At 40.4% G+C, this 288358-nt stretch overlaps 2 protein-coding genes across 4 annotated transcripts; both read right to left on the minus strand.

Moving 5' to 3' along the window:
• Window positions 1-1449: 1449 nt before the first annotated feature.
• Window positions 1450-163859, minus strand: FLT4 (fms related receptor tyrosine kinase 4). 2 transcript variants are annotated; one of them, XM_075210034.1, is made up of 30 exons: window positions 163172-163859; window positions 73981-74077; window positions 58859-59127; window positions 56589-56698; window positions 55383-55545; window positions 55143-55282; window positions 53685-53856; window positions 51964-52081; window positions 50597-50769; window positions 46227-46389; window positions 45874-46015; window positions 41472-41580; window positions 38738-39097; window positions 37393-37539; window positions 36278-36409; window positions 35573-35679; window positions 34556-34691; window positions 34233-34337; window positions 32870-32983; window positions 23761-23849; window positions 22332-22473; window positions 21407-21501; window positions 17092-17214; window positions 13712-13823; window positions 11833-11932; window positions 9757-9862; window positions 8515-8654; window positions 7618-7738; window positions 6134-6219; window positions 1450-4672 (listed from the first exon to the last, which is right to left on the minus strand). In XM_075210034.1, the coding sequence occupies exons 1-30, from the start codon at window positions 163227-163229 to the stop codon at window positions 4456-4458; spliced, it is 4146 nt and encodes a 1381-aa protein (XP_075066135.1). In that variant the 5' UTR covers window positions 163230-163859; the 3' UTR covers window positions 1450-4455. The 2 variants fall into 2 exon arrangements, with proteins under 2 accessions (XP_075066135.1, XP_075066134.1); XM_075210033.1 differs by having other exon boundaries at window positions 1450-4675; window positions 163172-163858.
• Window positions 163860-262161: 98302 nt separating this feature from the next.
• LOC142150176 (E3 ubiquitin-protein ligase TRIM17-like) lies at window positions 262162-271329 on the minus strand. 2 transcript variants are annotated; one of them, XM_075205382.1, is made up of 6 exons: window positions 271262-271329; window positions 268746-269017; window positions 267947-268042; window positions 266639-266872; window positions 266536-266555; window positions 262162-263010 (listed from the first exon to the last, which is right to left on the minus strand). In XM_075205382.1, the coding sequence occupies exons 2-6, from the start codon at window positions 269013-269015 to the stop codon at window positions 262989-262991; spliced, it is 642 nt and encodes a 213-aa protein (XP_075061483.1). In that variant the 5' UTR covers window positions 269016-269017; window positions 271262-271329; the 3' UTR covers window positions 262162-262988. The 2 variants fall into 2 exon arrangements, with proteins under 2 accessions (XP_075061483.1, XP_075061484.1); XM_075205383.1 differs by lacking the exon at window positions 271262-271329 and adding an exon at window positions 270865-270986.
• Window positions 271330-288358: the final 17029 nt, after the last annotated feature.

Here is a 288358-nt window from a genome sequence, read left to right on the forward strand (position 1 = left end):
GCAGAAACAGTGAACGTAGTAATATAGATTGCAGTTCCTATTTTTTGGACTGCAGAAACAGTGAACGTAGAAATATAGATTGCAGTTCCTATTTTTTGGACTGCTGAAAGAGTAAACATAGTAATATAGATTGCAGTTCCTATTTTTTGGGACTGCAGGAATATATTGCTCTAGAATATTTTTTATACTTAATTATATTTTTTTTAAATTATTTTTTTAATATTTTTTTTTTATTTTTTTTACATTTTTAGAAGATTTTATTATAATTATAAAATTTACTATGGACTTAGCCCAAAAAAACTCAGGAGAAAAGCACCACTGGACTCAGCAGGACAGACACTGGCCAAAGCACCACTGGAATCAGCAGGACAGAGCACTGGACAAAGCACCACTGGAATCAGCAGGACAGAGCACTGGACAAAGCACCACTAGAATCAGCAGGACAGAGCACTGGAAAAAGTACTACTGGACTCAGCAGGACAGAGCACTGGACAAAGGACCACTTGACTATAGTAAATTAGTATAATAACAGAGCACAGGATATCAACCTCCCTCGACAGTGATCGCAGGGAGAATGAAGATGGCGGCCGCGAGTGGGGCATTTATGACATCCGAGTCTCACGAGATCCGACGCGAGACTTGGATGTCATAGCCTCGTTTTGGATTCGTTTGGCGGCCGGAAGTACCCGAACAGTGCTCGGATCCCGTCGCATCCGCACTGTTCGGATGGGCTCGGATTTCGGTAATCCGAGCCCGCTCATCCTTAAAGTAAACACTCAAAAGTGACACATAATAAAACAGAAATGAAGGGACACCTGCAGGATTTTTAGAGAGGGGTTTCCAAATGCTCTATCAACTTTTTTTTCCTTTTTGAAACGTCCCTTATTGGTCGAATAATCATGAAAGACCGGAATATATTTATTTTGATGCCAGAATCAATAAGAAGAGGCCCAAAGTTAGATGTTACTTCTGGTCAAAAGTTCCACATATGACATCCAGGCCTCCAATGTCCAACACTTCACCAGTGCCACCAATATAGATCTTTCACACCTGTCTCTTTTATAAGCTTTTTGGACCCTCACATTGGTTATTACTACATTAGTTGGTTGATCAGCCTGATGGTTGTTTGACTGGATCCGCCCTATTTGGTTATCTATATGGGCACCCAAATTGGACGAAGCTCTGGGGCTAGATTTACTAAACGGTGGGTTTGAAAATGTGGAGATGCTGCCTATGGCAACCAATCAGATTCTAACTGTCATTTTGTAGAATGCACTAAATAAATGACAGCTAGAATCTGATTGGTTGCCATAGGCAGCATCTCCACTTTTTCAAACCCGCAGTTTAGTAAATATACACCCTGGTCTTTAGACCTGAATATGGGGTTTTCATCCTTAGCTTTCACTCTTGTATTTTGATAAATCAGAAAGAAAATAAATACAGTTAGAGATCAACAGAAAAATATGTTTGTATACTAATATATATTCATATATAAAAGGTATATATTATATCAAAACATAGCAGGTATCAGTATTCCCTTTACATAGTACATAGAAAATAAGTCTTTGGTAAGGGCTCGGATGTTGCACATGGCTACATGCAGCTAGATGGTAGAGGATGCTGGAATTTGTAGTTCAACAGCTGGTGAGCTTCAGAGATAGATGATACAGACATGGTTAAGCACAGAAGTTAACCTTCTTCAGACCGAGAGGATCCAACTCCACCGTCCGAAGTATCCTTAGGATATATTCCAGCATGAGCTCTAGTGGTCAGAATAATTGGGGCAATATTTGAGCCGCCTATGCCAGCTTTTGATTAGGTCTTTTTTAATGCTGCTGTGTCCATGATTTGCTTGTCTTCGTCTTGTACATGGTAACATATCCAGTTCCAGCAGGAAAAACTTCTTCATACATATACTGTACAATGGATTCGTTTTGGAGATTAAGCACCAGCGTACCCAGTGGAAGCAGCCATTTTGTGACTTCAACCAATATTCCTGAGAATGCCGCCTATAAATTCATTAGGAACCATGGACATCACTGAGACACAAGTAAATTGATTGCAATCTCAGTACTGGTTCACTCACAAAATGGCTGCCTCCGCATTATGTGGTCGACAGCTACACTTTAAAAAAACACACAGGCTGGAGCCTTAAAAGCCATTAATGACTTGTTTAATAATTTGTTCCCCAGGGCCCTTCTATTAATCACTTTTTACTAAACTTACATTGCCTTCTTACTTTTTAGGTCACCTCAATTTTAAAAAGTACCTCTGTTATGAATAGCATTGCATTATTATAAATGATCTGTTCTCTGTGCATGGGCTTTGTATATCACTTATTTTTTTAATTAATATCTTAGACCTGACACTGAAAGTCATGTTGTTAATTTACCGCTAATAAAGTCATGTAAATGTGTGATTTGATGTGTTCTGGGAACTTTAACTTTACAAATAATAGATATTCTTTTTAAGGACCACTAAATTCCCAAATTTATGAGCCGCGAAGGAAAAATACATTCCTCCTTGTTAACGTGACATTCCATTGCACCTCTGCTTAAAAGTATGGACTCCTCAGTCCATTACAGAAAATGGAAGCCCCTCCCACATCTTTATGATTGTCCTAATGGGATTTGATACATGTAAAAAAATAAACTAGACCTTGCTCTTTGAATTAATCCACCAATCCACATTGTGCGTTAGTACAGGGCAAGACTGTAAGAGTGTCAGTCAGTCAATGCATCTTTATTTAGGGAAGCACCTCCCCATCTAAAATGGCAACCTGCTACAGAGAAAGAAAAGCCCAATGGACATATACTTAGTTAAGTTTAAACACTCCAGTTATTAAATGTATATTATTTCAGCATTTGAAATGTATTAATGTCAAACACTGGCTTTACTTAATTTTTAAATTTCCAATTACATTTTTAAAATAAATAAAATGTAGTTTTACAGCATTCAGTACTCTAGCTGCTAATGTAGAGGTACCATCTTAATTAAAAAAGGAAACTTCGTCCATGTTAAAGCCTAACTACGCTCAAAACTGATGTTGCCCTAGTAAAATTATTATGTTGGGTCCTACATGTTACACGAATAACTCCTAATACTTTAAATATGAACTTCTGCCTGCAATAGCCAGTGAAAACTCAGCAACACACTGTTGCTGTAATCTGACAGATAGCTTGTGAATAACTGACCTTCCTTAGCAAAACCTGTATCCATGGAAACAATAAGTGCAGTTCACAGTTTGTGTCTGGTTACAGGTATTGCAAAGGAAGGTCGGTTATTCTCATCCTATCTATCATATGGATTTAAATAACCAACATTATTTTCATGTGGAGTTATCCTTTAAAGGATAGAAACAAGCTTGATATTTTTAAGATATCTGTTATTCTTTCTGATCCCTGAAGAAATTATTAGAAGTCTCTATTAGACAAAGTCTGACAGTCTACTGTGAGCCCAATCCACCAGGTACTATGATTAACTAGGTTGTTTAGAGAAATGATGGCAGTTGTCTTCAATGTGTGCGCTTCATTAGTTCACAAGATCAGTAAAAAGTTGTAACTGAGAATGAAATGCATTCCCTCATTGCAGTTTAGACATTCTTCTTGTGAGAAACTATTTAGCTAGGGAAATACATATAACGAAGGCAATATAAATTAGTTGTTTTTGCAGTAAAGATCTTTGATCAACCATTCTCGGTTCAAGGATTTTGGAAACAGCAAAGACAGGGGCTATGATGGTTTGCCTATTCCTCACTATATTTATTCTAAGACATGTTGAGGACATTTGTAAAAACTGCTAAATGCGCAAAAAGAATTGCCATAACCCGTAGCAACCAATCAGATGGTAACGCGTTTCTCCAACACAGTTTGGAACACACCTGATTCCGTTTCTACAGGTTGCAGCATGTTTTTTGCAGTGAAGCTCTTTACATATATGTCCCCCAATACAACCAACACAACAAGGTTCAGTTTACAGCATCATAATACAGCTTTATAGGAAGATATACAACATGGTTCTATTATTATTTTTTCACACTGGGAAACAAAAGAGATCGCCAATGTTTCAGTTTGCAGATAGGATACTTAAATACTGAATATAAACATTAGTGAATGCACTTTCCTCATAGAATTCCACTCATTATTTTAAAACCATGTCCATGTTTGAATTCTCAGCATTGTGGAAACAAGATCTTTTCTGCATTACTGTCTCTTATTATTGGAATAAACCACAAATTCTATCATGGTCCTTATTTTTATTTCACTGTATTTCACTCTCCAGATTATATTCTTTTGCTGCAGAATCAGAGTAGTCCAGAGTATCTCCGGCTCAGCCTTTGCGGGGCAGACAGAAGCCCTTTCCCTTCCCCTCGGTGTAGTCGGCTGAGTTTTTCATGTATGAATATTAAGAGAAAATGTGTAGGCTCCTAAGGGCCATTTTCCAGTTGCAGAGTCCTCAGTTTTCATCAGAGAAGAAGGAGGCATGGATAAGCCCGGGGCTGCCAGAGCCGCCAGGGGGAGTAAAGCTGTCCCCCTCTGAGTGTTCCGACAGCTCTCCATATTCACTGTTGTAAAATGTCTGCCCTCCGCTATAAGATGGGTATGACGGGTGACTCCTGTTCTGAAAGGATGAACAGCCAGACGCCATTTCCTTGTTTCTACGGGAACTTTTACTGCTGTGGTGAAAATAGTTAGATAAACCGCTGTTATAAAAACATATCCGAGGACATAATACATAGTTACATAACAAACCCACAGATATATAGAAATATGGGCGCTAAAAATAAATATATGAAGATATATGCCTGGATATGGCTGCAGCTGGAAAATGGGGAAGCGACGACCCACAATATAGGCCAACAAAAATCACAAAAATTACCAGCGCACAAACACTACCAGGAAACAATATATATAAATATACAAAGATGGGAGAGACCATTCAGTGCATAACATCACATCATTTATATTGGTTGTTTGGTACCAATGACAATGCACCACAAGGCATATGATAAAAAGATGTATTTATTATATGCCTTGTGGGGCATTCTCATTGGTACCAAACAACCAATATAAATGATGTGATGTTATGCACTGAATGGTCTCTCCCATCTTTGTATATTTTTATACATATGTTCTCCTCACAGAGGAGAGGGTCATAAATTAGGCAAGTGTGTTAAAAAATAATGTCACAAAGATGGGGATATTACAGGCTGTAGATGACACCTCATGTAAAGTTAACTACGCTGTTGATTTTTGTCCATCTCACACTTGTGCCTCTATTTATGACAGGGCAGCTGAATAAAGCTCAGTAATTAATTAGAATTACAGTTATCTCCATGATAATTACTATTTTCATGAAGAGACTCTTGGTCACACATAATGTTTAGTCATAGAAATGTAAATGAACAATATCTGATGTTAAGAATAACAGAAAGGAGATTTGAGAGACAATCAATTGCCATACAAATGAGAAAAACATAAGTGGTACTGTGAGAAATGGGCTTAAATAAAATTCACTAAGATTTAAGTAAAATGGAAAAGGAAAAATAGGGAAAATAAAAGAACAGGGTAAATGGTCTATGTCAAAAATGTATTAATGTCATACTTGCCAACTCTCCCGGAATGTCCGGGAGACTCCCGCATTTTGTGAGAGTCTCCCGGACTCCCGGGCGAGTGTGGCAATCTCCCGAATTCTGCCCACTTCACTAGGAAGTGCCCCACTTCCTAGTGAAGTGGGCAGAATTAGATCCCAAACGCCGCGATTCCCGGTGAATCGCGGCGTTTGGCCCCGCCCCCGCTGTCAAATGACGCAATTTGCGTCATGACGTCACAGGGGGCGGGGCCGAAATGACGCGATTTCGGCCACCCCGCCCCTTCACGCCCCCCTCCACTGGCTGGCTCCCGGAAGGGAGCTGAAGAAAGTAGGTAAGTATGATTAATGTGCAACCATATACACAGTGCAGGCAGCCATTTTGTGTCAGAATCAGTACTCATGTTTCCTAGTGAATTTATAGGCTGCATTCACAAAATGGCTTCCACTACAGGCAAAAGCTGACCTTTAAGTAACTGCATACAAAAATCCTGAAGATGCAAATGTAAAGTCATCTGTAAACACAAGCGTGTGCATCAATTACCTGAAACCTCCATCTGTCCTGTGTCTGTTCTCTATCCTCTCCAGCTCCTCTGAGGCCAGTACCATCCCACTGTCCGTCTGATTGTCCTGTTTCCCGGAACAGAAAGAAAAGAACACGATTAGGGACACCTAGCACACACCCGAGTTTTCATTGCTTCACAGCGATCCTACTGACCATGTGAATAAAAAAATAAATGTATTGTACCGCTAATATAAATGATTCATTTTTATGTTGTCAGGTATACATAATGAACAAAAACAGTCTGTCACCTCTGCAAATCTGCCACCCTATGCCTGGGGCCTATGACTTTCCACAAATCTGAGCCTGACAATAGCCAAAACCATGATACCATCTGCCAGCATTCCTGACCAGTAAAACAGGAAAAGTTATGGTACACCCTGATCCATGTACACCCTGATCCATGTACACCCTGTCCTGATCCTCACATGATGCCACACCCATTTCAACTAGGTCATGTTACTCTTACCAGTATGAAATTGGGACTGTCCCCCCAGAGGTAAGAACTCTTAGACGAAAGAAACACCGGAGAGCAAAATTAGACAGCATTATTGCAATTAAAATGTGTTCTAATCCAGAGAACCCTAAACTCTGATGGAGAAAGGTCTATACGGAGCAACATACAAGACTAGTCTGTAGGGTCTTTTATCCACCATAAAAGCGGATGCTATTTTAGATTTTGTTTACCAAATACAAGGATAACTTTCCCCACAAGTCTAATTTTGTGTGTCATGCTTACAAATAAGCGGCACTAGTGCAGAAAGATTCCCAAATATTCACCTAATTTATTAACCAATTAAAATATAACCATATCAATGATGAATAAAACTTAGATCATAAAATAGAGTCCAACCTGAAAATTTTAATGGAAATTACTGGCCCCTGTGGCTCTGGATTGGAGCCCGGTGTCATCTTTTGTCCTCCCTAAGAAGGACAGTGTAGAGAGTACAGGACTACACAACATGAATATGTAAAGGGAAAACTGCACATTGTGCGGCATCTTTTTACCCCCAAACAATCCAGAGTTTCTTAAGACAGTTCTGGTTTTGTAGGACCCAAGAGATTCGGGGTTTAGCAATTTGGGGGCAGAAAAATGCTAGAAACCAGGTCGCTATTGGCTACAGCACCTTCATCTCGTGCACCAGGTTTCATAAATGCCGGCCATAGTCTGACCACAGCAGAGAAGATAATAGCTTACATATGTGCAAAGCTGACATTTGCAACATTTGAATGATACCTAAAACAAGGAGGATATTTATGAAAACTGGTGCAACACACAAAAGCTGCTGTAACCCAGAGCAACCAATCAGATTGTAATGACCACGTTTCTAGCAGAGTTTAGAAAATAAAAACAAATGTTTGGCTTCTATGAAATACAAAATCATAAAAGCAAATCTTCCAATAAAAATACTTTTACTTTGCTCTGTTCTGTTTCTTGAACCTTTGTGAAACTAGACTGAACTTACCGGGTGACCTTTATGCGGCACATTTGTCATCGGAAATTCTTCAAACGTTTTCACCCTTGATGAGCAGTGGATTTGGTTGCCCCCAGTGAAGCAGCCAGGAAATGAAACACAGTTGTAGTATCTGTGCAGGCAAAATAAATGTGTACAAATAAGCTATCAAGTATTTGTGTGCTACATGAAAAAACAGTCAGTATTTAACTTATGTGCAAAACAAAATACTAATTTGCACCCCTTCCATTGTAACATGGTTTTGTCCAGGAGACTTAAATAAGAAGTTTCTTAAGTTAAGATTCTTAATGAATCAGGCCCTAGGAGTCTATCCTGAAAGTGTTAAAGAAATGGAGAATACAAAGACAGATCTAGATAAAAGATCTGGAAAACTTAGGGAACAACCTATGATAACCGTTTTGAAAACCAATAGTGAGTTATTTGGCCGCATTCATGAATATTGGACCAGCTCTGGTGTGTATAGGCAGGAGGTGCCCTTAATGAAATCATGAGTTCTTGAGCTGTAAAAGTTACTAATGTTATTAATGGTGTTACTGCTCTTTGTCAGTCAAGGTTCTTACTAAACTTTTTTTTACATTGTAGGTGATCCTAAAAGTAATGCCTCTTGCCTCTGTTCTCCAGCCCATATAGTCTTTGCAGTTCATGGTTATTATTCTAGAATTGGCTGTGCCATCCTTACCTATCTACCCTACACAGTGCTGCCTGCGATGTGAAATAGCAGCAGAGAGCGCCAGAGTTCTCTCTCTTCTCCAGGAGCTGTTCCGCTGCCCTTGCCTCCACATTATGTGGTGTATGTGATAGCATTAATTATCCAATAATAACAAACTGCAAAGAATAGGGGTGAGGGTGTAAAGGAGTTAGTAATCATTCAGTTACACACGGTCTCACCTTACAGCCAGGTTATGGCAGTGCAGTCTCATGTCACACTCCTCCTCGTCAGAGTTATGTTGCGGGCAGATCGGAGACTGGGATAGGTCCATCTCTTCTGAGCTCTGGGAATCATTCAGAGGGATATAGTCCTTCCCTTCCTGCGGGTAAAGGGAGCTTGAAATTATAAGGTCGCATAGGGTACAATATCTATGGTTTAATGCTATTTGTGATTTCATTTATATACCAATGTAATTCTTTTTGAGCACTGCATGTAAAAGTGTTGAGAGCTGGGACTGTCTTTTCTTCTAGTGGATATTGAGTTATCCTCTGTTACCAGATAATTATTGGCTGGTAATGGGAGATCATTTTTTTAGGATGAGTGCTCACATCTTCTAGAAGATGAGAGAGGAGAACAGTCCAAGGGCTAGATTTACTAAGCTGTGGGTTTTAAAATGTGGGAATGTTGCCTATAGCAACCAATCAGATTTCTACAAAATGACAGCTAGAATCTGATTGGTTGCTATAGGCAACATCCCCACTTTTTCAAACCCGCAGCTTAGTAAATCTAGCCCCAAGAATCTTTGGGGATTGGTTGTTCGAACATAGAAATAAGAATGGATTACACTTTGTCCCAAGTGGGGGCAAGTCCACTATACATGCAAAAGTGTGTGTGTGAATGTATTTTTAAAGCATCAGGGACACCATCATCTAGTTATAATATAGCTGCAGGCCTCTTCATAGGCATATTTAGACAGCACTGCTATAATTACTTAAAGCAGAGCTGCCCAAGTACTCACACGAAGACGGTCGGATAAACAGTACAATTATGGGACCATAGTTTATGCAGTTGTTGGACATAGGGACAAAATAAGCACTATGTGCCTGATTCATTAAGGATCTTAACCTGAGAAACCTCTTATTTCAGTTTCCTGGACAAAACCATGTTACAATGCAAGGGGTGCAAATTAGTATTCTGTTTTGCACATAAGTTAGTGTGCTACATGAAAAAACAGTCAGTATTTAACTTATGTGCAAAACAGAATACTAATTTGCACCCCTTGCATTGTACCATGGTTTTGTCCAGGAGACTGAAATAAGACGTTTCTCAAGTTAAGATCCTTAATGAATCAGGCCCTAGGTGATGGCATGTAGCCCAAGAGCCTACGATTAGACAGCTCCAACTTAAAGGACTGATGGTTACATTTACAATTTATATATTACTGCCATTGTAATCTAAATAAACAGAGCCATTTATCATACCTGTTGTACATTCTCTTGTAGCAGGTCACCCAGGATCTCCACCAGATCAGTGAACGTTGGCCGCTCCTTGGGATCTCCATGCCAGCAGCTCAACATGATGCGATAACTGCAAGACAATCTCTGTCAGTTCACAAATACCTCACTTTATTCAGGGCTGAATTCATCATCATTCACTCCAGGCTCACACTTTATAATACGTCAAGCTGCATTACACAGAATTACACCGATACTGGGAAATAATATCTTATTATTCTAGCAAATGAAATGAATATATTTATTATTTATACATTTAAATGGGAACGCTACATTAAGAATATTATGTTGTCCAGGCAGCTGTGTTTATTTCCATTGCTATTATATGTGACAAGAGGTCTCCTGTGTAGGTACAGACCTGAGCTTTTCAGGGTAATGAAAATAAACAAATCCTACACATGAATTGGCTAAACATGGGTTTCCTTTTGCCACTTATGCTAAAGATGTAGTTAGTTGGCGTTCCTTGGAATCATTTTGTGAAGGAGAACATCTTGGTGGCTGAACAGAGCAGGAGAACTGGTCCAAGGTGGGTTCTCCTTAAACCTTTTGCTTTGGGAACAACATTTTCTAACTAATCTTGTGTTCTTTACTATAATGGACTGTATGAAATTAAGCATCTTAAATGATGTGTTGATCTGTAATATTTCCTAGTTTTAACAGTGGATATCTAGAAATTGGGATGCATATTCTCTTACAATTTGGACTCATGACTGATTTGCATTAAGGATAAACGGCATTTTTCTGCTTCAATGGATTTTCTTTTTTAAAAAATGCTCATAAAAGCCTATGAAGCATAATTTCACATAAGTATCTCATGTTTAAATTCGTGAGAGTTCCAGTCATATGTTATGTAATTATTTGCAAGTCATTTATGACAGCTACCAAAAGTAGCTGCACCTGCGTGCTGGTAGAGTTGTTGTGTTTGGTTGGACACCCATCGTGGCATCTGTTCACACAAAGATGGTGTGTTTGCAGATGGGCAAATAATGCAACGGGAGGACCAGGGCATTCCATGGGCATAGACGTCTGTAGAATCAGCGCTTTGTGGGTCACGTGTTGCCCTCTCATTCTTAATTTGTGGTGTTCAGCAAATTCTATGAATGTTAACAAACTGTGCCCCCATTGTTTTGAACCGTTCCCTCTGTTTCCGCAGTGCTGATATTGTTTTCTATTAAATTGTATTATGTCTTGTTTTATTTAAATCATGGTTGAAATATACAAAGTTGGATTAATCCAAATGCTGTCACATTATATACGCACACACACGCACACACACACACGCACAAACACACACGTATTAACCCCCTTTAATAACATAACATTTATTCCGAGAGATGACTGTGGCTCCCATAAGAGCTAATGTGACCCTCACTCCAATGGGTCCTCACTGCTATTTTTGAGTTTGATGTGCTAGATCGAAGCTCATGCCCACAAAATTATTGATCTTCTCCTCTAAAGAGTAATATGATATTGTTATTGAGCGCTTAATAGTGTAATGCATCTCAAGGTCAATTTGTTTAGAAAATACCCAGCTAAGCTGCTCAGCCTGATACTGAATTTCATTAGGGAAAAAAAACTGACAATATTTTCTTGTTCCTCTTATCACAAAGCTCCGTCAGTTTTTCCCAGGAAATGAGAGCTGGCTAGCAGTATGAACAGTGTCCGTCTGGGATGAATATCGGAAAGCGTCTTATGTGATAAGAAGTCTCCCGGACTCAGGTATTGCAGAGTTGGCATGACAACAACTTGTAATAACCCAGTTCCTGAACACACAGGGGGTTCCCTGACTGCCTGCCAGGAACACTACAAACACTTCCGTGGAATGTTATGTAGTTTTCAGTTGTCTCAAAAGTTGGCAACTAAAAACTAAATTTTAAGCTACGATAAGGAAAATATTTGTAACCTGGGGCATCGGGCTGAAATCAGAATCTAAAAGAGCTGTGAAAATTATCCTCCGATTGTTTTTGTTTTAAAGAGAACTGGAAGATCTTTCTGTATTGTATTCTGTGACCCAGTCATTACAAAGAGAGTAATTGGACTTACACGTCTGTTGTAGCATATTCCGGTGCTCGCATACGCGTTCCATCCTTCAGCCGCTGACAAAACTCCTCGTTAATTTGAACTCCGGGATAAGGAGAAGCACCTGTAAGGACAATGTAGTATCATTACGCGCACTGTTTAATACAGGCCATATGATATTGCGGTCTCTGGCCCGAAAACAACTATAACGCCAAATAATAATCAAATTAAATCAATCACATCACTATCGGCATGACAGCGGCTATTTAGTATGTGTGAAAGGAGCCCCACACACAGGCTGATGGCGGTTATCTGCGGTTATCTCCCAACCACCATAACGGGCCTCGGTCACGCTTTACGTGATCCAGTCATTGGCCCAGGGGCAAAATGACAGTTCTTGTCCAATTGCGCCACCTATATGTGTGGCCAAATTGGACACTGGATTGACCAAAGTATAAACAGCTTAACTACTTAGACTCTTCAAATGATATATTATTACAATTATTTTAACTTTTTCTTTAAGCTAATCAATCACATTGTAATTGAAAACCTGAAATCTTTTTAATCAGTTTGTCCAATATTTTCCTGCTGTTATATCCTGAGTGTTGGACACTCCTGGATATCAGTGCTGGTGACTGTGGAGTCTGTGGTGGTGCCTGCCGCCTAATGGAGGTTACAGGGATTCCAGTCCTGTGGGTTATGATTTGATCAAGGGTTCCGTGGCGCATTGTCAAAGGAGGTGTTGTTGTTGTGTTCTCTCTCCGGACATAGACTCACATCCAACAACCAACACATGCCACAGAGCAACCCAAGAAAAACAACCACCACCAGTCCCCACCTAAAAGAACCTCTCAGGAACAACGCACCGCAAAGTCAAGCTGGCGCATACCCAGGTAAGCGTACACCAACACAACCATTTCCACACAATGAAAGAGACACAACACTGACACCTCCTTCTACGCTGCACCCCAGAAACCTCCATGAAATCATAACCCACAGGACTGGAACCACTGTAACCTCCGTTGGGCAGCAACCACCACTACAGACTCCACATTCACAAGCGCAGATGTCCAGGAGTGCCCAACACTCCTACAACCTCTGTAACTTTCCAAAGGTCCAACCGGACAGTCAGCTGATCCTCAACACCAACATGGGGAACATCAGAACACAAAGAAAGGACAAACTTGACAACATCTTCTGCTTAGACCCCACAGAAATGCCAACCTAAAATCCAACAGAGGATAATTTCTGTACTAACTTCCTAAAACTGGAAAAATTGTTCTTCACAGCAATTTAACAATGGTGGGACCATTCAACATTAAGCGACTACATAGAACACAGATGAGAGGCTCAGGAATCCACAGAAGACCCACGTCTATACCGCGTAACTAAGATTTCGAGAAAGAATGGAACAACGTCATTGGAACTTTCTCCTACCAATGGATGGAACTGATCACCATAAACTGAAAGGTCTCACTTGAAAAATTAGACATCCAAATCACCAAACTACAGAACTCACTAAAACCTCTAGAAAATGTAGAACTATATAGACTATCCCAAAATAAACTCGACAAAATTGTAGATAATAACATAGCTACCAACCAAAGGAAATTCTACAGAGATAATATCATTCAGTTTCTCCGGTGATATTTTCATGATAAATTGCGGTGATAGGAGATTTTCTATCACTGCCATGAACATTTTCTTTCACCGCACGTTGATAAATAGAGGCTTAAACACTGTTAATACAGTCCAGGTGATTGTGGTTGGAAAATTTGTGGGGGAAGAAAAAAACAGACTTTTAGCGCACTGTGAAAGGAGTCAGGATGACAGGTATGCACAAGTGTCATTAGGGATTACCATTCAGCAGTTGAAATGAAGCAGTCCCCATTGTTTCACTTACCAAGTGAGAAAATCTCCCACAGGAGAACCCCAAACGACCAGACGTCACTCTGAGTGGTGTAAACTTTATCAAAAATGCTCTCTGGTGCCATCCACTTCAGAGGCAGGCGTGCCTGGAAGGAATTGCAAGAAATTAGCATGTAAACAAACTCAGCTTGATGGAGTATCCAATTATAATTCAACAGTGAAGGTTTAACAGAAAGATTTGTGTTACAATGGATCTGTCGTCCTCACTCAAACTCACAATATTGTCTTTAAACGATTAAATAATTCTGTTTCTAGAAGAGTATATGTTAAAGATTAATTAAAACTGAAAATTAAATTGTGGATGGAATATTTTAAGTTAGATCAGATTGGTGTTCATACGATACAGCTTAGCTATGTGCCCAACACTGCTCTACACGCTGGCACCGGCCGTATGTTGTCGGTGGTAAACACGCCGAGAAAAGAAGGAGCCAGAAGAAGGGTGAAGTGACCACGGATGTCTCCCGCACTCTCCTTGTTCCCTGACCGCTGGGAGTGAGGATGAACAGAGCAAAGCAGGTATACACTCAGTATTCAATAAACACCGAAACACAGTAAGTAAGTAATCTTCTGGGACTAAGTTTCACTTAGGAAATTGAGTTTTGGATGAAGTTATCCTTTAATAGCACAAACCTCTCTCGCTCATTCCCCTTCCTCTCTGTAAGGTATCAGCTGCAGGGGATAATTCACTTTTTTCACTGGTAGAATGATGGTTGAATGTATTTCTTACCGCTTATTTGTATTCAAGGAAATGTAAACTAGCAAAGGACAGGGCGGAGGCAAATAAGATGGATAGGTAGCTAAATACAGTCAGTGGCGGAACTACTGGTGATTTCAGGGGGGGGGGGGAGGGTGCCTGCAGGTGAGGGGGCCTGGTAATGTGGTGTTAGAAGTTCATCTTTTGTAATAGTCCCTCTTTGACTGTGTGACCCTGAACCCCTAGATATGATGACTTCTCTCTGGGTCTCTACCTAATAACCTGGTATCATCACAACCTTTTTTCTACACCTGGTTGGACAGAATGGAGGTGAACTTGGTTCCACCAAGACTGCAAATATTACGTTATCGTCCATCAATTGTTACATTATCTCCCGTCACCAACAAGTCCAGGTCAACGTCAATGGAGTTGAATAGCTTTGAAGAATGATGTGTACTGACCTCTAATTTTAATTTTGATGCAATGCCAATTGGATTAAACAGCACAGGAATTCATTTTTAAATTTTGATTAATGACCGTCATAGTTTTTCTTTTTCTCTCTGAATAGTGTTTTGTTTGTAATCCAAATCACATATACATCTGTAACATATTCCTTCTCTATCCTGAAAACTTGCATGAGTGTATGTCTGGGAAGCCTGAGATTGGACAGCTGTAAGCTGACTACGAAGTACAACTATGATCTATTTCCACAATCAAGTAATTAAAGGTAATCATAGACCCGATTGCTTTAATCTTGGCAGAGACATATTACTCCAACTCTCACCCGCTTCTAAAGACTCAACTAAAACTGTTTTAAGCACTGAATCACTTGGTGATGTGCAGAATGATGGATGTAGTCATAATTACTCTTGACTTCGAGTATATATCTTATTTGAACATGTTGGAATTAAAATGGGTAAATAGAATTAGCATCAGTATCTGATTTTGGCCAAAACATATATGTTGGGAGCTCAACATACAATCCTCACTTCTAGCGAGAAGAGTTTTTCGCAGACAAAAAAGTTAATTGACTAATATGAAAACACACAGAATAATCAAAATTTTGTAATCTTTATAATGGTGGTAATTGTATTAACGGTGATGTAAACACCAACAGTGTTCACACCTACATAATTAACACGATAGTGAAGAAAGCGACATGTAAAAAATAACTACTTTCTGTAAACAGACACACTGGAAATCCGATGTAAGGAGAGGGGGCAACTCTTCCAAATTACGTCACTTGCAAGCGCGACTTGGACATTTCGGATTTTAAAGCGGCAACGCACCGACCCATGTAAGTATTACCTTTACGTTAGGGGTTAGGGTTAGGGGTTAAGGGTTAGGGGTTAGGGTTAGGGGTTAGGGTTAGGGGTTAGGGTTAGGGGTTAAGGGTTAAGAATACAAATATTACCATAATTAATTGTGTTCATGCGTTGACACTTAAAAAATAAATAAATGCAAGTCGCGCTCAAAAGTTACGTCCTCTCCTCACATCGGATTTCCAGTGTGTCTGTTTACAGGTAAGTAGTTTTTTTTTACATGTCGCTGTCTTCACTATGGTAATAATTATGTAGGTGTAGACACTGTCGGTGTTTACATTATCGGTAACTCGTACTACACCCCTTCATATAGTGAGCAGATGCAGTTAAATTGCTTAATTCTGATTGTTCATTCTCAACACACAGACGACTTTGCACGCAGGGAAAAAAAATACTGGCTGCTTTCGCATGTAGCGCACAATTACTGGTCAGCTCTATTTTAACACTTTTATTTAACGTTAAGTTGGGATGTTCTTCTGTCCCCAACTCAAAATCTTCCTGCCATATTTAAATTTGACCCCCTGAAGTACAACATGGTTTTGCTAATGTATAAAATGGCATTGAATTTTTAAGCTGGGATTGGTCCTAACTCTAAATGACGCAGTGTATGTATATACTTCTACACCATACTTGACTACTTTTTGGACCCCCCCCTTCAGGAGATCCCGGAGGGGAGATCGAGAGGGCAAAAATTGTGGGGGCTAATGCTGGCCAGAAATAGGCTGATCCTGCTGACAGGTCAATTCTTTTAAATTTAGTTAGGTATAATTTAATAAACTCTTTATACATTTTTAATGGCACCGGTTCTCTTGTTGTATTTGACCATTACCAGGTATTATATTTGTATTTATATATGATTATATTATAATATTTACATACTTTATTCTGCGATGTTCATTTTCTTTTGTGATCTCGCTGACAGATCATTGTGTGACTATACCAAGCCCGTAAGTGGACATATTGAACAAGATCTGGGAATTTGGGGTGCCCGGACCTGTTATTGCACACACATTATAAATGGTTATTTGTGACACCGTCTGACTACATTTATCAACATGCTTGATAATGATCCCATCAATTCCAATCAGATTAATATCATGTATCAAAATAAAGGATATTATTAGTAACAAAATTATATGTATCACTTTTTTCACTCACATCTTAGCATGTAAGTGAAAAAACATATTTTTTTTTCCATAAACTTAATTTATTGTGTTGTGCTTCGATCCAACTCACAAAAATACTTATTATATTTCCTGGTATGACTGTGATTATTGTCTATAAGGTGTTTTTTCTCTTAAATATTTCTGAAGTGCTCATTGTACTTGTAAGACTTACACTTCCTTTCCTGACGTAATCAGGATCTTTGTAAATATCTCTTGCCAGACCAAAGTCACAGATTTTTACAACATTGTTCTCAGACAAAAGGATGTTCCTGGCAGCCAAGTCTCTGTGAATGCACTGTAAGAAAAACGTTTATTTTAGTACAGAAATTATGATTAACATATTTCTGCAGGACACAGTCTTGGTAATTATTGCCATTATCTTTCTGTTGCCTTATGTATGAAATACAGCACTTATGAATGTTGTTTTTTTTAACTTGTTTTTTTATTTATTGTATTTATAAAATAAAATAAAACATACAAAACAATGTAGACAAGATACAGACATTAATATCAAAAAGTTATATAAATCCACATTGATGATATATAAAGAAATAAAAAGATGAATGTTGTTTTTAACCCTTGTATTTGGCTGAATCAGGACTTGACTGACCCTTATATAAAGTCATTTAACTAATCAGAACTGTAGTACTCACAAGTTACCATTCCTCAATTACTTAACTTAAAGTACTCATTTATTACAGCAAACTGTGACAAGCAGCAAGCCCTCGTCACTTGCAAAGTTTAAATACCGTATTTCAAAAACAAGGAAAACATAAACATTAACAGCAAAGATTTGCAAATCATATTATTATCAATTGCATTAAAAACATGAATAAAACTTGGGCAGAAACTGTTAAAGTGAGAGTTACAATTAGAACCATATTTTTTAAGAGCATGTAATAAGTGCCCAGGTGAAATGCTTTCTCTGTGCTGTCCTAAGTAAAACATTCTCTTTTGGCTCCAAAATAGCAATACACTATCATCATCACCTATTTATATAGCGCTACTAATTCCGCAGCGCTGTACAGAGAACTCATTCACATCAGTCCCTGCCCTATTGGAGCTTACACTCTAAATTCCCTAACACATACACACACACACACAGACAGACACTAGGGTCAATTTGATAGCAGCCAATTAACCTACAAGTATGTTTTTGGAATGTGGGAGGAAACCGGAGCACCTGGGGAAAACCCACGCAAACACGGGGAGAACAAACAAACTCCTCACAGATAAGGCCACGGTTGGGAATCGAACTCATGACCCCAGCGCTGTGAGGCAGAAGTGCTAACCACTGAGCCACCGTGCTGCCCATTATTAGCAGTAGCAATTACTCTGGGGACTGGCCTCGCTTTATCCAACATTACTTCTTATATTATAACCCAATATATGCTCCACGTAATAGAAATGAACATATGTTCCACTTGATAATAACAAAAAGAACAGTTTATTTTAAATATGATCTACTGAAATGGCTATGGTAGTCCGCCGTGTTTATGAATTACACAGAATGACTGCCCTTATTGTAAAGTACTTTCTCCATTGTTAAAACATATAGGAGCCTATTTACGAAAGGAAGAAAAGCCCTTTCTCGGTAAAAAAGAGAGTGTTTACCCGATTTAGGACATCCCCTATTTACTAAAGCCCCGGTTGGTGAAACCTATTGCCAGCATTTGCAAATGATAGCCTGGTGAAAAGCCGTACCGCTGCGGGCCAGCATTGCCGAGGAGCTGAGTATAACACAGCTGCCCCGTCAAAAATAAGCAGCAATGCAAAATATTTTGTATCACCAGCTCTGATAAATAGAACGAAGGTTCCCTCATAGTATAAGAGGACAATGATTGGTAACTGCTTATTAAACTGTTTCAGAAATTAATCCATGAGCATTGGTGTCGCTACATTGAGGTAAACTGAGCAAGTTTTCCTTTCATAGGAGTTTGTTTTGTGTGTGTGTGTGTGTGTGTGATGGAGCTGGAAAAACATAATAAAATTATTGGGAACTAAAAATCAGCAAAAACAAATATCAGTTTAACATAGGGCATGAGCGCACAAAGGGCCTAAGTCACTAAGAGGGGCAAAGCAAAAAAAAAAAGGAGTAAGTTTGTTTCAGGACAAACCATGTTACAATGCAAGGGGTGTAAATTAGTTTATTATTTTGCACATAAGGAAAATATTGTCTGCTTTTTTCATGTAGCACACAAACACTTGATAGCTTTATTTTTGCACTCAAATTTAAAGTTGCGATAGGATTTGCCCTATCCCAACTATAAATCTGTCCCCACATTTTAAGTTTACCTCCCCTTTCAATGCAACATGGTTTTGCCCAGGTGCACAGTTACTCCTTTTTATGCTATGCTCTCCTTAATGACTCAGCCCAAAAATGTGTATTTTAATTTGGCCACAAGATGTCCCTGTTGCTTTCTGGATGGACACAATATGAAACAACTTATTTTAAGGAGTACTAGACTTTCGGATAATATGATCTTTTGCTTCTATTATGTAACTCAAGAAAGAGATTTCCACAGATATCATCACTAAAATAAATGCACCATGCTAGTCAAATGTTTCCCCAGATCCCCTGCTGTAAAATGAATACAGAGTTCATCTAAGGACTTGGAAAGCCAAAGCACTATAGGCCCAGACATACTGAATACGTATATTAGTTTGATAAACTGTATGGACTTCCCTTTCAACTGGCTAACAATAAAATTATCTCAAAACAACCTGTAGAGGTTATCTTGGGTGAATGACTTTGCCGAACATGCAGTGGTGATAGTGAAATCTCATGAAAGTGGACACGTTATTTTATTTATTTTTTCTTAATGTAGGAAATTGCACTAAGTCTGTGAAAACAATAGATATTCAACTCCACCAAAAAACTGACTAATGCTAATATGTCATAATGTTGAATGCATTTAAAGTGCACAGACAAGTAGGACTTTGAATCTCACTGATGTCCCTGTGTCCTAGGGGTAGATAAGCAAACCTTCTAAAAAGGAAAAGTGAAGTTGTTGCCCGTGGCAACCAATTAGATTCTAGCTGTCAATTCCCAGAATCTATTAGATAAATCACAGCTAGGGTCTGATCGGTTGCTATGGGCAACACCTCTACCTTTCCCTTTTAGAAGCTGCATTGTCATGAATACTGGTTCAGACCAATATAAAGATTTAGATTCCAATATCCCAAGAATATATAAATCCAAACCTATATATATATATATATATATATATATATATATATATATATATATTTACTGCCCCTGCCTAACCTGAATGATGAATGGGACACGATCGCTGGCATTGAGTAAAAATCTTTGTTAAGGTCCCTGGCTGCCCAAGGCCCCTGGGCTATAGCCAGAAAGACCGATATGTTATTCCGGCTTTGATGCTGGCACATGACACAACCACAGTGCCCGGTTTCCAGGATAACTACCACTTGTGAGATATTCGCCTATGATTGATCTACCAGTGGGGGCAGAAGAAGTTACAAATCCATGTGCTCCTACCCCGTACTGCTTTCCTGTGATAGTGCACCTGAATTTCAAGCTTGTCCAGGTCAGTCACTGGGGGCTATCTAATGGCAGAGGTTATGGACACACTATTCCTGTTATTAAGCTAGTTGTGGGGAAGGAGAGTTACATTACAATGTGTATTTGCAGTAGAGCTCTTTCATTGTTATACTCTACTAGAACACACATTGTTTACCCAGCAACTCATTTCAACCTGTTGTGCGCTAGGGAAAGAAAAAGTATTACATGTGGCTAATATGCCTTTGTGAAGACCATCCTGCTGGCGGCTTTATTACGTGTCATGGATACCTGTTCCAGGGCTGGGATGGATAGACTGGAGAAGCAGCTGCACTGAGCATATAATCATTGGCATATATAACTTGTCCATATTGATCTCTGATGTATGTGTACATGTAGAATGTAAGCTCTCACGGGTAGGGTCCTCTCTACCTATTGTCCCACGTCTGTCCGCTGTCCGACTCCCTCGTTCATACTGTCACGTCTTTTGCTGCACTCTGTGTGAGTCCCTATAACATAGCTCACACTCATCTGTGCTGCTGACATGTATAACCTCATCTATCTGTTACTTGCTTCAGTATCCGGCGCTACGGAATCTGTGGCGCCTTATAAATAAATAAATAATGATAATTTAAAATGTTGCTTGTCCCACTTCTGGGACCTCTACCTTACACATGATGCAGGCACCTGAGCTTTGAATACTTTAGGCACCCTTAACCAGAGAACTCACAAGTAGGCTGATAGCGGCACCCAACTGGATAGGTAAACAGCTGTGACATCACCTATCACAAAGGGTGTTACCAACCAAATAAAAGCTGACTATTGAGCTTGACAACACCTGCTATCATATTCTTTTCCAGGTGTTTTACATATGTGTATACATTGCATTCTGGGAGAAAGAAGTAGACAATGGTAAAACGATGGCAAACCATTCACAAGACACTATATTGGTAAATTTTACCTTTCTAGATGACAGGAACTCCATTCCGCGAGCCACCTGGAAACTGTAGCAAATCAGATCTTCCATGGTAAGAGGACTCTGCCACAAGTCTTTCACTGCATGGAGGACAAATTGTACAGGAAATTGAAAATGATTAAGACAACAGTTTCTGATGTGACATTCATCACCATCATCATCATCATCACCATTTATTTATATAGCGCCACCAATTCCGCAGCGCTGTACAGAGAACTCACTCACATCAGTCCCCGCCCAATTGGGGCTTACAGTCTAAATTCCCTAACACACACACAGACAGACACAGACTAGGGTCAATTTGTTAGCAGCCAATTAACCTACCAGTATGTTTTTGGAGTGTGGGAGGAAACCGGAGCACCCGGAGGAAACCCAGGCAAACACGGGGAGAACATATAAACTCCGCACAGATAAGCCCATGTTCAGGAATTGAACTCATAACCCCAGTGCTGTAAGGCAGAAGTGCTAACCACTACACTTCTACACTACACTTCTACACTACACTTCTACACTACATCACTATCAATCACTAACCCCAGCAGACACGGCATGACACTACTGTAGTACAGAACCAATGTACCACATAGCTGAATATTTAAAATGCTTGCTAACCTTGATTGGTGAATATGGTTTTAGCGATAGAGAGAGGGATGTGGCTTATACTATCAGGGGATCTTCAATAATATGCTTTCTAGGTCAGCCATTTTCATTGACATCCCTACCTTATCTAACTCATAGGGCTTTCGCAGTTATAAAATATATTTCAGTTTATAATTCAGGCCTGGCATGAGGGACACCTATTCTCACACCCTTATCTCAATTGCCAAGAATTTTCTTCTTTGTACTGTACAGAATTTGCGACATAGAATTAATTACTCTGACTTTACAAGTAATTAGTGTCAATCCTTACACTCTGTGGCTTTGTGGCTCTTATTGGTCATCAAAATCCTGCCGAAGACCACTCCTTCGTTAACTTCTTCTCTGCTCATCCTGTCCGCTATCACCACCTCCACCATTGAACGCACCTGGCTGCGAGATCGTGGAGATCTCTCCTGTAAGCATCATACACTAGTTATTAATACAGCTGTGACAGAGTTCATAGAAGAAAAGGTTTATCAGTACAGGGGCAAAGGCAGGATTTGTAGAGGGGGGTTTCCACACCACGCCACCAGTGGGCGTGACCAGCATGCATGGGGGCGTGGCTATAATATTAGACAGTGCTTGGCTGCTCTCCAACTCTTCCTATCCCCATAATATACATGGGCAATGCTGTGTGCACTACTGTTAGGTGCACGCAGCTCTCCCTTTCAAGCAGAGCCGTGTGAAGCGGAGGCAGGGTCCAGCCACCTCAATTATACAGTGCCCCAGGCTTGGAGGGGGGTTTCCAGGCACTTGGAACCCCCCCTCCCCCCCTTGGTTTGCCTATGCAGTAGACAGCAACAGTATACTGACCACACTGCTACACTTACATATTATCAATTCATTTCAAGCCATACCTTACATTATTTGTAATTTTGAGCCAATCTTTTTAATGTCTCTCAAATTTTTTTCATATGTAAGAATAAATTATTTTGGAAAGCGCAAGATAGTAACAGTAATTCTGCATCTAATAATCCTCACTTCTTTTACTACCAGCATCAATACATTATATAACGTCACTGTTAATTATGACTGAGGGTCTGATTCATTAAGGAAAGTTAAGTAAAAAAAATTGAGTAAGTAGTCTCCTGGACAAAACCATGTTACAATGTAAGGGGTGCAAATTAGTTTTCTATGTTGCACATAAGTTAAATACTGTCTGTTTTTTCATGTAGCACACAAATATCAACCTGTGCTACATGAAAAAACAGTCAGTATTTAATTTATGTGCAAAACAGAAAACTAACTTGCACCCCTTGCATTGTAACATGGTTTTGTCCAGGAGACTTAAATAAGAAACTTCTTAATTTAAGATCCTTAATGAATGAGGCCCCAGATTTATATATCTCGTCATGTTATATTTATTGCTACTGGTAAATAATGTATCTGATGGTGCCGCTCTATAGCGAGTCTACAGGTCATGCATCACCTCGCTGTTACCTGTGACAAATTACAGAGCTGTAGAACTGATGTGTGGCACCATTATACAGTCTACATAATTGGGGAAGTGGAAGCAATCATCCTAAGTCTTTAATTACACTTCCCATGCCAGCTAGTAGCTTATTTCCCATTTCCTTAACGAAAGGCAGATGTTAGAGTTTGTTCAGGAGCAAAGTCTAGAGCGGGCAGATGAATGAGAATAGACACTGAACAAGTATGATGGATGACAAGAGTGACAGGAGACAAGGAGGACTCTGTACCCGGTAAGGAATGAATCCATCTCGCTTGGTCCTCAGATAATTAGAGAGATTGCCGTATTTGCAGAATTCCACAATAACCATCAGGGGTCCTAAAATAACAATCAAGTGAGTTATCGTTAAAACATTGAGTAAAATAAATGTAGAACTCAGCAAACCGTAATTATCAGTGATTTAAAAGCCTGAAATGATAGCATTCATGTTGTTCTCACAGTGACCTTTATCAGAGGTGAATAGGGAGAGATTTCCGGTTATTCAGAAACTTTTCCAGGTCATCAGTGAAATATGTAAGAGAAAGAGGACAGAAGAGGACTCAAAGCCCACTGATTGGCTCCTCTAAGGACTCTGTGCTTTGTTGGCTAGAGATGTATCACCATGTTTATGTTCTTTACCCATTCTACCCATATTAGTAGTTAAAATTTCCCAGACATCACTTTACCCAGGCACACAAGTAAATTGCATACCCCTATATATATATTTACAAAAAGAACATGCTCTTAACGGAACAGTATAACCAATGGTGACATTACTCACACTTCATATCCTATCTCACCTGTAGAATTCAAAGGTCCAACCCAAGATCTCAACTGGACGTAACTTTTACTATACTGGTGAAGTTAAAATGAGTCAGTGATTTCCTCTGAGTGCTTTATTAAAATTGGGATGATACTTAACCAGACTTGGGGCTAGATTAACTAAAGTGCAGGTTTGAAAAAGTGGAGATGTTGCCTATAGCAACCAATCAGCTAAAATCTGATTGGTTGCCATAGGCAACATCTCTACTTTGTCAAACCCGCACTTTAGTAAGTATACCCCTTGATGACTTTGATTTGAATGATTGAGCCCCGAGTGGTCCAGGATAGGGGGTGTGGTGAAAGGGTGAAAGGGGTCGGGGCACTGCCAAACGCGTGAATTTGGCCTCGTCTCCGCGCCAAAATCAATATTTTATTGGGGCCAAAATGACGCAATTCACCGCAACTCTCGTCATTAAGGTTCCCATCCTCCCATCCTGCCCAGTTCACAGGGAAGTGGGCAGGATTCAGGTGAATTGCCTGGTCTCCCGGGCGACCTACCCAGATTTCGGGAATCTCCTGGACATTCCGTGAGAGTTGTCTAGTATATGTAACTTAACAATACTGCATATGATGTGTGAATGGGTGCGTGTGTGCTATGTAATATTATTAGAGACCACAAGCACTCAGGGATCTCATTTATAAGTGGAGCTTACCACCCTGTTTTGTATACAACTTGAAGAATACAAAAATATGTTGTACACTACAGTAGTCTTGGTTCCCGTGTACCTATGTATGTGCATATACATGTATAGAGATTGCAATGCAGAAATATTTACAAGTTTCAATAAAGATGAGGTCCATTTATTGCATTTATCTTTTTGTGCCACAAATAATTTTAAACTTCATATCATGCCGACTGCCTGTAGTCATAACTCAATCAGTTCCACAACATAATATCATAGACAAAAACTAAGACACATTCCCTGAGGAACAGTTATATTTTTCATGATACACTGAGAACAATGATTGAGTTATAGGTGAGTTATCAAACGCAGCTGCCTCTCTTTATCTGCTGATTCTTTCAGCTTAAATGCTTCATCTCAATAGTCAGTGATGACTAACATGCCAAGTATGTACCAAATATAATACTCATCCCATCAGCAATGCAAGAGGTTTGCTCCAAAGTATTTAAAAAAATGGAATGGTCTTTTTCTGTCTCGCAATACCTTTATGGTGACTCAAAACTTACACCATATATCTGGTTCTAAAGCATTTTAATATAACATAAAATGTTATTTAGCTATATGCAACTAGTGAGCTAAAATTATATTTGTATTAAATAAACAAAATAAATAAACAAATAAATAACCATACACATGAATTTATACACTGGGGTTATTTGGATTTTTAAATAATTTCTATAAACTTATACTAACTTATATTTCCCAGAGTGGAAGGGGCCACGTGCCCACAGACACTGCTGAACAGGGGAACGGGAGTGGGAGAGCTTGTGTGTGGAAGCCAAGCTGGGGCGGTTATTTCAAATGTGCCCATCCTGGAGGCGTGTCATGAAGGCAACACCTGATTAGAGAGAGCTTCAGCCAATCAAATTAGATGCTGCTTTCACTGAACACCTGGAGCCCACAAGGTACTTATTCTGAACACAACCTACGCTTAGCATTATATGCACATAATAAGGCTTTGCATACTCATCAGGGCATGTATCTCAAAATACTTGTGCCTTTGAAATCGGGGGCAGGTCTGCTGAGCAAGAATCTGATTGGTTGCTATAGGCAACATCTCCGCTTTTTCAAGCCGGCAGTTTAGTAAATATACCCCTTATTTTCATTTTGATTTCATTTATTTATTATAATGGAAACACAGTATTTTCTGCCCTCTTTTGTAAATTAGGGCATTTTTTTTAAGTTTTGCACCAGATCAGTACCAAGTATATTTTACAAATAAAAGTTGCTATGTACTAGAGATGCTCACTGACGCCCGTAAACTGGTTTTGGTTTTGGGTTTGGATCTGGATTAACTTTGTGTTTTGGTTTTTGTTTTGGCAAAACCACCCTTGCATGTTTTGGTTTTGGTTCCCAATTGTTTTCTAAAATTCCTATTTTTTTGCTAAAATCACATATTTTTGCTCTAATTTCAAGTCATTTGCAATCAAATTTGACCACCTCACAGGTCACAATATTATTTTCATACACTTTCAAACAAATACTGCAGCGACCTGGCTGGATGCCAAGCGACAGAGCAATGACACAAACACACGGCAGTTCATAGCACATCTAGGAAACATTGGCACACAGCAGTGACAGAAAAGAAAAGTGGTGCAAGATGGAATTGTCCTTGGATCATGAAATCAGTTATGGTTCACTTGATCGCTCCACCCGTTCCTTGGATAACTGTGGTAATTCTATAGCTAATACATGGCGATGAGCGCTGACCCCCCCCCCCCCCCCCCGGATGGGTGCTTTTATCAGACCCAGACCAATCCAGGGTGCCTTACAATGCACTAAAAAGAGCCATTGTAATTCACAACAAAAAGCAAGTTCATCACTGAGCTTCGAATCAGCCCCAATTCACAAAAAATTGTAATATAGTTAGGTACCTTTGACATAAAGTGTAGATTACAAATAGTTTGTGCAATACTGATGAAACAGCAGCAAAGTGGAAGGTAATACATATAGATGTCTATTTAGACATCCATGCTTACATTACATCTGCAAGAAATGTTGTTCTTTGCTAATAAAAGTGTTGTCTTTATATCGTTCAAAAAAATTAAAATAATCCTCCACCATTCTTTGGATGTTGATAGTTGATAGTAGGATCAGGTGGAGTTAAAGCTGAGGTGCCATTTATTCTGGTTAATTCTATTACAGTAGACAAGACCAGATGTCAAAATGTTGTGCTGATCCATCTGCATCATCAATGGGTGTCTAAGATTTTTGTAAAGCACACAACAGTCTATAGCACATGTAGGTAGGTAACATTGGCACACAGCGGTAGCTGAAAGGAAAGGTGGTGCAAGATGGAATTGTCCTTGGGCCCTCCCACCCACCCTTATTTTGGATTTTAAAAAGGACATGCACATTTTAACAAACCAATTACTTCAGCGACAAGGAGTGCCACTTTTGAGGCTGATGTGCTTGGTTTGTTTGGGCCCCCACAAAACAAGCTAACAATGGGCTTAAGGCACCTAAGTTAACAGTGCTGTTAATGAACATCATCTTTTCCACATTTTGAGGAAGTAGTCTCCTACGCCGATCGTTGACAAGGATCCTGGCTGTGCTGAAAACTTTTTCCAAGTACACACTGGAGGGTGGGCAGCTTAGACAGTGCCAAGTGACTTGGTACATGGGTCTCCAAATTTCCTTATTTTCCTCCCAGTATGTGAAGGGACTGTCTGATGTGTTTATTTCTATGCTGTTGTGAAAATAATCCTCCACCATCCTTTGGATGTTGATAGTAGGATCAGGTGGAGTTACGGCAGAGGTTTCACATTTTTTGGTCAATTCTTTTAGACCAGACCAGGGGGTAAATGTATCAAGCTGAGAGTTTTCCGGCGGGTTTGAAAAGTGGAGATGTTGCCTATAGCAACCAATCAGATTCTAGCTATCATTTTGTAGAATGCACTAAATAAATGATAGCTAGAATCTGATTGGCTTTTCAAACCCGCCGGAAAACTCTCAGCTTGATACATTTACCCCCAGATGTCAAAATGTTGTGCTGAGTCATCTGCATCATCCCTGGGTATCTTTGGAAAGCTAAGTTTTTGCTAGCAGCAGTTGAGTGAGAAACTGGAGGAGGAGACGCCGTCCTGCCACGTAACACTTGAGCTGTCATCTTGCTCAACAGGAGCTCCTTGCATCTCTTCAGATCTGGGTCAGTTGGAAGCAAAGAGAAGACATAGCTCTTAAACCGAGGATCAAGCGCAGTTGCCAAAATGTAGTGATCCGATTTCAAGATTTTGATAACTCTTGGATCCTGGCGAACCAAATAAAGTACTTGATCTACAAGTCCGACATACTTAGCGTAATTGCTTTGTTTAATCTCCTCCTTCAGTTTCTCAAGCTGCTTTTCCAAAAGTCTAATTAAGAGAATCACTTGACTCAAGCTAGCAGTGTCTGAACTCACTTCACACGTCACAACTTCAAATGGTTTCAGCACCTTGCACAACACGGAAAGTATTCTCCACTGCGCTTGAGTAAAATACACCCCCCCCCCTTTCCCAATGTCATGGCTTGTGGAGCAAGCATGGGTGGCTTTTCGCAATTCCTCCATACGCAGAAGCATATACAGGGTGGTATTCCACCTTGTCACCATCTCTTGCTTCAGTTGGTGACAGGGCAAATTAAATTGCTCTTGTAGCTGTTGCAATCTCCTACACGCTGTTGACGAATGCCGGAAATGTCCAGATATTTTATGGGCCACAGACAGCATCTCCTGCACGTCCTTGTCATTTTTTAAAAAGCTCTGCACCACCAAGTTTATTGTGTGAGCAATTGTAGATTTCACCCAGCCGTAATGCTCTCACAATATTGGTGGCGTTATCAGAAATTACATATTCTGAGGAGAGTCCAAGCGGGATAAGCCATGTTGCAATGACAACCCTGGTGTTGTGATGGAATTTGGTAACAGGGACACAAGACCTCAAGTAATTGACTAAAACCAGCTGCATTATTAGTGGATATTGGATGCAGATCTAATACTAGCATAGTCGCCATGGCGTCTGTGATCTGCTTTGCGAATGGGTGACAGCTTTCATACTTGCTTCCTCTTGCAAAGGATTGTTTAACAGTCAATTGTTGTAAACTACTAGTAGTCTTCTTCTTGGTCTGCTTCTGGGATCAAGATTCACCCCCAGCAGCAGCAGCAGCATCAGCAGCAGTAGTGGGACTAACGTTCTAGAATTCTTCTGAGGAATCCAGGATAGTGGAGGAGTCATCTAGCCTTAGCAACTTGGATGCAGGACTAACTCCGATCTCTACTGAGAATATTGATGAGGACAGTGTTGTGGGTGTAGATTGCAGCAGTCGGGATGTAGGTGAGAGAAGGGACCTAGCTGATGATGGATTGCTTGTTGTGTGTGCAGGAGTTACACAAACAACATCATCCTCATCAACATCCTCATTAGCGCCCTTGTCAGCTACACAAATATCCCACTCATCCTGTTGCAATTCCAAAGTGGCATCCTCAATTTGTGTATCACCGGCTACACTTGGGCTGTTCATGCACACATCTGCAGAAATGGGCCTTCTCTATCGGTAAACTATTATACAGGTCAGGCTTACACATAGCACTCGTGGATAGACTCTCCTCAGGGATTTGTGTGATTTCTGAATCAGAACATACATTTTCCTCTAATGGCTTACTGTTTTCTTCCAGCTCGGCTTTTACACGTAAAAGTATTTGGACACCACTTTGGATTCCGAATTACATGGTCTTGCTTGGTCATGACTGACCTTACAGGAAGATGCCTCAGTGACAGTTGCAGAGCAAGCACTCATAGAGAAAGGGGAAGGCCTCATTCTTTCCTTGCCACTGCGTGTGTAGAATGGCATGTTGGCAATTATATTTTTTTCTGCAGATAACTTTGCCTGGATTACAAGACTTTTTTCCTTGACCAAGGTAAAAGGTGTTTTTTTACATTTTCGTTTCCCTGACTTAAAAAGTCTATGCACTTTTCCATAGGCTTTACCAGATGACGTAGAGGGATTACTATTATCATGACTGGTGCCAGCAACTGCTTGGTGCTCCTGGTCTTCTGTGTACTGCTGTGAATCCATTTGAAAACACAGTACAATGTGATTGCAGATTTAGAAGACCAAGCCTGCCAGACCTATTATTTCTATTTCAGCAATGACAATTAGCAGTGGAGCAATGGAGCTCTCCTCTTTGTGTTTTACCTATATAACACAGTACAATGTGACTGCAGATTTAGAAGACCAAGCCTGCCAGACCTATTATTTGTATCTCAGCAATGACAATTAGCAATGGAGCAATGGGGCTCTCCTGAATGTCACTGGAGACATTGAAGAACACTGCTACCCCTCCTCTTTCTTTTCTACCTTTGACACTGCCCAACTGCACTAGAGACTGCCAAAAACTGTGCTACCACTTCTGTGTCCCTCTGTGAAATTGCGCTGGATCGCCGTGCAGGGCGGTACTTATAGAATCCAAAGCTTGCAAGATCCGAGATCCGACGACGCAACGATGACGTTTTGCTTCGCTTTCAATTCCGAGGGCGACTGAAAGTACCAAACCGGCTCGGTACTCGGATCTGCAAAGTTTGGGTGTGTTCGGTTCTCGGGGGAACCGAGCCTGAGCATCTCTACTATGTAGCAACAGATTGGCAGCCATTTGCATTTTTTTGTTGTGTAAAAATTTGTTTTAGGCACCAATTCACTAATTATTAATATTCAATTATGCACTATTTTCATTAAACTATATAACATCTGTGTAACTGAACAAAACTTATATTGTAAAAACATTGATAGCCCAGTAGTAAAACAAGTTATAATTCAATTCATAGCCTCACAAATCAAACACACTGATATGTGTCTGATAATGCTCAATGCTGTATTTCATCTGCGTTATCTGAGGAATTCCCAGAATGCAGCTTTTGTGAACACATTATAAATCTGACAGCAAATTGGATTTGGCACAAAGACAACAAGGCCGTCCGTCATTCTGAGGCAATGGGTGCTACGCTCTCTGCTAAGGTCATGCTCTAATTTTAAGGCATACTATGCAAGAAGGAAAAGTGCAGACGCACTGTACAGTATATGGAGGTGTATCAGATAACAGACACATCATTCTCTAACCAATCTAGATATATTATTACCTCCATACTTGCCTACTTTTTGGCCCTCCCCTCTGGAAGATCTTAGAGGGGAGATACAAAGGGCAAGTGCGGGGGGAGGGGAGCATGGAGATTTGCATCAAATGCCGTCATTAAGGCCCGTCCACTTCAGAAGAAAGTGAAGTGGGATCTGGGAGGGTAGCCTACTCTGCAGCCAGTTTGGGAGGACTCCATGAAATTAGCAACTCTCCCAGACATTCCGGGAGTGTAAGCAAGTATAATTATTATATTTAAACACTTAAGATGTATTAACAGTAAAAATCTGAATACACTGCAGTTATATTGCACTAGGTAGGAGGTTAGTGAATGTGTGTCTGTTGCCTGCAAACAATGAAGGCAAACGTTTTGGGTTGAACCAATATTTAGTAGAGATGCTCAGGCTTGGTTCCTCGAGAACCGAACACACCCGAACTTAGGGGATCCGAGTACCTAGCAGAGCCGGCTCGGGACTGTTGTGCACCCTCGGAATGGAAAACGAGGCAAAACGTCATTGTGACTTCGTCGGATCTCGGATCTCACAAGTTTTGAATTCCTTTTAAAGATCCAACATCACAGAGGGTGGGAGGGAGGGCGGAACCCCTTTATCTTTTCTGCCACTGCTGTGTGCCAATGTGTCCTAGAAGTGCTATGAGCTGCCGTGTGTTTGTGTCATTGCTCTGTCGCTTAGCATCCAGCCAGGTCGCTGCAGTATTTGCTTGAAAGTGTATGAAAATAATATTGTGACCTGTGAGGTGGTCTAAATTGCCTGCAAATGACTTGAAATTAGTGTTATTGAGGTTAATAATAATAATGTAGATACAAAAAAAAGAACAAAATTATGTGATTTCAGCATATTTTAGGATTTTTTTTTCCTTTAAAAAAAATACAAAACCAAAACACATGTGAGCATCCCTAATATTTAGCCTACTACTCTTAGTGATGTCTCTTGGAGCTAGGGAATTCATAAGATGTTTTCATGTAGACATTGGCTCATCCAACAAAATGTCTGCCTACACTGTGTGTAGATGACAGATACGCTGTAAGTATTGCAACTGGGTTGCTAAAATAATGTACAAAAGTTAGACACAAAACAGTCTTAATCAAACCTTCTAAAAAGAAAGCACTGAGGTGTTGCCCATAGCAACCAATCAGACTCTAGCTATCATTTATCTAGTACATTCTGGAAAGTAATAGAATCTGATTGGTTGTTATGGGCCACACCTCCATTTTACCTTTTTAGATTTGATTATTCTACCCATTGAGGTGTTTAAAACATATTTAAAGTGTCAAAAATAATGATTTAAGGTAACATGCTATTTCTTGGAGAAGGATATGTAGGTGTGCCTCTGATAGGACGGCATTACTGTTAGGCATAGAAGCCCTGTGCCTATTGGTGGCACAGGCTGAGAAGCAGATATTTATTTGTATTAGAAAACACAAGCAAGAGTGACATTCTTTAATAAAAGTGTGAAGCACGAGAATGTTAGCTCACAGGGCTAGATGTTACAACACAACAAGGGGAGATCTTGCAAGTGGTATTGGGTTTGTTATGAAATAGCTTCTTATAGATAATGATTTTATTTATTTTATTGATCCCTACATATAATTTACAGACATATTTACAGCTGCGTTAGTATATAAAAATAAAATGTGGTATTAGGATGCACACTAATATTAGAAGTAAATGTTTCTATCACCTATGCTGCCCGCCAATCACACAGTCACATGGCTATGTAAAAACACTCACCATTGGGTTTTGTACAAGCCCCCAGTAAGTTGACTACGTTGAGATGGTTTCCAATGTGGATGAGAATCTTCAACTCCGACATCAAAGCTTTGTGCTCACTTGCGGTGGCACCCTCTGAAATAGGCACAAAATCCAGTGATGAAGTGTCCACATAATAATACATAGCAATACTGTACATAGTCTACCTATTGTAACACCAACTGTGCCCCAAGAGTGGTCATTCATGAACCAGCAACATAGAAGCACAGAGCATAGTCTATGTGCATATGCTCATAGCTGATCTCTACTACATCTGAAGAGTAGGTGTAAAAATCAAATTGTTCTACAGGGCTAAATAGGCTGTGTGGTCACCTAATAAACAAGGAAAGCTCCCGTTTACTGCACAGTCTCCACCCCATGTATTTAATTGTAAAATCTAATTTTTGCCTTTGTGCGTAGTATCAAGGGCATTCCTGTACCGAGCCCACAAGCACAGAACACCTGTGTCCTCTTGTCAGCCTTTAACAGAGCTGTGTCTTGTTAGCTTGTTCTGTGAGAGTTCAATGCACGGGGTAAGGGCTGGGGTGCAGTCAGGTATAGAGGTTGTGCAGTGAGTTTTGTGATCAGTGTGATGTCTGACTGATCAATTTCATGGAAGAAGAAAAGAGTGAAGCAGAGAAGCTGTAAGTATTGTATGTGAACAAAGGTAAAGTAAATGAGCTTTGTCACTCTCTGGCATGGGTGAGGTAAAATAGTTACTGCAATGAGAATATAGTGTTATACTTTATGACTACTGATGACAGAAAGTGTGAAAGATAAGGATATCTATCACCACTGTTTATACATCATCATCAACTATTTATATAGCGCCACTAATTCCGCAGTACTGTACAGATAACTTACTCAGATCAGTCCCTGCCCCATAGGAGCTTACAGTCTAAATTCCCCAACATACACACACACACACACACACACACACACACACCAGGGTTTATTTGATAGCAGCCAACTAACCTACTAGTATGTTTTTGGAGTGTGGGAGGAAACCGGAGCACCCGGAGAAAACCCACGCAAACACGGGGAGAACATACAAGCTCCACACAGATAAGGCCATGGTCGGGAATTGAACTCATAACTCCATTGCTGGGAGAGAGAAGTGCTAACCACTAAGCCACCGCGCTGCCCCAGACATGTATTTAATTATAAAGCCTCTATTCTCTTTCAGGCAAGGACTTTTTGACACTTGCTATGTATGTTTTGGTATGCATATGTTTATGTCCATATTACATGTATGTGATGAAGTATGCAATGTAGCATTATATGTTTGTGGATTAGTATCTTTGATGACTAACGGTAACAGTAGAACATTTCAGAAGACTCATACCTTTTAACATCTTCACTGCCACTGTCTCACAACTACTGCTCTTGCTGATCCCAAACGCTGATGCCTCGACCACTTTACCGAAGGCTCCATGACCCAGGACTTTACCTATTACATGAGACATAATTATCATTTGACATGGAGTATAGGAAAATCGGAGACATGTAGTACACAGGTGCATGTCAGTTTACTTGTATGACAACACAGAAAAGTATCATTCTGAACAGCTGAAGGCCTGTAGTACAGCTCATGCTCATATATTGAAGAACTTTACAACACTATTCCATTTACTACATCACGGATGACGGTGGGTGATGTTGTCTCACCAAGTCTCAGTCTGTCTCGTGGAAACTCCCACTTGCTGGAATCATAAGGCAAATATTCACACTGCTCCTCCAGAGGCACCTCTCCAGGATCCATGATAATGGATAGGTAACCAGTCTTTATGTCGCCATGGTTGGGCTACAGATAGAAGAATAACATGTTTGATACATGAACTTAGTTTTATAAATATATGTTGTTGCTGATACTATTGCAGTACATTCTGTTCACTGTTTTGTTGTGAATGTTCCAATGCTCTGATTTGCTATAGGCTGCACCCTGTGAATACTCCAATGCTCTGAATGACTCCAGAGTACACTGCACTCCTTCTCCTCCTTTTGCCTCTTGTGTGTGCCAACAAGGAATCCCTGCAGAGGAAGGAGAGAGCACATTGCACTCCTCATCCTCCTTGTGCCTCTTGTGTGTGCCAACAAGGAATCCCTGCAGAGGAAGGAGAGAGCACATTGCACTCCTCATCCTCCTTGTGCCTCTTGTGTGTGCCAACAAGGAATCCCTGCAGAGGAAGGAGAAAGCACACTGCACTCCTCATCCTCCTTGTGCCTCTTGTGTGTGCCAACAAGGAATCCCTGCAGAGGAAGGAGAGAGCACACTGCACTCCTCATCCTCCTTGTGCATCTTGTGTGTGCCAACAAGGAATCCCTGCAGAGGAAGGAGAGAGCACACTGCACTCCCTCCTCCTCCCTGTGCCTCTTATGTGTGCCGACAAGGGATACCAGGAGAGGAAGGATGGAGAGCACACTGCATTCCCTCCTCCTCCCTGTGCCCCTTGTGTGTGCTGACAAGGGATTGCTGAAGAGGAAGGATGGAGAGCACACTGCATTCCCTCCACCTCCCTGTGCCTCTTATGTGTGCCGACAAGGGATACCGGGACAGAAAGGATGGAGAGCACACTGCATTCTCTCCTCCTCCTTGTGCCTCTTGTGTGTGCTGACAAGACATAAATGAGATACAGTATCGGTGATTGCTACAAAGTGTTATCATTTTAACAACTTGCCACATACCCTTTTGATATTGCAGAAGATAAGGATAAGGAGGATCCAGAAGAAGACAGCAATAACTCCAGTGCCAATGAGAATCACAATCTCAACATTGGTCTTATCGTCTGATCCTGGAACAAGAGAATAAACCGGGAATGATGATCTACCCATCAAAGCATTGTCCAACTGGCTAATGCAGGGGAACCAGGAATCCAATTGTAAATGTCCAGTTTAGAGTTTAAATGGAAACAAGTGCCTTACTGTATATGAAGTAGATATATACAATGCCTTAATAAAGAATAAAAGTCATAACAATATATATGTTATGCACACATATTTCTCAGAAACTACTAATAGTAATTTTCTATTTTATTTATATACATGAGAAAAAAAGGAATGGACTACAGTGATATTTATTTTGCAGGATATAACACAAAATTCTTAAGCTTAGGCAGTAATTGGGACAACTCCAGTGTCTCACAGATTTATCTTCCTCTTGTAATAGACTTTCTACCACACGCCATAGAGAGCTAATGAAGCCTATTGCTCCAAAAGATTCAAAAGTGACAAGAGTGTGGACAGAGGTGACGCTATAGTGCACAGTGCCAGAGAATGATCAGAAATAGAATGTGTCCCTTTTCAACTGAACGTATTCCTTATACACAGATAGAAAACTGTGCAAAGCAGCATTCAATAAAAAAATATAAGTTACTAGTCTTTTAATAACACCTTCAACAGACACGATAGCCGAGGAGTTCACACATCCCTTCCCGTTACAGGCTGTGCAGAGGTACAGTCCAGCATCCTCCTCTCTGACTCGTTGTATACTTAATGTCTGGTTCTGTTCTCCCAAGACTATACCTGTGTAAGAGAAAAGGTTCAGCAAATATTAGAGCAAAGTCTTACGACCACATTAAAAAGACCCTTGCATTAGTTTTGGACGCTTTCATCAACATTTCATCATCAACATTTATTTATTTAGCGCCAGCAAATTCCACAGCGCTTTACAATTGGCTTATGGGCAGCACAGTGGCTCAGTGGTTAGCACTTCTGCCTCACAGCGCTGGGGTCATGAGTTCAATTCCCGACCATGGTCTTATCTGTGTGGAGTTTGTATGTTCTCCCTGTGTTTGCGTGGGTTTCCTCCGGGTGCTCCGGTTTCCTCCCACACTCCAAAAACATACTAGTAGGTTAATTGGCTGATATCACAGTTGACCTTGTGTGTGTGTGTTAGGGAATTTAGACTGTAAGCTCCAATGGAGCAGGGAGTGATGTGAATGAGTTCTCTGTACAGCGCTGCAGAATCAGTGGCGCTATATAAATAAATGGTGATGATGATGATGGGTTAAAAACAGTAATAAAACAATACTGGGTAATACAGACAGAGAGGTAAGAAGGCCCTGATCGCACGTTTACAATCTATGGAAAGCTTTGCACTACTTTTCACATTACCATTTAACTGCAGACAGCTACAATAATTAAAAAAAAATAATCTTTACACTTTAGTGTTTGCTCTGTAGTAAACTAGCTGATTCAGTAACAAAAAATTGTATATTATCCCACATCATGTGACAATCAGTGTACTTTTAACAAGGCACAGCCCACATCACATCTCTTTTGATCCCTACTCTCTTTAGATTGTTAGTTGTCACAAGCTGGGTCCTCTATATCTTTTGTTTCATTTCATGTCATGTCTGTGCATGTGTTAGTAAATGTATAGCCCTGAATATTGGATAATAATACAAGTAATAATATTTTATCAATCCCCAGTTGTGAGATTTATACCTGCTGAACTGCAGAGCACCGTGGGAACACAATAAACAGAATTTGTTATGATGCCATACCTGAGACCTCCTCAACTAGCTTGTTGTCTTTGTACCATAGGATGCCAGGGTTCGGGGTTCCATCGGCCTCACAGTGCATAACCATGGAGTCGCTGACGTTCACCATCTTGTCTGTTAAGTCATACCGCAAGTGTGGGGCTTCCTGTGCTGCAGAGGAGATGTAGTAATTTATTTACAGGTGCTCCTTATATTTACATTGGATGTGTCGTACATTCTACCGAAGGATGATCCTGCCACTTGACCAAGGGCCTGATTCATTAGTAAACTTATCTTGTGCAAAAGTTAAGATGCTTATGTTAAGAAGAAACAGGGAGATAAGAGTGAAGTTAAGATGGATTTTCATCTTAACTTAAGAAATTATTCACTTAAGCAGTGGATCTTGCTTCTTATCTCCCTTTTCTGGGCATGCACAGAGTGGATTTGCTTAAGATAAGCAAAAAAACGGCAGGTAAGAACACTAATGAATCAGGCCCCAAGTGTCTAGCGATAGTCATCGCTCAAACTGACCACACTGACGGGTTGCCATGGGATACATAAAGCCATTCAGTTTTTGCTTTCAGCCTCGGGAATTCTTTTGGCTGCGATGTGTCCTATGGGACCTAGTCAGTTAGGCAGCCTTGCAGCTATGCTACTGCATGATGTTGTAGGTAATGATCTTCAACCCCTATGAATGAGGTTGGAAGATGATCGCACAAATAGGCAGCATGTGTGGCCAGCTTTAGGAAAACATGCAATCCAAGGCTGTGGTTTGTTTATTAAGAACATACGGAGAGACAGGCTGATCAGACGAGCACCATAGGCATTATTTTCTTTGACATAATATACTTCGAATGAGACACACGGCTGATTATCTTGGTATGAGGTCAATAAGAAAATGCAAGTTAATACAAAATGAGTAGCCATTTTCTTCTTAGAAAGAAATAGCAACTTAAAATTGAGAATAAATAACATTAAATAGTTTCATACATGCTGACAGAGCTTCCGGTACAGAAACTGCATGTGTTCTTTGCAAAGAAAGTACGTCTGTCTTTATACACTGTGGAGGCAGCCATTTCGTGGACTAAACCAATATTCTTGAGAATACATCCTATCCTATTAAACATCCTATTTACCAGGATATCGACTCGGCTCACAAAATGGCTGCCTCTAGTTTGTGTAGACGACAGGAGGACTTTAACTGAATTCAGCAGAATTGTTTGAGCAGAGGCATAACATATACAGTGAAGGGTAATTTGACCCTAGCAGACCACATTTGATCTAATAATGAAATTGGAGGCTAAGATGGCTGAAAAACCTACCAGCCTTATAGACAGCTATAGGCACATAACTAGTATGTCCAACTCACCAAGTACAGATATATATTTCTTTTGACAGTGCTTCTCCCGTGTCTTGCGGTTTTGAACCTCACAGACATAGTCCCCTTCATCCTCCAGTGATATGTTGGGGATATTGAGCACCAGCGCTGCAGTATTTGATCCTGCCTGGTGCCTCAGTTCTCCCCTCATACGGGCGGCGTACTGGTGCACATTCTTACACTCCAACACAAGCGGGTTTCCCTCAGCATCGTGTAAGGTGAACAGGTTCAGCCGGTACCACTGCAGGTTGTCATACGTGTAATTATCTGCATGGCAGCTCAGACTGAGGTTCTGACCTTCTATCGGTTCCTCTGAAGGCTGCGGATCAATGCGGAAGCCGTCTGGAATTGCTATGAAAAAACCACATTAGTCATTATAAAGGGCAAAGAAATAGGTAAATGTAGCAGATGATCCAACCTGGTGCCTCAGTTTGGCGCCAAATGTAGTGTATACATAAAAGAAAGTTAATAATTGACTGGAAGTTGCATTAACAGCATCAGTCACATGTTAAAGACACCACCATAGGGCATATAATTTGCAATACTGGCAGATGCATATTACCTTGCAAAACATTTACTGTATTTATTGCCAGTTTCTATCATAGGCTTTGTTTTATAATGCAAGTTAAGCAGCACGGTGGCTCAGTGGTTAGCACTTCTGCCTCACAGCGCTGGGGTCATGAGTTCAATTCCTGACCATGGTCTTATTTGTGTGGAGTTTGTATGTTCTCCCTGTGTTTGCGTGGGTTTCCTCTGGGTGCTCTGGTTTCCTCCCACACTCCAAAAACATACTGGTAGGTTAATTGGCTGCTATCAAAATTGACCCCCCTCTCTCTGTCTGTCTGTGTGTGTGGGACTGATGTGAGTGAGTTCTCTGTATAGCGCTGCGGAATTAGTGGCGCTATATAAAAATATGGTGATGATGATGATGATGCAAATGGATGTGAAAATAGAAATATTTTTTATATGTTTGCAGTGGGCTTTTTTACACCCATTTTTTTTATTGCTTCTTGGTCTATTCCTATGCTTCTGCTTTGGGCCTGAGTCATTAAGGAATGAAAAGCATAAAAAAGGAGTACTTTGCACCTGGGCAAAACCATGTTGCATTGGAGGAGGAGGTAAATTTAAAATGTGGGGACAGATTTATAGTTGGGATAGGGCATGTCCTAGATCCACTTTCAATTTCAGTGTAAAAATAAAACTATCAAGTATTTGTGTGCTACATGAAAAAACAGCCAGTATTTAACTTATGTGCAAAATAATAAACTAATTTGCAACCCTTGCATTGTACCATGGTTTGTCCAGGAAAAAACCTACTCCTTTTTTTTGCTTTGCTCTCCTTAATGGCTCAGGTCCTGTAAGCGCAATGAGATGTAGTGATGGGTGATGAAGCGTTTAAATATGTGATTGGCTTTAACAAAATAGGGACTTTCTGTTTTTCCTACAGATGCATGTTTATAAAACTCTGATTGAACGTAATTGTGAACGCATATAAAAATGCACATGATAAAACATACATAGACGCAGTGTGGTTTATATACAGTTGTACTTGAGTTTTAACATGCTTTAAGAAAAACGCACTGCAAACGCTGGTGTGTACGTAGACAGTACTAAGTGTTTGGATCATGTGGCCCAGAGGTTATAACTTGTATGTCAGGACATAAAAGTGGATCCCTATGACATTTAGCTGGGTCTCTACAATTCTCCGTTTACAAAACTACTATTGAAAAAGTCATTATTAATCATAATGAAAACAATTTTATTGCACAAAAGCCAACAGTTCATTCTTAATACATATACTTGTAGCCAAAGTAGTTTATAGAACGTAATGGAAATTGTAATTTCAAAATGTAACTACATGTCTAGGGGCCTGATTCATTAAGGATCTTAACTTAAGAAACTTCTTATTTCAGTCTCCTGGACAAAACCATGTTACAATGCAAGGGGTGCAAATTAGTATTCTGTTTTGCACATAAGCACACAAATATCAACTTTAAATTTCAGTGTACAAATAAGCTCTCAAGTATTTGTGTGCTACATGAAAAAACAGTCAGTATATAACTTATGTGCAAAACAGAATACTAATTTGCACCCCTTGCATTGTAACATGGTTTTGTCCAGGAGACTGAAATAAGAAGTTCCTTTGTTAAGATCCTTAATGAATCAGGCCCCTGATGTCTGACTATCTATCTAACTAACTAACTAGCTAACTACCTAACTACCCTAATGCAGACTTATTGTATACTCCGCAAACACTCCCCCTTTTTATAGAACAGTCCTGATTTCTCTGGAAAAAGGGGGTACTGTATACCAATTTGAGGATATGGCTTCATACTGTAGTTTTGGACCATATTCTGGATGGATCAGGAGTATGATAAAATGTTCAGGTTTATTAATTTGGATTGTTAGGTGGTTCATACTTGCCAACTCTCCCGGAATGTCCGGGAGACTCCCGAAATTCGGGTCGATCTCACGGACTCCCGGGAGAGCAGGCAAGTCTCCCGCATCCCTCAACTGCCTAGCCTAAATGACGCGATTCGCGGTGAAAACGGCATGTAGTCACTGGGGTGGGGCCAAAATAACGTGTTTGGCCACGCCCCGCCACCTCCTGCCCTCTAGTCACACCACTCTCCCGGACTACACTTGCCGAAAGTAGGCAAGTATGTGGTATGTTACGAATGACAAGGTAATTCCCTCTGCATGTTACAATTCTGCTGTCACTTACTTGTCACATAGAAGTAGACAAGCCTCTCATCTCTCCCAGCTTTGTTGGAAGCGGAGCATTTATACATGATAGACACCTTTGCATTCTGTATCACCAACTTGCTCACAGTCTGCAAAAAATAGGTAGAATGGAGCAGATAAGAGAGATGTAAACCACATTTTAGCCTATTTCCCAAAATAAGTCAAGCAGTGTAAAGAATAAGCGCATGCTTTAAAAAGCTAAATAAGCATCAATGGAACTGCATTTACTTAGAAACATGTATGAACACTGTACACAAGCAGCTATGCAAAAATGTACTGTAACCAATCAGATAACTGCTCTCAATTTCTAAACCGTATTACAAAAATTAAAATCTGGTTGTTTGCCATTGGTTTGTGTCACCTTTCTCCAATGTACCAATTTTCATTAATGTTCTCAATTTGAATCAAGCGCGGTTGGGAAACACGAACCCCTTCAGCACTTTATAAAGCAGCTAAATATTATACATATACACACTGGATTGTCTGGGGTAGTTGTTATTAAGTGTTTTCATGTTGTGACACAAATGTCCTGCAGTAAGTTTTTTCATGGAATGTTTGCATTTAAAAACTGCGGTAAATAAAAATGGAATCATGAAAACATTTTAAGAAACCGCGGCAAATGTTAGCAATTTGTCTTTCATCTGCCTTTTAAATGGTAACGTACATGTCATAATATTAGCATAACGTATCTTTATATTCTAAATTCCTGTGACACATCCAGCCTGGCACCGTGGCTCACATATGTGTCATGACGCACTGATTGGGAATAATGCTACTTGGGGTGGATGCACATAACATTTTAACGCACTCCTTTCAACAACCTGTTTCTCCCTGAAGGGAACAGATGTGTGTCTGAAAACAGGAAAACAATGACCTGCAGGAGTGGTCTCAAGACAGGAAGTGAGTGAAGGAAATAGGAAGCTGGTTAGGTCTGCTAAATATTAGTGTTTTCTGTCTAATTGTATGCCCTCAAAGCAGGTAGCTAGTCACAGGGAATCTATTCAACACCAGGGCACACCAGGGAGCAAATATAGGTCAGCAGAATTGCCATATGTTATTATAGGTCACTGGCTAGAGATCACGACAAGAAGACAGTGTATCCTGGCAGGAAGCTCGCTTGCTAACATGCTGTGGAACTTTCCTTGCAAAAAGCAAAACTGTTTATTAAAACAACAGAAGGATCTAATTATAGAGGCACTCACTAATAGAGGTTGAAAAACATGATTACAGCTTTGAGAAAGTGACCGTTCAACTTGCACATTTTTATTGCTATTAAGTGCATCTACCTAAGTTGTGCTAATTGCGTTGGTTCTCAGGCTGACCTGTTACATGTGTATTTTACAGGTCAGCTGCGAGCTGCTCAGCCCAGCGGTCAATGTCTACATAATGCTCCCTGTGGTGCAGCAAAATGGGGTTGAAGAGGCTGCATGTCCAGCAGGACCAGTAAACACAAAGAATTAGGCCACAACCCCAACATTCACCAACTCGCATTGGGACCTCAGCCAGCTGTTTCCTAAATTTAGTCAGTGTTGCTTGTTAGTTGTTAATCAGGATTGAAAGTCTTTCATATTATGTCACCGCAGAGTACTCCTGTGAAGACTGACATCTGGAAGGCTTCTGTGCCGGCTCCAAAGGCTGGTACTGAAAGGAGCCCATGTAAAGAGAAGGCTACCTACATGAGCCAACCAAATAGGTTTGCTTCTGTTCCGTCTTTTTGCTTGTAATGCGATCAATCTAACCACTCCCACTTTCATGGGGTGCTCTTTTTGTGATGACTGGGGAATAAATACCATGGAATATTACTTGCCATGTGGGCACCGGTGGTAACAATCCTAAGGTGGCTTCACTACCGGGCCTGCAATTCTATGTACACCTGACATGCTGCAAAGTGGGAGATTTATTATTTTATTTTGAGACCATTCTTTTGGGACAGAATTCCACGGAGGACCATTTATATCCCAGCTCTCCACTGATGGCAACCAGAAGTGGAAGTAGAGAGGCAAAAGGCTATGTAGGGAACTGACAAGAGACATCGAGGCAAAGTGACAAGTGGGCAAAATAAATTTATGACACACAACGGGGGCTGACGTTAGAGCTCACAGGGGCAGGCAAAGGAAGTGCAGAAGGGCAAACAACATAGAAGAGAGAGTCACAACCAGAGGACTGCTGCCAAATTTTAGCCTGGGGGGCAAGACTTGACTCAACAGCCTATTAGGGACATTTTAAAGGAGAAAAAATTCTGGTGGCCCAGGGACCCAGTCTGCCCCTAGCCACAACCATGCTGGGAAAATCATGTAGCACTGGAGAAACATCTAAGACCACAGAAGGTTATAAAGTACGTTATCTGGTGGGCTTTATTAAGGGTATGGCCCTCGCTTTGCCGCTGAGTGTTTCTCACATAATGTGGTGGTCTGTAATAGTATCTGATCCAGAATGTTTTGACATGTTAAGATCAGGTATCTGGGGCTCATATTAAGTTAAACGCAAATTGCATTGTTGGCGTATAATACATCTGAGCAAGGACACAACGCAGTAGTTTTGAAACTAGTGGTTTGTGCGCATGCTCAGATGTAGAAAAGCATATTGTACGCCAACAATGCAATGTGCGTTCAACTAAATGTGTGTCCCCTCCGCGTACGAATGAAATATCGGGATACTGATTAAAATACAAACCTGGTCATTTTTACATAATCTCTGATGTTTAGTGTAAACCTTGAATTACAAATGTCAACTAATAATACTTTGATCTTTTGCTCTCTTTTAAAAATAACATACTTTTTATTGCATTAACATATAAGATGTTACTTTTAACGCAAAAAGTACAATGGCTTTATTTCAAGTGATATTTAGATTTTTTTTTTAATGCTATTGGTTTACTTTTGTGTATTAATTTGCTTCCTCAAATAAAGGCATCTAAATGGATAGAAAAATATTCCATTGAAAGTAGTGTTGAAGTATCACCACCAGGGGCGAACGCAGGGTTTAGAAGGGGGGGTTTCCGCCCCCCCGGGGAAAAAAAAATAGAGCGAGAGAGAGCTGCTGCGCATGCGCAGCAGCTCCATTTCAGCGAGGCTGAATTCTACAGCAGCCACGGCGCTGTCAAGAAGCATCCGCGGCAGTGCAGTATTATACTACAATACAGCACTGCCGCGGGCGCTTCTTTGACAGCAGCCGCGGCTGCTGTACAGTATCGTTGGTTCCCGGAGGGGAGGGGTTTCTGGAGAACCAGAAACCCCCCTGCGTGCGCCACTGACCACCTCTGGTGGAATAGGAGACAAGTTTGGACAACCAATCAAATCTGGTTCCTATGACCGGTAAACACTGATAGTAAAGAGAATCCGTGCACTCGGGCACAACTTCAAATATGCCCCCTCTCTATACCTAGTAACTCATTATAATATCTTATCCCACAAATCAAAATGTTATTTTGCATTCTAAATAGAATGCCCCAATGCATACATGACTCGCTAGGATCACCATTATAGCCAGAGATTGTTTCACCCACAATTTTATCACTTTAATCCATTTCCATATCTGCAAAAAGAAAGTCGACATAGCACACATACAGGACACAGTGCAGGAAATAACAGTCCTTATACCCCGCACTCAGTTTTTTGCACAGTATTTGAAATACACTATTCTAAGTAAAGTTCACATGCCCGTATCCAGTACATAGGGAAATGCCTGTTTCTTAATAAATAAACATGACTAAGAAAGAGTGGGGCATATTGAATTAAGTGCAAAGTGCCTCCAGAACAGACCCGTGGGCCCTTGGCGTTACTGCAACATCACAGATTTCCTTTCACCCCCATAGGGTTGCGAAGGGAAATCCACGTTGTTGCAGTACCGTATTACCTGATGCAATGAGCAGCCGCGCATAGCCGCGGCTAGTTGAATATATACCCCATATTCTCTATTGTTTTATAACGATATATATATTTTCTAGGACTAAAATTTATTTTTATATCTTAAAAATTATATAATTTTACATTTATTATTTTAATTTTATTTCTGGCCTATTTGTGTTGCTTTGTTAAATTTGATTCATCTAATATTAAAATACTCATGGATATACCTTCATGTACAGGTCATTATTTTTCTGGTTGACTGGCAATTAGATATTGTGAGCGATAAAAGCTGATAGTTTAAATATAAGTGCACTTTAAACCCAGGAAAATGATACTGGTGTAATTTCTCCTTTCTATGTTTTTTTTTGGGGGGGGGGATTTCCTTGATTGAAAAATAGATTGAGTGCAGACGCTGGCTTATGTTGTTGTATTGTGGATAATTGACTTCCCCAATAATTCATGATTGTTCCTGCCAGGATGACTTTAGGAAGTGCATTGCAATCAGGGAATATCACCCAGAGACTGTATGGATACCTTATTCCGCCCCTCCACAAACTCGCTCCAAGTCTCTATGCTTTCAATGTTGTTCAGATCACCTTCCAGGGTCACGTCCTTCCAATCCTTGCACTCAGGCATTCTGTCCCGTTGATGTCTACGGGATGACCTCTGACGGGCTCTGTATAGTGGGAATACCCAAAACAACAGTGCATTAAATAACAGGGTGTTATAATATGCTATTAACTTTTACCATCTAAACGTGGCTACAAAATTACCTCAATTCATATACTGCTGCCAAGTTGCATAAACTAATTCAGACATTGCTACATAATGCTACATTATGAGTGAGGCGTCAATAGGACAAACAAGACATTATTATGGGAACATACACACTGCGGCGTGTATACATCTTGCATGGCGTCCACGGTCGCCACTGCCACTGGATGGATGTTGGAGCGGGAACCCCAAACACAGTGCAGGTCAGCACGTGGCGGCTACCTTGGGCATAAATATTTGGAGATGAAGTCTCCTTCTCGTGGATCTGTGGGGGAACTAGAAAACACCAAGTGGAACAATGAAGTTGTGAAATCATCAGTAGAACAATCGCATAAAATATACATCACTAAGTATATATTTTTAAAATAGTGTATAAACATCACTGCTCACATTGTATTGTACGGGTGATCAGTGATGATACGGGGAGCCGTTAAAATAATACTTGTTTGTTATATTTTATTATACTTTAATTAAGATTGTTATTAAGTGCTGGTTTCTGTGTTTAACATCATATTGTTAAATATGAATGCTGTTTCCTACACTCAGTATTCACCTGTGTCCAAAACTCCTGTATCTTGTGTAGGCTTTTCCTGCTTTTAAAGCCATTGTAATGTGATATACAGTATTCTTCCAACAGTAGCAAATATTATTAACTGAGAGACTGCTTTAAGTGTACCTTAGACACAGTGAGCCTGACTCATTAAGGAGCAACCTTGCACCTGGGCAAAACCATGTTGCATTGGAGGGGGAGGTAAATTTAAAATGTGGAGACAAATTTATAGCTGTGGTAGGGCATGTCCTAGAGCAACTGTACATTTTCTTGTAAACATAAAGCTATTTGTGTGCTAGATGAAAAAAACAGCCAGTATTTAACTTATGTGCAAAATAATAAACTAATTTGCACCCCTTGCATTGTAACATGGTTTGTCCAGGAGCAAACTTACTCCTTTTTTTTGCTTAATGACTACAGCCCAGTAAATTCAGACATTTTGTAGGCTGAAGCTATGTATATATGTACATAAATGCAGTCAGTCAGTTTACTAGGAACCAGTGACAACCCTGTGGAATGTGACCCTACAGAAATGATAGGCTGCAGAATATTGATTGAACCCCTAATATGGTTGCCCCCACTGTGGGTAAGGGATGAATAGCATTTAGTATACATTAAGTATACATTACCTGTATCCAAATAGGATTTAGTTTCATCCAACTGATATTCCCTAAACATGTTTTATAAGCTTACAAAACTATGTACAGTATATAGACTAATAGCTCATGTTATTACAACCAGTCCCTGTAGCATTAGGGGCCCAGGTCCTGGAGAAAATAACATGTGCCTCTACGGACTTCCTCAGTCTTAGGGGCGACCTATTAAAGGTGGAAAACCCTATTACTGGACCAATCTGTTCTTCGGTGATATTGGTTTTCTCACTTTGACTTATACAACAAAGGTGGTATGATTGGATAGCTTTCTCCAGAAAGAGCCTCCCCATATTTTAACGTGGGTAAGACTACTTAACAAGTATCATGGCAGTACTTGATAAATAGGCCCCTTAGTCTAGTCTGTTAATGGTTTATTCAGGCAGTAAATAACTATGACAAATACAGAGTATAGAAGGAAGATGTGATTAGTACATTGCAGTGTTTGGTACTGTCAAAACCCTACTGGGTGAGCGCGCCTTTAGTGAGCTAATGGAGCAGCGGTGAGGCTTGACAAGTGGATGTCCCTTAAAAAGGTTTCTATTGAGTCTAGTGTCTTCTCCTTATGACCCAGTAAACATAGCTTGTAGTAAATTAAACAATTAAAGAGCTTGGAGTCAATAAAAAAGTTTCATCACATTTTAATGAGCTACAACACATAAAGATATATTCTGTTGTATTCACATAATTAATTGAAGTATTTTTATTGAACGATTGCAGGGTTACAATACATCTGCAGCCATATTATCATTATCAAGGTTGACCATCAACAAGGATGAGCAGTGTGGTATGATATGTTGTCAGGTTATCACAAACGTTACAATGTACAACATCAGAAGTCCCTAAGTACACACGAATCATAAACACATGTATGACCAAGCATGACAGAGGCATGAGGTGATAAAAAACACATGTTTAACACAAAATCCTTGAGGCATTGTTAGAGCAGTCATGTCCTTACTCATAAAGGGTGTTTACATTTACATAACTATATCTAGCATGATCATTATCATGTACATAGATGTGCTTTTATCTCTATTCTGTATAAATTATTCACACTAGGTGCAGTTCATTTCATATAGATGCACGTTACACATGTGCTTCAAAATTCATACATCAAGTGCAGACCTGTCAACTGGATAGATTTTTTTTTACAATGAGATTGTACAGAATAAAAGAGAATAAGTGGTATTTTCCTTTTGCGCTGCACGCTGTGAAAGTATTGTATTTACCCTAACATGCTGTTAGGGCAGTTTTGGCTAACCTGTGACACTCCAGGTGTTGTGAAACTACAAGTCCCAGCATGCTTTGCCAGTATATAGCAGCTTATTGCTGGAAGGGTATGCTGGGACTTGTAGTTTCACAACACCTGGAGTGTCACAGGTTAGCCAACACTGTGTTAGGGTAAAATGATATGTGTTGCCAGTAGGCCAGAAACAAAACTGCAGATCTAAAAATCAATTAATTTGACACCTAGGGGTAGATTTACTAAAGCTTCTAATTAAGAAAAGTGGAGGCGTTGCCAATAGCAGCCAGATTCTAGTTATCATTTATCCAGCACATTCTGGAAATGATAGAATGATAGAATCTGATTGGCTGCTATGGGCAACACCTCCACTTTTCCTGTTTAAAAGCTAACCGACCCCCTAGTGTAATACACCTACAAATTTAATTTTAGATCTGCAGATTTTCTTCTTGTTGAGAAAAAGAAGTGTACTTCAGTGTCTAAGACCTGCTCAAGATTATACACTTTCCATCTTTCCACTTTTTCGATAAAAAGAGATTGGTGGAGTATTTTGTATCATCCATTACCTACTTGATGTTTACCCAAACACTCAAACATACGAAGCTTTAGAGATATATTGTATATCTTCTTAAACATGTCAACTCTCATCAAAGAGAAGGGACCCATAAGGGTTTAACCCCTCTTGAACTGATTCTGTTACACATATCACTGTGGTTAACTTGGAATCGAGTGATATAATACTGTAACTAGGCATAAGCGTTTATACATGCAGAATAAAACACACCTAACTCATTACTTTCTGGAAATGTGTATGTTATAGTGTTCTTCCTGCAGGATAAACATGTAAAAAAAAAGCTTATTTTTTATAGGTAGATTCTCTTAAGTTAACACCTCATAAAACATGTTGGAAAAAAGGAACTGATATTTAATGCTTTTGAATAGATAATTCATAGTTCATATTAGTACTTCTGTACTTGTTTTTTCTTTTTTTATTGCAGCAATAATATTTTATTTTGAGAGCTATATTGAGAATTAGGAATCCATATCCGCCCATCCATGGTGTCTATGAGATCTTTGTATGACCTTGTGAGTTTGGTCATGCACTCAGGGACCATAAGCCTGCAGAAAACACTCAAAAACTCAGGGTCAAATCTTGAGATTAACCAGCTATGGGCAATGGATTTAACATCTGCTCATAATCAAATACTAGATTTATCTAATGAATGGTGTGTAGCTCAGACCTTGAGGAATGATGGTAATTTTGGAACATTACCAATTAAAAGTTAACTCGTCAATTAGCTTTATAACAAATGCTCTTTCTCTGCGGACGTTACATGTAAATCTGATCGGTTAGATAATATACTTAGCTGTGTTCTTTTGACTTCATCGGTAAACACAGGTTGCCATGGAAACATAACTTCTGTCATTGTGTTTGTAAACTTCTAAATTAAGTGACGTGTTAATGGAGACAATAATAATACGTATGGTAGCAGAATCAAATTAAGATCAATGGTAATTGTGATAAAATGGAATATATGTTAATGTTGGTCTATTAATATCAAGCCTATTTAATACATCAATCATATTTCACTTATAATCAGCATTAATTATCAGTAAAGGAAAACTGTACTTAATAGAAGAACACAAGCAAATGAGTTTTCAGGTCCTTTACTCTTAAGGAAAAGTATCTGTGTGTGGAGTTTGTATGTTCTCCCCGTGTTTGTGTGGGTTTCCCAGACCAGAGTGAGAATGGATTAGAATGTTCTGTAGCTTAGTAAGGTAACCCGCGTATTCTTTTTTTTTATCAATTATTCTCCTTTCTACAAGCCCAGTATTGCTAATGCTTTTTATTGAGAGCTTTCAGGTCTTTGGCTAAAAGGAAATATTTTTCCCAGCTCTGCGTCTCCAGCTAAGACATGGATATAAATACAAATATACAGTAATCCCCTGAAGTTTGTGGGGGTTTTTTCTGACCACTCAAGAGACCATGTATTTGGTTATAGTTTGCCTCTGGTCACTGCCCCGTATCCTGCTTACCATTCACCACCAGTCGTATATTGAGCTGCTCCAGCAGCCCAGCCTGCTCATTCCTCAGCAGCAACGTGTATCTCCCAGCGTCTTGTTCCACCACATCCCTGATCTGCAGGGAGTGGAGTGACTGCCGGTGCTTTCCATAAGTGCTCACCATGATCAGCTTTCCGTCTTTAAACCTGAAAATAGGAAAGCCATAGACGCAAATTCTTATTCGGCTCTTTGCAAATTGGTTACAAACTTGTTTTTCATTTACTTTCCTTCTGATCCCTGACTGACTGCTGCTCATATGTCCATATCATGTTTAGTTCCTGCACTCCCATATCAAGCATCTAACAGCTGCTCCATCCAGGTGGTCACTTCAAGATCACACAAACACGTAGGTAAAGTGGGGTAACACTGCCCTTTCTATCCAAATCCTAGATTTGGTGTGTTATGGCACAGCACCAGGACTGGACCTTTTTTAGCCAAACATTTATATACTTTATTCATCTCTTTACACTTTAATGTTCTACTAATAAGCAGCAAGGATCCAGAGATTAAAGATTATTGATAAAGTAAAATAAGTTAGGAACTTGGGGCCTTTTTATTAATTAACAGGGCTTTGTCCCATTAATTAGCTTATGTCATATGATAGATGTTTTTTAGAGTTAATTTATTACAAAATCATCCCGGGACATCACATCCAATAGGAGGCTGCGTACTATCGCAAAGTGGTCATGGAAGTTACCGGAGGGGAGATCAGGTAAGCTGCGGTGAGGGATCCAAAGATCCCTCTCCTGTGATGCTCTCCCCATAGGATTCAATGCCCAACGCCATCTTCAGATGGTGTTAGCCATTGGGGACAAGTTTACCGAAAAGCTAAGCTGTTCAGAACTTGATAAAATTGCCCAGACCACAGCCTCCAATGCCTATTGTCTAATACAGGAGATATCTCCGACCTCTCCTGTGTTAGGCTTTTAGTAAGTGAACATTTTACTTTAAGATGCCTAAACCAGGCGGAAAAAGCAGTCTCCGTTTGGTTTAGGGCTCCTTCAGTATTCCATAGGAATGTGTCTAAAGAGTCTATTGGGAAATCAGTCCTAATGCTGATAATGAAGATAATCGTCACATTCTTAATTTTAGGATACCTCTATGTTTGTCCATGGTAGGACATTTTTAATCTTTTGGAAACAGTCTGTAGGCAGAACAGTAAGAAGGATTATGTGCCATTAAGGGTTCATATTGTGTGTCTCTTGTGGTTGCTACCCCTATTCTCCAGACTGGCATATAATCACCAGTATAACCGGTGACTTATCTGTAGAACGCACCGGATGACATATATTTATGGATTGGATCTTGCCATGCAGCAAATAAAACACTTGTTTTTATACCATTGAAAAGTAGGCGTTGGGTAAGCCGAAACTTTAACCGGCAGTTTTATCATCTTGTCTCCAGCTGTGGCTTCAATAACCGAATCTTCCTGTGTCTCCACCGTGATGAAAGGATTCTCTATGGGCAAAATAAAGTGAAAAGCGAGTGAGACATTATAGGACAGGATTCTCTCATTCATAAATCCACTTCCTTGCAAATTGTGAACAAAGAATTTGATGTCACTGAAGGTTTGTTTTGTACTTAATATGATTTGAGGCACTTGAGCAGACTAGTGTCAGGTCACATACAGTAAACAGATAAACCTCCAGTACATAGAAGTCTACATGTATGTACAGTAAAGTGTGTCCCTCTGGCCATGTTAAGGAGCGATGGGAATATGCAAGTGTGTCTGATTATCATACTAATATTACACATGTGCTAATCAGATAGTAAATGAAGACATAACCACAGTGTGTTATGCAATCAAACAGGAAGTGCCAATTTAATACAATACGACTTCCTCTGGACGCAAGCTGTCAATGGCGATAGTGCTATTATCTAAGGAATGTTGAGACCATGTCTGTGCAGGATTTCGGTGGTCTGCTCACCCTTTATGGGAGCTCTGCATAGACTGTTACATCAGAAAGTGTCTTCAGTAGAACAGTGATAGGAAAGTTAAGGCTATTTTTCTAACACAATATGCAGGGCTAAATTCTGACATTGCCTATAGCCATATTGAGAATGAGAACCTTCACTAGCAGAAAAACTGGATTAGGAATATTAATGGGGAGATCTATGAGATTACAATCATGTTCACTAGTATCTGGTCTTGGTCCATAAGTGAACCTTTTCTGGACTACTCTGCACTAGTAATATGAGTCACATTTTTCCACTTTCCACTTATACATCCTTTTAATAAAGAAAGTTCCAATCAATGTTCTACACAGCTCAAGTGACTCTTTCCACAGAGAAAATATTATAGTAGTAATTTGCATAAATGTCACAGACTCTGGGAAAGGGTTAATTGCAAGGGAAGCACAGTGGCTCAGTGGTTAGCACTTTTGCCTCACAGCGCTGGGGTCATGAGTTAAATTCCCGACCATGGCCTTATCTGTGTGGAGTTTGTATGTTCCCCCCGTGTTTGCGTGGGTTTCCTCCGGGTGCTCTGGTTTCCTCTCATACTCCAAAAACATACTGGTAGGTTAATTCACTGCTATCAAAAATTGACCCTAGTCTCTCTTTTTCTCTCTCTGTATATGTTAGGGAATTTAGACTAAGCACCAATGGGGCAGGGACTGATGTGAGTGAGTTCTCTGTACAGCGCTACGGAATCAGTGACGCTATATAAATAAATGGTGATGATGATGATGAAATGTAGGAGAAAGATGAAAGGACACAAACAAATAGGATAAATGATGGTATTGTAAAGGCATAAGCTTTACACCACCGTGATTGAGCAATGTTTGCTCCTAACACCCAATAAGATTAGAATAAAAAAAAACAAAAAAAACAATCTAGTCTAAAGAAAATCACTCCGTAAGTAGCATGAAACCCCTCTCACAGCTCTGCAGTGACACTTCAAGTTGAATATAGCATGAAGCTTGTCTGCTGCAGGAAATTAATTAGTCTATCATGTGTACCCCAGATTCCCTCTACTCCTTTGGCTCCTGCTGGATCAGCCATAGATCAGCCATAATATCACCACATTGTAACCCAGCACCATTTCCCATTCATTCTGTACCGTGCACAATGACCTCGTTGCTCTTCTGGTACTGCCATTTCTCGCTTTTGGCATGGCACACATACTTTCCAAGGTCCGATTCTTTGACACTGAGCAGAGTAAGGGTACTGTACATCTCTGTGTGGTCTTGTTGGGGTCGACGATCAGAGTACTCTATCACAGGGCGGTTGTTCTGCAAACAGATCAAAAATGAATAGATGAATAATTTTATCAGGTCATTGTTTAGATATCTCAGTTTTGGACTTAGTCTTTGATCCCAGTTGTTCAGGTGGCACTGTGGCAAGTCTCTGCTAGTTGATGGTTTTTTTAACTCTTTGTGGAGATACTGCAACAGATTCAGACTTAATATTGCATGAGTGATTACACTGGAGAGACTGCAGGTGGAGCTGTTCTGAAATGTGTTATTGTGTTGTCACTCTGTATTATAGTAATGTATTGTACATCTTGTACATGCAAGATGTGTTCTGTCTGCATGCTAATATAACTGCACAGTTCAATATAAAGAACTTCCCAGTCTTGACTTAAAAAAAGAACTCTACCCAGGGTTAAGTTGGTATGGGGACCACTGCAGATCTGCTAATTGGTGGGGGTGGGGGTCTCTTGTAGTTACATAACTGTACCATACACTTGAATGAAAAAACAAATGTATTCACAAAATGGTAATATGTAGTAGCCTCCAGTATCTCCTTATTGTTTGATGGTTGTGATTCAAAACAAGCTTTGTGCTTTAGTCTACGTCAGCATTGCAGTCATGATACTTGGTGTCAAGTGAGACCATTTTAATAAAAGTGGGAAAAAAGCAATTTGTTCCACCCCCAGAAGAATAGGGGGAAGTGGAGTATTTGATCTGTACTACCTGAAAATACTGAATTCTCTTTAGTTTGTAACAGAATTATAAACCACAGTCTTATTACCCTATGTCAATACCATTACCCTCTTGAAAGAGTAATAAACTAAAAAAAAAATAAGCCTAAGTTATTAAAAGGATGTGTTTGACATAAGTTAAATACTGACTGTTTTTTCATGTAGCACACAAATACTTGATAGCTTATTTGCACACTGACATTTAAAGTTGATATTTGTGTGCTACATGAAAAAACAGTCAGTATTTAACTTATGTGCAAAACAGAAAACTAGTTTGCACCCCTTGCATTGTAACATGGTTTTGTCCAGGAGACTGAAATAAGAAGTTTCTCAAGTTAAGATCCTTAATGAATCAGGCCCCTAGTTATCATTTATTTACTACATTCTACACAATGACAGCTAGAATTTGATTGGTTGCTATAGGCAACATCTCCACTTTTTCAAACCTGCAGTTTAGTAAATATAACCCTAGAAGCTTACATACTGTCTCAATCACTTTATCAATGTATTTATGCACTAACCTTAAAAGACAAACCCAATCTGCATTTCAACAATAGCCTGAAGATAGAAGAAAGAAAGATAAGGGCTGATAACCTTTTTGCCAGGGTACTCCCAGCTAAAGTCGACCGGGGTATTAAACTCAGCAGTCACAGTGCAGTTCAGTATTAGCGGGTCCCCTATGAGCAGCTCCACTGTATCCTTGGGAGAAATGTACATGTCATAGAAGTGATAACCTGGAGTGGAGGGAAAACATATGGTGATATAGGTACAGCCAAAATAATCAATAAGGAATACCGTATGTTAATCATGTACGTCCAATGATTTAATTCCTACCTGTAAAGTGGACAAGGAAATAATTAGACAGAAACTCCTTCCCGTCTATGATGGTCATACACTGAACTAAAATCGTATCCCTTATCCAGTCAGTAGGGACCAACATCCCTTCCTTATCGTCCCATAAGACACTGTTCCCATCCGGAGTGATGACTGAGCTTTGCTAGGGGAACAACACAAATGACACCAAATTTAAAGCGGAACCAAACCTTGAACTCTAAATCAAACTCATCAGCAAATATTTGGTGTTATTAATATAAATATAAATAAATATTAAACGTAATCAGAGTAATTAATATCTGTTAATTTAAATACTTTGTAGGAATAGTTAGCAGACATAGCTTAAAATGTCACTGTATTTTGGGGATCTTGACCTGAAAACCTGATACCCCCCAAATCTCTACTTTTTTACGGACTGTTGTAATATTGAAAAGAAGATTATGGGCCTGATTCATTAAGGATCTTAACTTAAGAAACTTCTTATTTAAGTCTCCTGGACAAAACCATGTTACAATGCAAGGGGTGCAAATTAGTATTCTGTTTTGCACATAAGTTAAATACTGACTGTTTTTTCATGTAGCACACAAATATCAACTTTAAATTTAAGTGTACAAATAAGCTATCAAGTATTTGTGTGCTACATGGAAAAACAGTCAGTATTTAACTTATGTGCAAAACAGAATACTAATTTGCACCCCTTGCATTGTAACATGGTTTTGTTCAGGAGACTTAAATAAGAAGTTTCTTAAGTTAAGAGCCTTAATAAATCAGGCCCTATGTCAATAACTATTGCAAGTGTACCATAGCATTCCTGATCAAAATATAGGATCTTTGCATATATATGGAATTTAGTTTGTCCTGTGTATTACTATGTCAATTTTGAGTAACAGCAGAGCTTATGGACACTGTGTGCTTCTGTATTCTAGTGACAGCCAGACAATATAAGTAGTAGAGCTTAAAACAAGAAAGAACATTTAAATGGCCACGTTATGGTCATCTGTGACTGTCACTCTACGGCAACAGGAAGCTCTACTAGCTCTGAATACAATAGACCTTGGTAGGCGGTCAGCAACCTCTACATTGTTAAAGCAGTTGATATTGTTTAGAAAATTATTTGCATGTTATAGGTTTAATATATATGGACTCATTTATTTCTGCACTTGTATATCTATGTTAATCTCACACAGTGAATTTATTGGTTTATACCGTTTTTAGAGTAACATTAAGGTCTGGGATGGATACTTGGCACGGAACTCTGGTAGTTTCTTTATTTATCACTAATGTCCCAATAGGGTTGATGAATGGTTGCTCCCAGTCTGAGGACAAAAAGAGAGAGAATTAGTTACAAAATGCTATATATAGATTTGGTATAATTAGGAACGAGACATCACTCACTTTCACAATAGGCTCTTAAGTCATACAGGTTACAGACTCTTTGAAGGATATTTATAAAGCTGGAAAACTGAGGCTCAGCAAGGCTAATTCCATTTTGTGATGTGCCCATTTGAATTGGTTTGCACTTGGCATTACATGTGTCTGCATCCCCAAATTTACGTGGGGCAAGTTGGAGATGTAGAGTTACGCTTTCTCAGCTCGGGGGAGCTGGGCAGATTGGAGCATTCGCTGCTGAATGTGGGCTAGGCGCAGAAACAAACCTCTGCACCCACATGCAAACATGAGGGGCAAGGTATTTACATGAGCGCCAGAGGTTGGCCATTGTGCCTAGGAAGGCGTTTCTACTTTTGTAGGTGGCCACTGAACTTTCTTTATCCCCCATATATAAAAGACTTTTAAGCATCCTCTGCCATACACATAGACATGATCAGTAAACATTTCCTCCTAGAGGCACTACGAGGAGCACTGCTAAGCCATTAATAAAAGGAATGCTAGGGACAGTGTGGGGAAAGACTGGGGTCATTTTTACATTTAGTACATCTTATTTATAAATATTTATTTATATAGCACAAGCATATTATGTAGAGTTTTATAGAGCTAAGAAAACAAGACTGGGTATGAAGAGGCAGACAAAGAGGTAAGAAGGCCCTGTTCACAGGCTTACAATCTATAGGACAGTAAGGGGTATATTTACTAAACTGCGGGTTTGAAAAGGTGGAAATGTTGCCCATAGCAACCAATCAGATTCTAGTTATCATTTTGTAGAATGTACTAAACAAATGATAACTAGGGGCCTGATTCATTAAGGATCTCAAATGAAGAGGATACTCATTTCAGTCTCCTGGACAAAACCATGTTACAATGGAAGGGGTGCAAATAAGTGTTCTGTTTTGCACATAAGTTAAATACTGCCTGTTTTTTCATGTAACACACAAATATCAACTTTAAATTTCAGTGCACAAATAAGCTATCAAGTATTTGTGTGTTACATGAAAAAACAGGCAGTATTTAACTTATGTGCAAAACAGAACACTTATTTGCACCCCTTCCATTGTAACATGGTTTTGTCCAGGAGACTGAAATGAGTATCCTCTTCATTTGAGATCCTTAATGAATCAGGCCCTAGAATCTGATTGGTTGCTATAGGGAACCTCTCCATCTATTCAAACCCACAGTATAGTAAATATACCCCTAAGAGTTTGATACATGAAGTGTCTCATATGGCATATTGGTCCAGCCTGATTGCAAGGGTAGAAAGTGCTTAGTAGGTTATATGATCCAGTCACACAGCAATCTAGGTCAGGGGACAGAGGGTTTTTTGGGCAAAGAAAGAGAACACATGTCAGCTTTGTGGGAGCTGTGTAGAGGGGTGGTTCTTGGGTACAAAAGAATAGATGGGTGTTAGTCAGGTAGAATAGCCTAGAGAATTAAAGTGGGTGCTTCAGGCATTTAATAAGCTTGCCCGTTTTCAGGGAACGCTTGAAGGTTTGGACATTAGAGGAAAGACTTGTACTAGGGAGGGAATTCCACAGAGGTGCAGGCCGAAAAGAATTCTGTAATCAGGAATGGGAGCAGGCAATGAGTGTGTAGATTTTGTACTAAGTGGGGGGGTCGAGCTGGGAGATATTGTGAGGCAAGTATATTGGTGCAGTTTTCTTGATGGCCTCGTATGTTAGTAGAAGTATCTTATGAAAGCTCCACAAAACCCTTATGCCACATAGCATTCCGCATAATCGATTACCTACTTGTAATTGAGTGGTGTTGGGGGAGGGGGGGGGTAGAAAAAGTGATATTAGAAGACTAGAGTGACCTGATTCTATTGTGTAATGTTGCTTTTACCTCTTTGCCTGCAATCCTGAAAATGTTTACTCCAAGCTTTGGGTCAGGAGCACTTATCAAAAAGATAAATAGATGTGCTCCTTGCTTGGATAATGATATATAGCCATTTTTGGGGAAAAAAAAAATCTGGATTCATGTCTTCATCACATTGAATTCTTGCTCAAAACTTGTATGAAAATTCTCAAAATCTGCTGTGACAGAAGTATGACAAGATACCCACCCCCCGCACTGTATGCTCTCACCTCTCACAAAGACGTGGACACTGACAGCTGTGGTGCCCTTGACCTTGGCGTTGATATATTTGTAGTGGCAGCAGTAAGAACCAGAATCATTAGAACGGGAACCTGTTATCCTGAACACCTTGCAGTATGGTTTGCTAGAAGTACCGTCACAATCCTCCACTATAACACTGCGAGTGCTGTTGCTGCTCACAGACAAGTCTGAGTCCTTCTCATTGATGTCAGATTCAAGGGCACTTCCTGGCCACAACCACTGCAGGGGCCTCTGTCCCCTAAGAGAAAGCAAACATTATTGTAGTCCTACTATAGGTATTCTTTTCAATTGTGTAATTGGATAAATAGCAACATGCTACATGCCTCTAAGATGTTACAATAATGTAAACGTTTTACAATTAGCAAGGAACGATTTTTTTTGACACATGTTGCCATTAAAAAAGTACCATTTTATTGAATGCAGCTTCAACAGATCAAGTAATCAAGATGAAGAATGAGGAGACAGACAAAATATTGATATTCTGTGTACTGTATATGTAGCAATTGTATGGGATGTAGTTGCAATGTCGACAGTCAAAATGTCAACAGTGAAAAGGTCAACACCAAAAGGTCTACAGTCATAAGGTCGACAAAGTTAAAAGGTTGACATGTAAAATGTCTACAGGGTTGTAAAGTCGACAGTCAAAAATGTCGACACAGCAATACATGTTAAACAAAAGCAAATAAACCACGGAACTATGACTGTTGATCTTTTAACTGTATCGACCTTATGACTGTAGACATTTTGGTGTAGACCTTTTCACTGTCGACATTTTGACTGTCAACTTTTCATACTTAACCAACGTATACACCTTGCTCTGGAAGTACCTATGAATCACAGTGCCCTGCACAAAGTAGTCAATGCAAGTACTTGTGCTCTGCTAGAAACAACTAGTGCAGTAGTTTTCTTACTATTGTAATCACTAAGGCTGGTTTTGATGGAGAATCTTTTAATCTTCGCACTTGTTTATGTAATAAACACACGGATATGAACTATCAGATGGTCAAACACAGAATTATCAATGGTGGGGTTGTTCTAGCTAGGCTACAATAGATGAAGTCCAGGAAGTATATTAAAAAATACAGAGTCACCATAATGTCAGGAAAAATTTTGGAGGGATTGTTGTGAAAACTTCACTCAGTTTGGTGAGGGCAAGGTCCCATTTTCAGGGCCTCTTCTTTTTGCTGCACATGGTTAATGACAAGATAGAATTCCCTTAAAATTGTGATCCAAGGACCACTGGGAACAGGGCCATCTTAACAACATTATGGGCCCCCGGGCAAAGCAGTGCACCGGGGCCCCTACATATATAGATATATATACATATGTATAGAGATACAAATATAGATATAGATATATAGAGATAGAGATAGATAGATGTACTTGTTCAGTGACCCTTGAAGGTTTTTTTTTCAGGTTTTTTCTTTTGCAGGATTATTTATTCTAATTAAGAGCCCTGCCTATGGGGCCCCCTTGCCCGTGGGGCCCCTAGGCACCTGCCCATCGTGCCCAATGGAAAAGATGGCCCTGACTGGTAACTCCAGCAGGGTAAAAGAATTCCCAGGTCATGCAGCATTGTATAGATCTTTGTAATGGAATGTTTATAAATCTGGGTAATAACCCCTTTGTAGTAGGTCATGTGTTCACATTTGGAGGGGATGATTTGGCTCCTGAGTTAACATATTGGAGATCTCACTCCAATTGTGATCAGAAAGTGATCAGTTTTGGAAGGCAAATGGAGATTGGAAGCATCTCCTCACATGGCAGTTCCTAGTTACCCTAAACTAAATTTGTTATGTATTTAACTCCCTTTCTTGACCAAATTGTATGCTAAAAATATCCTTGCCAAAAGATATTGCATTATTTTGCTGTCACCCTGTCCCAAAGCTGCAGCATTTTTTGGACCATTAGAGACCCATTCTGTACTTTGGATCAACACAATATGGCCATCCACATAAGGGCCAAAGAGTTAAATGGTGCACATAACTCATTCTCCCCTCTGAGGGGAACTAAGTTATATCTTTTGAACTCCATCATCTTAATCAGACAAGATGTATTAAAGTAACTTATCACATGTTGGACTCTGAAAACACGTTGATTCTGGGATTGGTACATTACAGACTGTTGTATTGTAGGCTGTTTCCCTCTCCAAATATAATGGGCCATTGACATTTCCATACTGGGTAAGTGGGACTGGTTATTGACATTAGAAGGATGTAAAAGAAGAGAAATAAAGTAACTTTGATTATCAAAGCATTTTAAATACAACAATACTGCCCAGGAAGGATGCTCTCCTTAATGCCAATGACTAAGGTGGTATTTCAATCATAAACCTTGGGATAGTTAACCTCACGTAGGTGTTCTACAACTCTGGTAACATTAATTCCCAGGTACGTAATGAAGTGATCTTGCTGTTGAAAGTTTGTGCATTATTTTGCACAATATCAAGGGTATGATGAACTACTAGGTCTGAAAAAGCAGAAAACTGGTATATCTTCAGCAAGTTGGGGATGCGAATCAACAGTTGGTACACACACATACAGAACTCATTTGCCTTCTCTAGTCATTATTTGTAGGTCTTGAATAGAGAAGAACATCAGACCAAATGAGCTAACACTTTTATAGCCAAGCAGAAGACAATTGGTGACAGAGGACAGCCCTGACAAACTCATTGATCACTATAGAATGGCTGAGATAACATCCCCCCATGTTTTTGCATGACCTAAAATCTTGGTAAATATTACCGACAAATTTACTAAATGGAACCTTCAAACCAAATGTATGCAGGACTGTGAATAGAAAGGACCAGTAAGTTGCCTCAAAGACTTGGTGGGTATTTAGCGGTAGGAGCATGAAGAGAATGTGTTGCTGATGAGCTACTGTACGTGTCCACCTTGCAAACATTTGACCTCAGTGGTGGAACTACCATTGGTCAGACAGGTGCCATGCTCCGGGGCCCGTGAATACAATGGGATCTGCTGATTGGCAGATGCAGAGGGCCAGGACCTCTGGTTTCCTCCTCTCCGCCTCCTTGGGCCCCAAGATCGCTAGTTCCACCTCTGTTTGACCTCCATGCAGATCTTTGATAAAGTCTAGAGAAGGTACAGTAACTTGAGGCTGAACCAGTGACATAAACTCTTGACAATAGTCTTGCATCAACAGTCAAAATGTTAACAGTTTAATTAAGTAGTAAGTACTCAGTTTCAATCATTTATGGTGCATGATAGATTGATACTAATATATGGGGCTATTCAATTAGGATTCGCAGCTGTGATCACGCACGGCTGCACATGTAAAGTGCCATTACGCGACCCAATGCAGCCGCACATAATCGCGCTTGCGAATGCTAATTGAATATGCCCCTATAAATCATAAAACCAGTCCATACCTGGTATAAGATCTTGCCCTGGAACACTAAAAGGCATAGATAAAGAACAGAATTGGAGCTTTGCAAGTCAGCTATAACGAATGATTTATAAAGCTATAAATATATGATTAGGGAAAGAATTAGCATGTTGTGAAAATATTTACAGAAAAAGTAGCTGCACTAGCTTTGTCCTCAGTCTCCAAAAATCATTCCTCGCCAGTGATGAAAATGGTTAGGCTAATGTTCTTGGAACTGAAGCTGAGCTCACGCAGAGGGTTGTGCTGATTCAGTACTTTGTGCTTCCAGATTCATGAATCAATCACATCTTACAGATCTTTCCTAACATTGAAACATCCCTGCATGCACAGGTTGAAATACCACTTCCTCCTCTTCATGGACAATGGTTATCTCTACAAGGCACCTGCACCACACTGATTTCATGGTAAAGGGGGTTAACGTAATGCAATCTTTTCAGGGTGGTCCTCAGTTATGGTATTGTGTGGTACAGCTGGGCTTAATTATGGACGCAGGAGACAGCATGAAAAGCATCACATTTGAATAAGGGGACGAATAAGGGCTTGGAGGGGAGAGATGAGAAGCTTGGCTTACTTCCACTTAAGTTCCTTAGTGGGGTGAAAGTCAGTATCACTAGCCCCGCTTTGTTACAAGTGAGTATAATATGGTCCCCAGAGTCCAGCTAAGGGCTCACCCCTCCAATAACAAACAATGTGTTGGAACAGGTTATGTGTAGATCTTAGAACTTGTGTGAATAGCACATTTAGTGACTGACAGACTTTGAGGAATGAAAGGTGAAGCTATTTGAACTTAGGTTTCTACTGTAAATTTGCCAGTTTTTTAAAAGTTCACTTCAGAGCTCTCCCACCCCTGTAATGCAAAAAGAGCATTATTAGGGAAGGAAAAGTTAACAGCAGTGTGGACTGGTAGATGGAATTGTATAACACTCCACTCTACTAGTGTAAGTAGACAAGGACTGGGTATACATGGAGCTCTCATCACATATTTTTCTTATAAATAAGTCAACATTTAAACAAGTGGATAAAATGTATTATACAATAGTATTGACATATCAGTCATTTACAACTGAGTGGCATAAAATAACACTGGTGTAAAAGTCAGGGCAAAGTGCTGCCTAATTTTCCATTTGGACTTCAACCTTCATTAAATTGAACTGTTTACATAAACTGCTAATATGACCTTTTTAAAGGGTAATGCCACCTAAGTCATAATTATTATTCACCAATAGCCACTTCCTCCACCAGTAGCGGAACTGTAGTGGATGCTGTATAAAAATTACAGTTTAATGGAGTTACCCTTTAACTCTGCAATCTGGCTGGACCAATATTCAATATGTAGCATTTAACCTCATGTATCTGCCTCTTATTGTCCTATAGATTATAAGCTTGCGAGCAGGGCCCTCTTACCTCTCTGTATTACCCAGTATTGATTTATTACTATGTTTGTTCCCAATTGTAAAGCGCTATGGAATTTGCTGACACTATATAAATAAATGTTTGTTTTTTACATTTCAAATACTATTTGGTTGCTCTGAAATTTACCCCTGGTTTATCTTGTGCATCCAGCACACACAAATGGCACCAATCAGGACTTCTATCAGAAATTGTAGGGCCTGGGACAAATTAGACAGGCAGACAGGTCCCCAGACCCAGTGGATGCAGAGGTGTACCCTGGAGCAACCAAATGGCCCCCAGACCTCCCTACATGCCCTAGACCTCCCCACATGCCATCGGAACTCCCCACATGCCACCAGACCTCCCCACATGCCCTAGACCTCCCCACATGCCACCAGACCTCCCCACATGCCCTAGACCTTCCCACATGCCATCAGACCTCCCCACATGTCACCAGACCTCCCCACATGCCCTAGACCTCCCCACATGCCATCAGACCTCCCACATGCCCTAGACCTCCCCACATACCCAGACCTCCCCACACGCCATCAGACCTCCCCACACGCCATCAGACCTCCGCACATGCCATTAGACCTCTCTCATGCCCCAGACCTCCCTACATGCCCTAGAACTCCCCACATGCCATCATCAGACCTCACACATGCCATTAGACCTTGCACATGCCTCTGACCTCCCCATATGCCATCAGAGCTCCCTACATACCCCAGACCTCCCCACATGCCCTAGACCTCCCTACATGCCATCAGACCTCCGCACATGTCATCAGACCTCCCTACATGCCCTAGACCTGCCCACATGACATCAGATCTCCTGACACGCCATCAGACCTCCCCACATGCCATCAGACCTCACCACATGCCATCAGACCTCCTACTCCTACCAATGATACCAGATTGTGAATCAGAAACAGTTTGTGGCTAGGATCTTCAGCGCCGATGGGCCACCTAATGGGTCCAGGACCCCCCTGTACCCCCCTGATGGCATCCATGGCACCAATTAAATGTAATGATCACTGCCATCTCTGAGCTTACATTAAAATCAAAGCATTCTACATGGTGGCGAGACCAAGTAATGCAATGAAAAATTGGGAGCACCTTCAAGTTACCTTCTCTTCACTGTCCACTTATGTATAGTACATTGGAATATCTTGCATTCTTAAGCAGAACCTAATTTCTGCATTTTTATTGTGCATGAAGCATAAACATGTGACTAGCTCACTATGCATCTTAAAAGCATGAAGCATCCAGATCCAGCCATCATCAAAACCAATAATTTGTTCTTCACTAAAAGCACCATTTGGATGTTTAAAGATCAATGCGATGTCACAAATCCTGACACACAATGTATGATGTCAGAGTGCTGCATTTGTTCTGTGTCTTTGGCTTATACAGTAAATAGCCCCAAACATATCTTCTTACTACAGCACAAGTTGTGGTTTTGGCATTACGGCTGCCAGTCCTTAATGACTATTCAAACTGAAAACAAAAAAATACACTTAAACCCCCCGCTCTGTGACATCATTATACTTTCCATTATACTTATAATGTGGGATTACACTGCAGTATCATGGAACTATTATAATGGATGGCTCCATGATAGTGAGATGGAATACAGCTACATCAAATGAACCACAATGTAAATGTTCTGGAATTCTGAAGTTTAACTTTTACTTTGGACATTTAAAGACGTTACCGTATGCCTGAACAACAGCCCGTGGCTCTCCAGGTGTTATGAAACTATAAATCCCAGCATACCCTGCCAGCTATCGGCTGTCTATCAGCTGACAAAGCATGTCAATGGTCTTTCTCCCTGTGTTTGCGTGGGTTTCCTCCGGGTGCTCCGGTTTCCTCCAACACTCCAAAAACATACTAGTAGGTTAATTGGCTGCTATCAAATTGACCCTATTCTCTCTCTGTCCGTGTCTGTGTTTATGTTAGGGAATTTAGACTGTAAGCTCCAATGGGGCAAGGACTGATGTGAGTGAGTTCTCTGTACAGCGCTGCGGAATTAGTGGCGCTATATAAATAGCTGATGATGATGAGCCACAGGTTGTCCAGGCCTGCAATAAAGGAAGCTAAAACCAAAGGAAAATAATGTGTTCATATTTTTACTGTACATACTGTGCAGATTATACAAATAAAGTACTATAGTGTTAGATCTTTACTCATAGTTGCCAGAATTTCTGGGAGTCTTCCCGGATTCCCGGGAGAGCAGGGCAACCTCCCGGATCCCGGCCAATTAAATGGAGGGGGTGGGGCTTAGTGACACGATTCACACATCATCGTGACCCTGCCCCCTGCTGGTATAGGGCAAAATGGTGATGATTGCTTAGGGGGCGGGGCTTACTTACGTGATTCTCTGAGGCCAGCCCCCGTGGCCCCACCTGTTCCCAGACCTCCCGGAACCTGAATTTACAAAGTAGGCACGTATGTCTTTACTTGCAATTTTATTACTTAAAAATGGCATCAGGGTGCAATCATTATATTTAGAATGTGATAGTAACATGAAATTATTATAATATAACAACCATATTTTTGTAAAGCGAAAACATATTTAATGCAGGAGATTTAAATCAACCATAACCATAACTCAATGATATATGTGTAGTTTATAGCTAATACAATAAAACAAAGCACCCACTAGATGCTATTGTATATGTATGATTTTTAAGATGGACAGTTTAAAAGGCGACATTTGATTTATTTACATTTTAAAAAATGACTTCCAGCTCTCTATAACAAAGCCACTCGCTTTCATATTGTATATACATTAAATAATTAATTTTCTTAATATGTCACTTAAGAAGATTTCTCGATTTCTTGCCTATAGGACTACAGTATATTTATAACTGTATAAACTGTAGCTTTCAATAGTTTTGCTGTCCTTTGGCAATGGAGTAGTTAAAGGGAATAAAGTTTTAAAAGGTAGATGGAGAGTTCAGTCTTAATTCTCCAACTTGACGAGTTCAGAAAATTCAACTTTTCAATACTTAGTGTATCCAGAGTTATATTTCCAAAGAAAACTGGGAACGATTTCAAATTCAATTCATTACAGAGCTGGAAAAACAGTGCCCCCCACCTTGGATCTTGGACAGGCATAAGTGATTAGTGAAGTATTTTTTTTTCCTCTGGAATATTAAGTCCTGGGGCGAGGATCAACATGGTAGTGAGTAAGGCAAGGGTCTATTGAAGAAGAATCGGGGTACCTGAAGTTCATGTTTAGTAAGAGGGCTATAGTTTTACATTAACTTACTTTATTTCTAATTAACTTCTGTTGTTTTTTTTTTGTTTTGTTGGGTGACCCAGATTGACCATACTCTATACACTAAGTGGAAAAATAGATATTTTATTTTTTTATAACCAGTAAATTTTTAGATGATTTTCTTGCTTGTTTTGCATTATTTTATATGAACAAATTGAGTTTTGGTAGTAGGAACACTTGTCCAGATCTGTAATAACCTGTTGTGTTCTCCGACAAGACATAAGTGCTCTATACCCTGAAGTTTCCGCATTGTGTTTTCTATTAGTATAGGAACTGAGAGAAGGGTTTGAATGATCATAAAATGAGATCTGATACTATCTGCTGTAAGCCAGAAATATTAAAATATCAAGCTGAAGTCATCATTAATTACATAAAAAGATAGTAATTATTATAATTATTGCTTAGCAGTAATTGCATTTGTTGTAGAGGTGATTCAATTTAAAATGATACACATCTCTTCAACATTTTGGCAATAGATTCACTTTCATACAACAATCTGTAAAATAAAAATAAACCTTAGTCAATATAATTCACCTTTTCTATTACTTAATTTAATACATGTATTCAGGGGAGGACACAGCCCAAGGTAGCCCCTGGGGGGGGGGGGGGGGGATGCCTCCCTGCCCCCCAGTCCAGGCTGACCCTGCATGTATTTATATATTCCATGGTAATCTAGCTTTCGATATTAAGACCCACAGAAGCAGCGCTCTTCAACCTATTACACACAGACACAAATTACGCACCAATAAGGCACCCGCGCTACATCGCTCTGTGGTTTCAACATGATTTACTAGACCCTAATTTTCTGAATGGTCCCAGCTTATTGAAAGTCCCATCGGTGTGACGCAACACCGACACCTTATTGACACCCATGTGCTTGAGGGTTATTCAGAAGGTACTATAGAACCATTACCTGAATGTGTTACAGGGAATTATTAAATCCCAGTGGATATTACAGCATTCCGGTACTGTATTATTACTGGGGTGTGTTATTCTTCAACTTGGTGCTGGAGTCGGGCTGTACAAACTCCAAAAATCACAGCCCTTTTTAGCCTCTGCTGTGTTCCCTCATTGACCTGTTTTTATATAGATGGTTTATGGTATTATTTAGAAATATATAACAAGAGTTAATATGAGAAAGCATATGATGTGCTGGATATTGATGTATGTAGAATTTGGCCTCAGTTTGAATCAGTTTATATTATTTTGATTGAAAAAGTGTATTGGTTGCCAGGAAGAAGATTGTAAGAATGATCAAACAAAGATGTTATATATGACACACCCTTAATTGTACTAAACAGGCAATAAGTAATAAGTGCAAAGATGGGTGAAAGATCGACTTATAGGATAATAACTCAAATTCTATGTATGTCATGTCCTCTAGTGTATACATGTTAATACTTATACTATTATTATCCTCCTCATCATCATCCAGCAAATACATATTCTGCAGCACTGTACAAACAAATAAAAGGCAACAAACATACATTGAGACAAGAAGTACAGAGGTCTCTGACTATATGAGGTTATAATCTAAAGGAGTATGGGAAATAATTGAGACACAAGGCAGCTCAACTCTTCACAATCAAACCTGATGATCAAACATGCTGTTTAAATCTGTTTATATGGTACATGCGTACTACAGTATACAACTGCAATATAACAGACGTCTTTTCAGGCTTCTGCAACGGGCGCCACTTAAAAAAGACTTGATTTCACTGTAGTGTAATTTTTTTATACTCCCAAATACTAAATCTATTGAGCTGAAACAATTGTAGCATTTAAAAAAAGTAAAATAAAATAATTAGAAAGACACACAAACACGTCCAGGGGGTAAATGTATCAAGCTGAGAGTTTTCCGGCGGGTTTGAAAAACCAATCATATTCTACCTATCATTTATTTAGTACATTCTACAAAATGACAGCTGGAATCTGATTGGTTGCCATAGGCAACATCTCCACTTTTCAAACCCGCGCAGAAAGCTCTCAGCTTGATACATTTACCCCCCAGATATTTTCCAGATGTGGAAAACTGATTCTAATGGTAATGATTACATCAATGTCGACCTTTAGTTTTAACATTAGTCCTCGCAATTTGGAAAATTGGTTATTTGATTTGTTTTTCATTCAGGCAAAGTAAGATTAATAAGAAATACACATTTTTTTATAAATATATATAAGAGCTAGGCATGTGCATAAAAATATGTAGGGTAGAATCAATCCTCAGTTTTATCACACATACCTTATGTGCTTATTTTCTCACTTATCCAACCTATTTTTTCACTGGACCTGTCCCACTATTTTAGAATGTCTACCTCAGTGTTTAAGTGTACTAACTGTATAATAATGATGCACTACAAATGTTTTTTGTGGTTTCCATATTATCACCATCATCATTTATTTATATAGCGCTTTATAATTAGAAACAAACACAGTAATAAAACAATAATGGATAATATAAGCAGAGAGGTAAGAAGGCCCCGCACGCAAGCTTACGATCTACGTGGCATCTTGTGGTGCTGTACGGTGAGCACAATACGAGAAGAACGTAGAAATAACTGATCTCTATGGGAACCGTTCTGCCAGTACACACTGAAATTTTTTCATGCGCTGGCCACATCTCAATGCAGCTTTCAGCATTTGGCTCCTGGCCACTGGTGTCAAAAATCACATTTTTGTTATTTTTTTTTTTAAACGGGAGATACTAGATGACACAATCACCCCGCCCACCTATTGATATGGATGACATCAAGCTCCACCCAACCCTTCTATTCCTTCCACGTCTCCACATCTCTTGGAAGCAAAGTAGGAAAAGTAGACAAGTGCTGTATGAGCACAAACACCACAAAGATTATAACTGTCAGTCATATGCAACATGCATATAAGTATGCTGAATTTAGGAGCTTACAAGAGATACAAGAGAAAGGGTGCGTAAAGATGTATAAAATGGACCAAAACACAGGCAATATGTAGAGCAGAATGGGGAACCATTAAAAAAGGATACTAGCAACCAAGTAACTCCTATCTTATAGAACAATTTGGGGCTCATCTAGAGGGGTTGTATATGCACTCAGCATGTACGCGTGTAAAAAAAAATGCATATTTACGTGCATTTATTAAGGCACAATATCAGTGTATAGTGACACCTAACATTAGGGCAGACATGTGGCTTGGCAGTGTTAGTAGTATATGCCAGCACTATATTGTATGCTAGTATACACATTACCCCACTTGTAGACAAAACAATGCTGAACTGTTCTATATACAAGAGGGAATAGTGTCTTGTCAGTGTTACTAATAAATGTGAAAATAAAATCTAATTAAAGACAACACAAATATAATATGCAAATATAGATAATGCAAATACATAGCCGCTATTTCATATAATATAACTAACGAGTAGCAGCAGGAGGGATCAATACACAATCAGCCAATCAGAAGCTGATAGATAGGGCTGGTGATCATCATTATTATTATTATTGTTTATTTATGAGGTGCCCCAAAGGGTCCGCAGTGCCGTACATAGAGCATAGGGTAACAGTACATGATAGCTGGACACCGCATACAGGCAATACAAAAATAAAGTGCAATTAGTACAAAAAGTACAAATAAGTAGCAATAAGTACAAAAATGTATAAACTCAGCAGAGAGCAGCTGCACAGATAAAGAGGTAAAAATGACTACCAGTGTTCAGATAGAATGAGAAAAAAAAGGAGGCTAAGCTTGTGCCCAATAGTGTGGGCGCCACTAACAGGATTGGGCAAAGATGGAGATGCAAAAGCAAAGAAGAAGAGGAGAGACAGCGGCAGGAGTCAGGTGACGAAGAGGAGAAAAGGGGGTGGGGGAGCCAGGGGCAAAGTAAACAGGAGGAAGAGGACATGAGGATAGAGGGCCTTGCTCAAGGGAGCTTACATTCTAAAGGTGAGGGGGAGACTGACAGGAGACACAGAGAGGCAAGATAGGGTGAGGGGATGAGAACTCATAGAGTAGAGATGAATGAGAGTAAGTAGAAGCGGAGGAAGAATGAGGGCGAGGTAAAGTATGGTTAGTGTAGAAGGATAGTGAAGAGGGTGGGAGGAACGCAGTTTTAAATGGAAGGTGGTCTAACCTGAACAGGTGGGTTTTGAGGGAGCGTTAGAAGTGAGGCAGGTTGGGGGAAAGTCTGATAGAATGGGGTAAATCATTCCAGAGAAGGGAGGCAGCACAGGAGAAATCTTGAAGGCAGGAGTGAGAGGTGGTGACCAGATGAGAGGTGAAGCGGCGGTTGTTAGAAGACCATAGAGGGTGAGAAGGAGTATGAGTGGGGATGAGGTTGGAGAGATATGGAGCAGTGAAGTTAGAGGGTTTTCTAGGTGAGGGTGAGGAGTATTAAGAGGATTCTGAAACGGAGGGGGAGCCAGTGTAGAGCTTGACAGAGAGGGGAGGCAGATGAGGGCCGGCGGGAGAGGAAGGTAAGTTAGGCTGCAGCGTTTATTATGGACTGAATAGGAGCAACACGGGTGAGGGGAAGGCCAGTGAGGAGGAGGTTGCTGTAATCCAGGTGGGAGATAATCAGGGAGTGGAAGAGATTTATGTTGGCGTCAGTGAAGAGGAAGGGTCTGATCCAGGCTATATTGCGGAGATGATCATATCTGTCATGATCATATAATATTATATCATCTCATATCAAATCATCACAACTTTGCATGAGCCCCCCAGCACCCCCCAGCACCCCTCCAAACTACACCTCCAAAGGCTTATCTGTGGATGCGTCCATGTCAAATTATTTCATTGCAAAAAAACAGACATATATCCAAATTTAAATGAGCCCCTTTATATATAACAATCTACTTCAACATGTTTATTCATAATGGTGATAGAAACTCCTGGCCGAACCACAACATTGATCTCTATTGTTAATGGGGCGAGGTGAGGGGTGTACATAGCCGAAGATGGCATCTCATGATTGGATATGAGCCGATCATGTGATGTTGACATCAAACATGGGTCTTTCTTATTGGCCAGGTACTTGCCGCTGCTGTTTCCTGAGCCACCGAGCCAATCTCAATAAATATCGAGATTCAGCTGATGTTATCCATCACCTCCATAAAACCTTTTTATACTAAATATGGGCTGAAGTGAACAAAAACACACATAAAAATAAATGGCAAAATAGTCTATAGAGTGTACGTAATTGTAAAGCTATTTCACACAGCCTCTACTATCAGATGTTGAACCACTTGTTTAGAGAGTTATTTAGTTTTGTTTGGAATGATTAGCCTGCCATGGATTCACTTTAGGGGATTTTAGAAAGGTTTGCCAGGTGCTAAGTTGAAGTGAAAATTTATCAAAAATATCCATTAGGCTAAAACTGTTTGCTTCTCTTTCAGATTTGGAATATGTTTAGGGTCGGGTCAACTTTCAAGGTATTTGCTTTATAAAGTAGAACAGCAACAAACTCATTTTCAAAGAAGTTATTCATATAAGTACACAATATTATCACAATGATATCAGTTGGCTGATTAAAAGGAGAAATGGAACAAAAGAGACATAAAAGTATGAGTTGTGTGAAGGACAGAGTGGTTCAAGCTACACTGGGGACATAGAGGACGGGAAACTAAAATATGTCTTTTGAACCACTAGCTCAATGTTGGAAACTTGGAAGAGAATGTGATGGTGCCAGATATACAGTTTCATAAGATAGGCATCTTTAGGATGAAGTCCTATAGATACCACACCCTGAATGACAATATTGTTTAGTGAGAATACTTAGAGATTAGTGACCTGATTCATTAAGGATCTTAAATGAAGAGGATTCTTATTTCAGTCTCCTGGACAAAACCATGTTACATTGCTAGGGGTGCAAATTAGTATTCTGTTTTGCACATAAGTTAAATACTGACTGCTTTTTCATGTAGCACACAAATGCTTGATAGCTTATTTGTACACTGAAATTTAAAGTTGATATTTGTGTGCTACATGAAAAAACAGTCAGTATTTAACTTATGTGCAAAACAGAATACTAATTTGCACCCCTTGCATTGTAACATGGTTTTGTCCAGGAGACTGAAATAAGAATCCTCTTCATTTAAGATCCTTAATGAATCAGGCCCTAGGTTATATGTGTAGGGATGGATCAAATTGTGATCATGAATAACTTTGTAGGTAAAATATACAAAGCAATGGCTAGGATGGTGAGGCGCTAGAAGGACCTATACAATGTAAAATGTAGTAAAAATTGTCATTATAGACTATTTTGACATGCAACCAGCTGTAACACATAGCGATGCTTTAACCATCCCTCCCCAAAAAAAGTTTTAATTGGAGGAAGAGACATGTAAATTAACCCTGAAGTGTCCCTTTTGGCTATATATGCATTAGTGACCATTGTTTCAATATTTAATATAATAGACATAGCCAAATATGTAGAACCATAAATCCAACTCTCATACAGCTGCTCAGATCTTATTAGATCTCATCAGTGCAATATCTGAAACAATAAATTCTACAGACCCATAGAGAGCACGTATGGTGGGATGGGCTAATAGGAGGCAGAATATAGTCTAAGGTGGAAAATCAATGGTCATTTTATAGTTGCCCTGAATGATGGAAGATGCAAATACTGGCAGAGTAGGCAGCAGACAAAATGCATTTGCTGAGGTTAATAAGCCTGTACTGTGATAGGCAACTTTTGGATCTCTAGCTGTAAGTCCAAGTATTATATCCTAGTCACTGGTTGGCAGGGCAAATTATTTATTCTTTTTGCATGCTGGGACAATACTAGCAGCTTTTGTCTGTACCACGACTTGAGCTAGTACACGCTGCCCTTCCAACTCTAAATCTGTCGGCACATTTTAAAATCACTTTCCTTGCAATGCAACCTGGCTTTACCAAGGTAAGAGGTGGGGAGGCGAAAGCAGATCTAAGACTGTCCGAGGCAGAGTTTTTTTTCGAGTATTTCATAATCATGACAGCTTTGAGGTATAACCCAGAGATAAACAACATTTATTCATTTTGACTAATAGACCTTTACCTGCAGGTGATAGTTAGTGTGTCATTCGCGGTGGTCACAAGTTCATCAGCTGTGATGTCGAGAACAGGCGGGGTCATAGAATATCCACGCACCAGGTCTGAACAGTCAAAAGAATAAGAGAAATAACAGTCAAATAAACATATCTTTCAAAACAGGGTTCTTGTTTCACATTTCAAATTAGCTCTGCTAATTAAACATGAAGTCTCTACCATTTAGTCAGAGTAACGAGCCCCCAACTCCCATCTGTGTCAACATATTTAAGAAAGTTAAACAAAGTCCTGTTCATATTTAGGCAGAAATCCTGGGGAATGTTTAATGTCAAAAACCCGCTGTGGCATAGGCCCTAGACGGTATAATTAATGTAGATCCTAAAGCTAATGACTCTTGTTGGAAAAGTTAGTACATGTCCTGTGTTCAATAGACTGGGTGTGGGGGGGCGGCGGGGGGGAATGTGTATTATTCAATTCACCACATCTGATTGCAGTACTTAGTGCAAGAGTAATGTACTAGTCTTCTAATTAAAAGATCCCAGGCATTGTTTTTATTTCTTTCCCAAGTTTTCTTTGAATATGTGTCGTCTCGTGTGATTTTGGCTCACTGAACCAAAGAAAAACTTTCAACACTAGCGCCAGTTGTTTCTCTTGACGAAAAGCAGAAGCACAAGCAAAATTTATGATGCAGTTCCAGTTAGACGTAAAAGGCCAAATGCATTGAAGTATAATGTTCGTCTACACACAACGGAGGCAGCCATATTGAGGGCTGAATATTCAGCCTATCAAATCACTAGCAACTGTATGACCATAGCTCTAGAAGGCAGCAGGGTGGAGAAAACTGCTTCAGTGATCAGTCAATGGGCCTCAGCTAAAAGAAAGAAGGAATCATTAACAGGATGTGCTCCTTTAATGACCCGTTCTGATAAAAGTCAGAACTCATTTTTCTTTCAATCTGCCCCTGTTCAAAATGTGCAAATCTGCATTAAAACCATAGCAGCCAATCACCAACCAGCATTTATCTGGCAAGTGCAAGCAAATGTTTGATTGTATGTGATTAACCCTTCAAAACAGCATACAAAATGCTCAACATTTGTAGTATTGAATATATTTTAGTTTTATTTAACATTTTTAAAAATAAATTCATTCATTCAAACCGATTGCTCCTTCATTTCATTCGTCACTGCTAATTGCTATACAACATATGCAGTGTCTCAACATCTGTTTAATGACTGGTGAATTTATGGACAAGGTTGTAAAGCCTTCACCTAAACTTAGATCACACTTGACTTCTCTTTGGACATCCCCTCATGGTGATCCAGCAGGGGAGCTCCAAGGGACAAGTCCGGTGTGGAATACCAACATACGCCGACAGGAATACACCGAAGGTGTATTCCCCGGCACACTGGTAATACTGACAGCAAACATAATGTGCGGATTGAAAGTGACGTCATCCTTACCTGCCGGCTTCTTCATTCGTTGCCATGGTTTCCGGTCACTGTCTAAAGCTGTCAGTATTACCAGTGTGCCGGGTAAAACACCTTCAGTGTATTGCTGTTGCCGTATCTGGTATCGGCGACATGGGCATCGTAAAAAGGTACCCCACCCAGTTCAACAGAAGCTGGCCCACTTGACAGTAAAGTGGGGTCTGGAAACCTGGCCTATTCTGCCTGGTTGTCGGGAGGAGTTCCTGAGTTTCGGGAGTTTCTGGATATTCGATGAGAGTGGGCAACTATGATTTGGAGAGATTGTGAGTTTACCTGTGAAATGGGTAAAATAAACATTGTTTGGGCACGATCTGCTAAAGAATAGTAGCAAAGGTGTTCTGCAGTTTTATTTACGTATTGGATAGTGTGCCAGATTACAAATTCATTCCACACATTATAAGTAGATTTATGAACTAAGGTATGGGAATGTTGCGGTTTGGCAGATTTCTTTTAATGAAAAGCCTGTATTAAGTATCTCTGCCACACATTGTTTCAGAAATTTGCTATTTGGGATATATATTCAAGCCAGCTGCTTTCTACGCTGTATTTTGCAGTTCTAGATCCACATAATGTAATTCCTGTTCTGCCATCAACTAAAAGTGTACGTAACCAACACATCATTTTTGTTACCAAAAATCTGACACACGTGAAATTAAAGAACTTGCCACTGACTGGTTAATGGTGGCACAGGAGACTAGTGCCAAAAAATGTGACATCATTTTATGGCTTTGTATAAAAATCTCCTAATTAATGACTCAGATTACATGCAAATTGCTTGGCAATGACAATTGTGAAGTTAATGAAGATTAATGAGGTTTTAAATATCGGTCCATTCACCTCCTGTTGTTTATGTTCCATGATCTGTAGCAATGTGAAATAGATATCTTACAAATGAAAAAGTACAGTGAGAAATAACAGGGCCCCATGCTGTGCCGACTACATATATATATATATATATATATTTTTCACCATCAAGATAATTTCTGAGTTGCCAGCCCTATGGAATGGCGTTACGTTAGGACTAAGGATGTGCAAAACTGCTCAGCAGAATATTCGCCTCATTCTGCAAAAAGGTGCTACATTTGCATGTTTCCCCAGGTGAAATGTGGTTCAAAAGGTGTTTGTTCTGCATGTCCCTTATTATGTACTAACGACATTACAGACTTCAATGGATTGATACAGTCATTGTCCTAGCTCTATTTTATAGACTGAAATGTCAGCAAAAGACAGAAATTACAAATATGGTGTAAAATGGGCAATCCACGGAATGGCAACATAAAAGTGGGCCCCAAAAAAGTAGCGCCAGAGCTGCACACATCCAGTTCCTTCACGGAATTCGATTTGTCTGAAATTCTACCGCAACTTCACTCGAATATAGTTAGGACAGGACCAGGACTAATAACAAGTAAACAGCCAATGACTGTTGAAGCTTATCAATACACCTACGAATCAGTCAACCATTTCAAATGCCCAAGCTAACACAGGTGGTCCTGTTTATACAGAATAGGCCACTAAGTCAATTGTCTTTGTGGCCATTGTCCCAGTCATTCCTACAAATTGCTGTCACTGCCTTGAAGCATTTTTGGGGGCACTATCACATATTCAATGCTGGACCTACACAGTCCAGCTCTGTTGGACCTACACAGCCCAGCTCTGTTGGACCTACACAGCCCAGCTCTGTTGGACCTACACAGCCCAGCTCTGTTGGACCTACACAGCCGGGCTCTGTTGGACCTACACAGCCGAGCTCTATTGGACATACACAGCCCAGCTCTGTTGGACCTACGCAGCCCAGCTCTGTTGGACCTACACAGCCCAGCTTTGATGGACCTACACAGCCAGCTTTGATGGACCTACACAGCTGAGCTCTGTTGGACCTACACAGCTCAGCTCTGTTGGACCTACCCAGCCGAGCTCTGTTGGACCTACACAGTCGAGTTCTGTTGGACCTACACAGCCGAGCTCTATTGGACCTACACAGCCGAGCTTTGATGGACCTACACAGCCGAGCTTTGACGGACCTACACAGCCCAGCTCCGATGGACCTACACAGCCCAGCTCTGATGGACAGATACAGCCCAGCTGTGTTGGACATACACAGCCCAGCTCCATTGGACCATACACAGCTCAGCTCTGATGGACCTACACAGTCCAGCCCTGGTGGAAATACACAGCCCAGCTCCGTTGGAGCATACACAGCTCAGCTCCAATGGACCTACACAGTCCAGCCCTGTGGAACTACACAGCCCAGCTCTGTTGGACCTACACAGCCCAGCTCTGTTGGACATACACAGCCTAGCTCTGTTGGACATATACAGCCCAGCTCTGTTGCACCTACAAAGCCCAGCTCTGTTGGACTAACACAGTCCAGCTCTATTGGACTTACACAGCCCAGCTCTGTTGGACCTACACAGCCTAGCTCTGTTGGACATATACAGTCCAGCTCTGTTGTACTTACACAGCCCAGCTCTGTTGGACCTACACAGTCCAGCTCTGTTGTACTTACACAGCCCAGCTCTGTTGGAACTACACAGCCCAGCTCTGTTGGACATATATAGCCCAGCTGTGTTGGACATATACAGCCCAGCTCTGTTGGACCTACACAGTCCAGCTCTGTTGGACCTACACAGTCCAGCCCTTTTGGACATATACAGCCCAGCTCTGTTGGACCGATGGACCTACACAGCCCAGCTCCGATGGACCTACACAGTCTAGCTCTGTTGGACCCACACAGCCCAGCTCTGTTGCGCCTTATCCACACAACTCAATGTTGGAGGAGAGTGTCCTGACAAACCTATACTAAAGAATGCCTTTCAGATTTAAACAATCACCTGGTACACACAAGTATAAATATACCATTTAAGTCATGTTGATAGGCTCATTTTAAAATGCAAGTTAATCCCTAAAATAATTGGTGAAAATCCTCTGAAATGATCACATACAGTTAGAAAAAGTACTAGAACTGAATCTGATCCAGAGAGTCCCTCAAAAACTACAGGCCCTGGGCAAATTGCATCTCTGCATTGTCCTAATACTAGTTCTACTCCTTGCTATCCAGAACCCTACAGAATATGTAGCACTTTAATTATAATTCTCGCTGAGATGAAAAGCTTATTAGGGAGTGAGCATGAAAACATTTAAACATATAAAAACTCATTTGAAAAGACGTCCTTAATAGACATATATTTCTCTGAAATATATCTGTTAGTTTTACTGATTGTAGTCACAGTATAGCTTTAGTAAAGCTTCATACTATAACCTTTTATAACTTTACACTGTCAAAAAGACAACGGTGAGATGTTATCGGTTGCTGCAGCGCTGAGATCAAACTACAGCTTGAAGTTTGTAAATGTGACACATTAAAAGGATTTAATAGTAAACGTGAGCAATTGAAGTATAAATATAAACACTTAGTTTTAATTGCTTTCGTTCTTGTTCACTAATAACCGTTTAGTATTCCTCACTACTGTAAATGTTTGATACACCTAACGCCATTATTAGGGGTTACATTTGCACACTGAATTGGGAATTAATACAATTCTCCTAATCGTATACCACAGAAATGTTCACTGTCATCATGAAAATATTTCACATTCTTCGGGAAACCACTTGCAATACAAACCATACATTGTTACTTTTGAAGGGAATGCCTGTGGCCACCTAGTTAGATTAAATTTCCCCATCTTAATAGTTAGATATCTAAATCACCTTTTTTAAAGAAAGTGCAGAAAAAAATGGACTTCCTTTTTAATTAGTTTCTCCCACCCTAACCACCATCATAAATGATGTACTCCTACCTTCCTTGTTGTGAGGGGCTTTAACGAGAGTCTCTTCTGTGGAAACACTGTTACCCTTTAGTAAGAAGGGGCCTGATTCATTAAGGATCTTAACTTAAGAAACTTCTTATTTCAGTCTTCTGGACAAAACCATGTTACAATGCAAGGGGTGCAAATTAGTATTCTGTTTTGCACACAAGTTAAATACTGCCTGTTTTTTCATGTAGCACACAAATATCAACTTTAAATTTCAGTGTACAAATAAGCTATCAAGTATTTGTGTGCTACATGAAAAAACAGTCAGTATTTAACTTATGTGCAAAACAGAATACTAAGTTGCACCCCTTGCATTGTAACATGGTTTTGTCCAGAAGACTTAAATAAGAAGTTTCTTAAGTTAAGATCCCTAATGAATCAGGCCCAAGGAGCCAATCTTGTACTAGTCAGCTAACCATGTAAGTGCATGCTCCACTGACCAGCTGGGAAATGTCGTTATTCACAAAGGGTTGGCAGGGGCCAATCACTAAGCTACAGAATTTCTCTTTGTAGTGTGTGACCATCATGTTAACACTCTCATCAAAGCTCCCCTCTTTCCCTTTCTGTATAAAAACTAGACGAGGGGTAGGCTTTTCAACCGGTGGACAGCTGAACATATACTTGAACGATAGCACACCTTGCTGCACTCATTCTATTATGGAATCAGAAGGGTTTGTGGCATTTCAACCTGATCAGCCAATAAGGCACTTGGTCGCTGACTAAAAAGGTGAAGCTCCCTCTTACTATGGGGTACAGAATTTCATTAAGAGAGCTTGAACGATTAGAATAATAAATAATGGTTTTGAGCATACTGCATGTAGGGAATTCATGCTAACTTTTGACAGATCTAGGTGATAACTTGATAGTTATACTATAATTGCGAATGAACATTCTTTGCTATGTTGCCATTCACCACAATAAACTCTGCTCCATCTATAGATCGGGGAACCTAAGGAGTTACAGGAAACATCTACAATGCTGAAAAACACACTACAACACAGCAACCAACCAAGAATTAGCTTCTAACTAGAAATTAATGAAATTGTTGCAAAATTTTGAGCAAAGTGAGTTTCACAGTGGAACAGGCTGTTTCGCAGAGGTGTGACATTCCAGTGATACAAACTTCCAGTTCTGACTTTGCTTCAGTCTTCCCGGGAAAGCAATGTTTGTCTAATTTATAGCCTATAACTAGAGCTGGGAGTGGCGTTCAATTCATTCCAATGTGTAGGGTGATTGGGGTAGTACTGTGAACGCTTAAGGCTAAATTACACTGGTAAAATGTGTGAAATTTCACTGCCAATGCAAAATGAGGCGCATATTTTGGAAACCTGTTTTTAAAATCATTCATCTCCACTTGTTTAAATGAAGCCCTAAGCTGAGGGCAATTAAAATTTCGTGTTATACTTCATCAGGACTGACATTAGGGGTTAAACAATTTGTGGCAGCCAGCCTATCACTCCTGGGGGAGTGGTTTTCCAAGAGGGCATAAATTAGCTTGGAGCTGTGGGCTGGCTCTCTCTTAGTCCTGGATGTCAGATACCTCCCTCCCGCCCGGCATAAGCTGGTTATACTAAAGTGTAAGTCCTTGTCTTATGGCAAGGCGCAGTGGGTAGGAGAGCAACGCAGTCAGCGACTAATCGAAGGTACTACCGTTTAATTGGCCGCACGTCACTGCCCCTTTTGCAGTAACCTGACTCTTGGCCTCTGGGGCGGAGGATATCCTGTCGTATGCGACAATGTGAGTCCAGAAGAGGGCAGTCACGATGACGCCAAGTTTAGTACCGACCAATCGTAAAGACTTGGGATCCGTAAAGTCTTGGGACAGCGGTATTGAGTTTCACCTTACGCTGTATTGGTTTAAAGTTTAGTTGTTAGCTGACTGCTTCGCTCTCGTCACCATTCAGAGTTTTAAAATAAAATTCTTCCACTAAATAAATACGCCCTTTTTTGCCAAACTTATATCTGGTGTCCGTGTCGTTATTTTAGATAAGAAGGTATTAAGTGTTCAATCATTAAGGTACAAGTGCAGTGATAAAAGGTATTAACACTGAGCATTTTATAACCTGTCTAGGCCGTGTTAAATGTCTAATAATCAACTATGGTTTAATTGAATTTTGCACATTTATTCAATGTTAGTTAGTAGCCGCCGGTGTCAGCTTGATTTCCTTCTGAACCAGTATGACAAGTGCATTGAGGTGTAAACAAGCAGAGGTTTTCTTTCATTTTCCGCATTAACCTTTGGTTGTCTCTTGATTAACAATGACTGACATGTGGCCTGTGAATAGTTAGTGTGTTCTTTTTACATCTGGCCTTTACAGTAGACGTGTTGAAAACAATCCCAATTCCATTATACCCAAATAAACTATAATTTTCTTTCTAACACCAGGAGGGAGGGGGTGCATTGCAATTAAAATCCCTTTCCAAGACCACGTTAAGCCACTTTAATTTTTTCGTCTACATGCGTGAACTTTAAGGTGAAATATAAAATGCTTTTCCTTGGTCAGTTCTGTCTTTTTATTGTACCCTCCCTGTTGCCCAGTATACCTTATTTTGTTTTATTTTTAAAACGGATAAAACTATCGATAACTGTTCTATGTTTGGAAATCTGCATAGTATCACTTCTCTTGTCCTATACCATGCATACAATTCTTAGTATTTGTTTTTTGCTACATGCTGCACAAGTCAAAGAAGAATTCCAGCCCCAAGTAACAATAAATTAAGTTTCAATCAATCACAATTATAAAACAAATAAATCTCTCACAGTTCAGTTTGCCAAATAACTCAATTCTCCTGGCAAAAGGTTTGTACGTTGGCAAATTGTTTCACTGATGCCTTTATAAAGCTGTGATTTGTGCAAAAAGTATCCTGAATTATAATCTCAATTCAATACCCTGGTGGTTAATCTTAAAACACTGATTGTGCAGTAATTCACATTGCTGGAGGCTCGAGCCATACAGCTCTATGGAAGAGAACTAGGGGCCTGATTCATTAAGGATCTTAACTTCAGAAACTTCTTATTTCAGTCTCCTGGACAAAACCATGTTACAATGCAAGGGGTGCAAATTAGTATTCTGTTTTGCACATAAGTTAAATACTGACTATTTTTTCATGTAGCACACAAATACTTGATAGCTGATTTGTACACTTAAATTTAAAGTTGATATTTGTGTGCTACATGAAAAAACAGTCAGTATTTAACTTATGTGCAAAACAGAATACTAATTTGCACCCCTTGCATTGTTACATGGTTTTGTCCAGGAGACTGAAATAAGAAGTTTCTGATGTCAAGGTCCTTAATGAATCAGGCCCTAGATGAATAGTAATACTGAGCCGACCTTAGCAGGGCGTCTGGGTGGAATGCTATTTGTTAGATGGCATTCAGGTTATATGTAGAAGACAGTCCCTTAATTGAGATATCTATACAAAACATTGATGAGCTATTAAAAGCAAAGAAATTATTTCTGCACATTTATTATTTATTGATCCCATAATAAATGCTGTATCTTTAGAAAAAGACACATTTTAACATTTTTGCCATAATCAGATTAAATGAGAATACCTTTTTTTTTTTAAGTTTTAGAATATCAGAGTGAATTTTTTATTGTTTGTTTTGTGATAGTTATGGCTTCCTTTTGCTGGTATTTTTAAATAAATAATTGTCTGCTTTTTAGGATTATATAGATTAAATTAAACAAATATAGTACACTAAAATTATCTACTTTTCCATAATTCTGCACATAATAATTTTAAGGAATTAGTGCATTCACACATCATCATCAACATTTATTTATATAGCGCCGGCAAACTCCGTAGCGCTTTACAATTAGGACAAACACAGTAATAAAACAATACTGGGTAATACAGACAGACAGATAGGTAAGAGGGCTCTGCTCACAAGCTTACAATCTATAGGGCAACGGGCACATCATGGTGGCTTAGTGGTTAGCACTTCTACCTCACAGCACAGTGGGGTCATGAGTTCGATTCCCACCTATGGACTTATATATGTGGAGTTTTTGTGTTCTCCCCGTGTTTGCGTTGGTTTCCTCCAGGTGCTCCGGTTTCCTCCCACACTCCAAAAACATACTGGTAGGTTAATTGGCTGCTATTAAATTGCCCTTTGTATCTCTCGGTCTGTGTGTGTGTTAGGGGATTAAGATTTTAAGCTCCAATGGGGCAGGGACTGATGAGTTTTCTGTACAGAGCTGCAGAATTAGTGGCGCTATATAAATAAATAGATGAAGACACATGAGGTCAGGTTCCACACATTGCATTTTGGTCCAGCCAAAATGCAGAGTTAAAGAGCGCCCAGCCAGCCATATGATCCACATATATTCTAAAATGTTACCTTTTTTAAAAAAAATTGTTTTGTTTCTGCAAATAGGCCACAATAGACCATTCGAAACACAGTAAATATATTTTGCAGTTATATCACAGTTATATCACCTGTTTGTTTGCTGTAAAGGGATCTAACATATCTGCTTAGAGTTAAAACAACCTCTTTTTTCACTGCTGAGAGCTTGTTTGAGTCTTCTTAGACCCAATAACTCAATACCAGAGAACCTGGGGCCTGATTCATTAAGGATCTCAAATGAAGAGGATACTCATTTCAGTCTCCTGGACAAAACCATGTTACAATGGAAGGGGTGCAAATAAGTGTTCTGTTTTACACATAAGTTAAATACTGCCTGTTTTTTCATGTAACACACAAATACTTGATAGCTTATTTGTACACTGAAATTTAAAGTTGATATTTGTGTGTTACATGAAAAAACAGTCAGTAGTTAACTTATGTGTAAAACAGAACACTTATTTGCACCCCTTCCATTGTAACATGGTTTTGTCCAGGAGACTGAAATGAGAATCCTCTTCATTTAAGAACCTTAATGAATCAGGCCCCTGGTGATCATGTTTACCAGGAGTCCTCAGAGGCAGGATGTGAAAGTATCACACTCTGCATGTAGTTCACAAAGTAGTGCGGCACTGAACATGATGTGCAGGAACCATTGCCATGGGGGCTAGGAATAGAGCACAGAACCAGCTATAGCAATAACACTGCTTGCAATCCACAAGGGCTTCATTTCATTATGAGCTGTCATGCTGTTTACAGGTGCTAACGTTTAATATTATCCATACAGAGTTAAATACCGTCAAAAGTGGCTAAGAAATCAAATACCAAATATTATATCTGTTTTTACTGTGGTGGCAGCCATTCAATGAGCTGAAAATATATTTATTTTTTGCCTTTGGTGTTTTGGTGAAATTGGGGATTTTTGGTGAAGGGTTAGCTTAGGTAGATAGATATTAAAATTATAAGGAATAGTTGGAACATAGCAATGTATTCTAGAATTTAGTAAGCTTAGAATCTTCATGTTTTTAGTACAAAGACATACAGTATTGGTAAAGCTCTGGAAAGAGCCATCGCTGGGCCCCAGACCAAATTTTTTTAGGGCCCTCCCGAGGCCCCTGCACAGCTCTTCTGAGCATCTGCAGTGCACTAAGTATTTTCTGAAGAGCAGAGTGGGGTCTCAGAGTTGTCGGGCCGTGTTTCTCTAGTATGCGATCATGTCATTGGTTATGTACATTCCCTGTAATAGAGAGGGAATACAGACTGTAAGCTCCCATGGGGCAGGGACTGATGTGAGCGAGTTCTCTGTACAGCGCTGCGGAATTAGTGGTGCTATATAAATAGCTGATGATGATGATGGTGATAGAGAGAACAATCAATTTGCACTGCTGCACAGAATTACTTTCTCCACTGACATAGAGAGCTAACATGCATTAATAAGTCCACCAAGCACAACCCAGGGATGAGCAGATAATTAATATTGAAATAATAAGTCAAAAATAAATATGAAAAATAAGTCAAAGGATCTAAGGATCAAGCTTGAGAGAGACAAATAAGAAGAGGCTGCATTCTTGTGCATGTTCCATAAGCATTAAGTATCCAAGATCCTTATTATCCCATTCCCAACTCAAGCAATGCTAACGACTATTTGCAAAAGGTGACCTTGGAGGACAAGGAGAAATATGTGCCCTGTGGATACAAAGCGAAATGAAAGCATTTTTAGTGAAATCCCTCTCCAATGTAATAACATTTATTAAAGCAAAATATTTGCAGATCGTCGGGTGCAAGTTGGTTAGAAGACAAATATTCAGCATACCCCCCCTCACTGTCTATGAGGGATGCTGCATACAACTAAGGGTTATCCAAAGGTAACCCAACATGTGACAGAATGGTGACCTATCTGAAGAAGTAGTTCATGTTTTGCCACTGCAACGCAGTAAGAAATGTACATTGTATACACTGCAGTATTAAAGGGCATTTCTACAGCTGCAAAATAATCAGGGTGGAATCTGAATTTGCCTTGGTGAAATAGCATACTTACCTTTGAACTCTATTTAAAAAATGGAAACGCTTTTAGTGAAAGTGAAGATCTTTTGGCAGTGGTCCCCAGACTTCATTTCTTAACTTACATAGCAAAAGGTAATAATAATAATAGTCATCAGCTATTTATATAGCACCACTAATTCTGCAGCGCTGTACAGAGCACTCACCCACATCAGTCCCTGCCCCATTGCAGCTTACAGTCTAAATACCCGAACATATACACACAGACAGACTAGGGTCAATTTGATAGCAGCCAATTAACTTACCAGTATGTTTTTGGAGTGTGGGAGGAAACCCGGAGGAAGAAGAACATACAAACTCCACACAGTTAAAGCCATGGTCAGGAATTGAACTCATGACTCTAACACTGTGAGGCAGAATTGCTAACCACTAAGCCACCATGCTATAATGCAGTCACTATAACAACAGTTTACTGAATTTCTTAATGTTTCTTAAACTCATACCTTAACAACAGTGTCTAGCCTTGTAACTGAAAGTCATTTACATCACCTATGTTTACCTGTGCCTCCGTTTTGCAATAGGGGCATAAACATCTGCCATCTCTTTGACATAGGTATACGCTCGCAGGTAAAAAATAGTTGGTTTTTTTTATACTTCTTTTATCCTAAAAAATGAAGGAACCAGTCAATATGAAAATAACGGCACGTCAGTCGTAGCCCTGTGTAAACAGTTGAGTGTGACATAATACAGCACATTCCAAACCGCAGTTCTCTGGATATATAAAGAATGTTTTCTTTATTAAGCTCTACGGAGAAAAATGTTGAAACTTTAGAGTGGCTTATGCAGATACCAGAGGATGTGTGATAAAATCTGCAACCTGCTACGTCTGAAGCTTGGACCCCGGGAACGTCAAAATGTCTAATAAGCCATTTTAACCCTTCTGCTCTGCACTTTGTAGATGATGAAAGCGGCAGATACTGGATGCTTGCCCGACAGCAAAACCCTTAGGGGCTATTAAGTCATTCTAGATGAAAAATCATTAGCAGAATCAGAAGATTATATAGACATAAAGAACAATAAATGCTTTATCCAGTTGATTGTGACTCGTGCTGAAATTTTGATCCATTCATTCCCAGAGCGCAAAGAAAATTTCATGCGTGTGCAAAACACCTCTCTCTTTCTTTAGAAATGTACATTATATACTGACGGAGACAGACTTGTTGAGTTGCATGTCGGCCTTCTCTGGAGTGTGAGGTAATGAGGAACTGACTGCTAGGCGTGTTACCAGACACGTATATATAATTCATGCCGGATTAAATGGAGCAGTTTAGTTTCAAACCAGGTACAATTTCAACTATGAGCAATTTTCGGAAAGTAGCTAAACTCTAAATTGCTAAGCTAAAATAAAACCGTTCAGTAGTTGGGTGCTACATGCAAAAGTCAGCCAGTATTTCCATGAAAGAAAAGCATTTGCAACCCTTCTAAAGCAACATGGTTTGCCCAGGTGCAACTTTGCATCCTTTACTTGGATTTCATCATCATCATCATCATCATCATCATTTATTTATATAGCGCCACTAATTCCCCAGCGCTGTACAGAGAACTCACTCACATCATTCCCTGGGGCTTACAGTCTAAATTCCCTAACACATACACACATACACACACACAGACAGGGTCAATTAGTGAGCAGCCAATTTAATTACCAGTATGTTTTTGGAGTGTGGGAGGAAACCGGAGCACCCGGAAGAAACCCACGCTAACACGGGGAGAACATACAAACTCCTCACAGATAAGGCCATGGTCAGGAATTGAACTCATGAACCCACTGCTGTAAGGCAGAAGTGCTAACCACTGACCCACAGTGCTGCCAGATAGATTTGCTGCTAGCTCTTAATGCCCTTAATGCGTTTGTCTCTCCTGCATTCAGATCTGGCAAGTTACACGGTTCTATCTTGCTGCACACAGGAACTGTGTCACACGGTTAGCCAGCGAGCCAGGGTCACGACATGGCTAGCTCTACAAACCGGGAAAAAGTATTGGGCTAACTAGGAAGTAATCTTAGCTCTACGACAATTGCCCTACTGTACCCCGGCCCTCCCTTGTTTTGCAATCATGTAGTTTAATTACAATAAAGCGTTTTTTTGCCATCAGTAGGACCAGTTGGCGATGAGTGAATTTACGATGTTACAGGAACTGAAAGGGAGAGGATAACAGGTCAACAGTGTTAAAGTTGGTTCCGCCGGAAAGATTCCTGCAGGTGTGTCCTGTTCCCGCTCACAGGGTTAACAGGACAGGAAAAAGCAACTAAATATTTCGGTAACGGTCAGTCACGGCAAACTAAAGCCAACTGACTGGGGGAAAAGGTGCTGTTATTGCATCATAGGAGATAAAATAGGAATAGCCCAGCCATGCTCACTACTAACCCGTTTTATGTTATCACCTACTCCAATGGAATTCATAAAATACAATATAAATATATTAATGTAAGTTATTTGAATACAGTAGCAAAGAATAAACAAAAAAATCAATCAACAAAAGTCTACAACAATACACAAAAACCATTTAAATACAAACATAAACACAGATCACTTAAAAGAAATACAATAACAACAACATCAAAAATGTATTCCTCATGTACTTCACTGCTAAAACAACATGTTTGTTTGGAAACTATCACAAGTAAAGGCATGTGACTCTTGCCAGTAATTACGGTCACCCACTCTTTGCTCACCAGCAAGTATTATAAACAACAATAGGAAATGCTGTATGTGGGGGAGGTTTTCCTGTTCGTTATTGTTGTCAATACTTCTGGCAGGTAAAGGAAAATGAAAGTCAACAGACATGTTAACTGTTCCCAGACAGATTTAACCTCACGTCAGCCAAAATTCATGAGAATTTTGTTTAATTACATTGGTAAATTACTTTCTTACATTTGGGATTGTCCATTCAAACTTTTTTGAGTTGTTTATTTAATAGCTGCTGTAATTCAAAATGTTCCTAGAATACTGTAGACCTTGAGCATAAATATAGAGCTGTATATTGACTGTGTAACACAATATCATCATCATCATAATTTATTTATATAGCGCCAGTAATTCTGCAGCGCTGTACAGAGAACTCACTCACATCAGTCCCTGTCCCATTGGGGCTTACAGTATAAATTTCTTAACACTCATATATGCTAGGGTCAATTTGATAGCAGCCAATTAACCTACCAGTATGTTTTTGGAGTGTGGGAGGAAACCGGAGCACCCAGGGGGAACCCACACAAACACGGGGAGAACAAACAAACTCCTCACAGATAAGGCCATGGTCGGGAATTGAACTCATGACCCCAGTGCTGTAAGACAGAAGTGCTAACCACTAAGCCACCATGCTGCCCATATCTGGAAAATGATGAGCAGAAACCCCATTTTATGGCAGACTTTTTTCCAGGCAACACCTACTGTAATCTAGCACTGTGTCAGGTCCTAAGCTTTAAACACAACATTGTTTTTTTAAATCAGTCTATAAACATTTATGAATGCATTACACAAAACCACACCCACTGATATGATGTCATAAATGGCGCAAGATTTGGGTCTTGGGTAGGAACAGAAGTAACGAGTGACAGTTCTTTGAATGTGATATCAAATGTATGTGGTTGTCCTATAAATTACAAAATAAAATAATGGAAAAATGTTTATGGGGTTTACTTGTAACATGGTCTTGGTGTTGGTTTACGATATAAATGGGATATCACACCCTGTACTCTAAATGATATCATATTGATACTCACAAGGCATTTCTTGACCAAATTATGGTGGGAAGTCATAGCCTATTATATAGGTCATGAATCTCTGAGATGTCTTCTAATATCTGCACTAATATACAGTAGGGTGTGCGTTATTTCTTAACCAACACTGTGATGACACCAGAACTCACCATTTGTATAGATATTATTTATTTTATATATATATTTTCCTTAGTGTGCTTTATAGAAAATATGTTAATACGACTGTCGATAAGAAAATTTTAACAGACATCCAAAACCAACAAGAGGGGAGTTATTTTTTTGCACAAATATTAAATTTTTCATCGATGTAAAGATGACCACACTCTTGGAGATTTAGGTGGCCAATTTGAAAGTTTTTGACCAAGTTTGTCAGACATTGTATGATGTGTGGTCCTCATGACATTCATTTAGAATAATTAACATCTGACTGGATTGATTGACAAATAACGTTGCCTGATCACCCCTAAATTGGTAGATATCATCATCATCATCTATTTATATAGCACCACTAAAGCCGCAGCGCTGTACAGAGAACTCACCTATGTCAGTCCCTGCCCCAATGGAGCTTACAGTCTAAATTCACATACACAAACAGAGACTGAGAGAGACTAAGATCAATTTAATAGCAACCAATTAGCCTACCAGTATGTTTTTGGAGTGTGGGAGGACACCGCAGCACCCGGAGAAAACCCACGCAAAAACGGGGAGAACATACGAACTCCAGACAAATATGGATAGATGTACATGCTCAGCAACACATTGTCCAAGTTTTCATGTATATAGTTAGGGATTTAAAAGAGAATTTGGTAAATAGCAAGAAATTAGCATAGACCAGTGTTGGCTAACCTGTGACATTCCAGGTGTTGTGAAACTACAGGTCCCAGCATGCTTTGCCATTATATAACAGCTTATTGCTGGAAGGGTATGCTGGGACTTGTAGTTTCACAACACCTGGAGTGTCATAGGTTAGCCAACACTGGCATTGACTAATAATTAATAGGAGCTGATGGCACAAACCTAAGATTGATTTAAACCTCCAGGGTGAATTGTACCTTTAAGAAACCTTTATTCGTATGTGTACAGTAGTGGAACAGTTTTTAGCATTACTGCCATAACAACTATTTTGCCTGGCACATGTTCTGGTCACCCAATTTATCAAGAGCTGAGTGGTCTACGAATCTAAACTTTGTCTTATCACTGGTCGCGATGGATTTGTTTCAATAGATTGAATTGACGTTATTCCTTATATATGTCACTTTAATAGCGCAAGAAAGATGAAATAGGGACATTAGGATCTGCTAGTCTCCTCTCCCACTCATATCCTCCATTTAGCTATTTACTCCATGATCCCATTAACCCACCACTCGACTAGAGACCTGATCAGATCAATCTAGTTTGAAGCAAAAGTCGCCGTCTTTACGGGCTCGTGTGTATGTCTTTTGCTGAAAGTCAGATAAAAGTATTATAAATATAGCAATTAATTGCATTTCTTGGCTGTGCTCCCGTAGAGTGAAGTCAAAGCTGGATAGATGACAGGTCGAATATAAGGATGTGTGGTTAGATAGATACAAAGATTTGTGCTCATTTTAGCAGAAAAGGACACAGGCATAATGGAGGAAACCCACACAAACACGGAGAGAACATACAAACTCCTCACAGATAAGGCCATGGTCGGGAATTGAACTCATGAACCCAGTGCTGTAAGGCAGAAGTGCTAACCACTTAGCCACCGTGCTGCCCGTGCTCACACCAACATTGCCCATAGATTATTTTGATACTCAAACACTGGTGATTCAGATATAGTCAAATTCTCCAACGTCAGATGTTAGATTCTGAATCTCAGTGCCCACGACATTGCTTGTATCGAGGGCACTGATTTCATGGTCACGATAACATTACATTCAATGTTATTCCTGTGACCGAAGAAGTTAAATGACAAAATAGCCACATTTTGTGTGTTTGAGCACGAAAAGAATGATGGGATTGCCGGGCACCATAGTTGAGGTGGTGTGACATATTTTATGTGTAGATGTAGCGCTTCTTTAATTCCTAATTTTTCAATTAATTTCATTAAGATATCGGCACATCTGCCATATTGCTTGTGTGAGTTTTGCACAGAATAGAGAGGAGAACAAGCTGTAAAGCCACCAAGCGTGGACATCAACCTAAAAAAAGCCTATCTATCTCTTTGTGTGGCCACAGAGGGGGGCAAGACTGTAGGCATTCCTTAATTGCCCTTCATAACCGAATACATTTGCTTTAAACCTTGGTGAGTATTGCCACTGTAACATACAGTATATTAACCCTTTATGTACTATTTGTAATAACTGCCATGTCAGCTAAAGATCAGGGTTTTCAGTACGGTTTTTCTTTGTGCTATAACAATCATGTTCTCTAACCACTACAGTATACGCTGGCATATAAAAAAGAGGTACTGTACATTCACAGATAAGTGGGGAAAAGTGTTCATACATTGAAAGAACTTGAAAAGTTTTATTGTATTTAAATTTACTGTGCGACTACAAACAAGTTTTTGCTCTCTAATGTTTCGGACACAAAGATGCTAGTGGCACAAGGGGTGATTTCAGCTCCCATGAATTATTGCATCCTGCAGCACAGTGGAGTATGCTGGTGATATAGAACTAGATGTTGCTAATATTATTTGACTGCAATTTTTTTTAGGTTAAGTTGACTTTTCATTTTATTTGCATTTTTACAGCTTATGAAAATGTTTTCTTCTTTTTTACCTAATATATGTTGTTTGCAAACAACATGTAATAAATTGATGGTAATGTAAGTGGACAGAGCGGTTTCAGTAGGTACGCGCGCGTGTGTGTGTGTGAGCTGCAGAATGTGCTACACAAGAGCTGGCTATGTGTGTGATATACATTTCAGACTTAATGCTCAACAGGAGAAAAATGATAAAGGCTTTTTTGGCTAGAACGAGACAAAAGTGAGAAAATACCAGTGCAGAGAAGTATGAGGGGAAACAGCTGTGGGTGTGGTGGTGATATATAGTAGACTCAGACATTTAATATTATGTTCTTTGTTCACATTTTATTAACCTGTACTTACCAAAAAACATCCAATGTGAACATGAAACATGTATGTCTTTGTCCTGTTTTTATGTGTGATTTGTGTTTTGTATGATTTGTCATTCTGACTGTCCAGTGCTGCAGAGTTTTGTGGCGCCTTACAACTAATACATATTGGTCTGTATTTAATATAAAAATGGAAAAAAATAAATAAATCTGCCATTAGGTTGCAAGCTTAGCAAACACAGATTATCTGGATTTAGAATTCTAACAAGGCAGCTGCTGGTGTCAGATTTTCTCCCACTGTGTAATGCGTCAGTTATAAAATCTGACACCAGCAGCTGCTTCATCAGAATTCTAATGACATATACACTCTGAGTGTTGAGCCTACAAGTTTGTGACAAAGTCTGATTTATATTTTTGTTTACAATTATGTTATACAATTTTAAGGAAATTAAAAACTTATTATTTTGCTGTCATAAATGTATCACCCTTTTAGTTTCTTGATAGTTCCCCTTTAAATCTTACATTAAATAAATTATTTTGTAGTGAATGGTGAACTGTATTAGATGCTCAGTGCAGGCTGCCATATTTAGGTAAAAGTGTATCTCATAACACTAATCACTAATTTTAATTAATAAATATACATCTATAAGAGGTAGCAAAGATCTCAGCTAACAGACAGGTGTGTTATGACACCATGTAGCTGAATGGGAGGGCTTGATTTTTGCTCAAATAGAATCAAGCAAAATAGTTCCCTCAGAGAACTGATTGATATTTGCACAGTTTGTTAGGCTGGTGAGGCACCGGCATTTTGGAAGCAGGGTTTCATGTCAGTGAAATACATACTTGTCTACTTTCTGAAGCTTCCGTCAAGGAGATCCCAGATGGGAGGTCCAAAGGGCAAGAGCGAGGGGCGTGATGATGGGAATTTTTCTCATCAAGGCTCCCATCATCATGCAGAGTGGGTGGAGTCATTATGAAGTGATTTGTATCATATGGCCCCAAATTTCACAAGAAAGAGAAGAGGGACCTGGGAGGGGGTCTATTATGTGATATACACTCACTAGCTTTGCAATACTTGTGTGTTATCTACTCTGCCAGGAGCAGGGCCGGATTTACCGCTAGGCAACCTAGGCACCTGCCTAGGGCCTAGCGGCTCTGGGGGGGCACAGCTGGGGGGACAGGAGTAATTTTAAAAAAAATGAAAAAAAAAAAATTCGGCCCCTCCCCCGACTCGCGGGACCCCCCCCCCCCGCGACTCGTGCGGGGGGGGGGGGGGGTGCCGCGAATCAGAGGAGGGGGGTCGGGTGCCGCGAATCGGGTCCCGGCAGCCTCTTCTCCTCTCAGTGATAGAGAGAGGAGGAGAGGCTGCCGGGACCCGACGAGCGATCACGTGACTCTTTTTTTTTTTTTCTTTTTTTCATCTGGACTGACGGAGGAGGAGCAGCGCGCAATAGAAAGGTAAGTAAAACAAGGGACAGAAGTGGTGATGGTGAAGGGGCACAGAAGTGGTGATGGTGAAGGGGCACAGAAGTGGTGATGGTGATGGGCACAGAGGTGGTGAAGGGGCACAGAAGTGGTGATGGTGAAGGGGCACAGAAGTGGTGATGGTGATGGGCACAGAGGTGGTGAATGGGCACAGAAGTGGTGATGGTGAAGGGGCACAGAAGTGGTGATGGTGAAGGGGCACAGAAGTGGTGATGGTGAAGGGCACAGAGATGGTGATTGGCACAGAAGTGGTGATGGTGATTGGCACAGAAGTGGTGATGGTGAAGGGCACAGAGGTGGTGATGGTGAAGGGCACAGAGATGGTGATTGGCACAGAAGTGGTGATGGTGATTGGCACAGAAGTGGTGATGGGCACAGAGGTGGTGATGGTGAAGGGCACAGAGGTGGTGATGGTGAAGGGGCACAGAATTGGTGATGGTGATTGGCACAGAGGTGGTGATGGTGAAGGGCACAGAGGTGGTGATGGTGAAGAGGCACAGAGGTGGTGATGGTGATTGGCACAGAAGTGGTGATGGTGAAGGGCACAGAGGTGGTAATGGGCACAGAGGTGGTGATGGTGATTGGCACAGAGGTGGTGATGGTGATGGGCACAGAGGTGATGGTGAAAGGGCACATGTGATATTGTGAAGGGGCAAAAGTGACAATGAAGGGGCACAGTGTGATGATAGAGGGACAAAAGTGACAAGAGCACATACTTGGATTTATGCGTATTATTTTTGCAAACAACTTAAGTAAGTATTTCTGCCCTGACTTCAATATTTATTATGTTGTTTTGACCCAACTACTTAAAAAAACGGGACTGCTTGGTAATTATTTAGGGGTGCCTTTTTCTGCAGCAGGGTGGCCTTGCTCTTTTCACATGTTAGGTACGCCCCCAAAGATGCAAGCCACGCCCTCACCTCCTTTGGCGGCGTGCCGCCGCTGCGCGGCGGCACATGCTTTCATACTTTCATATCTACTTAACTATAGGGGTATATGGTAGGCATGCGGCGGCACATGCTTTCACTTCTACGTAACTATAGGGGTATATGGTAGGCTGCAAAAATATAGTGCTATGGATTGTTGCAGGGAGGGGCCCCAAAAACAGTATCCTGCCTAGGGCCCTATGAGGTCTAAATCCGGCTCTGGCCAGGAGTCCAGGAGGATGCTCTGAAACTTGTGATTCTCCTGGATGTTCCGGTAGAATAGGCAGGTATGGTAAAAAGCAACAGATATCTAGAGATGTTCACTGACCCCCGTGTTCTGGTTTTGGTTTTGGATCTGGATTAACTTTGTGTTTTGGTTTTGGCAAAACCGTCCTTGCGTGTTTTGGTTTTGGATCCCGATTTTTGTTTTCTAAAATCCCTATTTATTTATTTTTTGCTAAAATCACTTCTTTTTGCTTTTTTTTTCACCCCTACATTATTATTAACCCCAATAACACTAATTTCAAGTCATTTGCAGTCAATTTTGACCACCACACAGGTCACAATATAATTTTCAGACTCTTTCTAACAAAGACTGCAGCGATCAGGCTGGATGGTAAGCGACAGAGCAATGACTCAAACACACGGCAGTTCCTAGCACATCTAGGACACATTGCCACACAGCAGTGTCAGTAAACAAAAGTGGTGCAATTAGCAATGGAGCTCTCCTCTTTGTGTTTTACCTATATAACGTACAATGTGACTGCAGATTTCAAAGACCAAGCCTGCCAGCCCTATTATTACTATTTCAGCAATGACAATAAGCAATGCAGCAATGGAGCTCTCCTGAATGTCACTGGAGACTTTGAAGAACACTGCTACCCCTCCTCTTTCTTTTCTACCTATGACGCTGCCCAACTGCACTAGAGACTGCCAAGAACTGTGCTGCCTCTTCTGTGTCCCTCTGTGAAATGGCGCTGGAATCCAAAACTTGCGAGATCCGACGACGTAATGATGACATTTTGCCTCGTTTTCCATTCCGAGGGCGCGCAAAAGTACCGAGCCGACTCGGATCTGCTAAGTTTGGGTGTGTTCGGTTCTCGGGGAAACCGAGCCTGAGCATCTCTACAGATAACTGCTAATAGTTTGCATCACTAAAGTCAATGTAATTTGCTCTTTGCTGGCTCACTGACCGTTTCCAAAGCATCACATGCTCGTGAACGCTGAATGCAGTGTTTATATCTAGCACAGGCCTGCAAAGTATGCTGGGGCTTGTAGTTCTACAACACCTCGAGAGCCACAGGTTGTCCCGGCTCCATCTAGCGGATAGAAAGCAAGTTGAAATGAACGTTAGCGAAAAGCTGAAAAAAGCAAATGTAGAGCAAACGTAGCGCTTACCCATGAGAAAAAAACACTCAGAAATAGTCATGCACACAGCCCTAAAATTTACAAAAATGTCTGTCTCCTCTATGTGTAGGTGACGAGAACTCTATAATGGTTTGTGTACATGTGTGTTGTGCCTGTCATGCACCTATAGACAGCTGTACTAATTATATTTACTGCTAGACCGCCTCCGCTTTTCACTTTCTCTGTACAGGAACTGACAGATATTGTCAGTGTCCTTCGCTCGTGTATTTCCTGTGTTTTATTTTGTTTTGTAGGATGCTGCTTTTCTTACCCTCCCTGCACGCTGTACTTCTCTTTCTACAAGTTCTCCCGCCTTTACTACAGCTGCCAGACGGACATTTTGTGTTTAGCTTTCCTTGTCCTTCCTTCCTTCCCATAACTCTACATAAGTTCCCCTCCCCTCTGAACCTCTCCAATTGCATCCTCACCACATGAAGAAGTCAGGCATCGCATGCCAGAGGTAGACACAGTTTCTCACATGTACAAGGCACATTGAAGAGGTCACCGGGGCCGGTGTGCAGACCTCCTCTTAGAACCCCGCTGTCAGCACCATCTGCCAGCTCCCCTGGATGGAGTTATTAGCACTAGCAAAGGATACTCCCCTCTGTCCACTTCCCAGAGGCCTCTTCACTTCCCTTCCATAGAGGTGAGCCAAACCTCTCCCTCAGCACCGCCAATGCTAATGTGTTTACAGTGATGGATTTCAAAAATTGTACTTAGAGATTTAAATCACCATTTCAGACAGTGACAAATATTTAAACTTCTTCTGTCTCTGGAGTCTACGCACTCATGAAACATATTAGTTGAAATAAATTTACATTAAGACATAATTTTCCAATAACCTTGCAGGAGGTAGAACTTTCCAATTCATATTATAGTGATTTAGATGTACTCGAGTAGAAAGGAGTGCAGTATTGAACTGTTACAAACTTTAAACTGTGCACAACAATTAAAGGAAAAGTAGCATTTTTTTACATTATGCCCCTTTGCAGAACAGATGCTATCTCAAGAAGTAACACCATTAATGCCACATTTCAGTATTTTTGTAAGCAACAATATAAAACAACAAAGCACGCTTCTAGAATGTTTGAGACAAACATGGACTTATACTAGAGATGTTCACTGTGTTTTGGTTTTGGATCTGGATTAACTTTGTATTTTGATTTTGACAAAACCGCCCTCGTTTGCTTTGGATTTGGTTTTGGTTTGGAATCTTGATTTTTGAATTCCCTATTTTTTTTTTGCTAAAATCACATAATGTGTTTTTTTTTATTCCTACATTATTATTAACCTCAATAACATTCATTTCCAATAATTTCCAGTCAATTTTTGTCAAGTGACAACAAGAACACTGCTACTCCTCCTGTTTATGTATGAGCAATGGCACTGAGCAATGTCACTGTAGACTGGAGAGTGATAAGAACACAGCTACCCCTGTTTCTGTGTGAGAAATGGCGCTTGATCTCCTGGGGAGGGAGGTACTTATGAAATCCAAAACCCGCGAGATCCGACAACGCAACAATGACATTTTGCCTTGATTCAGATCCGATGACGCGCAAGAGTAACGAGCTGGTTCGCGAGCCTACTCGGATCCCCTAAGTTCGGGTGGGTTCGGTTTTCATACACATGCAGAAATGCATTGTGCGCTAATATGCTGTAACCCATACTTGCCAACTTACCCGGAATGTCCGGGAGACTCCCGCATTTTGCGAGAGTCTCCCAGTCTCCCGGGTGAGTGTGGCAATCTCGCGAATTCTGCCCACTTTACTAGGAAGTGCCCAACTTCCTAGTGAAGTGGGCAGAATTAGATCCCAAACGCCGCGATTTCCGGTGAATCGCAGTGTTTGGCCCCGCCCCACCCCCAAATGACGCAATTTGCGGCATGACGTCACAGAGGGCGGCTCCAAAATGACACTATTTTGGCCGCCCCGCCCCCTCATGCCCACCTCCACTGGCTGGCTCCCGGAAGAGAGCTGAAGAAAGTAGGTAAGTATGCTGTAACCCACAGATTCATTTTTTTCTAGTGCAGTTTAGAAAATGAAAGTGAATTCGACAGAGGGTTAAAATGTTTACAGAGCTCTAGAATGTTTACGTAAACCTGTAACCAATCACAGCATTAGAATGTTGACAGGGCTAGGCCCACCTTTAGCCAATCAGAGCATCATAACAGTCACAATACATTTCTAATAAGACAGATACCTATAAAAGCTACATTTTTGGGAACTTTTGTAAACTGGTTCTGATTTTTCAACCCTGCAAGAAGATCCCCTGGAAATCATTGCTATTTGTTATACAAAGTTAGCAACACACTATATGCATAGAATATTATTATTATTATTATTATTATTATTATTATTATTATTATTTTTATTACTATTATTATTCTGTGTTTATGTGACCTGAAATATGTTGCAGTGCTATACACTCTGACAGACAGATTATAAACACAATGAAACAGGGCTAGAGCAGGCCAGGAACGTGGCAGAATGCTATTCTGCTTCTTAGACCTACAGCCCGTCACTTTCCTGCTCTCCTCTGCTGTCAGTCACCACTATGAGAGTGGCTAGTAGCCTTTTACATTAAGAGCCTTATGAAGTCACCATGAATCACCAGGTCTTGTGACTACTCCAGTCCCCTGGTACAGAGATCGTGCGGGCTGCAAGTGCCACAGAAGACCACAGGCAAGTAAGGGGTCCAATGAGAATGGGAGACGTGGGCTACAGTGTGGTGAGAAAGAAGGCATGTGGAATAAAAACTGGTGTGGAGGGTGGGCATGTGGGACACAGACTGGCTAGGAGGGGCTATGTGGGACACAAGCCATCAAGGTGGGCATGGTGGACACAGACTGGCTAGGAAGGGGGCATGTGGGACACAAGCTATCAAGGTGGGCATGTGGGACACAGACTAGCTAGGAGGGGGGTATGTGGGACACAGACTAGCTAGGAGGGGGGTATGTGGGACACAGACTAGCTAGGAGGGGGGTATGTGGGACACAGACTAGCTAGGAGGGAGGCATGTGGGACACAGACTAGCTAGGAGGGGGGTATGTGGGACACAGACTAGCTAGGAGGGAGGCATGTGGGACACAGACTAGCTAGGAGGGAGGCATGTGGGACACAGACTAGCTAGGAGGGGGGTATGTGGGACACAGACTAGCTAGTAGGGAGGCATGTGGGACACAGACTAGCTAGGAGGGGGGTATGTGGGACACAGACTAGTTAGGAGGGGGTATGTGGGACACAATCCATCAAGGTGGGCATGTGGGACACAGACTGGCTAGGAGGGGGCATGTGGGAAACAAGCCATCAAGGTGGGCAAGGTGGACACAGACTGGTGAGGTGGGGGTCATGTGGGGTACAGGCAGATGAGAGTAGGTGTGGGGTACAGGCTATTGAGATTGGGGACATATTGGTATAGGAAGAGATGTGGCATGTGGGAGAGAAGCTGATGAGGTGGGGCATATAGGGCTATGGTGGGCAATATACAGGATACAGTAATACTGTGGAAATAGAAAGTAATGGTAACACTGTGTATCATTATTATCACACCAGTATTGGTGTATTGTTTTTTTTATTTATTATGGTAACTTATTTGTATTATTAAGCAGATATGTTTTTGAACATGCATTTAGTGTATTCTTTTTGATACTGCAATTCAGTTGGGGTGAATTTGGGGGACTCATGCCACATCACAGCCTTGTCTGAAAAAAAAGTCTGAACTTTTGTAGAAAGCTGCTTGTTTCACATTTCAGGTGTGTGCTACCAGGAACTGACTTGTGTAACTTTGGTAACAGCAGCCATTTAAATTAATAGTCACCACATAACCTGATTGGCTAATTGGCTTCCTTACACTTTGCTATCATATAAACATGACAGTGGTTGTCATTTGATTTCTCCAGAGAATATTAAGGTGTTTGAGAAACTTCAGTGAAAGACCACAGGTAGTAAGAAGACAGACAGACATCAGTAATGAGTTAGTCAGCGGGAGGTTTTACTATCCTGAACAAACGGTTACATATTTGGTTAATGAATTCACATAGTTTTAATTAATGGTTCAATTGAAGAAGTCATCTTAATGAAATGTTAAGGATATATAAGTATGTGGTTATTTCTGCCCTACGTTTTCCATTTGCTGTTCAAAAACAACATTTTAAAATACAATTTTGTTCCAGAACAAACATTTTGTTCACGTTCTGTAAAACTGTTCAGAGAGTTTGTGTAACATTGTAGCAGGGTTGAAGCATAGAAGGGGTCAGAATCAGGGTGCTAAAATGACCCCCGTTAATGTACTAGTCCGATGTGCTAGAGATATTTGGCGCTATTTATACCAAAAGTGGCTATAAGGATGGTTTTACCGCTGGCGTTACCCTTTGATAGACAGAGAGAAGCCTTATCTACCGAGGAATAGGACTTCTCTCTGTGTAAGGCTAGGTACAAACTGGATAATTTTCTGACCAATCTGTTCTCTACAACGATTGAACCTACGACTGAAGATCCGACTAGTTGGGCGATTCATGTGTACACACTATTTACCGTCAGATCTGTGCTCTTCATCTGGTCCTATAGTCATTTAGAGAATATCATCATCATCATCATTTATTTATATAGCGCCACTAATTCCGCAGCGCTGTACAGAGAACTCATTGACATCAGTCCCTGCCCCATTGGAGCTTACAGTCTAAATTTCCTACTATAGACACACATTCACAGACAGACAGAGAGGGAGAGACTAGGGTCAATTTTGATTGCAGCCAATTAACCTACCAGTATGTTTTTTTTGGAGTGTTGGAGGAAACCGGAGCACCCGGAGGAAACCCACGCAAACACAGGGAGAACATACAAACTCCACACAGCTAAGGCTATGGTTGGGAATCGAGCTCATGACCCCAGTGCTGTGAGGCAGAAGTGCTAACCACCAGGCCACTGTGCTGCCCAATAGCAACCAATCAGTTTCTAGCTGTCATTTTGTAGAATGCACTAAATAAATGCTAACTAGAATCTGATTGGTTGCTATAGGCAACATCTCCACAAACCCGCAGTTTAGTAAATATACCCCCATGACTCTGTAAACTCTAATTAGATCGTGATCGTGAGTGCATACACACTGACGAGCTGTCGTTTATCGGGTGAATAGCCCGATAATCAGTTGAAAAACCTCCAGTGTGTATCTAGCCTAATAGATAGAGCCCCTAGTAATATATTACCAGAGCACAGATGACTGTTAGAATAAGGGGCTTCATTTTACAAATAAAAAGGTGGGAGTAAAGGTAATATAAAAAAAGGACTTTTTATACAGTTAGGGTGATAAGTTTATCTTTACATGATCAAGTTAACTTTTCTACTTCATTTAAAAGCCATGATTTTGACATACCTGCGATTCTGGTAGCATAAACCTGATGGTTTTAAGGTTTCAATTTAAACACTACAGAAGCACAAGTTATGTGTTTCAAATTAAGTTGTAAATTGAACCTTGTCATAAACTGTGACTGAATGAAACATTTATGCGCAGCTGTCTCAGCGGCTTCATTCAGTGACAGATCCCGCCGTATTCCGAGCCAATAAAATCTATTTTGGGAATAAAAGCTCGGCCTGCAGGCACCTGATGTGACAAAACCAAAGATTACAATCAGGGTTTCATCAGACCTTTATTTTACTTTAACTTTGTCTGATTGTTAAGATTATTTCTGTTAGCCTTGGCAGTATTTACTTTGATTCAGACACACAAATGTTAAGTTAATGCTGAGTGCATCCGGTGACTCTCGGCAGAGGTGGGGGAGCAGTCTAGGGGCTGAGAGGCGAGTTGAGAAAACGATCCCCAAGGATTATGGCGTCAGAGATACGACCTTGTCCATGGGAGGACCAGCCCTGTTGCTATTCTGCATGTCTCCCTCTCTCCCTAACTCTCACTTCATTCTACATATTTTTATTGCATAGATGATGCGGAAACAAGAGAAAAGCAAGATGGATGTATGAGCTGCTTTAATGCTTTAGTCTCCATCCCCCAGTTTGAGAGGGGCCTCTCATCACTGATCTGTGCTATTGGCGGTCCCTGTTCCTTCCACTATCTAACCCTGTAGTTTCCTAGATGTCTACATCCCACTCTTCACATTGTGGCATTGCCATTGTCACATGCAGCATTAAGCTGAATACACACTTATGTAATTATCATGCAGATCACACAATAAACGACCGCTTGGTCAGTAATTACATTAGCGTATATGCTCCCGAGGTCTTTTTTTATCGTACCAAAGTACATCGTAGTGTTTGATTTGATTTTATTTGACTAAAAATAACTATCAACGATGGAACAATGTCGGGCAAATTTTAAAGTGTGTACGAACTCACGACCAGCAGTGTAGGCAGATATCTGTATAGTGAGTCACGATCTTTTCAGCAGATGGTTCTGAGAGATGAAGATCACAGATCTGAAGGTAAATTGTGTAGGTGTGTACACATGAATGGACATGCTCATCGGGACTTTCAAACGTTGGTGAAATTGTTAAAGACATTGCATCTGAAGTATTGCATAGGTGTGTACTCCTCTCTTACACAATCACATCAGTGGACAGGTCACTTCCTCCCGCAGGATCATCACACTCATATTCTACAATACTCTTAGCATTACACTCATCTGATTGGTGACAGGCTCTTCTATCCCCACCCACATTGATGGCTCTATTGATCACCATAAATGTTATTGCAAGGAAAAGTGTAAAGTTTTATCTCATCAATTTACCATTATTTTATCACTTCTATCACTCAGCTGCCATGGTACGAGTTATTTATCACTGTGAATGCCCTCATTCAACTCTAGTCATCATGCTTAGAGTTCCAGTTTCACTGTTTAAAATTAAACTAAACTAAAATTTAAAACCAAAACAAAAAAACCTCAAATCATTTATAATATAAAAAGGCAGATATAATATGAAAGTTATATTACATCTACCTTTTTTGCCTACAATAAGTTTTTTTTTTTCAGCCTGAAAGTTTTACAATAAATGGAGATCTCATCCAGCCCACAGACTATAAATAAACTTGTCTGAGGCCAGGCCAATATCCCATTTCACTTTAATGATTTCAGGCTGAAAAAAAATAATTTAAAAATTAATACGTAAACAAAATTAACATATAGCTGTTTTTATACTGCCCGCTGTACATTTGCTGCCCTTGGCAAGGGCTTTCCTAACTTAGTATAGTAGATATAAAGTAAAGTAATCCAAAACCCGTGAGATTCGACGACGCAACAATGACGTTTTGCCTCGATTCAGATCAGAGGAAGCGGGAAAGTACAGAGTCGGCTCGGCTCGGTTCTCGGATCTGCCATGTTTGGGTGGGCTCAGTTTTCAGAAAACTGAGCCCAAGCATCTCTACTTAAAACTGCATTACCACCTAGCCGAACATTTAGGTTTGCTACTTTAAAATGTTCGCAGAGGGGAGGGTGAGCAAGAGGACCAATCAGAAGCCGCAATGCCCGTGATTGAGAATTCTGGTTGGTCAATCCTACCACTCCTACCCTCATTCATTAGCATCACATAGCCTTGGGTTTTGGCTGTGAGATCAGATACCGATCCCCAGAAACATAAATGGCTGAAGCAGAACAGGCGATGCCTGGCGATAATTATCACTGTCCGAGAGACTTTGATGTACAGGGAGAAGCCAGAGGTAGGGCTTTTCTCCCAGTAATAAATAGACTCCATGGTGGTAACTCACAGACTGCAAAAAACATTTCTGTTAAGTTTCATGTGCAGAACAGCACATCAAGAGGGTTCTACTTCATCTTTATAATAGTTTCCCTTTAAACAATGAGTTTTAAACGAGCATGTAATATATCACGCTGACTCATATCACCCTGACTACACAAGAATGCCCGACATGTCTATACATTCTTACTGTAAAAGCACCAAGACAACCTTGGTGGGCTTTGCAAAGGAAAAGAAAATGCAGACACAGTTTCCCTCATTCCTCTCCGTGCGTGTCCCCTGCAGAGGGCTTTCGGCCCACCAGTTCTAGAGCGGAAGCAATCCTCAGCTTGTTAGGTTTTTTGAGGAAACAGACAGTACAGATGGCTGAGGCATCCTCTAGCTCAAGTACAGGAAGTAGAAAACCTCAGTCAGTCAGCAGTGCTGAATGTGCCAGGGATGTGGGAGGAGGAGGCCGCAGGATCCTGTAATTGGGACACAGGGCCTGAAAAATGCCATTATTGAGGATTGTGCAGCTGCAGGCTATGACAAGCAACAAACATTAGATTTCTACTTTAGAAATTTGGATGAGCCAGTATAGGAAGTCAACATTTTCAGCCAATTAGTGGTGCAAAACACATTTATTCAATGCAAGTACACCATACTTGCCCACTTTCTTCAGCTCCCTTCCGGGAGCCAGCCAGTGGAGGGGGGCGTGAGGAGGGCGGGACGGCCAAAATGAGGTCATGTGACGGCATGACGCAAACGCTTCATTTGACAGCGGGGGGCGGGGCCAAACGCCGCATTTCACCGGGAATCGCGGCGTTTGGGATCTAATTCTGCCCACTTCACTAGGAAGTGGGGCACTTCCTAGTGAAGTGGACAGAATTCGGGAGATTGCCACACTCGACCGGGAGTCCGGGAGACTCTCGCAAAATGCGGGAGTCTCCCGGACATTCCGGGAGAGTTGGCAAGTATGAAGTACACTGTGCTGGATCTTACCTGAGCTGCCTTTTATTAGTAGGCTGGTTTTTGCTGTGTTACTTCCGCTGTGCTGCCATTTAACGCTAAGTCCGTATGCCCAGGCCTGGTTCTGCATTTCAGCTTTACCGACAATTATATAAAAAAGTACTGACTAATAACACTGACAGTGACTAACAGCATCATCTTTTGACGTCATTTTAATTTGCAACCTCTATATCAGTCTTTTTAAAGCGTTTATGCCGATTCTCATACCACCTTACTCTTACACTTAGGCTTAGCGTTAGGGCTAGGGTTAGGGTTGGGGTTAGGAATAAGGTTAGGTTTAGGGGTCCCCGCATTGCCGCTTTAAAAATACTGATACAGAGGTCGCAATTTAAATTGACGTCAAAACAGGCTGCCGTTCTTACTGCTGGTTGGGATTTGTTATCACACTGTCGGGGACTTGTCGTGTCATTGTTTTGATTCCTCCAAATGCTTCAGAAGGACTGACCTTCTTTTTTTACTGGTAGATGAAAATGCCGCTTTTGGTAAGCGGTAGTAATTACTGATGATTGCTGATCTTGCTGCATCTAAATCTGAGTTGGTGATTCTGAGGGGTAAATATATAAAACCTCTTAAGAAAGGAAGAGTGGAGATGTTGCCCATTCCAACCAATCACATTGTACCTATCATTTTCTACTTCCTTTTAGAAGGTTTTATACATTTGCCCCAGAGTCTTGATTTCCAAGGTAAACTGAACATATCCAAGAAAATAGAGACAATGGGCCTGATTAATTAAGGAGAGTAAAGCAAAAAAAAAAAAAAAAGAGTACTTTTGCACCTTGGCAACAAAACCATGTTGCATTGGAGGGGGAGGCAAATTTAAAATCTGATGGTAAATTTATAGTTGGGGTAGATCAACTTTGAATTACAGTGTACAAATAAGCTATCAAGTATGTGTGTGCTAAATGAAAAAGCAGCCAATATTTATTTGTGCGCAAAATAATAAACTCATTTACACCCCTTGCATTGTAGCATGGTTTTGTCCAGGAGAAAACCTACTCCTTTTTTGCCTTACTTTCCTTAATGAATCAGGCCCAATAAGCATTATTTATAAAGAGCCAAAAATGCAGCCCCTGCATGCCTACATTGCTTTGTGACGTGCATCCGTTTCGTGCAAGTTAGCCCATCTATAAAGGGAAGTGAATGAATCAGGGCATCAAGCTGGTGCTGTCTGCAGGAAGAGCTGGACAAATTGTAGCATTCCTAACTAGATGCAAGCTGGCATAAAAAATTGCTTCAAATCGCACCCACGTGCAACAATGAGATTTCACTTTCTGGCATGAGGTGTTTAAATGAGATCCAAGGACCCACTGGGGTACCCACCAGTAAATTCAATGCATACTTGCCAACTCTCCCGGAATGTCCGGGAGACTCCCGCATTTTGCGAGAGTCTCATGGATTCCCGGGAGAGTGTGGCAATCTCCCGGATCTGCCCACTTCACTAGGAAGTGCACACTTCCTAGTGAAGTGGGCAGAATTAGGTCCCAAACGCTGCGATTCCCGGTGAATCGCGACATTTGGCCCCGCCCCCCGCTGTCAAATGACGCGTTTGCGTCATTACGTAACGGGGGCGGGGTCCAAAAGGATGCGCATTTTGGAGCCCCCCCCCCCCCCATCACGCCCACCTCCCCTGGCAGGCTCCCGGAAACCAACTTTCTAAAGTTGGGAAGTATGATTTAATGCCATTGTCAATATGAACCTGGTAAATTGTTCATACATTGTTATGCTAAAACAAAAAAAAATGTTCCTGTGCTGTTTGTACACACATTCCCATGTTACATATATTACAATTCTCACTGTCTCAGTACATATAAATGTCCAGAATGCAGTTAGAGGTCGATTGATGACATCATACAAAACGCAGCGCAATGGAATCTGCATGATGTTTCTTAAGGTTACTAGGAACGATTGAACTATTAACTTTCTTCGCATGTTCCGCCTCTCACTTCCCATCATTCTCCTGTCTGCCTGCAATCCATCCATCTAACCTTCCCTCTAACAGGGAACCGAAAATAATTTATAATAAATTTTCTTCCTTGGGTACAGGTCAAAGCTCCCTCACCTCCTTTCTCTCAAGGGTTATGGATGGATTCCTTGATATGTGTGTGTATTTATTTGTTTATTTCCCCTGGAATTGTATGTTGAACCATTATGTAAGAAGTTCAGGAAGAGGTCAGCGTTTAAGGAGATCTTCGGGCCTGAAGTCATCCACTGTGTGTCCGGCCTTGACGTCTGTCTCCGTATGCACTCCTTACCTAACAGACTAGTAGGGCAAGTAGTCTGCACAGCTTCCCGAACCAAACATGACGATGTTATTCAGACATATTGCTATATAACATTTTTAATAGCAAAAACAATATTTTTCATTGAAGTTTTCCTTTAACCTTTTCACTGCCAGGGGTCTCCATTTGCATCACAGGAGACTATAATATTTTTTTTTAGTGCCAGTCAATGGCTGCCTAGTAAATGCAATGTGCAAAATTGTCAGTGGAGGGGATACTAACGTATGGAGGAGACCTAAAGTGACCGATTGTAGAGACCTGTTGAAAACCAAATAGTAAAAGCAGGAAGCTGAGAGAGCGTTAATATATTCATGCGTTAACTATTTGTTACCTTAAAGGGGAAAGGGTCTGTGTCCCCAGTAAAGTTTACAAGAAGCACAATGCCCATGATTTTAAGCTTAGAAAAAAATAAATAAAACCAATTACTTGTATGAGGAGGTACCAATATCTAGACGTGTTTGTCTATATATTCCACTAAAGTTTTAACTATGGTGTCCAGTTTAGGACATACCTCAACCATGCCAGGTACCAGCAAAGATAGTATATTTAATAAAGAAAACGTACTTCATTTTGTGTTTAACACTGTTTCTTTCATTTCTTTCTCCATCAAATTTACCTCAGCTAGACATTACTGCTCCCAATATACCCAGAAACACCCCTGTGTCTAGCCCAAGCCCAGATCCACCTCAATGCAGCTTTTCGTAACATGTCACATAATCTTAAAGACACAGCTATGTAACACACTGACAGCGTTCCTGTCAGTGTGGCCTATTTATCAAGCAGTGTAACGTCCCCAAAGGACCCTTACCATGATTCAGCCGCAATTTGAAGGATCCTTCAAATTTATGATTGTTGCATTGTTTCATTGCTTTGCATTCTATTTTATTTTCTGAGCAGTACCCATAAAATTGTATGGGGACTGCTTCCTAACGCAATCTAACAAGTTCCAAAAATGAGTAATTTTTGGAAACTTGTTATGAAACGTGGCTGGCGTACACCTTCAATTGAAGTCTTCTCATGACTTTTAATTACTGTCAGCTCAATTCCAAAGAGCAGAGCTGGACAGCGCATGTGTGGAGGGATCATGTGATCCCTCTCTGTCACATGACAACTGTTCGTTCTTCACACTGCGCAATAGGGTTCTCTGTGCGCATGCCCAATTTTTTGATTGACTGGGATTTGGAAGTGAAGAGCCAGTGTAAAGGTAAGTGTTACACTTCACAGGAACAAGTGTTTTTCGGAATGGCTGTTCCTGTGAAGATTTTTTTAATAAATATAAGAAATAGTTCAATCCTTATCAATGCCATAAGGATTGAAAACTACTTTTAAATTTTTGAGGTGCTTGTTAAATATGCCCCAGTGAAAGAAATAATAAAAAAAATGAAAAAAAAACCTTATCCATTTTTATGATCAAAAAATTCCTATGTGACTTGTAATGTATCTGTCCTTATGTTTCCCAGTAGCAGGGTGTATTATACCAGGTATAGATCACTATCAAAAAGAGTGATGGAACTCAATTAAGCCTTATGGGCCTGATTCATTAAGGAAAGTTAAGCAAAAGTAAATAAGTAAGGCAAAACCATGTTGCATTAGAGGGGGAGTTAAATTTAAAATGTGATGGCAGATTTATACTTGGGGTAGGACATGTTCTAGATCAGCTTTACATTTCAGTATACAAATAAGCTATCAAGTATTTGTGTGCTACATGAAAAAACAGACAGTATTTTCTTTATCCGCAAAATAATAAACTAATTTGCACCCCTTGCATTGTAACATGGTTTGTCCCGGAGAACATGTACTCTTTTGCCTTACTTTCCTTAATTAAACTGGAACAATATTTATAATTGGTTTATTGGTACGAGGGAAAAGCACTGTGCGTCCTATACCAGAGCCAAGGTAATGTCCTCTCTTCTCTGTCCTAAAGCTATCCCTTTCTTTAGAAAAAAAACACTAATAAAAAAAACATATTTCTGTACCAGTCATTCTACTATGGAACCACTGACCAAATAAAGCATCTTTACAACATAAAGCCTTCCCTGGCAACCTTTATGCAATTAATTTATAATTCATATAGATGTCACACCAGTGAGAAAAATACATCAATCACATAGGCAAAAGCTCTCAAATGTTCTACCGCAATTTGCATGGTCTGGTCCTAAGAGGGATCTTACACTCAAGTGAGATATGCTACGAGTCACGTTACCGTTATAACATACTGTATATATATATGACCATGTCACCAAATCTTCCAAAAGCGCAATGCGTGTCTTTCACGGTTCAAGCCAATATGAGTTTATTTTTCCGTTGCAACATCAGCACAAATGTCTCAATAGACCTCCAGCTTTTTACAACTCGGTGCTTAGGGAAAAGTTCAACTTCAAGCTGACATAAAGCAATGTTATTCTACTAAATCCATAAGGAGTGAAGTCATTGTAAATGGCACTTTTAATTACAATATTGTAAGAGGAATGTTTCACACTGGAGAAGGAAGACTTAATCCTAGAAGATTGCTTTATTTAAATTAATAAAAGTTGTATCCTAGAAGATTTGCCGATTTCCTCTCCAGGGTTTCTGTGTTTTTGGTGTTTTATGTTTTGTCTGTATTAGCCAAGGCTCAGACATGGAGAAGCGGATAAGGGATCCTCAATGGGTGCAGCAAGACTTAGCGGCCTCAAATCTAGCACTGAGCGCAATTCTTGTTTTCTGCTTCCAAGTATCACCAGGAACAACCCATGTCTTTCCATGGATTGTTATATTAATTTAAGGCCATCAGGATACACAAAAAGATAACATTAAACACTCACAGCATTTCCATGCATTGACCATAACATTGCATCATGTGTATGTGTAGAGGCCTAGAACGATGGCCAAAGTTCAGTGTCTTTGCTTTGGGTACCTATCGACTGCCTGCTCACTGGTGCTAGCAATCCCGTAAAATACTGAACCATGCTATTTCATTATTTAACTCTGCAGCTGTTCATACAGAAGGTACCACTAGCCGTCTTCGGGCAAGTTGGTTTATTTCATAGTCAAGATGATCCCCATGTGGGAATTGAGTGGGCAATTTGGGTTGTGAGTATATGCTTCAATGGAAGGTGCAAATATAAATAAGTACAACTGGCTGGCGTCTTGTGAACTGTGTGACCTCCATGCAGGCGATAATTAGCAATCGTTTCCCAACACAGGCCTTTTACAGGGATGCAGCACAGAGAGTTGAGTGGTCAATTTGCCATGTTTTGTTTCTTTTCATTTTAATTTGAACCATTGAAGCAGTGAGGATTTAGCCTTTCAATGTTAATTTTCAAAATATCTACAAGAGTAACCAGAAGTGCTGACTGCACATTCCCCCCTCCCATGTTTAACAAGCAAAGAGCTGCAGGAAAAGTAATGATCACGGTTACTAACTCATCCAAAATGTTTTACCAGTGGTCGCTATGGACAAGCGTCCAATCCATGGATTAATTCAAGATTCCAACCAAAATGTCTGATGATTGACACATTATGGATTCATTGAGCTGATTTCTGACAACTAACAAATGACAATTATCCAATAATACACTATGATAAATAGAAATGTTTCTGAACTAAAAGTTGTGCAGAAATTTGAGCAAATTGAGTTTTTTGCGGACTATTTCATAGGTCATTAAGTTCCAGCGGCACAAGGTTCATATTTTGTTTGTGCTTCTAGCATCACCCTGCCTGGGTTCAACGGTGAAAGCGATCAGTCAGAAGACTCAGCAGCAGTGGGGAGCACCTTGCACAAGCGTCCAGCACCTAAGTGGGTGGAAGTGTCACATTATCAGCTCACCCTCTCTCATCGGATGCCCTCTCGGGCAAGTATGCCCCGCTCCTGGCAAGTCTCTTGGCCAAGTGCATTGAAAAATGATGATTTAAAAAAAAACACAACACAAACAAACCTTGGGCCTGATTCATTAAGGGTCTTAACTGAAGAAACTTCTTATTTCAGTCTCCTGGACAAAACCATGTTACTGTTTTTTCAAGTAGCACACAAATATTTGATAGCTTATTTGTACACTGAAATTTAAAGTTGATATTTATGTGCTACATGAAAAAACAGTCAGTATTTAACTTATGTGCAAAACAGAATACTAATTTGCACCCCTTGCATTGTAACATGGTTTTGTCCAGGAGACTGAAATAAGAAGTTTCTTCAGTTAAGATCCTTAATGAATCAGGCCCCTATCTTTAAATAGACAGGTATGCTATCACTGGATAATAGGTGTTTTCATGGCTATCGGGTTTCTTCCAATAAATCAGGTATTGTACCATCGGCAACGGCACTACTATAGCTGGCAGTGGTGCCCACCGGCGATGAGATTCACTGTGTTTTGACGCTGAAAACTTTCTCATGCCTAATTAATAAGGATGACGGCGTTAAAAGTATCACCAAACCTTTGTTCTATTATCACCACCTCAGGATGGCGATAATGGAAGAAAAACAAAGAACAATGCTGCCCCCCTCCACTGGAACAAGCTCCCTCCCTCCATCAGAACTTCCCCTAATCTGTCCAGTTTCAAACGGGCTTTAAAAACCCACCTTTTTCTTAAAGTCTTCCAGTCTCCCACTTAACTTCCTACCTGTATGGCGCTACGGAAACCTAGTGGCGCCCTATAAATAAAAATTAATAATAATAAAAATAATAATAATAATGCTGTATTCTTTGATTATGGTTCATATATATATATATATATATATATATATATATATATAGTAATCTTTATTTTTAATTTGCACAAATCCTGTGAAACCACAGTGCTTTCAACTCTGATGAGAACAGCCAGTGCTAAAAGCTCTTTGCCTGCTCAAAATATGGATGACTAGATAACAATAATGTAGCATATTGCATAGTATATCAACATGAAAGCCTTTTGGGGCTCCATATACCATAAATAACCTGATATGTGGTCAGACCACAGACTTTTCATACAAATATCTGTCCTGTGCAGACCAGAAAATGGGAGAAATTCCTGTGCATGTTATTTTGAAGGTCAATTGACACATAAATAATAGAGAGGACGTGAACTGGTCTCTATATAAGTGTAGCAAATTTTAGTTAAATTCCTGCCCCTATCTATCAAAAGAAGATGAAATCAATTGTACTGTCTAGATTCACAGCTGGAAGATTATAATAAATACATCCATATGTCCCATTTAAAATCTATACATATATCCAAGTATCCACGCCCTCATGTGTTCATGTGTATTATTGGTTCTCCAGTGCCGCATTAGCCGGCGTGCTGTCACAATGAACTGTCATTCAGTCTGTAAATGTGGTAAAGCAGATGGAGCCCCCTGGCCAGACAGTTTGAGTAACGAAAAGAAAAAATGTACTGAGGGAGCAATTTCTGAAAATGTAGGAAACCTGAGAGGTTCTGCATTATGTCAGCGGTTTCTTGATTTTTCCTAAGGAGATCATAGGTATACATTTACCTGAAATAACCATTACAAGAACGCGGAGGGAGTGATTCACTAAGTGGTGGTGAGTTGGGGAATGTATGTTAGGTGTAATCGTATGGAGCGCAACAAAGAGAGTTGTTTATACTATGAGGCGTATTTACTAAGACAGTATAATGTGCATAAAGATGCTGTAATCCATAGCACACAACACCTTGCTATTAATTAGGCTCAATTCTGTTGCTACAGCCTCAGAGGTTCCCTGCACAAAGGGGGAGATTCAATTCAACGCGATGTGTCTCTAGAACGTCCATGTCAGGCGCCGTCCTGCATCTGCCTCCAGACAAGCGCCTGCCTCCCTGCGATGTTCGTTATAGCGATGCATATTCCATTCCATTCGTACGCATACACTGAGCTAGGCGTTGTTGCCTAGCAACCGTCTCTTTCTGTTGCCATCCGTACGCATGCACAAAGCGCGACGGTCATCGCACTGCGACTTGTTAGCGATTGATTGCGGTTTTCCCGCCGATATTGGCGCACCTATCAGGGAACTCTCTTGTCTATTTAAAGAGCACTCGGACACCATTTGCTTGCCAGAGTATTAGGTCTTCTGCCTTGCTCCAGCGTTTATTTCCTGTGATATTGCTTATTGGATTCTGACCCCGGCTTGTTCCTGACTTCTCCTTTGGTTCCTGATTTTGGCTTAGAGTGATTATTGGTACTGACCCGGCTTCCTGACCATTCTCCTGCTTCTGATTTGGCTATATCCGTATCTCTGGTTCTGATCTGGCTTGCTGACTATTCTTCCATCCTGCATCCTGGTGGGCCATCACTGCTGTCTCCATTGTTACCTTGCCGACCTGCACGTCCCTTGCAGCGAAGTATATACCTTCTTGCGGGGGTCCCTGGTGAAAAACAGGGGCGTGTTAGACTCCGCGCCTCAGTACTCAGTAGCGCCAACTGCTGGCAGGTATCACCAACTCCACCTAGTGATCCACAGAGACACATTACAATGATGTTATGGTAGGAATATCCGCGCATTTTTTTGCGCAGCTCTATGGGCTGCGGGGAAAACGAGCGAAGATCCCCACTGTATTGGCTGACATTGCAGTGATGTCCAGGCTGCACCTCTCCAGCAATTGAATCTCCCCCTTATGGCATCTATTTATTAAAAAGTGCAGATAGGGCTGGTTTTATACTGCGGCTTATCGCAGCAATAGATAATCTCCTATCACCATGATTTACTAAGAAGATATCACTTTGACAGTTGGGTATTACTCAGCTGCCAGGCAATACTGGCTAGTAGCGGGTAAGAGCTGACTTACCACTTTGACGGGCCTGTCTTGGCGGATCTGCTCACACATGCACAACTGGAAGCCATGAATTAGGCTTCAGTTCCACTTGTAAAAAAAAATAATACAAATAAATAAAAAGCTAAAAAATAAAATGTTAAGAAATCTATAAGAAATATTTCTTTTAAAAAATTATTTTGCAGGTATTCCGATTTGAAACAAATGCTTTATTTAAATAAATACATAAATAAAGCATTTTTCATTGAATAAATCTTGTTATCTCCATCCTGAGAGGACAATAGTAGTAGCATTTGTACCGCCACGATCCTTGATGAATAGGCTTCTCATGCTCTCTATGGGGAAGCTTTCGCCAGAGAAATCCGGAAAGTCTCTTCATTAGCGTGGTCTACCACGGGCAATAGTGTGGCCGTAGCCTTTGACAGATAGGGAGAAGCCCTATATTCTGGCTCCCCATCTCTGGCGCCCTATCTCACCCTTTTTTGCCATAGATAGGACTTTTCTCTGCCTAATAAAGCCCTTAGGGGGGAATTCAATTACCCCCAGAATACCGCAGCAGAAAACCTTTTACCATTAATATAGTAATTTTAACCCAGCTTTCTGCTCACGACTCATGGAGCCGTGTGCAAAAGCCGACTGTGGGACAACAAGCTCCTTTATCTTTGTACATAATAAACCAAGCACAATTGATTAATGTCCAATTGAAACAGACGTAAAAAGACTAATAAATAGGTCATATTTCCCTTTAAATCCTCCAATCCAGTATATTCAGTACAATCTTGCCTACAATGTTCTGGTTAACTGCTACATTATATGAGATACAGTTTTACTTCTTAGGAGACTTTCATAATTCTAATATTTCTGTTGAAAAGAGATTACCATCAGGGCCGGATCTACCATAGGGCTAATTGGGCTACAGCCCAGGGGCCTATGGCATCCAGGGGGTCCTTGAAAGTGCTCAGCAGCAGTATTGATCGGTCGGGGACGGGGGTGCACTTTCACTGCAGTCCTTCTCCGGCGAGCTGTAGTCTCCTTACTGAGGAGATCTCGTGAGTCTCACTCTCACGAGATCTTCTCAGTAAAGAGAGTACAGCGCGCCGGGAAAGGAGGTAAGTGCCGGGGGGGAGGGGGCACGGGCAGCTCTGATCACGGGGGGAGGGGGGGGGGCCCTCACGGTGGAATGGAGGCCCCCTTAGCCCAGGGGCCTCCATTCCCTTAATCCGGCCCTGATTACCATACATTTTTTTTAATCCATTTTCCAAAACAGATTTAATTTACAAATAATTGTTGCGATTTTCCTGCTGCCTTAAGGTTGAAATACAGCACTTACGTACATTATTAAATATATGTTTATAGCATTGAAGAGGTTGTATAAACCAGCAAGTTTACTGGCTGATCATTGTATCTGACCCCAATCGTCTAGGAAAATGGGCATTTCTCGGTCAGAGAGGGAAGCAAGTGATTGGACGTAACCTGGATATTTTTGCAAGTCATTGGTTAGCTTTCCTCACATCCATTTACTTTCTGCAATCTCTCATCTTAATTGCCCACTTTAATTGCCCAATTTAAAATGTTTCTTGGGTCAATCCATATTAGTACTTGACTAATACCACTGGACCTGATTCATTAAGGAAAGTAAGGTGAAAAATGATTACGTTTTCTCCTGGACAAAACCATGTTACAATGCAAAGGGTGCAAATTAGTTTATCATGTAAGGAAAATACTGGCTGTCTTCTCATGTAGGATGCAAATACTTGATAGCTTTAAGTTTACGCTGACATTAAAAGTTGATCTAGAACATGCTCTACCCCAACTATAGATCTGTCCTCACATTTTAAATTTAGCTCCCCCTCCAATGCTACATGGTTTTGCTAAGGTTCAATGTTACGCCATTCTTTTTGCTTTACTTTCCTTAATGAATCAGGCCCACTGTGCTTAAGTTGAGTGAGAGGCCAATGAATCACCCCAAGTCACTTGGCAAAACTAGGTTAGGGCTGTGCGTAAAGCATTCAGAAATCTTATATGTTAACTATATATTAGCATTAAAAAATCAATCACTTTAGGGTCACTTGATGTATATATATATATAATCGTGTAATGCCTCTTTAATCCTAAAGCTTACATATATAGGTCATGGACTTATTCTTTGACCATTCTTCTGTATATGAAACATACTTGCTCTTCTGAACTTTAATGACTTTTTTCCAGACTCACATTATGCTTCTATTTGCTGTAAATGTGATGGGTTTTCAACCAGTTACTTACACGTTTGGAATATCCAAGTGGTTTGTCAGAATGTAGCAGGAATAACTGTAACTAATTATGTAATCTGTATTGTATCTTAATGTTTTCCGTTTACAAGAGGCATTAATCCCAGCTGTGTCCAGCTGTATCATAAAATAAGAAGCATATTGAGACAATACATAAACTGCAATTAAGTAAAAAGTGACTTCTCTTCTATTGTCCTTGATTATTAGCATATACTGAATATGTATTATATAAGAAAAAGGCTTGACTTCATCTGATATTATTGAACACCAGTACTCCGCTTGCTTTCCCTATCAGCAATAAAAAAAAAGGGATTTTTATTTCTACAATTTAGAAAAAAGCAAGTAATAGCACTGACACATTCCTAAATAAGTGTTCCCTTACAATGCACAACACACTCTATCTACTACATAAAACAGATATGGAACTCGGATGAGACGTACATTACCGCAACATGTTTTCAGTAAAGTATAGCAAGGCATTCAGTATATCATTTTATATGAACAAAGAAAACTAATACATTTACAGAATGAAAGAAAAATTTCATAGTCATCATAATGATATACTCAAATAACTCTGTGCTTCAAATATTTTTCCTGGTTTTATTGTAATGTTTAACTACAGCATTAATATAATTACAAAACGGGAAGGTACCATGGCTAAAAAACAGTGAGGAAGCAGAGAAGGTTTGGAAAGAAGGACAAATCAGCCCCCCCCCACCTCCAAAATCAAAATGTGTTTTTGCTATGCAAGTCAGAATGTTGCTGTGTTTATTCTGAAATTGTATTAAATAAAACTGCTAGTAGCGCTCATGTTTCTTGCCTTAAGATAACTTAATAGCATAGTGTTTACACCTCTTTATTAAGACCACATTTTCTATGTAATCATTGTGAGATTTTAAGGCTCATTGACAAAAGTGCAAAGCCTCTTTTGTGGTATCAAATGCCCTAGAGTTAATGGGTTAGCGTATGTATTTACGGCACCGTCTAATGGGCGCAATGGAGGTATTCCTTGTAAGGGGAGATTTATTAATCTGGCTGATTTTTTTCACCTCTTATTGCAGCGATAGAAAATCAATAATCATCATGATTTATTAATAAAATATCACTCAGCTGCCTGGAAATACTGACCAGGAATCGTAAGGCTTACCTTGCTGCTTTGCCGGGCCGGTCTAAAGGGACATAAGTATATGTGACTCAGTACTGTTATCGCCGGCGGCGACCCGTTGATAAATTGGGAGATGCCCTATCTCTGATGCAAACACCCATTTTCGATGAAGATAGGACTTTCCGCTGTTAAATAAATAAGCCCCTTTAAGTATGGATAAGGTGCACAAGTTTATTGACTAGGATTCATTAAAAGAGCAGGCAGGGGTGGATAAGTAGCATATAGGGAGGTGCTCCCCATTCTACAGCCTTTTCATCACCACAAATAGGCTTTGAATTAACAGGCTGATCAGCGGTGATAGGAAGTCAACATTGTCCCTGTCATTTTTAATGGGTTCTTGTGGGAAAGCACATCTTAAGTGCACTTCAAGCGATGTAATATGAACAATCATACATAAGTGACACTTGTAATAAAGACAACATCAATGTCCCTGAGATAACCACCAAATCACAGCACCCACATGTAGCCATATAAGCACGAAGGAAAAGTACAAAGCCAGGCCACGTAGCCAAATCAGGGAAGGGGATTGGCAATGCTGTTCTTGTCTCATGGGCTGTTCTCTCTACTCCCAGTCTGCATGTTATCAGAAGAGGCTTCCTCTCTGCTCATGTGAGAGTAGAACCTGTGGGGGTCTCGGAAGTCGTGGTGACCTGTCATTGCCAGCCTCACCTCCAGGCCCTGTAGTCACTGCTCCCCCTTAACCCACTATAGTTCTGCCCCTACATGTAAGGTTATTTTCTGCTCTGGGCCCAATAGTGTAGGTACTATACAAGAAAGGAAGTGTCCCTATGTTTTCCATCATTTAAGCTACATACGTTGATCTATTTAGGTTACACTGCGATTCAGTAACAACAGCAAATATTTTTTTAAATTGCTAAATATATAATTAGTACTTCACAGTGCTGTTGATTATTTTGCCTGTAATCCCCATGACAATGCATAATGGCTAAAAATGCGAAGTAAAAAGTATATAATTAAAAATAAAAACATTACAGTACCATGTATGTCCCTGAAGTGACACTGCATAGCCCGTCAACTTCAAACAGTTTTATTTATTACATAATATAGTTTATAGATTATTCTAGAGTATGAAATATATTTTGTTTTTAGATCATATAAGTACTATGTGTTTACATGCAGGGGCGCATGCAGGATTTTTAATGGGGGTTACCCCCCCACCCAAAAAAACCCCAAAAAAACCCAGAGAGAGCTGATGCGCATGCGCAGGAGCTCCGTTTCGGCAGCACTGTACTATACAGCAGCCGTATTCTTTTGACAGCGCGGCGGCTGCTATATAGTACAGTGCCGCTATGTAGGGGCACTTCTTTAGCGGAGGGGAGGGGTTTCTGGAGACCCTGACATGGTGATATTTAACAAACAGTAAGGGTGTCATAGCACCTGTGAAAATCATGTGTTAATTGTCACTGTGAACCTTCTTATTCTATATCTTTTACGAGTGGAACCCTTGCCACTGTGGAGCGTATGTTCAATGGAAGTCATTTCTACTTACTCCTGCAGCTAACCAGCTGCTCTTACCCACCCATACATTCCTCATCCTGTTATTGCAGGGTGTCACAACTTAATTTCACATTATTAGAGTTATGGTTATAAGTAAGTAGACCTATTCTGCAATATACAACAGCTTACAGTTGCTTTACCATAAAACCTTATACTATCAAATATAAATATATTACAGAGCACTCATTTGTCATAAACACTCTTATCATGGACAGCTGAGGTTTGGCTTCCATACTTTATTGCTCTTGTTTGAAAAGTTGGCTGTCAGTTGCTTTAAAAATGTAGGTTTTATTTTCAACAACGGATTTGAGTCTGAGTAAAGAGCAGAGGGAGGGCGTAAACCTTCCATGCAGCTCGTCCGTGTTGGCCGGCTATAAAGGAATGAATAGAAAAAGAGAAATATTCAAACATGTGAAAAATATGTGAGAAATTTGTGAAATCAAAGGCAGATGATTGGCCATTGGGGAGACAGTTAGGACACTGAAGTTTCTTTTTACGAATTGGAAAAGTAATTCATCCACCATTCTTGGCACATCAGCGGCAATATATTTTATGAAACCTGGGCTAATCCTGTCCATTCAATTTTTTGGGTTCAGGTTTGTATAATCCAGCTATCCACTGGGCTAAATATCAGTAGGCTGAGCTCAGCATGGGGTAAATGATAGCTGATGGGACCAGACTGAGATGCAGGCAGTCTGGGGAAGCCTCAGGCTTGGTGAACTGCCAAGACAAATGGTAATACAAATCAACAAGACTGAAGATCTGTCCTGCAAGTGTTATCCTGCTTTTGTCTAAACAGTTGGAGGGCAGTAAATATTGTGAAATGCCTTTGTCTGGTTTGGCTTGTTGCTCCGACATTGAACCTAGGATCAATCTGCAGTCTCTCCATCTCTGTATGAACTTTGATATGAAATATTTCACATTTGCAAGAAAAAAAATAGCAATTCCTGAGTAGCGATCACATAAATACTGTCCTAGAATTGACAACATGGTTACAAATCTGGGAAACACCTGATTAAATAGCCTTATGTGTGTATATTTTGACATTATATATTTATTATTTCTTCGTTACTTGCGAGTATTTATTTAATCAACTGGCACAAGAATCTAAAAATTGCTGGCCTTGAAAGCAATGGTAGTGCTGACTTATTAAAACATGGAACACAGGAAAATTTAATTCTAAGCGATCATAGAATATGGGCATTGAAAAGCAGCTTTAGTTAAAAGGGAGACAAAATCTTGAACTTGGTCTTCGCTTTAACTGAATGCTGGCTAACCCGTCGCTAAACTTCAGCACAACTGAGTGTACTGTGGGCCTAACGAGTGTTCACTTAGATCTCCATTTCACACTACTGAGCCTTAGCGCTTCTGAACGCTGTTGACAACATTGACGCAAAACTAAGCAAACGCCAATCAGAAAACTTGTCCCTTTGTTTACAGTATTTTTTGCTTTATAAGTGTGTTTAAATGGCTTTAAGAATGTGCTTTAACAATTTTCACCAGTGTGTACTAGGTTTAGAATTGAAAAAGCCCATCTCCTTGCTTGGCAAAAAGTTGCTAACCCCAAAACTTGGACTAGTTAAAAGCTCAGCGCATTAGCCAGAGCTTAGAATAGGTTATGTTCAACAATAACCACGACTAAGGCTGGGTACACATGGAAGAAGTTTCCGACCCACGTGAACGTCAAACGATTGAACCTATGACTGACGATTCATGCGCACACACTGACACGATTTACTTTCAGATCTGTGCTCTTCATCTGGTCTTTGATCTATCTCTCTAGTCTTCAGAGAATGACAGCCCAATATTCATTCATTCATTCATTATTGTCACATTGTAACATTGATTAAAACCGACATGTTATAGCTATCCATATGTCCTAACGAATTTCGTTAGCTTCTGTGACACTGAAACATTCTGTCTCAGAATGAACAAATGAATTATTCCTTCTACAGCACTCTCTACATTCATTCACCGGGACATTCATCGCTAGTATCAGCTGAAAAGAGCCCAACTCTGTAAACTCTATGGAGATTGTGAGCATGAGTGCATACACACTACATGATCGGTCGGTGATTGGTCGGAAAATATTAAACAGTACGGCCAACCAAATGAAATGATGATCGGCACTTTGGGATGACTTTGGATCATCGTGTCACTATACACACTCACACGATATCTTACCAAATGGTCGGATGTTGGCTGATTGGAGGTTTTTCGTGTAATCATCTGGCCAGTGTGTATCTAGCCTAACAATTAACACTCTGGCTTTAGACACTGATCCCATATAATTCCATAATGTTAGATAAATATTCTTTAAAATCAAGATGCTACAGTCAATCCCACGAAGTCACTCTAAATAAATGCTATACTTGCAGGATTAATTTTGTATCGAACAGAGCAGTAGCCTCTTGTGTTCTTTAAATTATCCACAGAAAAACAAATTGTTTGTAAGTGAACCTCATATCTTTCTGTTTTGCCTTTGATGAAAATAAAATAAGTGATGTTGTAGAAGTGGGTGGAGCCTATTTCTTGATTATCAATGAATGACAGACAGGTCGATCAAGTGCTATAAATGGTTGTTGCCTCTGGAAAAACAAACCTACTAAATCATATCATTGTGGCTACACACACACATATCTAAAACATTCTGTATGTAAGGAAGTCTGATCTGTGCATAAAGAGCTGTTGGACGGCTCATTCTTCAGTGGGTCTCTCCTGACCACATGTTTTCCTGTCTCCAATATACATTATGTATAGTTTTCTGGCATAGTCATAACTTTTGCCCTGATCATAAACACTACTTTGCAGGAATGGCACATTTGGCATGTGGTGTGGTTTACCAGCATCAGACAATCCAAAATGTCTGGAAGGTTTGTTTATGATCTCTGCATAAGGGCCAAAAACATAAATATTACATCTGAATAGCCATATAGATCCAGACAAGTGTAATTCCTTGCACTAGGCTTACCCTTCCAGCATCTCTAATGGTTTTAACGTGTTGGCAACTATGCATGTATATGTGCAATAAATGTTATTAAACTACAGCATAGTAAAACTTACCATGAGCAACACGTTAAAAACCCCCAAAAAATACAACATTTTGATTTAGATCAATAATTAATAATTTAAAAGGAGTTTTGCACATTCAGGCAGCTGTCATTTATTCAACTGCACATGCTTTGTACATAGGATAAAGGTGTATACATGGAGCAGTTTTTATTATATCCAAGCACAGAAAACATTTCCTAATTTCCTAAGGCTTTGATGAAAAACACAAAAGAAAAAGAGATAAGCAATGTATTTAGTTCAGTTACTGATAGGCATGTACAAATTAATTAAATTTGTCTTAAAGTGGTTGTGATCAGACAGCTAATGGGGTACGGCCCATTTTCTCCAATACCTCCTGAGCTCCTAACAAGTTTATACAATGGAACGCCTGAGTTTTCTGTCTACTTTTCAGTGGTAAACTTTGTGAAGACTTACTGACAGTTTTATCCTTAAGACAGTGCCTCCGAAAAGTACAAAATATCTACTGTACACTCCCATTCAGTTTCCTATGCAAAATGGTGGAAATTCACGCTCTGATAACTTGTATTGCATTAGGATCAATCCCATTTGTTCACCAAGCAGAAATTTAAAAATCACCTGGTCAGCTGAGTCAGGAGAAAATAGTATATACACTCTCTTTGAAGACCTATGCATCGCTCCTTAAACCCTATGCACAGACAGGCAGACACATGGGGGAGGGGGTGGGGGGTTTCCAGTTGCCTGTACACCCACTACCTTCTGCCAGGAACAAATATCCCCTCAGCCTACTCACTGGCCACTGATAGTATTTCACAAATTGATCAGATTATGCTCAAGTCCACATATACTTTGTTATGTTTGGGGCAGCACGGTGGCCAAGTGGTTAGCACTTCTGCCACACAGCACTGGGGTCATGAGTTCAATTCCGGACCATGGCCTTATCTGTGTGGAGTTTGTATGTTCTCCCCATGTTTGCGTGGGTTTCCTCCGGGTGCTCCGGTTTCCTCTCACACTCCAAAAACATACTGGTAAGTTCATTGGCTGCTATCAAAATTGACCCTAGTCTCTCTCTCTCTGTCTCTGTGTGTATGTTAGGGAATTTAGACTGTAAGCCCCAATGGGGCAGGGACTGATGTGAATGAGTTCTCTGCACAGCGCTGCGGAATCAGTGGCGCTATATAAATAAATGGTGATGATGATGATGATGATGATACTTCATTGCCTAAATATTCCCAATCTTGGCAAAGGGATTTAAACATCTCTCATGGCAGATCACACTGCTTAAAGATCTTTAAAATGATTAGCATTTCTTCCTCTAGCCACGCCAACATCTGAAACACAGATTACAATCCTGACCTGATGGTACAGATGCCCTAGTCTTCCAAATAAGATTTCCCCAAACATATCCCCCACCTGTTGCTGATGTAAGACTATACAAAGATTACCTACTTTTAGTGGAAGGTCTTCCAGATTTCTATACTGACAAGTGGATCTGGAGCTGTTGCTCTAGAAGACCTGGGCTTCTGGTTTCCATTACATAGTGAAATTCCAATCTCTGTTTACAAAAGGTCACATTTGATGCATTTGAGTAGTGCAACAAAAGCCATGATACCTGCTCAGTGGAAGTCAGATAAACCCCCTACTATTACAGGATTGATTTCTACATGAATATGGAGGACCTTATCATCTCCTCCCAAGATAAGTGTGCTGAGTTCATCTCCAACTGGTTCAACTAGCTAACAAAAAAGATTCAGATGAATATCAACTCCAGATTGAGGTCCTTCCCCTTCAGATCACAATGGGTAATACAAGTTATTTAGACCTGACATACGCTTACCGGTTTAAGACAGATATCAGCTACACTAGGCCATAATACTTTGACTCGTGGGATGGGCAACAGACCTTTACGCCAAAAACCCTATTTGTCAGCTCTTAGACTAAATTACTCTTTCAATCATGATGCTGTGTTCAGCACCACAAAATGCAACCTGTCCCTCTGCATCTCAGGGTCTTCAAAGTTTAGTAATGGTGGGATTCCCTTTACACGTTATGATGCCGGTATACTACAGGGACATGTCAGTATATACTTCTTTTATGAACGCACCAGGACTTCCTCTGTTAGATTCTCTACACCAGCTGACACAATAGAACTAACCACTTGTTAGATTCCCTGCCCACCTCCAGGGGCCTGATTCATTAAGGATCTTAAATGAAGAGGATCCTTATTTCAGTCTCTTGGACAAAATCATGTTACAATGGAAGGGGTGCAAATGAGTGTTCTGTTTTACACTTAAGTTAAATACTGCCTGTTTTTTCATGTAGCACACAAATATCAACTTTAAATTTCAGTGTACAAATAAGCTATAAAGTATTTGTGTGTTACATGAAAAAACAGTCAGTATTTAACTTATGTTCAAAACAGAACACTCATTTGCACCCCTTCCATTGTAACATGGCTTTGTCCAGGAGACTGAAATAAGGATCCTCTTCATTTAAGAACCTTAATGAATCAGGCCCCAGATCTTTAAGTGATATAGATTTAGTTATAAGCTTGTGGCAATTGACATTAAAGTCCATCATATTATACACATCAAGATCTTCACTAGTTAAAATTCCATTTTTAAAATGCAGACAAAAACTTCGCTTCAGACTATCATTCGAAATATTTTTATTTGCCTCATGGGCTACTTATTACAATGCATTTGGACTTATTGGTATCTAGCTTTTACTGTATTCCATGGATCCACAGTATACATTCTATTACCATTCTTATGAAGTCTACATACTGACTTCAATGCAATAGAACTACCTGAACTATCCTCAGCAGAAATACATCCAATCACACGGTCTGATCACTGAATCGTTGAAACTTCATTAGTGGCTCAATTCTACTCTATTCCAACATCCTATTATGTTTAAAAAAAACTTGAAGACTTTCTCCAAGACTACTTTGATCTGAATTCCACTTCTGATGTTTCCATCCCCTTTGTATGGGCTGCTCACAAACCAGTGATCAGAGGTATACTAATCAAGGAAGAAGTTCATCTGTAACGCCAGAGGCTGAGAGAGATACAGGAATTTACAGACAAAATATTGATAGCTGAAATCCACCAGAATGCTCCAGAGCGCTTGCTTATACTAACTTCTCTGAGAGGCTTTGTCTGCTTTTGATGAAAAAGGCTGACAAGGCCATATGGTATTGTGGCTTCAGGTTCTATGACATGAAAAATAAAACAGATACAATGCTAGCCCGAAAATTAAATACCAAAGAAACGGCCATCCAGATGCACGAAACAAAAGTTATCACAACTATCTTAGCGCTTTGCAATGGCCCTACAGCTTGGGTCCCCTGGAAAATGGATCCATTGAACCTTTCGCTTAAATCCAGACATTAAAGGAATCTCTGTTGACCTTCATCATTAAAAATATTCTTGTTTGCTGATGACACATTTTTTTTCCTGACACAAACCTATGTTCCCTTATCTCTACTCTATGATATCTGATTCAGCTCTCTCTGCATTAAGCTCCATGCAATAAAAGTTCCTTCTCATTTAGGGCCTGATTCATTAGTAATCTTATCTTGTGCAAAAGTTAAGATGCTTATTTTTAAGAAGAAACGGGGAGATAAGAGTGAAGTTAAGATGGATTTTCATCTTAACTTAAGAAATTTTTCACTAACAGTGGATTTTGCTTCTTATCTCCCTTTTCTGAGCATGCACAGAGGGGATTTGCTTAAGATAAGCAAAAAATGGCAGATAAGATCAGAAAACTGACTACATGAATAATCTATATGCTAGTTTGTCTGTATAAGTATGGTCAACATGTACATTCTCATTGGAAGTTTGCATGTATTCTGCCCCTTACTGATTCCAATCCCACATTCAAACATCAAATATTTACAAAAGACAATGGGACACTTTATTTGGGCTGGTGTATCTCACCACATTGGCATTAAAACCTTTATGAGACCAAGAGATGATGGAGGATTGGCTGGTTTTTGGCTTTAGAATATACTAGGATTGGTTGCTCAAACAGTAAAATGGCATCAAAGACCTGCTACCTGTAAATGGGTTGAAATTAAATCTACCTTAGTGTCTACTTGACCTTTGGCTGATCTCTTGTGACTACCTTGTATGCATAGGCCAAATAACTTTAACAACATTTAAGTTAACCACCATTACCTGCAAAAACAAAAAAAAAAAAACATACAAAAATATATCTGGATTATCCCACTTTTCGTAACCCAGAATTTTCCTACTATAAAGCATACTATTTTTTCCATTGGTGGATCTCTAATGGTCAAATGCAGACAAAACACCTCTATAACGTAAACAAGATGTTGACCTTCGATGACCTAAACACTCAATACCAATCTCTGACAATAACATTTTTATAGCTATGCCTAATTGATACATGACAATACCAAATCCGTTCTTTATTGGAGAGACTATGCCACCACCCCACCTCTAGGGGTAATTCCTCAATAATTTACAGATGTTGCAGGACTGGTTTTGACTTATGGATGAGATAGTAAAATCGTCTATTTGTGTTACAGATAATGAGAATAGCTATAAGTTGCTACTTGACTATTATCTCGCTCCTAGAAAAGCTCATTGTATATATAAACCCTCCATTATGCTAAGAGGTTGTGGTAACAAAGCATCATCACGTCCCTTTGAATAGTTGTCTTACATCTTATTTCCTGATTTCTGGCTATTTATGTGGTTCCTGATCCTTGGCTAGCTTTGTTACACCAAAAAAATCCCTACAGGGCTTTCAAAACTGATGGTAGTCAAAATTACGATGCTGAGAATTGCGACAATTCACAGCATCACAATTTCGCACCCCACCCTTCAAAACAAGGATTCAGACTAGCCTATCACATATGCCTTGCAGACCGATTTTGTGTAGAGAAAAATTGAGAAAGAAGCACCTTCCATTATACAGGTTAAGAACAAGATACAGTGGATAGAACATCAATAACTCCTTTAAGTTCCAATATGATTTATAAAGTGAGGGCTTGACCCTGGACTCCATGCGGGATCTCCATGCTGAGATACACCTATACAAACTACAAACTGAGCACTCAAAAGCTCTTCCTGGCTACAACAGTTCACCATGTCTATGCTTGCATCTGCCTCTTGATTACGATGGGTATATAACCTATGTTGTAACCTAAAAATAATGACATACTATCACTTATAGGTATGTTTTTTTTTTTTATTATGTATGGTCTCTCAACAAATGTCAAAAATAAAAATAGTTGTCTGAAGATGTAAATTCTCTTTTAAGTCCTCACATTCTGACCAGGAAACAGACATTGTGACAACTTATATTATTATTACTATTTTTATTATTTTTATTATTATTATTATTATCTTTATTATTATTATCTTTTTTTATTATTATTATTATTATTATTATTATTATCTTTATTATTATTATTGTTATTATCTTCTTTATTATTATTATTATTGTTATTATCTTCTTTATTATTATTATCTTTATTATTATTATTATTATTATTATTATTATCTTTTTCTTGTTATTATTATTATTAATAATAATAATAATAATAATAATAATAATAATAATAATAATAATAATAATAATAATAATAAGCCTTTTAAACTAAAAGATAATAAATAACACTGTTCAACTTGAAACAACTATGTCATATGCATTTAAGCACAATTAGAATACAGAATGTTATTAGAGGACATTCTTGAGTGATGGTAGCCAGTCTCCTGCAGGGTCCAGAGAAGAATGTATTTATGTGTGATCTGAATGTCAGAGGCATGGAGTGCTGTGCTGGGAAGCCCCAGATGCTGTTCTTGTTTTGCAGAAAGAGGAAAGTGATGAGGAAACAGTAATCACTAACAATATGCACCGCTGTGTATCAAACGTGTCCTCCAGCATAGTCCCACACAAACGCTATGTGTAAGGATGAGCCTAGCATGAGGTAGTGGCCTAACACAGCTGCATGCAGTGGGCAGCAAGTTGCTCATGGAGCTATTTATACTTAATGCTTATTTGTCTGGTCTTTTTTGTGTGCAGATATTTTTTTCAGATTATTATTATTAGAGCAGTAATATAAAAATGGCTGGTTCGACAAGAATACGCAGAGCCAATGCACAATAAGAAAAATAAAACACTCTAACCACTCGGAGTTGTCCCGTGACTTTCACTTACTTTACTGGCAGCATTTTGTGGGTTGAACCCATTATTCAGGTGCAACTTATAAATCCTTTATGAACCAATGAAATCATTGAGGTAAACTGAGAAAATAGTATAAAACATGCAATAAAAATAAATGTACATGGACAATAACTGGTATTTAATTGCATAACGTGTCCAGAAAAAACTTAAAAGTTATTTTTTGTATTTAAAAGCCAAATATCTGGTGATTGAAGCAGAGATAATGCACCAGGCTTCATGTTGCAGAGAATTTTATGGCTATATCATACTTGCCAACATTGGCAAATGTTCTCCCGGGAGATCTGGGGGGCAAGTGGGTGTGTGGGGGCGGGGCTCGAAGAATTGTGTCATTAGCCCTGCCCCCAAAAGGAGCATCACTATTTTGGGCCAATAAAATCAGGGGGTGGGGCCACAATGGGACGGGCACAATGTAACTAAGCCCCGCCCCCTCAGTTTAATTGACAGCCCTGCCCAGGATTCGGGAGAATTGCCTGCTCTCCCTGGAATCCGGGAGGACTCCCAGAAATTTGGGAGTCTCCCGGACATTTTGGGAGAGTAGGCAACTATGGGCTATATACAACCTTCCCTTGAACCAATATTAAACTTTACTGAGACCAGTGTAAGCACCTACTTGAATACCCATCTCTGAGTTTGCATATAGCAGAGTGTCTGCCTGCAACAAGCATAAGTGCACTGCGTATAAGACCAAGGGGTATATTTACTAAACTGCGGGTTTAAAAAAGTGGAGTTGTTGCCTATAGCAACCAATCATATTCACGTTATCACTTATTTAATACATTCTAAAAAATGACAGCTAGAATCTGATTGGTTGCTATAGGCAACATCTCTACTTTTTCAAACCCGCAGTTTAGTAAATATACCCCCAAGACTATAGCACTTGTCTCTGTCACAGCTCAATTGCTACTGAGCAAAAACATGGTTAGTATTGCTGCCATACAGATAAAGCTATTGTTTGAGGCAGAGTCATTTTGCACCTATTGTCAAGCACCCAGATCCAGGTTGGTATAGACATGCCACATGTCCACAGAGGATTTTGTGACTGGTTTGGGCTAATGACTTTTGCTCTGGTACATTATCATTTTGGCAAGCACTGGATTGAATAGCTATGTTACATCTGTAAGTCCTAAATAACAGCTTATTTCCAACTGAAGGGTGGGTTTATCAAACCTTCCTAAAAGGAAAAGTAGAGGTGTTGCCCATAGCAACCAATCAGATTCTAGCTATCATTTATCTAGTACATTCTAGAAAATAAAACCAAGAATCTGATTGCTTTCTATGGGCAATGCCTCCACTATTCCTGTTTAGAAGGTCCCTGAGCTTTAAAGTATAACATTTGGTGAATTAACAAAATAAAGTTAGTTACTCTTTGTTCAACGGTTAGATAAATATGTGTTGTGTTTTTCTGAATATGCTTTATGTCTTTATGAACTGAGCAAGATTCACATTGTTACTTTTATTTATTTATTTATATATTTTGTGACAATTAGGGCTTATTTTACAAAGTGAACCGGAAGAAATATATTCATTTGAATTATATAAGGAAAAATATAAATATCAGAAATAGGAAATAATGTGTTTAACAAGATATTCCCATTGTTATTTTCATACATTTAGTGCAACCTAAAAACTATAACTCTGCATTTATTTGGCGACTACTAGGGGGAGATTCAATTCCCCACGTTGTAATTTTAACACGGATTTCTGTTCGCACAAATCAGCATTGAAATTACCGTAGTACAGGCTATTAATGTGCATCAATTGCCATAGTAACGGTAATGATGCGCATTGAATCTCCCCCCTCTATATGGATAACAGGTACGTGTACTTTATTAATATAGGGTTTATTTACTTTTGAGCCCATAAACAAAGTGTGCAGATTTTAGCTTTTATTATAAGACATTGTTTCTATTCATATGCCTGAAGTTGATGACAATCCATTCCTTGGATTCAGAATTGTGGTTCTAGCTGCACTATTACATTATTCCTTATAGCCTGCAGATCTTATTGACGGCCCAATCCAGTGAATATGGTGTAGCGTAAGCTGAAAACGAACATGTGCACTTACATTTCATGCATACCCCTATGCCATATAGGAACAGGCCAGAGACTCGAGAACACAATGAGACCTCTTACCATAGCAATTTATCTGTGTACTGCTGCAGCTGAAACCTTCTTCAGCACAAACGTTGTCAACTTAACTGCGAATACATGTTAAACAAAAATACTTTACACATAACGCCAACATTGTCACCCAAAAAGGTGCCTTCAACGTTCTTGGCTCTTCTGAAGTGCTAGGCCACCCACACCCTCTTCATACCTTAAAAAAGACCCTAAAATTGAGCAGACGTGACCAGCAGTCGGGATATCAGGACAGTCCCCACAAAATAAATCAGTTCTCTTCCGTCTAAATCGGGACAGTTTTGAGGTACCCTGTACAGATAATCTTGGCATACATGGTGGATCGTCAGGGGCTGGCTGGGCTGGTCCCATAGTAGGCTACCTTGGACTGTGTCACTGGGCTACCTTCATTTTTTTCCCTTTAAACTATTCCTAATAGCCTGTGTAGCTGCATCTAGCCCCCTGGGCTAAAAGTTATCAGCTAGCCGGTGAGGATCATCTAACTACTATAGAAGTCAATCAGTCATCATTAGGCTCCTGAAAATGTTCAGCAAATGTTAAAGCAACGGTCTGATAAAAGTTTTGTTGAATTAATTAATTGTTAATGACTTTGTCTCAACCTTGTAGCACCCAGAGGGGCAGATTCAATGCTAAAGAACAACACAGGCCTTACATTATTACCGCTATTATGGTAATTTCAACATTGAGCCGCAACAAGCAAAAATCAGCTTTGAAATTAAAAAAAGTAACGCTGATAGTGGGCAGCGTTGTTCTAAAGAACAATGCGGGTAAATGAATAGGCCCCAGAGTCATCTACTTTAACTATGAGATGAAGTAATTACAATGTATCAAAATAATTCCAAGAGCATCATCATTTTTGACTTGGGAATATAATGCAAAGTACTTGTATCCAGACGCCACAACATCCTTCATCATCATCATCATCATCATCATCATCACCAGCCATTTATATAGCACCACTAATTCCGCAGCGCTGTGCAAAGAATTCACTCACATCAGTCCTTGCCTCATTGGAACTTACAGTCTAAATTCCCTAACATACACACACAGACAGACTAGGGTCAATTTGATAGCAGCCAATTAACCAACTAGTGTGGTTTTGGAGTGTGGGAGGAAACCGGAGCACCCGGAGGAAACCCACGCAAACACGAGGAGAACATACAAACTCCACACAGCTAAGGCCATGGTCGGGACTAAAATATTCACGATGTACTTTCGTAGTATCCGTGCGCTGTTGTTACAGAATAAATCCTGTGTTTTTAACTCACATTTTGAAGAGTAGCAGCACAATTCAGTACTTGCCTGCACATTTTTGAGAAATTACCTCACTATTTGGACAAAAGAGGGAAACATAAATATAAAAAATGCTTACAGTGGAGAATTCATTATTAACTTGAAATTTTATACAGATCTTTCTTACAGATATGTTACAGATTTGTCAACACTTGAAAAGATTTTTTTTAACGACAATGTTCTAAAAAAAATTACAGACGGACAAATTAATTATGCAAAGGAAGGTTCAGTGACATTAAACATCCAGTAACATTAAAACGAACCCAAAACCTTACTTAGACCCAAAATTGTTGATGAATATGTTGCGGAATTTTGCTCAGTCAGTTTTTTCTTATTAAGCTGAATTTGTTTTCTTGACAGGCAATCATGGGACTCATTTTTCATTGTCAGTAAATTTACTGATAGTCAGACACTACAATTGGTATATCCTTCCACACAGATAAATATATATCTCCATGCAGTGAAGTCAGGGTTGTGGAGGATGAGTAAAAGGAAGAGAATTTAGGCCTCATCTCAAAAAACACTTATATCTCCTTGAAGCCTTTGATTTTTATCTTCCACTTGTTACTGCACCAAATTAGAACCTCTAATGAGGAACTTCCCCCTCACTTTCAGAGCTAATTTTTGTAAACAATCCCCACAATGTAATTGGCTCACCTATGTATAGTCAATCATGCACAAAGCTAACATTTGGCTGTTTTGATTTTTCTGACAATGGGAGACGTATGTTGTAAGCAAACTGTTTCCTTTACTGTTAGCACTCTCTGTCACATCTAACAAAGAGGACAAAGGAAATTAAACCCCTCTCTGATGTTTTATTTCATGTTATTCATAAACATGTTTAAAAATAAATCAAGAAGCCAGAGATATAATCATTGAAAAATGTCACTGATGTCCATTATGAACATGTTGTCTGGATCTTGGTTTGGTCATACCTTCAACACATAAGATTAGAGACCCACCAATCTGAGCTGGAAGAAGATATATATTATTATTATTATTATTATTATTATTATTATTATTATTATCATTTATTTATATAGCGCCACTAATTCCGCAGCGCTGTACAGAGAACTCACTCACATCAGTCCCTGCCCCATTGGGGCTTACAGTCTAAATTCCCTAACATACACACAGAGACAGACAGACACACTCACACACACACACACACACACACAGAAAAACAGACAGACACACAGACTAAGGTCAATTTGTTAGCAGCCAATTAACCTACCAGCATCCAGGGGCGGGCTGGCCCGGGGGGCAGGGGGTAGTCTTTAAGCCAGGCCGCTCAGTTTATCCATTGTTAGGGCCGGCCGCCCAGCTCTCCCTCCCCCCCCTCCCGGCTGCACTATAACCTATTTATTACCGGCATGTCATGTGATGCGGCCGCCTCAGCGCACACGTCACATGACACGCGATGCGACCGTGTCATTTATGATACGGCCGCATCACGTGTCATGTGATGCGGCAGCCTGTGCGCCCCCCGGGCTGCATCTTGCCAGCCCGCGCCTGCCAGCATCAACAGGGGTTATTCCTTTAACTAGAAAAAAAATATATTTCAACGTACAGCTTTAAAGTGCTGCTTCATTTCAAATATATCTCTTATACATTCCACAAAAGTCTCTTAAAGTATACAGTATTTATAAGAATGAACATTTACAAGTTTTGTTTTATAAGTGATATCTTTTCCATCAACATGAAAGCACCATTAACAAGCGCTTTAAAGGGTTCATGGATAGTTTCTTTTAGTAGAAAAATTTATAAAATATATCTTCAAGAGAATTTCTAAGAAACTATGTCACAAAATGTCATAAATTAGTCTACCGCACACACTGTGTGACTTTCATTGCGCATTAGAAGACTGTTTTTTAGTACATTACAAAATAATTTCCTGTGTCTGTTCTAACAAAGCCTTTGCAATACTTGTCACCTTAATATAAACGTATATTGTTAAGGCCATTTAAGGCAAGTATATAGAGCAAGGTAAGATGAGCCCATTCAGGTTTAAAAAACGTTTTTCATCAAAAAAGATATTTTGTGACATGTTCATATCTAGAATTTAAAACTGCCAGGCCTGTTTAACAAAACTCTTTCCACCGTGATGACTAGTATAACTATTTATGGCAGCTTAAAGTGAAAATAGAAAATAGTCTTTCATCCTAATTTATCAACAAGAGCTCAACAAGACATCTCAGGAGATAAGTGGCTGTCTGAGTGGGTTTGTTCCTCCTTTGAGCTAACTTTCACCCGGCTTTAAAACCGCAGCAATTATCCATGTGGTAATTGTTTTCACCATGTTGTCAATTTATTAATGCGTTTGCACTGTGAAAAGGCCTCACAAACTCAGTATTTTCTTTTAAACATGTACATACACAGGGGCATATTTATTAAAGACAGCATTTTTAAATTGATCCATTTCAATCGTTATCGCAAAGATAAGGATTGAAAGTTTGTGTGTATTTATTAAAAATCTTCAACAGGAACAGCGGTCCCGATAAACTGCTGTTCCTGCGAAGACCCCTCTCCTATCTTTACTATGGTCACTATCACAAAGTGACCCCCTTTGCATGACCGGAGGGGAGAGCAGTAAGATGCGGTGAGGGATCCGAAGATCCATCTACCGCAGTGGTCAGGGAATAGGGAGAAATGACCCCAAATGGGGTAAAAATTAAATTCTTGGGGGTAATGCTGCCGATTCACATGCTGTCAGTTGGATTGTAGACCCCTTTAAATGTGAAATTGCTGTTGTACCAGAAGAGCCTCAAGGGTTGGCGGAGGCACTTCTTGAGTTTCGTTGCAATGATGAAGCACGTATCGCATTTGAAAACAAAGCAGATCTGTCATATTTTTGGATGTCAACAGCTGCAAAGACATTCAAAGTTGCACATGAGGAGGCAGTCAAAAAGTTGCTGCCTTTTGCAACAACCTACCTTTGCCAACAAGGATTTTCCACTCTAACGAACATATAAACAAAGCAGAGAAATCGATTAGACGCTGTATCCAAATTGCTCTGACATCAAAATGCCCCAATATCGATGCTCTCGTATCAAAAATAAAGCCACATCATTTCTCCAAAACCTGAAGTTTTGAAGTTGAAGCTTTCAAAGAAATTTTGAATAGATTCAATAAAATTTTGAATTCCAATAATTAATAATATATGATTTCCTTCCTTTCAAATCAAGGGGGTAACGTCGACGTATCTAAATATAATTGGGGGTAAAAGGTAAAAAAGTTCCCTGACCCCTGATCTACCGCAATGCTCTCCCCATACAGACCTGAAAAATTACACATACGCCTGCCTTAGCTGGTGTACATTACCGTATGTGATGCACTGTTCATAACTGCTGCTGTTTAAATGAGCATCGGAATTTAATACTAAAAAACATGATAAATAGGCCCCACAGTCATGTGGGTCAGATGCGATCATCTTCACATCCCATGTATCATCCGTCCTGACCAATATCTTATCGGGATTGAGATTGCTGCAGTTTGTGACCAATTATGTCTATACATCTATAATCACCTGAACTCAGCAAGCGCTATACAAAAGGTGTCAGGTTCTATGTTATCCTCCCTTTTCCAGATCTTGATTTTCCCTTTGTGATTTCCAGCAATTGTGCTTTATCAGGTGATATCTCTTGCTGTATTTACCCAGCGATACTACACTCCCTCCTCTATCAAGAGCTCAGCCATCCATAGTGATAACACAGCAAGCTGCTGTTTTGCTCTACAATTTAAAGTGACAAGACATTGACAAGACATTGAGGCAAACACCTACAGAGATAATACATGCAGAATAACCATTTAGGTTAGAGACATTAATACCAAGAATATAGCAGTAATATCTAGAAACTATATCTACTGTAAATATACTTAATCTTTAAGCTCTACCCCCACTTAAATGTTTAAACACAAGTAAATTAAATATATAGAAGGCTGATGAATGGGCCCCTTAAAGGATAATGTTCCCTCTAAGTTGAGCGGTTTGGAAATGAAAGAGTTAAAAGCTCACTCTGCTGAGGATCTCACCTTGAAAGTCTGCATTCAGAATATATTGGACTTTTATTAATAGCTATATTTTTAACACTATCATCATCATCATCACTTATTTATATAGTGCCTCTAATTCCGCAGCACTGTACAGAGAAGTCACTCAAATCAGTCCCTGCCCCATTGGGGATTACAGTCTAAATTCCCTAACATACACACACACAGACACACAGACTAGGGTCAATTTGATAGCAGCCAATTAACCTACCAGTATGTTTTTGGAGTGTGGGAGGAAACTGGAGGAAACCCACGCAAACACGGGGAGAACATACAAACTCCACACAGATAAGGCCATTGTCGGGAATTGAACTCATGACACCAGTGCTGTGAGGCAGAAGTGCTAACCACTTAGCCACCGTGCTGCCCACTATCACTTCCTCTTTTTCCTGTGTCAAATAGAAAAAGAATTGTCACATTATTTTGGCATAAAGAAGCAGTCTTGGGGGTACATTTATCAAGCCGTGAGTTTCCGGCGGGTTTGAAAAGTGGAGATGTTGCCTATAGCAACCAATCAGTGTCTTGCTGTCAATCTGTAGAATGTACTAAACAAATGATAACTAGAATCTGACTGGTTGCTATAGGCAACATCTCCACTTTTCAAACCCGCCAGAAACTCGCAGCTTGATAAATTTAACCCTTAGTCTTCCACCAAATTCTAGTTTCAGTTTCAGCAAGAGAGTATTGCCATTAAATCCTACACTGAAATGAATATACCATATAATGCATGAGAATAATTGAGAGAATGGAGTGAAAGTCTTATTTGCAAGACCTTGCAACCTGACTGGAAACAAGTAAGTGGAACAGAAGACTCAATTCCATATTTTGAGGTATGGACTAGACCTGGCTGCCTGGAATAGGGAACCTGATACATTTCAGGGGAATCATGGTCAGGCCCCTAAAAGTGCTGCACATTACTCTTAGGGCTAGATTTACTAAGCTGTGGGTTTGAAAAAGTGGGGATGTTGCCTATAGCAACCAATCAGATTTTAGATTTCATTTATTTAGTACATTCTACAAAATGACAGCTAGAATCTGATTGGTTGCTATAGGCAACATCCCCACTTTTTCAAACCCGCAGCTTAGTAAATCTAGCCCTTAATTTCAGTAATAAGTTAAAGCAATACATTTAATCATAGAAAGAGACATATGTTATAAACTATAACAAAGGAATCTGACAACAAAGCATGGAGTTGCTGGAAGCCGCAGGTTAAGGTTCGGAGGGTGTGCCCATCACTGGACTAGACATATACAAATGTAAGGGGTGTAAATTAAAGTGCTCCTTGGTAATGAATGGATTGACAGCATGCCCTATTATGTGACAAGAATTAGAGATTTGGCATTGTCCTCTATTTTTACAGGCTCAGATCAGCTGAATGCAATGTCATTTAAAGGGTTGTCCCCACAGACATTTTCTACTGTGTTAAAGACGTTTTGTATGCCGCTAGCGGCTTAAGTTATTTTTCTGTACTGACATATGACGCAGGACTGATGATTATTATACAATGCGGCACAAGGCTGCTGCGATGAGTCTGCTCCTCACACGTAATACATGGGTCAGAACAAAAAAACAACTAACCCTTGTGTCTGAAGCATTTTCGAAGCTCTGATTGTCTTAATGTAGTGTGACAAATGGGAATTGAGAACACAGCCTTGCAATAGCTGCACTCATACAGCTCTAAACAAATACTTTGTGCAAAATCAGAAAAGATTTATTTGGCATTTTCTGCCCTGTTAGGACATTATTTGTATTTCACAGATACATATTGGTGGGACCAGAAACAACATACATAAGGCATTGTTTGGGACATTCCTAGAAAACTGTTGTACAGTTAACCGTGTAGAAGAGCTGGTGTTGCCCACAGTAATCAATCAGATTTTTAAATGCGCTATACAAGAAAAATGCCAGAATCTGATTGGTAACTACTTAAACTACCAATACTTTTCCATCTCAACATAACTAAAACACACCTGCACTAAACCTTTACTAATTGCAATAATCCCCATACCACATAATGATGGTTAGGGACATTGGTGGGAGAGGAAATTTGCCTAATTAGCTGCAAGCAATAGAAATCTAGGCCATTATATCTTCCAATTTGTAGACAATTGACACATATTCATATATAAACAGCTTCTTTAGTGAAACATGGCAGATTACTATTGATCTTATCAAGGTGTGCTTGATAATTGTGACCTTATTGCTGGAGCTGAGACAATTATTTCTGGCCCGCTGCAAAATGACACGTTTGCGTCATTACGTCACGGGGCGGGGCCAAAATGACGCGATTTTCTGAGGCTCATCCCCCGCACGCCCACCTCCCCCCGGCCGCTTCCGGACATCGACTGCTAGAAGTTGGCAAGTATAAAATAACCTGTATTGATGATGAACAACTAGCTATTCACTTTACTTTTATCCTGAATTTCGTGCAGGGCGTCCAGTAACAAACATGAGATATGGCAATTTAAATTTAAAGAACATACCAAAACCAGTGAGGCAGCGACTGTAGATTTAAAAATACTCCCAATGAAATGAGATTAAACTGTCAATGAAATCTGAATAAAAACTAGTTTAATGACTATGCAAAATGTAAATTTTTAAGATGAACAATTGAATTTAACCATCTTTCTAATAGCTATTGTACTAATTGGTAGTAAATTGCTCACTGCGTATGCCCATCTTCCCTTTCACTAAACCTTTAAATAACTTAAACTATCTTATGTTAAATAAAGACACAGAGACATATATAAGGAGGATAATGAAGATCACAGTTTTATTAATTGAATTTGGTGGCGGAGAAAGAGCACTGCAGGACAGCTTCCAGACTGATACCCAATACCAAGCATGGAAATGGCGATCCCGCTGTGTATCCCTAAATGCTTGGCCGGCGCTAGACCTGGTGTCATAGTGACTGCACCCCTGTAAACTCACAATGCCCTCCCTCACTGAGCAGGACAAGGGACCCTCCTCACTGAAGGACCAAAGAGTTACCGTTGCTTTGAAGTAGAGGACCTATATAGGAACCCAGGATCCTCCCATGAAACAGCCATTGGTCGAACCTGTAACTATTGTTAACCCTTTAAGGTAAGTGTAAAAGTGTAAGCTCATATGCAAACACTGTCGCTATTTAAATGCGTTCGTCTAAAGGGACTCTCTTGTCATTAATATTAATAATAATATTGATTTAATAATGTTTTTTGACCAACCCCTGAAACACTGACAAAAATGAACATAGGAATGGAACTCTTTGTATATTTACAGTCACTGTTACAACTGTTGTGAAATGAGATACCAAACGCGAGAAAATGGAGCTCCAAGCCCTTTAGTAGTCCTTGGCCTTTTGCCCCACCCCCTCCTTAAAAATATTCGTTCCTATGCCCCTGCCCCCAGTATCGGTTATCACCAGCTGTAAACACATTAATATGGGGTGAAATGAAAATAAACCCTTTTACTGCAAAGACACCCAATACCTCCAGTAGAGTTTAGACCATTTAGGGGTATTGTTTTATAAAAAGAAAACATTTGGCAACAGTTCTTCTTTAAGCATGAAAAGGAGAAAGGTTCTCCTTCTACCAATTTTATACCTCATACAGTGTGATTGTTACCTCAAACAATTCTCTAAAAAGGACAGCTCACTAATAATAACCTCTGAATTTCCCATGAATATTGTCTAACACTGAAGTATCATCATCATCATCATCATTTATTTATATAGCGCCACTAATTCTGCAGCGCTGTACAGAGAACTCACTCACATCAGTCCCTGCCCCATTGGAGCTTACAGTCTAAATTCCCTACTATACACAGACTAGAGTCAATTTGTTAGCAGCCATCAACCTACCAGTATGTTTTAGGAGTGTGGGAGGAAACCGGAGCACCAGGGAGAACATACAAACTCCACACAGATAAGACCATGGTTGGGAATCAAACTCATGACCCCAGTGCTGTGAGGCAGAAGTGCTAACCACTAAGCCACCATGCTGCCCATAAGTATAACCTTTCTTTAATTTAGCGGAACAATCCACAAGTAATTTTCAGCCATTTCTAACAACATGGAAACTCACATAAAAAGATCCGTATAAAAATATGTACAATTTACAGCACTGGAAGTATGTGTAGTTTCCATATGACAATACTCTTTTATTTCTTATTACTTGACTTGTTATTTTACAACTTAAATATTTTTCCTGCAATAGTCACTATGAATTAACAATAAATAATGTCAATGTTTTTTGACTACCGTAGTAGTAAGCCACCTGTGCTCTTGGCTAGACCAACATGTTCTGACAATACGGTCTCCATCTTGCTTAATACCCTGGCTGTGTGCAGCTGCTGAGGCCTGGGATTCACATTCACTCTACAATGTGTAGAGCGAGATCTTATTTCACTTTCAGGAACCTAAGCCTAGTGATGAAATCCCACTGTGCCAGCCAATCTGCTCGAGGAGAAGCCACTGGAAGCACAATTATCTTCTTTAATAAAGATCTATTACCTCTTGGAAGGCATTGTTATCTTGTACAGCAAGCTGCGAGATGGCAGGATCCGCCACCAACTGCTGAAGGAGCCTGGAACACATTTCACGGTACTGCTAGCATAGTGCCAGGGCAGTATGTAACCAGAGTTTGCTGCGTTTAAGTTGTGACAGACTCCATATACAATACAATTCATGCAACACAGAGAAGTCTTTAAAGGGACATGTACATGGTCAGTTCTCAAAGCCTGTGCGAGATTAACCGCAAATATATTTAATTATGTAGGAATTCTAAGGGAAAATACATACATTACTGTGCCATTTCCATCCATACACACTTTAATTAGTTATTGGGGAGACTCGCTGGAGACGTAGATACCAGAGGCAACTTGCTCACCAACGATTACATTACAATACACGCTACAGGTATGAGGTATAGTATTGTAGGCTTAGCTGGGTAGATGAGGCGCATAGTCTAGTCTTTACTTTTTATTTATTTAAATTTATGTAAATGCAACATGGCAAAATGAGTTAAGACAGCGGCATTATTGTCTTTAACAGCTGTCAATATTATTTCCAGATTTTCCACCTGCTTTTAGCGTAAGATGATAAATCTAGACAGTAAGGGCAAGATTTACTAAGCTGCGGGTTTGAAAAAGTGGGGATGTTGCCTATAGCAACCAATCAGATTCCAGCTGTCATTTATTTAGTACATTCTACAAAATGACAGCTAGAATCCGATTGGTTGCTATAGGCAACATCCCCACTTTTTCAAACCCGCAGCTTAGTAAATCTAGCCCCAAGGCTCATTTAGGAACTGCAAAAAAGCTGACGTGCGCTGCTTATTTATTTAAGTATAATGACTTGTCCACCGAGCTTATTTCAAGGCTCATGTCCACGTCCTGGTAACGGACCTATCCCTGGTGAATCAAACTGTGCCTACGATCTTCATGTCATACTTACCTACTCTGTATACCACCTGGGAGAGGGGACAGCTGTTCTTTCTCGGGCAGTTAGTCCCTACAACCCAATGCCATTCGCAGTGCAGTGCGCCAGATTGCTAAAAAAACAAGAGCATTGGCCACCCATATAGTAAAAGAGACATTATAGAGCTATAATTAAGAATGGAAGCACTTCTATCTATAAATACTCTTCCTTCCAGGTCTTATTATAACACTGCTTCCTGCCTGCTGATCAACACTGTCTTAGTTTTCTCTCCTGAAGCCACAGGATTTAACCTGGAGTTTCTAAGCTATTCAGATATCTCTGATACTGGAGACCTGTGTCTGTTTTTATGTGGAATTAAAGTTGTTGTCCATTTTTTTGTTGCCGGAAACTAAGAACCAGCTTGTGCTATAGATCTCGGTGCTGGAGACTAAACCTATCCACCGCTTACTATAGAGCTCTATAGAAGAGCTATGGACAGAATGCAATGATTGTTACACTATATGATTCTCCCCTCATATGTTGCTACAATGGGGAACATATTACATTGAGAAGTAGACACCCTATAATTGTATAATTTTGGTCACAATGCAGATCTGTATAGTGTTTACTAACCAAACTGGCCTGATTCCTTGTTGATGTAAAGTTGTAAATAAAGGAATAAAACATGAAAAGAACTTGCTATTACAGTATAATTATGATTGGCATTTTATATATAATATTATATTTGAGGTGCATTTATGATATGGTGGCTTGTGAATGAATGAATGAATTTGTGACTTGGGATTGTCCAACATTTGAGTATAAGCGTTTATTTCATTTTATTGCGCCATATGTATTCATTAAATATTAACATTATTCTGCAAGAAAGAAAGTCAATAAGAGAATAAACAGCAGACAAATTAAAGGTCATTTACATACCACACAAAAGAGTAGAACTGTAGTGCAAATGTTCTTTTGTGACATCAACCATCTACTTTTGCATAATTGCACCTGGTTTATAGAAAAGCACATGAGTTCATCTGTGGGGGATCCAACGTTTGCACTGGCTGATGGAAGGAGCTGGGTGGATCGAGGGTGTTCCTGCTAAGTACGATTTAGGCACATAAAGTGCACCTTGTTTTACAATGCAGTGCAGAAGCAAAATGTAATTTTCCTGGATGGCATTAATTAAATGAGATACAGCAATGGAGAGAGTGCATTTACAGGGTGTCCCCCATACTTGCAAACATTGGCAAATGGTTTTCCGGGAGGTCTGAGGGCAGGGTGGCGTGTGGAGTGGGGCTCGGAGAATTGTGTCATAGTCCCCGCCACCTAAACTGTCATTGCCATTTTTGGCCTATAACAGAAGGGGACGGGGACGTGATGACACATGAATTATGTCACTAAACCCTACCTCCTCCATTCAACTTACTGAACTGGCCGGGTTGCGGGAGGCTGCTCCGCTCTCCCGGGAGTCTGGTAGGACTCCCAGAAATTCGGGAGTCTCCTGGACATTCCGGCAGAGTAGGCAACTATGGTGTACCTTGCTTTGTAGGAGGGCACACAGCTTTTTCCTCTCTGGAGATTTGAATTCTCAGGCATTTTGAGGTCTTGGCGATTAGGTTCTAAACTTCATATGAGACACATCTGCAGGAAGCTTCTAATGTGTGGGCTGATGCATGCGCATTGAGGGCTTTCAGTTCCGGACCTGATGGACCAGTATCGCCAGGCTACCCAACAAATTCTGTTATGTGGTCTGGTCATTCCATGTTATGGTCCCTGAGCCCGTTCGTACTGTATCATAAAATAATAGGCCGTCAGATTCTGTGTGCTGAACGTACGAGTAAAGCCATCATAGGAAGCTTTAGGTAATAATAACTAACTCCATGGTCCATTATAAAACAGATCTTGTAACAGTATATATATATATATATATATATATATATATATATATATATACACAAAATATTCTATTTCTGATTAGAATTTTTTTATATTTATTAATATAATTATATTTGGAATCAATTGTGCTTTGAGTCTCTTGAAATGTTCTATTACTTAACCCATGCCCTTACCTTTATTCTCTTGGTAATCTTTTTTTTCCTCCATCTGGATCAGTACTGTCTGAGTATGTACATAAAGAGGACAGCATGTGTATGTACATATTGTGGCTGAATTCTATAAAACATATGATGTCAGACATCAGTCTATGGAGGTTGTAGGGCCACATAGAAGTCTTATGAGACCGAATGTGTCCGTCAATCATCCTATAGACAGACCAGCTCTAGAATGTTATCTATTGACAGCAGACCTTACATGTCTCTCCCATTTCCTCCAGCACTCTAGACAATTATCTCCTGGATTAAACGTATCATCTTCACATCTATAAATATGTTTCCAAGAATTTATCTTTTTTACACAAACTGAATTAAACAAAAAAAAATTAACATATTATCAATAGGGATGTATGAATCCCCCAAAGTTTCCTTCCCCGTGATTCATTCTATTTCAGACTCAACATTTGAGAATTGCCGCAGTGAAATAATATCCCTGTAACAGTTAGTATGCTGTAAACAAGACACCAGTTGACATCACAAGACACCGTTTGTCCCTGTACGGCGCTACGGACACCTAGCGGCGCCCTATAAATAAAAATGAATAATAATAATAATCACATTGTATTGCCTGGGTATTTGTACAGCTTATATAACTGATGGCATTAATGACAAGTACAGAAAAAGGAAGTGAAGCAAACATGCCGGGATATATTACAATATAGCTAACGGTGCTAATGGCTATTTGTACACCTATATAGCTAATGGTGCTAATGGCTATTTGTACACCTATATAGCTAATGGTGCTAATGGCTATTTGTACACCTATATAGCTAATGGTGCTAAGGGCTATTTGTACACCTATATAGCTAATGGTACTAATGGCTATTTGTACACCTATATAGCTAATGGTGCTAATGGCTATTTGTACACCTATATAGCTAAGGGTGCTAAGGGCTATTTGTACACCTATATAGCTAATGGTGCTAAGGGCTATTTGTACACCTATATAGCTAATGGTGCCAATGATAAGAAACACTGCAGATTTATTGTACACCAATAGATTCTGACAATAGGGCTAAGTAAGTAGGGTGTAAGATATGTATAACAGCAAAGCTGCTATACAGGTCAACTATGCACCAAATGCAATGTGCACACATTACTAGTCACAGAGAGCATCCACAGACATTTATCCCAGTACAATTCATCAAGAATGATAGAGAGGCTGTAAACTCTCTCTATAAGGTTACAGACACATGTAAACTCTCTATATAAGGTTACAGACACATGCCATTTGTTGATGCTTGCTGTGATTGCAACCAGCCTTGACTAAATATCAGTCAATTTTCTTGCAAATTAAGAGGGCTTTGCAAATTTATTGGCAGATGGTGAATCTCTGAATTTCAGAACCAGTCAAATTGATTCTTCCATCTACAATTATTAACAGAACAAGTTTTCTAGAAATGCTGATCATTTAATAAACAGCAAAAAATGAACTGAAATATTCTGCAAAAAAAAGGTTGAACATCTGAGAGCTCATAGAAGAGGTGGCTGATCTGTTATCAGGCAATGACAGATTCCGCTGTCTTATTCCTCCTGTCCATTAGGAGAGCTAAATAAAGAACGGGGATAGAGGGGTGGCAGGAAAAGGGGGAGGGGGGTCTCAGGACATCCGCTCCAGCTGCCAATTTTCCTTTTCCCATGCACCAGGCATGACCTCCACCAATAAAAACCAGGGACAGGCAGCCTGGCATCACGACCCCCCACCTTACCTAAAACATCACACTTAACCCTTTGTCCTGGAACATAAACATATAAACGTATAGCCAGACTGCTAGTGTGAGGTCGGTTTCCTTTCTGTTGTATACATCAAACAAGAAACATTACAGAGAAAGTCCGCAGGTCACACTGCAGTGGAGTGATGAGCACATGAGATATGTTACTATCAGCTGTTCTAATACAACCAATAGCATATGCAGCACTGTACAAGTGTGTGGAATATAAAGTTATCATCAGAAGCTAGAAAACTCCTATGCTAATTAATAGATTTACTTTCATGAACTTTTAGACTTGCACTTCATATGACTTGTTTACCTTGGAAACAAAGGGGGAGATTCAATTAGCCGTTAGTACAGTAAAAATATCTGCTCATTTTCATCACAGCTGTACTGGATGCGAGCAAAAATCAGCGGATATTTCACTAGAAAGATACGTGCAAGGTGTATTTAGGCAGCACGGTGGCTCAGTGGTTAGCACTTCTGCCTCACAGCACTGGGTTCAATTCCTAACTATGGCCTTATCTGTGAGGAGTTTGTATGTTCTCCCTGCGTTTGTGTGGGTTTCCTCCCACACTCCAAAAACATACTGGTAGGTTAATTGGCTGCTAACAAATTGACCCTATGTTAGGGGATTTAGACTGTAAGCCCCAATGGGACAGGGACTGATGTGAATGAGTTCTATGTACAGCGCTGCGGAATTGATGGCGCTATATAAATGATGATGATGACTATTTTGGAGACACATGTTTTTTTCTAATTGAATCTCCTCCACAGAGGGACATGCATGCATGTATATAAGAAAGTTCAAAACGTTATTGTTGAAAATTTTGTAACCTGTACTAAAAAAAAAATACAGTAACAATCAGATTGGTAAGAATCCGATTGGTTGACTTTCTAGTGAAGTGGACAGGATGGGAGCCTCCAAGACGTGATTTGCGGTGAATCGCGTCATGTTGGCTCATCCCCACACAACAAAACTGCCAAGTATGGGTTACATTGAGCAATGCAGTATAAAAGGCATTGCTGAAACAAGGATTTTTTTTTATATCCAGAACAGAATGGAAACCACTGCATACAAACACAAATGCATGTAAACAGGAATCACGCAATGCTGGATTTAAAATTTGTACATTTCATATACAAGGTAATATAACAGATAACAGGAAGCATACACCCAAGATATAACTGGAACAAGGCCTATGAGGAAATAATAGAGCAGTAAATCAGAGCTATGGTGGCAGATTTTGGACTCTGAGGCCAAATCACTTTTATGGAACCCTATAAGAGAGATAACAGTTACTATGAAAACTGATAAAATGAGTGCAGATCCGTGATACATAATGGGCCTGATTAATCTAAAAATGCAATGTGAATGCAACTTGTGTTTAAAAAAATTGTACGTATGTTGCTCGTACGTCTGTCCGTATTCAAATACAAATGTTTCTATTTGAATCTAGGTATAAGTCATACTTGCCAACTTTTCCTCCTTGGCTTCAGGGAGATCCTGTGGGAGGTGGGTGTGCGGGGGCGGGACTTGACGAATCGCATCATTTTGGCCCCACCCCTAAACGATTATCACAATTTGGCCAATTACAGCAGGGGGGAGGGCTAAGATGGTGTGATACTTGCATCATTAAGCCCCGCCCCATCTATTGCGGGGGCGAGAATCGTGGAGGTTGCCCTGCTCTCGCGGGAGCCCGGGAGGTCTCCCAGAAATGCAGGAGTCTCCCGGACATTCCGGTAGAGTAGGCAACTATGTGCTAAAGAAAATCAGCTAATGAATCTCTAGAGACTGAAGTGTCTTTTACATTTCTGTCTCCATTACTGAAGTCATGTTGTCTTACCTGTCAGTCTTTGATTAAATCTTGGTCTCCATGAAAATGGCCACCTCCATAGGCATCAATACATGGACATGGGACACAATTTCTGAACTGTGTCATCATGCCACAGATGGCAAAGCCAACCATGTCTTGTACTGGCTCAGCATCAGGGAGAATGCCAGACTCTTTAGGGAGTGAGGGAGATCACCCCTATTTCAGGGAGTCTCCCTGACATTCAGGGAGAGTTGGCAAGTTTGGTATAAGTACGCTCTGGCTATACGGTACTTGCCTTATGCAGGCAGACAGAACAGACTGCAGAATATGCACATTCATATGTGCAAAAAATTCTCATGAGAACACATTTTTATTAATTAATTTTTTTTAACATGAAATACATAAATCAGGATGTTCTTAATGCGTACTGTACACAAGAAGCATTTTTATAGTTTATCTTACTTGCATACATATGTTCTGGAATGTATATGTGTCATCACTATCAGTCGGCACTTACACCTGCCCTGTAGCTGGTGCAAATGAAACGGCTACAAAACACGTTCCTCAGAAATGCCCAGAGCTTGAATCAGACGAATGTGCTCAACCTCGGCTTTGATTGGGACTGTTGAAAAATTCAGATAAGGGCCTCTATCAACGCATGTCTGTGCAATGACTGACACACTATTTGTGACCCATGGGATCTGCTGGATGGTGTGTGCTATTTGCATTAATGATAATGAGCTGAGTACAGAGAAAAGATAGATACTGCCCATGGACAGACTTTCACAGAGCATGCTCAGTTAATTCAACAGAGTATGGGCCAGGAAGAGGTCATTTTGCCCTGGTGACAAAGCCTGGTGAAGTTATCTATGGAGGAGAAAGAACTTGGAGGACAATCACTTTTCGTCAGCGCTGTTGCGGAAGGATCTAATTGAGAATTTGCAGCAAAGTGCTAGTTTTTCTCACTGTGATAAGCCAAAATTTCACACATTTCACCAATGGAATTTAACCTATAGGGGGGAATTCAATTGGCTGCGTTACTATAAAAAGTAATGCGGCAGTAATAGTGCGCTTAAATACCGTTATTACGGTAGATTCCATGACGGTCTGCGAGCAGAAAGCTGGGTTAAATTTACCGCAACAACGGTAATAGGTTTAATGCTGGGCTACTTTGGGGGGAATTGAATTCCCCCCTAGGGACTAGATTTACTAAGCTGCGGGTTTGAAAAAGTGGGGATGTTGCCTATAGCAACCAATCAGATTCTAGCTGTCATTTTGTAGAAAGTACTAACTAAATGAAAGCTAGAATCTGATTGGTTGCTATAGGCAACATCCCCACTTTTTCAAACCCGCAGCTTAGTAATACCGCTTTCATACTGCCGCCCCGGCAATATCCCGGGTTTTTCAAGCCGGGTTTTTGCCGGGGCTCGGAGCGTCCCAGCTCAGAAACACCATTCATACTGCACCTCGGACCCGGGAATTTCCCGGGTTGACCCCATTCATACTGCACAAGTCTGTGCCCTGGCAGTTTGTGGGAGTCATCACCAGAGCAGTTTTCATTGGCTGAAAAATGGTGATGTCATTGAAAGGTGACTGTTTTTTTTTTCTTCCACGGGCTCCCACCGATGACATCATCCTCCAGAGACAGGCAGACAGCCAATCAGCTTATTGAAAAACCCGGGTTGCACCATTCATAGTGCAGGCAACCCGGGTCCGACCCGGGAATTACCCCTCGATAAATCCCGGGTTGAAGACCCGGGTTTTTAGACCCGGGATTTTTGACTTGTACCATTCATACTGCACCAAGACCCGGGTCGTTTGAGCTCGCCCCGGGAAAAACCCGGGATTTTGGTGCAGTATGAATGGGGTATAAATCTAGCCCTAAGTGTTTTCAATCCTAGCCTAACCACACCACTAATCAGAATAAACTGACTGTAGAGACTACAAAGTCTTTAAATTCTGTGAAATAAAAATTTACATATACAGTGTGGAATGGACATTGCACATAATTGCAAAGCAAAAGTGGAATTTGAAGGTTGTATTGCTGGAAATTGGCACCTCTGCGAAACGGCCAGTTCTGCTGTGAAACTTGATCACTGCAAAATTTCACTAATCTCTACTTATAACTGATTATATTTTATATTAGTTTATTATTCTATTCATTTGTATGTGATTATGATATCGTATATAAATAGCCCAAATATTATGTTGTTTTAAACAGCACAATCTCAATGCATGTTATGGTGCTTTGAGAATCACAAAATTCATACTTCAAAAAGCAATTATTCTCCCTTAACCTGGCTTTGTAAGAGTATTGTCACCGCGATCCAGGAGCTACATGTGGGCAATAATTACTCACATATTAGGTTATGATTATACCTCTATTTGTCATTTATTGCTTGTTCTTTTTCACTGTACATGAGGGTATTTTAAATGCGGATGCGATGCTGGTGGATCTGAAAAACCTCAGCTGTTGCTGAACCTTTTAAAGTAGCAGTCCAATTAAACAATATTCTGCTTTTATAGCATACCTGCCAACTCTCCCGGAATGTCCGGGAAACTCCTGAAACTCGGGTCAGTCTCACGGACTCCCGGGAGAGCTGGCAAATCTCCCGCATCCAAATGATTGTTTGGCCGCACCACGCCATCTCCCGCCCTCCCGCCACGCCCCCTCCCGGAAAGAACTTGCCCAAAGTAGGCAAGTATGCCTTATAGTCTTGTACCCTTATAAAAATAAATTAATATTTATCTGCTTCCACAAAGAATCTTCAGCAACTACAAATTTTATTTATTTGTTATCTATAATGTTCAGTTTTGGGTCAAGGACTTGCATGTAGTCACTTTCACATACTGTATACATTACAGTTGACTTTGCGGAACTAGCTTTTGTTGAACATCCAAAAGCCATATAGAGGCGACGATGGATGAGCATTTTGATAGACAGTTGTAGTCCAACTATTTTAAATGGGTAAAAATGAATACCATTAGTGGCAACTTTTAGTGTTTATACAAGATTCATGGACATGACTTGAAAAAGGCATCCCATATATTTTGTTTTTTTACAATATTTCCAGCTATTTTCAATTACATCATTTGCAATTCATTGCTATCAATGCTTTTAGTTCCTTATGGTAGAAATACAGCTCATGTATATTAATTGTGTTTTAACACATATGGTGTACTAAAGCATACTTGCCTTCTCTCCGGGAATTCCCGGGAGGCTACCGAATTTCGGGGAGTCGTCCCGGACTCCCGGAAGAGTAGGCAAAGCTCCCGCATTCGCTGAAATTCACGGCATTGAATGGAGGGGCGGGGCTATGGTGACACGATAATGTCACCACGCCCCACTCCTTCCCCTTGTTACATTGACATATGACTTCTCTACCAGATCTTAAAAGTTGGCAAGTATGTACTAAAGCAGAATCCAGAGGCATTGTTTACTAAGTGAATTTTACAAGATACACTTCTGGGCTTTCATAACCTCCCCCTTTAATTCATTCACTAAAACAAGCTTTGGCAGAAGGCCAGAAGAAGATCTGGTAAGTTTAAATGCTGTTTTCAACACTACATAAAAATATATAACAATGATTTGCATATCATCTTATCACTTGGGGAATATGAATGGGAAAAAAACGGGTGAGATCTTCTTTAACATATAACGCTTTACCCACAGGGAGCTAAAATGTCACTTTCAGCAGCCAGAGTATGGGTGTAGCCGTAAATCTGCCACAGACACAAAAGACTTCCAATGCGAAAAATTCGGTGATTTGGGTCTATAGAGGAACTTGTGGGAGGTACGTAACAGGGCAATTATGTAGAGAAAATTAGGGCGGTAGAGTTGAGAAAATATTTAAAAAAACAGCATATGTAAGCAAGACTTTGAATGAGGACATACAAAATGACAAGAAATATTTTTTTACATAAAACACAGACATCCCAATTAAATTATATGTTGCGGTTTGCATTTTATTACACAAATCAGGAAAATATGGCATACAATAATTCTCCTTACACTCCACTATAGAATTACAAACGAGAAATGTATCAGAACACAAAGGCAATCTTTGTAATCCATATGGCCGCAAATGACTCAGAATGCATTGCAGTCTAGGGTGTATGTATGGAGATGTGAAGAATAGTACATGATGGGATTCAGTGACTCATGAGGCTCTGCAACATAATACTCAACAGAAAGCATAGGGAATTATGGAGTGTACTGCACAAACTCAAATAAATGTTAATGCACTGACACAAACTGTGCTGGCCGGGATAAAGGGGGAAGAATCAATTTTCAAAAAATGTTTAAAAATGCATTTTACTTTATCCCCCATGAAGCACACTGATTATACTCCCACTGATGAGCACACCATTATCATCGAATTACTGCTACCACCAGCAAACTGATATACATCATGGGCCTGATTCATCAGTGATCTGATCTTGTGCAAAAGTTAAGATGCTTATTTTAAGAAGAAATGGGGAGATAAGAGTGAAGTTAAGTTGGATTTTCATCTTAACTTAAGAAATTCTTCACTTACTCAGTGGATTTTGCTTCTTATCTCCCTTTTCTGGGCATGCGCAGAGTGGATTTGCTTAAGATAAGCAAAAAACAGCAGATAAGATCACTAATGAATCAGGCCCCTTGACTTTTTTGGATTTAAGAAGAGATATAGTATGTGAGGTTGTCCAATAGAAAACAGCAGTGTGAAGTTGACAACATGTCTATGTGGCCTCTTATTTCTGGCTGATAATGTCAATGACAAGTTTAGTCTTTTGGCACAGTTTATTATGGCTACACAGTGGTACTACATTGTCTTCACTGTCTCCTATCTTATGAATAAAACAGCCCAACAAATTTTTATTTTTTTTAGTTGCTAAGGATATTTGAACGAATTTAGAGTATTTTGTGGTTGCTGAATTCAAAAATGAAATGATTTCTTTTTCAAATTGTCCCTAGTACTTGAGATAATGGATACCCTCAATTAATAAGGAACTTAGCCATAGCACATGCATACGGGAATCTACCATAACATTCTAGAAGGTGAGACATTGGAATATTCTAGGTGTTTACTCCGAGATCATTTTAGAATATTTTCAGTTGTCTATTTGTGAAGATCTAAAGATGGTAAACTTCTTGCTTGGGCAGCAGAGTGGATATAAAAAGTAATCTAATTTCATCTGCTTGTGGGCGAAACAAGATCATTGGAGAAAGGGACAGGGGCTTCTAGAGATAACATGACTGTAGGTGCAGCGAACATCATTAACAGTTGGTTGATAAGCGAAAAAATTATTCTCCTGCCACTGGGATTTACGAAGCACTTTGTCAAGGTCTTGGGCAAAGAAGGCTTCAAATACATTTGTAGATCGTTCCCTGGACTAAGTATGGAAGAACTAAAAGCTGGAATCTTTGATGATCCTCAAATTTGTAAACTTATCTAACTTTCTAATTTTACAAAATGTATGTATGAGTGGTGTTGAAGCTTCTGCCTGGTGCAGTTATGTCTCAGTCGTCCAGAACTTCTTGGGTAACCACGAAGCAGACAATTGTGAATAACTGGTGTAAAACATGCACAGAAACTTTAAAATCTGGGTAGTAATATGAGCATAAAGGTACAGGATCTCCATAGCCACTAATACAGGTTTCTGTATAATCTTGTTGATTTTAGTGAGGAACAAAGGGAGATGTTTCATCAAAGTATAAAGGTGATGGAGGAAAGCTATAAAGGCAGATGGGACAGACACATGATGGCTGATTATTGCTGGAGCCTCCAACGTGATTGTCCTGATAACCCACATAAAAGAAAATTGTACAAACAGTGTTTTGCTAGGCGGTAATTGTAATTATCTGAATCAGCTTACTATGGTTGTCTGTTATTATACCAAATAAAATGCTATTATGTATTTTGTGTGTTTATTTTTGTATGATTTGAGACAATTTTAATGCAATTTGTAAGTAGGCTCTGCCTGACCATTAAAGTTTTTGCATTATGTTTTTCAATGGGGCACCAAGTATCTCAAAAATTAGGGCCAATCTAGCAGAACAGATGTCATATTCAGAATCAGCACCACAAAGTTACCCCAAAATCACTCTATTATGATTGGCAATAAAATGAGTGTTGACCAGTGTAATGATACAAGTCAATCAACTCCTTAACATATCAGTACCTGAAATGTCTGTTTAGACAAATCACAAGTTTGTTGTCTTAGATCATATCTGATTTTGACTTTTCATTTTTTCCAGTGACATAACAAGAGATCCATAGAGATGGAAACCATTGTAGATGTTCAATCTACAATGGTTTGCTCCCTCTACACATTCTATTGACCAGAATATAAAGAAAATCACATGGTCAATAATAAAAGATGATCCCAATATGATTGTGCCACAAAGCTGAGTAACATATGTTGGCTAGTATTCAAAGCTGATATCAATCTGATGACCACTAGACAGAGATAAGCCCAATCTGGTAGTCACCATATGAAGCTGAGCTCAATCTGTTGATCAATATGCAAACTAGACTGCAACACAGTGGCTAGTGTCCAAAGCAGACCTCCATTTGGTAGTTAGCATACAAAGCAGATTTAGTCTTGTAGATTATGGTCCAAAGCTGAGCCCAGTATGGTTTCTTGTGTACAAAGCCTACCACAATGTTATGAGTAGTTTAGAAAGCTGTCTCCAGACTAGGGCTAGTGTAAAAAGATGACCCCCCTGAGCAGTATACAAAGCAGACTTCCAATCTGGTAGATAGCCCCCTTGTCACTGAAAACATATCCAAGAGGAGAGACAGAGCTTATATTGTGAGAGGCTATGATTAACTGATAGAGCTCAATTATCTTCCCTGCAATTAATTGGTTGTTGGATTTCAATGCAGGACAACAAACACAGCTATAAAATGTAATAATAGTATCAAAGCTACATAGTACCCAACTTCTCCTCCTTGCTTAATCCCCCAGTGTACACTGTCTCTCCCACAGACCTTCTCAAGGCAAACCCCATCCAAGTTGCTCCTTTTGTATATGAAAAAAGTAGGTCCGGCTTTAAAGTAGGTCCATCTTCAAACAAGTTGACCTTTCACTACAGAGCTACAGTTAGAGGGCAATAAAATGGAAACACTAATAAATAAAAAGTCACTGAATAGGGTGTCGGGCCAACACATGAGGCCAGTACACACCATGGCATATAGTCTAACAATATCAGGAATAGTGAAGGTGGGATGCAGCTTCAATCTGCAACAAAAGTCACTTAATTGACGTCTGGTTGATGGTGGGGGAAAACACTGTCTCAGGTGTTGTTCCAGAATATCGTAGAATTTCTCAATTGGGTTTAGATCTGGTTACTGAGATGGCCATAACATATGGATAACATCACAAAGACTCTGTAATGAGCTGAAACGCGTTGGTGCATTGATGGGGAAGACCAACTACTTATATTCTTCATAAGTACTACAGAATATTCCTGAAGCTCCATATCTATCAGCACTTATTACGGACCGGGCTGTGTGTATTTTGGATGCCTAATACCATTTTATATCTGGTACGAATATAAGTATGTCTATGCATGGAGTCGCTAAGGAAGTGAATTACGTTTGTCACATTTGTATAAGTTTTCATATGTGAGCGTAATAAATATTCAGTATTTTTTATTATATCAACAGTATTACACTATGTGTTTGTTTTTTCTCTTTTATGTTTTAGATTATTTACCCTTTCCACTCTTGTAGTGAGAATCCACATAGAAGAGGATCAGCGTGAGTGCATTACATACCTACAAGAGAGCCAAGACGTTGGTACTATTCTTGGAAGAATTATCATCCTTTTTCTTTATGACTGGGATTGGTGAGAAAAAGCTATATTCATAATACTGTGGACTATTTGTCCTAATTTCTTCTCCTGTCTTGGATTGGACATAGAGAAAGATTCTTTATAGACATTGTCCCATATGTGACTTTGAGATACCTTGTTACTTATGTGCATTTATATCAGTAGGCGCCTATTATCCTTTTTATATTTTTTGGGTAACTGTAAGTTGAGGTAGGTGGTGACCCTACTTTAAAAGGAAGGGCTGCGTTACTGACTCTGTGCGCCTGTAGGAGTCCAAATACCTTTTTGTATTAACATCAGTGTCACGTTCATCAAACCATTGGAAAGCCACACATGCTCTGTGGATGGAATATGTCATACTGGAAAATTCCTCTACTGCAATATGGATCGAAGATAATCACTCAGTACCATTATATAAAGATTAGCATTAATCTTGTGTTATAAGAAAATCTTATCTCTTGTTGCCAACAATGAACTCTTCATTGTCAGGACTCAGGGCTGTAGAATTTTTATTTTGGTGCCACACTTGTACTCACTTGTTGTTGAGAACATGGTTAATATAACTCATCTCACCATATCACCTTCCTCGGTGCTCAGTAGTCCATTACCTGTTCTATTTGCACCACTGAAATTGCATATCTACACTTCTGGGTGCTAAGAGCTCTCTGCACTGCAACCCAACTAAATCTATTGTGGAGTTCTCATAGATGAAAGTGGTTGCTCACAATACAGGTTCAAAATGTGCAGTCAATTGATCTGCAGTTTCTCATCTGTTTTGCCTGAATTAACAGATATGACAATTCTGGAGCATGTGCTTCTACCCGATTTTGCTCTTTGTTGATGTTGTCTTTCCTGACACCACCTTAACACTGTTACTCATGAAACATTATCAAGTTGAGTTGTTTTGGTCACTGAAATTTGTGCCAAATGTGCTACAGACAACCTTCAACTGCACCAATCTGTACAATCAGATGAAAAGCTGTTACCCCTAAGTCATAGGCTGTATTTTCCACACAAGTAAATGTAAATCCCAATGAGAGTGGGGAGGACAACATATGCAAATTATTTTTGTGGGTAGCCCCTGGTTCCCAATTTCCTAATATATTATTAAACCCACTCACCATAGTCCCTTGGTTGGTGTCCCTCATCATAGACTTCTTTAGGTAAGTAGTACTTACTGTAACTCGAATCCTCTGCAAGCCAAGCTCCATAATCACCTCTTACCACTGAAGGGTGAGGATCCAACGCAGAGCTAGAAATGATAGCTCACTACTATTTGGAAGAGAGCAGCCACCCGGCTATCATTTATAGTCCTGTGTTGGATCCTCTTGCATTCACAGGTGACTATAGAGCCTGCATAGGTTGACAGTAATTGAATGTACTAGGATAAAACTGAATTAAACAACAGGGAACTAAAGGGGAACCAAGGGACTTATATTTCAGAGTAGTAGAAAACTCCTTTAAAAGGTAATGATCTCCTCCCAAAGCACCGTAGAATAACATTTGGTAGACAATGAAGCTAGAACATAAAGATGGCTCTTAGTTACCTCTCCATTGCTAGTGGGTCTGTAACCAGTGGCGGGCTGGCCCGGGGGGCAGGGGGGCAGCGCCCACCTGGGCCGCTGGGTTAGACGCCTATTAGGGCCGGGGGGTAGGCCGGCCGGCCGCCCCCCGGATGCAAAAAACAGTTTCTCCCCCCGCGGCCGCATCCGATGTCATCAGATGCGGCCGCGGCAGCGCACAGACGACCGCATCACATGACAGGGGATGCAGCCGCGTCATCAATGTGCCCCCCGGCCATCCCTCTCCCAGCCCGCGCCTGTCTGTAACATACACTGTGTACATTATATAGCTCACCAAAATCCTGTTCATTGTGGGAGGGTGCAACAAAAGTCCTTTATGTCTTTACCTATACACAATTTTAGCCGACATGCTCTCATCACCATTTCCTTTTATGACAGAACTAGAACAGTGTGATCAAAGCTGTGCGTTTAAGTCTAAAGCTATTCACATAGAAGTGACCTTTATTTTGTGATACAGCTATGGAGGACCTAAAACTTTATTTAAAGAATTATGCAAGACGGGAAACTAATGTATCTTTGATTGTGTTAGAATGGAAAAAGATAACAGTCCTGATTCTTTAAGAAAAGTAAAGCAAAAAAAATGCGTAACTTTGCGCCTTGGCAAAAACCATGTTCCATTGGAGGGGGGGGGGGGGTGTAAATTTAAAATGTGCGGACAGATTTTTAGTTGGGATAGGGCATGTCCTAGTTCAATTTTACATTTCAGTGTACAAATAAGCTATCAAGTATTTGTGTGCTACATGGAAAGAAAGCCAGTATTTAAGTTATGTGCACCCCTTGCATTGTAACAAGGTTTTGTCGAGGAGAAAACATACTCCTTTTTTTGTCTTACTTTCCTTAATGAATCAATTGCAACATGTTTCTAATCCATTATTATCAAAGCACCCTTGTACGGCTTCTATATGCAGACTTTCTGGTAACATAACGCAGAAAGACATAGCCAATGAGTGTGAACTAAACTTAATATGTAAAACTCCCTGAAAAAATACTTTGTTACCATATTTGATGAATTCACCCCTGCACACTGTTTCTGCAAGTTCTGACACCATTTTAAAGACGATCTCTCAACATGACATTGTTATTGTATCAAGTAACTTGAATGGATGTTTGGATCATGTGGTTCAAAGCTACACAAAATAAAATTTATCATTTCTCATTTGGGATCACTGTTTTCATTGATTCAGTTTAACTTTTTAAGGGAATTATGTCATATTTAAAATTAGGACCAATTTACCCTTCTACTCTTAAAAAGAGAACTTTAAAAGCAAGTACATCTAGTATTTTCCTTTTTTTATATTTTAAATGCATTGCATTTCTGAAATAGCTGAAAAATAACTGAAGGGTTTACATTTAATTAAATATATCCATCATGCAGTCATACAATGCTCTGCAGCAGGCTGCCATATTGGGAGGGAGGTCTAAGTTAACCGTCAGATAGTGATAGACAGGATTGCAGACTTCCTGGGCAGAAGTGTAATTTGTAAGTTGATGGAATCATACAGAGTGACAGGGCCAGGAATGTCATAGCTGCTCAAGTTACAGCTTTTATCAGCTCTTTGTCACTTCATCAGGACACTGTCCTAAAGAAAATGTGGGAGGAGCTTCTCCTGACTGTATCGGAGTGTGGAGGTAACACTTTACTTGTATGGAGCTAGAGTGGACACAGAACAATGTATTTTCACGGCTCATATCTGAACATTTCAAATTTGGGATTTAGTGGTCCTTTCACTTTTTAATTCATAGCACCAAAATTCTAAAAAAAATATAATTTGCAAATTAGTTTTATCAGCTTTTCTAATATGGTGAAATATAAACACATATTGAAGTTTCTAACCAATCTACTTGTGGGTTACTACTGTCAATTCTCGCTGCTATTTAGGACATCTGCTCCTTTCCCAATCTCTCTGGCTTGCCGTGTCCCTCAGCTCTCCTCCACATATCATGACACCATCCATGTTGCATGGAGCACTGTGCTCATTAACATAATCATATCAGTGGACAGGTAGTATCCTCCAACAAGATCAGCACACTAGTCCCATCTCTGTGCTTCTGTGAGCATCCTAATGATCTAATTGGCTACACAGGGGCAAACCCAGGATTTGTAGAGGGGGGTTTCCACACCAAGCCCCCAGTGGGCGTGACCAGCATGCATGGGGGAGTGGCTATAATTTTAGACAGTGCTTGGCTGCTCTCCAACTCCCTATCCCTATAATATACATGGGCAATGCTGCATGCACCTAACAGTAGTGCACGCAGCATTGCCCATGTATATTATAGGGATAGGAAGAGTTGGAAAGCCATGTCCAGCCACCTCAATTATACAGTGCCCCAGGCTTGGAGGGGGGTTTCCAGGCACTAGGAACCCCCCCCCCCTCGGTTTGCCTCTGCTACAGGGTGTTCTATCCTCACCCAATTCAAAACAGAGTACAGATTCTGCTCGGAGTCGGTGCATGTGCTATGAAGCCTGTTTGCCATATCCACTGCGCGGAAGAGGCGTTACAACGCATGCGCTGTACCCCATACCTCTGCGCTTGTTCCAAGGTGTAATTACACCCGCTGATTTTCATGCCAGAAATCTTTTTTTCTGTTTGAGGCAGGCGGGTTTGCAGAGTACCCCTGAAGCCTTACCGTCATGGTTACCAATCTTACCATGTTCTGCTGGCTTTGCATATACACCAGCAGGAGATGAAGATTGATTAAAAAACAATGATGCTCTAACTTCACCTCAAAAGTCTCCAAAATACCATTAAAGTTCAGGTTTGTAGATAAATATTAACCAACCATGCACTTTTCTTATAAAGGCACACTCCAGTATAAACAATTTCAATCCTATAATCACCAGCTTATTAGTAATAATGCAGCCAGCTTTGGTATTTCAGCACTGAAAAAATACCAGCAGATTTTATCTTAGGAACAACCTTCCAAGCACATTTACATTTTGCATTAAACTGAGATTAACTTTGCTTTCTGAAACACAATATAAAACTGTTCTATTGAATTAAAAATCTTGAGTAGGAATTTTGAACCACACTTGAGGTTCTGTCGTGCAATCGCATCGTAACTCTAACCATGTCCCTCCTCTAATTCACATGTTCACAGGACTGTTGTCGATAGAACTGCAAGAATGTCAATGAACTTGTCGCTCACGTTTAAAGAATATGAACAAAATTCAGGCAATTCATATACATTCATGTACAGGTCATGGAAGCTGCACTTGGCGCCCACTAGTGGTTAGATCTCAGCTTTACATATCTTCTCCTCATAACATCTTACAGGTAAATATGATGTGCTGAGCACACAGTATACAAGATATTCTAGGCAAATCCATGATAAAAAGCTAAGCTTTAGTGCCTTGTTGTGTGAACATCTGGTAAGTGATAAGTTCAAGTAAATCTGTTTGATGCTTTAATTTAATTTTTGTATTTCTTACTTATTAGTGCTGGTATTTTTTTTCAAATATCCTGAAAGTAATTTCTGCGTGAAATGTCATCCAGATGCACAGTATTAGGGAGATTGTAGTTCTGTAGAACTAATAAGCTGGGAATAAATTGCAGATATTATGACTTTCCCTCCCTTCATCTCAATCCCCTCTCCCGTATACAATAACTGAATATTAGCTAATCTTGCACAGTTGAGAGACAGGAGGTCGTTTGTTACATTAGGAAATAAATATGGTCTCTTTTGTACGTGCACATAAACAGTATATACAATATAGAGATATACATAACACTCTTTCACATGGTTACAATAGCCTGATTTAAATGGCCCACAAATGCACACAAATCCCTGCATTTTATCAAAATAAAGGAAACAGGGTGATTTTAAGTAACCGGACATTGTACACACATTATGATTCAATACAAACAATGGTTAGTATGTAGATAAATCATGTCAAGTAAATATTGGGGAGGTGGGTCAATGGCATTGATGGGAATAGTACAATATATGTATAGTATACATGTGCATTGTGTTAGTAGGGTTTATAATACTATCATTGTGAACTTCAGGAAAGAGGAACAGTTGGGATGGTCATATGATGTGACTATGTGGTGTTATGTGGTGTTGGCTTGTAGGATGATAATAAGATGTTGATTTGGCAATATTATGGCATAATGCTGCTTTGGAGAGTATGGTAATGGACTGTTCGCAGGGGCGAACGCAGGATTTAGAAATGGGGGTTTCCGCCCCCCCCCCCCCCCCCCAAAAAAAAAAAAAATAGAATGAGAGAGCTGCTGCGCATTCTATTTTGACGAGTCTGAATTCTACAGCAGCCGCGACGCTGTCAAGAAGCATCCGCGGCAGTGCTGTATTATACTACAATACAGCACTGCCGCGGACGCTTCTTTGACAGTGCCGCGGCTGCTGTACAATACCGTTGGTTCGCGGAGGGGGGGGTTCTGGAACCAGAAACCCCCCCTGCGTGCGCCACAGGTTCGTATAAGGAGTGGTGGGTTGGCTATCTATATGTAATTTTGTGCATATTAGAAAGTTTCCTGCTTCTTGTTATGAAATAATTAGGGTATGTGGTTTAGTATGTTCTGTAATTAAGCTTTAAATAAAAGTGGATTAGATATTAGGTAAATGTACCATCATCATCATCATCATTTTATTTATATAGTGCCACTAATTCCGCAGCGCTGTACAGAGAACTCACTCACATCAGTCCCTGCCCCATTGGAGCTTACAGTCTAAATTCCCTAATATAGACACACACTCACAGACAGACAGGGAGAGACTAGGTTCAATTTGTGAAAGCAGCCATTAACCTACCAGTATGTTTTTTGAGTGTGGGAGGAAACCGGAGCACCCAGAGGAAACACACGCAAACACAGGGTTAACATACAAACTCCACACAGATAAGGCCATGGTCGGGAATCGAACTCATGACCCCAGTGCTGTGAGGCAGGAGTGCTAACCACTAGGCCACTGTGCTGCCCTTACGAGTAGGGGACTGGGCACCGAGTGGAGGGGCCAAGGTATAGGTAACATTGCCACTGGTAATAGACAAGTAGGCAAAATAATAGTGATGTTTTGAATTGCTTAGATAGGGTGATGATGGGGGGGGGGGCGACTTCTAAAATGTAAGTGTGCAGATACGTCTGAGTAAATATTTGCTGTGCTCATGGATATTGTAATAAGAATTGTGCAGGTAGGTTAATGTTAGGAACTGGATAAGTCATATGTGTCATATAGATGTATCACAAACAGAGATTGTGGTAGTCACGGGCATTGATAGTAAGTATTATGGTAGCCGAGGACAATGATAATAGCAATTGTGGTGGCCGGGAGGATTGATAGTAAGGACTGCAGTGGTCGGGGCAATATTGCCTCACATATAGGTTGATGGAGACAGTGTGGAGATTACTAGTATGAACTGTTCAGGTCATTTCATGGGTAAAATTGTGGAGGTCAGGTAGATTCACAGATGTAATTGTAGAGGTCATGAGTTTCATAATTTGAATAGTAGAGGGCAAGAAGATTTATAGAGAAAATTAAAAAGCATCAGTTGATTGATAGGTTGATTTCCAGAGGTCAGGCAGATCTTGTAGAGGTTAACTATATTTATATATAAATTGTGTAAGTTAAGTAGATTTATATATTTTGTTGTGTATGTTTAATTGTTGGTAAAATTGTGGAGGTCAGGTAGAGTCATAAATTGAATTGTAGAGTTCAGGTAGATTCATAGAGGGAATTCTGAAAGCCATATAGATACACAGATCGAGATGTGACATTTAGGTAGTTTCATAGGTAAAATTGTGACAGTCATCTACATTCTCTGATTTACTTATCATGTTGGATTCATAGATACAGTTGTAGAGCTCTGATATTTTCAAATATTTAACTGTGGTTGCCAGGTAGATTTATAGATTTAACTGTGGAGGTCAAATAATTCCATGCCCTATATTAAGGCAGTCAGGACAAAATATAAAAAAATTGCTCTCTGGGGGTCAAATATATTACATATATTGTGATTTTTTTTGTAGTCTGTAGAGCAAGTTTAGCAGACTCTACAATTGAAAAGGTAGCAATTATCAAGATCAATCATTAAAACTGGCAATTCCCTTTACAAATTGCAAGATCAAGTGGATTGTTAGTAGGAATGAAGAGGTTACGTAGGTTAAACATAGGAATTAGGATTCCAGGTAAAGAGAAGCATAGTATAAGCGTAATATATTAGCGTTACTACTTAAACCTTTGAAGGTTGCAAAAGATATACAACTTATACCGCTGGACTGACATTGAGCCACAGATGTATACAAATGATCAATTTCTAGCCCATGTATTATTAACCATATGTCTTCAATACTATAGCTTACAGATGTCCTTGTAGTTTGTCATGCTTTATATATTAGGGGTTAAGTAGTTAATGCAGCCTTGTCTCCCTTAGAGTCTGAGAGGGTGCTTTAAGTTTTGTAAAAGTTAAAATAGTTATAGGCTGAGATGTATATTTTACAGTAATGGTTCTAAATCCTTTGTAAGCTGTTTCCCCGATAATAACAGATGTTACATGATGTTTATGGGTATTTGGAAACTGGGGATTGCTATGGTCAGGATTTCGGCGTGCTTATGTTTTGGGTGTAACATGCACAGACATATGGTTTGCTTGTTCAGTGTCATAATAACGGACAGGCTTAATTAGAGCTCTGAGATTAATACGTTGCACATTATTTGTAGAGAGTGTATATATTAACAGCTGAACAGAATCTGTTTCTGCAAAATTCTATACGTATTGATGCAAAATGATTCTATCATTGTTATTCTACCTAACTCATTGTCTGAAATAACATATCTTAGGTTGTCTTCTCTAGTAACACAAAAATAAATCAGCTTTCAATATTATTGCTTAGATGTTCAACACTTAGGGCTAGATTTACTAAGCTGCGGGTTTGAAAATGTGGGGATGTTGCCTATAGCAACCAATCAGATTCTAGCTGTCATTTTGTAGAAAGCACTAAATAAATGAAAGTTAGAATCTGATTGGTTGCTATTGGCAACATCCCCACTTTTTTAAACCCGCAGCTTAGTAAATCTAGCCCTTAGAATTCCAGAATTAGACCAATTTCTTACCTGTTCTGTCAACAGCAGCCAGCCATATGCCAAGAAGCACGCAGAGGACTCTCTTCATTTCCAGCTTTCCCCTCCGTAGGATTTGAGTATCACCACAGGAAAAATATCTCTTCAGACAATTTTATTCCCAGGACTAAAAGAATTTAAAAAAAAGGAAAAATAGGAAAAAAAAGCACAAAAAGCGCACCAACAAAACAGCAGCAGCAGTAGTAGTAGAGCCACTGAGATACAAAAAGCCTGTTACCCCCTTTTCTGTCACCCACAGTGCTATCCTGGCTCAGGATTTCAAACTCAGGTGGGAAAAGGCTTTAACGAAAAAAAAAAAATGTCTCAACTTTTTCCCCCAAATGCTCCGCAAACTGAGGATACAATAAATGAGAAATTAAAAAATCCCTTGTACCTCAGAGGAAACTTTTTGTGTGTGTGTCTGTGCACAGGGGTGAGGATGCATTATACAATAGTTTCCTTTTCCTATGTGTGTTATTAGACGGAGCTCTCTCTGTATTTCCACCAAGCTGCCAGGAAAAAAAAAAAAACGTTTAAAGTACAGCACTTTTGCAAAGGAGGGATAAGGGGGTGGGGAGGAAAGAAGTTCCTGTGTGAATGTATTTATTATTGTTTTAATCTACGTGCTTGCTACAGACCAGTTTATGTAGCCCCCACCTCACTGATCCCTGTGTCTCTGTTAAACTCAGGAGCTGAATGCCTAGCTGCCATGGTTTGAATAAAGTTTCTAGGGACACTGGGCTGCTGGGTAGGTAAAACTATGCACATAATTCGCTGTGCGCACCAGTAGACCTTTGAACAAAACCTTCCCTAACATGACATGTCCACTGGACAAGGTCATAATATAATGATGTTTAAATGAAAACTTTCCCTTCAGTGTGGTTTCACTTATATACCACTCACAGATACTGAGGATTACATCCAACATAGACCCCAAGAGATAAGCTTGTATGGCCTTGTTTTATATATATATATATATATATATATATATATATATATATGTTCCTGTTTTTTGTATGTTCTGTTTTCCCTACTGTACGGTGCTGCGGAGCACTGTGGCGCCTTACAAATTAACGATGATAATCTGTTCCCTCATAAATTCTATCTCCACTTAATATAAGAAGTTACTATCTATATCAGACCTGGACAACTGTAGCTCTCCAAGTGTTGTAAAACTATAAGCTCCAACACGCTTTGCTGGCCGATAAAATAAATGATGATGATGATGATGATGATAGCTGGAAGGGTATGCTAAGATCTGTAGTTTCACAACATCTGGAGAGCCACAGGTTATCCAGGCCTGATCTATTTAAGGTGACCAGCAAAAGTACACTAAGGGGTATATTTACTAAACTGCGGGTTTGAAGAAGTGGAGATGTTGCCTATAGCAGCCAATCAGATTCTAGCTGTCATTTTGTAGAATGTACTAAATGATAACTAGAATCTGACTTGTTGCTATAGCAACATCTCCACTTTTTCAAACCCACAGTTTAGGAAATATACCTCTAAAAATCTGTCTGTAACTGTCCCATGCTTACGGGCCCATTTACGTTGCACTAATGACTGCCAACTGTCTCCATGTTACGCCTAGGTGCCTGGCAGTAATGGGGGCAGATAGATATTAGTTATGCCCCTTTGAAGCATCACACACAATGACTGACAGCTCCAGCACTATTACTGATAAGTAGCACCACAGCTGTCAATCTTCATCTAGTGCTGTCACATTATGTAGATAATAACTTCTTAGTATTATATTAAGTGGCTTAGCCTTTAAAAAGCATTGACATTTATTGGGACAAAAACTTCCAGAGACAACATTTGAGAACCTAGGACTGTCCCGATAAAATAGATAGAACTGTTCAAGTGATGTATCTGAAATAAATATAGGAGTAAGTCGGCACTTTGGGGGGTATGTAGATTACTTACTATTACATTTAAGCAGCAGCCTGTAGTAATGTGATTTACTTATAAGCTTATTTGAACAATGCTGTATGACTCTGTACTATGAGGTATGCTCTGAATATAACTATGCCAGTGTACCACATTTTTGGCAACTGTTAAAAATCAACGTGATCCAAAGCTATAATAATATTATTCTAATTTAGTAAAATGAACCAAGTTACTAAATAGCAGAAAGAAACAAGAAATAATAGTTTTGGTCATAGGATTCGGCGACTTAATAAGATGAGAGACAATTATGGACATTTATTTACACGGGTGCTTCTGGCAACCAGCCAGGTTCTGTAAATGTTTTCTTGCAATCTCAAACCTCCAAAATGACCCGTTTCTTTCAATGATAATTTTTCCTTGGTTTCCATAAATGTACTCTGAATGGTACAATTAAATGACATGCAGGATTTGCAGATCATCGTGTCCAAGTCTCATGTAAAACACTGCAGGCATTTTAGATTATGAAGTCAATTAACAAACTTATAGGACTATTTGTTAAGCGGTGGTAGAAGAGCCAGATCACGCATTAAAAACAGAAAAAAAGTAAAAAAATATATAGAGCCAAAATGTTTTACTGTACTAGTTGAAAAAATGCTTTCTGTAAATAACAGAAGGAGGATTGTGACAGTACATGTACCACCACAGTCCTTGTTAAATAGATTAATTGCCAGAAGAGGCAACAAATCTTATTTGCTGTTGGAATTACCCCTTGATAGATCACAAGTGCCTACTTTGGGCAAGTTCTTTCCAGGAGAGGGGCGTGGTGGGTGGTTTGCGACAAAATGAAGGTTTTTTGCGGGGCCAAAATGCCGCGATTCACCGTGAATCGCGTCATTTTGGGACGGCAGTAGTGGGATGCGGGAGATTTGCCTGCTCTCCCGGGAGTCCGTGAGACTGACCCAAATTTTGGGAGTTTCCCGGACATTTCGGGAGAGTTGGCAAGTATGTGATATATAGACCTTATCTCTGGACAAACACCCCTTTTTTGCCAGAAATAGGGCTTTTCTCTACTTATAACTAAAGCCCTTAAGGATGTTCGAAACTGACAAAGGTTATTTGCACTATTTGGTCCTGAGTTAGTAGGGAAAGTAAGGCAAAAAAAAGTAGTAAATGTTCTCCGGGACAAACCATGTCACAATGCAAGGGGTAAAAATTAATTTATTGTTTTGTACATACGTTAAATACTGTCTGTTTTTTTTCATGTAGCACACAAATACTTGATCGCTTTATTCTTACACTGAAATTTAAAGCTGATGTAGGACATGCCCTATCCCAACTATATATCTGTTCCCAGATTTTAAATGTGCCTCCCCCTCCAATGCAACATGGTTTTGCCCAGCTGAACAATTACACCTTATTTATGCTGTGCTCTCCTTAATGACTCCGGCTCTTTGTGTGTATCTTTATAGAAAATCTTTTTTGCTTAAAGGAATTAGACATGCTGAACTTGTTGGCCCATATGTTTACTATTTGTAATGCTTTATATTAACAAACCCTACGTGACTGTTCAAAAATATTAAAGAAAGACTAATAAAACAAACATTAACTGACAGAGAAATACACAGCAAATAAGAAGTATTTGGACCTTCAGGTCTGCTGTCATCCATGTTAAAGGGAAATACATGCTAGCTATAAGCAGGATTTATTTAATTTTATTTATATGGGAAGGTTCATTAAAACATACAGGTAGTTGTTATTGTGCAGATAGAGAAATATTTATCTATCCATTTTCCATATGCATTTAATAAAATTAATACATAGGGGGGAATTCCATTCCCCCCTATGTATTAAAAGCCGGCGTTGAAATTACCGTAATAATGGTATTTAAGCGCACTATTACCGTAATAACGGTAATAGTGCCCAGGCCGCGTTACTTTTTACAGTAACGCGGCCAATTGAATTCCCCGCCATAATGTTTCTTCTAAGCTAAGCCAGTGGCGGATCCAGGGGGGGGGGGGGGGGCGATCGGGGCAATCGCCCCCCCTAGCAGGGGGCTTGCTGCCGACGGCTGCACATTATGTGCAGGTCCGTTCTGCAGTGACAGTGTGCTGCCTGGCTGCTCTGATTGTGTTTTAAACACAATCAGAGCAGCCGGGCAGCACATTGTCACTGCAGAACGGACCTGCACATAGTGTGCAGCCGCCGGCAGCCTCAGAAGGCAGAAAGGGGGCGGGGACTAAATCACCCACCCTAAATCGCCCCCGGTACACCAATTATCTAGATCCCTGAGCTAAGCAATCTGGAAATATAAGTTTCCAAGACAGAAGTTGCTATGGAAAGATACATTGTACAGAGTTGCTCTGAGCAGTAACATTTCTGTATGAAATTCTCATTATAATAAGTTTTTAACTCTTTCATTCACAAGTCACATAACTTTGAGGGAGCATTGCATCTAAGCTGTCTTTCTTAGTGTTTCCCAAAATTTTGAGGCCGAAACTAAAGCATCATTTGTTCATTTTATTAATGTTGCTGCTTCCTTTTGTTTGCCAATTGCAATAAATCAGTTATTCAAAAATATTCTCACTAATCGTGTCGTCTAAAATCTGGGAAAATAATTATTCTGGGCATTATACAAAATAGGCGACGATATTGTGGCCCGAAGGCAGGCGTAAAATTATGGCTGCAAAATTTTGGCCTTGGACATTTATTTTAAGTTGCACGTAAGTCAAGATTTTGTGCTCTGAGCGTCTCTAAATGCGGCCGGAGAAAAAACACATTGGTCATCATCATGTTGATCGCCATATTAAAGATAGAATAATGAAATAAATTAATTAAAAACTGCATGCCCCCTAAAATATGTTAGTAACACGAGTGCTATAGCCTGGGCTGGTTACTGTTGAAGCAGGAGGATAGTGAGAGTGGCTTCCTCCTGCAAAAGTGCCAAGCTGGACTAGGCATATTATATAAGGGAGACCTTTAGCGTGGGGTCCCCTCTGTCATAAGGCAAAGCCAGCTAGCTCAGTCAGTGCAAGATATATACACCCCCCATAGGCAAACCGAGGGGGGGGGGGGGTTTCCTAGTACCTGGAAACCCCCATCCAAGCCTGGGGCACTGTAAAATTAAGGTGGCTGGACCCTGCCCCCCGCTTTACACGGCTCTGCTAGAAAAGAGAGACCTAACAGTAGTGCTCGCAGCATTGCCCACGTATATTATGGGGATAGGAAGAGTTGGAGAGCACCAGAGCACTGTCTAAAATTATAGCCACGCCCCCCATGCATGCTAGTCACACCCTATACAAATCCTGCATTTGCCCCTGCCCCCTTCCATACCCCAGGACAAACAACATATGCTATATAACATGTTGGCTCCTCCTGGCACCCCTTAGGTGGTGGGTGCCCTGGTAGTAGTATATTGTCCCAACAAAGATAAAGTACTGTTGGAACTAGAAGCCCAAGCAAGCCCTGGCATGCACTGACTGTTGACAGCATAGCCATGGCTGTCAGCCACAATCGCCAGCATGTCCTAGCAGCCAGAGCCTGTTTGAGCATTTAGCTCAAAAGTACATACCAGTTAAAAAAACAAAAAAACAAAACACAGACACAGACACAGATTAATTTAGTAGGTTAATCTAAAAATGCTTTAAAAAATGCAGGAGTTGCAAATATAGATGAAGCAAAATTAGGAAACAGACATGGATGATATATACGGTAGCAGGGCAAGGTGTTTTGGAATAAATGTATATTATACCTGTCTATTCCCACAAATGACATCCATTATAAATTATTAGTATATATTAGTATTAGGCCCTGTAATATATGCAAGCCCTTTGCCTCGGCTGAATATACCAGCCACATGGCTATCATATATCTGTGAATGTGTGTAACTAACTTTTCTGCATTTTATAGTAAATAATTTTAATTAGACTTTTTTTTACTGGCTGACTGCCGTATACAGGGGAATTTTGTGTGCTGTTTCCTCAATAATGTAACCATTCAAGTCCTCCCCCATTAATTTTATTAGACCTGTGCCTTCCCATTAAATGTACCAGCTGTGAGCTCCAGGTAATTGTACCAGGCCTGTGACCATCCATTAACTGTACATGGCCTATGTCTCCCCATTAACTGTGTCAATCCTGTGCCTTCCATTTGACTGCACCAGCCTTATGCCACCCTTAATTGTAACAGCCTAACAGTCCTGTGTCTCCCTGAGACTTGTATAAATCCTGTGCCCTCATTAGTTGGCCATGCCTGTATTTTCTGTCCAATAAAAAATGATAGAAAAAAAAGAAAAGGTAAGAAAAATAAAAATAGTTGCCAACCTTGCTAAGGGTCTTGCACACAATGTTTCTCATCTTGTCACTGAGATTGCATCTCCCACTCACAGAGAGTAATCATTGACCGCAGATTGTGGTTTTGGACTTTACAGGTCAATGGGTGCCCAAGATAGCTGACACTCAAACCTATTCCTCGACATGAGCCTGGTTCTTTTCAAAAGCTGGCAACACATGGTTACCAGACTGGGTGAGATCTTGACATGTGGTACTCAAGCTGAGCAGTTTGATCACTTTCGGTGCCATTGCCCCCTATTAGTGCAATCGGAAGGTGACCACATACATAGACCAACAGTGGGCATTACATGTACCAACTTGCCAAGTAATAATCTGATTGTTTTGGGGTAATATATACAACAGCATATCAGGTTGTATGTCAGCTAAATACTAGTCATTCATGTTTCAATGTAGTTGCTCAGTCTGACTGCTAAATTAACAGAATTAAGCAATCTGGCTACACACGTTGAGGGCCAATAGGCATATTCAGACCCCAAACTCAGTGACCTGATGCCAATGGAAAGCTGTTCAGTGATGCTGATCCCATGTGATAGTGTGTCTTTGTTCTGGGACCCAAAAAGAGAATGGTATACCTTTCTGGCCAGCTGTCCCAATTTCAACTGGGCAATCCTTATTAGTGGACTTTGAAAGGAACAAGACTTACAAGGAAATGAGTGAGACTTTACTAGAAACTGGGCATGGATTGTCGGAAAGTGGGTATAATTGGGTGAATTGGGGAGTTTTGAGGATGGGGCTGATGTCACCACGCGTTTGCCTGGGTAAATGTAGGGAGGTATAGAGTCTGAGAATCAGGACTTCAGGAAAAGATTTTAGGACCCTACCTTGTTGACTCCAGGCAAGCATGACGATAGCACATACCAAGGTTGAATGGCAGAAGAATATCAAGCGGTCAAAGAGTTAACAGCAGATCTAAGCAGTCAATTTGAATATAGCACAATCAATTCCTGGATCAGTCTGATCACAAGTTCTGTATGTATTTCACAGATATCAATCAACATTTGTAAATTATCATATTTCTGAAAGATCTTTTCAATTTAGATCTTTCATGTGGTACTGATGTGTTCATACTTGATGAGAAATTCTATTATTGCTACTGTATAGCACGTGAAATATTTTACAGTACAATGTTGTGAGTGGGCAGCTTAAAGCAGCAACCCCATGTACAAAAATCAGTTGGTGTTTTTTTAAAATAAATTACTGTGGCAGGTTATAAGATCAATGTTGGTATTTACCATTTTGCTTAGTTTTTTTCTTCTGTTAATGATTTATAATTCTCGACTACCATGGCAACCACAGTCACATAGCATATTAGGTAGTGAGTAGAGAGGTTTTGGAACACCCCTCTGAGCCATGTTTGCACTGTGATATCCTCCTTCTGCTATAACATGGCATGCTAAGAGCTGTGAGTCTGTGTCTGTGTTGCAGTCTCACTGTGTCTGTGCCTGGTAACCATTTTTGTTTGCCACGCAGAGAGCTTTTGAAAAGGAGACAATTATTGGTAGGAAGATAGCTTTGAAAAAATACATCAGTAGTATGCTTAAAATGTATTTAACTTGCTATTTAAAGAAAACTTTGTATATGTGGGATTTGTGCTGTAAGACGAATTGCAGTTGATCAATATTGAAAAATAGGAATATCACTCTGGGAATTCCAGGGAAAAATCTTTAAAACCTATCATGCACCCTAAAAATTACCTACAGTTGGCTTATCAAATTCTGTTAAAGTGGGTATAATGTTAACCTTTTTCTACGACCTTCATTGAAATGGTTAAACCTAGCTGTTGCTGATCTTTAAAAAAAATAAAAAATACAAAAAAACCTGTGCAACTTTGGTCTTCAAATTTGTTTCCTGTTTAGCCTTTCTCCGCTAACCAGGAAGTGATGTCATCTGCTGTGACATTGCACATGGTAGTCACAGGAAAACAAGGATCATTTGTCCTCTCTGCCTTAGTTCCTGCACTTTGTGACGGTTACAGCCATTGCTGTAAACTAATATGTTGTCTTGATTTGCCTCTATATTAGAACATTCATCATCATCAGCTGTTTATATAGCGCCACTAATTCTGCAGCGCTGTACAGAGAACTCACTCACATCAAATGATGATGATTATTGCACTTGTTTTCCTCCTCTCAGCTAGTAAAATGGTGCTTAACGCGTCAACTGGAAAATGAACATAAGTAATGACATCACTGCAAATCAGTCATGTGACAGGTGGCCTCATTAACAGGAAACTACTACAGGGCTGGACCCTGTTTCAAGGGGACAGACAGAAACAAAACAAGCGCTGGAGAATTATGTGTACAAAAGAATACAGACATATGTCACAATGTACCTCTAAAACATTGACAGAGAAACAAAGGCTCAGTGACTCATTCTGTCTGCCATAGGAACAGTGAACAAGCGGCTTACTGCTCATTAGCTACTACAGTTATAGTGATGCAGGAGAAATTAGAGCACATTGCAATTGTTGTGTCTGCAGTCAAATATTATATTACAGATGTAATGACATAATTACCAATTAAGCTTGTTTCTTCAGGTGAAACAAGGTCCAGACATTTATTTATAATGTGGACTAAGTGCAATAAAATTTGAATCTAACGAAAGGCAAACAAGATAATAATAATAGGGCCATATAACCAAGAGATCTGATAAATTCGTTGTAAGAGATGTAGCCCATGTCATTTTGTAACATCACTACATAAGCTGGGGACACACTACAGGATTTATCATACGATTATTGTGCCATTTACACGATAAACGACCGTTAAGTCCGATATCGCAATAGTGTCTACGCTGCCACGATCATGTTTTATCATTCCAAAGCACATCACATTGTTTGATTTTATTTCATAAACAGACTAAAAATCTCTGTAAATGATGGAACGATGTCAGGCAAACTCTGCAGTGTGTATACACTCACGACCAGCAGTGTAGGCAGATCTCTGGGGCGGGCTGGACCGGGGGGCAGGGGGGAAGCGGGCAACCGGGCCGCTCAGTCTAATGACTGGCCGGCCTGGCCGCCTCCCCCCATCTCCCCCCTTTGGATGAAAGGGGGGAGATGATGCGGCCGCCTGTGCGCCCCCCCGGGCCGAAAGCTGCCAGCCCGCGCCTGGCAGATCTCCATAGAGTTTATAGAGTCACGATCTCTTCAGCCGATGGTTACGACAGATGAAGAGCACAGGTCTGACGGTAAATCTTGTAAAATGTGAATCAACTTACTGGGGTATGGCGACGTCACGTTTAGGTGTGTCATGTACCCATCTCCAAGCCATCTCCCCTACAACGCCCCTACACCATCACATGTGCCAGTGACAAATGCATGTGTCTCCCTCTCACCCCGGAACACACCACCCATCAGTCACTGCAGTTGTGGAAAAAGTTCCGACTGTCGGGAGTCGAACTTTGGGACAGTTCCCTAAAATCGGGACTGATCCATCTAAACCAGGATAGTTGGGAGGTATGGAAGTATTATATACTCTGTAGAAGTTGCAGACAATGAAGCTTTTAAAAGGAAAGGAAATTTTAGCTACGGACATCACAGATTTTATTAGCATCTGCATTAAACGGTAGTAACAGATTTACAGGCTTTACAGTTATGAATGTATGTTATCCATGGCTTATTACAGATCTGTGAGCACATAATACAAGATGAGGAAGAGGAAGTCTGTTCAATAGAAAGACAGAAGTGGAATAAAGAGGGAGAGGTAGTTTTATGAATGACAGATATATAGAGAGAAAGGGAAGGAGGATGAGACAATAAGGGACAGAGGAAAGAAACAGAGGAAGTGTGTGTGAGGGATATATAAATCACAGAGCAGATAAACAGGGGGATAGGGAGAGGCAGTAAGAGTGGGGATGCTGAGACAGAAATAAGTATAAATCATTGGCTGGTGACGGAAGGCTCTGGAGAAGGGGAGTACGGTGGAGGAGGGAGGTGGATTGTCAAACACATTGGAAGAGGGTGAAGAAGAAAGTGATGGATTGGGGTAAACAGGAGAGATAGCTGAGTGGGAGACTGGCTGAGTTTGATTGATAGAGAGAGACAGGATTGACAGGATTGAGATTGTGAATAATATATAGAAACCTAGATTGAATCCAGTCTGCTTTCTCTCAGAATAAACAAACAGTTGTAAAACAATTTCTAAAGTTTACAATTTTATGTGCATTTCTAGCACCAGTGAACTATAGATGTCCAAACATTGTTAGTGACCTCTACCCATTTTCTACATCTATGTGTAAATAAGACCCTTAGTTAAAATCCTTTTACTATTTTTATTGTAATGCCCCCACCTATATAATGTGCATATTACACAGTTGCTAAAAGTCTCTAGTTTCCAGGGTCAGACCCAGCTTTTGGTCCCTATTTTTATTTTTATAGTGACCAGCTTCAAAACAATGTTTCTGTATTTTGAAAGCTGTACTCACTAAGTATCCATATGCCTCCAGCTATACATCAGCAGCATACACTCCAGGTTTACATCACAAGTAACAAATGTGTACATTTGCGATTCGAGAAAATACAGATACCATTGAGATGTGGCTTGACAGCATTAGTAGTAAAAGGGAAAGTTGCACTACCTTATGTGTGCACAGTATAATAATGTAATAAAGTGACAGATACACACAGTGTCGGACTGGGGCATGAAGGGCCCACCGGGAATGCAACACTAGGGGCCCACCAGAGGTGGTGTGGTCAGCCATCATAGAGGCGGGACCAGACACTAGAGGGGGAGCGGTCAGCCCACAAAGGACAGCTAGCACCTTAGTGTAGTATATAAAGAATGCAGTGTGTGTATAAAGAATACACAGTCTTGACCTGCCTCTTAGATTGGGCAGAACAGTCACCAAAAATCAGGATTGTCCCACTAGACCATGTTTGGCTAACCTGTGGCACTCCAGGTGTTTTGAAACTACAAGTCCCAGCATGCTTTGCCAATATATAGCAGCTTATTGCTGGAAGGGTATGCTGGGACTTGTAGTTTCACAACACCTGGAGTACCACAGGTTAGCCAAGCCTACACTAGACTCAGAACATTTGACAGACTGTCCTACCTGTTGTTGTCACTTTTACCACCTGTGGCTGCTGGTTTCTTTAGTTGCGGCTTGTCTGCATCCTGGAATGTTGAGGGCCCTATTTGGAAAAAATAATTGGTACATTTAGAAACGCCAACCATCCCTGCCATTAAATCAACAGCACCCACATTTAATAATTAGGCCTCTCTCCAGCCTCAACATTAAAGTAATAGCACTCACATTTGATAAATAGATCTATTTCCGTCCAACCAACCCCAACATTAAATTAATAGTATTCCCATTTAATAAATAAACCTATTACCCTCCCTCCAAACGGCCCCAGCAATAAATCAATAGCATTTACGTTTAATACAGCCATTTCCCACTACCATTCCTAGCATTAAATAATTAATATTCACATTTAATAGATAGCCCCCCTCCCCACACTCAGCCTCCTCCCCACACTCAGCCCCACATTCAACTATAGACCCAAACCAACTCAGCATTTAGTGTTCTCTGTGCAGCTATAGTACTCTCAATTCACACTATATATACATATATATTCTTTATTGTTTCCCAGGAGTTGTGGTGTTTTTAACAGTGTATAGAACCAAAGCAGGGGAACTCTCTTGCTAAGCCTTGTGACAATACCGTTTGGCTAAACCATCTACAGAATTTTACAATGATAATGTTTCCGTGATGTATAAAACAAAAGTTTTTCATTAATTGTGTACACTGGTATTTTCACATCCAGGCAAACATCTGAATAATGAAAACTTAAGTTTATTTAACACAACGGAGCTATAGTACTTTTTATTAAAAGGTTAAACAATTATACCATAACAACTGAATACGTTATAATTATCAGTCTCTCTTTAGCCAACCCCTGGGCACAGTCCTGTGGTTACTAGCATTCTCCCCCTCTTACAGCCAGCAAGGCAGTCCTGCTCCAATGACAGCCTGTTTTTGGGGCACACGCTTATACAAGGCTCACAGGCAATGAGGAAAAAGATATCTGGTCCTTGCAGCCTCTGCATCTTGTTGGTACAGCATGAGTCGTAACCTCTTGCTAGTACTGGTTAACCTGGATCCCCCTCCTGTGGAGGCTTCTGGGTCAGGTTGGGCACTCCCAATTCTGGCTCCTCGATTGGCAGGGAGTGAGGTGCTACGCATTACTTCTGGACCTCACATTGGTTGTTGCTCCACAAATTCTGAATGTAATAGACTCCCACAATAAATGTCAACAAAGGAGTCTAATCACTGCTGATTTTACTTAACCCTTTATAGCTTTTTCCTAAGATCCAGAGCATTGTACACACTTATGGTGAATGCTAGTCAGCTATCTGTGTGCAATTTAACAGTACCTGCAGATTGCAGTACAAAGAGGGGGAAAAAAAAGAGGTGAAAAGTAACCCTCATTCACTGTGGGAAACGAGTAGTAATAGTAACCCCTCTTTTTGCCACTTACCTTACCTTGAAAAGCTCCGGCATCCTGCTCCTCTGGGCGGCGCGGCTAGTGACAAGAAGACAGCCGCGGTAGAAACTCCGTCCTCCTCCCCTGCTGAAGTTCACAAAACACTACCGCGCAGGCGCAGAGAGCCAAGGCACGGCTCTCTGCGCCTGCGCGGTAGTGTGTTTCTTACACAGACGACCGTCTACGAGGTGCTCCCTGCAAGCTCCGCCCCAATGTCGGAGGGGGCGGGGCTTAATCGCGGCTGGGCCTACCGGTCTACAGCCCGGCTGGCCGGCAGGCCAGTCCGAGGCTGGATACACAACAGAGAATAGTGTCTGAACAGTTATGAAGTATATGTAAAAGACACATTTACCATATCAAATATAATTAATTTAAAAAAATTGTTGTTTTTACCCTTTAAAAATAAAATGTGAATCTTTTTTCCTGCCAAAGTCTAGCTGGAGATATCAATTAAGTAATATGAATAGACAGCCATACTTTCAGATAATACACTGACTACACTAATGAATTATCTGTGAGGAGGTCAATCCCCAGTTGGCCAATCAGAAGTGCCTAGGTAGTGCTGCTGAGATTTACCATCATCATTGAGTCTTGTTGCCCCAGCTCTCCAGCACCCGTAAGAGTTATGTATCCTGACAGGTGTATTCGTGTCCGTGTCTAGCTCTACCTTAGGGGCAATTACAGGACATGCTTTACTTGGCCTACGTTTGCTCGTCCATTACCTTCCCCATTGCAGCTGTCCAGTAGTTACAAGCTCTAGGTGTAGGATGCATCAAAATCTGCATATGTACTGTTGCTGTTAGGGTTCTGCATTTGAGAAACCCTGGTATAGATGTTGAGGTGGCAGTGCAAAATGTGTGGTTTAATGGTGTGTGCAATGATTCAGTGTTGGCAGTGAAGTACATACTGGGCACCTCCACATCAGGACCAGTGTGAATCACTGTACTACAATACTGTCACAGAAAGCTACTGCTGGTCGCCTACTCTGTTATTTAAAGTGTAAGTACCTTATTAGTGTTATCAATGATCAGGATCTGCACTATTGGAGCCATTACATAGCTTAGAAGAGCTTAAGAATTTCATTTTCTCTCCAAGTTCAATACTGAAAACTCTGATTCCATGATAGAGGGCAATACATATAGCCTTCTTCTCCCTGGCACACTATGTGTTTCCTTTCCAGCACCATTTCCCCTGGCCTTCCATACCTGGCACCAATGAAAGGACAGTCCAGGGTTCATTGTGTACTGGGGGGGCCGTAGATCACTTGGCCCACCTTATCCTACAATACGGTGACACAGGTAGCTAAAGCTTAAAGCACAGTTACAAGAGGATGGAGGAACTGATTCATCAAGAAACGCAGATGCTGATACGTTCCATATTTTCCTTAAAATTGGACTGCGCATGCCCAGAAACAGACTACATGCCAAAGAACGCTAGGCCAGGCAATTCATCTTCGAACACAAAGGACACTTTTGACAGCCGCCGATTTCTGGGGCGGAAGGGGTGAGGGAAGGGGCGTACGCACATAGGCAATGTTCAGTATGGGTGTTCCCAAGCAGATATGAACGACTGAAGTTCGGGCACAGGCAGAATTACACTCCTTTTCATATGGCAGGTTTGTACTTGCTCAAGGTCAAGTGTAACTGACGGATGATAGTGAAGACCAAACAAAGCATTCACATCCTCGTGATCTAATGCAGTGTTTCCCAAATCCAGTCCTCAGGGACCCCTAACATTGTAGGGTTTATAGGGTCACAAGTTACTGGATCTTTCAGTCAGTAATGAATACACCTGTGCTCCAGCAAGGAGATATGGAAAACATGCACTGTTAGGGGTCCCTGAGGACTGGGTTTGGGAAACACTAATCTAATGGGATGACTGACTATTCATCTGCACACCCGACACCACTCACCTCATTATACAACAATATATAAGACCGACAGAGGGAGATTACTATTGTGCCATAACTGACTTTTCTGACATTGGATACATTGGATTCTTATACTAAACAGGTATGTGCATTCTTTTATATTTTACAAACAGTGCATATTTTAAGCGTGTGCCAATTTTTGAAATTGTCTCGACCTTTAAAATCATTTTCATAGATTTGCAACGTAGCAATTTCACACGTTAGCAGAGTTGATGTCTGTTTTAAATTTTTATGTGCGACTTGTTTAGTTCCTAAACGGTTGCATACATTTGTATTGTGGTTATGTGTTTTAAAAGCTTGCGAACTCCTAAGTCATCTACTACTATTTATGAGTTGTAGTAGCATACAATTGTAATGTGGGTCTATGTTTTTAAAGGTTTTTTTTAAGAAATTGTGATGCTTTAAAAATTTGATGTCATGACTTTTTTTTGGTATATTACAGAAACTTTGTGATTCATTGTCATGAATGGATCCATGTTAGTTATAAGTATGTCTATAATGTATAATGTCAAAAGAGACCCAAAAATCGCAGGAGGCATCATCATCATCATCATCATCAACATTTATCTTTTATAGCACCAGCAGATTCCGTAGCGTTTTTAGGTAATATATATATACACTATATGGACAAATGTATTTGGCCACACCTGTTAATTATTGAATTGAGGTGTTTAAATCAGACCTGTTGCCAGAGGTGTAGAAATCAAGCACCTAGCTATGCAGTCTCCATTTGACACATTTGTGATACAAAATGGGTCGTTGTGAAGAGCTCAGTGACTTCAAGCGTGGTACTGTGATAGGATGCCACCTTTGCAATAAGATGGTTCGTTAAATTTCATCCCTGCTGAAAGTGTAAGCATTTAGGAACAAAGCAACTCAACCACAAAGCAGAAGACCACGTAAAATCACAGAGTGGGGTCAATGACTGCTAAGGTGCATGGTGAGTAACAGTTGCCAGCGCACTGCTGATTCCATAGCTGAAGAGTTCAGAACTTCCATAGGCATTAATGTAAGCACAAAAACTGTGCGGCGGGAGCTTAAAGGAATGGGTCTTCATCGCCGAGCAGCTGCATGAGAGCCCCACATCACCAAGACCAATGGATGGAGTGGTGTAAAGCACACCGACACTGGACTGTGGAGCAGTGGAAATGTGTTCTGTTGAGTGATGAATCACGCCTCTCTAGCAGTCAAATGGGCAAGCTGGGTTTGGCGGATGCCTAATACGGAACGTTACCTGCCTGACGGCTTTATGCCAACTGTGAAGTTTGGTGAAGGAAGGATTATGGTATGAGGTTGTTTTTCAGGGTTTGGGCTAGCCCCCTTATCTCCAGTGAATGGCAGTCTTAATGCTTCCGCATACCAAGTAATTTTTTACAATGCTATGCTTTCAACTTTGTGGCCACAGTTTTGGGGAAGGCCCTTTTTTATTCCAACATGACTGTGCCCCAGTGCACAAAGTGGGACTACAAAGACATGCATGGTTTGATGGTTTCGGTGTGAATGAACTTGACTGGCCTACACAGAGCCCTGACCTCAACACCATTGAACACCTTTGGGATGTACTGGGCCTGAAATTGCAAGCCAGGCCTTCTTGTCCAACATCAGTGCCTGACCTCATAAATGCTCTACAGAATGAATGGGCACAAATTCCCACAGAAACACTCCAACAGCTTGTGAAAAGCTTTCCAAGAAAAGTGGAAGCTGTTATCGCTGCAAAAGATGGACCAGCTTCATATTAAAGTATATGTATTTAAATACAATGTCATTACAGTCTCTGTTTGTGTAATGGTCAAGCATCTAAATACTTTTGTCCATATATAGTGTATATATTTTTTATCCATCCATCTTTCTCACATATAGCCAATCATGGGCCAAGCAAGGAATCATTAAGACGAGAGGCGTCACCCTTGCTCCGGAACCAAGTGTCTTCTGTCACGTGTCAGCCTCTTTGGGATATAAAGTGGTCTGTTGCTTTCAGCCATCACCTCATGTGATCATGGACTCCCTGCGCATTGTACAGAATGACCTAGATTGGCTGCTATCAAGTTGACCCTAGTCTCTGTGTATGTGCATGTTAGAGAATTTAGACTGTAAGCCCCAATGGGGCAAGGACTGATGTGAGTTCGAGTTTAAGTTAGAGAATTTAAAAATAAATGGACAAACAACCAAGGAAACATTTTTTAAAAAAGTTTTGTATTATGTGGAGCAAGCATCAACAAAAAGTGACATACAAAACCACACGTGAAAATAAATATAACTACTGGGCATCCAAGGGGCCCTTGAAAGTGCTCAGCAGCATTATTGATCGGTCGGGGGCGGGGGGGCCCCTGGTGCGATCAATGCTGTTGAGCACTTTCACTGCGGTCCTTCACCGGCGCGTTGTAGTCTCCTTACAGAGGAGATCTCGTGAGTCTCACTCTCACGAGATCTCAGTAAAGAGCGTACAGCGTGCCAGGGAAGGACTGCAATGCCAGGAGAAGGAGGTAAGTGCCTTGGGGGCGGCTCGGCTCACCGGGGGGGATGGCTTGGAACATGGGGGGGGGCCCTCACGGGGGAATGGAGGCCCCCTTAGCCCAGGGGCCTCCATTCCCTTGATCCGGCCCTGCCTGAGGTACTGTGAATATAACAATTTTCTATCTTTGACCTTTTACAAGGATATGGGCCATATTAGACAGGTGATCTGCAGTCACTTTTATACACGATAAATAAATAGGAAAGCAGTATGAGGACTAAGCTTTGCAGTGCCTTGATGAGGCTTCTGGATCTTGTCTCCATCTGGGTCAGAATAATCCTCAATTTACCACATCTCTCTCCCATGGACAGTCGTAAGCTGTTGTAAGTATTCTTTGAAATTGAATTTGAATAGCATGCCCTTGCGTTCTCTGGGGTATAGTTTGGTTCTGGGCATGCACACAGCAATTTTACGCAAAATGCGACACGTATTGGCATTTTCTTTCCTTGATGTATCAGGCTCTTTGAGTTTTTAGGTATGCTATTTGGACTAGCTAATGACCCAGTAGCTTTTCAACATTTTGTAAATGACACTTACCAAGATATTCTGTATCGATGTGTGGTGGTCAGCCTTGACAATAGTCCAATCTATTCACAGACACCCTCAGAACATAGATGACGCATCAGAGGAGTTATTCAATGCTTAAGAATGATAGAAAGTTAAAAAATTGCTTGTTTGATGCACAATGCTTGCTTGGCACATTATTTTACCAGATGCATTAAAAGTGGACTCCGCCAAGACTAGGGGTATAAAAGACTGGCCTTGCCCAAAACATGTGTAGTTGGAACAACACTGTATAGGTTTCATCAATTATTACCGATCGTTGCTTATGCAAATTTTCTAAGCTAATTGCACTTAGGCCAATGGAGAGCATACACTCTGTGGGCCTTTCCTGCTCATCAGTCTTCCAAATAGCAAAAGAAGGCCTTACAAACCACTCCTGTGTTGGCTGATCCTGACCTTTTGTCCTCGAGGTGGGTACCATGGAGATGGATCGCAGTGGGATCCATCCTCTCTCAAGAGCAGGAAGAGAAGATACTAATGCATTTCTCTGCTGCTTTCTCCAAGAATGTCAGGCGCCATCTCCGCACTGACACTTGCTGCAAGAGACGGGCGCCTGCGCCTCCCCAACAGCCGTGTCCCGTTGCCTAGCAATGGGACGCTCCCTTGTTTCCTTGCATGCCGTGCGTGTGCATGCTCAGTTCACTCACGTCCCTTTGCTAGGCAACGGGATGCTATCCCCGCTCACCTGACAGACCTCCGAATCTCCATCACCCAGTCAGGGTGCACCTTTCTGTTTATATAGCGTCCTCTGACACCATTAGGGTGCCAGAGTATTGGTTCACTCCCTACTCCATCGTCTCCTGTTACTTCTGATCCAGTGTTCTTCGGTTCTGACTCATCTGACTCAATATTTGGCTTACCTGACTACTCTCTGGATGCTCACTGTGCACTGCTCTGCTCGTTTAGCTTTCACCTGGACCGCCTGACTACGCCTGTCGCTACACCGATGACTGTCTTGGAGAACCGCGACCTGCGTACCCTCTGCAGTTAAGCCCAAACTCCCTTGTGGGGTTCCATGGTGAATACCGGGGGCAGGGGCAAACGCAGGATTTGTAGAGGGGGGTTTCCACACCACGCCGCCAGTAGGCGTGACCAGCATGCATGGGGGCATGGCTATAATTTTAGACAGTGCTTGGCTGCTCTCCAACTCTTCCTATCGCCATAATATACATGGGCAATGCTGCATGGACTACTGTTAGGTGCACACAGCTCTCCTTTTTCAAGCAGAGCCGTGTGAAGCAGGGACAGGGTCCAGCCACCTCAATTATACAGTGCCCCAGGACTGGATGGGGGGTTTCCAGGCACTAGGAACCTCACCCCCCCGGGTATGCCTATGGGGGGGGACGTTAGACTCTACGCCTCCCTGTTCAGTTGCACTAATACTGGTTAGCAGCCATCTCTGCAATTCCGTGACAAAGAATTTGTTGCCTGCAGAGCAAAAATTATTAGCTATCCACTTGTCTATCAAAGAAGGGTAGCAACTCCCCAAGGGGCTCCTTTACAATATGTATTGACCACAGAAAACTGGAATATCTGTGTACTGCACAAAGGTTGCATTTCCATGAAGGCAGGTTGGCTCTGTTTTTAACTACACTTAACTTCATTATGACCTGCCAATCTGGGCCACCTAACATAAAAGCTTCCACTTTATCTTGTCGTTTAATTTCCACTTAAGAAAAAATCATCTTGCCATCAGGAAAGATTTTAGCAATGCTCATATCAGGGGCTGGCTGGCAAATTTGGGTCTGGGGGCAAACACAAGCAAATGGCCCAGGCGTTTCAACCAGTGCGTCATATTGGCAAAATGGGCAGGACAAAAAACATGCATCAGTTAGAAACATAGAAACATCTAGTCTGCCCATTTTTAACCAATTGTAACCTCAAACCCTATTTGATCCTTTATTTTTTGTAAGGATATCCTTACGTCTATCCCAAGCATGTTTAAATTGCTCTACAATATTAGCCTCTACCACCTCTGATGGGAGGCTATTCTACTTATCCACTACCCTTTCTGTGAAGTAGTTTTTCTTCAAATGTCCTCTGAACGTACTTCCCTCCAGTGTCAGTGCATGTCCTCGTGTTCTAATACTTCTCCTCCTCTGAAGAATGTTTCCCTCCTGCACCTTAAAAGCCTTGTGTCAGGCGCCGTCTCCACACTGACACTGTCCTGGGTGGATAAGAAAGACCTACATGCCCCTCATCTGCTTTCAAAGTTTTTGAAGAACCAGATTTCCAACTCCTCTTCTTCAGGGGAGGGGGGTACTGTCAGGCGCCGTCTCTGCACTGACACTTGGTGCAGGAGACGGACGCCTGCACCTTCTCAGCAGCCACGTCCTGTTGTCTAACAGCGGGACGCTATCTCTGCTCACCTGTCTGCAGCCAGCATGTCTTATCGCCAAAATCTCCCTAACCCAATCAGGAGGCACATTAAGGTATATAAAGAAGCCTCTGACACATGTCTAGTGCCAGAGTATTGGTTCACTCCAGCTCCAGCATTTCCTGAACTTCTGATCCAGTGTGTTATTCGGTTCTCACTCGGCTTCCTGTGACTACTCTCCTGTGTTTCGTTTTGGTACCTCGCTGCCCGGCTGGTTTGACTATATGGCTTGACCTGACTTCTCTCTGGATCCTCCCTCTGTACTGCACCGCTCGGTTGGCTCTGACCTGGATTGCCTGACTACGCCTGTCTACTACTGTCGCTACATCGGTGACTGTCTTGGAGAACCGCGACCTGCGTACCTTCTGCAGCTAAGCCCAAACCTCCTTGCGGGGGTCCCTGGTGAATACCGGGTGTACGTTAGACTCCGCGCCTCCCTGTTCAGTTGTGCTAATACCGGTTAGCGGCCATCTCTGCAATTCCGTGACACCTTGATATATTTGAAAGTTTCTATCATGTCCCCCCTTTCCCTTCTCTATTCCATACTATACATATTAAGATCTTTTGGTCTTTCTGGGTAAGTTTTGTGCTGCAGGCCATGACCCTTTAGTTGCACTTCTTTGTACAGTCTGTAATGTATTTATATCCTTCTGGAGATATGGCCTCCAGAACTGAACACACTATTCTAGATGAGGCTGTACCAATGACCTATACAGTGGCATTATAACTTCTTTCTTTCTGATACTGATTACTTTACCTATGTAACTAAGCATTTGACTTGCCTTTCTCATTGCTTTGTTACATTGCTTATCTGCCTTTAAGTCACCTGAAATAGTGACTCCTAGATCCCTTTTCTCCTCAGTAGTTTCCATTAATACTATATTTAGCCTTTTCAATTTTGAGACCCAAGGAAGTGATTTTGCATTTTTTGGGCATTAAACTGTAGTTGCCACTCTCTTGACCTTTCCTCTAGTCTACCTACTGTAGATCATCATCATCGCCTTTATTTATATAGCGCCACTGATTCCGCAGCGCTGTACAGAGAACTCACTCACATCAGTCTCTGCCCCATTGAAGCTTACAATCTAAATTCCCTAACACACACACACAAACACACAGAGGCTAGGGTCAATTTGGTAGCAGTCAATTAACCTACCAGTATGTTTTTGGAGTGTGGAAGGAAGCAGGAGCACCACGCAAACACGGGGAGACCATACAAACTCCACACAGATAAGGCCATGGTAGGGAATTTAACTCATGACCCCAGTGCAGTGAGGCAGAAATTATCTCTCTTTATGACTAGTGGCCTTGTCTAGCACAAACCAAACCAGTATGCCTCAGCCTGTCCTATCTGTACATGTACCAAAGCGTCTTTGGACTTCTTCAGCCATAAAGTACCTCCGTGTCTATGGAGAGCCATCTCTATGGACTTTTTCATACTGCTACCACCTTCTCAGGGGTATAATACTATGCTTTTTGTGGTTGAGAGACCTTCAGCACCTCAGACAGCTCAGTTATTCCTGAGACACCAGGTTACCCAGAGAATATCATATCAGATAAGGGCGCTCAGTTCACAGACCACTTTTGGAAGACCATCTTTATTTCTCTGCATATTAGCCTCTATCCACTTTAAGCCTATCAACCATAGTCCAATTGGCAGACTGTGCGGGTAAACCAATATTTAGAGTCGCATCTCCAGGCATATGTCAACTTTCAACAAAACAATTGGGCTGAACTGTTACATACAGGGAAATTTTTATGGAAAAAATTTCACAACCAAATTATTGTGCTTATATCTCACACTCCTGCTTTTCTTTCTGCCTACCCAAGTACTGACTCCGGACTGTGTACAACGATCCTCTTGGCTTTTAGTTGCCTGGTGTGTACCTGTGCCCAATTTGGTTAGACTGTGGCCACCTCCGTTAGCATTCCGTGTATTCCTCCCTATGTTCGTATTTACCTTTGTTTTTTTGAATGAAGTCCTTTTTATTGAAAAGTTTTAGACTAGTAGGTTAATAATTGGCTGCTATTAAATTGCCCTTAGTCTCTCTCGGTCTGTGTATGTATGTTAGGGAAATTAGACTATAAGCCCCAATGGGGCAGGGAATGATGTAAGTGGGTTATCTGTACAGCGCTGCGGAATTAGTGGCGCTATATATATAAATAAATAGATGATGATGATGAGGAGACAAAAGCCAAAACAAATACTATACAATAACATAGTCTAACAAAGTAAAACAAGCAAAACAAAACAAAACAAAACAAAGCCGTACAGTGTATATAGTTACGTGTTGTAGGTAAATTTGATTCAAGCAGAGCAGGTGGATACATGAATGTATGTAAGTAAACATACAGATGAGCCTCCCAGTAGGGTTGTCTGATACTTACGTAATTCTGAGTACATATAGAGGACACTTTTAAAACTTGCTATCAGCCCCCACTATGAAGGAGCGGCTAGAACTGGTTTAGGCTAGTATAGAGCGGGTACCAGGGAGCGCCACAGCAATGGTGCATAGTGTAAAGAGGGGGAAGGGCAAGTCAGTGTAAGCAAACTAAATTAAGTTCTAGTTCAGACGTGTGTAGTTTATATTTTGAGGAGTACCAAGGGGACCATGTTTTTTTAATTTTTGTGTCTTCCACGTCTCTCGGTATACATATACCTTTCCTGATTCATGGTGTCATTCACCAGAGCTCTCCATTTGTGGAAATCAGGGATATCCACCTCCAGCCACGTGCGGGCTATAATAACCTTGGCTAGGGTTTTGAGGGAAAAAATATATCGGCAACAAGTTTTAGAGAAACTATCAACCAGGGAGATACCAAATAAACATATTTTTGGTGTGGGAGGAGGAACCCCACGCACCGTATCACACACACATGTCCACACTTTTGTCCAGAAAGTGTCCACCCTTGGACACTCCCACAGCAAGTTCCAGAAGTTGCAATACGCTGACCCACACTTGGGGCAGTCAGAGTCACGTCTCCCCCCAATCCCAACCAGTGAACACGGAGTATGATAGACCCAATCCAATGTGCATAAAAAGATTTGCAGAAAGCGAATACATGAAATGGCTTCCCTCAAACTTTTCAAGATATGGGACCATTCCTCCTCCGACAACACCCCCACATCAAGTTCCCATTTTGCTTTAAGGGGTAGCAGACTATTAGGTGCGTGATGGTCATGGACAATATACTTTATCAAGCATTGTACATTGTACATGCCCGCATACTTACATTACCCCCTTAACAGCACCGATAACAGCGTCGCGGTTCCCAATGACGTCATCAAGTTGTGCCGGATTCTTCATTCACTGTGATTGCTTGCAGTCAGTGGGCACATCAGTCGTCCTGCAGCCTCGTCGGGAAAAAGCCCTTCGGTGTGAATAAGTCGGGGTAAGTCTTGTCGGGGTAGTCAGCATCGATATGCTGAATACCACTGATTTAAACAGTGAGTAACAACTATGTTAATCACAACTACTTGGACCATTTCTGGTTTGAGACTTATATATTACTCCTATATTAGCAGTCCACTCTATCTAAAATATGTGTTTTTCTTTATTTATACTGAAATTAACATGATAAATAAATCTTGGAATTTAATTAGTTTATAGAAGCTGTCACTGGCCAATTAACACAGTAGTGTTAGTAGGACGCAGTTTATATCAGCCTATTAGGGAACACAAATCAATTCTAATTAAAAGATAATGAGCAGAGTATGATAAGATCTTTTGCTCAATACAATTGAAATAAAATTAGCAACACAAGCGAGCAAATTTGTTTTTCTATTCATACATTTCATTCTGTGTCGCATTAATGACAAAGACTAATTAATTTCCAACATTATTAGTTAATTTTTTCGGAGCTTACCATGGGTAATTTTAAATATAATTATAAATATAATTAGTGTCAACTTAGTAGGATATAGTTTATCATTGTGACCTTAATTAATTTTATCATGAATTATTCTAACAAGATGAGAATTTCTGTATTATTATCATATTATTTTAATTTTATTAATATACAAACAGTAATATTTTAATTTAATTGTGTTGAGTAAATTGTGTTAATTGTGTTGAGTATCTTATTCTGGTGGATGTATAATTAGTGCCATGACTTTTCTAATATTGGCAGGATTCCAAATATGAAGACCACGGACAGAATGTAAATGAAACAAAGTGGTTTATTTTAAACACAGATCACACAGGTAACAATAAGATGACCAAAATTGTGGTGGAGTACGCTTTCTACTCTTCCCTGGCTGCACCATTTAAGTCCTTTCCCCAGATGCCTCCCTCTACTTCTCCTTTGAAGTCCATACCATCCATCATTCTCTCCACTAATTTCTCTCTTATCTCATCTGTACTTCTCTCTCTTAATTCCTCCTTTGTCCCTCCCAATTGGTGCATTGTGATGGATAATCCCTAGTCCTCATCCGCTCTCATCTCTGCTCCATCTCCAGCTTCTCTAACCCAGCATTTTTGCTCACTAATCACAACCTCCTTTTCTTTGTTCTCACCTTGTCTCAAGCAACTCCCTTGCACTCATATCCATGTACACACTTCTACCCCTAGAAACCTGTGACTCGATCTTCTTAACAGCCTCACTTGTAGGGTTCATCTTTCCTATTACTACTTAGTCTTGCCCTGATGTAGCAGTTTATCTCTGCAACACTACGCTCACTGCAGCCCTAGATGATGCAGCTCTAGCCACCTCACTTCAGAACCACCCTCATTTGCGTCTCATTCCTCTCCACCTCCTTCATTCAACTTGTCCCTTTGATCCCATTCCCCACCAACTTATTAGCTCCCACCACACCCCATCCTGCCTGCATCTTGCTCATCTCGTCATCCAGACTATCACCACTGTAACTTTCCCTTCTGTCTTCAAACATGCTCATCTCTTTTATCCTCAAAAAACATCTTATGACTCTAGGTCTCTCTATCTACTAATCCATTTCTCACTTCCCTTTTGCCTCCAAACTACTTGAGCGGCTTGTGTTTAAATGCCTAACCAGCTTTTTCTCCTCTCATGCTCTATTTGAACCACTGCAATCAAGCTCCAGACCTCTAAACTCCATCAAGACTACCCTCATTAAAGTGACCTACAATCTACTCACAGTGAAAAGGTCACCTCTCCGCACTCATTGAGCTTGACTTCTTTTCCCCTTTTGATACAGTCAGCCAACCTCATTTCCTGCACATCCTTCACTCTCTTTGCCTTAGCAGCACTGTTCTCTCCTGGTTCATCGTCCTCCTTTGTAAACGCTTCATTGTCTCTTCTTCTGGAACATCCTTCCCTCCATTCCAACTATCTTTTGGGGTCTGCTTCTGTGGCCTGACACCCAAATCTATCAATCCATCCTTGACCTATCTTATGACGTGTATCCAACCGCCTCCATGCCATATCTACTTGGATGTTACAATGATGCCTAAAGCTCACCATGTCCAAAGCTGAGCTCATCAACTTCTCTCCTCCCAATGTCATTATACCACAAATCTCGCCCCATGTAATGTCATGTCATCTCCATCTCAAAATTGCCAGAATACACCACTTTCACCCTCTGGATGCCATTCTCTTATTTATTTAAAGTTATTTATATAGCACCTACATATTACACAGCATTACAGCACCACCGCGAACGCTTCTTTGACCACACTGCGGCTGCTGTATAGTACAGTGCCGCATTGTAGGGACACTGTTCTTCGCGGAGGGGAGGGGTTTCTGGAGAACCAGAAACCCCCCCTACGTGCGTTCCTGCTAGGATTAAGTTTGCAAGAAGCAAATTAACCTACTAGTATGTTATTGGAATGTGGGATGAAACCAAAGCACACAGAGGTACATTCATCTCTTGCCGCTACACATGCTTTGCACCACTCTTCAATCTCTACACTTGCCTCTCATACCTGTTGGAATCCAATTCAATAATAGTGTGACCAGATGGGCTTACTTCGCCACCCAGTCTGTTGGCGGAAGAAGGATGAAGGGATGTTCTTTCTGCACAGTTTATCTGGGTTTCTTTCTCACAGTCAGTAACTGACTGTTACTGACCACTCCTACTGGTGTTACCTGCCACCAGACACTGCGCAATAGTTCTAGGAGAGTTCAGCTGCTACCACTAGGCTCCTTTAACAGTGCATACAACTGCTTACTTCTGGGTAGCTGGTATAGCTGCTGCAGCACCTCTTTGCTGTGGGCTGACTGATATCTCCTAACTGCTTACTGTGGATCAGGACTGCTGGGTAGTGGGCAGAGCCTTGACACAGAGATGCTGGGTTCAACACAGGACAGGCGGGTAACGGATTAGAGTGTAAGCTCTTATCTGTTGGTCACAGGATACAGCAGGCAATAGGTAGTGATGTTTATTTGCTCAAAGGGTCCTTACAAGGACCATTATACACTAGTTGGAGGTACTAGTGATCATTCAGAAGTACATATGTTTTAATACAGTTAAAATAAAAAATATAGCTCTTATATACTGTTTCTGACACTCATGTTGGCAGGGGGTAACCCAGCTCCCTTCCTAGCTGGCACCACAAAGTCTGAGATATTACATCATATATTTAGCATCAGGATGTAATATATTCTTTAATCCTGGATTTAACAAAATTTACATAAATCTGTGATTTCCTAAATTACTTGTTGGTTGCATTTTTCATGTAGTTCGTCTATCTTTTTAACAAGACAGGATAAAAGGTAACAACCTTTTATCTGTTTATTCAGGCTAAAAAAAGTGTTGTCCACTCACAGATGAAACATGCTTAATTAGCATGGGATTTCTTTTTTTCAGAGAGTTGTAGAAAAAAATGTCCTCTAACATGGTATCAGTACAATTCCAATAGAATACTGAGTACATTTGCAATGATGAACATTAACACACTGCGCCACTAAGGGGCATATTTAAGAAATCCCGGTAGTGCACTATCGTGCACTTACCGTGGAAATCAGGTCCCTATGTGCCCTCCGCAAATTTATTAAAGGTGCATCGCAGCAGATATCATGGATATCTGCTGCTTTGCACTCCTCATCGTTTTTGCGAGCAGTCACCATTCTACAGTATGGTGATTGCTCTGGCCGCAATCTAACAAGTCCCGAAGCTGAAGCTGGCGTACATTATCAAAACTGAAAAAATCCAATGCTGTCAGCCCTGCTCCGAAGAGCAGAGCTGGACAGCGCATGTGTGGAGGGATCACATGATCCCTCCCTGTCACTCACCGCTCACTCTCTGCAATGATAGTTGCAGAGACAGAGCAGGGATCTTTGTGCGCATGTGCAGCTCTTCGAACTGCACATGCGCAATTGAATAATGAAGAGAACGAGGAACACCTGGAGGAGATCCTGAGACAGCGCGTCCCAAAAGAGGGGGGTAAGTATGATTTTTTTTATCACAGAAACAGCAGTTTTTCGGAACTGCTGTTTCTGTGATCAGTTTTTAATAAATTTGAGAAATAGTTCAATCCTTATCCGTGCAATAAGGATTGATAACTATTTCTCATTTTTGCTGATGAATGATAAATGTGCCCCTATGTGAGATACATTTATATAATCTAATAAATAAAAGTTATTTCTAATACACCATTCATACTGCACCAAAATGCCTGGTTTCTCCTGGGTCAAGCTCAAACGACCCGGGTCTTGGTGCAGTATGAATGGTACAAGTGAAAAATCCCGGGTCTAAAAACCCGGGTCTTCAACCCGGCATTTTTCGAGGGGTAATTCCCAGGTAGGACCCGGGTTGCCTGCACTATGAATGGCGCAACCCGGGTTTTTGCATAGTTGCATAGGGGAGAGAGAAAGAGAGAGAGAGAGAGATAATTTTTTTTTCCATATTCCAGCCAATGAAAAGTGCTCTGGTGATGACTCCCACAAATTGCCAGGGCACAGACTTGTGTAGTATGAATGGGGTCAACCCGGGAAATTCCCGGGTCCGAGGTGCAGTATGAATAGTGTTTCTGAGCTGGGACGCTCCGAGCCCCTGCAAAAACCCGGCTTCAAAAACCCGGGATATTGCAGGGGCGGCAGTATGAAAGTGGTATTAGTGATCCAGCCACAAATAGGGATTTAGAGTTGAATGTAATAGGTGCCCGTTTGCATTTTTCCTCTTCTGTATTTTGAGTTACATGCATATTAAGAAACATGTAGCCTTAAATCTAGCGTATATATGAATTTAGAGTAAACATGCAGCAATCATCATCATCAACTTTTAAAACTACGCGTACCTTGTCTAGGCGCAGAGTTTACACAAGACTCACAGTTATACAAAGCAAATGCACTTGCATTTAATTATTTATCAACCTCAATATATTTGTTTAATTATATCTGATTTTACAAGTTAGCAGGAATCATAATTTTTGAGTATATTTAGGCACAATATGTCCTTAAGAGAACTTTCTATTACTATATTTGAACAATAGTCTGAACTCTCTGGGGTGCTCTTAAAAGTGCAATTCCCTTTTACTCCCGCACACCTTCCCACACCCACAAAACCCCTTGAGATCTTTAACCAGGACCAGCAAACTTATGAATACAGTAGGTTAGAGAATATTTAAAGTAATATGATATACAACAAATAGATGCAATTAGATTTAGCCTCATTATTCTTGTGTTTTTTGTTATTTGCTTTTTTTGCTTTTCCTGCTAATTTGAATTGGACTGATAAAGCGATGAAGAAAATGAGAAGAGCAGATATATGCAAGAAAAAGCAGATAAAAAAGGAACTAGGGCTAAATATTATTGAGAATGATTTAATATGTTGTGTTGTCTTTTTTATTAAACTGTGACAGTAAGGCTGATTATCTATCATTAAAAGATCGCCAGGCAACTGAGTGATACACAGCTACCTCTGCGATACTGGCCCAGAGCAGTAAGGGTTAACTTACAGATTTGCTGGGTGAGTCTCAGGGGAACTTCCCACGTGTGACCCAGCCAGACGGTTCACACTTGTGCAATGGAACTGAGAGTCTAGACTTGGCCTTTCCCTTCCACTTAATACAATAAAAATAATTATAAAAAAATATTAATAAATAGTTTAATAACATGAAAACAAATATTGACAAATAATAAAGTGCCTAACAAGAAATACCCTGATTGTACCAAATTTTGCTACCCCCCACAACAAAAAGCCTATTGGCGCATACCATAAAAAATGTGCAGATATACACATATACATATACAAGTTAACCCGTGCATGATACTCATGCATTCTAGTCAAATCAAGTTACTTAAAGTCTTAAAAAGGTTCTTGTCATGCATTTGGGCCTAGCCCAGGCCTCCTCAGGGGAAGAGCGTTACTTCCCGACACAAGCGCCCTTTTTAATGTGTGTTCATGAGGTAAAATTACCTCACAAAAATGAGTTTGACCCCTCAACTCGTAAATTTAGCCTTTACTACCCCTCCCACGGGGGGAAGGGGGGATGATGGAAGTTAACTGACTTCACTATTCTAATTTTTTTGTCAAATAATGTCAGTATACCAAATTTCAGGTCAATTGGATGAGCCCTTTCTGAGAAAATAGTTTTTTCCACACACACACACACACACACTAACAAACGTCGCTACACATGTGTGTTCATGAGGTAAAATTACCTCACGAAAATGAGTTTGAGCCCTCAACTCGTAAATTTAGCCTTTACTACCCCTCCCACGGGGGGAAGGGGGGATGATGGAAGTTAACTGACTTCACTATTATTATTATTTTGTCAAATAATGTCAGTATACCAAATGTCAGGCCAATTGGATGAGCCCTTTCTGAGAAAATACACACACACACACACACACACACACACACACTAACACACGCCGCTAGGCTTTTACTTTTATATATTAGATAATGCTAAGAATTTAGTAGGTCAGTGTAGTATATAACTCCGCCCAGCAGGTGACGCTGCAGCTTGAGCCCTCTGTCACCCGGTAGTTTTTTTCACACACAGACTAACACACGCCGCTAGGCTTTTATATTATAGATATCACAAAAGAATAAAACTGGATAAACACTACATAAAAGTCATGCAATTATAGTGCAGATAACACGATATTTGATAGTTTGGTCAGATATTCCATTAGTGTGCACGCTCCCACGATCATATTTTATAGTACAAAAGCACATCGCATCTGTGGATTTGGTTTTCTAAACTTCCTAAAAACCTCTATAAACCATGAAACGATGTTGGGCAAATGTGGACGTGTGTGTGAACTCATGACCAGCAGTGTAGGCAGATCTTTTTAAAGTTGACAGAGTTACAATCTTTTTAGCAGATGGGTATGAGAGATGAAGATCACAGACCTGAAGGTAAATTGTGTAGGTGTGTAAAACATATGAATCTACATGATCATCGGGACTTTTAGTTGTTGGCAAAATCATTACAGAAATTGCATCTGCTGTAATTTTCTGTACTATGTGCACAGCTTAAGATATAGCATTTGTGCTTGTAAGTGATGCTTTTATCCCTATTATTTTGGAATGGTATATATTATTTTCAACAACACTGCTGTCCATTTTATTCCCATGGCGGCTCAGTTATTCAATATTGTGAATGCTCATCACAAACTTTTGAAGCATATGCTTACTCAACTCAATGATCTCTGTGTACCTCCATAGCCTCTTTCACGCTGACTATTTTGGAGTGATAACCTACTGATTTTTAGAAAAAGTGTGGTTTAAATCTCCACACAAATATAGGTTCATTTAACAAAAATGTCTATCCGCTAGTAACCAAGACAGTGAATATCACAAAATCTGCTCCGGTTGGGATCCAGAATGCCACATGTCACCACACTGGGAGCAGATTCATTGTACAGATAAGACATCTCTTATTATTATTTTTATCCTTTGTTTGTTAGGCGCCACAAGAGTTCCGCAGCGCCGTACGCAGCACAAACAGTAGACTATACAGGGTGAAACATTACTGAACAATAAAGAAAACGATACCAAACTTCAAAAACTCCAGGCAGTCTAATGCAGTAATGACGGAGCAGAAGAACAGATATGGAGACAGGAGGGAAGAGGGCCCTGCTCATACGAGCTTACATCCTAAGGGAGGATAAACAAAAGTCAGGCACAAAGGGGAGCCAGTTGAAGTATGGGGGAGAGAAAAGGGGGGCCGGGAGGAGAGAGGGGGAGAATGAGCGGATGAGATGAGGGGGTTAGGTGGAAGGTTGGTAGGCTTTGAGGAGCAGATGAGTTTTAAGCGCCCGTTTGAGGGAGCACAGATTAGGAGAGAGACGAATGGAGCGAGGGAAGTTGTTCCAGTGAAGGGGGGCCGTACGGGAGATGTCTTGGATTCTGGAGTGGGAAGAGGTCATCAGAGTGGAGGAGAGGCAACGGTCATTGGCCCAGCACAAGGATGATAGTTTTGGTGGCATCTTGAGAAAGGAAGAGCCAGATGCGGGCAATGTTGCGTAGTTGGAAGCGACAGGCTTGGGCAAGGGATTGAATGTGGGAGGCAAAAGAGAGAGGAGTGGAGGGTGACACCCAGGCAGCAGAGTTGGGTGACAGAGAAGATGGTGGTGTTGTTAACAATGATAGAGAGGTCATGGTGGGAACAGTTTAATGAGGAGAGTAATGTAAGTGGCTGTATGAGGAACAACTGGGGTCATGTATAAATTGAATTTAGTATATTTGAGAAATAGCTCTCTAAATCTTGCAGGAAAAAAACCTTACCTAGGAAATGTCCCAAGCAATCTGGATAGTAGATCCCATATCTCTAATGTTGGCCACATATAATGTAAATGAGTGGGTCTTTCAACTGAGTACCTAAGGTAACGAGTATTGGTCTGATTGCCCCAAATGCCCCAATCTCTATACACATCTGGCTGTAAAATATTAAAGTATATGTAAGCTGCCTATCTTGCCAGTTAATGCTACAACTACAGTGTTTAAGGGTTGGGTGCTCAGTGGTATAAGTTAGGTAGATATGGTGCAAAAGTAATTATTTTCTTTTAATTCAATTCTTTATTGAAGGAAAATGCTGAGATCTGCGAAACACAAAGATGCTCCATTTATCCATCTCTAGTAAGAAACATTCCTGTGCTAATCCTAGACACTGTCTGTGGGACTCCCAGAGGAAGATCATCATGTCAGTACGAAAACAGAAGAGAAATCATGGCCAGGAAAATGTGCTCATTAAATACCTATTTTAGCTAAATTTGTACATTTTAGGGCAGGATACATTCATTCTAAAGATTAACTAAAGATCAGATGAACTTATTAAAGCATTTACGTCACTGGGACAGTTTAACTCCTTCTCATCCATGTATAACAGGAGGTATACGTTTGGTCTATGCTCAGCCAGATCTGGATTTCATCATTTATTTATTTATATAGCGCCACTATTTCCGCAGCGCTGCACAAGGAACGCACTCACATCAGTCCCTGCCCCAATAGAGCTTACAGTATAAATTCCCTAACACATAGACACAGACAGACGAGGGTCAAGTTGATAGTAGCCAATATACCTACTAGTATGTTTTTGGATTGTGGGAGAGAAAACCCACGCAAACACGGGGAGAACATACAAACTCCTCACAGATAATACAAAAAACACAAAACAGGCGCTTAATGACTTCCCACACCTAAAACTAATTGAGACTCAATCAACGATTAGCTGCACATCCCTTTTGGCAATCTGCTGATATTGCCCTATATGGTACCAAGTAAACAATAATATTAAGGAAGCCCTGACAAAATTCACGGAAATATTTATTCTTAATTATCTATACATAAAATTCAAATCAACATAAAACAAAATATACAATAAAGACATATATCTCCATATAATAAATAATATTGATCATTACTAGTTTAATAATATACCGGAATATCACATATATCTATAAAATATGGATTGAATCTATGTATACTGTATTGACATCAGCGCGTTAAGATGAAAATAAACAGCAATGAATGTTTTCATCAAATAGATTTCCATATTCAATAGTGGATAAAATTGAATTAGATCCGTATTAATATCCTCCAATATTCACACTATATCCGTGCAGGTACTGCTTGACGTCACCATATTTTAGTAAGACATAGTCCTATGGAGACTGACTGGTGTGCAAATAATATTAATAGTTTTCAACTTTGGGAGAGATTGTTAGTAATCCACCTTATGTGCATAAGCGCCAGATTTTTCCTTCTAGTGGATAAATCCCAGAAACATACATCGCATACAAGACCACTTGCTCTCCAGGATTCTTCTCATATAAATAGTAATGCACATCCAACAATATCCAGTAATTCAGTATATAGAAAGGGTATAACACTTATCTGTTCGGTCGTCAGTACCAGTAGCACTTATTAGAATTAGGGATGTGCACCGGTGACTTTTGAGGTCTCGTGTTTTGTGTTTTGGATCCGGATTTTCGTTATTTTTGAGGTTCGGATTTGTCTCGCAAAACACTTGACGAAAGGTCTCGGTTCGGATTTAAGGTATTGGATTCGGATTTTTTTTGAAAAAAACATAAAAAGTTTAAAAATCAAGTTTTTGGGCTTATTTTCACTCCTAGGCTATTATTAACCTCAATAACATTCAATAACAAGCATTTCCACTAATTTACAGTGTATTCTGAACACCTCACAATATAGTTATTAGTCCAAAACGTTGCAACAAGGTATCTTTCTGGACTGCGTAGAGGAGTGGGTCACCACAATATATTAAAAACCCTGAACTTTTATGAATCGCACCAATAAATGTACCTGGACTGCGTAGAGGAGTGGGTCACCACAATATATTAAAAACCCTGAACTTTTATGAATCGCACCAATAAATGTACCTGGACTGCGTAGAGGAGTGGGTCACCACAATATATATTAAAAACCCTGAACTTTTATGAATCGCACCAATAATTGTACCTGGACTGCGTAGAGGAGTGGGTCACCACAATATATTAAAAACCCTGAACTTTTATGATTCGCACCAATAATTGTACCTGGACTGCGTAGAGGAGTGGGTCACCACAATATATTAAAAACCCTGAACTTTTATGATTCGCACCAATAATTGTACCTGGACTGCGTAGAGGAGTGGGCACTGGGCACCACAATAAAATATATAAAAAACCTTCAACAGATCTGCATTACACTACACATATGGCTGCTCCTCCATCCTCTCCATCATATACATGTTGGAGTGTGACAACCTCTTGTTTTTGATAATGTCAGTGCATTTTGAATATTTTTCAATTTGCCCCACACCACTGAATGTACTTTATCTATGATACGCAATACGCATCTATCTATCTTGACTGCGTAGTGTGGTGGCCCCGGTACACAATTTGGTACCGAGGCCACAATATAATTAAAAAACCCTCCACGTGTCTGAATTCCAGCAGTATAAGTCCATTGGTACTGCAATATTACCAAGTTCACACATTCTGCAGTATCTTGTGCTACATATAATGGAGAACAAAAATTTGGAGGATAAAGTAGGGAAAGATCAAGACCCACTTCCTCCTAATGCTGAAGCTGCTGCCACTGGTCATGACATAGACGATGAAATGCCATCAACGTCGTCTTCCAAGCCCAATGCCCAATCTCGTAGTACCGGGCATGTAAAATCCAAAAAGCCCAAGTTAAGAAAAAGTAGCAAAAAGAGAAACTTAAAATCATCTGAGGAGAAACGTAAAGTTGCCAATATGCCATTTACGACACGGAGTGGCAAGGAACGGCTTAGGCCCTGGCCCGTGTTCATGACTAGTGGTTCAGCTTCACCCACGGATCTTAGCCCTCCTCCTCCTCCCCCCCCCTACAAAAAATTGAAGAGAGTTATGCTGTCAGCAACAAAACAGCAAACAACTCTGCCTTCTAAAGAGAAATTATCACAAATCCACAAGGCGAGTCCAAGGATGTTGGTGGTTGTCAAGCCTGACCTTCCCATCACTGTACGGGAAGAGGTGGCTCGGGAGGAGGCTATTGATGATGTAGCTGGCGCTGTGGAGGAACTTGATGATGAGGATGGTGATGTGGTTATTGTAAATGAGGCACCAGGGGGGGAAACAGCTGATGTCCATGGGATGAAAAAGCCCATCGTCATGCCTGGTCAGAAGACCAAAAAATGCACCTCTTCGGTCTGGAGTTATTTTTATCCAAATCCAGACAACCAATGTATGGCCATATGTAGCTTATGTAAAGCTCAAATAAGCAGGGGTAAGGATCTTGCCCACCTAGGAACATCCTCCCTTATACGTCACCTGAATAACCTTCATAGTTCAGTGGTTAGTTCAGGAACTGGGGCTAGGACCCTCATCGGTACAGGGACACCTAAATCCCGTGGTCCAGTTGGATACACACCAGCAACACCCTCCTCGTCAACTTCCTCTACAATCTCCATCAGATTCAGTCCTGCAGCCCAAGTCAGCAGCCAGACTGAGTCCTCCTCAATACGGGATTCATCCGAGGAATCCTGCAGCGGTACGCCTACTACTGCCACTGCTGCTGTTGCTGCTGTTAGTCGGTCATCTTCCCAGAGGGGAAGTCGTAAGACCGCTAAGTCTTTCACAAAACAATTGACCGTCCAACAGTCATTTGCCATGACCACAAAATACGATAGTAGTCACCCTATTGCAAAGCGTATAACTGTGGCTGTAACTGCAATGTTGGTGTTAGACGTGCGCCCGGTGTCCGCCATCAGTGGAGTGGGATTTAGAGGGTTGATGGAGGTATTGTGTCCCCGGTACCAAATCCCGTCGAGATTCCACTTCACTAGGCAGGCGATACCAAAAATGTACAGAGAAGTACGAGAAAGTGTCCTCAGTGCTCTAAAAAATGCGGTTGTACCCACTGTCCACTTAACCACGGACATGTGGACAAGTGGTTCTGGGCAAACGAAGGACTATATGACTGTGACAGCCCACTGGGTAGATGCATCCCCTTCCGCAGCAACAGCAACAGCTGCATCAGTAGCAGCAACTACAAAATGGCGGCTCGTGCAAAGGCAGGCAACATTGTGTATTACAGGCTTTAATAAGAGGCACAACGCTGACAACATATTAGAGAAAATGAGGGAAATTATCTCCCAGTGGCTTACCCCACTTAGACTCTCATGGGGATTTGTGGTGTCAGACAATGCCAGTAACATTGTGCGGGCATTAAATATGGGCAATTTCCAGCACGTCCCATGTTTTGCCCACACCATTAATTTGGTGGTGCAGCATTACCTCAAGAGTGACAGGGGTGTGCAGGAGATGCTTGCGGTGGCGCGCAAAATTGCTGGACACTTTCGGCATTCAGCCAGTGCCTACCGCAGACTAGAGGCACATCAAAAAAGCATGAACCTGCCCTGCCATCACCTCAAACAAGAGGTTGTGACGCGCTGGAACTCCACCCTCTATATGCTGCAGAGGATGGAGGAGCAGCAAAAGGCCATTCAGGCCTACACAGCCACCTACGACATAGGCAAAGGAGTGGGGATGCGCCTCAGTCAAGCGCAGTGGAGACTGATTTCCGTGTTGTGCAAGGTTCTGCAGCCATTTGAACTTGCCACACGAGAAGTCAGTTCCGACACTGCCAGCTTGAGTCAGGTCATTCCCCTGATCAGGCTGTTGCAGAAGCAGCTGGAGAAAGTGAGGGAGGAGCTGGTAAGCCATTGCGATTACACCAAGCATGTAGCTCTTGTGGATGTAGCCCTTCGTACGCTTTGCCAGGATCCGAGGGTGGTCACTCTTTTAAAGTCAGAGGAATACATTCTGGCCACCGTGCTCGATCCTCGGTTTAAAGTGTATGTTGTGTCTCTGTTTCCGGTGGACACAAGTCTACAGCGGTGCAAAGACCTGCTGGTCAGGAGATTGTCCTCTGAAGAGGACCGTGACATGCCAACAGCTCCACCCTCATTTTCTTCCACATCTATGGCTGCGAGGAAAAAGCTCAGTTTTCCCAAAAGAGGCACTGGCGGGGATGCTGATAACATCTGGTCCGGACTGAAGGACCTGCCAACCATTGCAGACATGTCTACTCTCGCTGCATTGGATGCTGTCACAATAGAAAAAATTGTGGATGATTACTTTGCTGACACCATCCAAGTAGACATGTCAGACAGTCCATATTGTTACTGGCAGGAAAAAAAGGCAGTTTGGAAGCCCCTGTACAAACTGGCTCTATTTTACCTGAGTTGTCCCCCCTCCAGTGTGTACTCGGAAAGAGTTTTTAGTGCAGCGGGGAACCTGGTCAGTGAGCGGCGAAGGAGGTTGCTTCCTCAGAACGTTGAAAAAATGATGTTTATAAAAATGAATAATCAATTCCTCAATGAAGTACAGCACTGCCCTCCAGATACTACAGAGGGACCTGTGGTTGTGGAGTCCAGCGGGGACGAATTGATAATGTGTGATGAGGAGGAAGTACACACTGTAGGGGGAGAGGAATCAGAGGTTGAGGATGAGGACGACATCTTGCCTCAGTAGAGCCTGTTTAGTCTGTACAGGGAGAGATGAATAGCTTTTTTGGTGTGGGGGCCCAAACAAACCAATCATTTCAGCCAAAGTTGTTTGGTAGGCCCTGTCGCTGAAATGATTGGTTTGTTAAAGTGTGCATGTCCTATTTCAACAACATAAGGGTGGGTGTGAGGGCCCAAGGACAATTCCATCTTGGACCTTTTTTTTTTGCATTATATGACCAATCAACAGTCGTTTGCCATGTTCAAAAAGTAAAACCAAATTTAAAAAAATACAAGAAATTAAACCAAAAGTAAAATGCCGTGTCATAATTTAAAACAAGAGGTATTGACGTGCTCTAAAACTACTGTATTGTTGTTTATATTTTATAAACACTACACTTGAAAGCTTGAGTCTTTCAATAAAAAAGTAACTGTCCATTGCACGAATATTTGCAACAGGGACAATTTTAGGGTTAAGAAAGTCAACTAATAACACTTCGACGCTGTCTGTCTTTATAAACACTACACTTGGAAGTTGGAGGAGGTATTGTGGCCCCGGCACCAAATTTACTACCGGGGCCACTCCACTGTGCAGTCCATATTTAGGTGTATCAGATATTAAACAACGGTGACAGTTGATGCCCAATTTTTTAATTATATTGTGGCCTCGGTACCAAATTGTGTACCGGGGCCACCACACTACGCAGTCCAGATACTTGTTTGGTGGAATTCAGACCAGTTGAGGGTTTTATTATTATATTGTGTGGACCACTCTATCTATACCACACTACAACTCTATACCACTCTATTTCATACTTTAATTCTATTTCATACTTTAATTCTATTTCATACTTTAATTCTATTTCATACTTTAATTCTATTTCATACTTTAATTCTATTACTAATTACCATAAAGAGGAACAAAATAAACCAATTTTACCAAAAGTATAATATGACTTAGACTTACAAACACTACACTTGAAAGATCGTGCCTTTAAATGAAAAAGTCAGTCTTCATTGCACGACTATGTGCAACAGGGACAGTTTTTTGGGTTTACAAAGTCAACGAATAACACTTCGACCCTGTCTGTCTTTAACATACTTGATGGGATCTCAATGACGAATTGTCTGTACCATGTTTGGAGGAGGTATTGTGGCCCCGGTACCAAATTGGGTACCGGGGCCACTCCACTATGCAGTCCAGATAGAGGTGTATCAGATATTAAACAACGTTGACTGTTGATGCCCAATTTTTTAATTATATTGTGGCCTCGGTACCAAATTGTGTACCGGGGTCACCACACTACGCAGTCCATACCCTTTTTTGGTGGAATTCTGACACGTGGAGGGTTTTTTAATTATATTGTGGCCTCGGTACCAAATTGTGTACCGGGGCCACCACACTACGCAGTCAAGATAGATAGATGCGTATCATAGATAAAGTTCATTCAGTGGTGTGGGGCAAATTGAAAAATATTCAAAATGCACTGACATTATCAAAAACAAGAGGTTGTCACACGCTAAAACTCCAACATGTATATGATGGAGAGGATGGAGGAGCAGCCGTATGTGTAGTGTAATGCAGACCTGTTGAAGGTTTTTTATATATTTTATTGTGGTGCCCAGTGCCCACTCCTCTAGGCAGTCCAGGTACATTTATTGGTGCGAATCATAAAAGTTCAGGGTTTTTAATATATATTGTGGTGACCCACTCCTCTACGCAGTCCAGGTACATTTATTGGTGCGATTCATAAAAGTTCAGGGTTTTTAAGATATATTGTGGTGACCCACTCCTCTACGCAGTCCAGGTACATTTATTGGTGCGATTCATAAAAGTTCAGGGTTTTTAAGATATTGTGGTGACCCACTCCTCTACGCAGTCCAGGTACATTTATTGGTGCGAATCATAAAAGTTCAGGGTTTTTAATATATCTTGTGGTGACCCACTCCTATACGCAGTCCAGGTACATTTATTGGTGCGATTCATAAAAGTTCAGGGTTTTTAATAGATATTGTGGTGACCCACTCCTCTACGCAGTCCAGGTACATTTATTGGTGCGAATCATAAAAGTTCAGGGTTTTTAATATATCTTGTGGTGACCCACTCCTATACGCAGTCCAGGTACATTTATTGGTGCGATTCATAAAAGTTCAGGGTTTTTAATAGATATTGTGGTGACCCACTCCTCTACGCAGTCCAGGTACATTTATTGGTGCGAATCATAAAAGTTCAGGGTTTTTAATATATCTTGTGGTGACCCACTCCTCTACGCAGTCCAGGTACATTTATTGGTGCGAATCATAAAAGTTCAGGGTTTTTAATATATATTGTGGTGACCCACTCCTCTACGCAGTCCAGGTACATTTATTGGTGCGATTCATAAAAGTTCAGGGTTTTTAATATATTGTGGTGACCCACTCCTCTACGCAGTCCAGGTACATTTATTGGTGTGATTCATAAAAGTTCAGGGTTTTTAAGATATATTGTGGTGACCCACTCCTCTACGCAGTCCAGGTACATTTATTGGTGCGATTCATAAAAGTTCAGGGTTTTTAAGATATTGTGGTGACCCACTCCTCTACGCAGTCCAGGTACATTTATTGGTGCGAATCATAAAAGTTCAGGGTTTTTAATATATATTGTGGTGACCCACTCCTCTACGCAGTCCAGGTACATTTATTGGTGCGATTCATAAAAGTTCAGGGTTTTTAATATATTGTGGTGACCCACTCCTCTACGCAGTCCAGGTACATTTATTGGTGTGATTCATAAAAGTTCAGGGTTTTTAAGATATATTGTGGTGACCCACTCCTCTACGCAGTCCAGGTACATTTATTGGTGCGATTCATAAAAGTTCAGGGTTTTTAAGATATTGTGGTGACCCACTCCTCTACGCAGTCCAGGTACATTTATTGGTGCGAATCATAAAAGTTCAGGGTTTTTAATATATCTTGTGGTGACCCACTCCTATACGCAGTCCAGGTACATTTATTGGTGCGATTCATAAAAGTTCAGGGTTTTTAATAGATATTGTGGTGACCCACTCCTCTACGCAGTCCAGGTACATTTATTGGTGCGAATCATAAAAGTTCAGGGTTTTTAATATATCTTGTGGTGACCCACTCCTATACGCAGTCCAGGTACATTTATTGGTGCGATTCATAAAAGTTCAGGGTTTTTAATAGATATTGTGGTGACCCACTCCTCTACGCAGTCCAGGTACATTTATTGGTGCGAATCATAAAAGTTCAGGGTTTTTAATATATCTTGTGGTGACCCACTCCTCTACGCAGTCCAGGTACATTTATTGGTGCGAATCATAAAAGTTCAGGGTTTTTAATATATATTGTGGTGACCCACTCCTCTACGCAGTCCAGAAAGATACCTTGTTGCAACGTTTTGGACTAATAACTATATTGTGAGATGTTCAGAATACACTGTAAATTAGTGGAAATGCTTGTTATTGAATGTTATTGAGGTTAATAATAGCCTAGGAGTGAAAATAAGCCCAAAAACTTGATTTTTAAACTTTTTATGTTTTTTTCCAAAAAAATCCGAATCCAAAACCTTAAATCCGAACCGAGACCTTTCGTCAAGTGTTTTGCTAGACAAATCCGAACCCCAAAAATAACGAAAATCCGGATCCAAAACACAAAACACGAGACCTCAAAAGTCGCCGGTGCACATCCCTATAATTATTATATATTTTTTTTTTAAAAAAATTTTTATTTTTTTTTACTTTTTTTTTATTTTTTAAAAACTTGGGAATAATGGGGAAATAACTATGCCCTTAGAAGCACAGAGCACAGGACACAGCACCACTGGACTGAACAGGACACGGCACAGGACCCAGCAGCACTACGGAACTCAGCAGGACAGAGCACAGGACACAGCACCACTGGACTGATACTGCAGAATGTGTGAACTTTGTAATATTGCAGTACCAATGGACTTATACTGCTGGATTGGTTTTGCAAATTTGGTTATAATTATTATATATTTTTATTTTTTTTTTAATTTTTTATTATTTTTTACTTTTTTTTTATTTTTTAAAAACTTGGGAATAATGGGGAAATAACTATGCCCTTAGAAGCACAGAGCACAGGACACAGCACCACTGGACTGAACAGGACACGGCACAGGACCCAGCAGCACTACGGAACTCAGCAGGACAGAGCACAGGACACAGCACCACTGGACTGATACTGCAGAATGTGTGAACTTTGTAATATTGCAGTACCAATGGACTTATACTGCTGGATTGGTTTTGCAAATTTGGTTATAATTATATATATTTTTTTTTAAATTTTTAATTGTAATTTTTTTTTTACTTTTTTTTTATTTTTTAAAAACTTGGGAATAATGGGGAAATAACTATGCCCTTAGAAGCACAGAGCACAGGACACAGCACCACTGGACTGAACAGGACACGGCACAGGACCCAGCAGCACTACGGAACTCAGCAGGACAGAGCACAGGACACAGCACCACTGGACTGATACTGCAGAATGTGTAAACTTTGTAATATTGCAGTACCACTGGACTTTTACTGCTGAATGTGTGAACTTGGTAATATTGCAGTACCAATGGGCTTATACTGCAGGATTGGTTGTGCAAATTTTGTGGTAATTAAAAAAAATTAAATTAGTTTTTGGTATTTTTTTAAATAACTTTTTTTTATTTTTTTAAACACAGGGGAATATTGGGGAAATAACTATGCCCTTAGAAGCACAGAGCACAGGACACAGCACCACTGGACTGAACAGGACACAGCACTGGACCCAGCAGCACCACTGACCTCAGAAGGACAGAGCACAGCACACAGCACCACTGGACTGATACTGCAGAACACAGCACAGCACAGCACAGCACAGTACAGCACAGCACAGCACAGCACAGCACAGAACTAAACAGCACAGCACGAGATCTACCAGGACAGAGGACCACCTAACACACCCTCCCTCTACCCTGATCAATGCCCGAGTGAAGATGGCGGCGACTAGCGGGGAATTTATAGGATCCGAGTATCGCGAGATCCGACAACGGGATTATGAGTCAGAGCCTCAGTTTCAGATTTGAATTTGGCGCCAATACCCGGATCTGTCTCGGATCCGACTCGGATCGGCAACGTTCGGGTGGGCTCGGATTTCATAAATCCGAGTGCGCTCATCCCTACTATTTATATCATTTTATTACATTAAATACAGCAGTGAATGAGATATTGAAGAACAATGGCCACGGCTAGCTGATGAAGGACAGGGTGAGGGCTGATATGTCTATGTACACATGTGGTGGAGCAGAATGTGTGACCGCATATTCGAGTTTCTGATTGGAGGATAAGGTTGCCAGGACTCTCCACTTAGAGACACTGCGTGAGGTTATATGAGATTGGTTAAGAGCAACAGGGGATTGTTTCCACAAGGAAGCTAACGGTTGAATTGAACATTTGTGTTTGATTCACCATATTGATACTCTTACTAATGGTACTCTGGACTTGGACAGATGAAAACACTTGTAGGGATTGCTTTCTCCTAACCAATTTGAGTTCCTTACTAAAATACTCCTTAAGAATATTAACCACTGCTTCTCCTTAATAATATAGTCCACATTAGATCTTTTTATCCTCTTGTCGGCTGCAGCTGCTAAGTATTTTATTTGCTGGTGATTTTAATACAGATGTAATTAAGATGAAATAAAAACTTAAGTCAGTTTCTTATCTTCTGTCATGCTTGATTGTTGTACAATAACTGGAACATTGCTTGGGTCTTTTTGGGTATATGGTCACCATCAGTGAGACCTTTAGGGAGTTTGAGGACCAAACCTGGCTACGGTTTAATGAGAAATTCAGGTTAACAAAGTGTCCTGTCCAGGTTGGGTTTGGCATAATCTACATATTAGTTTATAGATGAGTTTCAGTTTTACTGAAAAGGGTTGTCACTGGCATTTTCCAGGGTCTGCCAGCATTTCAGAAATGAATGGGGAATTGTCAGGGGCAAAAAGAGGTAGCTTGACAATGGTGAGAATATATACAACGTGCTCCTAGATTAGGAGATACCCAGACAAGGTGGCAACATTTTTGCTGGAGGTTTTTAGAGGGTTTATGGATCACTATAAAGAGGCCAATTCCAGATTTGAGTGACAGGTGTGGAGGAGCCATTTGCAGTAGCCATCCAACTGGGTGCTAAAATCTACACATCCCAGCAGCCCAAGGAGCGAGAAAGAAAGTGGCATCAGAGACTGCCAAACATGGAGATCTTGGTGCCAAGTATAGAGTGATGGAAATATGACTATAGAGGAGGTAGGCACGACCTTAGCTGGAGTGGTCACCATAACCTGAAGAGGTGTTGGAAGATGGAATGCAGCGCAGCAACAACCATGGAGCCTGCCAGAGAGGAAGCAGATCACTATGATAGTGAGTATAAATGCTGCAGATTTAGGCAGAGATATAGAGGGCACCCACAGCATAGAGAAATGTGAAGGGCTACACACCACTTAGGCAAAGAGAAAGATGCATACTTGATAGAGAGAGCTATACTGAAATGGAAGTTGCTCAGTCAATTTATAGGTTCACAGAAGGTGCTTGAAAGGGTGGATTTATCGCGAAAGGTAAAATAGAGAAAAATCCCCCAGCACATTGCTATGAACTAGTAAAGAAGCTGCTATTCTACTTGTACATTAAAATGCAGAATTCTCAGTTGCACACATTTGCAAATGCATGATAGGCCACCCACCACCGACCCAGCCATCTATTCTATGCCTTCATATCCAGCTACCAACATAGCGCTACTGCTAATAAGATGGTCCTAAATTTAAATATTGAGAGTCCCTAAATAATGTGTCATACATTCGTGTGTTTTTAAATTGAGAGTTAACTTACCAAGAGGTACGCCAAGAGCCTCCAAATGGTAATAGTGGACCAACACTCCCCAACAGCTACTGATACCAGACCAAATGGACGTTGCTCAATCATTTATAGGTTCACAGCAAAGACAGAGAGAACTGCCAACTTTACAGAGAGAGCTGCCTGTTTTGCCAAAAGAACTGCCAATTTATCAGAAAGAGCTGCCAGACTAGTAGAGGTAACTGCCAATCTCAGAGGGGAGTTTGTCATTGCCAGAGAGTAAGTGGCCATGGATCCTGGAGAAGCTGCTATATGAACTGTTAGGATTAAATCTGCCTTGCATCCTGTGAGCACTCAGATCTGAAAGAACTGTTTTCTGCTTTCAATTAGTACTGAACTGCAGTGCAGGAGTGCCTTCCCCAGTGGGTTTATCGAAATACGCCTCTATATTTTAATCCCTCACTGGTTATGCACTCATGGCCAGTGATAGCATTTGACATGCATTTTGAACATCTGATATGTGGTTGCTTTATTCAGTTTGTTTCTTCCTGGAATTGCTTCTGTTGTCTCCTATGTTCAGCTCTGCATCAACTCAAAATCCCTAGACATGGACTGTGGTAATTATTCTTTGCTCTCCAGTAGGGCTTCACAGTTATTATTGGACTCTGTGAGCATTTGCAGCAGCCTTGTTACAAGAGTCATTAGTTACTACATTGCACCAGAAATATCTTCAGTATTCGATATATATTCCATATTGTTTGTAACTACAACATAACTTATTACTCCATAGCCTTATCTGTGAGGAGTTTGTATGTTCTTCCCGTGTTTGCGTGGGTTTCCTCCGGGTGCTCCGGTTTCCTCCCACACTCCAAAAACATACTGGTAGGTTAATTGGCTGCTATAAAAAAAAATTGACCCTAGTCTGTCTCTCTCTCTGTCTGTGTGTGTATGTTAGGGAATTTAGACTGTAATCTCCAATGGGGCAGGGACTGATGTGAATGAGTTCTCTGTACAGCGCTGCGGAATCAGCGGCGCTATATAAATAAATGGTGATGATGATGATTACTCCACTGATTTCCTATCAGGTGCCACTGGAGTCCAGGTCCAGTTTAGAGATCTAGGGACAGTCAGGGTCCAGCCCAGTGAAACAGAGAGTCTCCGTCTGCAAAACACTAACAGGTTGCTGATACTGTCCCTCCTGACCCCCTCTGCTGAACGCTGCTGCTGTACCCTTCCTCTCTGAGCAGTAGTGAAGTCGAGAGCAGGGTTGTCTTAACTGGATTATAGGCCCCAGTGCAAAGTAGTGCACTGGGGCTCTAATTACACAATCACAGGAATAAAAATGCAAATTATGCATAAAATTAAACTTATATTTATTGGTACCTCCAACTAAAGCAGTGTTTAAACATTAATAAACATGCTGTACAGCAGAGATTAATCCACACAAATGTTTGGACAACATAGAATGAGCCTTGAAGTTGAAAAACAAGAAATTCAACATAAAAATGGTACTCAGTTAGTAACTCATACAGACGGCGATGACACAGTACGAAATTACTATGAATTATTTTTTATTAATCAAGTGTTCAACACAAATATTTGTGAAATTTCTTTGCAGAGAATTGCTTTATAATTAGCATAAAGTCAATGGTCTTCAGGATGTCATTTTCCATACACATGAGTGATAGCCAGTTCAAAAGTGGCTGTCCCATTGTGCTGTGAAAGTGATACTGAGGTGCTTAGTACACCTAAATATTTTAATAAAGAGGCTATGAAGCTTTTGAATAAATCTCCCTTAATAATATACTGAAAAATTGGCAAGTCTATGGGTCCCCTATTCTGCTGGGGCCCTTGGTCAAATGCCCAGTGTACCCATGCGTTAAGACAACTCTGGTCGAGAGCGGGCACAGTGGTTGAGGAAGAGGAGGCGGCTGGCTGGCATGTTAAGGTAAGTGAGGGGTGGAGCCCTAGAGTCCTTAGGAGCCCCTTCAAAATGTTGCTATGGGGCCCCAAAAGATGTAGTTATTATTATTATTATTTATTATTATCATTTATTTGTTAGGCGCCACAAGGTTTCCGAAGCGCCGTACACAGTACAAACAGTAGACCATACAGGGTGACATAGTACAGAACAATAAACACAAAGTACCAATGCTTCAGAAACTCCGGGCAGACATATGGAGTAAAGACGGAGCAGAAGAACAGGTATGGAGACAGGAGGGGAGAGGGGCCCTGCTCATACGAGCTTACATCCTAAGGGAGGGTGAACAAAACAGGCACTAAAGGGAGCCATTGAAGTAAGGGGGAGAGAAAAGAGGGGCCAGGGGAGAGAGGGGAGAACGAGCGAAGGAGGTTAGCGAAGGAGCGAAGGAGGTTAGGGGTTAAGTGGATGATTAACCCCTATTTATGCTAATTAACAGCATAAATAGGAGAAATTGGAATAGCAACTGTTTTACCTTATTTTGGATCTAAAAGGGAGCATAGGTGTGTGTTGATGTCCAATTTTTTATCCATTTAAAAATTATGGGAGCCACACCCATGTTCCCAGAGTAGTTTGCACTACATCATACATTGCCAGCATGTACCACTAAGCAGTACCAGGCTACTGCCAATGTTCCCTTCTACTTTTACACCAAGGCCTAGAATGGAACACTGGCAGTTACCTTGCTTTATTATTTTACATTTAACTTTTTTTTCATATGTTTGTCTGTCAGCAAAAAAAAAAAAATATGAGAATTTTTTGGTACAACACATTATTATTTTTTAGAAATATAGATTACATATATTGGATTCTAGGACTTTTGAGAGGAAGTGAAGGGCAGCAAAAGTAGCCCAGGAGGCTAATATTTAAAGTTAAATCATAATGAATGAAGTTTAATAGCATCTGCAATTTGGCGAGCCATGCTTTACTGAGCTATTATTAATAATTAAAGCAGTTTTCCTTAATCCTATAGTTTAAAGAGAACCTGTAACAAAAGCAAAGACTGATTTATATTTTATTTAACCTTCCTTGGCTTCATCTTTGAGATGAAGCATAAGGACGTAACTAGAGCCAAAGCAGTCCATGCATGAGCCATTGGACCCAGCAATACAGCGGGCCCTGTCACTAAGGGTAAAAAAAATGTGCATTAAGGCACAAACTTAATATGACTTCAGAATAAATTTATCCAGGCAGTTATTTGGTTTGGAAAATAATGAGGATACAATATCTGCATATATAATTCAGACTAATGTGCCAAATTACTATGAATGCAATTAGTAAACTACCCTTTTGGATACTGACTGGGAATGGAGCTAACATTGCAGTAGGTATGAATTTATGATGGTATTTAGAAGACTATCAGAATTTTGCTATGGAGCTCAGACATTTCTGGATACAACCACGATGAAGCATTTGCTCATTTCTGGACCTTGGATGTAAATGAAAAGATTCTCCTGCTCTTGGAGCAAGAGTCACGGCTGTGAGCAGACTCCTTCTGCTCATTCTGTTTGTGATTAAGGGCATTCCCTCTATGTCATATATATATATATATATATATATATATATATATATATATATTATACAAAACCGTGTAAAGGTTTTAGGCAGGTGTGGAAAAAATCTGCAAAGTAAGAGTGCTTTCAAAAATATAAGGATAGAAGTATGAATAGTTTATTTTTCTCAATTAACAAAACGCAAAGTGAGTGAACAGAAGAGGGATCTAAATCAAATCAATATTTGGTGTGACCACCCTTTGCCCTCAAAACAGCATCAATTCTTCTAGGTACACCTGCACAAAGTCAGGGATTTTGTAGGAGTATGGTCAGGTCGATGATTAACCAATCTTACCAAACAGGTGATAATGATCATCATTTTCATATGTAGGTTGAAACACAGTCATTAACTGAAACAAAAACAGTTGTGTAGGAGGCTTAAAACTGGGTGAGGAACAGCCAAACTCTGCTACAAAGGTGAGGTTGTGGAAGACAGTTTCATGTCAAGGATCATACACCATGGCAAGACTGAGCACAGCAACAAGACACAAGGTAGTTATACTGCATCTTGTGTTATCAAGATGGAGCTACATAAAAATAGGGAACTGTTAGGAAATTAGGTAGACTAGCAATTAATATTAAATTGGTAAATTTAGGTTTAGGTTAGAATAGTTGAACCATGGTGCAAAGTATTAAAGAGCTGAGGTTACATTTTTAACAGCTGTGGTCCAGATAGGTGGTGTCCTGGGTGAGTGCCCCCCCACTTCTTTGCTGTATGCGCGGGCAGGACATAAATGGCCTGAGTCATTAAGAAGATTAAAGCATAAAAAAGGAGTAGCTTTGCACAAAGAGTAATAGTTGTTCAAAAATGCAATAATAAAAGAATTACAATGAAGACCTGTAATTCCATGACCCTAAAAAAATATCACGTTTTTAAAAATCATGATTAAAACAATAGCTCACATATAACTTGTTAATAATTTTAAAAATGCATTAAAAAGCTATGCACATAGCCACAAACATTGTATTCAGTGACATATAATATCTTCAATAGTTGCTATTGTTGTCTAAATGACAACTAAACATTTTAATCAGTGGCAATACGATATAGATATAGATAGTTTCTAAATATATTAGGGAGGCTCTGTAGAAGAAAATAATAAATAATATTTTTCATCAACATATTAAATTGTTTACTTTAATAATTTATGAATTCTTTTTGAAAGGCTAGTTCCTGGTACTTTTACAATAAATACACTTTCTCTTATCTGCTCAGTGTTGTACTTAGATACTGGGGCAATTCCCAGTGGGTCCCACTGCCTGCGGCTCCTACCCTACCCTACGTCACATCTCCCACTGACCTCCTCCTCCGCTATGCTGTGTTCTTAGGCAGCTCAGTCTAAGCAAGCACTGTTGCATGCAGTATACACGGGTATAATGGTGGAGGGAGGTAGTAGGAGGTCAGACTAGTTAATTGTCAATCGCTTTGTCTGCAGACTGACAACGCCCCTTCATGGAATGGCTACATCCCCTGGCATGCTAGTTTGTAGCATTGTTTTCTCTGATTGATAGTAGCCAATTAACCTACTAGTATGTTTTTGGAGTGTGGGAGGAAACCGGAGCACTCAGAGGAAACCCACGCAAACACGGGGAGAACATACAAACTCCACAGAGGCCATGGTCGGGAATTGAACTCATAACGCCAGTGCTGTGAGTCAGAAGTGCTAACCATCAAGCCACCGTGCAGTACATTATGTACATGTTAACTTTGGTTTTCTGAAGTCAATTGTATCCAATGCAGAGTATATCAGAGCATTGAAATGTTACCCAAGGGCACATAAACAATTCTGTCTAATATTATTAATACATGGCTAAAGCATGCATTAGGGAACCATACAGATTAAGAAATGTATCTACTAAATATAATTCAGTAAATTAAACTGACTTGAAGGTGGACAAAAAATTCACTCTTGAACAAAGTTTAGGAGAATATGAGGTCGTGTTTCTCCTTTTGAGTCACCTGTCATAGCCTAATTTTCAAACAAACTTACAGTGTGTACATCATGTGACATAACACTTATGTGAGCTTTGTGAGCCTGGTCCATGAAGCGTCTATTTTAGAACACTTGAGCCCTTTAGAATAACATAAAACAATGTGATTTTATCTGACTAAAGATAAAATAACATCACTTGATACTCTTTGGCCTCAGAATTAGTTTATGTTCCCTTCCAAATATATATTTTTACAGCCATAATAATCAAAGTTAAGAGGAGTTTTGTGGCTCTGGAATATGTAAAATCAAAGGGGAAAAAGCTGCATACACATGCAACACACATGCACATACAAGCAGACACATGCATGGACAAAGAAGGTGCATAGCTGGGGGCTAAACTAACCACTATGACAGTGCTTACATCAGATAATATGTAATAAACTGACTTTGATTATATGTATACACACAGAGATGAAGAAAGGAAAATCGAGGACAAGGGTGGAAAATACTACTTTATACAGAACCTCCACCGATAAAGGCTCTATGGACGCAGTAGAAGGCACCCTTCCTCTCTTGAAAGTGACACTCCCACCACCATTGATCTTACCAAAGCAGGCCGGAGGAGGGGGCTGCATCCTTTGCTAATCAAATTGGGAGTGTGGTGCTTGGCTGTGACATCATAAGCATAACACTGACATTAACTACATCACAGGCTGCCGTCTGCTTCTCCGCCCTGTCAGTGGGCAGCGTTTTATGTGGGGTTATTAAAAACCCTGGATGAAAGACAGTATATAACTCATTCAGTATTTTAGTTGACACCCCTAAACATTGGTGCCCTAGACCATCTATCTATCTATTGTTACTGCACAGAATTAACAAGATATATCTCCTCTCATCTCTTCTCAACAACCACCTCTCATGTGCAGTCCTGTTATTCCATTGGGATGTCCCCAGTTGGCCTTTTCTAGAGAGACAGATTTACGACACTTACTCAACAGCAAGAAAAATACCATAGTCCATATTCTGAACATTATAGATTTGTTTAAATCAAAATACTGAAAAGTTGTTTTTTTATGAGTTTGATCCTACTGTAAACGTGTATGTGATTCGGATGGTGCCTACCAGCTATCAACAGTTCCCTTAATTCCACTTAAGCAGATACCAAGCTACTGTTCCAAAAAATTAGGAAACAAACATCTGGAATTCATTAACTCCGAAGAAATGAAATATTAAATGTACCACTTTATCTAGGGGAAGCCTCAAAAGTAACCTCCTGGAAGCCTACCTAGGGATGTCACACATAATAAATATGGTTCCCACCAGGAGAGAGTGTCTCATATATATATGACAAATTGTGAATTGGCAGGAGCTTTTTATTTTAAACACATGACAGAGTTTTCAAAGTTAAGATTTCTAGGAACATATTGTGCAAATGATACCTCATGTTTTTCATATTTCTTTTAAACTGTTCATACAAGCCTGCTTATTGGGAGATAAATTGTCTAAACTTTTGAGAACAAGTAATAAATTCATAGAACCTATAACAACAGCAGCCAAGACTCAAATACTAACTAACTACATTTTGTCACCCAAATGGACTATCAAATGATTAAGAATCCATTCTGACAATTCTCCCAAAAAATCTTAACAGTATGGAGTAAATATCATGATGATATTCAGTTTAAATTGTTAAACATGTTTATATTTATTTTGACTGCCCACAAAGGAAAGACTTTGGCGTAAGTTGGTCAACAAAATACGTATCACAATATGTGGAACTATCATTCCTTTTTTTCCCCCAAACTTTATTTATAGTGTTTGGTATGCAATACACGAATATTCCACATGAACACAAGTGGGTAAGCACAAGTGAAAGTTGCATAAGGAAATTATGCTAATCTCATATGGAGCAAATACATGTTGTACAGACTATCTTTGAGTAACATCCAAGGAATCTTAGTTTGTGAATTAATTTATTGAGTGATACTGTTTCAAATGCTTTGCTAAAATCTAAATAGGCTATATCTACTGTCCCTTTCCATGGCCAAAACTATGTCAGATCTATGATTACATATTCTTTCTTTGTATTCTGTAGTGCCTACATAGAAAAGACCGCACTATATTGGAAAGCCTGACGTTTAATACAATAAATTACATGCGTGCTTGTGCACATGTTTTTAAATCCATATCCATGTTCCAGAGTGGGGATGGTTGAAATGCTCATCCACGATAAGAACCCTACGAATAATACATTTGTCTAGACATCTCACACGCCACAGTTTGGGTTCTGGCCAGGCCCTACCAGACAGGGGGATAGGGGGGAAATATCCCCAGGCCTCTGACTGGGAGGGTGCCTCAAAATTGTACAACTTATTGTTTTTGTGTTTTATAATAATCCATTTGCTAATTTGGCAATTTCCAAGTAGTAAAACCTAGCGCCTAAACATGTTGGCATGTAAACTGGCATAACGTGCAGCGGCGCATTCACTTATTGCTCTCTGGGTATGATGCATCTATCCCCACAGACACATGAGAACGTCAATTATCCTTGAGATATGCCGAGGGTGAGTGATTCGTAGGTTTGCAAGGCAATAGGTTGTTTATAATTAGGAGACTGAACTCATACTGTATTTTCTCCAGCTGTGGAAACCACACACTAAACCTTGTGGGTGTTGACTGCGCTAAATACTGTAAGAAGGCAATTGCTTACTTTGGAACTGTGCAACAAATGTACAACATCTTCAGTTCCTCTCCACAAAGGTGGGAAATTCTGTGAGAGCATCTCTCTGCTTCACTTCATAATATATCCACAACTATATGGTCTTCACACAGTTGCCCACCTTTTGCATCCTATGGGAATGGCTTTATCAAATATTGAAATTCTGAATCTCATTGCACAAACTCGATCAGAAATTCAGTCCATTAAGAAGCACTTGTCGAAATTTGAATTTGTTCTAATGTCATCTTTGTGAATAAAGCTACTTACAATAATCGACCAAACTACCCTCCTTATTGAAGCACACAACGCTACTTTGGACAATGAGCTTGACAACATCAAATGTCTTATCAAAGACATTGAACAGATGCGTGATGAGATGAGATCGTCATAGAGTGCAAAATTGTGGCAAAAAAACATAGAGATTCCAACCGATTTCTCCACCAGTGGCCACTTACTTACTCATTCCGATGCTGAAAAGCACTATAGGGTCAACGTTTTCTATGTAGTCATAGACTTCATTCTGTCTGGTCTACATCGTCCATCTAATTCATTGGAAGTACTTGTTTAAGCTTCTTTGGGAATACAACAAAATGAGTAATTAAGACCTGTGCTCCACAGCTGAAAACTTTCAGCAACAATACATGAAAGATATTGTCCAAGATTTCAGTGATCAACTAATTTTCCTGAAGCAAATTTATAGTACAAACTTTAAGTTTAAAAGCAAGTCAAAGGAATTTCTTACAGAAATCCTAGAATTAGGACTTTCTGGGCCGTTTCCCAACATCACTGTTTCTTTGCACATTTTCCTCAGTTTGCCAGTATCTGTTGCTTCTGGTGAACGAACGTTCAGTGTGCTGAAGAACGTAAAAAACTATTATTGCTCAACTATGGGGCAAGAGCGACTGAATGGTCTCACCATGCTCAATATTAACTGAGACGTGGCACCAATGTTGGAGTTTTCTGATTACTGATTGCTGCATTTCCAGTACAAAAAGCTAGAAACCCACCTCTAATTTGAAATCTCCAATAATTCAGTACATCGGTATATGTATACAGTATTTATTTGCAAATTTAGCTAAGCATTAAAATCAATGTAAAATAATTTTTTTATGTTTGTTTTAAGAAAAATGGGAGGGGGGCTTGTTAATTTGTGTTTCCCCAGGCTTCCATGAACCTCTGAAAGGGCCTGGTTCTGGCAACCAAGTTTGCTTCATGGGAGTGTGACAAGGAGAGAGATACCTTTGGACTAAAAAGTTACTGAGACTAGGTGGTCTTTTATAACATATGAGAGGTTTCTGTTTTCTAGCAGGAAGGTGTCACTCACTACCACATTCCAATATTTATTGACCATGTCTGCAATAGCCCTGCATTCAGTAGAGGGTGCACTGACAAAGGTTAGCCTATGAACTTTATTTGTTTTGGGTTTTCAGACTAGGGTTTGCTGTTGGACAAATTTATGAACCCTGTGTAGCTGTGTACATAATTCATTTTCATGCTAACTTCTCTGCTTAAAGTTTAACATTTCAAGATTCTGAGACAAAGCTGAAGTAGTCCAGGGTTAGAATTATTTCTCTATGTGAGTGAGGGACAGTTGTAAATATGTTTTAAATTGTTTGTGGAATAAGGAATTCTATCAGTTTTTTGCTGTTGTTGTTGTTTTTTTTACAAGGTTAGTAGACTTAAGTTTATTCATTTAAATATAGTTACATCCAGGAAGTTTATCCTTAGTTGGAAAAAGTCAAATGGAAATCTAACTGGATTTGTTTATTAATAAAATGAATAAATATTTTACTGGAATCCTTACAAATCATCTAAAGATCATTAATGAAATGAAAAATGCAAAGCAACTTGTCAACATGTTTTGAAAAGATTCCAAAGTATTTTCATAATATTAAACATTATTGGTACGATGGAGAGACTTGAGAGTCCATAGCTAATCAATTCAGTTGCTCATAATGCAAGCTCTCAAATTTAAAGAAGTACAAGAATTAAAATAAGAAATCTGTGCAAGATCTAAAGAGAGGCTAACAGGGCTTTTTATCTAAGCTGGAGTGCTTCAATAAGTGATATAAGTGTGAAAAGAGAGATTAAACGTCCACCATAGCCAGGATCAGCGTATCAGGTCCATTGCATTAAATTTCCCATAAAAATCTGTAGTGTTCTTGATGTAGGTGTGTATGCTAGAGACCAAATAATTGGTGTAGTAATCAAACTGTAATATAATAAATAAAATAAAAAACACTATAATAAAAAAACACTGGTTGATATGATTGATCTGCCAGATGTTTTGTCAGACACACTGGGTAGGAGTAGAATTTTCTTTAAAATCAAAAATGGTGCTGGTACTTTGTTGGGCTGGACCCACCAGGGAGAATACAGTGGTAGGGGCTCACAAGTTGCGTGTCACTGAAGAGGTGAGAACATCCCATGGGAAATGGTCAGCTCATGGAGGACATGGCTAGCACCATAGTGTAGTATATAGAGGAAATATTATTAAAATCAGCAGATTGTGCTTACCTGCCATCCTCAGGTTCAGTTACGTGGAGCTATACACGGTTGTACCACTGTTTGACCAAGTCACCTTTGATCAGCAGCCACCAGGACTCCGTCATAAACTTCAGCAGAAGAGGAGGAAGAAGGTAAGTGAAGAAGAGGGTAAAGTGGAAGATGAAGGGGGTGGTTGAAGCAGGTGCAGGGCAAGAGGGAATGTGGGATGTGAGGGGCACAGGGGAAGAGTGGATGATAGGAGCAAATGAGAAAAGAAGAGATAGACACGATAAGAGAAAGACAGATAGCCAAAGGGGGAGAAAAAAAGTACAGAAACCCACAATGCAGACACAATTAAACTCAAGGTGGGCAAGGGGGGACGACAGAGAGACAGAGGTGCACATCCAAAATTACAGACAGACATACAAAGAGGGAGAGAGAGGCACGCATGATAAGAAAAATGGAGAGAGACTGACACAGACAGAGGAAGGAGAGAAACTCTAGCTCAGACTGCAACTACTTTAGAAGAAAACTCTACGTTTTATTTGTAAGCGCACTCCCTAACTTTCACTTGCTGCGCTCATGGCTGTTAAGTGATAGGTATGAATCAGAACTAAGAGTCTGCATTTGAAGGGAATCTAAATTAATTATCATTTAAATTCAGGTGATTTTTTTTTGTTTTAAAAAAAACAACAACTTAATTTTGAAGCAATACTTGAATTTTGAGCGGAAATTCATCCATTTCATGGTAAACAAAATGTCTCCATCTTGGGATACCTGTAACTCCCTGATTGTATTAAATACACATTAAACCATCAAGTACTTGATGTTGTTACCATTCAAAAATCAGACCATGCCTCAAAAACTGCTCAGGGTACACAAGTTGCCCAAAAAAGTTCTCAACATGACTTCAATATTTGCTCCATTGCTCATTTGGCCTCAAAATTATGCATATTTTGCCAGTCAAATTTGTTTTTAAGTTTTCTAAGGTCAAACCCAACCACACCACACAGGAGAATGAATTGACTGTTGATGTCCCAGTTTTATTCATAGACTATAAATTGTGCAAAATGAGAATTTACAAATAAAGTACATAATAAGGAAGCAAAAGTGAATGGCCAGTACCACCACAGAACATAAAATATAACCATCATTTTGCTCATCTTTAGCTATATCCCCAAGTTGTTTGGTCACATTTTTTGACCACAGTAAATCGGTTTTATACTAAGATACTCATGAACATATATGTATGATTATTAAAATGTTTCTTGTTTATATATCAAGAGGGTAAAAATACAAACATATGTTTCAACTCTATGGGCCTGATTCATCAAGGAACGCAAACGGTGATTTTGTGCGTTCAATCATCTAAAATCATTCTGCACATGCCCAGAACCGGCTCATATTCTACAGAACGCAGCAACGTCCAATTCATCTTCGAGCGCAAAGGACACTTACTGCAGCCTACGATTTCAGGGAGGGAAGGTACAATGTACATAGACCATGTACAGTAAGGGCACGCCAATCTCGAGCACAAACAGCAGCGTCAGATCCAAACTCTGTGCATCTCAAGTGTACTTGTTTTTAAGACGTATCTCTTTCCTCCAAAAACCAAATGAAGAATATTACGTTAATCCAAAACAAAAATCTGACCCAAAATCTCTCTAAAATTACTGTCCCATCTCTCAGCTCCCGTGCCCCTCCTCCAGAGAGACTTGCCTACACTCGCCTCATCAGCTTCCTTTCTGCAAACAACCTATTGGATCCTCTTCAGTCAGGTTTTCATTCACAAAACTCCACAGAGACTGCTGTGACTAAGGCTGTCAATGATTTGATCACTGCTAAAGCTAAAGTTCATTACTCTCTTCTAATTCTCCTGGATCTCTCTGCTGCATTTGACACTGTTGACCCCTCTCTCCTCATACAAACGCTACAATCCCTAGGTCTTCAAGACACTGTCCTATCCTGTTCTCATCCTACCTATCTAATCGCTTCAGTGTAAATTTCTTTGAATCCACCTCCACTCCGCATCCTTTATCAGTTGGAGTAGTACAAGGTTCAGTTCTAGCTCCTATGATGTTCTCTGTCTATAACACTTAAATTATAACAGGAAAACTAATAAGCTCCGTTGGATTTCAGTATCATCTCTATGCGACTGATACCAAAATCCATCCATCCGCTACTGATCTCTCGCCTTCTATGTTATTCCGCATTACTGATTGACTTTCAATCATTTCATCTTGGATCTCCTCTTGCCAACTCAAACTCAATCTTTTAAAAATAGAGTTAATAATATTCCCACCCATCAACAGAAGTTACCTATGTGACATTTCTATTTCTGTTGACAAAATGACCATAAATCCCACCTCATGAGCTCACTGCCTAGGTGTGATCCTTGACCCAGAACTATCTTTTCTTCCCGACATACATGCACTCATCATCTCCCACCTTGACTATTGTAATTCCCTCCTTACTGGTCTTCCCAGAGTCAGACTATACCCCTACAATCTATTTTGCATGCAGCGGCTAGATTGATTTTTCTTGCAAATAATTCTTCCTCTGCTGAACCACTCTGTCAGTCTCTACACCGGTTGCCTGTTTTTTACAGGAACCAGCATAAAATACTTCTACCAACATACAAGGCCATTAACAAAACTGCACATACATACATACATCTTCTCAGTCTTATCAAATATCTTCCAACTTGACACCTCTGTTCTGCACAAGATCTGTGTCTCTCATTACATCCTCCCATTCTTGTTTACAGGACTTTTTTTGGGATGCACCCACTCTAGTGAATTCCCTCCCTTGCACAATAATACTTTCCTCTGGTCTACAAACCTTCAAGCGTTCTCTGAAAACCTACCTCTTTAGACAAGCTTATAATATTCTTCCCCCACCCTCTTAACCTCATTAGGTTACTCTATTACCACCCTTTATACAATTCACACAAGACAACAACCCTCTGACCCCATGATCAACATTGCTGTGACTGGATCAAACTGCATACAAATCACTTTTTACCTTTACATTCTGACTGGACCAAAATGCAATATGTGGACTTAGTTTCATGTATCCTACTCCAATTGTCCTGAAGATTGCAAGCTTGCGAGCAGGGCCCTCTTACCTTTTTGTCTGCAATGCCCAGTATTGTTGTATTACTGTGTTTGTCCCCAATTGTAAAGCACTACGGAATTTACTGGCGCTATATAAATAAATATTTATGATGATGTTAATCCACTAAATATGTACCTAAACACATAAAATGTAATAATAATTGAATCTCTCACGAATCATCAATACAATACAAATATCCTTTTAATTAGAATATTAACCAAATGCAATTAGTTGCAACACATATATACTGTTAAATAAAAACATGCATACAGATATAAACAATAGCTGCTTATAAAATCTCCATTTATTTCTTGGAAACATAAATCAAGACAGAAAAACAAGAAAAAAAAAGAGAAGAAAAATCTGGTTCAGGCAATAAAACACCTGTCAATATACACATTAATAACCATACTACTGTAAATAAATGGATAAATACTATAAAAATGTTTTCGAAGCAATTGTTAGTCTATGTGCAAAAAATATCAACTAGCTGTTACTACTGCGGAATAATGGCTGACAGTAGGATCAAAGTTAGTGATAGATGTAATGAAATTCCTGTTGATTATGTCTTCAATAACCATAAAATAACAGCATAAAAACCAGCAGAGCCTAATTGATATACTGTGAATTTGGAGTACTAATAATTATGGTCAGGTGTGGAACCTGAAGTCTCCCAGTCTTGCTCCAGCTACTGGGCTAGTCTAAGTTCTGCTTACTAATGATGATGGCTGTGTATGCATGCTATAACAGGTGAATGTAATCAGTAGCAACTCTAAAAATGTATTTTATACACAGTAGACATTAATAGCATCCTAATTAGAGATGAACGTACCCGAACTTAGCGGATCCGAGTACCGAGCCGAGTCAGCTCAGTACTTTCGTGCTTTTTCGGATTTGAAAACGAGACAAAACGTCATTGTTACATTGTCGGATCTCGGATGTCGCTATTTTTGGATTCCTTTTTAAGATCCAACATAAGGGTGGGTGGGAGGGAGGGCCCAAGGACAATTCCATCTTGCACCACTTTTCTTTTCTGCCACTGCTGTGTGCCAATGTTTCCTAGATGTGCTAGGAACTGCCGTGTGTTTGTGTCATTGCTCTGTCGCTTAGCATCCAGCCAGGTCGCTGCAGTATTTGCCCGAAAGTGTATAAAAATAATAATGTGACCTGTGAGGTAGTCAAAATTGACTGCAAATGACTTGAAATTAGTGTTATTGAGGTTAATAATAATGTAGGAAGAAAAAAAGAGCAAAATTATTTGCTTTTAGCATATTTTAGGATTTTTTCTAAAAAATCCAAAACCAAAACACAAAGCTAATCCAGATCCAAAGCCAAAACCAAAACCAGTTCATGGGGGTCTGTGAGCATCTCTAATCCTAATAAACGTATTTCCTGGGGGGGATGGGAAACAAAAAAATATGTTTATTTTTTAATTTTTACTCTTTTATCATTAATATCTATGTTATTACCAGGTGACCTTAATTAATTTTTTTTTTTTCTGTGCGCTCTGTTCAAAATTTATATTTCACATAGGTATTGGATGTACCCTGTAGTGTCTTGTGTAGTAGAACAGAGCAGACCTACACCCGTATTCATCAGCACGCTTATCTTCAGATTATTGTTCCTTGTTGAATTTGGGTGTGCGCAGACCTGAATTACGTACATTCTGAAAACAACGCACACTGCGCTCAGTATGTGTACCTTGATCAATCAGTCCCTATATTGTTAGAAATACTCCGTCTCTTTATATGTTGTCAATTGTAATCTATTCTTCGTATATGAAAGATAACAACAACAAAAAAATCACTTGGGGCCTGATTCATTAGTGATCTTATCTGTCGTTTTTTGCTTATCTTAAGCAAATCCACTCTGCGCATGCTCAGAAAAGGGAGATAAGAAGCAAAATCAACTGCGTAAGTGAAGAATTTCTTAAGTTAAGATGAAAATCCATCTTAACTTCACTCTTATCTTTCTGTTTCTTCTTAAAAATAAGCATCTTGACTTTTGCACAAGATAAGATCACTAATGAATCAGGCCCCTGATATTTCAAAATGAAAATAAATATAAAAAAAGAGAATGAGACTGCCAAGGTGAATATGTTTTAAGCTCTTTACAGAAACCAGCTTTACCCATATGTTTTGCTGTAAACAGAGTATTTATTTTTATGTAAGAAGCCTCTTAGCTAACGCTCTATGATAAATGTAAAAATCTATAAATTTGTACTATTGCTTCTTTAGTGATAATTTATTGTTGATAGCAATCAATATATGAAATAAATATAACATTATTGATATAATAAGGTCACAGTGATTAAATACCTGTAAATGTTACATGTAGCTGTAGAACAGACCACACTGACTATATTGAATTTACAGTGTTTCTTTTATTTCAAGTTATGCGAAAGTTCTGACAATGTAACTGGTGCTTTACCCTTGCAATAAAAGTCATAAAGATTTATTACAAGCTGAAATGTGGGGGCATCTTTAAAGGATCTGGAGATGGTGTTTATGTAATTGTTAGGGCCGTAAAAATCTCATAAAGGTGTAAGACAGACAGCCCACTGTTTGTGGGTTACATAAGGCTAAAGATTAAATACCGATTCAGGGGAGAGAACAATTTGAGGAATGTTTATCAGGCACCATGGAATGACAGCTATACAAATATACCATATTTTCAAATTACTGTGCAAGGTGCACTTTAAAGAAATATTTTTTCACAAATAAAGCGTGGAACATTGCTAGTGCGAGAAATAAAAATACTTGTAAAGGTGCACATCCAGTTAGCTGTGGCAGTGCTGCCTTGTTACCATTCTAAACAGTGCTTGGAATGGTGTGTGGTTGTACGGACCAATAGGAAGCAGTAAGTTCTGAGCTTGAAGTTTTTTATTGGTGCACGCGTCCACACCCAAAATGGCGGTGCTACCCTGGCTTTCAGCGGGGGCTGTGAGATTAACGATGGAGCTCCAATGAAAATCACTGCATGGAATAGTCTCTGGGGCATCAGTGAGGAGAGCGATGCAAAGAGCGATTTTATCACAATACACTGAAATGTACCGTAGCTTTAAATGAGACAAATAACAAAAGGTGTTAGAATCAGTATGTAGACCTTAGAAAAGCGATATTCATAGTGTGAGGAGAATTCTACCCAAATCTTAAAATTTAGTTGAGTCTTAGTTATCAGAGGTGATATTCTCCAGATCTGTCAGGCTCCCTAATTGGCCGATGTAGCTGCCAATATCACAGTGAGTGTGGTCAGCTTGATGGATTACCTCTGAGCATTTAACTTGGTGTGGTTAGAGTGCATATTCAGAGTAGGCATAATGCTTCCTGCATTTTGAGGACACAGTTGACAGGATTTTAAATTAATGACCAAGGTGTACCCAGTAGCTGGTAGTTTTTTCCTAACGGAAGAGGAATGTGGGGGGCTAAATACTGCTTCTCAGTTATACACTGATCAGCCACAATATTAAAACCACGGACAAGTGAAGTAAATAACATTCATTATACCGTTACAATGGCACCTGTCAGGGAGTGGGATATACTAGGCAGCAAGTGGACAGTCAGTTCTTGAAGTTGATGTGTTGGATGCAGAAAAATGGGCAACCGTAAGGATCTGAGCAACAAAGGCCAAAATGTGATGGGTAGACGACTGGATTAGAGCATCTCAAAAATGGCAGATCTTGTGGGATGTTCCCAGTATGCACTGGTTAGTACCTACCAAAATTGGTCCAAGGAAGGACAACCAGTGAACCGGCGTCAGGATCATAGCCGCCCAAGACACAATGATGCGCATGGGGTGCGAAGGCTAGCCCTCCTGTTCCAATCTCACAGTAGAGCTACTGTAGCACAAATTGCAGAAAAAGTTAATATTGACTATGATTAAAAGGTGTCAGTACACACAATACATCACGACTTGCTGCGCATGTGGCTGCGTAGCCGCAGACCAGTTAGAGTGTCCATGCTGACCCCTGTCCACCACCGAAAACGCCTACAATGGGTACATGAGCGCTAGAACCAGACAATGGAGCAATGGTAGAAGGTGGCGTAGTCTGATGAATCATGCTTTCTTTTACATCTTGTGGACGGCCGGGTGTGTGTGCGTCGTTTACCTGGGGAAGACATAGCACCAGGCTGATGAAACAAGTTGACCAATCCAGCACTATATGTAGTGATATAGATTTACCTGTATGTGATGTCCAACTATATTTGACATATGGAAATGAAAATTGCACCCGTGTATGTTACTATGGTGATTACCTTGTAGGTGTGTATTACAAGTAGATAGAAATCAAATTTTATTTGTCAGTAGATTACTTACTATCTGTATAAAAATGTTAATGTTGCACTCAAAACATAAAGCAAAGCAGATTACAATGATATATTCAAATATTCAATACCCAAGGTTATAACATCTTAACTGAATTTAATGTAACATATTGTATAAATATTGCATAGTGGCTTTCGATACTTCTAGTCTACTAGTATTCCTTAAAATAAAGCCTGTTTGATTGTTACACTAGTCTGGAACGTTGTGGAGATATCTATGTGGTGGTGATGTGGAGCATTTCCCAGGGGTGCAGTCCTCATATATATTAAGATGGAGCGTGCTTTGGAATAGAGTAGAGAGTACTGTCCTGCTCAGATGTCTACAGTACTAGGAGTTCCCCTGTTCTTTCGAGCAGGGTACTTACCTAGGTTGACCACCTTTAGCTGCTAAGGTTGGGGGTGGGTTTGGGCCTATACGTGGTGGTATGACCGTAGATTACCTTGATGTGCTGTGGGACCTCTCGCCTTAGACTTATATGAAGCTCATCGCATCAAAGTCAATATTGAGTCCCCTGGGGGCTAGGGTTTGTAGTTCATAGATCCATCATCTCCTCCTTGTTGATTTACTTGATGAACTCTCCTCCTCTCCAATTCCTCTGTACTGCTTTGATAGCTGTGAAAATGAGTGTTGTAGGATCTTGGTTGTGTTTAGTCTTTTAGTGTTATGATACACTATGGGTTTCTAAACCCTTCTTGATGTTCTGTAAATGCTCAGTACATGTAGAGGTCTGATGGTCTGACCTATATATTGCTGATGGCATGGACACTCGAGGAGATATATTATGCCTCTAGAGTCACATGTCAAAAAATCCTTTATTGGGAATTGTGATTGTGAGACGATGGATGGGAAGTATTTTGTCGGTTTTGTACTGTTTCGCATGAGGGTTCTACATGCAATGCATCTCCCGAAGTTGTAAAATCCTTTTGGATTTTCTGTAGTACTTGCACTATGGTAAGAAGGCTAGCTGGCAGAGGCGGTGTGTTGCTCTGGGTAATGTTCTGCTGGGAACCTTGGGTCTTGGCATGTGAATGTTACTTTAACATGTACCACCTATCTAAACATTGCTGCACAGTACAGCTCTTCTTGGCAACGGTTTTCCATGACGGTAGTTGCCTCTTTCAGCAGGAAAATGCACCCTGCCACACTGCAAAAATCGTTCAAGAATGGTTTGAGGAAAATGAGAAAGAGTTCAAGGTGTTGACTTGACCTTCAAATTCTTCAGATCTCAATATGATCGAGCATCTGGGATGTGCAGAAAAACAAGTCCGAGCCATGAAGACCCCACCTCGCACCTTGCAGGACTTAAAAGATCCGCTGCTAACATATTGGTGCCAGATACCACAGGACACCTTCAGAGGTCTTGTGGAGTTCATGCCTCGACGTGTCAGAGCTGTTTTGGGGGCATGAGGGCGACCTCCACAATTTTAGGTACGTGGCTTTAATGTTTGGACTGATCGGTGTATGTGCCAATGCTGAGCAACATGGAAAAACCACAACCTTTTCTACGAGTATAATGGATTTACAGGTTTCTTTTGATGTATTCTTGAATTCACAATCTAAAGTCATTAGAAAGTAACGAGATGTACAGCACTATGTATGTTCTCCACTGAGGTCTAAACAACAGCCATTGTGCATTACTGGCGCAAGTGTCTGTCATAGCAACCAGCACTCTTATTTGTGAATATAACCGCCTACTACTTGTGCAGTGGACTCTAGAAGGCAGTCAAGAGTCAAACTAATAAGTATCATTCAGTGCTATTCACCAATTACACTGGTTGTCATGTCATCCATCAGCACTGTCCCTAGAAAGGTGCACCCAGGGGAAGACCTGGACAGTGATTGCCACTCAAATTGGGTGCTGGGTGGAGGAAGAGGTTTGTCAACTAGTTATCATACATTGGGGCTGCATTGTATAATATCCATGGTTATCTACATGGGATGAGATTGTCAGTGTGTAATGTAGTTTACCTAGATTTAATGCACAAGCTGCAACAGGTTATCAATTGAGCTGTAAAAGCTAATACTCTTATCGGGAGACACCCTCAGCGTTAATCGGTTGAATATTAAAGGCTTAAAATTCTAGTATCAAAAATACATATATGGGGTAATAATTACACTGCAGCTTTAGTAGAGTCCATCAACCCTCATAAACTCTCCTGAGTGATCCTGTTATAGTTCTTTAGGGAGAAAAATGTCCCAGCTTTGCTCAATACGAACCCTGTAAACGGGTCCTGTTTTTTATATATATAAAGAGAGCATGGGGTAAATGTATGAACGTGCGGGTTCTTCAACACCCGCGTGTTCAGCGTGTTCGGCGATTAAATTTCAAGCGGCGTTGCATTGTAAAGGGAAGTTTCCCTTTACATTGCAGCGCCGCTTGAAATTTAATCGCCGAACACGCTGAACACGCGGGTGTTGAAGAACCCGCACGTTCATACATTTACCCCCATATGTTTATATTCATGCTATGTGGAGTTTTCCATTCTGGATTTTATAACATATTCTAAGGTTGCCTGGACAATATTTGAAGCCCTTATGCCCAAATACTCAGGTTGATTATTCTTTTTTTTACATTTTATTCACATTTTTGTGGTGTTTATATATGGATTATATGTTTTATGAGATATATATTGTGGGATCTGTTTATTTGTTTATTTATTCTGTATAGAATCTGTGTGGTTCTATAGATGTTTTTTGTTATTTAGTTTATTATTTTTAATGGAAAAAAAACATATATATACATATATTAATTGAACTGTGCCTCACTGCACTAAAGCCTCACAGCTGCAATTCAAAATAAATGGTTTGAATCCTGCAGAGGTGATAGCGCTATCTGGGAAAATGGAATTAGCAGAGAGTCTAACACTTGTATTCTGGAGAAGCTTTTGTTTAGGGTGCTAGATTCTAACCCACCAAATGTTTGCTTTACTTGCCCCAAGAAAACAAAAAAATTAAGATAGAGGCCATCATATTTCTTTCTGGATTGCATTTTAACCCTAAGGTAGTCACCAGGTGGAGTCTGTTTTACATTATACCTACCAGATTGGGGTCCATATCGCCCAGCAGCCCACAAATTGTGACCTGTATTGAGTAGTAGCCACCAAATTGATGCCTGAAATACATAATGGCCACTAGATTACGGTCTAGGGTTTGTGTGCGGAAAAATTGTTGCTAAAGTCCAGTGCTGACATTTCTGATCTGTAGATTATTTCAGCTATGTCTCCGTGTATGAAAACATCTCTTTTTCTGCATTATATCATCACAGTCCTACGGGAAGCATCAATCAACCATGACTTGCTGGAATTATTAAGATGATTGGAGATATCTCTCCATAATGGTGGTTGCTCTCAGATGTGACTATCTAGGGAATAGAAATGGAGACTAGCTCACTAGGGGAGGTATAACAATGATTGCTGTAACAGGAGATTCCAGAAACATTTCTTTAAATATATCTATTTGATTGCATAACATCAGACTGTAAGTTAAGGCATCCAATGGTCCGTGTCAGAGTTCAAAATATACTAGACGTCATTAGCGTACAATACAACCTGTACAAAGGTCCGTAGCTCAACAGTTCTGGTATTTTACAGTATGAAGTACTTGTTTGTGGGATATTTTTTGTAGTCGGTTTTTTCCATCAAAATACATCCATGCTCAATTTCCTTTCACCTGAGGGAAGCATTTTTCCATTACCTAGCTTACTTCCTGAATAGACTATTGTTCAGTACCCTCCTAAATTAGATGAACAAATAGATTAACTGGATTATGGTTTTAGCCACATCCCTGATTTAAAGATCAAGCAAATTGAAATATTTTTTAAAAGAAACTGAAAATCAGCAATGGACTTTGAAGAGAATACATTTCACAGAACCACATATGTTAATGGATAGTTAAATGTTGCTTTGGTTAACAACATGACTCAGTCTGGAACAAACAAAGAGAACAAGGTAATATATAATTCTATATTAAAAACAGATGAATTGCAGGAACCATACTAGCCATATGAGATAGAATGAGCAAAGGAAAACGCTCTTCATCCTAATTTCCACAGAATCAAATCATTGGGTTAATTAAATGGCATCTTAACATGTTGTCCACAGCCATTTGATATTTTCTTTTTACTAGAATAATGTATTAATACGTTTAATGATAACATTTAAGTTGAAGCAATTAATATAATAGTGAGTTACAATTTTATTCTCGAAATAATATTTATGAGAATGGAGCATCAGGAATTAGCGAGAACACAGACCTCAATTATTTCACTATTACCTCATGAATCAATAAGCTGCATTTTCATGAATACTGGTTCAGCAAACAAAATGGCTGCCTCCATGGTGCCTCAGTGATCTTCATCATGAACGAAAAGGCTGCATTCTCATAAATGTTGGTTTAGCCCACACAGGCTCTTGTCCTCTGTGATATTTTTACTTCAAAAGCACTGAAACCCCAAATTCTTTTTTAATGTGATATTGTTTTATGTTACAAAAGCATCTTAAGAACAAAGCCTGAAATATGGTGTTTGTAGAAGTAATTTATCACTTTGTTGTGGAATCTCTAACTTCACACTTGGGAAAAATAATTTCCAAACGAGGACACAATTACTTTACATTTGGCCCCCACTGCTGAATCATTAAAATAACACATTTTCAGGATAAAACCCCCACAGTTAAAAGGATCATTATTTAGGCTGTGAAACTGAAGGCAAATGAACATCCCAAATAAATTATAGATAAAGTAATAAAAGTGAGTACATTAGGAAAAGGGTAAAACAAACAATATTTGATTGTTTGGATGATCCAGTGGGCAATGTTGGTTCAATTATCAGGAAGGGGAATCTACATCAATCCAGCTTGATGTAGATTCCCCTCATCCCTCAAAACTCTATGCACAAATATGAAGGAGACATGTAAGAGAATTCAGTAGCCGAGGCTGGAATCAAAGTGTAGCAGTGTATTGAGAGATTTGCATGCCACTGGCGGTATGGGAAGATGGCACAAAATAAACCATTACTCAAAATGACACATGTAAAACCACTTCTTCCAAACCATGAGAGTGACCCAGTTACGATATGGGAAACAGTTTTGTAGTCAGATGAGGCTGAGATACTCTAGAGCTTTTTGGACACTGTCCACACCTCAAAAACCCACATACCTACAATGTAAGTATGGAAGCAGTAAAGCTATGCTATGGGCTGTTTTTCATTATCATATAAAAATAAAAGAAAGAATGGATAATGCAAAATAAAGGGGAAATATTGCAATAGAACCTATTTAAATCTGCTAAAAAACTAAAGCTCAGATGAAAGCACGCCTTTAAGCAGGACAGGGATTCCAAACACAAGGCCAAACTAACATTAAGCAGCTGAAGAACAAAAAGATGAATGTCCTACAATGGCCCGATTGAATCCCTGATCTCAATCCAGCTGGGAATTTTTGGCACTACTTAAAAATTGAGGTGCACAAGCATCCCTCCACCCTGAACATTCTAATGAAAATCTACATGGAAAAATGCACCAAGATCACTCCTAAACAGTGTACAAAGCTGGTAGGCCCAAAAGTCTTAGTGCTGCAAAGGTAGCTTAAAAATAGGAAATTGTAAGGATTAAATATTTATGAAAATAGCATATTTCAGTTGTTATTTCTTAATATGTTTTTATATATAGATTAAATTAACAAGTCTTCCGATTTGCTTGGTTTGTTTTTTCTTATTTACTCTGTATATTAATGTGAGTTAGTATTTTTTGATGTTTGTGGCATTCTGTGCCTTTGACAGATACTGTACATTCTGCAGATTTTAACCATGAAAATGCAATATGTAATTTATGTATACACAAGTCTGCTATCATTTTTTTTTGTTGCTCTTGCAATATTTGGACTAGATAAGCAAAGTTTTCAAAACTGTTCAGTGAAATATCCGCCACATTCCTTAAGATTTTCTGAATCTTACCCCAACCACACCACTCAGGAGAATAAATCAACCGTTGTCACCCCAGCTCTAGTCACAGTTTATCATTTTGTGAAATACAAATTTCCAAATTCAGTACAGAATGGTAAAAGAAAAAGTGGAACTGAAACGTTGTATTTCCAGAAATTTAAACCTCTATAAAACAGTCTCTTTGGCTGCGAAATTCGGCTTGCGTGGCATTTCGCTGAATTGTTGTTTATCTCGACTGTGGATTTATACAGAAAGGAAAACAAAACAGTGTAACAGCACTGCATGATAAGGAGCTACCCAAAATAGCAAAAACAATGCAAAATATGGTCAAATAAATCATAACAACAATGTATTCATAAAATAATAATAATAATGCATACGATATAAACTGTTCAAATGTATAGTATATACAGTGAAAGTCCCATTTTAATGATGGATAAATGGGTGTGGCCTGGTGGATCGGGGGCATTGGATATACAGATTGGGAGGTGTGGCCTGTGAAGAGGCTGGGAGGTGTGGCCTGCTCTGCATATTGGAGGATGTCACCTTAGGCTCATTCTCCTTAGGCATTTATGTAGAATACAGTATTCTAATATGCCAACTGATAGTGATCTAATAGTGCTCTCTGCATTGGAGAACCATTTAAGAATCTCGCGATACATGAAAAAAAATGTGTCAGAGAAATATTTTAAAACTTAAGCTAAAAAAATAATTATTGTAAAAGAATAAGCAAAGTTTACAATTATTAAACTAACTAATGCATACTATCATAAAACAGGAATCTAAAATATGCACTTTTGCATTTTTATAGTGTTTTGAGTTTTTGTTTCAAATCAACCGCCTCTTATAATGTATACATTAGGGAAGTGTTTGAAAACAGAGGTCACATTTTAACTCTTTGTTTAGCTATACTTTTGCAGAAACATTTTTTAATAAAACAATGCATGGTGAAAGAAGAGCGAAATTAAGTGTAAATCAAGATTTGGGTGCAATAGGCTGTTTCACAAGTCTTTTGCTCATGTCTACGTATAACAATATTTGAGAGATAAAAATAAAGTTACAATGTATGGATTCAGTAGAATATATAGTATTTTTCTGGAGGTCAGTGCTATTCAGGAGAATATACACTATTTCTTTATAATACTATTAACATGGCAGCCCTGCAGATAGTCTGTATCGTTGTTGTTAAGAACCCTTAATGTAGAGTAGGTTTTTCTGTTTGGCATGTGAAGTGTTATAGAAGCAGAGAAGAGAAGAGAGAGACCATTGTTAAATTTGGGTTATATTGTAGTATAGTATATCCTCAAGTTCCCCAAAACAGTCTATGTTTTAAGGAGATCAATGTTTGAGTACATGTGACTTAATTAGTGCCTCAGTCATTTTATACAATCACCTGTACTCATTTACACCTGTAAGCATGGATATCCTAAACATTTGGACTGTTAGGGTAGCTTAAAGTAGCAATCCAAGGAAAAAGTGTTTTTTGACATAAATCATTGCGCAGGTTAGCAGAATGTTGGTATTTACCATTTTTTCATTAGTGTATTTCTTCAGGCTACTATTAATGATTAATTATAGGGAAAAGTTTCAAGGGCTACCATGGCAACCACAGACACTTGGCACATGATGTAGAGAGGGTTTCGATTGTCCCTGTGAGCTCTGTTTACTCTGTGTAATATAACTTCCTCATTTTACCTCACTCCGTTGTCTTTAGTGTTTGAATTGATTGTCATCCACCTAGCTCTACTGTACTGTGGTGAGGTTGGGGTAGAACTGGAAAGACTTTAGGCCAAATTTCAACAGTGAAATGTGCGATAGTTCACGAACAAATGCACAATGAGGCAAATATTTCATGAAACAGTATTTAAAATATTGCACATCTTTAATTATTTGCATACTTACCCTAGGGAATAACTTGAAGATCTTATCTCATTGTTTCGATGAGGTAACATAAATTACATATTTAATTATTTCTGATTGACAGATGATCCAAGGGAAGATGTAATGAATCATATTGCAACTTCCAATATGTTTTAATGGTTGGAAAAAAAATCTATATTATTATTCTGCTTAAAAAAGCCAAACAAATTATCACTAGTATAACTAGGCTACAATTATTAAATGAGTATCATCACTTGCTATAACTCCTTGTAAAAATGTGTTGAAGCCAGTGGTAGAATTCAGCCGCTTCGCATCGGTTCGCCAGAGTCTACCCTCTTCGTTGGTGGGGAGAGGTACTGGTGGGTACTTTAAAAAAAAAAAAAAAACATACTAAACTGTTTGCGTCATCGTCAATCCTCCTCCCTGTTCCGTCCGCACTGAATGTAGTGTGTGACGTCATCACGCCTGACATTCAGCGAGGAGCGGCGTAGAGAGGAGCCAGCAGGCAAGAAGACAGAAGAAAAGAAGAGCAGAAAAGAGCAGAAACAAGCAGCTAGAAAAGGTAAATGAAGGAACGGAAGCAAGCTGTGCTTACTGTTTACTGTACTGTGCTGTCTCCCATTGTATTGTAATTTGTTTGTCTCTGTACGGCACTGCGGACGCCTTGTGGTGCCTTATAAATAAAAATTAATGATAATAATAATAAAGGGGGAGCAAAGGCAGCATGGCAGAGTGTGAAGGGGAGCAAGCACAGCATGGCACAGTGCGAAGAGGGGCAAGCACAGCATGGCACAGTGTGAAGGGGTAGCAAGCACAGCATGGCACAGTGTGAAGGGGAGCAAGCACAGCATGGCACAGTGTGAAGAGGTAGTAAGCACAGCATGGCAGAGTGTGAAGGGGAGCAAAAGCAGCATGGCACAGTGTGAAGGGGAGCAAGCACAGCATGGCACAGTGTGAAGGGGTAGCAAGCACAGCATGGCACAGTGTGAAGGGGAGCAAGCACAGCATGGCACAGTGTGAAGGGGAGCAAGCACAGCATGGCACAGTGTGAAGGGGTAGCAAGCACAGCATGGCACAGTGTGAAGGGGTAGCAAGCACAGCATGGCACAGTGTGAAGGGGAGCAAGCACAGCATGGCACAGTGGGAAGGGGAGCAAGCACAGCATGGCACAGTGGGAAGGGGAGCAAGCACAGCATGGCACAGTGTGAAGGGGAGCAAGCACAGCATGGCACAGTGTGAAGGGAAGCAAGCACAGCATGGCACAGTGTGAAGGGGTAGCAAGCACAGCATGGCAGAGTGTGAAAGGGAGCAAAAGCAGCACGGCACAGTGTGAAGGGGTAAAATCAGTATGGTACACTGGGATGAAGAGGGGTATTACTGTGGCATAATATGAACTGGGGGCACTACTGTGTGGCATAACATGACTCATTATTATTATTATCTTGATATCAGCAGCATAACATAAGAAATATTTTACACACACACACCTGGGTTTGACTAGATAACTGCCTCTTGATATTGATATAATTAATTTATCATTATACAGCTTTTATAATATTAGTTGTTTTTTATTACTTTGCTATTGTCTGTGTAATGTCTTAATAATTTGTACTCTTTTATTGCCTAAATCTAAATTTAATTCCTATTGTGATTCAAAGTATGTGTTGCCATGTAACTTCCATTGTTGGTACTTTATATTATTTTTAGCTTTTTGTCAGGTATTATTTAATATTTTTCCATTTATATTTTAAAACTCTTTCTTATAACATAATCTAGTTTTGTGTACCTCTTTTATTGTTCTTATTTGAGTATTAAATGCATGCAATATTAAACTACTTTTTGGTATATTTATTTGTATAATTAAGACAGTCATTAGGGCAGAGAACCGGTTGTTAATTTATTTAAATCCCACCACTGGTTGTAGCCCCTTAATCATTTGAATCTCTAAGGATTTTGTTGTGTGTTCTGTAATGACAGTGGCATGAAAATCCCCCCTGAGTGGTTCCCAGATTACCAAATTGATTTTTATTATGTTACATTACTAGGGCCCCATGTGTCCCAAGTTTTCCAGGACAGTCCCCACTTTTCTACCCAAAATCTTTAACCTATAATGACTATTTTCCCATAATGCATCTCAATGCGCTAAAATTACCAGAATAAGTGGCAATAGCTTCATAGAACCATTTTATATTATTTGGAAACTAAAAAAAAAGATGGGACAGATTAAGGCTGCAGCAAATTTTGGGTCAGATGGGGATATAATAACACCCATCTGCCCCAATTTTAGGGCTCTGTACCACTCTGGGCAGACATGGTGGGAGATTTTATATATATATATATATATATATATATATATATATATATATATATATATATATATATATACATACATACATACATATATACATATGTGTGTGTGTAATATATATATATATATATATATATATATATATATATATATATATATATATACACAGATAGATATATATATATATATATATATATATATATATATACACATATATACATTTATACACATATATATATATATATATACATACATATACATATACATATATATATATATATATATATATATATATACATATATAAATATATATATAGATATGTGTATAGACTTCCTGCTCAGATTGCAAGGGAAAACTTGGAACACTATTGGTACTAGTTTGGTTTCTTAGAGTGAGGCTTCTAAGTCTGAACCATCTGTTTCCCTGGCTACTAATTCTCTTTTACACCTAGAGGATCTAAATTGTGTTTTGTTTTATAAGAGTAGAAATATCAACCTCACATGTTAATTAATTGATTGTACCGAATATGGTTTTTATAGATTTATATTTTTATGATTTAATGAAAAGTATGTAATGTGATTAATATTAAGCCAAATTCATATTATGTCTTGATTTTATATATGTTATATATGGAATTTATATTGCTAAAATAGCTGTTGATTTTCATATGAGTATTAACAATAATCTGCACAAAGTGAGTGAGAGATTTTTTGGTCTAATGTGGGAATGGACAGTCTTCCTTCAACTGCTGCTACTCTTTTCTGTTGTAAAGACAGATAGCCGAATATAGGGATTTTTTTAGATTAAGTAAACAAAAAGTAATATTATTTTGAAGTTTCCTTTAATTAAAAATGTAGTTAATAGTTTTGTTGTGGTACTGCTCTTTATTATGTTGTTTTTTGTTCAACAACTTTAGTCATAGACTAAAGTTTATTTTAACAGTTAAAGTAGTAAAATCAACAGCTTTAGTTTTTCTTAGTAGTAAATTGCAAAGTCCAATTGTATTAAATCCTAAGTTTAATTATATTTACTTGTATAAAACATAAAAACAGTAAGGGCCTCATTTAGAATTCAGTTAAAGGGTGCAAATGTGCCCCTGGAAAAAACATTTTGCAATGTAAGGGGTACAAGTCCAATATTTTTTTGCATTCCAGGAAAAGAGTTGATCACATCACTCTTAACTCTAAATTCTGCTATTGTCCTTGTTCATATTCCATGTAGCCCAAATCTAACTGTCCCAAATTCATACAGTGGCAGACACACTTGCACAGAGACACATAAACTTGCTACATATGTACAAACAAGAGGGCAGCCACAAATACACAGATTCAGACATTGTACTTTATGTTAATGTTCAGTTTATTTCAATAACAATTTCACAACAGACAGTGTCCGGGTTACTTTTGCTATTATGTGACCAAAAGTTCTAAAAAAACAAAATTGAGAAATGACGAAAATTATTGCTGCACATTTTTGTGGATATATTTTTGCGATGGTACATTCAGACTACGGTGTTGTGTTTTGTTAATGTAGCAGATTGTAATACTTAGATGTTCCCTGCAACAGGGACAATTTTTAAAAACGGAACCCTTATACAGGAAATGAGTAAATTATCCATCCCTATTGACTGTGAAATAACTGGAAATTTATGTCAGTGTATGCAGTCATAATTGTAAATCTGAAGCAATTTATGCAACAGTTTTCAGTTATACTTTCATTTCATTAATTACATGTACTTAAAAACTCAACTGTACTACAGTTTATGGCACCTTTTTTATGAGGATGAGTTTATGTCATGTTATTTTTCTATACCAACCCATCCATTCTTACAGTTTTAGTAATCCATGGACCTTTCTATCAATGCATATGCTGGTATGTGGGCATATGCTGTAAGGCCAAATGGGGTAGGGACTGATGTGAGTGAGTCCTCTGTACAGCGCTGTGGAATCAGTGGTGCTATATAAATTAATGGTGATGATGATGATATACACTGTTTCTGTGCTTTTTAAAAAAAATAATAAATATATAGCTGGCCCATTTTGCCAACAAATCTGCATAAGCCAATACGTATCTTTATATTGTGCTGTTTAGAACCAATTCTCCTCATCTGTGTGACGTACGCTGTGAAACTGGCAGGATTCTGCTAATCTGCAAGTTCCGTACTGAACTGTACAACTGACAGCAGGTATGCAATAAACTCATTTTCATATCTACAGCAATATATTCTATTATGAACTAACTTTACCTCATCAAATGCTACTTTAACAAAGTAATTCTCCTTCATTTCCTTTGACCTTTACATAAACAAGAAACTCTTCTTAAAAGGTCAGAAAATGGCAGGTATTGCATTTCTCCAGTATTAGGAAGGTCACGGCCTTTAATCAGAAAGTCAGATTAGCAAAGCAGAGATATATTAAAGAGGACAATTAGATTTGTGGAAGTACAGACATTGCAACAATTGTAAAGGCAAGTTTTGTAACAAAGCAATTAACCCTAAATTATATATTCACGTATATTAATTTTGCCTCCAAAAGACTACGGTAAAAGTAAAAGTTACATTACATAGGAAATGTGACTTACTGAATGTCAGATGAGGCAAAATTATTATCAACAGTCTGAAGTAAAAAAGGAATTATGCACAAACTCAGTTATCTCTTTTGGTTCTTTTCCTATACCATACTTGATACTTTGGAAAGTTCTGCTCCGGGAGATCGGGGGAACTTGGGCGTGTGGGGGGGCTCAGTGAATTGCACCATTTGGGACCACAATGACGCCCCGTCCCTGTAACTTAACTATTGAAGTTGCTGGGAACCGGGAGGATGCCCTGCACTCTCGAGAGTCCGGGAGGGAGAAGCCTGAATTTTGGGGAGTCCCCTGAGCTAATTACCATTGTTACGGTACCTTTAACGCCGGCTTTCTGCTCGCAGCTCAGGGAGCTGTGAGCTGAAATCCGGGTTAGGATTACCGTAATAACGGTAATACTTTTAAGGCTGCGTTACTTTAGCGAGTAACGTGGCTAATTGAATATGCCCCTTAAGATAACTTTAAACCCCAGATAAGACTGATTTTAGCAATATTTTAAGAGTAGAAAGAAAACATATTTTATTAAATGTAACAGTAACAAAGTGCAATAGGCAAACTAAACTACATCAATTACCTCCAGTATATCTACTTTATATCAGCTATAGGGGTCATTTAGGAATCGGACAGAACGGATAATGCCGTAGTAACTCCCTGCGTGAGCATTTATTGGCTGCTCTCTTGGGAGTGCTCCATTTTTTTACTTTCCCTTATGGATTGCAATCTTCCCATTATCATTCTGGCGAATTAACAAAACAAATGTATGCAATAGGTAGGCATTTATTGGGGCAATATTTATCATTTTAATTTTATTATGGGGGCACCAGTTGTTAATTTATAAAGCAATGATTGGTGCTCTGTTGATAAAGAGGGACATTTATATTGCAGACTTGTGGCACTAGAAGGGCTAGAATACACTTGCTCCAGTGTGCATGCTAGCACTTGTAGTTCTACAAGTGCCAACATGCAAAACACTCATGGGCTGTCAGTGCCAGCACTACAAATGTACTATTCTTTATACATTTTATCATCATCATCATTATTTATATAGCGCCACTAATTCCGCAACGCTCTACTGAGAAGTCGCTCATATCAGTCTCTGCCCCATTGGGGCTTACAGTCTAAACTCCCTAATACACACACACATACAGACAAACAGATTAGGGTCAATTTGTAAGCAGCCAATTAACCTACCAGTATGTTTTTGGAGTGTGGGAGGAAACCGGAGCACCCGGAGGAAACCCACGCAAACACGGGGAAAACATACAAACTCCTCACAGATAAGGCCATGGTCGGGAATCGAACTCATGACTACAGAGCTGTAAGGCAGAAGTGCTAACCACTTAGCCACTGTGCTAGCCTATGGCCAGGGGTACCAGGAGGAGCCCAGTGATGTTCATCATTGGGCAGGTACTCTCTAGGTGAGGGGGCCTATAATTTTATCAGATGTCCCCTAGAAGACCCATTCTGAGTAAGCTGGTGTTTTAGTTAATGTAAAGATAGGGGAAAGGTGTGCATTTATTTTTTATTTTTTAGCCTTTATGACAGAGGAGATAGCTCAGACAGAATGCAGGTTATATTCTAAGGTCTCCAAATAGCAGTTTGAGACTTTGCAGCTTTGTGTCATGTGATTTAATAAGCGGTTTTGCCTTTAGTAAATCACTTGAATTTCAAACCGCACATCAAGTTGCATGAAAGACTGTGGGTTAGTGAAACCACACTTCAGTAAACCTCCCCCTAAGAGTTAATTGCTGTTTACATGATGAGACACTTCAAATATTTAAATATATATAAAATGAAATGCAGCAGAAGAGCAAACTTCAGGAAAAATATGGACAGAGGGAAGGATGTATGTGGAGAGAGGAAATGAACAATGTTAAAAGGTCATTGTGCAACAGAGGATATGTCTATTTTAAATGTGACAACTTTAATAAAGTGTCATCTTTTAGGCTTTTTATTGGAATTGTATGCTAAAAGTAAAATGTGTGTCTTTCCTTTGTTTTTCTTGTTATCTAATACGAGTGAATGTATTGCAGGATAAATTGGAGCTAAAAGTTGAAATAGAGCAACAATGTTTCAATTATATTTAAAGAAGTGTTGGAATAAGGTTAGTAATTGCTAGTGTAACAATAATAAAAGCATATTAGTCAAAAACTATAACTTTATTATAGTAAAACTAATTTTATGTTAATTGGCCCCTAATATGGCTCCCCCTCATGCTAAAAAAATAAAGCTGCCAAATTGGCCATTCATGAAATATATGATCCAAATGACCATAAGTGGGGGTCCAAAATGACAGGCTATTTCAATTGATGTCTGAATGAAATCAAGTGGAGTCCAATCAGTCAATGACTGCTGTCAACCAGCGAGTGTTGTCATTGGTCAGCCGAACCATCTGGTCTCCATGTGATCTATAGGTGGCCAGGTTGAACACAGATCTAAGCAAATGGATCTGTTTCTGCATTGGAAGTCTTAGAGCTTCTGCAAATCTGAATTTTTAGAGTTAGAGACTCTCCATCTATTCTAGTTTTTACAGGAGAAAGGCTTTGAAATGCAGGGGCGCACAGAGAATTGCCGACCCCCCCAAAAAACAAAAAAAAAACAACCCGCGCGAGAGCTACTGCGCATGCACCGCAGCTCCGTTTAGGCAGCGCTGTCCTATACAGCAGCCGCGGCGATGTCAAAGAAGCGTCCACGGTGGTGCTGTATACACTACAGCACCGCCACGGACGCTTCTTTGACAGCGCCATGGCTGCTGTATAGAAAGTGCCGCTATAGTGGCCATTTAGTTAGCGCGGGGCGGGGGGGTTCTGGAGACTCAGGACCCTCCCTGCGTGCGCCACTGAAATGGATGCTCAAATAGATATATTTGATCTGTACGGAGTGATGCTGGTACAATGCACATGGCCAACTTTGCAAAATCATCATCACCATTTATTTATATAGCGCCACTAATTCTGAAAACACTCACATCAGTCCTTGCCCCAATGGAACTTACAGTCTAAGCAGACTAGGGTCAATTTGATAGCAGCCAATTAACCTACCAGTATGTTTTTGGCGTGTGAGAGGAAACCCACGCAAACACGGGGAGAACATACAAACTCCACACAGATAAGGCCATGGTCGGAATCAAATGCACTTCTGCTGAGAGGCAGAAGTGCTAACCACTGAGCCACCGTGCTGCCCATAATAATAGATGGGACAGCAAGGACAGAGGTAAGCAAGCCATTCTTTACATTCCCTTGTTCCAACTCCATCATTCTCCTTGATAAAAAAGCTGTTAATCTGTTAAGAGATATGGGATATGTTATCCAAAGAATAGATATTTAGACAATTTCAAAATCCAGAAAGAAAAATAAAAGTTTAAATAATCGCTGCTGTGCAGATATAATGTCAACGCAAAAGACAATTAATGTCTACACAAAAGACAATTACAAAACGCCTCTACTTGCACTTACTGTGCTACAAAAGATATGTGTACATATAGTATGTAAGACTATAATGAGGTGAATGTCAGGGGCACTGTGAACAATCACAGATCTATCCGATTGTTAGATGCAGATTAAACTGAAGCTACCAATACTAACAGCTGCTGACATGCAATCTGATTTTAGATCCTGGTTACACTGGATCTGTAAGTGCAGAAAGGCAGGTTAGATCTAAAAACAATGCTCTCCTAAAGCTCTATGGGTTTCCTATACTCAGGGAAATCCCTTTTGATGCCTCCAATGTGCACCAGCAATCAGGGCAACAGTCGGATTCCTAATTTTGAGCCGCACTCAGCAGCGAACTATGGCAAGCTCTACACAAAAGCATCAGCTCTGCACAAAAGGGTATCTATCTGCAACATTTAAATATTTGTAACCCGTTGCCATTGTGGATGGCAACGGGTTACTAAACTAGCAGAGATTGACACTGTTTTCTGATATGGAAGCCCTGGTCTTATACTCTCTGCTATTGGTGTCTGGAGCATTTTGAATAAAGGGTAGGGAAAAAAGCAACACTTAACTGGATATGAAAAAAATTTGTATCACATATAATAAGAGAAAATAGATTGGTGTACATCAATGTCTTAGTCATCTAATGTCAGCATACTTTGAACATTAAGCTTAAAAAAGTTTTTACTATAGCTAAAAGTGATATAAAAGGGACAGACTAACTCGCACAGTATTGGAGGGGCCCCTGGGATCTGGGTATTGTTCACAGGTTGCAAAATATTTGACCCAACATAGTGAGATTTTGAGGATACTACAGGTCCCAGAAGAGGAAGGCATGATGATTGACTCTAACCAGGTGGCTGCCATATGTATACAGTATGAGAAATACGAGGCATTATCTTATCAACTTGCAAAGCTAAAGATCATTTTTCTAACATCCTTGCTGACATTTCAATGTAGTGGATGCATTAACCATTAGCTATTTCACCAATACATGTATCAGCTTAATATTTTAGGAACGATTACACATATAAATATTAATACTTTATATAAAATAGGTTTAGAAGTTAATTACACCAAATTGTATTTAAAAATAATTTATCCAAACCCCTTACCTGAGTGAGGAGTCCCATTCTTGGGATCCCCTCCTCTGCACTGGGTTCGGTAAGATTATAGAGGCACTAGTGGAACAGAAATATCTGGACAATGACTAATTACTAATGACAAACTACTAATATTCTCAAATAGAATCAATAGCATTATGCAAGGCTATGCGTATTATACATTTTGTGAATGTATTTATCATCCAATATTATTAGTTTATTATGCATCTACAGATAATGTTATATAGTCAGACTAGTGCTGGCAATAGGTTTACCATGAAAAGGTACATAGTCTGCGGTCAAAGCCTATTTTACTTAACAAAATTATATTTTGTTTGCCACAGGCTATAAGACATCAATGTTAGTAGTACTAAGTTGTTACAAAACCAACAGCACAATGTTTTCCTAAAACTAATGTACACTGAAATACACATGGCATGTAGGGAACGATGATTATTTAAATCAAAGACCATGTGATGAATCCTTGCATTATGATTGGTTCCATTTCATCAAAACACTTTTCTGAACAAACCGTTTATCAAAATTCTTTTTTGAGGTTTCAAATCATTAAAATCCATTTAATCCTGACACTTGCTGGACCCTTTCTACTTGATGCTAGGTGACATGTATGCATGTCATATATTTGGTACATTCTAGACGGACCTTGTTACGCTACAGTCCTCATCATTTTTGGGTTTTAAATGTCCATATTTAAGTAATAATAAGTGTATAAAAAAAAAACAGATTAAGAACAAACAACAACAAGCTCTTTACTTGGCATCTGGAGTCTTTTCCAACTCTATAGGTCTAACTTACTAATGCTGAAAATACGATTGGAGCTGAAAGGCAGTCTCAGGGTTTCTCCTGGATGGGCAGAATTAATATAATTAAAATGAGGACACTTCCAAAAGCCCTTACCAAATGATATCCAGTAAAAGGTTTTAACTGAAGTACAATATCTCATCAGATACTCTGTCTGGGGTGGTGAAAGACCAAGCTTTAAACAAGATATTCTTTACAGATATACATCTATCAGACATCTACAGCTGTCATTCTCTCAAACTAAAACCAGACAACCATACTCACTAGAATGGAGCTGGTTGATCTCTCCTAAATAGTGGATCTCGATAGGACAATGTCTGCTTCTGCCTCTGATGCTTATTGTTCCTTGATCAAATATCCCTCATATTACTTGTCCATACAGAAGGCCACACACTCCAATCCCAGAGACGTAAGACAGATCTCACAGAAAGTTTTCCTCCTCATCCGCCTAACCTTAGATCCTGAATTCCCCCTTCCAGGGCTCTTCCCCTTGTATCCTGAAAACGTGGACACAAATGAAGGTCCTATGAATCGACCATATAGTGGGCCTAATGGGTATTCGCCCCTTTCCGGAACTTCAGGAAAGGTTTGCCATGCCTGCTTCCAAATATTGAACATACCACCCGATTATCCACTAACTTGAGCTCGGCCTCGACTCTGCGGAGGGAACCAACTCTAATAGAAAATTTCTCTACATCGGTCAGGATACACAAGGGTATGAGAGAGAAAGATTTGAAGGGCAAATTAAGAGATAATCACTGGTCAAAATATTTAAATTCACAAATGCCAACTTCTCCAGTGTGTGGCTCAATTCAAAGTTCTATCTCAATGGTATAGATGTCCAAGTCCGGGACTCTGTTGGCGATGTGGTTCAGAGCTCCTCCCCTCCATATTTGGTGGGAATGGCCAGGAATCACATCATAATAGCAAAATATTACTAATGTCGCTGTGGACATATTAAGCGTTGATGTTTCGACAAGCCCCACGTTTTGGTTACTTATCCTGACAAACACCTTGATTGCTAGGTACAAGAAATCCCTACTCAAACACTCAACGCTGCAAAAACAGACCATTTTGCAGTGTACCCATTGGAGGCCCCCACTCTCCCAACGATAAAGAAATGGTTTAAAGCAAAACCCTTATATGTATACGGAGGACCATGGCAGCTGTAGATAGACATGCAGAATTGCCTGTTACATGGTCTCCGTGGCGCAAATATAAAGATTATTACCTTAACTCGTAAATAGTTGATGTTAAGGTTCTATCGGTGCAGAAGGCAAGTCCATTCTATCCCACACCAGTCCATATTTTCCTACTTAATCCCATTTAATCCTTCTCCATATTAATTTATAGCCTGGAGATCTACAACTATTACAACTAAACTTGTCTACCTTCACTTCAAAACACCCTGGGACAAGAACCTTTTTCCCTTTATTACTTTTATCACCAACCGTATCCCAGACACCTCCTTGTGCCATCCTCCCCAGTTAACCACTTGTAATTTATTGTTACGCTCAATGTAATGTATGTTATTCTTCAATAAAGAGACTGATTAAAAATAATACACAATAAAAATGGCAGACTGGTGAATGCATGCAAGACTGATGTCAGGTTGTTGATTGAATCTGATTGGACTTCTGCCAGAAGTAGGGATCCCTTGTTTCTGCTAATTGGGGGAAAGGGAGGGCTTCAATTAAAAAAACAACTATTCATAATTGATTGTCCAAAGTTTGGATGACAGATGCCCTTGAAACAATGCGTGCAAGACTTCAGATCTTCCATGTGCAAGCATTCCTGAATAATGCTTACTCAAAGCGTGAAAGATCTTCAGTCATTTCCTGTAGCATGTTCCTGTGTGCAGGAAACTGTCAAATCATTTCTTTCGGTACTACAGAGAAAACCTGTATCCTTTCCGATGTTTATGGTAACTTTGAGTATGAACAGGTCAACAGTTCCATTTGAAACTTTAATATATTTGGCTTCTTGATATTAATTGAAGGGCCCAGTGGGTTTAATTTCCCATGACCCTTACATATTTATTCTGAACAGCCTTGAAAGGATATCGGATATTATCATTCAATGCAGTCTCAGCTTTATTTGTCATGAATTTTCATTAACACTACACTGCAATGCCTGTTTAGACTGTTAATTCCCTGAGTAAGATGGTTTTGGTCTCTTAGGTGCAGTCAGGTCATTTGTTTAAAAATCTGCAATACATTTTTGTTCATATTACACAGAGCTAGGGTAACTGTTAAATTAGCTATAAGGGCTTTTACAGACAAGCGCCTATAATTTTCTTACCCAGTAATCTCAGTGTCTGCACACAGCTGTTCGTGCGTTACCAACTGTAGGTCAGAGCAAAAAGCTGGAAAACCATGCAAAAGCTATTATTTTTTTTTGTTCTATTGCAGTTGTCTAACCTGTGACACTCCAGGTGTTGTGAAACTACAAGTCCCAGCATACCTTTCCAGCAATAAGCTGCTATATATTGGCAAAGCATGCTGGGACTTGTAGTTTCACAAACACCTGGAGTGTCACAGGTTAGCCAACACTGTTCTAATGTGTGGTTAACGCCTGACCAGCAGAACTACGCAGACACTGAGATCAGCGATCCCCTCTGAGCAGTATATTCAAGACACTTTGTCCACACCGTGAATTAGCCCTAAAAGTGGAAATTTTCTATATATTTTTTTGTTTCAATGGGTAAAATATTTTCAAATGTACAAATGGATGGCAGAGTGGTCAGGACACCATTATATAAATAAAGGGTGATGATAATGATGACTGGATACTTAGGTTTGATTTAAAGCAGGGTGCTACCTGCATGCCATTTGTATGTCCACTCCATGTTTGCGTGGCTCACCTCTGGTTGTTCTGTATTCCTCTCATGGTCCAAACACATAGCGGTAGGTTAATTGGCGTCTGCCTACATTGATGTTGGCGTTTGTGTGCTTGTGTGAATGTGATGGATATTTGACTGCAAGAATGAATTGATGTGCCTGAATAACATTCTCCAATGGCACAAGGCAACAGAATATGTTGGTACAATATAAATTAAAGAAAAATTATTATAATAACACAAACTCAATCACAGTTAAAGGACTACTAGAATACAAAGTTGGCTTATATAGAATAGCAGCAATCCCATGAAAAAAATAGTGTTTTGTTTTGTCTTGTTTCTTGGTAATTAGTATGTTTCATTGGTTTGTTTCTTCAGGCTGCAGTTATTGATTTATAATGTGACTACCATGACAACCACAGTCACATGTCATACGATGTAGTAAGTGAAGAGAGGCTTTGGAACGCCTCTCTGAGCTCAATCTGCTCTGTGCACTTTAAAATCCCCCCCTCCCCCCCCTCTGCCATCACATGACATGCGGAGAGCTGTGAGCCTGTGTGTGTGACTGGCTGCCATCCTTGTCTTCCCTCCAGAGAGATTTTGAAGGACATAATGATTTGTAGGAGGGCAAAGAAAGGAAATGTAGATCAGAAGATATAGTTAATAAAACATTAAACTAAATTGATGTGGGCCCCACTTAAGTGTATGCAAGCCACATTTAAATATAGGAGTTAGAAATCTGAATTGTAGCTTATAAGATATCCCTGAAGCAAAAATATTAAAATAGTAATTAAATTGTATCTAGGCAATAAAACTTTATCCTTGAAAATTCCAACATCAAACGTGTTCAACATGTGGTGTGTAGCGGTAGGGGGTGTCAAGTCAATGGAGGATACTCTACAAAGCACTGCCATGCTTTCACTGCTCCTAACCACCGGCACAAGCGAAAGTGAAACATAACTAAGATTATCGACCTGGTCCATTCGGCAGTGAGCTCTAATACACCCTCTATGTTGTTATCCACGGATGCCGAAAAGGCCTTTGACTGAATTGACTGGTCATTTCTCGGCTGCATGTTATCCCATATGGGCCTAGGACCAATTGCCCTTCATCGGATTTTAGCTCTCTACCGTACCCCTACGGCTCGTGTAAAAATTAACGGGTCTCTCTCGGATCCAGTCTTGATAGGAAATGGCACTAGACAGGGGTGTCCACTCTCACCATTGATTTTTGTACTTTGTATGGTAGCCCTGGCTAGGGCCATTAGAGCCAACCCTGACATTTCAGGAGTGGTAGTGGGTAAAGTGGAATATAAATTAGCGCTTTTTGCAGATGATCTCCTAGCTGTGGTTACCAACCCAATCATTTCAATTCCCAATCTGGTTAAAGAATTCCAACGATTTGGTTCTCTATCCAATTTCAAAATCAATTATTCAAAATCGGTGGCTTTGAACTTATCTTTAGCTCCTCGTGTGGTTTAATGGCTCCAGCAGGCTTTTGCATTCCAGTGGCACCCATCACATATTAAATATCTGGGTATACTTATTTCTAAAGATCTGACGCAACTGTTCGACCTTAACTTTAGTCCTCTCATGGCTAAACTTCGTAAGGATCTGGGAGAGTGGCATAACAAGGCCTTTTCCTGGATAGGTCGTATCAATATTATTAAAATGAACATTCTCCCACGTATCCTTTACCTCCTCCAGACTCTTCCAATTCACATACCCAATAAATGGTTTAATGACCTACAGAAATTGCTGAGAGACTTTGGAGGGGAAATAGGCCCCGTTTCAAACATGACATTTTATATCAATGTAAACACATAGGGGGACTCCAACTTACACACTTCCCCTCATACCATAATGCGGTGATGCTGGGAAGGATCCTGGAGTGGTCAAACGCTAATAGTGAGAAGCAGTGGATCGTTATTGAAGGATCATACCTTCCTTCCTCACCTCGATTTACTCCATGGTTAAGCAAACTACCTATCATCAGACACCCCATAATTGGTCCTACCATTTTAGTATGGTCCAGACTTCGGATCCTTCCACACCTCTCCTTTATTATTTCACACCACTGACCCCCTTATTTGATAATCCTCTTTTCCCCCCAGGCATACAAACTGGCCCCTTTAAGACATGGGTGCGTGCTGGGATTACACGTGTCGGCCAGCTGATAAATTCCATCGGTGTGTGTCCTCCTTTCTTGAGATCCAGTGCAAGTGGGAGCTTCCGGGATTGGAGATTTGGAGATACCTCCAGATCAAGCACTTCCTGACCTCAGGATTACCTCGTAATGATATAACTAGAGCCCTCACAGCGTTTGAAACATGGTGTCTAGCAGATGGCTGTCTTACCCACCTGCTCTCCAAAATCTACAAACTACTAATAGAAAACCTTTTTAGCTCCTTACCCAAATTCACCACTGCTTGGCAGCAAGATCTGGGAGAGCAGGTCCGTGAAGCAGACTGGTTAGCCATTTTTGAGACCACACATGCTTGTTCTGCTAGTGTCTCTATAATAGAAACTAATTACAAGGTTCTAACAAGATGGTATAGGTGCCCAGCCCAACTAGCAAACTTTTGCCAGTGTGTTTCTGACTCCTGTTGGAGATACCAGATTGCCCGGGGCACTACTATGCATATCTGGTGGGATTGTGAGATACTCAGACCTTTCTGGTCCAAGGTTATGGAGGTCTCTGCTGAAATATTAGGAGATGATGTTCCTGATAGTCCCGCCTTCTGGCTTCTCAACAAGATCGACGTTCCAATTTCCAGGTTTAAAAAAAACATTTTACGTTATCTGATTTCGGCTGCGAAAGCAGTGATTCCAACCCATTGGAGATCTCCTAACCCCCCAACCATCCGGGAGTGGTTCCCGAGATTGGAGTTTTATAGAGTTATGGATGAGCTTTTACTTTCATCTGCTGATAAAGTTACTGAATATTACTCCATTTGGAGCCCATGGCTTGAATTCCAGAACTCCGATAAATTTAATCATTTAAACAAACCAGTTCTCTCACCTACTCTCCTTGCTAGGACTTGAATTGTTTATTTACATAATCTGTACTAGGAAACATTGCCCCCCCCCCTTATCTATCCCCGTTTCTGTCTTTTCCTTTTTCTCTCTTCCTTCTTCTTCTATTATAACATTTATTTGAATGTGTTATTATGACATTTTGTATTAATGAGGTGGTTTTGTTACCCACTTATCTGTTCTCGTGAATCTCTGTTGAAACTGCCTTAAAAACTTCAATAAAGATAAATATTATAAAAAAAGAAAGTGGGTATGGGGTCAATGAAACCAGTAGGTTCCATCCCCATATTGCTTTGCAAGCTTTTACTCCTGTTACAAATTGCTAGTCAAAGCATGCATTTTAACATTTGCCAGTAAGCAGCCTAAAAATGTCACCTACACACAGAGGAGATAGCCATTATTCATTATTAATTTGCTAAAAAAATCAGTAACATCACAAGGTCACTGATTGAGTAATACTCATGAGAACTAACTTAGTGTGAAGGAATGGTTTCAGTGAAATGATAGGCTACATTCTCAAAATTATTGGTTCAGCCCACAAAATGGAGGCCTCCACCAGGGGCGCACGCAGGATTTTTAAAGGGGGGGGTTTCTCCCCCACCCCCCCAAAAAAAAATAGCGAGAAAGCTGCAGCTCCATTTCGGCAGCACTGTACTATACAGCAGCCGCGGTGCTGTCAAAGAAGCTTCTTTGACAGCGCTGCGGCTGCTATATAGTACAGTGCCACTATGTAGAGGCACTTCTTTAGCGGTGGGGAGGGGTTTCTGGAGACCCAGAAACCCCCCCTGCATGCGCCTCTGCTCCACTGTGTCCTGGTGACAGACCAGTTTAATAACGCATTATTGTGCAAACTCATTTAAGATGCTTTCTGTCTGCAAAAAAACATGGCCGCTGTAATTCTACGACAAAAGAATATAAAAACACACTACATTCTCTCTCATGCTTTGTTCGAATTATAGCATTCCTATATGAAAACATTAGGGGTTCTACAGTTAAATATTTAACTATTGACCTTCCTACCACCCACGTACTATTTTACTGTAGTACATTCATACTAAGCGGGCAGCTGATTATTACACGGGTCTGCAGACCTTGGTTACCATTCAGGATTTCCTTTCTGTCTAATATGCTCTAAGTTGCTGCCTAAAACAATAAAGAGGTTCTCCAGCTGAATGTAATTATTGCTGACCACCTACCCACTTATGAATGCACAATAATAGCAATTTATCTTGTATTTTTATTTGTAAGTATGTGGCTGGGGATAGAAACATACTATAATGTGCTATTTGTTAGGGCATTTTTTAGCGATAGGCTTCTCAATGATGCACTGCACAGTATATTGTAAGCTTGTGAGCAGGACCCTGTTACCTCTCTGTCTGTCAGTATTACCTTGTATTGTGTCATTACTGTGCATGCTCCCAATTGTAAAGGGCTACGGATTATGCTGGCGCTATATAAATAAATGTTAATGATAACCCAGTGCAGTGTATTGGAGAGCATGAATAGCTGCATGGAAACATACAAATCTAAACAATCTCTTTTATAAATATTTTATATTAGTCTTTATGTTTTAAAAAATGTACATATTTATAGGTCTACACATGTGGTGTATTTTTCTTTTTTTGTAGATCTGCAGTATTGTATAACTCTTTGTCCCCAACTGTAAAGTGCTATGAATTTTCCTTGCGCTATATAAATAAATGTTGATGAGGATGTTGATGATAAGTGTTTTATTTTACATTTAATATAGCAGACTCCACATTGTAGCAAAAGAACATTCTAATTATTTGGCAATGAGAAAATTATACAAGTAGTTTTTGTATCATTATGTTTGAGCGCCCTCTTTTGGTCACATGCATAATTGTTACATTAGCATTCTGCATATTGTATTGTAATCATCACACATGATAACAGGAAGGTAAAGACATCATAGTAACTATTAGCTGCAGTATGGTAAAGAGCAGGCTGCTTCAATTTTGGTTTTTCAAAATAGGTCACACTCAGGGGAGGGCTGGCAAATTTCAGCCTGGGGAGCAAGACTCAACTCAGCAGCCTATTTTAATGGGAAAAATGCAGGTGGTCCAGTGACCCGGCCCAAGGTAGCCCATTATGGGACTGGCCTGGGGGGCAGATGCCCCCTGCCTCCCAACCCAGCCTGCCCATGGTCACACTCTATGATTTTGTTGCTTGGCTTCAGAGCTGAGCTTTGGTTCACTCTCTGATTTGGACACACAAATGGATGAGATCCAGCTTAGTGGCCAAAACCTTTCATGGGTCACTGAGTCTGTTGTGTGTAGTCCATTTGGAAGTGGACTCTTTACAAAGGCTGATAGCTGAAAACTTACCAAAGTGACATCTAATAATCTGATTAAGGATCATTTTCAGGCATAGTAATGGGTTTGGAAAAACACATTGTGATACTGAGTCAATTGCCAGCTTAATTTAAATGTTCATCTAAATAATATGGATAATCAATGTATACAACATGGAAGTTGAATAAAACAGGTTATGATTAATTCTTAGGGTGCTTAACAATATATTTGCTGACAAATTAATAAGTAATCATAAGCATGTGTGTAACTTCTGCTAATTGATTATTTATTAATTTGTCTGCTAATATATTGTAAACTATTAAGCACCCTTTGAATAATGGATAACAAGGATAACATTGCCCTGTGAAGAAGATTAGCTACACCGGGGCTGAGTCATTAATACCGTGTTCACACTGTCCTAAAAACCTGGGATATTGATGGAGCATGGCCGGACGACCTGGGTCGTGGCTCAGTGTGAACGGGGGTGTCTGCATCTACCCCGGGTCTGATGACCTGGGAATTAGATCCGGGACTTTTGAAGGGTTATTCCTGGGTCCGTCCCGGGTAGCCTTCAGTCTGAGCGGTTTGACCCGGGTTTGTCAACCCTGGTCTCACAAAAAGGAGCTGATTGGGGGATTTAGGGACGCTGGGACATGACGTCATTTAAATTCTGCAGAGGAGAAGGAGAGAGGATGGTACATTGACAGGAGGAAGAAGATCGAGAGCTGCTTGCTATCAGAGGAGAGGAGGAAAGCCAGATGCAAATAACTGGAACTGTAAAGGATGCCACAGTATACTACAATATTGCTAAAATACAGACTGACCAGGAGATAAAGCCTACCCAGCAGCAGGTAGTGAACAAGGTGAAGGCACTAAGAAAGCAATATTCAGAAGTGCATGACCACAACCAAAGAAAGAGCAGTGCTGGCCGTATGGAATGGCCATTTTATTAGCAGTGTAACATGGTGTTCAGAAACTCTGTCCTGGCTAATCCTATTGCACTGTTCTCCTCAAGCTGCCCTGCTACTTACAGTCCAACACCTGAAAGCAGCCAATCAAGCGTGCCCTCACTGCTGATTAGTGACGATTCGCAGCAAGAAATGAGTGAAGTGGACTCTTTTGCTGTGAACGAAGACAGCATGGAAACGTCTGCAGACGAAATTGAGGCAGAAGCTTGGTATCAATGTCATTTCATTTCAATAAACATTTTCTACCACCATCCGAGCAGAGCTGAGGATATGGAGCAGAATATATGTGTGCTCAATTTCTAACAATTCTTTCTATAGTGCACACATTCTGCAGAGCTTTACAGAGAGTATTGGAACTTTGACAACAATCACTACAAATGTGGATCTTGCAATCTATAATACCTAGCACAAAAATAACACAAACATATACACGCTAGCCGGATTTTGGCTACAGGACACAATTCACCTGCAGGTATATTTTAGAATTGTATTTGTAAAGGTGTACATCTAAAGATGGACAGGGACTGTGAACAAATAGAAAAAAATACATGAATGTATTAGCTTTCTGAGAAAAACATCATAAAAAATATAGATATTTACCTCTCTAGGGAACAACCAGTCATCTTGCTTCTCCTCTGCAATCTGGTACAGATTTGAATTGCCCAGAACTCTGTCTGTCATGGGAACATCCAGGCCAGTTAATAACGACATCTGTGAAACTGAAAATAAAATATATTTAGCTTTATTTCACAATACACATCATAAAACACAGTCACATTACAATAAAAAATTATGCTTACCAATAGTTGTGGTCACTACTGCCTGAAGAATGATGGAATGGCAGCCTTTGCGGTTGTAGTAAGCCGCAGGGTTGTCTGTGGAGGTAATGATAGGGATGTGTGTCCCGTCGATTGCTCCAGCACACTGTGGTTATCCAAGTCACAGAAATCCAGTGATGGTGTCATCCAGTTGCTGTTCATGAGGTAAGGAGATGAAGCGATGGTAAAGGGCTTCCAGCAATGTCTTGGTGACCTCATGCACTAGAGTGCAAACTGTGGATATCACCACTCCATACAAGCAGGAGATTGTGCGGTAGTCGCCAGGGGTAGCATAGCACCACAACACAATTGTTAGTCTCCTACTTGATGCAATGGGTTTTCTGCAGTTTGTGGTCTGTCTAGAAAGTGCTGGGGTGATAAGGTCCAGCACATACTGAAATGTCCCACGTGACATACGGAAGTGTACCATCCACTGCTTGTCCTCAAAACCTTCCACAGTAGACCAGAAAGCTTCTCTGTGATTTCGGTCTCTGGCCCACATTCTTCGGTTAGTGGCCAAACTGAATCTCAAAATGGAGGAAATGCTGGAGCTGACAGAAGCTCTCCTCCTGCGCAAATAAAGACATTGAGTGTTCGCCCTCTTTGTCATAAATTGCATCTTTCTCCTCCTTAATGAAACTGTACAAGGTAGCACAGTCTTAACCGCTGCATCAAGCTCTCATTTGCTGTATGAAATTGCAAAATAATGCAATTAACCAGGAACTCTGGGCTACATAATAGTAACTCGTCGGCCATAATTAAAGCAGTGCAGTGAACAGTCACCGCAACCTTGGGCCTCATCATTGTGTGCAAAAAAAAAGGCCCCTTTAAATGACCTCATCTTTTTCAGCCAATCAAAGCTCCTCTTGGGATGACTCACACTTCTTGCTAGGCAGATCCGGGTTCAGTCTGAATGGGGTCAACCCAGGAATTTCCCGTGTCCAAGGTGCAGTGTGAATGGGGTCTGATGAGCTGGGAGATCTCTGTCACCCTGAAATATCCCAGGTTCATATACCCGGGATATTGACGGGGCAGCAATGTGAACTCAGTATAAAAAAAGTAAAGCAAAAAAAAAGTAGCAAATGTTCTCTGGGACAAACCATGTTACAATGCAAGGGGTGCGAATAACATACGGCACATTAAATACTTATTATAATATACCAGAAAAGAAAAACAAACAGAGCTATCATGAAGGAAGAAAGCCACAGACCATCAGAGTAACAAGATACACTTAATTTGGATAGACTTTTTTTTTTAAACAAAATAAGTGAAAAAAAAGTACATGAGAAAATTATACTGTATACAACTGAAAATTGGTCAGGCTACGAAAGAGCAAATCCCCCTGGTCAAATAAGGAAATACGTAAAAATAAACCAAATTAAAATATAACAAGATAATTTGTTCTTAAAGTGCACCTGTTCACTGCATAAAGACAGAGGAAAGCATTTTGTGGGCTAAGTAATAATTGGGTCCCCAAAAGTTAGGTCCCTTGAATATTAGTCATGTCATTGATTCCAGGTAATTGATTTGTTGCTGCAACATATGATTATTGGTTCAGCTCATAAAATATCTGCCTCCTTTCAAAGACGATCTACAGAGGATGTATGTTTCAATGCAAAAACCATACAGAAAAAATATATTTGGAGGACACAATTATACATTACAAAAGTCTACTTAAAAAAATGCAGACAATTTTCCTCCATCACCACCTTCTTATCTGTAGATTTGAGCTGTGGACCATCTTTAATTAACATGTACAGAAAAACAATAGTTCTTGCATGAACCAATCAACAACTTTAAGGGGCATATTCAATTACCTTCGGGATCGCGGCTACTCGCGGCCGCCTCCTTCCCGATACCGCTACACCGCAGATTTCCCTTTGCACCCCATAGGATTGCGAAGGGAAATCTGCGATGTGGCGGTACCGTAATTGCACTTTATTTGCGCGGCTGCGCATAGCCGCAATCCAGGAAGGTAATTGAATATGCACCTAAAGGTCAAAGGTACTTTGCATTTAAATTGTTATACTATTTATCTTACAGAAACGTCAAACACAGTTATTGATGAGATTTATACATACTTGCCAACTCTCCCGGAATGTCCGGGAGACTCCCGCATTTTGCGAGAGTCTCCCGGACTCCCGGGCGAGTGTGGCAATCTCCCGAATTCTGCCCACTTCACTAGGAAGTGCCCACTTCCTAGTGAAGTGGGCAGAATTAGATCCCAAACGCCGCGATTCCCGATGAATCGCGGCGTTTAGCTCCGCCCCCCGCTGTCAAATGACGCAATTTGCGTCATGACGTCACAGGGGGCGGGGCCGAAATGACGCGATTTTGGCCGCCCCGCCCCCTCACGCCCCCCTCCACTGGCTGGCTCCCGGAAGAGAGCTGAAGAAAGTAGGTAAGTATGGATTTATAAAAGTGTAATCTTCTCAAAACAAACTAAAAAATCCTAACACACAGTAAATAAGCCTAAAATGTAATCACCATCTCCTGTGTGACCTTATATGTTGAGTCACAAGTTAGTCAAGTTTACAACTACAGTAACTCTTGCAATATGACTTTGTGATTATTCTGGCACAGTCCTAGGCTTCACCCCCATCATAGCACTAATTAGAGTTATGCTAAACATTTACCTGGGTTACAATGGAATGAGTCATTTCGATAAATACCCCACATTATGTTTGAATGTCAAGGGTTTGTTTAATGTGACAGAGTTCACAGACTCCTGCAGAAGTTTGACAAAGTGTATATCAATGTGAAAGTCATCATTGTGCGGGTCACCATAGAGTAAAAGTTACATCCACATTCCAGTACAGAACAGTACAGAAGCCTAACATAGAACTCCACTTAAATATTTAGTTTCCATGCAGTCCTCTCTGTCCCCACACTTTTCTCACCAAGTTTGTGGCCATTTCTCCAGGGATCAGTATCCTGGAGAACTGAATGAATACAGTGTGCAGTTTAAGTGTATCATGGTGATTGGGCCAGTGTTGGATCCAGGGGGAGCGATCGGGGCAATCGACCCCCCTTCCTAGCAGGGTCTTGCTCCCTGCAGCTGCATAGTATGTACAGATCCATGCGGCAGAGACAGGCAGGGGAGAGAGTCCTGCAAGGCTGCTCTGATTGTGTTTTAAACGCAATCAGAGCAGCTGATCAGCATACTCTCCCTGCCTGTCTGCCGAACGGACCTGCACATACTATGCAGCCGCAGGGAGCCTTAGCTGTCAAAAAGGGGTCGGGGACTAAATCGGCCCCCTAAATCGCCCCCGGCAAAATTATTTTCTAGATCCGCCACTGGATTGGGCTGCCATCCAATTAATGCTTGGTTATAATTGTACTGCTTTCCAAGGTTATGCCTCTTGGGGTAGGGGGGTTGTTTTATTAAAGAAAATATTTAAATAGACTTTAAGGGGCATATTCAATTAGCTTCCAGGATCATGGCGGCGCACATAAAATGCAATCACGGTACCGCCACATCGCAGATTTCCCTTTCCTCCCCATAGGCCTGCAGCCATAGTTGCCTACTCCTGTCTCTCCTGTCCGGGAGACTCACGAATTTCTGGGAGTCCTCCCGGACTCCCGGGAGAACAGGCAACTTTCCCGGATTCTTGGCAGCGCTGTCAATTAAATGGAGGGGTGGGGATTAGTGACGTGTGCGCAGCATCGTGGTCCTGCCCCCTGATTTTATTGGCTCAAAATAGGGACGCTCGTTTTGGGGGCGGGGCTAACACGATTCTTCGAGCACCGCCCACACACACCCACTTGCTCCTCAGACCTCCCAGGAGAACATTTGCCAATGTTGGCAAGTATGGTTGTAGTCGATTACCAGCCAAACTTATTAGAATAGGAGCAGGCTACTTCCTCTGCATTTTACTGGTCATATGTCAAGCTGCGGGTTTGAAAAAGTGGGGATGTTGCCTATAGCAACCAATCAGATTCTAGCTTTCATTTATTTAGTACCTTCTACGAAATGACAGCTAGAATCTGATTGGTTGCTAGAGGCAAAATCCCCACTTTTTCAAACCCACAGTTTAGTAAATCTAGCCCTAAGACTTTGTCTGTACTTTCCTACTATCTGTAGTCTGTCATAGCCAAAAGCTGCATTTAAACAGAGCGAAAGATGGAACCTAAATATTATTATATTTTTAAAGAAAATTTATTTTGTATTTGTTTTGCTGTGATACGTCCCTATTTCATTGTATTTGGTACTACCCCTTTACAGCCTGTAGATGTCACCGTTGCTAAATTATAAATGAACTCTAGTGCAGCCCTTGAAACAAAAAGACTTGTCCATGACTTTTCACTTTTATCTGCCAGCAATTGTAAGCTACTCTTAAAGGGCTGGCAAAATAATTATGGTTATAACTTCATTGCTAAGACGCAACGGTGTACAGAATCATTGTGACCTCCAACATAACTTAGTGTCCTACTGGTGCAAAAATGGTCTGCTCCTAAACTTCTCACTTCATTTACTACTGCAGTTATTTGAGCTACAATATTTCGTTTTGAAAAGGGTTTCAGAGAAGGCTTGAGCGCGGAACATTTTATACTGGAAAGAAGGTAGCATGCCATACAGTCTGAACCATTGAATGACATTTATCAAACTAATGCATACAACAAATGTGTTGGTTTTTTGTAGTGTTTTTTAAGAAAAGCAAAGTAAAATTAGTTGAATTGAGTAACAATCTTTCCTATGCACCAAATGTTGTAATTGTCCTTAAACAGGTAGTTTACAACACCAGAGATAACAATTTCATGTGTTGAGAATGTATATTTTAAGGGTGCGTTTAATTAGGTAATTAATATGTTCCTAATGTACCTTTTATTACTTATAATATTAGGTACATTATTAGCACCATATTCCTAGTGCTCTGTGTGTCTAAATTTTTATGTAAGTAACTTTGCAATTGCTTTTAACAGCAGCGAGTGAATGTTTTTTTAAAAAAAATTATTAATAAAGCACAGGATTATTCCCTTTTTTGCTTTTGAATAGGGTCAGAGTACATTTGTGTTATCAATCTCTGTTTCCTGCATGGCCATGTGTCCCCAGGTTTGAAGCAGGCAGGGATTGAACAACATGTAGTCAGATGATTGGAATGTTCATAGCAGCAGCAGACAAAGATGAAGCCACAGACTGAGAACTAGATAATGGAGAGGGCAAGGTCCTCCAATAACACAGAGTAGTGATGTCAGGCTCCTTTCATACTGAAGATTTTCAATTAAGTTCATGCATCCTACTGGTTTTAAAGCACACATGGTAGTAGTTATGATCAGACAATTGTAAATTTCTCACTCAGGACCATTAGTTTTTGACAATTAAAATCTACAACCTGAGATATAAGGGCATCTTCACCAAATTAGCCCTACCCATTTATAGCTAAACCTATTCATTTTCCTATATCTTCACCCATTCTATTTACTATAGACTCACTCATTTCTCCTGCAACTATTTTAGTCTTCACCGATTAAACCCAATGGATGGGTTTAGAGTAGTAATGGTCAACCGGATACACTTTGGGGGCCACTTGGTGTAACCCTCTAACCTTCAAAATGGCCGTACATTACCCTTAATGTCAGGCATAAGTTAAAACCATACATTTAACCAAAGGAGGGCCCCACTCTGTAATAACATATCAGCAGCTATTTTAATCAAGTGTTGAAATCTATAAAAACAGATTTGACAATAAAGGAAGGAGATGGGGACTGCAAGTGAAGGCTCAGATGGCTGCCTGTTGCCCATCACTGGAGTTTTAACAGGGCACCCAGAACCACTGCGCACTGCTACCACTGTTGCCATGCAACTGGGGATGGGGATGTGTGGGGGGGGGGGGGGGGGGGGCGGGCTTGTTACCATGCTCAAAGTAAACCAGTATGTCACAATGGCAGTCATGAGCATGTAGTCAACCATCCTTTAGGGGCCTAGTGCCAACATTGAGGCCTACTGCCAAATTCCCAATAGCTAATGACACATCCCAAAGTGCTGACTATGGTGCCTAGCCAAACTAAAATATAACAGTTTGTTTAAAAACCAAACTGTTAAGCTTAAAATGATATAAACCATCAGAATCAGTAACGCTATGTATGAAAGTGTGGCGGGTGAAATATTTCTCTTTTTTAGCATATCTGAAAAAAAAAATAGATCTCATCACCCCTTTGTAAAAGGGTATACCTTCTCTAAAGTCAAGGCCATAAGTTTTGAGGACACAAGTATTGGTTTTCACAGAGTCTGCTGCCTCAGTTTTTATGATGGAAATTTGCATATGACAGATTGTCATGAAGGGTGATCAGATCCATAGCAATTAATGTCAAAGTCTCTTTTTGCCATGACATTGAACTTTATCCCAAAAATAACATTTCCACTGCATTTCAGGCCTGTAACAAAAGGACCAGCTGGCTTGAGGTCAGTGATTCTCTCGTTAACACAGGTGAGCATGCTAATGAGGACAAGGCTGGAGATCACTGGCATGCTGACTAAGTTAGAATAACAGACTGGAAGCTTTAAAAGGAGGGTGGTGCTTAAAATCATTGTTCTTCCTCTGTTAACCATGGTTAGCTGCAAGGAAACACATGCAGTCATTGCTTTGCACGAAGAGCTTCACAGGCAAGGATATTGCTGCTAGTACGATTGCATCTAAATCAACTATTTATCAGATCATCAAAAGCTTCAAGGAGAGAGGTTCAATAGTTGTGAAGAAGGCTTCAGGGCACCTGAGAACTTCCAGCAAGCTCCAGGACAGTCTTCTAAAGTTGATTCAGCTGCAGGATGGGGGTACCACCAGTACAGAGCTTGCACAGGAATGGCAGCAGGCAGGTGTGAGTGCATCTACACACACAGTGAAGCAAACACTTTGAGGATGGACTGGTGTCAAGAAGGCCAGCAAAGAAGCCCTTTCTCTCCAGTAAAAACCATTAGGGACAGACTGATATCTTGCAAAAGGTACAGGGATTGGACTGCTGAGGACTGGGTTAAAGTCATTTTCTCTGACGAATCCCCTTTCAGATTGTTTGGGGCATCTGGAAAAATGCTTATCGAGGGAGAAGGAAAGGTGAACACCATCTTCAGTCCTGTGTCACGCCAACAGTAAAGCATTCTAAGACCATTCGTGTGGGGTTGCTTCTCAGCCAAGAGAGTTGACTCACTCACAATTTTGCCTAAACACAGCCATGAACAAATAGTGGTACCAAAGCATCATTCAAGAGCAACTTCTCCCAACCATCCAAGAACAGTTCAGTGACAAATAATGCCTTTTCCAGCATGAAGCATCTTGCCATAAGGCAAGAGTAATTATTAAGTGGATCGGGGATCAAAACATCAGACCTTTATCCCATTGAGAACTTGTGGTCAATCCTCAAGAGGCAGGTGGACAAACAAAAACCCACAAATTCTGACAAACTCCAAGCATTTATTAGGCACAAATGGGTAAATCAGTTGGTATGTTGCCCAGAAGTTGATTGACATGCTAGGGCAATTTGCAGAGGTCTTCAAAAAGAAGGGTCAACACTGCAAATATTGATTTTTTGCATAAACTTATTCTAATTGTCAAATAAAGCCTTGACACTTATGAAATGCTTGTAATTTTACTTCAGTATACCAAAGCAACATCTGACTAAAGAGGTACAAGAACAGTGAAGCAGAAAGCTTTGCAACCAATACTTGTGTCATTCTCAAAACTTTTGCCCATGACTGTACATAGCATCCTACTGCACCCAAGACAGGCAGGAGTGGAAGAGTGATCTGGGACACCCCATCTGAGGATTATAAAGAGGTTAGAGAAAAGGTTAGCCACTAGCTCAATATCAGTCTTTATGAAGGAGCATCCCTTCAAGATAATTGATGATTCCTCTGAGAATACTTGCCTCAATTTACAATATCTAATCATGTGGGCATAGAGTTACTCATTGCATGATGGTATACATGCCCAAAATAGCCCCCTTGAGACAAAGCACAAAATCTGCTAAAGGCAATACTAAAGTATACTGTCCCCATGGACTCTGGTAACAGGGTCATACTCTACATCCCATATCCTAGCAGCAGTCAAATGTTTAATAGTTAAAGCCAGTGCCCTCTTTAGTTTCATACATAAAAAGCACAAATATGGTTTATTGCACACAGATTTTGTGCCATCTTCATGATCTAGAAAATAACTTTAAATGGGGAATTTGCAGACACGTGTGCTGTAGAGGCAAATTTGAACAGAAACCTCAGAAACCTTTTCCTCAAAGTAGCCAGCTCTATAAAACTCTCATCACATTATTGCTGCTATGTGAGCTCCTTTCAAATGGAAAATTATATACATACAGAAAAAGGAGGTATAGCCACTATCCCCAGTTATATGCAACCAGAAATATTGCATATTTACCTTGGCATTTTGTTATGTATACGGATTTGTATTGTACCCATATTCAGTAAAAGTTTTGGGCTTGTTTAAGAAAAAATACAAAAAACACTTGCTACAATTTATAGCACAGTAGACAGTGGAAGACAATACGCAGACTCAAATACAAACACTTACCAGAAATGGATGTTTATTAAAATGTTTCAAGGCAATTAAAATACACATTCCAAGCATTACAAAATTCTAACTTAATTGTGTTTCAGCCATGGGCTCTACGGGAAGATTGTTAAACTAAAAAAAGTGTTGGAGTAGCACATAAAAGATGTTAAAACATGGCAAAATAAGCTTCATAAGACTTCTTTATCCTTTATATACGGTAGATTTATGGTCACCACCAATAACTTCTAAGGCAAAAAGTTTCAGCTCGCCATTGGTGGGAGCCAGTGTATTGTAGTTGAGACTTTCATAGCCCCCATTGTCAGATAAAAGCAGTTCACTTATGATACCTTTAGACTCAACTTTCATAAAACATTTAAATATTCTCATTGGCTCTGTTTTTGAAAGATTCCACCATTGGCAAAGAATGGCTAAATATGGATCCCTCATATTTGTAACTGAACAAATCCATGCTCTCTGCATTGAAAAATATAACTTCATTACCACTGTTATCAGGGTCTCATTATCTGAAGGAGGTTTGTATATATTTGGATTGTGGTAAAGTGACTGCAACATACCCACTGAACTAAGTCTTATGGATCATTCAATAGTCATTACGCATAGGGTTATCAGACATTTTGGGGACAGAGGGGGCAAAAGTTTTGAGGTCACTCCAAAACGCAATCTGGTTCCATTTCCCCCAAAGTCTTGCCAGTAGTGCAGGCCTTCAAAGGAACACAATAGTAGAATCCATGCGGTCACATTGGTTAGATGTTAGAGAATATTGTCCTCCTAATTCAGTGACTTTGTTGGTGAGTTGGAGGCGTGTGCAGACTGGCTTAGGTCAAACTGTATGGATTCTGGAACTAAAAGATAGTCCGATTCAATTCATAGTAATATTGGACATAAGGTTTATACGGTATGTCAGCCAATAGCAAGAGAATTATACTTAAATTTCCTTGAAATACTCCACAGAAACCCTTACTGATGCAACCAAAGGAATCCACCCTGCATTAAATCCTTTGGGACCTTAATTTGGTCCTAGAATATCTAGTATCAGAATCCTTTGACCCTCTGCAGAGGAGTCTACTCACATTGCCTATGATCAAAGTTTCATTTTTGATGACAATCTCATCCACAAGAGGAGTGGTCTTTAGGCATTTTGCTAAAAAGAAGCATTCAGCATATACAGTGGCAAGGTAATAAGGACAAAGCCAGACTTTATCTAGTGTCAAATTTTTCATATAAAGCAGGCAGCTGTGGTTCCAGCATCACCCCCCCCCCCCCCCCAGCCAACTCATCGGGGGGGGGGGGGGGGAGCAAAACAAAAAAGAAACACTCTAGACAGAGCAGTCTGTGTATATTTCAAGGACAGAAAAAAAATAGACATATTTGTAACTCCTGGAAGGTCTACTAGCAAGGTGCATCAGACAAGCATTTGTACAGCCCTGCAAGAGAAACAAATGTGGTGCTAGATATAAATATAATAGGGCTTATTCAACAAGGGCAGCAATGGCCTCATGGACAACTAGAGTGCAGGATTTGGCAAATGACTTATGCCAAGCTGTGGACTATGTTCTTTCGTGAAGCAGCAACAGTAGGCAATTTAGAAGGATCATCCAAGCTGTTGAACAATAACCATTTTCATATTCAGGACTGATTATTCATTTAATAACCAATCCAAGGTATTGCTTGGATACATCCAGCTTTGTGACAACACATACTAACAGGAAGAGGAATTAAGCGAATTGTACACAGCAATAATTTAATTTCTTTGAGATACTACATGGCAGCCCTTATATTTCCCACTAAGTTGCAGATGGTTATGTCCTTTTTCAGAAGCAGCTTGGGAAGTTACAGAAAGACAAACTATAGTAGTAGTCACATTATATACTACTCCATCACTGGGCCATGCAGCAAGTGGTCTTTTCTCCTTCTGTGCTGCTGCCTGTTGGTCTATTACCATGCACGGAAGGGTCCCATCTGTCAACCTTGATATACCCTTTTCTGCCCTGTCTCCTTTCTCCTCACCAGGTTTGTTTCATTGCCTCCCCACCCCCACGTGTCATCACCTACTCTGTTTCTCCTTTTTGTTGGTCCTTCCAAATTTTGTATAATTGTAGATTTGTAAGGCACCACAATGCTCTGCAGCACTGTACAGTAGGAAAAACAGGACATATATAAAATAAGGACATACAAAATTAATGATCAGGGTCCTCCATACCCTTTGATTTTATGTCTGTATTTGAGAGTTTACATTCTAAGTGGAATAGAGCACAGCTGAAATAAGAGGAGAGTGTGGCTTACAGTGGAGATGGGGACAGCTGTGACAGTGTATTAGTCTGAATAGTATCATCAGGAATAAAGCAAGCTTAAAAATAAAAAAAAATTAGATTGTTTAAACTGATGCCCTGATTGGGTGTGGTAGAGAATTCCATAAGTGGGAAGCAGCACAGGAGAAGTCTTGTAGGTAGGAGGGAGAGGTGGTTACCAGAAGAGACCAGGGGCAGGTCAGATGTAGATCTCTTCGGGTGGGAGGGAGAGTATTTTGATATTAGATTTGAGATTTGTGAAGGGTTGGTGTTGAGGGCTTTGTAGGCAATTTCAATTGGATTCTGGAGGACACAGGGAGCCAATGTTTTGGTATTTGGAAAGTGGTGCAGCGTCTGGAGCGGTGAGGGGAAGATAAATCCATCCTAAATGCTGCTGCAAAACTGAAGTGTAGGGAATGTCAGATGGGTGTCAGGAATGCCAGATAGCAGGAGGTTGCAGTAGTCAAGACGGGAGATTATGAGAGAATGGATAAGAGTTTTGGTAGCATGTTGTGTCAGTACAGGGCATATTCTGGCAAGGTTTTTAAATTAAGTTTTAATTTTGTATGTGTGCCCCTCTCTCTCTCCACATGTAGAACTCTGGCCTCTCTCCCTATATTTATGTGCGCATATATCTCTGCCCTGTGTGTGGTTCTGTTACAAAGGGGAGAAAGAAAGTATGTTCCTCCACATGTGTTTCTCTGTCCTCCATGTGTTAGCATTCATCTCCGCTTGTGCATTTATTTCTCCCCATTGTGTGTGCATCCATCTACTTTTGTTCTTTCATCCCATCTGTGCCCCAAGTGAACTCCAAAATGCTCAAGTCACAGTCTCCTAATATCAGCATCTGTAATATCAGTATACTGAAGCTGGTTACAGTTTTGAGAGAAAGAAAAAAAATGTAAAGACTTGTTGTACTTAAGAACGTTTTTTGTTTTTTTTCCCTTCTAGTTGAACCTGGAAGTGGAACCCCACATGCAGATTGGCCTGGCAGGAGGTAGGACTCTTACTGCTTCCAGCCAGTATCACTGCAGAGCATTGCTCACCTGCCCTGGTGATGTATAAATGGTTAATTTAAATACGAAAGACAAAATATTTATCAGTCTACACCCATTAAAAAAATAAATTATACATATACATACACACACACATACACATACTGAGATGGTGATAACAGAACAAGTGTTGGAGCAGTAAGATATTTGTTGACAGGGCTTCTCCCTGAACCCCCCACCCCTCCCCACTTCTAGCAATCCTCCATTTGCCCCTGGCATAGGAATGTTTTTCTTCAATGCAAGCAGTTTCCCACCAATTTCAGCTGAAAGCAGATTACAAACAAGCAGACACAAAGCCCTACCCCTTCCAAGTTGTCCCAATTAGCACCACCTGAAAAGGAAAGATTTTAGTGCATGCTGGAAGGTATGAAGGTGCATATAGTAGTTTCTGAATGACACCCAACAATCACCATTGGCAATTAGACCATGTTTGTCCACAGGGCCCGATCAAGGGTACCAGCCGCCCTAGGCTATTACCGCCGCAGCGCCCCCCCCCCCCCCCCCCCTCGCTGCCCATCAGGACGGCCACTTCTTACTGTGGTCACGTGAGATGCGGAAGTCCTGATCTCACGTGACCACAGTAAGAAGCTCCCGCGGCCGTCCTGACAGGCAGCTAGCAGCGATCGCTGCCAGACTGCCTGTCATGTAGTAGTGACAGTCGGGCCGCCCCCTTTACACCAGGAGCGATCCCGATGATGCAGGCCCGGCGCTGCCTAAAAAAAAAGGCAGTGCCTAAAAAAAGGCAGTGCAAAAAAATGAATCTCCGTGACGCTGCACCCCCCAGGCTCCAGCGCCCCAGGCTGCAGCCTGGTCAGCCTATTGGCTGATCAGGCCCTGTTTGTCCATGTACCTGTTCTAACCAAACAGCACTTTTTCTTGGTGGACCACACCAGTTTTCTGAATAGTGAACACCTTCTCGCCCACAATAAATTAGCAGTATTGTGAGGAATACTTCTGTGCATTAAAATGTAGAAAGGATAAAATGGTTTAAAATGTGAGAAATAAATATAGATTTTGTACTTACCATTGCTCTATGGCATCTGCCTGCAATGAGGGAGAAGAGCATTACCATCTACTTTATATACATCATATGTTTAATTATGACCAAACCTTTGTTTCTTAAATACCTCTTCACAGGGGGAATCTCCAGTTTTGTTAAGCGTATCCTGAATGTAGTCAAAATCATCAGCCAGACTCTGTATCTGCTGTTCAATGTTCTGCACCGTATCCTGTAGAGGAGACACCACAGCTGCCTCCTCCCTGTCTACTGAGCTTAGCAAAGTCTCCTCTTCCTTCACCAACCGAGCATGTAGGTGCTGAAATTCTTTAGCAATCTTGAGGCGAATTTTCTCTCCATTTTCCTATTAAACATATATGGTGGGTGGTAAATTGTTTGACATTAGAGATGTGCACTCAGTATATGGGAAAATGAATTAAATATTCCCTTTGCATGAAAATAGTGTTAGACAGATCCTATTTGTATTCTCATTCTTTATAGGGCACCACAAGATTTCCACAGCGCCGTACAGAACAGTAGACAATACAGGGTATAACAACAAAAAACAAGTAATACAAGGACTCCAAAAGCTCCAGGCATAGCTAGTACATTGAAGTTGGAGCAGAAAGATAGGTATAGAGACAGGAGGGAAGAGTGCCCTGCTCCTAAGAGCTTACATCCTAAAGGGAGGGCAAACAGACAGCAGCTGAAAGGGGATCTATCACAAGAGGAGGGCATTAAAGCACAGGTGGAGAGGTGAAGAACTCAACCATGGAGAGATGGTTAGGTCAATACATGGTAAGTTTTTAGTGCCCATTTGACCGTGTACAGACAAAGGGAGAGCTGGATAGAACGAGGGTGGGTATTCCAATGGAGGGGGGCAGCCCGGGAGAAATTTTGGATTCGGAAGTGGGAAACAGTGAACAGAGAAGAGGCAGCGGTCATTGGCCAATTGCAGGGAATGGGAGGGAGTGTGAAAGAAGAGAAGGTTGGGGTAGTGTATGGGGCAGTGGAATGGGAGAAGGCCTTGTAGGTAAGTGAGAAGCTTGAAAAAGGATTCTGTATGGGAAAGGGAGCCAAGGCAGAGGAAGAGTGGTGTTAAAGGAAGATAACATAGTAGCTGCATTAAGTATAGAACAAAGGGGGGGGAGGGGCGAGGCAAGATTGGGGGAGGCGGTTACTGTAATAGAGATGGGAAATAAGTGTGTGAAAAATGGTTTTGGCGACATCCTGGGATAGGAAGGGCTGTGATTGGGAAAGTGATTGAATGTGAGGAACAAAGGAGTTGGCGGGGGAACAAATGAGATGGTGGGTACCAGCTTATACACAGGATGAGATAGAATCAGTGGGGGGGGGGGGGGGGGGGGGAGTGGTTATAGTGCTGCTAATGTCTCTGAAATTTATACTCGAAATTTATACTTGAAAGTTAATTTTGTACCTTCGCACTGCAGATTTTTTGCTGTGCCTCTTGTTTCTCCCGAGTGAGAAATTGTATATGTCTCTCTTTCGCCCTTATTATTAACTTGAGATCATTCTACAGGATGAAAGAAACCATTAATTTACTATTATAGCACAATATAATATTTAGCAGATCAGTAAACAAATGGAGGGGTTCTTTACAGATGTAAGACTTCCTAGCCCCAAAGGTTGCATTCTAGAGGCAAAAATCATTGTCCCATTATATACCATTGCTTCCTAAAGTTACTTGCCAATGAATTGGAGCCATGGCTAACAAGCGATCAGTCTTATTCTGCAGTATGCTAGTCACCATATCCGAAATAGGATAATAGTAAAGATGGGTGTCCATTAGCCAAGTGGTACAAGGGTGGTGGGCTAGTCACCTGAAGAATGGCTCCCCTTTAAACAGATCTCTCCTCCCAAACCTCAAATGTTAGTCTCCAACAATGGTTTGTGCCACAAAGACCATGAGGTAGACTCTAGTCTTCCCTGCTCAGTTTCATTAATATCTTCCATCACCTTTACTTTCTACAAGTTCACATGCCATAATTAATAGCAGATTTGTGAGTTTGTGCTTCTGACTTAGTAAAACCTTATACTTTTCACAAACGGAATCCTTGTCCTCCCAGCAACTATCAAACAAGCCCATTCATTATATTTCATGTAGAGAAGCAACCCCCCCTCTTGCTCCTTTCCTGGAAACATCACTCCAACCATTGCAAGTTTGGTCACCAATTTTGCCATGAGAGAAGCAGCCAAAAACATTCACACAAACTAACCTGGACTTGACTAAAGTATTGTGGGGATGTGCATGCCTTTATAAGTTCCACAATCTTTAGCAGGAGCGGATTCGGCTTCACAGCAAAGCAGGAGATTGGTTGGAGACAATGAGGACAGCCGGTTGAGTTGCCGTACAGACGTATAAAACAGCTGGTACAGAAGTGGTGCATGCACTCAAGTGTCACTGGGTCTTTCAGCATGTCAGAGCACACAGAGCATTTCAGATCATCGTAAAGGCCACTATCCACTGGGACTATTTCTGATGCCATGGCTAAGGAGAGATAAGGCATATGGAAATGTATCTGTTACCTGCATATAGCAGAGGCAGCCATTTGTGCTATATTCATAAGAGCATAGCGGAGAGATTTTTTTCACAGAGGTCAAGCAAATGCCCATTGAAATCTATGTTTAATATGATTTTATGACAGTTTCATTCCAATTTAGAGATTCCTGTTGATGCAGACTCAGAAAAACAAAAAAACAAACTGATGGCACTTATATACATCCTGACTATTACCATTTAGCAGCAATAGGGAACTGGAGCCTACCGAGTTTATAGGCAACATTCTCAAAAATATTGATAGTCTACAATTTGGTTACCACTTTGGGGCTGGCTGGAGTAGGGTGCCCCCCCCCATGCTGTTTTTTTCCCTTTAAAATAGACAGTTGAGTTGAGTCTTGCCCCCCCAGCCCCCCCCTGTTACCACTGTACTTGTAGTATATAATATACATACATAAATACATACACAGGATTTATTTCAATAAGACAAGGGAATTTGAATTCTATTGAGCGATTTCCACCCCACCATCTTCCTATATATAAACTAGCCTTTGTTGAATATTTAAGGAAACTGTAAGCATAGCCTTACAAAAATGTCCAGCAAATCTTATGGCAAAAGATATCCAGCACACATCATATTTCCATGCAAATATTGAGTTATCAATAGGTAGGGGCACCCATGTTAATTACATTCTGCTTAGATAAAATTAAGACACCAGAAGAACAGTGCCTTCCAGTGGACAAGGCATTAAGAAGATTAAATCACTGGCAAGCAATATGCTGCATAATAAAATCCCCCAGGAAAAAAGCTTTGCTGAACTATCCCATACCACTTTAAACTTGGATGCATATGGTCACAACGTTTGGTTGCAATTAATTGTGTGAGGTTTTTTTTTTTTTAACCATTCTAATGCATACTTACCAACACCCAGAAACAAGTTTCCGGGAGAGGTGGCGTAACTGCAGGGCAGGAGGGGGCGGGACGAGGCCAATCGCGTCATTTTGCCCCCCACGAAAATGTAATTTGCGTCGCGGGGGGCGGGGCCAAAATGACACGATTGGCCTCGTCCCGCCCCCTCCCGCCCTCCAAAATGGCGTGATTCACCGAGAAGCGCATCAAATGACACGATTCTCGGTGTGAGATTGGGATGCGGGAGAAATGCCAGCTTGCAGAGACTGACCCAAATTTCGGGAGTCTCCCGGACTTTCCGGGAGAGTTGGCATGTATGTTCTAACGTTTGTCTACAAGTCACTCTAGCCTCATACACTTCATCTCCTGTATGTACACATACAACTAGTTTTAAAGAATACAATACGGTTTCCAAGCCTTGTTATACACATCCAATGGTAGAGCGACCCTCTTTTGGCAATAGACTTAAAGAGCATAGATTGCACAATAGCTTTACAGTATAATGTTTCTTCAATATTCCCTGTATATTTTGAGGAATACAATCCAAGTTTGTCACTTGTAGTTCAACAACCAGGAAGCCACAGATAATTAACTTTTGATGTAATAAGTGTTTTTTGAAAGATTACATTATATTGCACTATACCAGATACATACATAGAGGTACTTCACATGTGGAATAAACATACAGCATTGTTGCATAGCAGTGTGAGCAGATTCATTCTGCATTAAGGGGATTGTAATATAAACATGCAGCACTTCTGGCCAGTCTGGCTACCACAAATGTGAGTTCAAGACTGAGGCCCTTTAACTACAGTAAATCAGCCTACACAGGCTGTCAGAACATACTGGGAGCATTAGGCTGGGAACACCCGAAAAAGTCTAGGCCATAAGATTACCTTACCAGATCTATAGTAAGTTAGTAGTTTACCGCACTAAAACATGAAGACACAAGTATACCAGGGAGCTGTACAGCCTTCATGCTCCCCTCTGACCTGATCTGCAACACATATCCTTTGTGAAGGGCCACTTCAACCAGGAGCCTCACCAACATATGAACAGATCAACTCCCATTCATATAAAAGGTGGTAGATAGGTCCCCACATATCTAGATTTAGCTCATTTAAAATAGAATTAAAATTTTAAAAAAAATTATTATATTACATTTTAGGCTCAATGCCTACAAAGATAACTATGCCCACATCAAGCTATAATGCAGGGTTTGTACTTTCAAACAAAACTACTTAAAGAAAGTGCAAAATCAAATGTGTATTTTCTATAGATTTAAATATCATCTCTACTCCCATATACTCTCATCAGATAAATACCTTTGCAGTTTCCTAACACGCTATAATAAAATAAAAAAAAAGACCAGCCCAAATTACAAGAGATTGTGACAAACACACTCAATCACATTATACTTAAGTACTCTATGGGCTTGTTGTATTGGCTGAGAAGATGCACATGATTTATTCATGTGAACACTTCTCTATGTCATGTGAAAAGGAATCATTGCTTAAGGCAGTTTGTGATTGTGCATGTATACTTGACAAATCAGCCACTTAAACCTGACCACATGGTACAAAGCACTTTGCCCGTTAATTAATCAATTGAAGTTTAAACCCACACTCCTCATCAATAAAGTCAACCCAGGCAACTGCCATAAGACTATCAGTGGAAATGATGTATGTGGAAGGTTAAGGGCTTATTCAGACAAACACTTAGTTACAATTTAATACAACATGAGCAAACTTATTTAGATGCACATGTTTAGTATAATGGTATTTCAGTTTAACCTGTCTCAACCTGTGCTCACTGCGTTAGCATATTTTGCCTAAATATTTGTCTGAACGGATCCTTAGGCTATTTTTTATGCATAGATCTGCTACTTGGTGCACAGAGGATTTTTTCATTATTCTTCCCACTCTTTCACGCTCCTATACTGCCTGTTTGCATAAAAACAAATGTCCATGTGCACATAGTCTTGGGGTTCTCGTACTGGTTATTTAATACTGGCCATATAGGGAATACAAACGTTACACTGCCATCCATTCAGATGCATGCAGTACAGCATATATGTGTATTCCATATAAGGCTAGGGGTAAATGTTTGATCTAACGACCCTAGACATATATAAACTACATCCCTATCACTTGAGTTATTTCAGAGTGTAATAAAATTTTACTTTAGTGTTACCCAGCTATTTTCCAAATCAATGCACTGACTATTAAGAGGCAGGTATTAACATCATCAGCAAGATAAGTACCAGCAACCAATGGAGTCGTGGCTTATCTGACAGTTGATAATAATATTTTTAATAAATGTAATTATTGTCAGGGAAACGCCCTCCAGTCCTCTACCTAGTGATGGTAATTACCTTTATGTTAATCTCTTTTTCTTCTCTCTGGCTTAGAACTTTCTACCATGGGTATGTACCTCATATGCTTACTGCATGAGTGGATTAAACTAAGAAGGGACACATTTGGACATAAGGAAAAAAACAAGTTTTACTTTTTATCAAATATTTCACATAAATGCACCTTATACATTTATATTGTATAGAGCAAACACTCTCTCTCTCGTACTGCATGGTTACATTATATTCAGCTCAGATACGTACATGGTTATATATTATTCAGTTGCATACTGTATGGTTAAATTATATTGCGTTCACTTGTATACAGTGTGTATATTTTGTATACAGTTCACATGCATAAGCCTTGGTTAAATTATATTTCATTCATCCAGAAGGGGGCACTGTTGTTTTCTTTACTGCTTGTGAGCACTGTCTTTTCTGTTGAATTTTTGCACTAGTTGATTGATGAAACAGTTCATGTTATTCTCTCTTCATCTTGTGTTCTCTTGTTCTGTACCAGTTCAAGCCTGAATGTCACATAACAGAAGCTAAATAATGGAGTTTTGATACAAGACTTTTATTCCAGCACTATACATGCAATAACCCACACTTGTTTGTTTGTGTCGATGAGTTCTTCTGTTAGGATTGGGGAGTGCACAGAAGGAAAAGAGTCACATCAGGCACTCTGGTGTAAGAAACTTCCCTGAAATCAGTCCCACAGCTCCAGAACAGACACATAAAGGTATATTTACTAAACAGCGGATTTCAAAAAGGGGAGATGTTGCTATAGCAACCAATCAGATGCTAGCTGTCATTTTGTAGAATGTACTAAATAAATGAAAGCTAGAATCTGATTGGTTGATATAGGCAACATCTCCACTTTTTCAAACCCGCAGTTTAGTAAATATACCCCCTAAATGAGTTTATTGTAAGTGACCCTGCATCGTGGGACTCTTATGCAGAGAGACTGTGATATTTTATTGAACCAGACTACATACACAACCCTGATTGGAAAAGGGCCGTGCTGTTGGCAATCTGTGGGTCCAAAACATTTGCAATCATAAGTTCACTGATTGCACCAGAACAACCAAAATTTCCAGTTCTGTAAACAAAATTAAAAATCAAATAAGACTAATTCGGCATGCGGTCCAATTTCATCCAATGGAAATGCAGCAGTTATCCTTTTGACATGAAAAAAAAAGTGCCGGCGGTATAGCCGTTGGACTTGCTGCAATCAAAACACTTCTAGAAAAAAATAAAAAAAATAATAAAGTTTAAAACTAACCCCCCATCCCTCCCGTCATTGCTTTTGAAATGTGGGCATTGTCACTGTTGACATTGTGAATGTCGACAATCACACTGTCCACATTTTCAAGCTATCACCACAATGGAAGTGTCAGCATTTAGCCGGCCAACATTTCCAATGTCTACATTTTGTACCTAACCCGACTAATTCTATTTAGCAGAACTAAGCAGAGCATAGCAATTTTGGACTAACCGCCGGAACTCAAAAATAGAACCACCAGCAGGGTCAGGGGGCATCTGCCCCCTGGGCCGGTCCCATAGTTGGCTACCTTGGGCTGAGTCTCTGGGCCAACTGCATTTTTTACCGTTAAAATATTCCTATTAGGCTGAGTCGAGTCTTGGTCCCTGGGTTAAAATTTGCCAGCCCTCCCCTGACCACCAGCATCCACCGCTGGAACTCAACAAAGAGATTGTGCTTCACTGGGAACCCTCCCACTGATTATCCAAATATTGTGAACACTTTTGAGGACTGATCGGCTTAACTCCGGCCTAAGGGGTAATTGGGTGGGGAACCTACCGCTATTTATACAGGGGCCTATCAAGTGATGCAGAATAACTTTTACACTATGTACTACTGTCCCCACAGTAGTACATCACTGTAAGTGAAATACACACACTACCCTCCCGTCCTGTGCTATAAAGTATAGTCCAACACCTTAAAATGACTACCACACAAATGGCCACTTACTTCTAACCAGGGGAATAGACCTAAAGTACTAGGACCACAGGATAATCATGACTATCACTGCTGCCAAAGGTTAATCCTTAATTACCTACCACCACAGGCCTGAAGCCTGAATTAATCATACCCACAGGCCTAGAGCCTGGATTAAAGGTGCCCACAGGCCTAAATCCTGAATGAAATGTGCCCACAGGCCTAGAGCCTGAATTAAATGTGTCCACAGGCCTAGAGCCTGGATTAAATGTGTCCACAGGCCTAGAGCCTGGATTAAATGTACCCATAGGCCTAGAGCCTGGATTAAATGTGTCCACAGGCCTAGAGCCTGAATTAAACTGCACCCACAAGCCTAATGCTCGATGATGATTGCTCCCTGGAATCCTAATGCTGCAGGGCCTTATTCACACTGTAAACAAACAGGCCTAGTACCCAGAGTTAGCCAAGGGCCTTGTGCCCAAATGTGATGGAAAAGAAATAGAGTGCAGACACAGGCCTGGAAGAGATGTGCCCACATGGACCTTACCTGACGACGGTCGTCTCCTGGGATGTCCTCAGCTTGCCTCCCGCTGTCTTCCTCTCTGCCACCGTCCTCAAGGATCTGCTGCCAACTCTTCTTCATTTTTTCTTGACAAGGGTGTCCTACCGCCTTCTCTGCTGTTCCACTCCAGACGCTGCTTGTCTTGCTTGAAGCTCGCCGGCGCCGTCCTTCTCCTGACTCCTTGGTCGAACTGAAAATGGTGCAGAGCCCAACGGCTTATATAACAGCCTTCGGGCCGCTGCTGCTGGGCCAAATATTCAAATGGCTGGAGGTGAGCCCTGATTGGCTCAATGCTCAGACCGCCAATTGGCTGCTGGCGAATCCTTGCTGATTCATCGTGGCCAACGCCGAAGCTCGCTGCAGAGTAACCAACCAACATACCCATGCTGGATCCTGGAAATGACTCTTGTGCAGGGTACTTGGCTGTGAGTTAGGAGAATGAGGTGGTATATCAATAACACGTCACTTATATCCTCTTAGATCACGGGCAGTGTAGAAGTAAACACTCAGGGCCTGATTCATCAAGTCACACATACAGAGCGCAACCTGTGTTTAGTATTAAAATCACGTATATAGGCTTTGCGCACTTCTGAATTCATCAAAGCACAGATCTCAAGATATGTGCACTGTTGAAATCGGGTGTAGGTCTGCTCTGCTCTACTACACATGACACTGCAGGATATGTCCAATACCTAGGTGGATTATAAAATTCATAAAAGAACACACAGAAAAAAATAATAATATTTAATATTGTCACCTATTAATAATATAGGCATTAATGATAAAACAGTTAAAATGAAAAGAATATATATTTTTACATAATTTCCCATGAAATACATTTATTAGGATGTTCTCAATATCTACTGAGCATAAAATACATTTTTACAGTTGCTTGTGACCGCAAACACATGTTATAGCATGCATACGAGACTGTCATCACTACTGATCAGGACTTAATCTAGCCCTGTAGCTGGACCAAGAAATATGGCAGAAAAACAAGTAACTTTGGGATGCTCAGAGCTGGATTTGGACATTGCTACGTGTGCTTGAGCTTGACATGCCCTTATTGTACAGAACTATACGGAAAAAACTTTTACTCCTTGAAAAAGTCCCCATAAGGACGAAACGCGTTAGAGCACATTACTTGAACAGCTCTGTACATTCATTATTGCCTATTGACTATCGTCCAATTGTAAGTATGATTCTTGTTATCACTAATAAAGCTTGTTGAAAGTACTTCACTATGTAGCAATACTTCTCTTCCGAGTTTACGAGCCGCGCATGCGTGGTACCCGCGTGGACCCATGATCACTAAACTGAATACACTTATGCATACCAGCGCCAATTACCATCAAACAAATCAGCAAACGACTAGACCACCGGTTACCAGCGAAGCCCTTGGCAGCAACATCAGCTTGCTCACCACCGCAATATATCGGGCGTTATTCTTCTCATTTCAAGGTAATTGCACAGCCACCCACACACATATTGAGACCACCATCTGCCATCCCCTGTGATGCCGGTGCAACAGTGAATACCAGATATCACACTCTGACACCACCGATCGTGGACTTATGAACTTGACTCCACTACAGCACTGCATTGTACAATAATCTCTCACCCACACCATTCCCACGGCACTCCATTAACAATAGTTTTACATAATCCCCCCCCCCTCTTCCCCCCAGTATTGCCTGCATTGCTTATTTGCTCATATATTCCACCACATTCCACAATATGTTCATACTCACTCCTGTACATCATTGATAAATGCACTAGAGCGCTTAGCGAACCATCTTTTTATATACCTATTGGGAGTGCGGTTAACTCCTCCTCACCAGCAGCTCGTACTTTATCCATCAATATTGCCCATGTGCATCCACCACCCATCCTCTATACGGCAAAAACGCCCCTTCCCCGCCCTGTTCACGCACCAAAATCTTAGGCTGTTGTAAGTGTCCTTTGCGGTCGAAGACAGACCGGACAGGGCTGCGTTCACAGCCGTATGTTCTGGATATGGTCATGCGCAAATTGATACGCTCAAAATCGGCAGATACGTGACTTGATGAATCAGACCCCCAGTGTAGCAGTTGCACTCTTAATTTACTTATGTGAATACAACCTCAGTCAAGAAGTTGAATGATGAAGAAATGAATGAAATGGAGAAGCTAACTCAAATGACAAGTATATAGTGTAGATCATAAGTGGGCTTAAATTGAATGAAAATAAGGTAGCAATTTACTGTATTACAACCACAGTTATATAACGGGTATGGAATTTGACGAATGTCAATGCAATTGAGGGTACCTTGCAAGCTAAAGAGAACAATGGTAATCTGAGTTGTTGTCCCCACGCTATTCTAAAAACCCATAGGATCTTGAATTTGATAGATGCCTAGTGGCACCCTCTGCTAGCCCTGCATTGTGAGAGTGTCTTGCAGTTATAGCTTGTTAATTTAGCTTTGGTTGTGAGCAGACACACAGGGTACACAAATAGCATAGATATTAATCTGATTTATTTCATCCAGGAGATATTTAGCACCGATCCTCTGTCTGATTTGACATGAATCCTATTAGTTAATTGACATAAAGGGCTAGTTTTGTAAGATTTAATTAACCGACCCAAGTTCATTCAATGAAAAAGTCAGTGCAATCTCTTGTCTGAAATAGGACAGAGTTGACATTTCTGCAGAACAATTGAGAGACACTGGCATATTGCATAGTGTCTGGACCATATTGTGTCTCCTTTGTAATTATTACCATGTCCTGTGTGCACTGTTTAGTCTGTACAGTGCTGTGAGTAGCACTGTTGTCTAATTAATCTTAAGTGCTCTTTCAGACACTTGGTTAATGAGCATTTAGTAAAGATTTTCTCACTCTGTCTTCCAGACGATTTAAACATTCACAGTGGCATTGGTATAATTGATCCTGAACACCTTGGCTGTTTAGACAAACAGCGTTGGGAACTGTTGGCAACATATGCGATATTCCATCATTCAGGGTCAGAGGCAGAACTAGTGAGCTGTGCAGGGAAGCGGGGAGGAGAGAACTGGGGCCCCCAGCTCGCTTGTTCCCCATGTAGCGGGCCCCATTATCTCCATAGACCCTGGTGCACCGCACTTGCTGCACCAATGGTAGTTCTGCCATTGTTCGGGACTGATCTGCTACTTGTCCCACTGTTCATGCCATTAATATAGTTTGTTTTTGCCACATTAAAAATAAGCAATCATGATGCTAAGGAAGTAATTTAACTACCTCAATTAGCTTCCAATCTAATTAATAGGACAGCAGAGAGAAGTGACTTATTCAAGATGCCAAGGTGCCAACACTGAGGTTTGGGGTTGGGGTCTCCAAGCAAACGTATACATTTGAAGTTGGTGCTGTCTTAGGTAATGGTAGTGAGGATACCCTAAATTAGCAATTATGCAACCTACACGTTTATGTCTCACCATCCACTAACACCTCCTCCTCCCTTTTTTACATGAACCAATTGGTGGTTGGATCAAGATGCAAGAAAATAATTTAATGAACATAAAGCTATTTCTGTGCTGCCATAGGCATGTGAGTTGTTGGTGATAAATGCAGTCCTGCCGGCAAGTGACGCACGGCCTGGACTTACATCCTACTCTAAATCAGGCCCTTAATATCATTGTGATTCAGTGCATTTAATCCGTAAGCTACTCTTTATCTCCTTCTTTAAATCCATCATTTTTTTCATTTAATTCATGCATTAAAAATAACACGCAATTGTCTTGTACATCATAGATGACAACATGCAGTGTTTGTTCTCAAGTTCGCTGATCTTATGCCAGCCGTGTTAAGTCTAATGTCAACTCTCACAGAACTGAAGTGCATTTTAAAATGATAATCATCAGCAGGTTTTCGTTAAGCTTAAGCAGAGCTTGTTTTATGCAACATTGATTAACATCTGTTAGCAAATTATGTGCTGTATCCCATTCTTTTCTAACACCTACGAGAGACTTGTTACAATGGTGACTCTGTACTAAATAAGAGTTCCTTACTTCTATGCATTTAATGAACGATTTCCATTGTAAATACAGACCCCTATTTAATTCAATCTAATTCTGATTTATAGACAATTCCCACTGACTTTGAAAGAGGGGTGGTTGTTGGGGAATGTTTTACTGGAGCTTCAATGTCCAAGACAGCTCAACTTGTTTAATGAACAATGGTGTCAGCATGGAACTCTGAGAGAACACAGCGTCAACATTGGTACAGTGAGTGGAAGTAGTGGCGGAACTACCATTGAGGAGGCAGGTGCTGTGCATCGGGGCCCATGGAGACAATGGGGCCCGCTGTATGGCAGAAGCAGAGAGTCAGGGTCCCCGATTTCCTCCTTCCTGCACCCGGGCCTAGAGCTTGCTAGTTCCATCTCTGAGTGGAAGTGCATACTCCAATAATATAATATTGATGAATTAACTTGAAGTGCAAAGCCAAACAGACGAGCAACTGCAGATCAATTGCCTTAAAATATCAACCTCTGGTGTGAGCAGCCACTTTCATCATATACAGTCTGATGGGAATGCCACTGAGCAGGATAGCATGGTCAGATTACAGGGAGTAATCACACCTGGTACTGGCAGGGCCATCTTAACGACATTATGGGCCCCCGGGCAAAGCAGTGCATATATATATATATATATATATATATATGTGTGTGTGTGTAAAGAGAGTGATCTATATATATATATGTCTCCGTCATCTACCGTCCCCCTGGCCCTACCTCTCTTTTTCTCGACAACTTCGCCGCCTGGCTCCCCCACTATCTTTCCTCTGACCTGCCCTCCATTATACTGGGTGACTTCAACATCCCTGTTGACAACTGTACTGACCCTGCCACCATAAAACTTCTCACTCTTTCCTCCTCCCTTGGCCTCACTCAGTGGACCTCCTCCCCTACCCACTGTCTTGGTCACTCCCTCGACCTTGTCTTCTCTAACCTCTGTGATCTCTCTGAGTTCTCCAACTCTCCCTTCCCACTCTCTGACCACCATCTCCTCTCCTTCTCTCTGTCCTCCTCCCCTTCTCCCACCTCGCCTAAAGCCACCCTCACCAGGCGCAACCTTGACGCTATTGACCCCATCTCCTTCTCTGCCTCTCTTGAAACTCTCCTATCACCCCTTCCCTCTCTGGCCTGCCCAGATCAGGCGTCCTCTCTCTACAACCAATCCCTCACTACTGCCCTGGACACCGTCGCCCCGGCCTCTTCTATCCGCCGTCGTCGCCTTACTCCCCAACCCTGGCACTCCAAACTCACCCGCTCCCTCCAAAAGTGCTCTCGTACAGCTGAACGCCTCTGGAGGAAATCTCGTTCCCTGGCTGACTTCCTTCACTTCAAATTCATCCTCTCCTCTTTCTGCTCTGCCCTGTCCCTCGCTAAACAATCCTTCTTCAAGTCGCTCATCTCTTCTCAGTCCTCCAACCCCCGCCGCCTCTTTGCCACATTCAACTCCCTCCTCTCCCCCCCCCTCCCACTGTCCCGCCTTCCCTCTCTGCGTCTGACTTCGCCTCCTTTTTCTCCTCCAAAATTGAAGCCATCAGACGCAACATCTCCTCCTCCCACCACTCTCCCCCCATCACCGCTTCACCTCCCGCCATTAACCAGCTGTGGTCCTCCTTCATCCCCACATCAGGTGAAGAAGTTCGCTCCCTTATTCTTTCCTCTCCACCCTCTACCTGTCCTCTTGATCCCATCCCCTCCCACCTCCTTCGCTCTCTCTCTCCTACTGCCTGCTCCTACCTCGCACACCTCTTCAACCTATCACTCTCCTCTGGCGTTGTCCCATCCTCATTCAAACATGCTCTTATCTCCCCTATCCTTAAGAAACCCAATCTTGACCCCACCTCTCTTGCTAACTACCGCCCTATCTCTCTTCTCCCATATGCCTCCAGCCGCCTCACCAGACACCTCTCTGACAACTCCCTCCTTGACCCTCTCCAATCCGGCTACCGCCCCCTCCACTCCACTGAAACAGCCCTGGCTAAAGTTACCGATGATCTCCTATCAGCCAAATCCAAGGGTCACTACTCCATACTCATCCTCCTTGACCTCTCCGCAGCCTTCGACACCGTGGACCATCCCCTCCTACTGCAAACTCTTCTTTCACTCGGCCTCTCTGGCTCTGTCCATGCCTGGTTCACCTCATACCTTGCTAATCGCTCCTTCTCCGTATCCACGTCTGGTTCTTCCTCCACCCCCTCCCCTCTCCCTGTTGGAGTCCCTCAGGGCTCTGTTCTTGGCCCTTTACTCTTTTCGCTCTATACTTCCTCCCTTGGGGCTCTCATCTCCTCTTTCGGTCTTCAGTATCACCTATATGCTGATGATATTCAACTCTACATCTCTTCTCCTGATCTTTCCTCCTCCCTCCTCTCTCGTGTAACTGACTGCCTCTCAGCCATCTCATCCTGGATGTCCTCTCGCTTTCTTAAAATTAACATCTCCAAAACCGAACTCATTGTCTTTCCCCCACCCAGGCTCCCTTCTCACCATGACCTCTCTATCGTTGTTAACAACTCCACTATCTCCTCTGTCACCCAACTCCGCTGCCTAGGTGTCACTCTCGACTCCTCTCTCTCTTTTGCCCCCCACATTCAATCCCTTGCCCAAGCCTGTCGCTTCCAACTCCGTAACATTGCCCGCATCCGTCCCTTCCTCTCTCAAGATGCCACCAAAACTATCATCCATGCCCTCATCATCTCCCGTCTCGACTACTGCAACCTCCTCCTTACTGGCCTCCCCCACTCCCGTCTCTCCCCCCTCCGCTCTATACTCAATGCGGCTGCAAGACTCATCTTCCTCTCACGCCGCTCCTCCTCTGCCTCCCCTCTCTGTCTTTCCTTACACTGGCTCCCCTTCCCCTACAGAATTCTTTTCAAACTCCTCACCACCACTTACAAGGCTCTCTCTCAGTCTACTGCCCCTTACATCTCTAGCCTCCTCTCCATTCACACTCCCGCCCGCTCCCTGCGCTCGGCCAATGATCGCCGCCTCTCCTCCACTCTGATCACCTCTTCCCACTCTAGAATCCAAGACTTCTCCCGTGCTGCACCCCTTCACTGGAACGACCTCCCTCGCTCCATTCGTCTCTCACCCAATCTGTGCTCCTTCAAGCGGGCACTTAAAACTCACCTGTTCCTTAAGGCCTACCAACCATCCACTTAACCACTCACCCTTCTGTTTCTCCCCTGGCTCCTTTCCTCTCTCCCCGTTGCTTCACTGGCTCCCTTTTGTGCCTGACTTTGTTTACCCTCCCTTAGGATGTAAGCTCGAATGAGCAGGGCCCTCTTCCCTCCTGTCTCCATACCTGTTCTTCTGCTCCGTCTCTACTGTATCTGCCTGCTTGGAGTTTCTGAAGTACTGGTACTTTGTGTTTATTGTCCTGTACTGTTTTACCCTGTATAGTCTACTGTTTGTACCATGTTCGGCGCTGCGGAAACCTTGTGGCGCCTAACAAATAAACGATAATAATAATAATAATAATATGTCCTTGCTGAGTCTCCGTTCTGCGCTTCTCCATGCTGTGCTCGCAGTGAATGTCGTCACGCCCGACATTCACTGTGAGCACAGCACGGAAGAGGGGAGCAGGGAGGGGGTCGGATCGCCACCTGACTACCTGTTCTGAACGATCATTGAGTCCTGCCCTGGGCCCCCGGGCACCTGCCCATCGTGCCCAGTCGGAAAGATGGCCCTGGGTACTGGATGTTTGCAAGTTCACTAGTGCAAAAAGCACAAGCACTGGATTACTGAGCAGGGTAGGAAGGTGGTGTGGTTAGATTAATCATCCTTCACCATGTTCCCATCAAACAGACAAATTCATATTTGGCAACAACCTAAAGAATGAATAAAGCATTCTGTTAGTTCTATACTGTTGTGGGGTGCAGTCATTCTGTCACGATTGGACTTGGAGATGCCGCTGACTGGTATTGACTCTACGAGACAGGAAGGCGCGGAGTCTAATGCACCCCCGGTATTCACCAGGGACCCCCGCAAGGAGGTATGGGCTTGGCTGCGTGGGGCATGCAGGTCGCAGTCCTTCAAGCTAGCTAACAGTGCAGCGGGAGATAGCAGGTGTAGTCGTACGATCCGGATCGAAGCCAAACGATAGCTGGGTGATCCAGAGGGAAGGTCAGGTGGGAAGCCAAAGGTCAGAATCCGAGAATCGAAGTAAGCAAATTGCAGGACAGAGAATGGTCAGGAACAAGCCGGGAGTCAAATACCAAAGGAACACTAGATATGGGAGCAGGATACAAACGCTGGAGAATGGTGAAACCAAAACTCTGGCACCAGGGAAGGAACAGGAGGGGCTTAATATAGTAGGGCACTGGCCCTGATAGATGCCTGCGGTGGTCAGGTGCTCCTGACCACCAAAATTGCGGAGAAAAGCGTCGAGGCTACTGCGCATGCGCGCCCGGCGGAGCCCGGAAGTACGTCCCATTGCTACACAATGGGACGGGGGTCCGCCGGAGAGGACAGGTGTCCATTTCCGACACCTAGCATGGTGTGGGAGCGGCGCCTGACACATTCCTTTTGAAGGCAAGTTCAATGCTAATCGCTACTTGATTGCGCTAAGTGGTTGTGTTCACACTGTGTTGTATTGTATGTTATGGTCTTTCTCAGTCACCAGATCTGAACCCAATCAAACATTCGTGGAATATTTTGAAACAACACCTGAGACAGCATTTGCCACCACCATCAACCAGACATCAGTAGTAGCCATTTATAGACTCAATACCATGACGTATAAGGGCTGTACCGGCTGCATGGCCCAAACATCATATTAAATAATATAACAATTCTTTATAAATGTTTGAAGATTCTAGGCAGTGTTTCCAGGGTTTATATTTTGTTCTTTAGTCAGTTTGTTAATAGATGGGTACTCAAGAACTTTATTTGGGTATTTGAGGGTGGGTGGATAGTTTGTGGGAGAAATAGATGGCAAATTATAGTTTTGCTTATTTATAGGGTTTCTGTTTCAGTTTAGAAAAACTAAAAACAGCGTGTTTTGGTGTTTTGCAGATTGCTGCATTTATTAAATGGAAATTACAAGTAAAAATAATGTTATACTTTGTTAGCCATTAGAAAGCAGTAGGTAGGCGATGTCTTTAGTATGGTAAGAATATATTGCCATTTACAGGTGTGTTGCCTAAACTGATATTACTTTGAGGATTTGTGAATATTGGCTGGATATACCCTGAACTGTGAAGAGCACCACATATTGTAAAGAATTTGTGTTGATGTCATATATTTATGGACTGCCGTTATCTCCTGGGAAGCCTTTTCATAGAACCACCAAGCAAACTCACTGTAAATCAGATATGTTCCTGTCAGGAAACCAGTTTGCACATGCTTTAGGGACCTAACTTGTTGCCAATTCTTCTGCTTTAGTAATGTTCCTCTTATCAGATTTTCCACATAATCATTAAATGTAGGTAATGACATCACTATTTCCAAACATTCACTCATCCAAATCCTCTATCACCAATGTGAAACCAAATATAAGTTTCTCTATAATTAACAAGCTCTATTGATGATACCTCTCGTGCATGTGCAGCTATGTGGCACTTGATCCGTTTGTGCATTATCAATTCTATAGTTATGTATAAATACTTCCTATATTCAGAGAGGTTGTTATCACCCTGAAGAAGTGCAACTTTTCTGAATTCTGTAAAGGGCTGTTTACAACTCCATAAGAAATTGGAGATAATCCTTGTCGCTATTGCCTGTGCACCAGGGGCAGGCTGGCCTGGGTGGCAAGGGGGCATCTGCTCCCTGGGCCAGTCCCATAATGGGCTACCTTGGGCTGGATCACTGGGCCACCTGCATTTTTTTTTCCTTTAAAATAGGCTGCTGAGTCATGTCTTGCCCCCTGGGCTGAAGTTTGCCAGCCCTCCCTTGCTGTGCACCCCTACCTATAGTAAAGAACTTATACGTTATTAAAGCTGTGCCAAATCACGAGTGATGGTTTACACAGCTGAGAAATCAGTGGAGGTAATTATACCTGGGAAAGGCTTAGGATGTTCTCCATAGACAGTGTCTGTGGATTAGAGTGACTGTTCATTAGAGGAAAATTCCACCCAGGAGAGTATGTGACGACCAGTGTGTCTGGTGGTCAGCAACAAATTTAAGTATCTCTCCACTTCCTGGTTGATTCTTCCCATCAGGCCAGAGCTACAAGAGGTCAATAATCTGAATTTCTGGGAATGAGCTATGGTGGAATTAATTCAGAAAAATATAATTAATGTTAATAGTTGGTGAATCCAAACCATTAAATAGCCTTCAATATGGTGGACTGGGGCCAATTTACTACCACCAAATGTTCACTGTGTCCATTTGAGGGCTTTAAATGGAGTAACTATGTCTCTGGAAGATAACTTGAGAAACCTTGTACATTTTTCTTGTTTAATATACAATTTATGCTCTCAAAGTCTCTGTAAAACAGAACACGTGTGGACCCAGAGCTCCAAGATGGAAGATGAATAAATTAAAATGTCATTGAGATAAATCACCATATAATGACCCAGGATATTATAAGATTTTATATCTGCTCATCTCTCTGGCGGAAATCGATCAGATTGTAGGCTCAGTGAGTCCAAAATTTATGAAGACAAATGCGTAGTAACCAGGAGCAGAAAGTAGCAGCCTGGTTGGTGCCAAGCATGTCTAAAGCACTGTCATGGAGATCCAGTGAAAAAAGCCCACACTTCAAGGTCTCCCTCAAGCAATGACCAGACAATTGTGATATGGACCTGCTCAGTGGGATAAGTCCAAGGCTTCAAGCTCAAGTTTTTCTTGCAGTCTATGGAAGTGCTGCCTAATTTGGAACAGCATTCATGTACGGGCAGCTGATCAAGGACATGCTCTACTCCAATTATAAATCTGTCCCCACATTTTTAATTTACCTCCCCCTCCAATGCAACATGGTTTTGCTAAGGTGTAAAGTGACTAATTTTTTCTCACTCTCCTACTGCCTCTTCTCAACTGTCTCTCCAATAGTCAAAAACGCTTCTTTTTGCGGGCTCACTTCACTCACTACTGAGTTCTGCCCCCTTTTTCTTACAATTCTGAGCAGCCCCAAAGACTCTCAGGAAATGTAGTTTTTCTTTTACTACGAGTCGATCATGATCCGTGACTGCCGCACCACTGACTCTCAATGGTATTACACACATTGGACTTTGTCCTGTGGGGTGATGTTAGCAGATAATTCTTGAAAAAGTTGAGAGATACGTGAAACTTGGTCCATGGGGTTTGTAATCCAGCCATGTTAATGATGTTTCAATGTTGAATGCAAATCCAGCAGAGTGCTTAGGGGTTCTGGGTTCCAGGAGGCCTGGATTGCAGACAGCTTGAGCTCCTGCATGTAGTGGTACCATACAAAATAGCATAGTAGTCAAAGGGAAGAGTAGTCAAGAGTAGTCAAAGGGAAAGCCAAGGTTGGGGCTGGTAGAGAACGTAGTTAATAAGGAATGCCATGTTGTTAATCACAGTCAAACACTGTAGAATACTGTGATAATACTAAGATGACTTTCAGGAGAATGTGGCAGTCATCTTAGTTGACAGCAAATGCCCGTGCTATAATGACCTTTATGGTCAGGAGGCCTGCCTGACAGGTAAGACCTTAACACTTGCTTCTCATCACGCATGAAAACACTGAGCAGAATGGACAGTGAGCTAGAGGAGAAAGCTTGTTGTATGATTCCAGGAGCTGGCTGGGCTGGGGGGGCATCTGCCCTCTGAGTCGATACCTTGGGTTACCTGCATTTTTTTCCTTCAAAATGTTTCTAATAGTCCGCCCCTCAGGGGCGGATCTAGAAAATTGTTGTACCCGGGGTGATTTTGGGGGGGGGGGGTGTTAGGCCCCGCCCCCCTTTCCAACTTTTGAGGCTGCCGGCGGCTGCACACTATGTGCAGGTCCTCTCAGCAGTGACAGGTAAGGAGAGTGTGCTGCCCAGCTGCTCTGATTGTGTTTAAAACAATCAGAGCAGCCGGGCTGCACACTGTCACTGTCGAATGGACCTGCACATAGTGTGCAGCCCTCGCCAGCAAGCCCCTGCTAGGGGGGACGATTGCCCCGATTGCCCCGCCCTGGATCCGCCACTGCCCCCCTTGCCCCCCAAGCTGAAATTTGCCAGCCAGCCCACGTACGATGCTATTTTATGCTCTACTGCAAATGACTCCTCAACATTTTCTTCTGTATTTCTCTATACAATTGGTGAAATTACTTATCTCAGAATAATAATAGTTTGTATGAAGAAGCCTTACAGATTGGAGGTATTTATTCCAGAAACTAGTTCCGTGCAGTGGTGGTGAGAATGTTTTAGTACACATTCTGTGGGGATCTTTGTCTGCATATAGTCTCATGATACTAAATGCTATTATAAAGGAACAGGCTGGTATATCTAGCACACTACTAATATATTATGTGTGGGGTACATGCTTGTGTGCGTATGGACATATGTTTTGACCCATGTCTGAAGGCACAGACTGGTGCAACACTATGTAAGCACATAATAATTAAAGTGTGTGTGGCATAGCCTGGAACAATAATCTGTGGGTATTTGGCTGGTGTATTATTTGTGAAGATACAGGTCTAGTTTATTGTCTGTGTGGGAACAGGATGATATGTGTGGATGAACAGAGCTGCTAGTGTGTAATGTATTTAGCATAGTCTGATACAATAGTTTGGTTAGCTGGTTGGTGTGGCAAAATATGTACCTGTGCATATAGCTCCTACATTATTAAGTACACATGGCTGGAATATCATATGGGGGAGCACAGGATGGTAAAAAATGTGTGTGCACGCATGGCTGGTATATAATGTGAGTGTATGGCTGGTACAGTATATTATGCAAATAATTTTAACCCTAAGCCCTGATTCGTTCCCACCATAAATATGCTTTTTGATTGGTTTTAGTTCCCTTTTGGTTGCCAACAGCAGCACCTCACTTGCTGCATTTTAGGTATTTTAATATTCTGACACCCAAATCAGGCTCCCAATCCATTACCTGTATAGCAGATATATGATTTAGAGAGGCTCTGTGAAGGGAAGAATTGTGCATCATGTTAGGTATTTTCCTTACACTCAAATATACTGCAGAGAAGTAATTTACACATTACATCCTGTTGTAGATAGGGATCTCTCATTAAGTCCCAAAGTATGTATTATTGGCTTGAATGAAGATTCAAGAATGCCTGGTTCTTCATGATTATTGTTGATGTAAGCATGTTCTATGCAAGACTAAACACTGGAAACCTACAGCTAGACCTTCCAGCTCTTAATGTAAAGCATTAATAAATTAAGAATTATCATTCTAAAAAAATAAATATAGTAGGAGTCAACATATAATATGTTAAGGTAGAAAATCTAAGTCTATTTAGGGGATATGCTAATGGAATTTGTTCTATATAATACATTTAACATGTACATGAATACAGGATATATTCGGTGTAAAAGTCCTGGATGCTGATATACCTACAGTAATCTATTCAGTGTTTTTAAGATGAAACTTATCACAGAGCACACAGTAAAG

Source organism: Mixophyes fleayi, chromosome 4 (assembly GCF_038048845.1).
Source record: "Mixophyes fleayi isolate aMixFle1 chromosome 4, aMixFle1.hap1, whole genome shotgun sequence".
NCBI lineage: Eukaryota > Metazoa > Chordata > Amphibia > Anura > Limnodynastidae > Mixophyes > Mixophyes fleayi.

What these genes read in the sequence shown, in the direction of transcription:
- FLT4 (XM_075210033.1), bottom strand. Translation starts at nt 163,229, where the DNA reads ATGAAGAGAGTCCTCTGCGTGCTTCTTGGCATATGGCTGGCTGCTGTT. An exon ending in GAAATATATATCTGTACTTG is followed by an intron (nt 37,540 to 38,737) that starts GTGAGTTGGACA and finishes TCTCCTCTGCAG; the next exon opens with CACAGGAAGCCCCACACTTG. An exon ending in GTGGGAGATTTTCTCACTTG is followed by an intron (nt 11,933 to 13,711) that starts GTAAGTGAAACA and finishes TTGTCCTTACAG; the next exon opens with GTGCTTCTCCTTATCCCGGA.
- LOC142150176 (XM_075205382.1), bottom strand. Translation starts at nt 269,015, where the DNA reads ATGGCATCAGAAATAGTCCCAGTGGATAGTGGCCTTTACGATGATCTG. An exon ending in AATACTTTAGTCAAGTCCAG is followed by an intron (nt 268,043 to 268,745) that starts GTTAGTTTGTGT and finishes TTCATCCTGTAG; the next exon opens with AATGATCTCAAGTTAATAAT. An exon ending in GAGATTCCCCCTGTGAAGAG is followed by an intron (nt 266,556 to 266,638) that starts GTATTTAAGAAA and finishes CCCTCATTGCAG; the next exon opens with GCAGATGCCATAGAGCAATG.